This window comes from Phascolarctos cinereus, unplaced genomic scaffold (genome assembly GCF_003287225.1).
Source record: "Phascolarctos cinereus isolate Bilbo 61053 unplaced genomic scaffold, phaCin_HiC Scaffold_726;HRSCAF=1367, whole genome shotgun sequence".
Classification (NCBI taxonomy): Eukaryota; Metazoa; Chordata; class Mammalia; order Diprotodontia; family Phascolarctidae; genus Phascolarctos; species Phascolarctos cinereus.
The window spans coordinates 275,340,120-275,615,553 of NW_027556098.1; the positions used below are offsets into that span (position 1 = coordinate 275,340,120).

Sequence of the window (275,434 nt, forward strand, 5' to 3'; positions counted from 1 at the left end):
AAACAAAATACAAAAAGACACCAACCCTACCACCATTTTGTAACAATATATTTGTCATTCAGAGAAAACTTTTTTCCACAATTTTAACCATAAAGTCCAGGACTTCATAAGGACAAGGATAGAACAATAGAGAAACAGGGTAGAATGGTGAAGAAAAACTCTTTTTACAATTAGAGAGACCTGAACATATATGTAGACAGAGGGTGGGATTCAAGTTACATGAAGCAAAGTGAATCATTACTGTAACAATGTCCTGGAGGAGTGGAAGGGGGTTGGATCAAGGGTGCAGGCAGAGGCAATTGGCCCTATCTCATATTATTCTCTTCTCCTGCATTCTGTATTTTTGTCAAATTGGACTACTCAATGCCCTATAAGCATTTATTGCCTCTTCCACATTTGTGTCTTTGCTCAAGCTGTTCCTATGATTGGAATGCCCTCCTTTTCCCTCTGCATACTATGTTTCTGTCTGTCTTCTAAAACTCAACTCAAATACAACCTTCCTCAAGAAGCCTCTGATTTCTCTGATAATAGTGAGTTGAAGGCAGTGAGCTCTCTAACAAGGAAGGTCAAATACTTGGTGTAGTGGAAGGGCACCATATCTAGAATGAGAAGACCTGGGTTTATACCCTAGCTGGGTGACCTTGAACAAGTCACTTATATTTCTATGAACTTCTATGTTATCTCATCTACAAGATGGAAGAGTGAATATTTTAACACCTACTGTGGTGTCGTCATTTTGAGGAAAGTACTTTGTTAACTTTAAAGCACAAATTATTGTGCAAGTGGAGGCTGGGAGACATATTGGAGATGTGGACTAGATGTCCAACAGTCTGTACCAACTCTAGGATTTAATAAGGATTAACACAATGTGTACTTTGTGCCTTCTTCCTTTCTTCTCTTTAAATTTACAGTGCCCTCCTGTGAGAACTGCACTCCAGACTCTTTCAACCCTTCAAGAACTCTTGAATTCCAACTCTTACAGGAAGCCTTAACTGACTGAATGGAGGTGGTTTCCCCTCCCCATTCTGTACAAAACAAACTTCCCTAGCATGAAACACACATACATAGACAGCTCTGTGCATCAGTTCACTGGACAATCTATACAGTCACTCTCTCTTTGTGTGTATCCCTGCCATTATATGTCTCTCTCAGACTATAAACTCCCAGTGGGCAGGGCCTTGGCTGTTTCATCGACCTCCACATAGCATAGCTCAGAATCCCTCCCAGATATTTAATAAAGACAAAGTACAATGAAGGACAAGAAGGACAATGCCTTCACTCAAGATCCACCCCAATGCCTCATCATGGCATGGAGGTTACCCTGGGCTCACCAAATCTATGCCAATAGAAGGCAAGCTCCAGTAGTTCCTTCCAAGCTGGAAAGACTTCGAGCATGGGTACTGTGGTGGGATATATGTCAATTGCATGACGACAAATCTGGCTAAGAATGGAGAGAGGCTTATCATGTGTTGACCACTGGTTAATGATTTTTTTGGCCACAGCAATTCAAAGACCACTTATTAAATTCACAGTAAAGTATTGATCTGCATAGATGGAGGCACATATAAAATCATAGATCTTTGAAGTAATAAGAACAGTAAATGACCTGCTCAAGGGGGAACTCTAGTCCAAGTGGGGATTGGAGGAGATGAGAAGGTTTCTTGCTTTCTTAAACTTTTCCACCTGGAAAAGGAAATTTTTGTCCTGGGCAGTGAGGGACATCTACCCTACCCACATACCTCATCCTGCCTAGCTTTCCATAGCCTTTGGCAAGAGGGAAGGCGCTGGTTCACTTATAAAGAGGGGAATGCTCTTCCTCCCTGCCCCCCTCCCCAGTCTGCAAAGAATGTTTGTTGGTGGGGAGGGGATTGTCAAGGGGGTTGGCTGTGGTTCAGTGCCTCTCGGCTAATTCAGTGGGAAGGAAATGTCAAACACACCAAAGTGCTGCTTATTGGAGCTGGGTAAACTCAGTGCACCACAGTTTACTTTGCTGTCAGAAACCCCTTAGCTTACTACAGAGCAGAACCCTCAGAAGATGCAAGACTACCCTTCCCTACCCCGGTTTAAGGCCCACCAGAAGATATATTATTCTGCCTTCATCTTCAGCTCTATCCTATTCCCTTCCCTCCTGGCGCCTACCTCCTACCCTCCTCTGTGACTTTAATTCATTTGGCATTCTCCTTCTTTTGCTCCTTCTTCTTAATAGGTTACTCTTCTCCTATTCCCATAACCATAACTAGGGTGAAATGACCAGGGCTTTGTCCCAGGGAGCCAGCACTGAGTGCAAATGCCTCCCCAAAGGCAAGTTCTTCAGCCTAATATTAGCCCCAGTGTGCAAGTCACCATGAAGATCCCATGTGTCTCAGAAAGCAGATTTTTGCATTAATCTTTAGCTCTATTCTATTCTTCTCCCTACCGGTGCCTATCTCCTAATCCCACAAAGATCCTGTTCCCCTTCTGCTGTACTACCTTTCACCCTAAATGCTTCTTCTTCTTTTGGAGTTGCTTGGCATGACTGTACCTAACTGGAGTGGAAGATTCTTTATACACCTGACTTTCCCCTACATTTTCCCCAGAATCCCTAGTTATAGCTCTACCCTATCCCTCTGCATCTCCTGCTTCCTCCTGTTTCCTTCCCTTTCTCTATGTCTGTCCTTTTCCATCCCCACCCCATGAACCCTCCCAGCCCTGGCTGACTTATCATCCAAAGTCTAGATAGTGCTAGGGCTCAGCCTTAGAGCTGATGGAATGGAAGCAGTATGCCTTTTAGGATGGTGCCTAAAAGATGGAATCCAGGAATCACTGACCCTTCTCTTTCTCTTCCCAAACCCCTAAAGAGATCAGGATGAAGCAATCTTGTGGTAACAAATCACTAATTCAGGATTGGGGAGATGCGGTTGTCAGGAGCCTGGAATTAAGAGGTAGGGAACAGTGTGTGTCATGCAAGGAGAATTTGAGTAGGGGATAGAAAAAGATGAATGAGATAAGGGTTATTGGAGGTCCTAGGGAGTTGCTCTGAAAAATTAAGTGGGAGAAAGGGGTATCAGTTGACTTTCTAGATGGCCTTCTATCATATCAAATATTCTTCATCACTGAGAATCTAGCTTTACTCTCCATCTTCACCCTTTGCATCCTTGCCTCCCCCCCCCCACACACACTCCCTGAGAAATGTGCAGCCTGAGCCAAGGTTTCCTCTCTGGCTCCACTTGGAGCTGCAGACCTTGCGGGCCTGAGATGAAACACATGCTGTTCTGGAATGTGGCTCTCAGCCAAGGGAGCTCTCAGAGGCCAAGAAGAATTGTCAGCCATCTGCTGGGGGTTGGGCTGGGGGTGGGGTATAGCATGCCATTTGGGGCTAGGAGGCAGTAATGACAGCTCAGGACACCTTCTTTCTCTCAGTTCTAACTGTGGTGAGAGTCATGGGAGTCCAGTGCCAGTTCTGGTCATACATGAGCACCACAGGGCATGCCCAAAGCTAGGTTTGACCTCCAAACACTATGGGCCTGAGCTGTTGACTAAAAAGTGAATAGGTGTGAATTTGCATGATGTTTTACATAAAATGTTCATGTTAGTTCTTAGCAAAATCCACAGAAATCTCATTCCATGCCCTTCTCTTCTCAGTTTCCATAATCTCTTGCTCTTCTTCTATTTATCTAGTCATGGTCTTCTTTCTTCCTCCTAGTTTTTTCTTTTCTTTTCTTTCCTTTTTTTTTTTTTAGCTAGGCAATAGGAGTAAGTAACTTGCCCAAGGTCACACAGCTTCTTTTCTTTTTTTTAAGACTACCTCTCTTTAGTCTCCTTTCATGTTAACCTACTACCTTAGTTCTTTTTCCACATATGATGGCTTCTGTTGGGTCTGTCTGGAAAAGAAACAACAAACAAACAAAAAACCGGTTGGGCTCTGCCTGGATCAGCACAGTCAGTCCTCCAGAGCTCTGCCACAAAGTCATCAGGCTATAGAAGCATATATTTAGGACTGGAAAGGACCTTAGTAACCACTTAGGCCAAACCTCTCATTTTATGGATAAGGAAACTGAAGACCAAAGAGGTGACTTGCTCAAGATCACAGATGGAGTAAGCGGCAGAACAAGGATTTGAACTCAGATTCTTTGACTCCAAATTCAATAATCTTCTCATTGTACCATGCTTCCTGCCAAGTTCCCAAGTTTTGTTCTCAGCCAGGAGCTGAGGACAGAGTGGGCTCTGGTAAAACCTATATGGTAAACTTGTTCCTAGAAACTGCCTCATCATCCAAGTAAAGACTCCATGACTGCTCTCAGTAGGCCACTAATAAAAAGATACTGGAAATGTGGCAAGCCTAGGGAGAAAGGCTAATGGTGGGGACCAATAGGGTGGGGACCCAGCTTGGTGGCAGCTGGGAGAGGGAAATCAGTTTCATATTAATGAGTTGTTGTAGAGTTTTTGGTGCTGGTCAACAGTAATGTAACACTTTCCTTGAGTTTCTGTTGAGTAGAACTTCCTCCAACAATCTCATCCTCCCCCTATACTGTTATTGAGATAGTAGCTGCTACATATGGGAACCCCTCTAGTCCCTGTAGGAAAGGAAGGGTTGAGCATTGATATTTTTGGTCACCATGTTGAAGCTCAGCAATTAGAAAATGAAGGGGTAAAAAATAAACAGGGTTGGAATTTCAGCACAAAGATATCCAAATTAGATCAGCTTAGATCATAAGCCAGGCAAATTCTCATGATGAGATTCCCATCACATTCCCAAGTGAAAGCTGATATTTTCAGGTTACAGCATCTGGAGATTGGTAATGTCAACTATAATGCCACTTGACAGGGTAGAGAAATGGACTCTAAAGGACAGTTTAGTTCTGAAGAGAATTGTACCCTACATCATCACCCTTAAAAAATCTCAAGGATGTAACTTTTTTCCTTGTTGGGGAATGATCATGAGTCATCCTTGCCTCATTGTCTTGTTCTAAGCACACATACAATTCGATTATCTTGTTTCTTCTTGAGATGATTCTCCCCTCATATGGTGGTCTATTGAAAGTATAAGGAGAATACTGGGATCGGGGAATAGATACTGGTGTCAGATTTTGATTCATCCCCCTCCAGCTAAGGATGACCTTGGGAATTTGGGAGAAAGAATATATCTTTCAGCAATCAGCCCCTACCAATGTATGTACTTCCTTCTATCTGTTTAGGATAGACAAGCCAATTTTACTTTGGAACTTCAGTCATTCTCCCATTTGAACAGTATCTTCTGGCAGAACCACATCTGCTGACCAGATGGAAGGTACCTGAAAAAACTTCCTACCCTAAGCCAATTCAGGTCCTGGCACTTCTCCCAAGGTCTGTTGACAAAGAAAAGTATTTGTGCTCCTGCTGAGTCTTCTTCATGGGATTCAAAGACTCTTTCCTTTTAACAGGTGCTAGGGAGATAGATTCTCCCAAGCGACTCTCCCAGAGTGGGCTAGTGGCAGTGGGTCAAGACCAGGTTAAAATAGGATCTGAGACCTTGCTGAACAGTAAGATGGAGGAAAGAAAAGTCAGTGGTTGTCTCTCCTTACATGGCCTGCCCGAGACAGAGCTTCACACATAATAAACACAATAAATATTGATTAAAGGTCCCCAGTGACAATGAACAATTTATTCAGGAAGCAAGGACTCAAAGAGGTTGTTTGTGTTAGCATTTATTAAGCTCTACTAGACTTGAAGAAAGAACATATGGTCCCTACCCCCTAGAAGGTATTAGTCTGCAGAGATAAGGTATCATCACAGAATCTCAAAGATGGCAAAGATCTCAGAGGCCATCTAATTCAACCTATATCTAATCAAGAATACATCTCTATAACATACTTGGCAAGTGGTCATCAAGCTCTGCGTGAAAACCTATAGTGAGAGGAACCCACCCACTACTTCCCAAGGCACCTCATACCACTTTTGAATAACTTTAAGTGTTGAGAAATTCTTCCTTACATTCAGCCAAAACTTTCCCCCTTGAACTCATTGCTCCTAGCTCAGCTCTCTGGGGTCAGACATAATAAATTCCTTTTCTATGTGACAGTCCTTCAAATACTTGAAAACAATTATCTCATGCCCCCTAAGCTTTCCTTTCTTCTCTAAACATCTCCAATTCATTGCCTGATCTTCTTATGGCAAGATTTCATAGGTTCATGGGTTTAGAGTTGGAAGAGATTTTAGAGGTCCTGTAGTCCAACCTTTCATTTTACAGATAAGGAAATTAAGGATGAAAGAGGCAAAGGAACTTGCCCAGGGTATTAGGAGTCATGACTTGAACTCAAGCTCTCTAACTCCAGATCCAGCACTCTTTCTACTTCACCATGCCGAACAGATATAGTATTCGAAAGGATCCTAGAAGACTCTAGTCTAATTCTTTCATTTTTTAAAAATCATATCTGCTTTTTTTTTTAACATTTGTCATTGACTTTTTCATGCCCTAGAACATGATCAGTTTTTGTGAAGGTACTGAGTGATCCTGAGAAATATGTGTGTTCTTTAATATTCTTACTCAGAAGTCATCATAGCTTAATCAAATCTAACTTATCCTATATTTTCCTTCATGTTTATCTTTCTGTTGGTTTTATTCAGCTCTAAAAGAGGAAAACTAAAGTCTTCTAATGTTATTGTTATTACAAATACCTTCTTGAAACTTGCTTACATTATCTTTTAAGAACTTAACCACTATGCCTTTTAGTGTATATCCATTTAATATTACTTATCATTTTTCATGATATAATTTCCTTATTTCTTTTGACCATCAATTTTTATTATTGCCTTTGCTGAGATCACAATTGCAAGTCCTGCTTTTTTAGAGTTTCCTGAAGCATAATTTTGTTCCATCCACTCATTTTCACTCTTTATATGCCTGTATGTTTTGAATGTGTCTCTTGTAACCAACAAATTGTTAGGTTTTATCTTCTTATTCTCCTACTATTTTTCTTTTTATTGGTTCATAATTAAGGTTATAATTGTTAAGCTTTGCTCTTTTCCATTAACAACTTATGTGAATATGCATGTATATATGTAAATATATAAGTCAAAACTTAGTCTCTGTCCTCTCATTCTTTGATGTTGTTGTTCAGTCATTTCAGTTGTATCTGACTCTTCATAATGCCATTTGGGGTTTTCTTGGCAACGAGACTGCAGTAGTTTGCTATTTCCTTCTCCAGCTCATTTTACAGAATTCTCATTACAAGAATTCTCATTCTTACAGATGAGAAAATTGAGGCTATGAGAAGTTAAATAATGTGAGTGGGTTTTTTTTTAAGATAGAAGAATGTAGCTTCTCAAATGGCCACTGTCCTTTAGAAAATAGATACTTAAAGAGTCTATTGCTCATTTTAATGATGTTGCCATTATTCAGAAGAATTTTTGGACTCCCTTTTGAAATTACTTTCAGAGTCTATGTTATACTCTTTTGAATAGTTTCCTTTAGTGGCAATGATCTTTGTCTTTTGTGAGTAGGTTGTATTTTTGGAAATGCTCATAAGTCTTTTTAGGCTATCTTCATAGATGCATAGTAGAATGAGGAAAGTGATACCCCCTGGTTAGGCCAGCTGTGGAATATTAAATTTAGTTCTAGGTGCCATATTTTAGGGCATACACTGACAAGCTAGAGCACATCCAGATGAGGAAAGTCAGATTGACGAGGAAACTAAAAAACATGCCATAAGACAAATAGTGGAAGGAATTGGTAATATTTCACCTGGAGAAGAAAAGACTAAGGGAGAAAATGATTGATAATCTTTAAGGATTTGAAGGGCTATGATATGGAAGAGGGATTAGATTAGATCTCTTCTGCTTGGGCCCTCACAATAAAATGAGATACAATAGGTGGAAGTTACCAAAAAGCTGATTTCAGTTCAAGATAAAGAAAACTACAATTATAGTTGTCACTAAATAGATGGACTGTCTTAGGAGATAGTGAGCTTTCATTCCTAGAAGCCTTCAAGCAGAGGCTGAATGACTACTACTTGTCAAGAATACTGTAGAAAGGATTTTGTTTGGGAATGGGTGGAATCAGGCCATCTCTGAAGTCTCTTCCAATTCTAAGAATCTCTGATTCATTCAGAGCCCATTCTTGTACTATGGACAAGTTTATTACCAGTCTTTAGCTATGGTATGGTCAAAGCATATTCTTTTATTGGTCTCATATAGCTATATGGGAAAGATTCACCAATTCAACAATGATTTTTAGATAGCAAGGCTCTTTCTCCTAAGTTAAGCAAAGAAAGACTTCTTAAACTTCTAAGGAAGCAGGATAAAAAGGATCAGAGTATAGGAAGGACAAGACATGGAACTTGGATAGATTAGTAAATTTATGGAGCTATTCCATAACTAATTAATACACTCAGTATAGATCAGTATAGATTGAGGCATATCAAGGTCAACAGGACCCTCTTTTATAAAATATAAATGGATTATTGCACAACTAAGCAAACATAGGTGGCTCATAGTTCTGCTTAGGGACAGAGGCCTCTCCCTAGAGGCCCTTGGGCTAGAGACACTAAGCTACCCATTAGTCTAAGGCTAAGATTCTAGAGATACAACAAAATGACAGGCCTAGAATGGAATAGCTCTCCATTCCTGATCCTACATAACTAAGGTGGACAACCAAGTATAGTAATAAGGGTATGGTAAGTGGATGGATGTCAGGCTGTGGGTTAGAGACCTGCATTCTTTTCCCAGTTCTGATATTGTCTAGTGGGCAAGTCCTTTCACCTCCATGGCTGATGAAGAAATATAGAGCTGTCTCTTTTCATGGCAACATTTTTTTTTCCCAATTAATCTCAAGTCAGAGACTGGCAAGGGAAGGGGATATGTGGTTACCGAGGTCCACCAGAGCCCAACATCCCTGACCTGACTGCTCCCTTCAGTCTCCTGCTATTTCTCTTCCTTTTCATTATTCCAATCACAACTGACTTGTAGACTAGTCCCCAAGTCAATTCTTCTCCAAAAGAGCGCCCAGAGCAGACACCATGCTTGGAGATTTTAACCCTTTTATCCCCAGAACTTCTACCCTGAGGCCTCAATATCCTAATTAATGACCATCCCACCTGATCCACTATTGCAGGAAGGCTCCAGTCATGTTTCATTTTAGTCCCTACTACCTGGTTGTTTTCTCACCAACCACCTTGCCATTGCATATATCTTTGCCCTATCATACCTCCCTCTAGTTTTGGTATCTTGATCAAATCGACTTTGTCATTTCTCCTGGAAGGAGCGTGTCAGCCATATTCCCCAATAACCCTAGTCATCATCCATATAACTTTCTTTTCTTTTTTATCCTGCACTTAAACACCCAGAAAAGAACAATTCCATATCTACTATAAATCTCCATTTCATACCGCTTGGTTTTTTTTAATGCATTATAAATTAATTCTGCAAGAGCCTGGCATGGTAGAGCATGCCTGTATTCCCTGCTACTGGAGGAGTCTGAGGCTGGTAAATGGATCTGTTGAGTTCAGGAGTGCTGAGCTATAGTAGGGATAAATAGGATCTGACGTCCAAAGTAAATCTGGTACTAATGTGATGAGCCTTTGGGGAGTGGAAAGCCACAACACTGCCTAAGGAGGAGCAAAATAGTATAGGTTGGAAAAATGGAGCAGGTCAAAGCATCCATGCTAATCCTTGTTGGGATTGGGTTTGTGAGTGGCCACTATACTTCTAGGCTGTGTGAGAAAGGGAGACCCAGTCTCAAAAAAATTACACACGGCACTTTCAAAACTGTTCTATGTGTCTGAGCTTCTTTCTGCACTTCTCTCTGTTTTCTTCTGTGCATCAAAAAATAGTCACAATGATCCCTCTTTTTTAAAGCATTACTATTGCTAATCTTTCTCTCCTCCTGCCCACCCCCTCTCCATACACTATTAACTGAAAGAAACAAAGGGAAAAAAATGCAAAACCCTTGTAAATAATCATGGCCAAATAAAATGAATCCATGGGGTGGCCATATTAAAAAAAAAATTGCGTGTCTCTGCACCTTTTGTCTATCACCTTTCTTTAAGAATGTTGGTAATATATTTCATCATTGGTCCTCTGGAGACATAGATTATCATCACTTTGATCAGAATTCAAGGTTATTTTTCCTTATAATGTTATTGTCTTTGTATATAAATTGTTCTTCCGGTTCTGTTTCCTGCACTCTGTGTCAGTTCATATTACCCAAGATTCTCTGAAATCATCTCTGTTGTTACTTCTTATAGAGCCAGTTCTTGTGTGATTCTGACTGTTCCTTGGTACTTGAACTGCTTCTTTCTGGATGATTACTGCAAATTTTCTTTGATGTGGTTGCTCTGGATTTTGGCTACTGTATTCCTTGGTCTTTTCCTTTTGGGATTCCTTTCAGAAAGTAATTGGTGGATTCTTTCTATTTTTATTTTGCCCTCTATTTAAAATAGATCTGAGCAGTATTTTTGATTTCTTGGAATATAGTATCCAGGCTTTTAAAAAATAATAATATTTGTGAGGAGGTCTAATGATTCCGAAATTATCTCTCCTTGACCTGTTTTTCAGGTCAGTTTTTTTATATCATATATCTTATATTTTCTTCCATCTTTTGAAATTTTTGATTTTATTCTAATATTTCTTGCTGCCTCATGGAACTACTGATTTCTGATGGGTGTAGTCTAGTCTTCAGGAATTACATTTCTTGGGTAAGGTTTACTACTTTCTCATGTAAGCTATTTTTTCTCCTTCCAATTATCTTCTCAAGATCTTTTATTTCATTTTTATTCTCTTGCTTCATTTCTTTTAGATATTCATGTAATTCTTAAGAAAATTCACTTTTTTAGTCTTTGAATCTCTACTTGCAGTTGTTACAAAGTTAGATCTGTAATAATTTTTTAAAAATAATTGATGGCATTTTCTTTGATTTACTAATTTTCTCAGCTTTCATTCCTGAACTGGGGCTTTGTGCCAGTGCCAACCTCCTTCTCCTGCTATATTTTTGGGTGGATTGTTCAGCCTGGCTTGCTTACATCCTGGATCCCCTGAATTCCTGTGCTGACCTCCACTTCAGGTTAGTCTCCCCTTGGGTCTTTGAGGTTTGAAGTGCTGGATCTTCCAGACCTTCTCTGGCATCCCAGAACAGACTGTTAGAGACCTTGGATCTTCAGAGCCTCAGCTGTCCTAGTCTAAGAGTCACAACACTGTGGTCGTCCTCATTGTATTGGTTGCTGCTACTCTCTAGGACTTCCAAGGTCCCCACCTTAGGACTTTGCTAGGGTTTTCTCAAGGGAACTCTCCATTTTTGCTGCACTCAGACACAGATCTAATAATATTGTCTCTGGCTTTAATTGGGGACTGGGAGTCTTTTCCCTATTACCTGTGGGCTTCTGTCTTTTTTTTTGGGGGGGGGTGCAGTTATAGGTAGAAGATGTCACTTACCATAGTTTCTCCTTGTATTTCTTGTTCATTATTGGATCTGGTATGAACTTCAGGATTTGCTGGAGTTGGTATGTAGGAACTGAGAAGCCATCTTGACTGAAAGGCCCCCATCCCTAAACCCCTCCCTAGCAACTACTTCCCATGTGTGTTACCTCCCCTGTCAGAATGTAAGAACCTTGAGTGGAAGGATTCTCTTTGCTTTTGTATTTGTATCCCCAGCAGTTTACACAGTGCTCAGTACACAGTAAATGCTTAGTAAATTATTTTGTGATTCCTTCTTTTCTTTTCTTTTCTTTTCTTTTCTTTTCTTTTCTTTTCTTTTCTTTTCTTTTCTTTTCTTTTCTTTTCTTTTCTTTTCTTTTCTTTTCTTTTCTTTTCTTTTCTTTTCTTTTCTTCCTTCCTTCTTTCCTTCTTTCCTTCCTTCCTTCCTTCCCTCCTTCCTTCCTTCCTTCCTTCTCTGAATGGAAGGCATCCCTAAAGGGCTATCAGGCATTTGTTTACCTCAGTGGACTATGTGGGAATTTGCACAATTTCATTGTGATTTGTTTTGTTTTTTTTTTTTTCTGAAGAGGATATAGGTGATGGGGAGGGAGTGGAGGTGGCAGGGAGGAGACAAGATATTACCTAAAGACCTGGCATTTGAGGGATTTTTCCAGCTCACTTTAAGTTGCCCCAGCATGCCCATATCAAACATTTTTCCCCCACTCATCTCTACATCAGCCTTCTTTCTATTGCTTTCCTCCTATAAAATCCATTTCAGATAATTCTTATACCAGAAAAACTTCCTGAATGCATGATTTGGGACTCTTTCCTTGCTCAACAAGAAGTTGTTACTTGATGAGACTTGACCTATGGTTTATCTATTTCATTCATATTGGTAAACTCATTTGGTAAAATTTTGGGGAGACAATAGCTCAAAGTGAGATCTTGAAATCACCTAGGTATTTCATTTTTCCTCTCTTCCATTCACCTATGATAAATTGTGGCTTACCTGGGCAAATTATAGTATAGTGAAAAGAGCACACTAAGCTTTCATTTCAAAAGACCTGAGTTCATATCCCAGCTTGCCGTTTAGTAGCTATGGCACTTTGAACAACTCATTTAATTTCCCTGGGTCTCAGTTTCCTCATCTGAAAGTGAGGAGGTTGAATGGATGACCTCTAAGGTCCTTTTCAACTTGTATCTCTGATCTTAAAAGTTTTTTTCTGATTAATTTCTAAGGCAGATTTGAGTCATTTTGAATAGTCTCTGTAAAATTCATTGTGGAATTGGCTATCCTCAGTCCTGAGAAGGGACCAGAGAGAGATTGGATCGAAAGAGTTGGATCAGAAGGGCTGTCCTTCATCTTAGCCTTTATGCAGCCTGGCCCTTGAGGTCTGGAGCAGAGGAGAGCCTCTAACTGCCATGGAAGCATTTGGGCTGAAAGCTTCCAGAAAGGCACTTTCAGGATGGAGGTGGGGGGGCTGGGGTTGAACCAGATCTTCATAGGGAAAGACAGGATCAGACCCAATCAATGTATAAGTGAAAACACACAGCCCCATAAAGTGGCCTGGGAAAGATGCCACATTAATAAAAGGAAAAATGCAAAGGAATGTGTGAGAAGGGAGCCCTTAAGAAAATGCTAGTGCCTGTAAAATTCTGCTCCCCCTATAGTCACGGCTCCAACTTGTTTTTCATGTGGATTCAGGAAGACCCTTAAAGGAACTAGAAAATCCCAGAATTAGGAAGCCCTCTACTTGGGAGAAAGCAAAGGATGGTGGGGAGGAGAATGGAGTCTGGCTCAGAGTTAGGACAAAATGATAGAATCTCAAAGTATGAAGAAATCTCAGAACCCTTCTAGTTCCAATCCACATCAAAACAAGAATCTCCTCTTTTCTATCCTTAAGAAGTGGTCATCCAGTATCTGCTTGAAAACTTCCAGTGAGGGAGGTGGCCCCTAAGGCAGTCTATTCCTCTTCTGGACAGCTGTAATTGTTGGGAAGTTTGTAGCTTCTTCTATCAAGCTGAACTCTGAAGTGTCTGTTGCTCCAGAGGCTTTCCAGGACCTAATCAAACAAGGATTGTTCCTCATTCACATGTTAGCCTTCCAAATGTTACAGCCAAAGGGTTAAGGATAATCTAGTCCCAACCCTCTCACTTTATAGGAGAGGAAACTGAGACCCAGAAACTTGACCTAGGTCACCCAGGTGGTTCTTGGAAAAACTGGGATCAAAACTCAGGTATATAGACTCCATGGCCAATATTCTTCTTGCTATTTGAATTCTTACCCTGCTTTTGCCGACTCCATTCTGCAGCTAGCTTCTCTGCTTTATCTGTGTTTCCCTTTGAAAAGCACTCATCCTGAGATCTTCTTTCCAGGAAAGACATCTTGGTGGAGCAAAAGGTGCCAGGTCCTAAGGAAAGGGATCAAGATGAATTTTGCAGTAGTTTGCTACTTTCCCGACTCTGGAGAATTCTTAGTCTCTCTAATTTCTGGAATGAGTCATTTCATCACTTCCTTATATTAGCCCTTGGAGGGGTTGGGGTAGTGTGTATCTTAGCTGTTGACCAAAGCTCTAACACCAGGACCCCATCACAGATGGAAATGAATGAATGAAGCAATTGTTAAGCACTTACTATGTGTAAAGTGCTGTGCTTTGGTTTGAAATGTCAGTATGGAGGACTTAGGTGAGTTGCAAGGCATATATTTTCCCAGTGGCCTTTGTGGAAATTTGTACAGTTTTGTTGTAGAGTATTGGTTTTTTTTTTTTTTTAAGAGGGGAACTAAAGAGACAGGTGACGAGGTTGGAGGTGGCAGAGAGGAGACAAGATACTGCCTAATGACCTGGCATTTGAGGGATTTTCTCAGCCAATTTTGGGAAGGTTGCCCCAGCTTATCCAAATCAAACTTTCCCCTCATGCCTAAAACAACCTCTTCTTCCTATCAATCCCTTCCTTTAAAAGTGATTTCAGATAATTTCTCTTCCAGAAAGACTTTGTTAATATATGATTTAGGACTCCTGAGTTTGCTTGAAAAATATCTGTTTTATGGGGGCAGGTAGGTGGCACAGTGGATAGAGCTCTGACCCTGGAGTCAGGAGGACTTGAGTTCAAATCCAGACTCTGACATTTACTAGCTGTGTGACCCTAGGCAAGTCACTTAGCCCTGACTGCCTCAAAAAAAAAAGTCTGGTTTATTCCATATTGGTGACTTGTTTTGGAAATGATGATGTTGATTGACTCATGAGAAACTTGTTACTAGGCATTGTCGGGAGATATCTAGGAAATTAGAGATGTCTCCACCTTTGAGAAGGTTCCAATTTAACTGGGTAGATAAGAAAGATACTAATATGAGTTTTAAAAAAAACCCTAAGTAATAGGAACAGATAAACATTGTGCAACTGGCTACATTAGTGAAGAGATTATCAGGATAGTGTTAAGAAAGAAGGATGAAGAATAAATAGAGTAATTAGAATCAGCTAGTGTTACAGAAGGTTTCAGGGAAGGGACAAGTGGAACAGAATTTGTAAGCTGACTTGGATTGTCAGTGAATGGCTAAGCACCAAGGAGAGGGAAATCCAGTTCGGTCAGCATGGCATGTGTCATGGCTCAGGACTGGCAGGTGAAGCCTGGGTGAGAGAAGAGTGCAGGGATGTGCTTGGCTGGAGTAGAGTTCAAACTAGGATGGAGTGTGAGAATTGGCCAGGGTGGAGAAGGACAGAGTCCTGACAAGTTGGTTAAAGATTGGAACAGGTGGCCACAAAAGGCTATGAAATCACCTTCTGTAGAGAATTTTTTTGGAATGAGATAGGGCCTCTACCACCCCCACTCCTAACTTTTCTAAGGTGATGGAAGGGTAGAATGGCCTGGTGGCAGGGGGCCAGTGAGGAAGAGGGAGATGTTTCAAATGGCCCCTTTGAGAAGTCTGTCTCTTCAGAGATGATACAAAAGCTTGATTCCTCCCCATAGATCTTTCCCTGAGAGAAAGATGCACAGACGGAATGATTGCCTTCTAGGAGAAGTCAGTGCTGGGAACAGGAAGCAGGGTTTGGGAAGCAGCTGAGATGCCTCCAATTAACACTGCAACCCGAACACATCCCTAGAAAGGGGATCAGCTTGGAAGGCCTGACAGGCTTTGCATTGTTCCTGACAGGACAGCTGGGAGCAGCTGCAAGACCCCCAAGGCTGTCCCAGGCCCTAAGAGCACCAGCTTCCGCCAGTGTAACTCACAATCATCTTGTTCTCAGCAAGGCACCAACGTGTTCATAGCCCTGTGCTGGGAACTGTATATCACTGAGTCCCAAGATATCCATAGAGGCATAGATTGTTAGTACTGAGTGGAACCTCAGAGGATCATCTAGTTCAGCAATCTCATTTCACAGACTTAGAAACAGCCTTAAATGAATTGTTCATAGTCACCTACCTAGTTCATAGCAAAGTTGGGGCTAGGACCTAAGTCTTCTCTCTAAAAGTACAGAATTCTTTCCATTAGACCACTCACATAGCCTAGAAGACCCTGGAGGAACTTTCAATCTTATATAAAGATGATGATGCAAGATAGGTAGTATTGTAGACTGGAATGGGGAAGGGATGGTAAGGGGTGTGTGTGTGTGTGTGTGTGTGTGTGTGTGTGTGTGTAGGGGAAGTAGCAGCACTGAGGGCTATGTTTCTTGCCCTCTGTGGAATAGGGAATGCAAATTAACTCCGGAAAACCCTTTTCCTTACCCCCAGTTCAAGACGGTACCAGCAATGCAGCAGTTCAGATTGGTCAAAGTGGAAGTCCTTCCAAGAAACCCTCCAATTTAACCTGAAACATACAACTTGGTGGTGCAGTGGATAGAGCGTCAAGCCTGGAGTCAGGAAGACTCATCTTTCTGAGTCAAATCTGGCCTCAGACTCTTACTAACTGTGTGACCCTGGGCAAGTCAGTCAACCTCATTTACCCCAGTTTCCTCATCTGTAAAATGAGCTGGAGAAGGAAAAAGCAAAGCACTCCAGTTTATCTGCCAAGAAAACCCCAAGTGGGGTCACAAAGTATCGGACACAACTGAAAGGATCAAACATCAACAAATATCAGACTCTAAGGAGTGGAATTAGAGCATTAAGGGGAAAGGAGCAATGTCCAGATCCAGTGGCATATTGTATGTCTGCATTTTGGCTCTGTTTACATGCAGTTGAGATATACAAGGAAATGCAAATGAGTGTGCATTATTTTCCACAGAACTATATAGAAGTGGAGGGACCTCAGAAGCATTTAGTCTAATCCCTTGCCTGTCTCTCATATATAAAGAGACAAAGTCAGAGGAAATATTTAAAGTCATCAATTGAACTCAGAGCCTAAGACAGGAAAGGTCAGGAATTGGGGCAACCCTGGATTCTTGTATTTCCCCAAATAAGAGAGGGGAATCTTGTAGCTGAGATGGGTTTCCATCAAATCTTTGATACTCTTGAAATCAGCAAAGGCACTGAATTGGAGCAAGACCTAAAACCTAGACAGGGACTCAGCTACACAGTAATCAGCTGTCAAAGTGAGGAATTCCAGCTTCTATTTCCAGACCCAAGAGAGTAGGCCAGTCTGCCAGGGGTTCTTCTTGTAGAAGAAATGAAGACCGATTCCCTCTTAGCCTCTATAGACTCCCTGGAGAGGGTGTGGGACAGTGGGAAGAGAGGTTATAGTAAAACTCTCTCCCCTGAGTCCCCCATTTGGAATGAAGAGCCCATGACTCCATCCATCTCCAGCAGAGGAGGTAGGCACTAACCACTCTGACCTTCAGCATGAGCCAGAAGTGAACAGCTGCCGCTGGGTCTCAACCTAGGGACACTCCTCCCACCCCATCCGTGAAGAGCGAAAGGGGGTGTTCCATTGTGATACTGCGCAGAGCAGCCCCTTTCAATAGGTGAAAGCCCCACTGTGCAGGGTGAGGTCATTGCTGGCATGGACTACAGGCTCATTTCAGACGCCTGCAGGTCTGTTTTAATGTGCAGCAACCACATTCCTGAGCAGGGTGGGTAAGAGGCATTCTGGACAAGACTTCTCTCCCTCAGAAATTGTTCCAGTTCACAGGGTCAGATATTGGAGGGGAGTTGGGATGGGTGGGGAGAGGGTAGGAGGGATTTTTTTAAGGGTTTAAAAAAAGCCAGGGCAAATGACTGAACACAGGATTCATACAGAGCACCGTGCAGGGGACTGAGGAGGTGTGGAAGGAGGGAACTGCAGGGCCAGAGGAGAACTGCATGCAGGGTCTGCCCATTCCCACTTTGGCGGTTGGTCCGTATCATGTCAGGAGGGTCCTCTTTGTATATAGTCCCATTTGGGGTGTTGTGAGAAGGCCTCGGGAGAAGAAAGAAATATGGCCTTTTTCTCCTAGGAACTCAGAGGCTTGTTGGGGGACATTGAGTGAAAGGAAAAAAAGCACTTGTGAAAGATCTAAGGGCACTTGCAGAGAAGCCATACCCACCAACACAATTACACAGCTGTGCAGATGCGCCCCGGGAGGGTTGTCAGCAGCCAGTGGTAGCTTAGTTTACCTTTTTAATTGGCTGTGTGTTAGGGAAGCCTCTTATGTATACAATGAAGATAGTTAATCTTGTCTGTGTATTCCCTCTTGTTCCTTTCTCCAATCTTTAGGTCTATCTGCATCTGGGTTGTCTGTTTTAGGATGAAGGCAGGAAATAGTATGCTGGAGTAAATCTCTGCAGCCAATACCTAGCATCCAGCCATCAGAAATGGTGTCTTAAGAGGCAATGTGCAAGAATGAATGAAGCATTGATTAAGCACTTTTGTTGCTGAAGCTCTGAGGAGGAAAAGGAGGTAAACAGGAATGTATGAGAACGTTGAGGAGATGGGATGTGAGTTGGACTTTGAAGGGTGAGTAGGATTCAGATAGGGAAAGAATGGGAATAAGACTTTAGGTGTGATAAAAATATGAGCAAAGATATGGGAAGGCAATATGAGCTTATGAATTGCTTGATCTAACCCTGAGTTGAATACTTGTCCTCATTCTTTTAATTTAGATTCAGTATCTTCTGGAGTCTCTATGACAAAAGGTACCTTTCACCTTCTTTGTATCCCCAGTGCTTAACACAGTGCCTGGCTCATAGCAGGCACTTAAAAATGTTTATTGACTGACTGAATATGTGCAAAGTACTGTGCCAAACACAAAGCAGAGACTCAAAAGTTCTTAAATGATAAGGAGGAAGATGAAGGTGAACAAAATGATTATGAACTCTAAGTATATTGAAATGCAAATTGAAACAACCCTGAGGTACCAGAGTGGCTAATATGACAAAAAGGGAAAATGTTGGATGTTGGAGGGATTGTGGGAAAACTGAGATAGTAACGCACTATTGGTGGAGTTGTGAACCAATCCAACCTTCCTGGAGAGCAATTAGGGACTATGCCTAAAGAGCTATAAAAGGGTGCATACCCTTTGATCTAGCAATACCACTGCTAGATCTATATCCCAAAAATATATATAGAGAGAGGGAAAGGACCGATTTGTAGCAGCTTTTTTGTGGTGGCCAAGAATTGGAAATCAAAGGATGCCCATAAATTGGGTAATGGCTAAACAAGCTGTGGTATATGATTGTTATGGAATATTACTTGCTATAAGAAATGACAAGCAGGATTACTTCAGAAAAACCTGGAAAGACTTACATGAACTGATGCATAGTGAAGTGAACAGAACTGGGAGAATGTTATATATAGTAGCAGCATTATTGTTTGATGTTTGAACTCTGAGTGACTTAGCTATTCTCAGCAATGCAATGATCCAAGACAATCCCAAAGGACTAATGATGAAACATACTATCGACTTCCAGAGAAAGAACTGATACTCATTGAATAAAGACTGAAGCATGCTATTTTTCACTTTCTTTCATTTTTTTCTTTTGTTGGAGTCTTCTTGTACAAAATAACTAATATGGAAATATTTTACATAATTTCACATGTATAACCTATATCTGATTGCTTACTGTCTCAGAGAGGGGTCAGAGGAGGGAGAGAGGAAGGGATAGAATTTAGAACTCAAAACTTTAAATAAAATTTTTTTTAAATTGGGGAAAAAATAAATACATTGAAAGATAATATCCATCATGCATAGAAGCTTTAAAAATATTTAATTTTAAATGTGGGGTAGCTAGCTGGCACAGTAGATAGAGTGCTGGGCCTGGAATCAGGAAGACCCGAGTTCAAATCTAGCATCAGACACTTACCAGTGGTGTGACCCTGGGCAAGTCACTTCACCCTGTTTCCCTCAGTTTCCTCATCTGTAAAAAATGAGCTGAAAAAGGAAATAGCAAACCACTCTGGTATCTCTACCAAGAAAGTCCCAAATGGGGTCACAAAGGGTTGGACATGACTGAAAATGACTAAACAACAGCAACATTTTAAAATGCATTTATATTCTGTCCCTCCTTGTACTCTCCCAATTGAATCAAAACAAAACAAACAAAAACAAAATCCTCACCAAAAGCATGCATAGTTCAGCAAATAAATCCCCAAGTTAGGTATGCCCCAAAATATATTTCTCTCAGGCATGGAAGCTTTTTGATGAGTATTTATGGAAAGAGCTGTCCACATCAAAGAAATAACATAGTCATCAAAATAGGTCCATTATACTTTCCAAGTGGTCATTGCAGGGGTGGTGTCAATTCTCCTGATCACTGTCCTATCACTGTTGTCACCCCTTGGGGCCCCTATCATCATAAGAACGCAGGCTCCCAGACTTAGAACTGGAAAGGAACTCAGAGGCCATCGTCTCTAACCTGCTCATTTTACAGATGAAGAAGCTGAGGCCCAAAAAGCTTATGAGACTTGGCTCTGCTCACACAGATGCTTAAGTATCCTTCCATTTTAGGCCATAGGCAGGCAGGTTTGGGGGTCCTTTTTTCTCCTAGAAGTGGAAGAAACAATGCTATGGTACTCAGAATGAAAAGTGGATCCAGAGTCTTCTCTTCCAACCACAGCTGTAGCTATCTCACAGGATGAAGAAATGACAAATGTGTTAGTCCAAATTCCTGCACCCCAAGGAGAGAGTGGCATTTTCTTGATCTGTATACTTGACCTCATCTGAGCACTCCTACCTCCCGCCCCTCTTCCACTTCCAAAGAGTTCTTTTCATCTAGGCAGCCCTTGCTGCTGTCCCACAGTATGTGCTCTGACGAAACAGAATAGAATACTCCCAGAAAGAAATTTCCTTGGTGTTATGCTGCAAAACTTTCTCTTCTAAAAACTATAACTTTGATACTGCATCCTGTCTCCCAAAGGCCCTCAAGCAATTTGGCGGCACCACTCACTCTTTACAATTTTATCTCATGTTATTCCTCTCCACACATTCCGAGTTCCAGCTAAACTGGACTCACACTATACTCCTGGGCCTTCATTTCTGCCTTTGTAAAAGTGCTCCCTACTGTTCGGGGGCTGCCATCTTGTCCTTCCCTGACAACACTGCAGTGATCACAGGGCCGTAGATCTGAGCTGGAAGAAACCTTAGACACTATCTAATCCAACCCCTTAATTTTACAGATGAGGGAACTGAAGCTCAAGGAAGCTAAACATCACAAAGGTAGGGTGCATGAGGACTTTCAGGTACTTTTTAGCTGTTTGGAATAAGAGCGTACCCCTGTAGGGCTAGTCTTTGTGAATAAAAATAGGTGGCCCTAAAGTCATAATGACTAGTTTGAGGAGATGGTTTTCTGTTGCAATTCAAAGCTAACTTGTTCCTCTAAAATTTGAATTGGGGGGAATTCCATATCCACTACTCCTCAGATTTTGGAACACAAAGGGTAAGAGCTAGCTCACTTAACGTTTCATGTATACCACTTTCCATCTCCTGTCTCCATGTTTTTTGCAAATGGGATCCTCTCCTTCCTGGAATGCACTCCCTCCTCATCTTCACTTTCCTGAGTCTTCAGCTTTTCTCAAGGATCAGGTAAAGTTCCACTTCCTACAGGGGGTCCAGCCTGCCAGTGCCTTCCCCTCCCCCACCTTGAATGTATTTTGTTTTTACTCACCTGGGTTTATGTTGTCTCCCCACTCCTCATCCAATAAAATGTAAGCTCCTTGAGGGCAGGGACTGTTTCATTTCCGTTTTTGTATCTCCGGCACCTAGTATATAGTAGATGTTTAATAAATGTTTGCTGAATGAATCAATGTTTTCTTCAACCCTCAGGGAGAACGAATAGAGGAGAAGGAAGGGAAATTATTATGAACATATAACCTAACTAGAACAGAAGTAGTAATCAGAACGTAAAGTCTCCTGAGGGTTCTGGTCTCTTTCTCTCTCCTTTCTTGGAGGTCGTAGGAGCAGAAAGGTATCCTATTTCCTCCTTTCTCTATTCTTCCTATTTAGTACCTCGTCTCCTCCTCCTCTTCCTCTTTTTATCCTCCTTCTCCTTTTCTTCTTTTTCTCCTCTTTCACTTTTTCTTCTTCCTTTTCTTTCTTCCACCTAGAAGCACTCCTTGCCTCTCCTGATTCTCTTAGGTGGCTTCCCTAAGAGGCCCTACTAGGCCTAGAACAGGTGTTAATTTATAATCCTTTTCCATCCTCTTCTCATGAATACTTTCTGCTGCTCCTCTTTTATCCTTACATTATCATAAGAGACAGGGATTTCACTCTGCCTGTAAGCACAGATACACACATGGCACACATACCTTATAGGCACACACACACATATATTAGATTGTAATCTGAAGTAAACAATATACATATGCATATACATCTGTGTATATGTGTATATATGTGTGTTTATATACTATATGTATTTTATCACTGGAGTATATATTATTGCATCTGCTGTTACTTGGCTTAACACCATGTTCTGACTTTAAAAGTCCCTTCCAGTTTTAATTCTTATCTCCACCTTTGTTTATCTGTGCCCAAGAGAAAGAAGCCAGAAGACTCTCAGCTCTAGCCAAGTCCTGCTGTCTGGTCCAGGCCTCATTCTCAAGTTCTGGAAGGACTATACCCTGTGTAGCCTACCTCTCTGCTGAGCTGTAACATTTCCCTTATCTTCCCCTAACAGAATCTCCCTGAATCAGCCTCTCAAGTTCCTGTGCTCACAACCACATAAGCAGCTTCCCTGAGGGGCTGGGCTTTTTGGAACTTTTCATCACTGAACTGCCTCTGGGTAGCAAACGTATCCTGGTCTGGATGCTCATGAAACTTCTTAGAACTGGCTTCTCTAAAGTAGATCTAAAGTGGATTCTTATAGTTCTTGCCCTGCTCTCATATATGTCTCATCTCTCTTGTTCACTTTCTGTCCTGGAGTCATTTCTCTGGTCCTGAAATGTGTGTTATTATTGTTTATTTAATGTAATACTAGCATGCTCAAAACCTACATTTACATGTAATTTTTCCTTTTTTGAGCCCAATGAGGGTCCACCTGCTTTGAGAAAGCAGAGAGGGTCTCTTCAGATTGCAGTTATTTATTCATTTAAGAAACAGTTAGTAGCTGCCCACAACCACCTCTGGGCGTAGCAGAGGTAGTCACTGTCCTTATGAAGCTTATAGTCTAATTAACGTAAATGAAGTGAGAAGGAAAGGAGGTTAAAAAAAAGAAGAGTAAAAAGGAAAAGGAGAGAGTATTCACTCAGATGGATGTGCAAATGAAAGTAAGAGACATAGGAAGAGACACAGACAGTCATAGAGAGGGGGCCTTAGGCTAAGATTTATACTACTTCAGTCCATGCTCTCCAGTTTGTCTCAGCTTCTCTTAGGCTGAGATCTGTGTTTTTCTCAAAATGGCAAAGAATCTAGAGAAAGATGTTCATCTGTCCCCATCTTTCTAGCCCGACCTAGCTGGGCCCAGGACACAGTCATGTCAGCAGAACAGAGTGGCTGGCAGGAGAGCTGCATTTTTTTAGGCCCGGGGCTGCGCCTCCTTATCTACAGGGCCTCTATGATTTATTCTCCCCCCAATCTTATCTCTGTGCTGGGCCCCATGATGGATTTCACCTTCGGCATTCCAACACTGATCTGTGCCAAGTGCACTCCCTTCCAAACTTAGCCTATCGGAGGAGGCGGTGCTGACGGCTCACTGGCCTGTTTCCACCCTTCCTAACTGAGTTCTCTCTTAGTTCAGGTGGGGAAGGAGGGATAGGGCTATCACTTTCAAGTGAAATGGCTCTTTCTATCTCTGAGAGTATAAAAGAATGTTCCCTCATTGGGGCATGAGGAGGATACATTGCCTATGGCACAGAATCTCAAGTTTGATTGTTGGCAAAGTAAAGAGGCAAACAGGACATCAGTGGGACTCTACTTATGTCCAACACTGACCTCATTATCTTTCCTCCTAAATCTTCTCCACCACCTTTCCTATTACCATAGAGGACAACACCATCCTCCCAGTCCCTTAGTCTTGTAACCTAAGGACTCCTCCTCACTCTCTCACCCTCCCACATCCAGTCTGTTGCCAAGGCCTGTTGACTTCACCTTTGCACCATCTCTCCAATAAGTCCTGTTTTATCCTCTGACACCATCACCATTCTGATGTAGGCTTTTATCACCATATGCCTGGGCTTTTACAATAGCCTGCTGGTTTATCTTCCCACTCCAATCCATTCTCCATTCAGCCACTAAAGTGATTTTTCCTAAAATGCAGGTTCAATCATGTCGTCCTCCTACTCAGTAAACTCCAGTGGCTCCCTATCACCTCCAGGATCAAATAGAAAATCCTCAGGTTGGCATTTGAAGTCCTTTATAACCTGGACCCCTCCTACATTTACAGTCTTCTTATACTTTACTCCTTACCACAGACTCTTCCACCAGTGACACTGGCCTTGTGGCTGTTCCTAGGCCCAGGACACCCATCATTCAGCTCTGGGCACTTTCTCTGGCTGTCCCTAAGGGCTAGGATGATCATGCCCCCCATCTCCACCTACTGGCTTCCCTGGCTTCCTTTAAGTCCCAACTAAAAGCCCATTTTCTACAGAAAGCCTTCCTAACCCCTAAACCCCTCCTAATTCTAGTCCCTTACCTTTATTAATTGTCTCCTAGTTATCCTGTATATAGCTTGTTTGAATATATTTGTTTGTTGTCTTCCTTGTTAGAGTGTGAGTTCTTTGAGGGCAGGGACTGTCTTTTGCCTCTTTCTGTATTACCTGCACTTAGCACAATGACTGGAATAGAGTAGGTACTTAATAAATGCTTTTTGTTGTTGTTTTTGAGTCATTTCAGTTGTGTTGACTTTTCATGACCCCATTTGGGACAAAGATCCTGGAGTGATTTGCCATTTTCTTCTCCAGCTCATTTTACAGGTGAGGAAACTGAGGCAAACAAGGTCACACAGTAAGTGTCTAAGGCCAGATTTGAACTCACTAAGATGAGTCTTCCTGACTCCAGGCCTGGCACTCTATCTACTGTGCCACCTACCTGCCCCTAATAAATGTTTACTGATCAATTGATTTCCAGAATCTTTCTTATGTCTTCTTCCTTCTCCTCCTTAGTCAGACTGAAGAGTGGTATCTCTTTGGATCATAGATTCTAATTCCCTCATTTTACAAATGAGAAAACTGAGACCTAGGGAGATTAAACTACTTCCTTCAGGTCACTTAATAATAAGTAGCAGAGCCAAGATTTGAGCCCAAGTCCTCTGATTCGAAATTTACTGCTGTTTCTACTACACCACATCTTCATTCCCTTTGGGTGAGCGTCTTGGCTTTAGTGGACCTGGAAGGAGAAAGAGACCCTGGTTGACTACAGAGAAGAGTGACATCCTGAATTCTTGGACCCCATGCCAGCCAGGTTTCTTGTGAATCCATGCTATTTTAGATCAGCTGGGCCCACACGAATGCTCACTGATACTCACTGGATCTTTGCTGATCCTTTAATTCATCTTTTTTTGGTTCCCTCATACATTTCCCATAATATGCTGTTCTAGATCTTTCTCTCCTCAAGAACTCCCATCCTGCAACATTTCTTAAAAAACAACAAAAAGTACTTATCTCCTATTTTACTGAGATTGAAACCATCTGATGTTAAACTCAAATATGCTCAAAAATGCTTTCTTCACTCAACTCTTTTCCTTTCTTGTCTGTCTCAGAGGAAGGATTGACCTTTCTCTTTGTCAAGGCCTACAGCCACCTGTGCCATTGACCTGGCTCCCTCAGTCTCTGTCAGTACCTTACCTTATCAATCATCCACTGTCTTATGTATATCCAATCTCTCCCTTTCCAGTGGCTCCTTCACCTCTGTTTACACATGTGCAGTGATCCGAAAACAAATCTTTCAGCCCTTCTATCTGCCATCGAGGTCCCCCACCCCCAAGCATGTTATCATCCCCTACTCATTTCTTCAACTGCTAAACTTCTTTAAAGAGCATAATCTACTCTCATAGACTCCAGGTCTTACCCTCACTACTCCCTCTCTTCAACTCCTGTTATGTGACTTCAGTCTGGACCATTTGAGATAGCAACTGTCAAAAAGAAATCACTTGGTAAGCCATAAAATGCTATATAAGTGTTAGTTGCTGTTATTGTTATTAGCTATTATTACATCTCCTTTCAGTTCTCAATGGCTTTTTTTTTCAGATTTGACATTAAGTGCTCTTCCCTGAAATCCATCAGCCTGGAAGAAAGAGAATTAGTTTTAGAAGCAGAGGACCTGGGTCCTATTCCTGTCTCTAACTTGCTGTCTGTGTGACCTTGGGTAAATTATTTCACATCTCTGAGCCTCAGTTTCCTCATCTGCAAAATTCAGGCATTGGAACTAGATCATTCTTCCCTTCTAAGTCTAAATATATGATGACCCTAGGATCTTAATTCCCACTACTTGATTGGCTTTTGTTGGTTCCATTGCTAAATCCATTATTTTCCTCCTAAAACTTATTCCTCTTCCAGACTTCCTATTTCTATTGATGGAACTACTATCCTCCTAGTCACCTATGCTTGAAACTCCATTCCTCTCCCTCACAATCTAGTCAGCTGCCAAATCTTGAGACCATCTCTGCAGTGTCTCTCAGATTCATAGTCTCTGATCCGTTACCACTGTCACCATCCTAATTTAAGATCTTATTACTTCTCATTTTTACTATTGCAATAAGCTCCTAAGTCTCTGGGTCATTACTTACTACAATCTAACCTTCATACTGATTTCAAATTAATTTCATAAATGCACTGATCATTTGTTCACTACCCAGAAACCTCCAATCACATTGCTTATTAAATATTGGTGCAGCTAGGTGGGGAAAGGGGTAGAGCCCTGGGCCCAAAGTCAGGAAGACCTAAGTTCAAATCCAGTCACTTACTACCCTGTGACCCTGGGCAAATCCCTTAACCTCTGCTTGCCTGTTTCCTCATTTGTAAAATGGGGATAATAATAGCACCTACCTCTCAGGTTTGTTAGGAGGATCAAATGAGGTAAAGTGCTTAACACAGTGCCTGGCACATAGTAAGCGCTATATAAATGTTAGCTATTATTGCTGTTTTTTGTTATTGTTATTATTATTATTATAAACAGAATCCAGACTTCTAGCTTTTCATCCAAGGTTCTCCACAATCTGGTTTCCATCAATTTTTCAGTCTCATCTCATGTGACTGACTCTATTTTACCTACTTTGTGCTCCAGCCATACTGGACTGCTCACCATTCCACAAACATGTCCCATACTTTCCTTTTTCTGTATCTTTGATCACTCTTTTCCCAGTGCCTATAATGTACTTCTTCTATACTTCCCTCTCCCCATTCTTTACCTGCAGAAATCTTCTCTATCCTTCAAGGCTCAACTGAGACCACCTTCATTCAGCCTTCCCTGACCCTCCCAGTCCAAGTGATCTCTTCTTCCTTGGAATTGTCCTATGTCTTTTATGTACTCACCATGTTCTTGTCTAATTTATGTAATCACCTTATCCCTTACTAGACTCTAAGCTCTTTGAGATCAGGGAACTTTTCTGATTTCTTTATGTATCTCCCTAGCAGCCTTGTCCATTACTGTCCTTAATAAATGTTGCCAGGTGAATGAGTTACAGGTCCAGGAGACTCAGTGTGATTGTGCCTGGGATTAGATTAGCATGGAGGTTGGAAGACCAGGACAATGGGATTACAGATTTAGAGCTAAAAGAGATCTCAAAGGTCACCTGGGCCAACCTCTTGGATTCACAGCTGAGAAGGCAGCTCCTCTTCTCCTCCCTTGCCAGGTAATCAATCAATCAATCAATCAATCATCAAATATTCATTAAATACCTGCTAGGTGCTTTACAATCTAGAAAGTACCAACTCCTATTTTCCAGGACATATGTAATAGTTTTCTTAATGGATGTGTGTGTGTGTGTGTGTGTGTGTGTGTGTGTGTGTGTGTGGTGGGGCGGGGGAGAGGGGGGGGAGAGAGAGAGAAAGAGAGACAGAAACTGAGAGAGAAAGAGTTAGCAGAAAAACCAGTCTAAATTTCCTTTATTCCTCCAGAGCAGCATTCCAAAATATACTAGGCCTGCTCTGCATTCAATTTCTCTTGCAGCTTCCTTGTTCCCTCTTCCCCTCCTCCACTCCACTTCTAGCCCAGTTACCTCATTTAATAGGCAATGGCTTAGCCTGACAGTTTCTACTCCTTAACACACCATGCTCTCCAATCATGAGAAAAAGGCTTTGGGACATTCAATTTAGGGTCAAGGAAGGACAGAGGAACACAGCTTTGGAGCCGGAAGGGACCTCAGAGGCTACCTAATCCAACCTCTTTATTTTACAAATAAGGGAACTGAGATCAATGGAGATTAAGTGACTTGTCCAAGGTCATAGGGTCAAAGGTGGGATTTGAACCCAAGTCTTAGAATGTAGGTTAAATCCCAGAATAGAAATGCTAAGGAAGTCCACAGTGTTTATTTTGAAATAGAAAGGATTATTTTTCTCCTTGGCATGAGTTAGGTTCTTGCTTGGATGTAGGGAGATGGACCAGATGACCCCTTCAAGATGTTTTTGAGTCCAAAGAGTGGATAATTATAAAGTAGAAATAGTCCTCCACCATTGTGTCTTGCTTTCTATGGACATTTTGTCTTAACAATGGAAGGGACTGGAATAATTTTGATGCCTCGAGTTCCCATTCCAACCCATCGATTCCAGTGAAGAGAGAAGGAAAGAGAAAATAAGGGCTCCTTGGGTAATTCCCAGTCCTAGTGCTCTGGCCATCTTCCACCAGGCTTAATTTGCACTGCTAATCTGTTATGTCTCTCTCCATAATTTAGCACATTCAGATAGTTATGGTTACATTCTGTTTATTTTTCTAAACCTCACAAAAACCCCATAATATAGTATGGGATCTAGGGTAGGGGGAAGGGCAAAGATTGTCTAGAAATAGAAGCTCAAGGTTCCAAATGCCCTTCCCCATCTGCAGGACAGCTGTTCTAGTGCCTGTTTGTCCTTAAAGCCACAGCATTCCATTTCAAGGCTTTCTTGCTGCCTTCCCTCCTTGCCTGCCTTCCTTCCTTCCTTCCTTTGAGGGAATTTAGCCTCTAGATTAAGCACAGAAAAATGCCAGTATGCCAGTAGTGGAGAGAGCCATAGTCACTAGCTGACAAAGACCTCTTACTATTCTTACCTCCTTCCTTACTTTCCATGGAAGCAAATTGGCTAGTCTTTGAGAGATTTCCTCTGTGTCTTATGTGGGGAAAAGATCATGGGGAGAGAAGAGGAAATGCAGACAGAGATTCAATTTCCCTTGGCACATGAATATGGGAGGCTGCACATTCACTTACAATAGGACTCAAGACTTAGGGTACGTCCAGCAATGGCATGACAATGATTTCTTTACCTTATCCTGACTAGATAGCCTCAGAATGGGCTTAATTTTCCCTAAAGAGCAAGCAATCAGCCAACCGTTTGCCCATTTGCCAGGGTGAGTCACATTGTCACAATAATTGTCAGAATTATTATTAATATTACATATGATTATATAACATTATTACTAATGGCACATCAATCATGTATTTTTACGTGTTACACTAAAATATAATAATACCTTATTATATAGTCAGTCAATAAGCATTTATTAAGTACCTATGTCCCAGGCACTATGCTAAAGTGCTATACTCAACACCCATCCTGAATACAAGGCAAAGGTTTTTGTATTCTATTTTCCAGAGCCTTTTCAAATCCATCACAATGACCCTGTGAGGCATACAGGGTCTGCTTTATCCCAGAAGGAGTTCAGAGTTCAAGATGACCTCAAAAGCCATTGACTGTAATTCATACCTGAGAAGAATCCTTTCTACAACACGCTTGACAAAATGATTAGCAAGCCTTTGGCTCTGAACACCTCAAATGAAGGGGAACCCATTATACAGCTTAGAAAACTGGGGCACAGAAAGGTTAAGTGACTTGTCTACAGTAATGCAGAGCAAATCAATTCCTGTGGCACCTGGTCTTGTGCTCTATTTTAATTTTGTACTCCTATTGGTAAGCTTAGCACCATCAGGCATACACCTGTCCCTCACTCTATGCATGCCTATGTTCACCAACCTACCCTCCCTGGTTTTTGGAGTAGCTCTCTATGTTTTCTGAATGACTTTCCTTGCATTCCTTGTATGTATGTATTTATAAAAAGGATGCCCTACTAGGTTGGAAACTTCTGTGTCCCCAAGAGCAGCCTTACTCTCCTATTAGAGTATAGTTCACTCTTTGGATGGGGAGAAAATTCAGAGATGAACAGCCTTATACTCATTTTCTCCACATCCCAACACTAGGGTACAGTGCTTAGATTCAGAATATACCAAAGATTTAAGTGATAATTAATGTGTCACAAGGATCCTCCATGTAACAACTGACTTGGATAAAGGCGTAGATGGCATGTTTATCAAATTTATAAATGACATAAAACTGTGGAAGGGCTAATACACTGGATCAGAGTCATGATTCAAATATGATCCTGAGAGGTCAATACCTTGAGTAGAATGAAATAAGATATCAAAACAAGAAAAATTATTTTTGCAGTGATTCTATGAAAGAAAATTACTTGCTTTGCTGAAAAAGATACAATTGAATAAGGCTAAATGTGAAGTCTTATACATGGGTTCAAAACTCAACTTCTAGACTACAAGGTATGGCTAGATAGCAGTTCCTCTGGAAAAGATCTGAGGGTTTCATTGGATTTCAGGCTCCATATATGCCAGCACTCTGAAAGGGCAGTCAAAAAATCTAATGTAATTTTGAATTGCATCTCAAGAAAAGCACATCCAAGATTAGTCAGTCCCCTTGTACTTTGTCTTGGTCAGATTGCTTCTGGAGTATTTGTGTTCGGTTCTGAGTAACACATTTTAGGAAGGATATTGATGAGTTGGGGGGCACTCAGAACGGGGCAGCCAGGATGGTGGTGAAGCCTTAGGACCTGTTATATGAGGCCTTCCTCAAAGTAGTAGAGATGTTTAGCCTAGGGAAGAAAAGACTCCAAGTGGACATTATAGGTGTCTTCAGGAAGGGTGGTCATGCAGAAAAGGAATAGCATTTTCAATTTGACTCCAGAGGGAAGAACCGAGATCAATGGGTGCAGGTTACAAGATGGCAAAGTTAGGCTTTATGTTAGAAAATCAAATACGTATAGCTGTCTGAAAGTGGAATGGGATTGCCTTGGGAGACAGTGGGTATCCCCTCGCTAGAAGTCCTAAAAGACACTTGTGGGGAACATTGTTGAGGGGATTCTTGCTCAGCCATGGGTTTGATTAAATAGCCTCTAAGGTCTCTTCTAACTTTCTGATTCTGAGTCTTAACCCTACTCCAAACATAACCACAGTGTCAAATCCCCCAAATAGCATTTCTTTCTACCAGACAGATGCATGGAGAATGATCCCAAGTGTGTCTCCAAAACTAGTGTGTATATGTATTTGGGGGAGTATTGGAGAAGGGGACAAACCTAAGACATACAGAATCCCAGGGAACTGGCTAAACAGATATCGCTGTTGGTGCTCCCTAGGGGAATTAAAGGGGGTGGAACCCCTAGAGGCACTGGTATCAGTTTAAACTCCAGATATTTCATCATAATTTTGAAATTGCTCTCTCTCTCATTTGCTTACCCTTTCAACTGCCCCCCTCCCCAATCATCTCTTGTGGATGCCAGGTACTGCTTGGTCTAAGTCTACCTATGCCACTGGTCCTTCTTGCACTATTCAAAAGGGCATGCCTAGAGGTAGCTTTCATTTTTCTAAAGAGGAAGCAGCAGAAATTATTTGCTAAGTTTCACCTCTGTGCCAGCCCTATTCTTTCAGTGACATTGTATTGTTGAGGTTTAGATGCTGGGGGGTGCTGGGACCCCAGAATCATGACATATGGATCCTGCCCAAAAGAATTTGACCCAAGCTTTCTTTCAGCCAAAGACAAGGTTTCTTGTCTCAAAGATAAGCCATGCAGGAATTCTTAAGGAATCTGAACATTGGTGATGCTTGTGACGATGAGAGGGCATGAGGAAGTCTCGGCCCCTAAATGGCAGCCAGGATGGATCTTATAAACAGCCAAGTAGTTTGGGGTGACTGGAGGAGGGGCTGGGAGGAGAATCTTGAAGCTGGGGTGACTGGGGGGAAGGGTCCTGGGAAAATCCTGATGGGAGTATCTAGGAGGTTGAATGGGATCTGGATAAGATCAAGAATGGGAAATATAACCCAGGGCTATTAGGCCGGTAATACACAATAGAGGTCTAGGCTTAAGTTAGGGTAACAAAGAACTAGGAGATAGGGCCTGGAGTGATAAGGAACAGCCAGTTGACAGGAATAATAATAATCTCAGGAGACTGCTAGACTTTCTTGACCAGGTAAAAGTTCATGTGAAGTTCAAGGGTTTTCTGGGGCCATAGATAAGTGCGACCCAAATTCTTTTTGGGGTGAGGGGCAAAGGTCTCAGCCTGGGCCCATACCCCATCATCATCACTAGTTTATGACTAATCTCTAGAAGACCTGTCCCCCCGGGAAGTTTTGCTCACTTGTCTGGAGTCATGGGAATTTATTCATCTGGCCCTCCAAAGGCTTTCTGACCTTGCCATAGGAACACAGGAATTGAGACTCAAACAAGTGAGTGACCAACCCACCTCTGTTTCCCTGTTTCAGGATCAGGATGTCTCCAAGAGAACCCATTTGTACCTATCTCCAGCAGCCTAGGACAATGTCTTGTAAATAGTAGGAGCTTAATAAATGCTCTCTAAGTAGAAATGAATTGAATTCTAGCCAACAGTATAGCTGGGGGAAAATTCAATCCACATGTATCTGAGTCACTTATCCTTAAATCATCCCAAAGCTGGATTCCAGGAAGGGTTTGATATGTGAGATGAGTTAAAGAGGCTCACCCTTGAAGTTTATAATGGTGAATGAGTCCAAGAGACAAGAAACACGAACCTTGAATGATAGGAAGTGAATCTCAAGTAGAGAGAGAGAGAGAAGGCAGAAAGATGCCACACTGAGCCTGGCAAGGCCACGCACAGACAAGGGAAGGGGGGCAGGTAGTAGCAGAGGAACCCAGAATTTCTGAGATCATTACGGCCTGGAGCCACTCATTGTAGACATTCCTGGTCCTCACTGGGATCTAGCAGGAGGATCAGGGTGTAGCTGTCAAGAACTGCCTTGCTTTCTGCCCCAACATGACATTCTTGCTGTATATTCCCATCCCATTTTCCTCTACCTAGGGGCTTGAGCCTGCCCACACCCTACTTTGAAATAGGTTCTTGCCCTGGCAGGAAACATTTAGAGACCCCCTGGCTCAGACAGCCTTTGGCATAGTATCAAGAGCTTTCTAGCTGCCAGTGCACCATTCTTCTTACTCAGTCTCCTTGCCTGGGATTATTAAACTCTACTGTTTGCCTTCCTACACTCCTGTCCTACTACTGATCTTTGCCACTCATATTCCTTCTCCAGACTGTCTCCTAGTCTCAGGACTCCAGCTCTGATCTGAGCAATGGCTTCCCAAAACCATGCTTATGACGTATATGGCACTTGATTCATTGTTCTGTTTCTCCCCACCCTGGCTCTGTGCCTTACTCTGAATTCAGGCCTTTCTTGTTGACTATAACCCAGAGCTGATCAGCTGTCCAGAAAACTCAGGGGCAATGAGAGGACACCAGGCATAAACTCCCTAGGAAAGACACAGTACAGCATCTCTCTCATAGTGCATCAGCTTGGAGGGGGGTCCCTAATGGGTGCTTCAGGATTCTGCCATCAACTCTGTTCTGTTCAGCACTTTTGTAGTCTTATAAACACTGAAAGCCCTCATCCCAACCCCTGCTTGAACTGTTAAGTTGGATCCCCAGAGGAAAGCTACATTTCTTCCCCTCAGGGTTCTAGGGGTACCCCTAGATATTGGGGTATCTTTATAGTGCTGCTGGCTTGAACCTCCATTCTGGTGTGCTATTCCCAATGTCAATTAACCAATTAACATCAAATAGTTGTTGCCAAAGGATATTCACTGAAAATACATAATGAGAGCAGAAGTACAATCCCCCTCCCCAAGAATAGGGGGCACAACCTCCCCTCTCCCACACCACCTCAGTTCCTGAGAAGAGTAGACTCTAACTTAATGTGGATACTACAAAACATTCATCTCACTAAGTTCACTTCTAAATATAGCATATCCAAAGAACAAACATGGTGTCTTGGCTTTAACCCACTGTTAGATTGAATAAAGCAGGTCGCTCTTCAGGGCTGCACAGGTGTACCTGTCTCAGCTGCCAAAAAACTCTAGTATAGATTAAAGTTCATGGAACTTGGTGCTCTTCCAGTCTTTTGGGAAAAGCTCATAAAGGTTGTAATCTAGTCCATTATATCTCTAATACTTCTGATGGGGTGTGGCCCAAACCGAGGTCTTTGCCTCTTGCCCTAAAGGGAATCTGGCTCCCCTTTTGTCTACAGGCCCCAGCCCCTCATCTGCCTTTGAAAGCCTTAGCCTACCTTTTAATTTCATTCAGATACCTTTCAGTTCCTTCATTATCTATTTCCATTGTCTATTCAATCTCTTAGACATTCCAGTCTCTGGGAATTCTCACCCAGACCTTTTTCCCAGACCATTTTCCCAGACCCTTCCCTGGTCACCCAAAGTATACAAGATCTACCCTGGCCCTCATTTGAGGCTGAGAATCTCAGGCCTACAAGGCTGAGAACCTCTCATGCCCGCTCATTTTTGTGGGCATCACCCAGCTGAGAATCTCAGGCCCACAAGGCTGAGAACCTCTCATGCCTGCTCATCTTTATGGGCGTCACCCAGCCTATATGTTTTACCGCTAATAAACTTTTCCTCTGGCTGAAGAAGATTTGAGTTGAATTCTTTCAGGCAGGGCACGGTGCCGCGATCTTGGGGTCCCAGCACCCCAAAGCCCCTAGACCTCTTCACTTCTTCACCAAAGAGCAGGAAAAAAAAAATTGATATAATGGAGACAGAAAGATAGCTACACCCTGAACTCATGGATTCCCAGCAACTGGATATGGGAGGGCCTGGGATGGGGGCCCACAGCACTCCCCACTCCTTACTACAATGCATCCAGGGAGAGGGAGGAGGTGATTTGGCCAGATAGTGCCTTTTGTATATACTCCCAATTCTGGCTTAGCAGCCAATTATAAGACAACTAGGTAGTGCACTGGATAGAGTGTCAGGCCTGGAGTCAAGCAAACTCCTCTTCCTGAGTTTAAATTCGGCCTCAAGCACTTGCCAGCTGTGTGACTCTGGGCAAGTCATTTAACTCTGTTTGCCTCAGTTCCTCATTTACAGAAGGAAATGGCAAACCACTCCAGTGTCTTTGCCAAGAAAACCCCAAATGGGATCACAAAGAGTTAGACATGACTGAACGTGAATTTCACAACATATTTTTTATTGTGGTTGAAAGTGGTTCATGGGACCAATAAAGAATTGGGAACCATGGATTAGATGATAGCTGATTTCAGATATTTAAAGGGCTATCATATATAGAGGAAGGCTTAGACTTCTGTCACTCTAGAGAACAGAACAAGTCAATAAAACTCAACTCAATTCAGTTCTATTCAATTCAATCCAATTGAATTCAGCAAATCCTTAATAAAAAAAATCCTGATAAAAGGAAATGTTTCTTGACAATTAGAGTTTGAAAATAGAATAAGTGGCCTTTTCAGGGGGATGGGGGTGGGGGAGTTCTTTAAGCAGAGACTGGATAATCACTCTGTCAGGGATTGTTGTTGAGGAAATTCCTACATTGGGCAGACTAAATGACCTCAGTTTCCTCCTCTCTGAGATGAGGGGCTGAACTAGATGATTTCTAGGGTTGCTTTCAGCTTTAAATATGCTGTGATTTTGATCAGATCCTTCTATAACTTTTAAATTCACAGAATCATAGAATTTTACAGTTGGAAGAGACCTCCATAGTCATCTAGTCCAGACCACATCCAAAAGGCATCCCTACTATATACTTTTTTCTTTCCTTTTGAGGCAATCAGGTTAAGTGACTTGCCCAGGGTCACACAGCTAGTAAGTGTCTGAGGCTGGATTTGAACTCTGGTCCCCCTGACTCCAGGGCCTATGCTCTATTATATTCTTCCAAACAAGAAGTTATCTGGCTCTGCTTGAAGACCTCCAGTCACAAAGAACCCACCACTTCCTTAGGCAGCCCATTCTAATTTTTGGACAAATCTATTTATTAGGAATTTTTTCCTAACAATCAATTCTAGATTTCCTTTTTGAGTCTTCAGGTCCTTATTCCTTAGTTTTCCTTAATTGTCTTTAATTTTTCTTAGTTTTTCCTGACATCAATTCTAGGTTTCCTTTTGGAGCCTTTCTCTTCAGGTCCCTATTCATTTGTTGTTGTCATTTTCAGTCATGTCCAACTCTTCTGGACCCCATTTGGGGTTTTCTTGGCAGACACTGGAGTGGTTTGTCATGCTTCTCTGGCTCATTTTACAGATAAGGAAACTGAGGCAGGGTTAAGACTTCTTTCTTTTTCGAGGCAATCAGGCTTAAGTGACTTGCCCAGGGTCACACAGCTAGTCAGTGTCTGAGACTGGATTTGAACTCAGAGAGATGGGTCTTCCTAATTCCAGGCCTGGTACTCTATCTAGCACCACCTAGCTGCTCTATTCCTTAGTCTTCCTTCATTCTCTAATTTTTCTTGATCTGTCTTGATCCTATTCTTTTAATCCTTTAACCTTCTGTCAAAGAAGCCAAGTAGAATCTAGGCCTGGAGGTTATTTCCTTTCAAATGTTTCTTAATTTTTCCTTCCTAGATTTAGTTTCTTTCCTTAAAAAGGCAAATCTCCTCAATATCACCTATATAATTTTCCTCTTTCAATTTAGCTAAAATTTTTACTTTTTCTCTTATTCATTATTCTATAAGCTTTCCCCATGGAAGCATGAAGTAACTGGTCATAGATCCTTAATATTCACAGGCCCATTTTGTACTTTTCCTTTGTGATTGTTGTTAGTTTTTTGTGATTGTATTAATACTCATAAAAATAACATGCACCTGACCAATATGGCTAATAGTATGGATTTGGCTTCTTGTTTTTGTTGAGTCATGTCTGACTCTTCATGACCCCATTTGGGGTTTTCTTGGCAAAGGTACTGGAGTAGTTTGCCATTTCTTTCTCCAATTCCCTTGACAGATGAGGGAACTGAGGCAAAAAATGTTAAGTGACTTGCCCAGGGTCACACAGCTAGTAAGTATCTAAGGTCAGATTTGAACTCAGGTCTTTCTGACTCCAGGCCCTGTCTTTATCCACTGTGCCACCTTGCTTCCTGTTTGGCTTTTATTGCTATGCTAATAATAACAACAACTTTTGCTTGGCTGTTATTGCTATGCCAATAATAGGCACTTCTTGAGAATAGATAAATTTCTAGAAAGTATTAAGACCAAACTAATCTAAGCAATGACAATTTTAAAAATGAGAAATTATTTTTGCAGAGCAATTTCATTTTAAAATACCTACACATATTACTATGTTTTATTCATGCATAGAAGACTAAACTTGAAGTCAGAAAGTGTGAGTTCAAATCTTCCCCAGACATTTATGTAACTGTGTGACCCCTGGGTAAATCACTTGACCTCTTAGTTTTCTTGTTTGTAAGATGGGAATAATAATATACTTGCCTCTCAGAGTTGTGAGAATACATATAAAACATTTTGTAAATCTCTTTTTTTTTTTTTGCTTAGGCAATTGGGGTTAAGTGACTTGCCCAGGGTCACACAGCTAGTGTCAAGTGTCTGAGGCCAGATTTGAACTCTGGTCCTTCTGATTCCAAGGCTGGAGCTCTATCTACTGTGCCACCTAGCTGCCTCCATTTTATAAATCTTAAAGAGCTATATAAAAGTTAGCTAGTAGCAGTAATAGGTTGTAGTAGTGTTCATAGTGGTTGTTGGTGGTGGTTGCAGTGGTAGTAGTAGTGGTAGTAGTAATACAAGTAGTAATCATAGTAGTTTCAGCAGCAGCATTAGTAGCAGCAGTAGTAGTAGTGGTAGTAAACTAGTAGTAGTAGTAGTGGTAGTAAATTAGAAGTAATAATAGTAGTGGTAGTAGTAATACTAGTGGTAGTAGTAGTTGTGTTAGTTCTAGTAGTAGAAGTAGCAATACTAGTAGTGGTAGTAGTAGTAGTAAAAGTAGTAGTAGTGGTACTATTACTGTCACTAATACGAGTGGTAGTAGTAGTAGTAGTAATCATAGTAGTAGAAGTAATTGTAGTTGTAGTAGTAGTGGTGGTAGTGGTATTAGTAGTATTAGTAGTATTGGTAGTTGTAGTAGTAGTAGTAGCAATCCTATGAACTAGTTACAGAGGTAATTCTCTATATTCCAGAAATGGGGAAACTGAAAGACAGGGAAGTGACCTAGATTAATGACCTGAATTATAGTGACCTACAGTTTAGGTCAGGAGCAATGCTTTATCTACAATATAGAATCAGAATGTGGGAGATTTCTGAGATTATCTAGTTCAAACTCTTGCATTGTTCAGATGAGAAAAATGACCTATAAATCAGTGAAGGGACCAGCCTATGATCAAATGAGGAGTCAGTAGCAGAGATGGGACTCAACTTCAGGTGCCCCCATCGTTTGCCCAGGGTTCTTTCCTCAGTTAGCACCTTTGTGTGCCAATGAGTGAGGAACCGTTGAAGGATTTGGCCTGGGGAGAAGGGCTGATTCATCCTCTTGTCCAGCCCTCAGCTCCAGGCTCTCTTGGAGCAGACCTCTTCTCGAGGACCGCTAGAGCAGGGTCCCTAGCTCGTGGCTGGTCTCTAGTTGTGTCTCAGCCCACTAAGATCTGTGCCAGGCCCGATGGGCCTGCCAGGCAGAACAAGAGAGGGATTCAGCTGGTGTTGAGATTGCAGTGCAAATACTTTGAACCCTTCTGTTTATTTGAAGAGTGGGGCTGGGTGGGGGCACCATGCCTGTAGGAGTAGCCTCTGGTTTCGCCTGGTTCCAGGAAGGAGAAGCCTCCTCAGGAGTGAGTGAGTGAATGAGCGAGTGAGTGTGTGCAAGTGTGCAGTCAGCCCATGTTTATTTATTCTAGGAGCGGTTGCTAAGTTGGGGAGCTTGCCAGCAGGGCTGCCTGAGTGCTGTGTTTGTTTATTTAGCAGAGTGCAGAGAAGGACAAGGGGAGAGACAAGTGTAGGGTCGGAGTGGCTTTAGGGGGAGAGGTTGAGGAGGGGGTGTAGCTGGCTGGGGGGGGTCTAGTCAACCCCCACCCTAATGACACCCGCACCTTGGGGGCGCTCCTGATTCAGGAGCTCCCCCTGCAGGGAGATAAGATCTCTAATACCTTTCCACCAGTCACCTCCACTCCTCTGCCATTCTTTTACAGCATTTAATTTAGAATGTTGGCTCTTAATCTTTTCTGTATCGTAGACCCCAGGGCAGTCTGGTGAAGCTATAGATCCCTTCTCAGAACTGTGGGTTTTTTTTTTTAATGCACAAAATAAAATACAAAGGAAATCAATTATATCTAAATTGTTGTTTTTCATTTGTGTCTGACTCTCTTCATGATCCCATTCGGCATTTTCTTGGCAAAGATAAGAAGTGGTTTGCATTTCCTTCTCCATCTCCTTTTACAGATGAGGAAACTGAGGCAAACAGGGTTAAGTGACCTGCCCAAGGTCACACAGAGTATCTGAGGCCAGATTTGAACTCAGGGAGATGTGGGCACTATAGCTAAATACAGTTATCAAAATATTAAAAAAAAACCCCAACAAATTCCTGGACTTCAGGTCAAGAACTCCTATGGAGACCTAGTCTAATCCTTTCATTCCTCTTTCCTGCTAATTTTTTCATGCCAAGGTTTAGCTGCTGCTACTGCTCCATCAGGGGAGCAGAGTGACCTGGACAATCCTTCTCTCCCCCTACCCCTGCCATAGGACCCTCCTGGCTGCTCAAGTGCTAGAAGTGGGGAGGGGGACGGGAAGAGAAGGGAGAAGGAAGGACAGAAGGTCAGTACCATGTCTCACCCCACCCAAAGTACAAGTTGAATTCCCTCAGTCCTGGTCCCCATTCCTCCTCTCATTCTCATGTTCCTTCCCATATGTGTTCCACTTTAGGACTTACAAAGAGGCAGCACAGTGTGATGGGAAGTATTGAATATAAAGTCAGATGTACTGAGTTCAAATGCTGACTGCTGCTTACTAACTGTGAGCTTTAGGGAAGTCACTGTATCTCTCTAGGCTTCCTTTTTCTCATCTGTAAAATGATAAGGTTTGACCAAATGACTTCTGAGGTCCCTTCTAGCCTTAAATCCTAAGAGATAGGCAGTCACATCATCACATCCTGGAAGTATGATCTCCAACCTTCTAGACCAATGAAGAGGGAGACAAAAAGAGGGCCCAGGGGATCTGAGCTCCTTGGAGTACTCTACTCTCATCCTTGACAGGGCAGGTACTTAGATGGAGTGTGTCACCAGAGGCAGGGGTTTGGTTTCACTTTCCTAGAAGAGATTCCTATTTTCTGCCTGACTGGGCAGTGACATTGCTCCCTGATCCCCTTCCCCTACCCTCTGATCTTCCATATCTCCCTAGCTTTGCCTACAAGTACTCTGGCCCCTTATGCACAGGTTGGCGGTCAGCCTGGGGTGGTGTTCTGTCTCTAGGACCCACCAGATTGTCAGGAGGATCTCTCCAGTTCCCTGGGAAAGAGCAACTCCTTGTTAGAATAGAGAGGAACCTCCTTCTCTTCCATCTTTCAAAGGCAGGAACAGAGTCAGGCCTTAATGACCCATCCAGCTTCTTTGGACCTCCAGGGATAGTATCTTGGCCTTTGGAGTGAAGGTTGAGGATTGAACCCTTGTTTCTTAGGTTAAATCTGTTCCATGATCCAGGATCCCAGGGAACCAGCTCACTTTGGAGATTGATTGGATCTTGTCCTCAACTTCTGGCTTTCCTACTGTCCACTTTTTCTTTTCAAACATGGACTTGGGGTATCAGGGGCATTATGGAAGTGACATTGCTCAAAGTGATTTGTGAAGGGGCCTAACCTGGTATTTATTTAAGATTTATTTTTATTATTCATTGCTGTAGATTCTTTAAAAAAAAGTTTTATTGTTGCTTTTTGTTCTTATACCACTGTTATTTCTCCTTCACCACCATACCCTTCAACTCTGACATGAACTCTTCCTTGTAACAAAGAAAAATATTAAGCAAAGTCACCTAATTTAGTGACCATGTCTGATGGTGTAGAGTCTGTGGACCATATTCTACATCCATAGTTCCCACCTTTCAACTGAGAGGAGGAAGGACATTTTCTTATCTGTTCTCCAGGACCCATCAGAGTTCTATTTCTAACTTGGTATCTAGTCTCTGTCTAGGTTCTGCCTTCTCTAGTATCCCCCTCCCCCTCGGATTTTTCCTGTCACTGGTAAGAGGGCGGTATCTGGGGCTGTTGGGCTCAGGGAAGCTAATTCTTTCTCACTGATCCCTACACCCTTGCCTGCTGCCGCCAGGAATGTCTGTCCCACTAGTCCTATTGAGATCCAGAGGAAGAGCTGGAAAAACCACCCCAGGGCCAAAGAGAAATCAGTGTGGAAAATGCAAAGAGAAAAGAGCGAAACCAGATATGGAGGAGGCAGCCAAGTGAAGAGGCAGTGTTCCTTCCCAGAAACCTCCCTGCAGCCTCCTGCTAACCTCTCTGGGAATGAGAGGCCCTGGGTGGAGCCCTTTCTGGGAATCAGAGAACAGGTCTCTGGTCTCTTGCCCCTGATTTCAGCTGGTCAAGGGCTGTGCCCCATCCTTACCATGCCATCACTGGCATGAAGCCTAGAAATTGCTGTCGGATTTCTCCTTCCCAATTTTTCCTTAGCCTAAAGCCTGAGAGTAGATTGAGAAGCAGGACTCAGTTCTAAGCCCAGTCCCAACTTTGGAGAAACATTTAGCATAGTGTCTGGCACATAGCAGGTGCTTAATAGATGTTTATTGACTGATTGGCTGACTGAGACTTAGGGTTTTGCCTTCTTTTGCCTGGCTCCCACAGGGCCATAGGATTTAGACTAAAGCTTTGTACTACATCAAGCTCTCTATCCTCTCCCCATCTACTATTCCGACTGGCTTAATGAATGAGGTAATGAATGAATAAAGCATTTATTAAGTGCTTACTATGTACAAAGCACTGTGCTGGCTGTTGAGGATACAAGTAGAAAAGCAAGACAATCCCTGCCCTCAAGGAGCTCACATGATAATGGGGGAGACAACACATATGGAGGGTTTCAGCTGAAAGTCCGATAGAAAAGTCCCCTGGTCCTTAGGGTACAGCAGCAAAGCAGATGTTCATATCTCTTATCATCATTTCTAGCAATAGAACAATGTCAATTTCTGATGTCTAGCCATTTGGCAGTGCCAAGGACTTTGGTGGTTAAGAACTTTATTTTCTGGGTCTTTGGGAGGTGTGGTTGTGAGGCCAATGCTTTTGCCAAGTTTAGCTTAGGATCTGGGTGGGAGAGTCTTCCTTCTCAGTTAATGAAGAAATCAATCTGGCTATGAAGATCTGGCAGATGCCCAAATATACACATTTCTATGGTAGTAGAAGTTGCACATCTTACTTTATAGATGGACCAGCGAGGCTAAAGGAGGGCCAAAAGTCTCTGAGAGGGTGGTTTTCAGGATGGCCTAACTCTGTCTTCCATGGCAATGACTGAATCACTGAAGTGCAGGAGCAAATATAGCCCCATTGACAATTCAGCATTTACTACTAATGCTGTGATTCTGGGGGTAGAGAGAACTCAAACTAACAAGGTCACTGTGTCTAAGTGGAAGATTCCCAAATCCTTTTCCATCATGGATCATTTTAGGTTCAAGAAGCTTCCAAGATGGAGAGTCAACAACTGAAGCCAGTTCACATCAGAAAATTTCAGTATTTGAGAATATCAAAAAAGTCTCCCTGTATAAATCTTTTCTGATCATAACATTAGGGTTGGGTCTTAGTTGAAGGTCCAGTGACTTGGCTGCTTAGGTCAGTGGTCTAAAGCAATGTAGAGGAATCTAGGAGCATTAAAAAGAGCTGGGAGTAGGGGGTAGGGAGAGCAGTCTGAGAAAGGACCAAAACAACAGGGTCCAGCCTTTGGCTTAGCTTTGGGATCCTGAGATCTCTGGAGGGTGGAGAGAATTGATGAACTTGCTTTCCTATAATCTGGCCTTCTCTAGATAGCCCATTCCATTATTCTATGCCTGAGAAAGCCCTTTTCCTATTTCTTCCTCCTTCCTCTTCTCTTCTCCTCCCCGCCTCCACCTCCATAAGGTTCAGGGCATATAAACTGCTAAATTGCCTCTCCCCCTTGTCTAGCCCTTACTTCTCTTCCCCTCCTAAACCCCTCCACACCCCCACATCCTCACATATCTGTCCATGCTATCTCCACTCAGTCCATCATCTCTACCTTCTCTCAAATGGGAAATTAGACTTCACGTCTGGAACCAGTTTGGGTTTTGATAGACCATCTTTGGCCTTATCTTTCCCAGATCCAGGTCTCGATAGCACTTTCTGACTGTGTCTAGTCATGACACTATTTGTGTACCACCTTCCCCACCTCTAGCACCTCTCTATGTGTTGTCTCCCTTAGGGTAGGCACTGTCTTGTTTGTTCATATTTGCATCCCTATCACTTACTCAGCACAGTGCCTAGGACGTAATAAATGCCTCTCTCTGTCTCTGTCTCTATCTTTCTCATCAGGTCTAGAATCTGTGTCCTGTAAGTACCCACTGCACCCATTAGTTCCTCCTCCCTTCCCCTAAGTCCCCTACTCCCCACTGAAGCATGAAGTGGATGGGGGTGTGTACTCTTCCCACTGGGATTTCTTACCTAAGCTCCTGGTGTCTGTCATGTGGGTGCTGTCAGAATTTTTGCAAGATCCCACATTCACATGGGGTATGAGTTATCTAATGTTATCTGTGCCCTAGGCATTTTCATCCAAATGGATTCTGAAGTTCCCTTAATCTAGGAATTGAGTTCACAGTATCTATGTCCCCCAGTTCCTAGGCAGAAAATGAGGGTAAGGTGATGATGGGCTGAGATAGTGATAGATCATCTTCCCTTATGATAAGATCCTACCAGTTCTCTAGAGTTGCTGCCCTTTAACCCCATGACCCTGGATTCCCAAGGAAGGTGATTTGTGCCAAGTATATCCTCAATAAAGCCAATAAATGCATTTAGGGTGGGGGTGGAGTGGAAGTTTTATCTAAAACATATGTTTTTGCTAGTATTCTAGTTATCTTGGATATTTCCTGCATGTTTGTTGCCATGGCAACCAGCCCAGCATGCAGCCTTGTTTCTGGGTCCTGCAAGCCAACATAGCTGCCATGTGGTGTCAATTTGGTGCTTGTGATGTCTCCTTGGCTCTCTCCCTGACTCATAGTCTCTCTGTCTCAGACCCAAAGCTCTGTCTCTGACTCAGTGTCTCATTGTCCCTCTGTTTTGATCTCTTCCTCTGTCGCTGCCCAGGTTCTATACCTGCCTCTAACTTTGTGAACCTCTATCGCCCTCCTCTCCCCACCCATTTTCCCTTGAAGAGTATTCATTCTTCCTCTCCAACTGCCGCTTCTAACCCTTGGGCCACCTTGTCCGAAGGAGCACATCTTGGAGTGGGCAGAGGGGCTGAGGAACTGGGGGAGTGAGTTTTACTGCATGGAGAATGTAGGAGGACAACAGTGGATATTAGAAAGGCTCACTTGGGCCCCCTGTAAGCCACTTTAAAGCCTCTCTACTTAGCTGACTGCTTAGTGTCTTAGTGTGGAGAGCCCAATTAGACAAGCCAGACAATTAGACAAGCAAACCAGCATAAAAATAGGTGGACTTCTAATTCTGATTCTGTTTTATGACCAAGAGTGAATTTTTTCCCTGTTTGGGCCTTGGTTTCCCTGTTTATCAAATATAGGGAGGGGTAGGGAAGACAAAAGTGGAGGTTGCTAGAGATTTTCCTATCTGAAGGGCACTGTTGCCCCCATTTAATTTGAGTCTTTCAAACTACCTTAGCTCCAGTTGAAATTGCATCCTTCAGGGCCCCCAGGTTTCCCTTAAGTTCATGGAGTGAGAAAGAACACAGAGCTAAAACTTTCATTTTCCCAAAGAAGTTGTGGCTGGCAGCAGTGCCCTTCCCCAGGGGTACCCAGGCAACAAGGAGGGTGTTGACAATAACAGTGTGTAAGGGAGCAGGGCCAGATGGCTTGAAAAGGCAATGAGCATAGGGGGAATGTAAACAGGCAGTTTCTGGAGAGGTGAGGGTGTCTCTCTTTCCCTTCTTCCCTCAAGCCCAAGGATCCTTCCTCCTTTCAGGATTAGGGATCTTCCCTTTAAGATCAGGTGAAGCAGGCTCTTTCCAAGTCATCCAAATTCTCTATCAAACCCTCTTCAAGTTTTTTTCCTGAATCTCTAGTTTTTGTGGGAGGTCATCCCTAGTCTACCTCTTCCCAACTCATTTTCTTCCTCAGTTATCTTATACCATGTTTGAGTTCTTCCACAGAACCACAAAATTTCCAGCTTGACCATGAAGTATGATAAGCTACTTTGTCATCTTGCCTTATAATCTTTAAGATGAATATAAGCAAAAAGATCATCGTGAAAATTATTTCAGTTTATGTACCAAAATCTATTGCAGAGGAGAAAGAGGTATTAAAATTCTACAAAGAGTTCACATATGTAAAATACTTTGCAAACCTTAAAGTGCTTTACAAATGCTAGCTATTATTAGAAAGCCTGTTATATTATATATATATATGTATATATATATACATATATATGTATATATATATATATACACACATATATATATCTCGTACTGGAGAGCTTCACTGTAAAAGTAGGTATAAAAGAAGGTGGCACAAAATATATAGGGAAAGATGACTCAGAATTAAGATGTGAGAGGCCAAAGGTTTGTAGGCTACACAGACACCTTGTGTTTATACATTATGAGTAATTTTATTAAGAAGAGAATTGAAAGAAGCTAGACGTGATGAGTACCACATAACATAACAAAAAAATGAAATTTACTATATTTTTAAAAAACAAGATGTGGTAGTCATTTTCAAATCAGGTAAGTGTATACAGACAGGCCATCAATTTGTTAGAGTAAATATCAAAATCAACATAAATTAGGAAAAAATAAAAATGAGAAGATACTGTGTAATCAAATTATGTAATTTGTTGTGTTTATTATGTAATCAAAGCAGCTCCAACCTGTCCTATTTAAATAAGCTGTTGATTCCCAAAAAAGTGGCAAATGGATAAAGGAACAGGAATAGAAATGGACTTATCACCATTTCCATTCAACTAACGTAGTCACCATAACAAAGAAGCCTAGAAATAACCTTAACTCAACAAACACTTGAGTTCTTCTTGCCAACCTGGTAGTGAGAGGCAACACTGGTTTCGAATATAAATGCATTTTCAAAATTTTATGGAGAAGCACAAGGGAAGATTATCCCTTGTGTCAATTCATAAAAGAAAAAAATAAGCTGCTAGAAAATATGGCATGAGATCTAATTAAGCCAGATCATCCCAAATTTATAGATGAAACTAGAATTGAAAATTTTCAATAAATAGAAGAAACTGTCAAGATTTTTAAAACTAACTATTGTCTTTAACAAGGACAATGGAACTACCAAATTTGGATCTTAATATGAGAGTCTCATCCTACATGAGGAAATAGAAATGGTACTGTTATTGTTGTTCAGTTGTTTTTCAGTAGTGTCCGACTCTTCACTATCCCATTTGGGATCTTATTGCCAAAGATACTAGAGTGGTTTGCCATTTCCATCTCCAGCTCATTTTCTAGATGACAAAACTGAGACAATCAGGGTTAAGTGACTTGCCCAGGGTCACATAGCTAATAAATGTCCGAGGTCAAATTTGGACTTAGGGAAATGAGTCTTCCTGACTCCAAGCTGAGTACTCTATCCACTATGCCACCTAGCTCCCCAGAAATGGCACTAAAGAAAACAAAGATAGAGCAGGTAAACCAGACCAAGTATAAACAAGGGATGTCTACACTGAAGACCAAAGTCTTAAGAATGTTGAGGAATCAATCTCATGATATCCGAAAGAGAGTAAGAGCTGAATTATTGGAAAAATAATTTGAATTATTATTTTGTATATTAGTATGTGTGAATTACACATATTAGCATATATTATGCTACCATAAATGGGGCACTGATATCAATAAATTCTGATCCACATGCCTACTTTCTCATCTATAAAAAATCTTTATAATATTAATTAACATATATATCAAAGACATACTTGGTGAAAATATGAGAATTAGAGAATATTTCACAAGCGGTATTTTAAAGCAGACCACATCTTCATGGTCATATAATTGACTTACAAGTACGTAAAAACAAGACCTCATTAAGCTTGTTTTATATAATAACTAGCATTTATGTACAGCTTGGTTAGCAAACAGCTTGACATGTTTTAGCTTATTTGCTTGTCACGATAACCCTGTGAAGTAGGTGCTATTATTAGCCTCATTTTACAGACAAGGAAACAGATGGACCTGCCAAGGGATCACACAGCCAGTAAGTGTTGAAATCAGAATTTGAACTCAGATCTTCTGACTCTAATGAGTAGTGCTCTAATGAGCCATTTAGCTGCTTAGTCATTTATTGACCATTTTTTTAAAAAGTGTTTAATTTTTTTAGAGCAAAATTGGGCTCTCTCAACAAATTATCTCTCACATGCATGTTAAAATCATAAAGCATTGCTTAATTGATTCAATCTACTTATTACAATACTTAGGCTCCCTGCAAGCCATATTGAGATATTATAATAATATGTAACTCAAAATATATTATAATAATAGGCATGGTGGATGGAGCACTGAACCTGAAGGCAGGAACACCTGAGTTCAAATATGACTGCATGTATAGCTGTGTGACCCTGGGTACAAGGTCTTTGTTTCAGTTTCCTCATCTATAAAACAAAGATGATAATAATAGCACCTACCTCACAGGATTATTGTTAGGATAAAATGAAATATTTTTTAACATGAATAGCATTTTTAATTAACTTATTTTGATTTATCAACAATCAATTCCATAAGCTTTTGAGTTTTAAATTTTCTTCCCTTCCCTACCCACCTCCCTCCCCAAGATGGCTTGGAATCTGATATAGGCTATACATATACATTCCTGTTAAACATATTTTCACATTAGTGATGTTGTAAGGAAGAATTAGAACCAACAGAAGGAACCATCAAAAAGAGAAAACAAAACAAAACAGAAGAAAAAAATAGCAAATAGTGTGCTTTGATCTGCATTCAAACTCCATAGTTCTTTCTTTGGATAAGGATAGCATTTTTCATCATGAGACCTTTGGAGATGTCTTATGTCCTTGCATTGCTGAGAAGGACTAAGTCTATCAATGTTAGTCATTGCACAACGTGGCTGTTACTGTGCATACTGTTCTCCTGGTTCTGCTCACTTCACTCAGCATCAGTCCATACAAGTCTTTCCAGGTTTTTCTGAAGTCTGCCTGCTCATCATTTCTTATAGCACAATAGTATTGCATTACATACATACACCACAACTTGTTCAGCCATTCTCCAATTGATAGGCATCCTCTCAATTTCCAATTCTTTGTCACCACAAAAAGAACTGCTCTGAATATTTTTGTACATGTGGGTCCTTTTCCCATTTGTGTAATCTCTTTGGGATACAGCCCTAGAAGTGCTATTGCTGGGTCAAAGGTATGCACAGAATGAAATAATTTTCTGAAAAGGGCTTTAGGAATCTTAAAATATTATATAAATGCTAGCCACTATTATTATAATCCTCTGATTATCATAATCAAGTAAGGCCTAAAACAAATACCAGAGGTATTTGCTAGCACCATTGAAGGTGTCCAGTGTGGAATTCAAGTAGAAGAGGAATTCCCAGTTGTTAGCAATGTCCTCTAGATGTTCCTGTTTGTGGCTGACATTATGCTGATTACATCAAGCCATGGAAAATTGCAGTCTTCTTGCTGAGATCGAAAATCACTAAAACAAATAAATGTCTGAAAAAATGTCTACTGTCCAAATGATGGTATGCATTTAGAAGGATGGCTCATAGATCTGGTCTCTCAATACATACATGTTGGATAGATACAATGGATATGGAATTGAAAGGACTTAAATTGAGCAATGTTTCATATTACCCTTCCTTATGCCCCTTCATGCACTCTATATTCCAGCCAGATTGGACTCCTAGATGTGCCCCTAACTCAACATACCATCTCCTGCATTTCCACTCCCCTCCCCTTCACATACACCCCATTCAAATGTAAGCTCCTTGAAGACAAGGTAAATTTCATTTTGTCTTTCTGTACCCAGTACCTAGCAGAGTACTTTACATATGTTTATTGAAATGCATTGATACATATATTGGAATGCACAATGTTTATTAAAATGAATTGAAATGAGTGGTATAAACATACAAGAGCAGAGCAGGATAGTAGAATCAGTTCTGGCCAGGAATCAAGTGACTAGAGACATAGTCCTAACTACTCATTTAATTCACAGAATCACAGAATTTAGAGTTGGTGGAGACCTTAGCAGCTAAACAGTACAGTCACAGTTGTATTCCAAAAGGATCTTAGGCTGTGAATTAGGCTGTGAAAATGAGCACTATAGATAATAGATTTAGATCTGAATGAGACCATAGACATCATCTAGTCCAACCCTACCCCTCCCTACCATTTAAAGATGAGGTATCTATCTGAACCTCAGAGAGGTTAAATGTCTTACCCAAGGTCACATAGATAGTAAGTGACAGAAGCAAGATTTGTACTCAGGTCCTTTGACTTCAAACTGAGATAAAGAGCAATAGCTTTTAGGTCAAGTGAGAGGTTTTTTTTTTAAAATAAACAGTGGAACACTGAACATTTTTGGAGATAGTGGGAAAGGAGCAAGTAGAGAAGAAGAGCCTGAAGAGCAGAGGGGGAAGAGAGAGGGGAGGGAAGGGAAATCGAGGGACAGAGAGAAGAAGAAGAAGAAGAAGAAGAAGAAGAAGAAGAAGAAGAAGAAGAAGAAGAAGAAGAAGAAGAAGAAGGAAAAGGAGGAGGAGGAAGAGGAGGAGGAGAAGAAAAAGAAGAAGAAGGAAAAGGAGAAGGAAGAGGAGGAGGAGGAAGAGGGGGAGAGAGAGAGAGAGAGAGAGAGAGAGAGAGAGAGAGAGAGAGAGAGAGAGAGAATATAACCAAAAGGGGAAGGAATAGAACAATGAACCAGAAGCTAGGAAACACTAGACTAGACCTGGGTAGTCCCTTCCCTTTCTAAACTTCTATGACCTGCCCCAAATCATTCAACTGCAAAGTGGAAGAACTGAGACCAGAATCTAGGACTGCTAGGTACTAGTACAAAGTACTCTCTGTTTCTATAGAATTACATAATGGGGAAAGTGCAATGTGTATTTCATGGAGGATATTAGGCTTGGGCCATGCCCTGAAGGATGTGTAGAATCTGAATAGGTTGAGTAAAATGCACATTCCAAGCAGGAGCTATAGCATTGGAAATATTGCAGAGGTAGACATGAACATGTCATGTTCTCACTAAACTGAGGATATAGGAGAGAGATATCAGCATAAAATACCAAATAAGAATCCATATGAGCAAGAGGAACTGGGCAAACAGATTGGCAGTAGGGAAACATGGCAGGTGCTAAAGCAGACCATGGAGGAGCAGGACTCAGAAAGCTAGAAATATTGATTAGCTAATTGGTAATGAAAGGGAGAGGAACTTGGAGTTGGAATGAAAGGGTGAGAAGTAAGATTCACTCATTCACTCATTCATTCATTCATTCATTCAGCTAACCAACCAACTGATTTATTAAATGTCTATAGTATGCAGAGCTTTGAGCTATGTTCTGGAAGAAACAGAAAGTTTAGGTAAGATATAGTCCCTGATGCCATGGATCTTACTGTAGTGAGGAATAGAGCACAAAGAAATATAAGTATAACACAAAATAGGGAAAGGGACTGGATCTGTGCTTTCATTGACAGAGGGAACTCTTGGGTGAGGAAATGCCCTCTATCAATGCAGGTCAGCATCTCTCTGCAACTTTTGTCTTAGAGAGTTGCTTAGAATACTGAAGACTTAAGGGACTTGTTCAAAATCACACAGCCTATGTACATCAGAGACAGGACTTAAAATTGTCTTAGCTTCAGGGCCAGTTCTCTATGAATTATGCCACACTGATGTATAATACAAAATACTATATGAAATGTTTAGCAGAATGTCAAGACTTATGCAACCCTGGCTTCTCTAGACATGCCTGGTTCTGTCATGGGGGCATTCCTGAGCATGTCTATATGGATAGACTTTTGAGCATGCACAGTTTGTTTGACATAGAACCTGCTGTGTCCCTTACCTAATGGGTAATGGTAGCTTCCTTTGATTGGTTGCCTGTGGCTTTAAAACTGGCAAGACTGAGCCATTTACTCTTTTTCTGGCAGTACCTCTTTTCCACCATCTTTCTATGGTGCTTTTTTGGGGGGCTCCTATCTACTGTGTTCAGCATAGATGCTATGAACTGAACTGATAAAAGGGGAAGGATTTGCCTTTCCCTGCTTACATCTCTTTTACCACAACACCAAGAAATAGGTCTAGTGGTGTTTATTTCTGTTCTGTGTCATAAGTTTCAGGTGCTGAAGTGATCTTCTGGGGACTGGGGAGTTCACCCTGATTGCAGTTGAGATGGTATAGACAGCCAGTCCTGCATGGAAACCCTGAGAATCCAGGGTGCCTGGGACTCGAGCCTGAGATGGATGTTGGACTTGGAACAGAAGACTGTGCTGCATGGGAAAAGAGCTCAGCTATGAAGAGAATCCTCTTCCCCTCCCCAGAGCCTGATGTGGTGCAGGGGGAGTGGTACATTTGTATATTTGTGATCAAATCTTTTGAAGTCACTATTTCTTTGTAAAAAGTCCAGTGTTACATAATGTGACACAAAGCAGAGGCAGCACAATCTGTGAATTACAACTATGTATAAAAAAGAAAACAAGGCTAAACATACTAAATTTTCTTTGGTTATAAAATTTTTTTGAAGGAGACCTAGAGCAAATGAATTTTTGTTTGCCTGTTGATTTACTTTGTTAATAATAGCTCACTTACCACTTCAAAGTTTACTAAGCATGTTACACACATTATCTCATTTGTTTCTCACTAATCAAAGGTACCCTTTGAGGTAGGTAAGCAGTGCTATTATCCCATGTTACAGATGAGGAAACTGAGGCTGAGAGAGCTTAAACGATTTATCCAGCTTCACACAGGTATCTCGCTTCAGAGGCAGGTTTTGAACCCAGGTGTTCCAAACTCCAAATCCAGCTCTCTATCCTCCATGCTATGATGCCTCAATATTATGCACATTATAATAGGTTTGAATTTCATACATTTTTCTTATTTTGCAAATGCATTTATTTGCTTTTGCTGGTATTTATTACATTTTGAATTTTTAAAAATTAGTACATTAGAGATGTGTAGAACAAAACATACCAAGGGAAAGATCACTATGGCCAGGAGGTTTGGGGGAATAATTAGAATCAGCTCTGCTCTTTCCTGTCCCCAGGGTCGGGGGAGAGGAAGGCAGTTAGACTCCTGGAAGACACCTAAAAGATATTCAGTGGCTGATATTCAGGGGGAGGTATGTTTGGTCTTCTTGAAACTAGACCTGCCAGGCATTTGCTGCTCCCACCCTTGCCCCTTACTCCCCAAAAGCTTGACTGACTGGGACTTGGTGAACTAGCAAGGGCACTGGATATAGCACCAGAGGATCTGAGTTCAAATGCCAGTTCTGCCACTTACTAGTTGTATGACTCTGGACAAGTCATTTCATGTCCCCAAGTGTCAGTTTTCTCAACTGTGAAAGGAGGGGGTGGATTAGATGGCCTCTAAGGTCCTTCCTAGTGCTCACATTCTGGGGTTCTATGGGTTACTCCACTTCTCCATTCTAACTAACCCTGTCCTCATTAGTCTCCAACAAGAAAGGCTATTGCTCTAGGCCTAGCCAGACTGGATAAATTCATTCCTGGGAGATGAAGAATTGGAAAGAGAAGTCCAAATTGGGAGGAGCCTCCCTAAGAAAAACCCTGAGGGTTTACACCAAGGATGCAGCCTGCCTCATGGGATCTCCTTCCCACCACCAGGGACTGCTGAGAGGAATGAAACCCAGAATCAACATAGGACAGTTCATGTCTCCTCCTCGAGTTTTATCCTTTCCCCAGCGTGCTTGGAAATGAGACTATAACCCGCCACCAGATCATTACGGACTGACAAGTGCAAGCCCTCAGCACGCTCATTCATGAAGAAATGGCAAAGAAGGCCCACTCCACATACTGCCTCAGTCATTCAGATGTTTGTTGCATATATGCTATGCCCTGTTTGAAGCACTGCAGAGGAAGGACCGGTGGGTTTACAAAAGCATACTCCTGATCTCACCATTAAACAGAGCCATAACTACTATAGCACAAATAGGGTTTTATCTCAGGCTGCCAACACTGAGGCAGCAGTAGAGTGGGGTGAGATATGCTTCCTCCTTATAGTGCCCATCACCCTCTGCTTGCCTTCTAGTCCTCTTCGGGTGTATGACAACAACTTGTGGTCTTGTTGACATGGCACCCTTTTCCCAGGGCCCATCTTCTGTCCCCACACCTTTGAGAGAATGGATTGTACTCTGTGGGAGATGGGAAACCAGTTCCCTTCTTAGGGAACTGCAGCTGTGCTCACACTGTCCTTCTTGCCTGTTGCTGCCATGCAGACCCTCCCCCCTATCCCCTACAAAAAAAAAATGGAATTTGCTCCAGGTACAGTCTTTAAATAGTTAACACTTTGGTTGAGAATATAAGGATAACACATATCCGACAATAAGAAACAGTGCAGGACAGTGTATAACTAAGAAGGTAGTACTGGGTTGAAATCTGAAGCTCACAGAAGAGGGAGAGGGGAGTTCCCAGACTGCTGCCAGCTCTAGTGAAGAAGGTAAGAGGCCTAGCCTTACTCATAAGCCTGGAAGACTTCTGCCTAAGTGGTGACCCTAGGCCTGGGTGCCTTTGAAGGGTAAACTGACTCCAAGGCTAATCCAGAGGCTGGCGTGCCCTCTAGGGTAAGCCCAGGTTGGCCTCTGCAGGGTCCATTAACAGCTCAGGCCCACAGCTGCCCCATTCCCTAAAAGATGGTACAATGCAGTTCTAGACACGGTGAGAATTTGTTTTGTTTGATCATGCATATTTGTTATAAAGGTTTCTTTCCCAGTGGGGGAGGAGAGGAGACAAGAGGCAGAGGAAATAAATGTCTGCTACTTAAGCAAAAAGTAGAATTTAATTTTTAAAAAAGATGGTCTAAAACTAGACCAGCCATAAAGATGAGGGGTTTGCCCCGTAGTTTTTTGGTGCAAGTAGAGTCTGCTGCTTAATTAATCAGTCAGTGGGGCTCCTGGATGTCATTAGAACATGTGGCTATATGACTCTAGGCTAGGGGACTTTGTGCCCTACTAGGGCTTTCTCAATGGGAATGCAGCAGGTATGAGAAGGTTAGGGTGGGGGGTGGATAGCTCTGTCCCTATGAGGTGTAGGATGGGGATGAGGGGAAGAAAAAGGGGTGGGAGGAGCAAGGATAAGGGGGTCATTTCTTCGAGGTTGACCTCGGCTGGGTAATATGATCAGCCTGTCATGGTTCTGGGACCTGATTTGGGGAGAACAAAGAGGCCAGTCCCCTCTCCCTCCTCCAGCCTAGGAATGCAGCTGGGGGCCAGGCCGTGACCAATTGGGAATGAAGGTTGGAAGCGCATCGAATGCAGTTTGTACAGCAAGGCTTTCATGCATTGATGGGAGCCAGGCTCACAAAGCCAGGCTGACATGCCCCCTCTCTTCCAACTTTGATATCCCACCCCCCCTCCCCACACCTCCTCACCCCGCCTTAGGAGAACACTGCAGCTCTGGACTGCCTGGCCCCAGGACTGCCCTGCTGTGGGCAAGGGGGCTTCTTGGCCTCAGTGATGTCCTTCCCCCCCCATCCCTGCCCCTTACCCCCTACCCAACACACCTCCCTTTGCCCTTCTCCCTCCAAATTCCTGGAGTCAGAGAAATAGGCAGAGATGAGAAGAGGGAAACTAAAGCCTGAATGCCCTGTCTTTCTCAGGGATGGATTCAGCTTTTCAGGACATCCCCACGCCACTGCACTGTTACTCCAAAGGAACCTCAAACCCTCTCTCTCCCCAGTGGAATGAATCATTTTTGAACTTGCAGGGTGCGTCTCCTAGGCTAAAAATCTGGACATCCCCTCCATTCCAAGGTCTCTGGCCTCCCTCGTCTCCACCAAGCAGCCATTTCCAGTTGCCAGGTTCTATCAGTTAGAGGAATTTAAGGCCTGGCCTTCACTTTCCACCTAATTAACCATGGTAATTACTTGTTCCTCCCTCTCCTCTTCCTGTTCCTTCAACTTTTAATAAAAAAAAATATTTATTAACAAATGAAGGAATACTACTAATACTAATAATTGCTTACTATGTGCAAAGCAATGTTCTAAGCCTGGGGAACACAAATAGAAAAGACAGTTCCTGATGAGCATTAATGTCTCTGAATCACCCAGTTAAAAAGAAAAAATGTGCTAGGCTTCAGGAATACATAGACAGAAGTGAAACAGTTCCTGCCTTTTGAGCTTACATTCTGTTGGTGAAAACAACAGGTACATTTGCTGCTGTTGTTCATTTATGTCTGACTCTTTGTGACTCAGTGGATCACGGGATGGCAATAGTGTCTATAAGGTTTTCTTGGCAAAGATGCTGGAGTGGTTTGGCATTTCCTTCTCCCATGAATTAAGACAAGTAGAGATTAAATGACTTGCCCAGGGTCACACAACTAGTAAGTGTCTGAGGCTGGATTTGAATTCAGGTCTTCCTGACCAGAACTCTATTCATTGAGCCACCTAGCTGCCAAAAATGGCACATTCTGGCTGAGTCCTTCTGTCAGGGCAGGCCTGGATGAGAGAGCCAAGAATAGCTAGCTGGGACTGCCTATGGACTCCTGCTAACATTTTCATAGCACTTTCTGTGTGCTGGGGCCTAGTGGAGCTGAATCCCTGCTCTGGGTCATATTGGCCCTTTATTTCTAGGCAAGCTACCCAGAGTCACTGCTGATACCATACTTCTCATGGTCTTGCTCTCTAAGAGAGCAAGGTTGGGTCTAGTTCTGGGCCAGCTGGAAGGTCACACCCTGAATCTGGGTTAAGTCAAATTCTGCCACACTTTTGGTAGCCAGCTCCTCCTTTGGGGCTCAGGGACTGAGAAAGTCACATCGTTGGCCACTTCTCTGTGAGGACATTAGGATTCCATGCTAAAATTCCATTCCAAAATCTTGGCCACTTCCCAGCCATCTCCATGAAGGCTGAGGTGCCTCTCCTTCCTCCTCTACCTTCCACCTTCCACTTTCTAGCCCTAGCTGGAACAGTAATCAAATCAACTATACCATTCCTGGAAGAGGCATGTCAGTCAGTTGCTCAGTGACTCCAATCCATTCCCTCTGACTTCCCTATCCAAAATATTGCTTGCCTCCTACCACTCCTCTATACATGGCGGTGTGCTGGAGCCCACCTCAAACCATCCAGAGCCAATGGTTCAATTTTGAGTGTAGCTATTTAAACCTGGGAAATCACTACAAAATGGGGCTTGACTTATTGCTTTGTTGATTGTCTAGACTTTAAAAAGCATCAATAATACAGATTAAACTTAAAAGTATGTCGTGCTTACATTTTTTTTTTCTGGAGAGACAAGTGTTAAACATTTACCAGTAGCCTATATCGGATTGCTTGTGGTCTTGGAGAGGGGAGAGGAGAGGAAGGGAGGGAGAAAAAAGTTTGGAACTCAAAATCTTATAAAAGTGAATGTTGAAAACTATCTTTACATGTAATTGGAAAAAATAAAATATTATTAAGGAGAAAAAATGCATGGGCCTACCCCTATCTATATGTGTTATTTGGCCTTATTAGAATGTAAGCTCCATGAAGGCAGGGAATGTATTTCTTGTTGGTATTTGTATCCCCAGTGCTTAGCACAGTACCTGACACATAGTAAATACTTGATACATTTTTTCCACTCATTCATGCATTCAAGATCTTATTGTCCTATAGAGATGCAAGTTTTCCTTATCCCCATGAGGAGGACCTGTGATGAACTAGGGATGGGAGGAGGATACTGAGAACAGAGTGGGAAAGTGGGGAACCTAGCTGGGACCAAAAATATCCTCCCAAGTCTAGAATCCTTCTTGGTTTTCCAGGATCTTGGCAGCAACAGCTGCTCTCCCTTCACTCCCCTCCCCCAACCACATCCTGCCTTCAAAAAAATTGGAAAGCTGGGGAAGTCTGCCTTTCCCAGGCTCCCAGTTCAATATTCTCCTCTGTAGTACTTTCTTCTTTGTCCACTTGAGATCACAGAATCCTCACATTCTTCTCTCATATCCAAAGCAGCCCTCAGGAAAGGATCTGAACTCAATCACCCTAAGGAATAGTCATCCTTGACTTTTCACTCTCTCCCTTTCTCTCATCACCACACTTCCCCCTACCTGAGTTGAAGACAGTTGTCCATCCTCCTCCAGTAAGAACTCTTGCGTCCATTCCTTCCTCTCTGCTCACAGGGCCATCATACACCATGGTCACCTTTTGCCTTTACTATTGCAACTGATTCCTTAACTTCAAATCTTTCCCCTTTCCAATCCATCCTCAACATCCTCTGCTGCCTCCGCAAAGTTGCCAAACTAATATTCCTAAAGCACAGCTGTGTCTGTCTATGTCACTCCCACTATGACTCCCCCTTTGGTCTATAGGTTAAAATACAGGGGCAGCACCGGCCCTAGAGTTAGGAGGACCTGAGTTCAAATCTGGCCTAAGACCAAACCCTTGACACTTACTAGCTGTGTGACCCTGGGCAAGTCACTTAACCCCAATTGCCTAAAAAAAAAATTAAAATGCAGGTTAAAATACAAATCTGCATGTTTGGTATTTAAGGCTCTAGCCTAGCTTTCCAGTCTTGTCACTCATTATTCCTCTTCATTTTCATTCTGGACAAATTGGTACACTTGCTGCTCCTGCTTCATAACTTTGCATCTCCCACCTCCTTGCCTTTGACTGAGCTTGGGATCCCTTATTCCTGACCTCTGCCTCTCAGAATCCCTCCAAGGCGCAGCTCAAGCACAACCTTTTCCTCTTATATTTTAGTCTTCACATCCCCAGAAGACTGTCAGGAACCAGTGCTCCAATAACTGCCCTCTCAGGCTAATTTAGGCAAATATAGGCTGCTTGCCATGAACTTCTCCTTCAAGTCACCACCTCCTGTTCTTGGAAAAGGGATAGTGGCTAGAAGAGAGAAATCCTCTGTCACCACTCCTCACCTCCCACCCCCCATCCCCCACCAGCCATACCCTCATCTAGAAATCCAAGGGAGAGAATATGTAGGACGAGGAAAGAGGAAAAAAAAGCCTTTCATTGTGCTCATTTTTATAGACCAGAGTAAAAGATGGTTATTGTGATAAGTCAGTCCCTATGAATTCCCATTCTCAACCCTCAGTTCTTTTGAAGGCAGCCCCAGCTACTGGACACCTATCAGGAGTTCCTTGAGTTCCCCAGGGGTAGGTACTCTTTGATAAAGGTCCATACCCTGTAATCTCATCAAGTTGATTGGAGGCCTCATTAAATTGATCAGAGGCTGCCCTAATGACTATTTCCTACTCCACCCCATCCTGGCCCATTACAAGTTGGCTGGACATTTCCACAAGCCATCTAAGCCATGCAGTCATTAAACATTTTGTGGGACCAGGTAAAACCTTGCATTCCCAACAGTAGGCTCCTAGTTTTCAGTCCCCTTTTCCCCAACATTGCCTAGCTACCGGGAAGCAGGCATGCTATGGGAGGACCAGGAATATACATTTTTAATAATATTTTATTTTCCCCCAATTACATGTAAAAATAATTTTTAGGATTTTTTTTTCTAGTTTTGAGTTCCAAATTCTATCGCTCCTTCCCTCCCTGTCCCCCTCCCTGGGACAGTAAGCAATCTGATATAGGTTGTGCATATGCAATCATGCAAAACATTTCCATATTAGTCATTTTGTGGAAGAAAACTAAAAAAAAAATAAAGTGAAAAATAGCATGCTTCTGTCTGTATTCAGACACCATCAAGTTCTTTTTCTGGAGAAATACAGCATTTTTTTTTATCATGAGTCCTTTGGGATTATTTTGGACCATTATATTGCTGAGTATAGTTAAGTGATTCACAGTTGTTCATTGTACAATATTGCTGTGACTGTGTACAATGTTCTGGTTCTGCTCACTTTACACTGCATCCCTTCATATAAGTCTTTCTAAGTTTTTCTGAAATCATCCTGTTTGTCATTTCTTTTTTTTTTAACTTCTCTCTCTTTTTTTTTAAGGCAATTGGGGTTAAGTGACTTGCCCAGGGTCACACAACTAGTGTCAAGTGTTTGGTCTGAGATGGGATTTGAACTCAGGTCCTCCTGACTTCAGGGCCGGTGCTCTATCCACTGTGCCACCTAGCTGCCCCCCTGTTTGTCATTTCTTATAGCACAACAATACATACCACAATCACATACTACAACTTGTTCAGCCATTCCCCAACTGATGGGCATCCCCTTAGTTTTTAATTCTTAGCCACCACAAAAGAGCTGCTATAAATATTTTTGTACAAATAGCTTCTTCTCCTCTTTTTTTTTTTGGATCTCTTTGGGATACAGACATAGCAATGGTATTGCAGGATCAAAAGGTATGTACAGTTTGATAGCCCTTTGGGCACAGTTTCAAATTGCTCTCCAGAATGGTTGATCAGTTTGTAACTTCACCAACAATGCATTAGTGGAGCTAAAGGAATATTGACAGAAAACCGCCCCAATAGTTAAGCACTATTGAATCAAAACTGGGGAACATAGTGAATATGGAGTAACCTACCTGCTCATCTTCTCTTTCCTAGTACTGGAAAGGAAACTTACTATATCTTGGATACTACCACCCTTCCCCACATCCACACAAATACCACTGTGAGCTGGGAATGGGTTAAAACCAATGTTCTTTCAGGAGAGGGAGAGGCCTCTGTCTCCTGAAACATGAAAGCAACTTAGTGGCTCTTGTGGTAATAAGTGAAGAGGTTCAGGTCTGAATCAATTAGAGTTTCCAACTGAAATGCAAACCAGGCCCTCTTCCCAAATGCCCCTTTCCCTCATCCTGTTCCCAGGGTCCCAGAGGAAGAGAGGGAGAACAATTCAGTCTTTGGAGAGTTGCCTAAAGGAGGCAAATAACTGTGATGGTTGGTTATATGGAGGCCTCTGGGCCTGGACTATTTCTCTACCTGACCAAAGTGGGGAATACCAGGAACAGTAGGTTTATACAGAATTTATCTTGGTTTCCTCGTCCCATTGTCAGCCAGTGCTCAGCGGGATGGACTACCTACCTCATATCAATCGAAATCCCAAAGCATCTCCAGGACCTATGGCTCGGGAAAAGATATGTACTTGTCACATGGAAAGAGTGCTGAACCTAGAGTCAAATCCTGTGTTCAAATCCCAGTTATGACTTTTTCTAGTCAATCCTGTAACCCTGGACAAGCCCTTCACCTCTCTGAGTTTGTTTCCTTGTCTGTAAAATGAGGATAATAATACTTGCATTACCTAGCAGGATTGTTACGATAAATACGAGTTTGTTAGAAATAGGAAATTGTCAGAATTGTCAGAAACAAGAGGCCTGCATCTGGGAAAACGCACAATACTTTCAATGATCACAATCTGCTTCTGATACAAAAATCTAGCTTTTCAACATCAATGTTGTTACATTTGTAAACACTTGCAAAGTGTTTAGCACAGTATCTCATACATAGTAAGTGTTATATAAATGTTAGATGGTATATGGCTGCAAATCATGGAATACCAGAAACTCCAAAGAATAAAACTTTCAGATTACTCAAAGCTCTCTTCAGAGATACATGATGGGACCAGCAGGAGTTGATGACAAGTAGGGGAAGGGGGGAAGGGACTGGGAAAGAGATTGTTGTTGACCTTGGGAGCATAAATCAAAAAGAGGCATTTGCCAAGACAAAGGGCTGGAATATTAGCTTAAAATAATTCAGGTAGGTAGGTTACCCTAAGGGGCAAGCTTGGTATGTGCTTCTTTGCACAGATGTGAGCAATTCTAGCAGTCACTGGGGGCAGAATGGGGGGAAGGGGAGGAGATGGGGAGAGGAGATGAAAATCAGAAGAGAAGTGTGAGAGAATACACAGCGGTTCTGAGTTGTCAGCAGCTTGAGGTCACGGACCACTCTTTTTATCTTTGTATATTCTCCAGGGCTTAGTGGCGAACTTGTTGAATGAATGCTGAATGGCAGTGCAACTAGCTTATGATGAGAAGGCAAATGGACACTGATCTTGATGATAGCAGATGGGAACAAAATTATGAGCTGGAGCAAAGCAGCTATTTTATCTTTGACTAACACCTAAAGTGAAAGTACGCTAAAGACTTCCTCATTAACAATCAGGAAACTTGGCTTCTAACCTCAGCTTTACCTCTGTGTTAACTTGGATGGGTCACTGCCTCTCTCTAGGTCTCAGTATCCTCATTTGTATAAAAAAAAGTGTGTGTGGATATTCTTAAGGGCTCTCCCAGTTCTTTCATCCAATGATAAAGCCTAAATAATTAAAGCAGAGAAGCCTATGGGGAAGTGGGAAGAGATTATGATAGAAAAGAAAGAAAAAGACCCTAACCTGAATGAAAATGCAGAAAGAACTTCAAGTCCTGTGGATTTATTGTGGGTAAAGGAAAGATGAAAACCACCTGTGGGAAGAGTGACTTGGAAGAAGGTGAGAAGATTGAGAAATCCAGAGCACAGTGGAGAGGTCCCCTGGGGGCAGAAACCAGTTCAGCCAACAGGTGGTCAACCCCAGTTTCTGTAGGATTCCCTCAGCCAACATGGCAGCTGCATGGTAGCTGAGAAAAGTCCCCTTTTTTGCACAGTATATGTGAGTCAATACATCTGGGCCGGATATGAGAAGGCAGGCATGTTCCCAGAAGAATGGCCAGAGAAGATCATTCTCCACTACACAGTGAAAAGCTGTTCTACTTTTGTGACTGTGAGTGGCCCAGAAATGTGCCAGGGCAGATGCTTAGGCAGCATTACAGTGTTCCTTAGTGAATTCCTAGCTATGTCCGGCATACCTTGTGCATTGATACAGTGCTTAGCACATAATGGGCACTTCATAAGTGCTTGTGGACTTGATACACTATAATAAAAGAAAAGGGAAATATTCATCACTCAGGCCAGGAAATGTTCATCTTTGCTCAGGCCAGCTCAGTGAAAGCTGCCCTCCATTAGTTTATATCCTCTCAGTCTCTGACGTGTTGCAGCAACAAGCTTCACTGACATTCTTGCACCTGCTTGTCACTTCATATCTATCCGGATCTCTCAAGAGATCATCTCTTCTTGGTGGTCTACTTCAGTTGTGATTAATGACATTGAAGATGGGGACTCTGCCATGAAGATATTAACTCTCCTCTCCTTTCTGATGGCCCTTCTGATGGCCTTGTCCAGATCAGAAGCCAATTGGAGATGAGAGCCCTAAGGAGCTGGGCAGGGAGTGCCAGTGGCTGGCTCCTTTTTTTTTTTTTTAACATGAAGTTCAGAAGTCCCAGGCTAATGGCTGAATGTATTCCTCCCTGGCATTGTTTGGTTAATAAGAAAACCTTTTTGACCTAACCAGTTAAAAGTCCCATCCTTTTACCTCATTACAGCCAAGCTCAGAACTAAAGAGGTAAAAGCTGGCAGCCTTGGGCTGCCCCAAGCCTCCTTCCACTTGGCAACTGTACCTCAGGGTCTGTGTCTCATAGTCGTAGCCTCTCAATAGGGCTGTTTATTCAGTCCTGGTTAAACAAAGCCAGCCAGTCTCCCTCCTGGGCCCAGTTTCTCCATTTGCATCTTTCTCTGGGGGATTAGGAACTGTTCTGTTGTTTGGGTGTCACTCTCCCTTTGAACCTCCGTGGCTTCATCTCATTGCAGCCTCCACTCCTTGCCAGGATGTAGATTTACCTCTGATTTGTTGCTACTCACTCCACAGGATAATTTGGGGAGGGTTTACAGAGGGAGTTCTTTTCTTCTTTTCCCTCAGAATTACCACCTCCCCAAAGCAGCTGCCATTCATAGAATTTTACAGATGGAAGGAACCTTGAGATCATCAAATCTAACCTCTTCATTCTACACAAGAAGGAACTGAGGCACAGAGAAGGAAACTCCTTTGCCTAAGGTAAGACAAATAGTGGCAGAGCCGGGACTAGGACTCCAGCCTCTCTACTCTCATGCTTCCAATGCTTTATGACCTCCCCCAAGAGACAAGACAAATAAATATGACCATCTTTCTCTTAGAATTTCTCTGTAACCACACTAAAAGGGAATGACCCGAAAGGCAAGGAGACTTAATTTTGTCTACCTTGGGAGACCTGAACCTGGGAGAGGAAGAGGCAGTGGGGAACTAGAATTGTTCCCCACCCATCTTTCCTTTTACTCAGATGGATCCAGAGCCTCACTTGTTTGGATATTACCTACAAGGATGCAGATTGCAACCTATCTGTGCTTGCCTATTCTGTATAACTCTTGCCCATGTTCTATTAGTTTGATAGAAAGGGGTCTTCCTTGCTTTCTCCTGACGTGAGAATATCAGCAGAATGTCATTCCTTAGGTACAGAAAATTGGAGGGGAGGGTGGCAAAAACCACAGAATAGATTCCTATACCTATGTATTGAGAGGAAAGTAGACTACCTCAAGGATTGGGGGTTAGGTGAGCTAAATATCCTCCATAAGTCTCTTCTTTTGCAGAATTCTAAGGTTTTCCACCTTAAAAACTGGTGAATTCTATTGGGGTTTTGAGAAAATTCATAGAATAATGGATTTAGAGCTTAAGGTCATCTGGTAAAACTGCTTCATGTTACAGATGAGGAAATTGAGGCCCACAGAGATTAAGTGACTTACCCCACATCACAGAGGTCATAAATGGATTTTGTTTGCCTTTTATGGAGAAGGCAAAAGGGGATTCAATGAAGGCTATATAGACTTTTGAGTAAATTGGCAAGGTGGGTCAGGTGGAGATGGTGTAGTGGAAAGAGTGCTGGATTTGAGGTCAGAAGACCTAGGTTGGAAGCAGGCTCTTCTATTTACAGCCTCTATAACCTTGGCAGCTAGGTGCTATAGTGGTTAGAGCTCCAGGCCTGGAGTTAGGAAGATCTCAGTTCAAACTGAGCCTCAGTCACTTAACTCCTATCTGCCTCAGTTTCTCCAACTGTAAAATGGGGATAATATTAGTACACATCTCCCAGGATTGTTGTGAGGAGCCGATGACATATTTGTAAAGCCCTTAGCACAGTGCCTGGCACATAGTAAGTGCTTAATAAATTTGTTTCCTCCCTCTCTTTTCTTGGACAAGTTATTTAACTTCTCTGAATCTTATTCTCATCATCAATAAAATGTAGGAGTTGGACTAGATGAGCCCAAAGTCTCTTTCAACTCTAAATCTATGATCAAATGAGATTGGAAGTAGTCGAGGGTTAGATTACTGAAGTGGAAGGAAAGAGTGGGAGAGGTAAGAACCTTTAAAGAGTTATCTTTAGTGGTGCTTGGCAGTTTCAGTGGCAAGAAAAACATTTAAGAGATTTATAACATATCCCCAAGAGGGTTAAAATATATCCCTGAGGGATTTAAAATATGATACAGATAAGATAATTGAATAAACACAAAACCAAATTAAAATCTCATAACTCATGGATTTGTGGAGCTGGAAGGAACCTTCCAAACCCTTTATTTTCTCCTAATCCTAATTTCCTCCTTAATCTTAGGCTCAGAAAGGTCTCTTCCTGTATGTTGGAGCTAGCAGGTACCCAAGATCAAATTGTTAAATTTTCAGTGTGATCATTTACACCTCAGAAATGGACAAATGCTATAAATTGCATCTTGATTTATTATTTCATTGATTTTATAGATGTAAGAAAGTAATGGAGATGAAATGTTAATAATGCAGATTAAACTTGAAAGTATGTCAAGACACACATGTTTCCTCCTCCCAGAGAGCTGGTTGTTAAACATTTATCAGCACATTCTTGCTCTCCCCTCATTTGAGGTCTTTCTTCAAACAAAGTGGGGATGACCACTTTGAGATGTTGGAGAGGGAATTTTGGTCAGGTATGGATTGGACTTGGTGGCCTCTAAGCACCTCCCATTTCTAAGATTCTGCAATTCTGTCCCTCCTCATCTGTCAACTTAAGTCCATGTTTGTGTTTCATTTGTATTCTGAGTATAAAACCTTCCCAGTGTGAGGAAGGCTTCCTAAAGGGAGTGAGCTGTATTCATCTAGAGGAACAAGAGAACTGCAATCCTGGGACAGTCTGAGCTGGCCTTCCCCTGAAGGACAACTAAGCTTGTAAAAGGATCTTCACTTTTTCAGGTAAGAATGAAGTGGTGATGGGCATCAGTGGTAGTCAGGAACTGTAAGCCCCGGGTCTGATTTGTGGAGGCCGTAGGATTTAGGGAGGATAGCCCAAGAAGCTATAGAATGTTAATGATTCTGCCTAACGGATAAATATAGTTTTTCTGAGTCAGGACTAATGTTCTTTAGCTGTCCCCATCCCTTTCAACTATTAGCCAAAGGTTAAATTCTACCCCAAGTCTGGGGCAGAGTGGATTTGAAAGGGAATGGCAGGAGTGAGCACGATTAGTCAGGACTGATGGATAACAAGTTGCCACTAAATATCAGTTATAACAGACAAAGCAAAAATAGCTGGAAAAAGGGATTTTGAGCTTCTATGGCCGGAGGCAGAAAGAAAGCAGGCTGGGAAGTGGGAGTTAGCACCCCAGGGTCTCGTTCCTGGGCCCAACCACCAGTGTTGGGTCTGAGGTCCGGAGGGAAGCTGATTCCCGGCCCCTGTCTGTTGTCCCACCTGCTACTCTCACCACAAAGCTTCAGTTGCGGGTTTTTCAGGACCTGGCCTCCCCCACAGCCTGTGTTTGCTGAGGTCCTGGCTCAGACTGCCTTCTCTGACATTCCCTCCCATTCTAGCCAAAGGCCGGGTTTTGTCCAAGTGCCAATACCTAATGAGGAGCTCATTTGAATCCATGCAAAGTACCAGAGAGCAAGGAGACATGCTAATTAAAGTGATTGCTGTTCTTTAATTAAGCAGTAATTCCCCCCAAAGAGGGCATTATTATGCAAATGAAGCCCTCTTGGGTGAGGTAAGGGCTTTCGGCAACAGCTGAGGTCCTTTAATAAGGTCCAGAGCATTGGAGGACAGGGATCCAGAATGCCCCATTGAGCTTGGGTGATAGGGCAGGGGAAATAATCACCCCGGCACTGTGCTGTCTTTTGTCTCCTTCAGCTTTGGATCCTGCACTGTGAGAGGCAGGGACCCCGTACCCCCTGCAGGTCTTTTCCCCTTTCTCCCTCCTCTCCCCCATTCTCTTTTCTCAGAGAGGCAGGTTCAGAAATGCGTGGGGTGAGTTTAGAAGACATGTCAATCCAGTGTGGTTCTTGTGACTGGTAAGTCCCAATAATCAGAACTGGGACATACAACATTAGCATAAACATGTTGGGATGGGAGAGTCTCTGGTTGTTAATAAACTTAAGGGATTATGGGAGGAGTTTGAGCCATGATCTAACCCAAGAGAGATGATGGTATCTTTTCCAAAGTGAAAATGAATGTTCCTGGGAACTGGCATGGTCCACGAACATGACAAGTTGAGTTTAAATCTCATCTCCTTTGGAAGACCAGTTTGCCAGGGCAGGTCTTTTCTGGTCCCAATTGCCATAAATGTGGACTGAGCTTATCTGGTTTGGATCAGTGCTGGGAACCTCCCGGAAGGGGTAGAATGTCAAAGGCAAGATCAGAAAAGGTTATTAATCTCAAGAGATTCAGAGGAGGTTGAAGGTTTGTTCCTAAATCAGTGGACGGTGATTTTCTATGGATAGGACCCCTACCGGGTACTATGAGGTGCAGGAATCATAGTATCTTAAATTTGGAAGGGACTTGTCCAATAGTCATCTATAACATCAAAGGATGTCATAGACTCCAAAGTCATACACTCAGATCTAGGAAACAGCCTTGAACGTGGCCAATCTACATGTATGCACAGATCACAAAGCTATAGAATCCTGCAATATTCCCTTTGGTGGGGATGCTGAAGATCAATTTTGGAGACTAAATTCCAGTTCTCTGACTTCCTGAAAAAGTTCTCTCTACTAAACCATGCTCCCTAGGCTTCTCTGGGCATGCGGTGCCTTGTGTAAGCCGCCACTCCCTATTTTTTTTTTTTGCCCCAAACTGAAAACTCTGAGGCAGGTTCTGTAGGAGAACTAATATGGTCCTGAGAGACTTCTGCAGACTGCTGTGTGAGAGTCTAACAAGTGGTCAAAATCTCTAGTGACCGACCAGTAGGTCCTGGAGCAGAGCCCATCAGCCGACCCTGCAAGCTATGCAGGGTCCTTTTGTTGAACTTGATCATGCCCAAGATGTGATTAGAATTGAGGAGTCTTATATCTAGTAGATTCAGATTGCTGGGAGTGAGTGAGTGGGGTAAGGAGAACTGAGTCACCAAACCTTGCCTTTTCCATCACAGCAAGTCTTGTTGTTTTCTCCAGTGTTGGCTCATCTCCTTCTGCCTGGGCAGTTTTCCTAACCTTTCTAGGTCTGGGCGGTTTATTTGCCTCCCAGAACAGGCTTTGTGACGGGAAATGCAAAAATCTTAGAGAAGAAGCTGGAAAACTCAACAAAACCAAGCCTTCCAGTGTGGAAGAAAACCAAGCCTCCCCTTGCTCCCAGAAATCCTGGACTCCTTACAACATTGTGTTCACTAGATGAAAAATAAATGTTTTGTGTTACAAGGAGACATGGAGATCGTATCTCATCATCTCTACTAGTTCAGCACTGACTCTTGCCAGCCTCTCCCTCTACATTTGGCAGTGAGAAGGAGTGCAAAGCCGACTGGAGAAAAACAGGACCAGGTTCTGTTTGCAAAACATTTTCATCAGTCAGGAAAAAAAAAAAAGCTGCCGGGTTGCAAGCATTAAATAAACTCTGACTCATGCGGACATTACCTTGCCTTGCTTTTCTGATTGGCCAAGGAACAGAGGCAGTCACATTGCTTTGGAGGCGACAGACAGTCCTAATATTCTGCAGACTTCTCCAAACTGTGAGGGGAGTTGAGGCAGTTTATTCTGTTGAATAAAGAATACTTCACACATTACCAGCATTTTAGGACACATATGAGTATGGTGACAGAATCTTCCATATCCTGGATGACATTATCCAATCCAGTGGTTCCCAACTGAGCCATACATAGGAATCCCTGTACCTTAGACAAAATCAAATGAAGTTGAGGAGAGGATATGTCTGAGGTATGACTGCTTCTTTGTGTGACTGAGGTGATTGAGATAGCCGAGACATAGGTGGTGGGAAATGGGGAGATTGAGGAACTAGGAGGCCATGGTGTTTGAAGAATGGAGAAAAAAATGTATGAGGCAAGTACTGAATTCATTGGGGTAGGAGGGAGAGAGATCTAAACATCTATAGATGACAGCAATAAGGATTTGGACAGTCTGAAGTGAACTTTGGAGGAGTGGTGACTGCTGAGTTATGGTGGCAGAGAGTCTGAGAGTGGTATTGGGAAACAAGGAATATGCCAACTCCTCCTCTTGGTTCTGTCTGTTATGAGATATGAGAGTAGGAATAGCCAGCACTAGGAGGGCTGCCATGAAATATGGTGTCTTCAAGAGAACTGGATTTCAGTAAGCAATGGAAGATAGGAAGAATGTTCGAAGAAGAGAGCTAGGATGCAGGCAAACTTGATAATAATAGAAGAGAATTCCAGAGGTCAGAGTGGGAAGGTAGATCGAAGAGTATTAGGGGACTGAGGAACACTAGGGCTGGGTTTACTATGGGGATTGGAGCAATGGAGACTGTTCCTGAGACTGACCCCTATGCTAATCCCATACTGATATTAGTTAGGGAGCCTACACAGTGTTTTCTCAGGACAGGCTATGTGTTGGTGGCAGTTTGCCCCAGTAGGACCTAAGGAGGGGTGTGACAACCATAGGACCCTGAGGGGTGACAACGAGACCAGGAGTTGAATGAGGTGATGGGCTAGGAGAGTCAGTGGGCATACTGTGTATACCAGGGCTGGGGAGGGGAAGGAAGCATGTCTCTTCTAGATGTACCTGCAACAAAGCCTACTAGTTCAGGTTCTGTTTCTTCACCTGTGGCCAAAGACTCCTGAGGGGTATAGAGTTATTATTAAAAAATCTATGAATCCATAGGTACTTGGTACATTAAAATCCAATGTTAGTTGGATATAGAAAGAGATCCAAAGCTGAAAGTTTTATAGCTTCACCAAATTTCCAGTCTCTGAAAGCTGCAAAATAGTACTGGCTATTTCATTAAGTGACCCAATATAACACATAAGCAAAGATACCTTCTCAGTCAGTCAATATTCATTTATTAAATGCCTTCTATATGTCAGGCACTGTGCTAAGTGTTGGGGATACAAAGGCAAAAAAAAATACCCTACCCTCAAGGAGCTGATGGTCTAACACGGGAGGCAACACGCACACCACCATGTATAAACAAACTATATATAGGATAAATTGTAGATAATCAACAGAGGCAAGCCACTAGAATTAAATAAGTCTTTCATGTATATATTTATCACATTTAAATGTATTTAGATGCTGTTGTAGATAATAACATATAGATATATCTGAAAGTACTACTGAATTCCTAGCAGCTTTTATCAGTGCAGGGAATGTATCTCTTAGGAAACAATAATTCCACAGGTATTGCCTTTACTGAAGGCACTCTCTAGTGAGAATAGGTGGAGGAGAACAATTTGTTCCGATGGCTGAAGCAGGCACTGTGGAGCTCTTTGAGAGCTTGGTCACTCATCGAAAATACCAAGGTCATCCACTGCATCCCACTGCATCTTGACTTTTCTCCTACCACTGGACTTTAATGACTCTGGAAGAGAGAGTGAGGCTGATAACTTTGTGCAGCTCAGGCCACACTTAAGTAGAATTCTCTGGTAAGTCAAGACATCACCCATCACATTGTGATATCATTGGTCCTCTTCAAACACAAAGGATGAACACCAATTGCCAGTAATGCTTTGGATTGATTTGACTGCAGATGTGGCGAGAAATTTAGAAGCAGTGCTCAGAGGATGAAGGAGATAGAGAAGGAACCAATCAACCAACCAATCAATCTCAATAAGCACTGATTAAGTGCCTGGCATGGTGCTAAATGCTGATGATACAAAGACAAAAGTGAAATGGGTCCTGCCCTTAAGGAACTTTTAGTCTATCAGGAGAGACACTCTGTACTAATACGGCAGAGGAGAACTAGGGTGGCAATTGTGTTCATGAAAAGAAAGGGATGTAGATGAGAGATGTTGTGAAGATGACAAATGACAAGACATGGCAACTGATGGGCTATCTGGGGTAAATGAGAATGAGAAGTCAAGGCTGACAATAAGATTACTTACCAAGGTGGCTGGAAAGATGGTGGGGCTTTTGTCAATAACAAGGAAATTAGGAAGAGGATGGAGGGGGAGGGGAGAAGATAATGAGTTCCATTTTATGCATGTTGAATTTCAGATGCCTGTGGGATACACAGTTCAAAATGTCCAACAAGAAATTGGCAATGTAGGACTGGAGCTCAGGAGAGAAACCAGAGCTAGAGAGATGAATCTGGGAGCCATTTGCATAGAAATAATAACCGAACTCATGAAAGCTGATGAAGTCACCAAGTGAAAGAATGTAGAAAGAAAAGAAGAATAGGGCCAAAGGCAGAGCCTTGGGGGACATCCACAGTGTGACACTGCTCTGATGCCTACACTCTACCACTTGAAATTATAAGCAATAGCCCACAACCTTGGTAATATTTGAGTAGTGCCCATTTTTAGGACTGGGAAAGCAGAGATAAACAAATGCAAGGATGCTTGAGATCTGAGAGCCATAGGATCATGGAATCAGGGATCTTGCTGTCTAATCCACCCAAGAGTAACACCAAAAATGTTTGTGTCACTCCCTGGTCTCACTGTGGAAACCTTCTGTGAATTAACTGCTTATGTCCTGCTCCCAATTTACTGGAAGATGGAAAGTCATTATAAGACATAACTTTCATACCATATCTCTCTCTCATCTTGGCACACCAAAGAGAGTAAAAAATGGAATGAAACCTTAGAGGGTGATTGATGCTGCAAAGTGACTGGGATGTTTCAACCTAGAATACATGTATCTGATGCTTTTTGCTTCACCTATGATTTTACTAATCTAATTAAACTATTTACCTATAAATTTGATTCTGAGGTGATCTCTGAAAAAGGTGTAGGATATCAATAAGAATTGAGGCTGGAGTAATAAAGCCTGTACACCCTATTGCATTTGTGTGGTGTAAGCTATCACATAATCTATGTTCTTAGTCTATAGATTTTAATAGTACTACTATGGGGTGGGGGAGGGTCTTCAATTTTTTGAGATTTAAAAGATGTCTTTATTTTATGAGTTACCATATGAAATGTACTTTCCAAACCTTTAAGTGCTATTTACATAAATGCTAACTATCATATACTCAATGTGTTGGAAACCATAGGTCTACTATATCCCTAATGTCAGGAGTACATTGGTAAATGTATAAGATTGACTCTCCGTAAAAAATTACACATGACACGCTTTTTACTTTAATTTACTTTTTCAGTTACATGTAAAAACATTTTCAATAATCATTCTTAAAAATTTTGAGCTCCAAATTCTCTTCCTCCTTCCCTTCCCTCCCCCCTCCTTGAGAAGGTAAGTAATTTGATATAGATTATACATGTGCAGTCAGGCAAAACATATTTCCCTATTAGTCATGTTACAAAAGAAAACACAGACAGCCCCCAAAAAACTCCCAAGAAAAATAAAGTAAAAAAAAGTATACTTCAATCTGTATTCAGACTCCACCAGTTCTTTCTTTGGAGGTGGACAGTATTTTTCATCCTAAGTCCTTTGGAATTGTTTTGGATCATTGCATTGCTGAGAATAGCAAAGTCGTTCACTGTTAATCACCTTACAATGTTGCTGTTACTGTTTATAACGTTCTCCTGGTTCTGCTCTATTCATTTTGCATCAGTTCTTATGAGACAACTCACATTTAAGTTTAATCTGCTTTATTAACATTTTCTCCATCATTTTCTTAACTCTAGACAATTAATAAAACAATAAATCAAGCCTTGATTGGTAATCTACCTATTTTCAGGTGTAAAAGCTCACACTGAAAATTCAATAATTGGTTCTTGAGAACTGGTTGGAGCTGGCTCCAGGACACCCTTACCTCGAGTCTTCTCCACCTGAGTGCTTAGGCAGAGTTTGACCAATCTTCGAGATTTGTAAGGAATGTCGAGCAGCTAGGTGGTGCAGTGGATAGAGCACTGGCCCTGAACTCAGGAGGACCTGAGTTCAAATCCGATCTCAGACCAAACACTTGACACTTACTAGTTGTGTGACCCTGGGCAAGTCACTTAACCCCAATTGCCTAAAAACAAACAAAAGGAGTGTCCTAGCTCTTCCATCACTGTGCTCACAACAGGGCTTAAAAGGACAACAACGCTGTTTTGTTAGGAATTTCTTTTTTGAATGTGTGAGTTTTAGTTGCCATTCTAAAATGCAATAATATGTCTGATTCCCAAAAACTTAATCTCTCCCCCTTTAGCAATGTCCCAGACAATGAACTCTATGCTGTCTTCCTGTCTTTGTAAATCCAATTGAATTCCTCTGTTTAAGTCTGAGTCTTTTAGTCTTTTATGCTTTCTTTTTCCTCCATTGTTCTCCAACCAGTTCTCCACTCTGGCCATATGCCTTCTACCTAGCAATCAAAATCTAACCCCTTGATCTTGTTCTTCTTTATGTTCCTTTTAAAATAAGTATATAAATTAATATTCTGAACTTAATGAACATCAAATAAAATGGGCATTTCCATACATGTAGAAGAAAAAAAGGATTGTACATGGAATTTCAGATCTCTATTGATTGCTTACTATTTTTTTTGGAGGCAATTAGGGTTAAGTGACTTGCCCAAGGTCACACAGCTAGTAAGTGTCTGAGGGCAGATCTGAACTTAAGTCCTCTTGACTCCAGGGCTGGTGCGCTATCCACTGCACCACCTAGCTGTCCTTGCTATTCTTTTAAAAATAGAATAAGTTCAATATATAACTTCCTAAGCTGTCCTGCTTGTCCATAAGTCTTCATGGTTTCCCCTCCATTCTTTTCGTGGTTTTAAAAACAATAGTTCAATCACCCACTTTTCTTTCTATCCTTTTTGTTTCTTCCCCCCATTTTGGTTACCCCATTCCTAGTCCCTCCCACCAGTAACTCAAATTGAAAAAGAAAAAAAAGGACAAGAAAAACAAAATCCTTGAAACAAATATATACAACCAAGCAAAACGTTTCCACATTAGCCATGCCCCAAAATGTATGCCTTATTTTGCATTCTGAATCCATCACCTTTTTGTCAGGAGAAGACTTTGTCAGAAAAGTTTTTTTTCTTTATAATGTTGTTGTCATTGTATAAATTGTTCTCCTAGTTCTGTGCACTATGCACCGATTCATAAACATCTTCTCAGTTTCCTTTGAACTTGTCCATTTCATAATTCCTTATGGTACAAAAATATTACATTACATTCTTATACTATGATTTGTTCAACCATTTTTCAGTAGGTAGACACTGCCTTGGTTTCCAGTTTTTTGAGTGGTTTTTTTTTTGCTAATTTTGAAAAGAACTATTATATTCATATTGAGTCCTTTTCTTCTTTCTTTTTTCTCCTTGAGGTACATACCTAAGTGGTATTGCAAGGCCAAAAGGTTTGCACAATTTAATGACTTTTAGGGCACCTTCCAAATTGCTCTCAGAATGAATGGCCCAAATAATAGTTCCACCCACAATACATCAGTACAACTGTTTCATGCAGACCCAACAACAATTGTCATTCATTCTTTTTTGAAAAATATGGCTTCCACAAATCATCCCTAACTACTAGAGCCCTCACTGAGTTCTCTCTTTAAACTGCTATAGCTTTTTTACAATACAGTTGAGCACTTATTTATATTATACTGTTTTCTATTTTTTATTTCATATCATTAAAAAAGGATTAAAACTCCACAAGTGCAAGGTTTACATTACCTAGAATCTAGAAGGTGAATTATAAGCTTCATATTATCATCGAAAAAGTAGACTATAAGGTCCTTGAGAATAAAAATGATTTAATTTTTGCTTTTGTCTCTGTATCTGCAGAGTTTACTATAGCACACAGCCTTACACATAGATGCTGTGAAATGTTTATTGCATTACATTTAATATACAGCATTTCTTTTATAGCCCTGTAATACCTAGTATAGCACAGAACAAATAAGAGAATAAAAGAATTTCAGAGTTGGAAGGTAACAAGAATCCCCTCTACAACATGCCTGAAGAGCAGTCTTTTTACCTCTGCTTGGACGCCTCCAGTAAGAAGGAACCACTACCTTGTGAGTCAGCCCATTGTACTTTGGGATAACTCTAATGGAAAAGAAGTTTTTCCTTAGAGCAGACTTAAATTTGCCTTCGGTTCATTGTTCCTAGTTTTTCCCTCGTGACAACTCTTAAAGTATTTTAAGATGGCATCTAAGTGGCACATTAGATAAATGCCAGCCTTAGAATCAGGAAGACCGGACATTTACTAGCTGTGTGACCCTGGGAAAGTCACTTAACCTTTATTTGCCTCAGTTTCCTCATCTGTCAAGTGGGGATAATAATAGTTTCTACCTCCCAGAGTTTTTGTGAGGATCAAAAGAGATAATAATTATAAAGCACATAGCACAGTGCCTGGCACTTTGGGCTATATAATGTTAGTGATGATGATAAAATACTGTCTCCACCATCTGCCTCCCCAGCTCCACCTTCTCCAGGCCCACCACCCTCAACTCCTTCAGCCAATTTTCATGGCAGAATTTGAGGCCTTTCACTACCCTTGCTGCTTTCCTCTTTATCAATGTCCTTCCCTCAAGTCAACACATATTTATTAAGTATTTATTGTGTGCAAGGTGCTGAACTAAGCTAAGCACTGTGGCCAAAAAGGTTACTAAACATAATACTACAGCTGTGCTCTAGGTCAGGGCTGGTGCCTGTCTTAAGACGCAGTCTGATTACTTTCGTTTTTGCAGTTACCATGCCACTGTGTTGTCTAGGATTGAGCATGTAGTTCTGGAAAACCCCAAGATCTTTTTCAAATAAACTGCAGTTTAGCCATGCTGGCGCCATTTCATACTTGCAATGTTGATTTTTGGAATTCAAGTGAACGACCTTATATTCATCCTTATTAAATTTCATCTTATAATCAGCCTAATGTTCCAGCTGGTCAAGACCTCTGTGAATCCTGACCTTGTCATCTAGCATGTTTGCTATCCTTTCCAGCTTTGTGCCATTTGAAAATTTGATTGCATACCTTCTACACCTTTATCAAAGTCATTGATGAATACATTATACATCTAAGGAAGAAGCACACTTTTAGGTTTGAAGTGGTTTTTAGTTTCATCAAGAAAAAGAAGGACAGTGCTTTTTGCTCATGGATCTTTCTGGAATTCAGCACACTGTCCTGTAAAGAAAAAAAGCCACGGAAATGTGGAGTTTTGTTTACAATTATGTAGACTTAAAAATCAAAAGTATAAGATAGAAAAAAAGGAAATTATAACAGAGACCAAGTACACAAGTTGTTGTTCGTCAGCTTTCAGAGAGGACCAGTGACATCACAGGGGTAGTGTCTTAACTTGCAGGTGAACTGGATTTCAGTGAGGCAGTTGTACAAAGTCATCAGCCTCACTCTCTCTTCCACTCTCCTCATTCCAGAGGCTGCCAATCCAGCGTCATTGGAGGCTAATGGCAGGATAAAAGTTAAGATGACTACCGAGGGCCTGGGATGTAGCGGGTGACCTTGGCATCTTTGATGTCTGACCAAGCTCTAAGCATTCCACAGTACTGCTTCAGTCACCTTCATAGCCCTTGGAACAAACTGTTCTCATCTGCCCATCTGCCTGGGGAAGTCTTCACATGTTCAGGGTAGACATTCCCCTCTCCTTACCGACTGGTTTGAGGTCTGTTGGTTACCCTCAACCTGGTTTAGCCCACCTGCCAAGATAGTTTTACAATATAGGATAGGAGATGGAAGGCAACAAATAAATAAAATCCCAGCTCACGTGAAAAAGAAAAACACTGAGGATTTTAGTGGCCTGAGAACCCAATATAGGTCAGAGTGTGATTAATAGCCATAAGAGATAATGAAAATATAGGTTACATTAATCAAAATAGAGTATCTAGGACAAGGAAAGAGATAGTCCTGCCCTATTCTACATTTGTCAGACCCCATCCAGAGCACTGTGCTGAATTCTGGTTCCATATTTTAGGAGGAACATTGAAACACTGAAGTGCATTCAAAAGATGGTGAGTAGGATGGCAAACAAGACTTGAAACTAGGTCATATAAGCATCAGTTAAAAAAAAATTGGCTGTTTAACCTAGAAAAAAAAAGACAATGTGGGTAGTGGGGTGGGGAGTGGCAGCATGGGTGCAGGGTGAGGGCAAGGTAGTCATGATTTTGGTTTTTAAATATTTGAAAGCTTGCCACACGGAAAAGGGATTCTACTCATTCTACTTGAATCAAGAGGACACACTAGGGTCAGTGGGTAGAAGTTATAGGGAGGAATATTTAGGTCCAAAAGAGAGAAAAACTTGCTAACAACTAGAGTTGTCCATATATAGAGTGGGCTGTCACAATGAATAGTGAGCAACATGTTACTGAAGGTCTTTAAAAGGAAGCTGAATGGACTCTTGTCCATTGTCAGGGATGATATTGATGGGATTCATGATTCAACTGGGGGTTGGACTAGATATGACCTGCTTAAAAGACCTAGATTGAAATAGAATGGAAGGAGGAAGAACGAGAAAGACTATGCCAGGGATCTCTACCACCCACTGGGAGTCTTTTGTCTTCGGGTACATTCACATCTTTGTTTGAGCCATCTTGAAAGCTATGAGTCCATTTTGATGGAGGTTTTAGAAAAGTTAAGTCTAAGGTTGTAAAGCTATTAGTGTTGACAGAAACAGAAATTTAATTATGGTTGATAAGGCAGTTAGATGAGGCATGGATAAGATCCCTGGACCTGGAATCAGGAAAACCTGGGTTCAAATCCAGCTTCAGACACTTTCTAGCTGTGTGACCCTAGACAAGTCACTTAACCTCAGTCAGTCAATAAAAAATTATTGAGTGCGCTGTACTAAGTGCTAGGGATGCAAAGAAAGGCAAAAGATAACCCCTGCTCTCAAGGGGCTCACAATCTAAAGGGGAAGACAACACATAAAAAGAAGCTGATGGTGGGGAGGGGAGGTACCTGGTAGGGTTGGGGAAGAGGAGCATTTTGAAAACCAGAGAAGTGCAGCTTGGTGGGAAATGAAAAGATGGCTGACCTAGTATCCTGCTTACAGGGAAGATATGAGAGGACCTTTCCACTGTTCACTCTCCTGCCCACTCCAATCAGAGGAACTGTCCCCACCAGCAGAGAGAACTGATGCGGGGCGGAGAGGAAAATGTCCATCTCAGTTTCCTCATCTCTAAAATGGAGATAATAACCCCTTACCTTCCAGGGTTGTTTTAAGGATAAAATGAGAGGATATTTGTACAAAGTGCTTTGCAAATCTTAGAGTGCTATACAAATGCTAGGTCTTATTACTTGCTGTTATCATTGTAATAGCTACTTCCTCCTGCCAAAAGCCATCAAAGTCCCAGGACAGGTGTCTGTTAAATTTCCCTAACAGATTATGACATGGTTATTATACTAAATTATGAAATGATAATCACAAACTCATCAGTCTTGAAGGGATTTCTCAAGGTTCCTTCCAACTTCTAGCCTCCAATGAAAAGCAATTTCAGAGGTCTAATCGATTTACAAAAATCTACAGAGAATGAAACTACATTGGTCACACTTTCCAATGGTCACTAGATCTGGTCCTGGGCTAAACTGTGAAGGATGTAACATTTTGGTGTCCTCTCCAATATTCCTTACAGAAGTGTCTGAGGTCTTCATTTCCATTAAACCTCCATCCTAAACACACACAAATTGTCCTCATGCTTCCTTCTTCCTATTTGTTCAAGGCCTTTTACTTCATCCACGTATATTCTGGACTGTTCTCAATCCTCTTCCTCTTTCCCATGACCCACCATCAAAGTTTATCTATCCTGCAGGTCCTATACCTTCAGTGCCCTTCTCTCTGACAGGTGATATATAACTTCAACCCAATAACAACACTTATTCCAGCCACATGCCAAGGTATGACAACCATTTCTGGATGCTGGAGAAACGATTTATAACCAGAGAGGGATTGTCAGGGGTGGGGAACCTGCAGCCTCAAGGCTATATGGTGGCCCTCTAGGTTCTCAAGTGTGGCCCTTGGACTGAATCCAAATTTCACAGAACAAAACCTTGGATTCAGTCAAAGGGCCCCACTTGAGGACCTAGAGGGCCACATGTGGCCTCAAGGCTGCAGGTTCCCCATCCCTGGACTAGATAATCTCTGAAGTTCCTTTCAATTCTGAGTTTCTATCATTCCGCGAAGATAAGGGACTTTGTTTAAACTCATCTGAGTGCAAAGAGCTGAATCTAAGGCAAGGGTTCTCAGCCTTTTTGAGTCACTGACCTTTTCAGCATTCTGGTGAAGGATATGACCCCTTCTCATAATAATGCTTTTAAATGCATTAAAAAAAATACATAGGATTATAAAGGAAACCAACTGTACTAAAGATAGTTATAAAAATTTTTTTAAGGGTAAGAATTTCAGGTACTCATCTGGTGAATTTTTTTTTTGATTGCACATAACCCTCATCATTTGGAAGATATTCTTAAACCTTTCTTGCTCTAATTAAAGACCACCTCTGGCCTTGTCCTTAGGAGAATAGAGGACAATTCTTCACCAGCATGTGTGCATGAACCTTAAACGATCTTAATTCAGCTTTTTGTATAAAATAGGAAAACTGAGGGCTGGGGTAATGGAAAAATACTGAGGCCACTAGGAATTTACTCGGGTGAAGCTCCTGCTTGGGGCTACTCAGAGTGCCAAATCCTTTGAACTACACTGGAGGAAGGGGAACTGACTGGAGGTAAAGAAGACTTCTTGGATACTAAATGGAGTACTGAAGGAGGCAGGCTATTTTCTACTGGTGGAAGATTTAAAGAAGAGTAGAGACCTGTTTAGTCCAGGTTAGAAGCAATCCTAAATGGAGTCAGGCAGATGGATGAGATGACCTTAAAAGGTATTATAGATGTGGAACTTGGAGGGACCTGAGGTCACCTAAATCTAGGCCCCTTGTTTTACAGATAAGCCCTGAGTCTCAATGGCATCAAAGCTGGGAAGTGGAAGAGCTGGAATTTAAAAGCAATTCTAACTCAAATCCAGAGCTCTTTCTGCTTCACCACATTGGCAGGGACTTTGGAGACCATCAAGCCCAACTCTCTCATTTTACAGATGAGGAAGTTGATATAGAGAGAGGTAAACTGATTTGTCCAGATTCACTAGTGCATGTCTGACACAGAATTCAAACTCGGGCCTTCCTGACTCCAGCACTCTATCCACTGTACCATCTAGTTTCTCTTTGGAAAGTTGGAGAGAAAATAATTTCATTTTATAAACAAGTTTTAGCATTCCACCATTTTGATCAGTTTGGTTTATTTTAGGATTAGGTTCCGGGCCCTTGTTCCTTCTCTAAATACCTATTTCCCCTTCTCTCCTCCTTAAGTATTTCTGAGGAATGTTAAGCACAGTATCTCCTCAGGCACCTTCCTTTAATCATGGTGGACACCTTTTGTGAAAGAGTTGAAGAGACTGGGCTGTAGCGGAGGCTAATTGGCTCAGTGTTAAGCTTTTAACAAATCTAATTGAAATGAATACAACCCGGGAGTGGCAGAGGGGATGGCCAGGAATGCAGGTAGGAGCCTGAGAAGGAAAGAAGGTAGGAGGGGACTAGAGGGAAAAAGAGGGAGGGGGAGGGAAAGGGAGGAGAGAAAGAGGTTTGTGAATGGGCACTTCTTGTGGTCTTCCCATGAGTCCTCTTTCTGGAGAGGTAGGTGGGAGGTTGTTAATCTGAGATCCTAGAGCTTTGCTTTGTCACTTTTGGAGATTACCAACTTTGGGGGAAGAGGAAAGGCAGAAAGAATTCAATGTTTTACTCATAAGCCAAAGCCCTAGCCTCTCCCTGAATCTCTCTCCCAATGCCTTTCCACTGTAGCTTAAATTACATCATTAGAGATTTATTCCTTTCTTTATGGTGAGGGGTAGAGGGGAGAGGAGAGAGGGGTAGAGTAACCCAGTAAGATATTCAAAGTTTTCTAAAACTGAACTCCAACTTGCCTACCTCATCTTATTTCATTCTATATCCCTTCACACCATCTATAATTTAAATCATATTGTCCCTTCCCCTTGTTCTGCTCTTTCTCTATTTATCCCTCAGGCTTGGAATGGACTCCATCTCACCCATTCTCACCCTTCCATTTCTAGTTGTTCTTTCTGCAAGGTTCAACTCCGATGTTCCCTCCCACAAAAAAGCTTTTCCCAATTCTCCCAAATGAAAGTGATAGTTTACTCTTCTACTCGGAATTCTTCTTACTCTCCCATGTAGCTGAATGGCCCTGGGGAAGTCACTTATCTCCCTGGACTTCAGTGTATTATCTGTAAAATGAGGGAGTCATAACTGATAGTGGCCCCTTGATATTTTTCTATTTCCCTATTCCTTTAGTGTCACTTCCATCTCGAAATCTGTTATTCAATGACCAATGTGCTTGTCCTGTCCCCTTGAGATTGTAATCTTTAGTATGGTTCCTTGTAAAGAGTAGGCATTTAATGTTTCTATTGAATTGAAGGGAATTAAACTATTAGTAGTTATTAACATTTCACAAGATCTGTTCCAACCTCATAACTGGCAAAAAGTTGAACTCATGAGAGTAGGATCCAGAACGAGTTGGTTTTGTTAGTAGAGAGGGTGGAAAAAACATTCCAGGGTAAGGGGTACTGTTTGGGGGAGTGTATATAGTTTTAGTTAGGGGGTGGGTCATAGCAGAGGGAAAGCATGATATTAGTACTTCAAGTCTGATGGGTCCTGGAGGCTCCATGAAAGAGGAGTGGAAAGAAAGAGAAAGTAGGAACAAAGTAGAGACAACCTTGGAAGGCTTCACATTTACTTCCTTAGGCTTGACTGTCACTCTCTTGCTCAAAACAAAACAAATATATGTATAGCCTACATGTATATGTATAGCTTATATCAGATTTTGTGCCGTCTTGAGGTGGGAGGGGGAGAAAAATTTAAAACTCAAAAGCTTATGGGAGTGATTGTTGATAAATCAAAATGAATTAATAAAAACAACAACAGCAACAAAAACTCCAAAACAAACATAAAGCTTCAGTAGCTCTCCATTGCTTCTAGACTAAAACTCAAGACTCCTTCGCTTAGCCCTCCCTCCCCAATCTGGCACTAAACAGCATTTCCAGCTTTATCTCATATTATTGCTATTCCCTTTAACATGCTCGGTATTTTGGCCAGCCAGAACTATAAGCTGCTGCTTCCCAAACTCAGCATTCCATCTCTCACCTTTTTGCCTTCACACAAACTTGGATTGTTGTCCCTCATCTCCTCTATCTCTTAGAATCTTTATCTTTTTTTGGTGGTTGCCAAGGGGTTTCTTTCTCTTTCATGATTCCCACTCCCTTTTCCAAGCATTCTCTACCTCCATTTACATTGTATTATATTAAATTTTGTTTTCTTCTATTTCTTTGCATTGCTTATTTAAGTAAACCTTCTTACCTCTCCTTGCTATTCTTTGGGATTCTGCATTCATTTGGGTATATCTTTCCCTTTCCTTTCTTCTTCAGCTATTTGTAAAGCCTCATCAGATAGCCATTTTGCTTTCTTGCTTTTCTTTCTCTTTGGAATTTTTTTGTTGCTGCCTCCTCCGCAATACTGAGATTGCTGTCCATAGTTCTTCAGGCACTCTTATCTAATCTCTTAAATGTATCCATCACCTCCAGTTCACATTCATAAGGGATGTTATTTAGGTCATACCTATGTGATCTGATGGTTTTCCCTACTTTCTTCAATTTAAGTCTGAATTTTGCAGTAAGAGGCTTATTACCTGAACCACAGTCAGGTAATAACCACTGACTGCGTGGAGCTTCTCCACTTTTGGTTGCAAAGTATATAATCAATCTTATTTCTTTATTGACCATCAGGTGATACCCATGTGTACAGCTGCCTCTTAGGTTGTTGAAAAGAGAGTGTTTGTTATAACCAGCAAGTTATCTTGATAAAACTCTATTATATCTCTGCTCTGCTTCATTTTGTACTTCAAGACCAAACTTGCCTGTTATTCCAATTATCTTTTGATTTCCTTCTTTAGCATTCCAATCCTCTGTGATGAATATGATATCTTTTTTGGTGTAATTTCTAGAAGATGTTGTAGGCCTTTGTAGAAATGATTAGCTTTGGCCTCATCAGCATCCATAGCTGGAGCACAGATTTGTGTTACTATGATGTTGAACAGTTTGACTTGAATTTGAACAGATACGATTTTGTCATTTTAAAGATTATGCCCAACTGCATACAGAATTCACCAAGAAGAGATAAGAAGGTTTTCTTATACGTGCAATGCAAAGAAATAGAAGAAAACAATAGAATGGGAAAGATAAGAGATCTCTTCAAGAAAATTAGAGATATTAAGGGGAACTTTCATGCAAAAATAGGCAGGGATTTAATAGAAGCAGAAGAGATTTAGAAGAGGTGGCAATAATACACAAAAGAACTATAAAAGAAAGGTCTTAATATCACTGATCATCACGATGGTGTGGTTACTGATCTAGAGCCAGACATCCTAGAGAATGAAGTTAAGTGGGTCTTAGGAAGCATTGCTATTAATAAGGTTAGTAGAAATGATATAGCTGAGCTATTTAAAACCCTAAAAAATGCTGCTGCCAAAGAGATACATTTAATATGCCAGAAAATTTGGAAAGCACAACAGTGGTCACCGAATTGGAAAAGATTAGTTTATGTCCCAATCCTAAAGAAAGGCAATGTCAAGGAATGTTCAAATTACCAAACAATTGTATTCATTTCACATGCCAGCAAGTAATATGTGAACTGAGAATTACCAGAAGAGCAAGCTGGTTTTCAAAGAGGCAGAGGAACTAGAGACTAAATTGCCTACATTCGCTGGATTATGAAGAAAGCAAGGAAGTTCCAGGAAAAAATGTCTGTCCCTGACTACACTAAAGCCTTTGACTGTGTGGATAACAACAAAATGTGGCAAGTCCTCAAAGAGATAGGAATTACAAATCATCTTACTTGTCTCCTGAGGAGCCTGTATGTGGGTCAAGGAGAAACAGAACTAAACATGGAACAACTGATTGGTTTAAGATTGGAAAAGGAGTATGGCAACGCTATATATTGTCATCTTATTTATTACTTAACTTATATACAGAGTATAATGTGAAATTCCAGGCTGGATGAATAAAAAACTGGAATTAAGGTTCTCAGGAGAAACATCAACAATCTCAGGTATACAGACAATACACTCTGATGGAAGAAAGTGAAGAGGAATTAAGAAGCCTCTGGATGAAGGTGAAGGAGGAGAGTATTAGCTTAACATCAAAAAAACTAAGATCTTGGCACCTGGTCCCATCACTTCCTTTCAAATAGAGGGAGAAGAAGTGGATGCAGGGTCAGATTTTATATTCTTGGGCTCAAAGATCATTGCAGGAGGTGACTGAAGCCATGATATTAAAAGATGTTTGCTCCTTGTAGGGAAAACTATGGCAAATCTGGAGAGCTTACTAAAAAGCAGAGACATCACCTTGCAGACAAATGTCTGCATAGTCAAAACTGTGGTTTTTGTAGTAGCAATGAATAGCTGTGAGAATTGGACTATAAGGAAAGCTGAATGCCAAAGAATCAACTCTTTCAAATTGTGGTGCTGATGAAGACTTTTGAGAGTCCCTTGGACAGCAAGGCGGTAAAATCAGTTAATACTTAAAGAAATTAATTCATGCTGTTCATTGGAAGATCAAATACTGGTTGAAGCACAAATACTTTGGCTACATAATGAAAAGATGGGACTCCTTGGAAAAGACCCTGACTTTGGGAAAGACTGAAGGCAAAAGGAAATGAGGACAGCAGAGGATGAGATGGATTGATAATGTCATGGAAAAATTGAACAAGAACTTGGACAGACTTCAAGAGATGGTAAAGGATAGAAGGGCCTGGCGTATTATGGTCTATAGGGTCACAAAGAGTAATACACAATTGAATGACAACAACAAAAATATTAAATTTTGTACCAGATGTGCTCTGTGCATCCCCAATATCCAGCAGAGTACCTTGGGTACTCATACTAGGCACATAATTCTTGTTGAAGTGTCAGCTGGCTCTTCGTCAAAGAATGTGAGGACCACAACTTATTGTATACTCAAAGTCGCTGTCATTGCTTTCTGTGATGACATAGATTCAGGCAGAAAGCTACCTGGCATTCTACTGCTGGTAACTTTCTGTTACCATCCCCTAAGGGTTTAAGGTTTTTTCTGCTTATGACTTAGTCCTTAGGGCCCTCCTAATTCTTTTTCCTAGGTCTGTTAGGGATGACCTAGTTCAACCTTTTTATTTTACAGGCAAGGAAACTGAGGCCTTGAAAAATGGAGTAACCCAAAGCTAGAGGAGTAGGAAATGCAGGAGAGTAGCTAGGTGGCACAGTGGAGGGCTGGAGCCAGGAAGACCTCAGTTCAAATCCGGCCTCAGATACTTACTAACTGTGATTTTGGGCAAGTTATTTAACTTCTGCTTGCCTCAGTTTCCTTGACTGTAAAATGGAAATAATAACAGTACTTACCTCATAGGGTTGTTCTGAGGATAATATCTGTAAAGCACTTAGCACATTGGCTGGCATATAGTGAGCACTACATAAGTGCTTATTTATTCCCTTTTCCACCCCAGGAAGTGGAAGAGCCAGGATATACATCCAAATCTTCTGACTCCAAGTCTGTTTTTTTTTTAACTACACTGCTACTTATATAATATTCAGTGTGAGGAAATCTCGGGGCACAAACCATATTTGGGTAGAAAAATTGGAAGTATTCAGGTTTATCACCTAAACTAGTTTTATACAGATTAATCATTAGTCTGACCCTCAATAACCCTCCCTATATTTCTTTCCCAAGTCAACCAGCTCCCTCCTTTAGCCTTGATCCTTGGTTTACAGAGGACTTTCTTTATTGGGTACCAAGTCTATTCCCTTGGTCCAAACTGCTCTTTTCATAGACAGTTGTACCCATGTTAGTAGTACTATTCTCCTCTAGGTTCTGCCCAGAGCCACTTTAAAAAGCCCTGGTAATATGAGTAGTTAATCTATTTAATTCAACAAGCATTTATTAAACACCTGTGAAAGTACAAACTATTTTGATTGGCCTGAGATTGAAAAGCAAAATAGTGGATAGAGCACCGGCCCTGAAGTCAGGAGGACCTGAGTTCAAATCCGACCTCAGACCAAACACTTGACACTAGCTGTGTGACCCTGGACAAGTCACTTAACCTCAGCTGCCTAAAAAAGAAGTGATGGCATCTGAATTAGGCCTTGAAGGAAGTATGGAGCCTGAAGCAGAAGAAATTCAGGCTACGTGAATGACAGAAACAGAATTGCATGCACTTGAGAGGGAAGACCAGGAAATGTACCTTTTTGTTCCCTGAGAGGCAGCTTGCTTAGTGGATGGTGTGCTGAACTTGGAGTCAGAAAGACATATTTTTTCTTTTTTTTTTTAAAGGCAATTGGGGTTAAGTGACTTGCCCAGGGTCACACAGCTAATAAGTATCAAGTGTTTGGTCTGAGGTCGGATTTGAACTCAGGTCCTCCTGACTTCAGGGCCTGTGCTTTATCCACTGTGCCATCTAGCTGCCCCTAGAAAGACATATTTCAATGGTATTTCAGATACTTGCTAGCTGTGTGATCATGGACATAGCACTTAATGTTTCTGAATTTCAATTTCCTCATCTGTAAAATGGGGATAACAATATCTGTAGAACCTATCTCACAAAGTTGTTGCTGCTCAGAGGAGATAATGAATGTGAAGTGCTGTGAAAACTTTAAGGCATGGTTTAATTATAAAGCTTATTTGGAAAGTGCCTGTTTTAAGGCCAAGGAGGTGACCCTTGTACCTCAGCAATCCTACTCTGGCCACTTGCTGCCTTTGTGAGAGGAATAGGAGTGAGAGAGCAGGAAGCTGGGGAATGGGGATCAAGGTTTGTACTTCAGCACTTGGGGGTTCAAAATCCTTGAGCTGAGAGACAGACAAAACTGAAATAGTCCCTATCCTCAAGGATCTTACATCCTTTGAGGGGCAAGGAGGACACAACATGTACATATATAACAAAATACCAATAAGTACAAAGTAATTTTTTGTGAGGGCACTAGCAGCTATGGAGATCAGGAAAGGCTTCATGTAAGAGATGACTTGAGCCAAACTTTGAAGGAAACTAGCAAGTCAGCCTGGATGCCTTGACCTGGAGCTAAGGCTTTGCTTCTAGTGCTGGTGAACTAAAAAGAGAAGAGAAAAATTAAATATTTGACATGAGTGTGTAAAAGTAATGCTGATAACAATAGTTTATATAAATTCCTGATTCTGGATAATTACTATACATATATATATATTTATATTTATATATATATATATAAATATACAATAACTATTATTCTTAGATTGATTCTGTTATAAGTTTTATTTTGTTATAACACCAACCTCTCTTCATTTATATTTGGTTTTCTCTTACTTATTTAGAGCCATTATCTACTCAAAATTAGAAAATTAAGGATATTTAGAAAGTGAAATAATACTGTATTAACTAGAATTAAAGTTAGTTTAAATAAAACTAATTGGTGATGTTGTGAAGAAATTTTTAACAAATGTTAATGAACAGGCTGTGTCATTCAGTGGAAAAAACAACAGCCTTGGAATTAGGAAATTAGTTAGAATTCAGGCTCTACTATTTAATAGACTGAGTAAGCCTCTCTGTACTTCAGTTTCTTGATCTGTAAATGAAGATAATAAATAATGGCTCTATCTACCTCATCAGGTTGTTCTGAGGGTCATATGGCATAATTATATATAAAGTGCTTTGTAACCATTAAGTTGTTATATAAATGCTAGGTATCATTGTTATTATTTTGTAGCTGCATGAGCAATATTGTTTAGCGAATTATTCAAATTTGTTAAAGAATTGGGCTGCATAGACAATACTACCAAACACAGTACTTACCGAGTTTATTGGCTTAATTCAGAGCTATGCCTTAGGTGCTAGGATATGCTCTTTGCCTTCTGAGAACTTAAAATGAAATCCTCCATGTGTTAGCTAAGACAATATACAAAACCTCATTGGTCCAACATATGCTAGAGTTCCTAGTTACTAAAATTTGACCTAACAATGCCTGGAATTTGTATAGCAAGGTTCTTCAGAGGAACTGACGTATCATAGTTCTTTCATCTCTCCTTTGAGAGGATGAGGGAAACTGTACCAGAGAAGCTAGGTGATTAGCCCAAGTTCACACAGCAAGACAAAAAGATAATGACTGAGCTGAGAACGAATAATATTGCAGAGAGCTCCCATTCTCTGTGCCCTACTTTTTCTATGAAACCATCCAGCCTCAAATAACCCATTCTTCAACCGCCACCTTCCCTAAACATTCCCAACTCCTCATCTTTCTCTTTCAGTTCCTTCTCTTTCTTTCACTACTCAGCAAGGGTCTTGTTTGCCCCATGGCACTGTATGAAATGAAAGGAATGGTGGCATAAGAGTCTGTTTAATAGTGGGTTCCATTACAGAGCTGTCTTTTTCTTTCCTGTAAAATGATCTTCATGTTCTGTATTGGTGCAAAAACAAATGTGTAAAGTCGTTTTCTCAACCTGTTGTATGGGTAAATTAATCTAGCATCACAAACTCAGTAACAGAGTTAGGTGATCTGTGTATAATAGGTTTAGGCAGTAGGCTCTGAGCTGAGCCTGTTCAGCATATAAAAGGCCATAGAAATCTCTTTCTCTGTGAAACCTACTCATACACATTTCAGGAAATGTACAAGACAGGGGGAATGCAGTCAATCCATTGAGGGTTTTTTGGGGGTTTTTTTGCCCTGGAGAAAGTAAAAATGATCATGCAAAAAGAAATGGATGATATGCATTTTTTCCTACCTTGATAGCCAAGGTGTCATGCAGCTGCCAGTTGTATAATTCCAAAGGTTAGTGGAGAAGGTCAGGGCATTTAATAAGCTGTCAATATTAAGTTACATCATAAATAATCAGAGCTTCCTGTATATTTAATGGGATCTTTGTGGTAAAAATTTGGAAACCATCCAAATGGAGACAAGCCTACTTCTGTTATTGTTTAGCCTTCTGGGTTCAACTTATTGTAGGGGTTTGGTTGTTGTTTTGAACTTTGGTACCTTTACCATATAATGAAAAGAAAGGTCAGAAACCAAATGATTTCTAGGATGTGTCGTTTCCCTCTTTTTTGTCCCCTTCTAGTTTATAATTTATATAGCCTGGATTCTAATACATAAATAGAATCAAAATAAAATAAAAGATCAAAGCCAGGAACTGGATGTATTGAAATCTGTTTGATCTTCAAAGTATTTAATGTACTTATAGGTAGTAAATGGGCTTAGCCAAGAAGATTTACCATTTCACCCACTAGGAGATTACTATCCCCACATTGCTTATTTTTATTTTGTTTTGTTTTTACTCTGTACTGATTCTTTTCACTAGTGTGAGTGGTTCCTAGCATGGAAATTCCCTCCATCAGTGCAGATGATTAACTCAATTTTTAAAGAATTCATTAATTTGTTTTGATTTATCAATAATCACTTCCATAAGCTTTTGAGTTTTAAATTTTTCTCCCCTTCTTTCCTCCCCCACCTCTCTCCCCAAGATGGTAAGCAATCTGATATAGGCTATCCATATACATCCATATTAAACATATTTTCACATTAGTCATGTTGTAAAGAAGTATTAGAATGAATGAGAGGAACCATGAGAAAGAAGAAACAAAACAAAAAAAAAAGAGAAAGAGCAAATAGTATGCATTCAGACTCCATAGTTCTTTTTCTAGGTGTGCTTAGCATTTTCCATCATGAGTCTTTTGGAGTTGTCTTAGATCCTTGTATTGCTGAGAAGAGCTAAGTCTATCAAAGTCAGTCATCACACAATATGGCTGTTACTGTTTACAATATTCTCCTGGTTCTGCTCATCTCACTCAGTATCAGTTCATTTAATTCCTTCCAGGTTTTCCTGAAGTCTGCCTGCTCATCATTTCTTATAGCACAATAGTATTCCATTACATTCATATACCACAACTTGTTCAGCCATTCCCCAACTGATGAGCATCCCCTCAGTTTCCAATTCTTTGCCACCACAAAAAGAGCTGCTATAAATATTTTTATACAGGAGGGTCCTTTTCCCATTTTTATGATCTTTTTGGAATACAGACCTAGAAGTGGTATTGCTGTGTCAAAGGGTATGCACATTTTTATAGCCCTTTAGGCATAGTTCCAAATTGCTCTTCAAAATGGTTGGATCAGTTCGCAACTCCACCAACAGTGTATTAGTGTTCTAATTTTCCCACATCTTCTCCAACATTTATCATTTTCCTGTTTTGTCATGTTGGCCAATCTTATAGGTGTGATGTGGTACCTTAGAGTTGTTTTGATTTGCATTTCTCTAATCAATAGTGATTTAGAACATTTTCTTATATGACTATAGATAGCTTTAATTTCTTCATCTGAAAACTGCCTACTCATATCCTTTGACCATTTATCAATTCTTCTGTTCTCCACAAATCTGACAGGTAAACTATTCCTTGCTCTTCCAGTTTGCTTATAGTATCAGCCATTATATCTAAATCATGAACCCATTTTGATTTTATTTTGGCATATGGTGGAGAACAGAAGAATTTATAACCAAACAAGAGATAAAGAACACTGTAAAATGCAGAATGGATAATTTTGATTATATTAAATTGAAAAGTTTTTACACAAACAAAGCCAGTGCAACCAAGATTAGGAGGGAAACAGAAAACTAGGAAAGAATTTTTATAACCAGTGTCTCTGATAAAGGCCTCATTTCTAAAATATAGAGAGAACTGAGTCAAACTTAATAAGAATGCAAGTCATTCCCCAATTGATAAATGGTCAAAGGACATGAGTAGGCAGTTTTCAGATGCATTTTCCCAGCAGTTTTTGTCAAATAGTGAGTTCTTATCCCAGAAGCTGGGGTGTCTGGGTTTATCAAATAGTAGATTACTATAGTCATTGACTACTGTGTCTTGAATACCTAATCTATTCCACTGATCCACTACTCTATTTCTTAGTCAGTACCAAGTAGTTTTGATGATTGTCAATTTTTTATTTTATTAGAGTATTACCTGTGAAGGGGAAAATAGGGAACAAACATTTATTAAGCACTGACTACAAGCCAGCCACTGGCACTAAGTGCTTTAAAATGATCTCATTTGATCCTCACAAAAACCTTGTGAGATAGGGTCTATTATTATTCCCATTTTACAGCTGAGGAAACTGAGGCAGCTAGCACATAAGTGACTTGTTCAGGTCTCATATCTAGGAAGTCTCAGAGGCAGAACTTTAACCTAAGTGTTCTTGACCCCAAGGTGAGCAGTTTTGTATCCATTTCCATTCTGACTTTCATCCTAACAATAGATTATTGAAATATTCCTGACCAATAGGGCCATAGAATCACAGAATTAGAAGTCAAATGGAACTTTGTAGGCCATCTAATCCAGCCCATACCTGAACAAGAACCACCTCTATAGCATCCTAAGCAAATGGTCATCTAGCCTTTTTTTGAAGACCTCTAATGTGGGGGAACCCAATACTTTCTTTTTTTAAAAATTAATTAATTATTTATTGTTTTCAGCATTTACTTCCACAAGATTTTGAGTTCCAAATTTTCTCCCCATCTTGTCCCTTCCCTTACCCCAAGATGGCATGCATTCTGAATACCCCTTCCCCTAGTCTGCCTTTCCTTCTATCTCTCCCCCCCTTTCCTTATCCCTTTCCCCTTCAATTTTCCTATAGGGCATGACAGATTTCTATACCCCATTTCCTGTACATCTTATTTACCAGCTGCACGTGAAAACAATTTTTTTAAACATTTGCTTTTAAAACTTTGGGGAACCCAATATTTTCCAAGGCAACCCATTCCATTTTAGGGTCACTCCAGTGAGCTAGGTTTTCCTTACAACTTAGGCTAAAACTGTCTCTCAAATAGAACACATCTATTAGAATTCCCTCATCCATACCATAGTTTTTAAAATATTTGATGATAGCTACCATGTCCCTCCTTAAGTTTTTTTTCTTTTCTAGATGAACTATCCCCAGTTCCTTCAACCAATCCTTGTATAGCATGATCTTGAGATGATTCATCATCTTGGTTGCCCAACAGGACACTATCCATGATATAAATATCCACCCTAATTTAAGGGACAAGGATAATTTCTTCTCCCCACTCTCCTAAATTGAGTCAGGTTTTGACATTTTAACAAAGTATAACATCCTGTGATCCCTCTATGAGTTGTGAACACTTCTGAGTGAGTCAAGAAAGAAACAATATAATTGGCTGAGAAAAAAATCAGCTGCACCCCTGGGGATTTTAAATAGTTAAACCCTGGATGAATTCCAGCAGTTGGAAAGTGGGAGAGATTGCAAGTCAGGATCTTCCAGTGGGGGAGACCCCTTTAGGGGAAGAGGAAGGATCTTTTCTTCCACCCTTCCCAGACGTTATAGATTTGAAGAGGTGCTGCTTGACCAATAGCAGACACAGCATCTAGCAGAGAGTAGAAAGGCTCTCTTCAGGTAGACACAGATACAGAGAGGCAGTTATTCAAGGGAGGAAATAGCTGTGAGAAAAGGACCCCCAGCAATGGAGCTGACCATGCAGAAGGACAGACTCTGGGAAATCATCTGTGCAACCTACCTAGCACAGACCCTGTACTCAATAAGAACCTTCTAGGCTCTGAAGTAAGGAGTTGTGAGTAGCATGTACCACATATGACTCCTCCACCTGTGCCCTACTACCACCGTGCTTTGAAAGCACTGATCCCATAAAGTTTCAGTGAATATTTCTTAAAAACTCAAGGTAAGGTTAATTCCCCAAGCTCAAAATCCCGTTATCCAAATTCCCTTGTTATCATCCAGCATCCTTTTTATCCCCCATATATCGTAAGAAGACATCAATCCATTAACTTAGAGCATATGTGTATACTTCTTGCAAAGTATAGCCTGCGATTATAAATTCTTTTTTCTAGCCATCTGCAGCTAAGTGGCACAGTGGATAGAACACAGGGCTTGTACTAAGGAAGATATGAGTTCAAATACAGTCTCTGACACGTCCCGTAGCTGTGTGACTCTGGGGAAGTCACTTAAACTTTCTGCCAGTTTCATCTGTAAAAGGGAGATAATATAATAGTACCTGTCTCCCAGAGATTTATGAGGATCAAATGAGTTAATATATGTGAAGCACTTTGCAAACCTTAAAGTGCTATATAAATGTGAATTATGGGGCAGCTAAGTGGCAAAATAGATAGAGTACCTGGCGTAGAGTCAGGGAGACAATTTTCCTGATTTCAAATGTGGTCTCAGATACTTACTTAGCTATGGGACCAGGGATGAGTCACTTTACTCTGCCTCATTTCTTCATCTGTAAAATTACCTGGAGAAGGAAATTGAAAACCACTCCAGTAGTTTTGCCAAGAAAACCTCAAATGGGGTCACAAAAAGTTGGATACAACTCAACAACAACAATTCATAATTTTCTTTTAAAAAATTATATATGTATATATATTTTTAATCAACAAAAATGCCTTCTCTCCTTCCTCCCCTCATTGAGAAAGAAGGAAAAATAAACCCCTTATTTAACTATAATCACGCACATACATATGTATTGATTGCATTTGAGAAAATGCCTTTGCTAAGAACTAAAATTGAATCAATTGGTTAATTGTTATTGTTGTTATTGGTGTTATTGCACACCAATAGGGGCTTGACGCTACAGCTTCAGGGATATGGACCCATTGGGATATCTATAGTGCCTGAAGTAGTAGCTGTCCTCTGGGGACTCAGTCTTCAAGTATGTTTGGGGAATAGGCTAAAGGGGTTACTACACTAAAATTTGTTGCCTCTACAATAGTCAGCTATAGTCTGACCGGGGAAAATACAATGGGACTATCACTTTCCTAGTCCTGGGCACTACACTTCTTCAAATGTAGCCCAAGATTATACTAGTTTTTTTGGTTGCGATAACACCATGTTAATTTATACTGAACTTGTTGCAGGCCACTAAAACTCTTTGATCATAGGATCTACCTAGATTTAGAGTTACAAGGGATCTTAGAGTCCCCTTCAGTTTTCAGGAAACTGAGGCCCAAAAAGGTTAAGTGGCTTGCCTGAGGAACAGGTAGCATGTGATAGAGCTGGAATTTAACTATGACTCCAAAGATAACATCTTTCTCATTGTATCAGACTTGGCTTCCTCATCTTTTTTTTCAGTCAAATTATTATCTATCCATGGTTCCCCCTTTTGAGCTCCACTGTAATCCTTTTCCATTTTTGACTCCATCAAGATGGATGCAGACTGCAGTCTGTCCATGTCTTCTCATCCTATGTGACTTTTGTTCAGGTCCGCCATAAATTCTTTACAATAGAGTCACTCAACTTCCTGGGGACATTCCTCTAGATCTTTTGATGTTTCATAATTACTAATAGAGGGCAAGGGTGACCCATTGTTATGTCTCACCTTCAATAGATGCCTGGCCCACCTTCATTTCCAATCACACATCTCTCTGATGACATCTTTTAAGGTGCTTCTCCTTTGTAATGCTTCATTGGCAATATGTTACTGCTTACTCGTGCCTATCATATACCTTTCAAATTGCCTTTCCGGTAACACTCAAATTTTGACAATTTTGAAGTTGCTGAGGAATCCAAGAGAACATCAATGGCCTCTGACACATGTGTTTACTTTGCCAACTCTACAACATTTTACTGAGAAAAATTTGCACATGTTTTGAAAGCATTCTTCACAAAAGCATAAGGGAACAAGCAGCAGGATTTTGCAAATAATATTCTATAATAGAACAGATCTGTACAGCCACATAACTGACTTTAAAGTATAGAGATACAATATTCCTTTACTTTAAAAAATATATAAACTGGTAGAACAAAATACCACTTCAAAAGGTCTCCTCCAATAGGGTATCTTCTATGCATTTCAAAAAAATGATGCAAGATTTCCTCAAAGATAAAATAGAAATAACTTTGGTAGAAGACCCTTTGATTAGTAACATCTAGAGAGACATAGAATAGGGAAACATGCTTACCACCACCATGGAACAGCTGTTTCTCACTGAATTACTGTGAGCTCTTTGAAGGCAGGGACTGCTCTTGCCCTTTTTTGTACCTCCAGTTTAGCCCTGTGCCTGGTACATAGTAGGCACTTAATAAATGCTTATTGACTTAAGTGGACTTGAATGATTCCGTAGAGGTGGCAGGGTTCTTTGAATGCTTTTATTTGTGGATGACATTTTGCAGTTTTGGTCAAGCCCTGGTACACTGCAGATCCGCCTAAACAAGTTCCACAATCACTCAAATATTTGGCCCATATAAAAGGAAAATGCAAGAGGATGAAGAATGCCTATTGTCCAGACTATGATGGATGGGCTATCGTGCGGGTCAAGTAACACATGAAATTCTTTGGAAGCATTTCAGTGGAAATCTAGGGGAAAGTTAGAAATTATTTTCTATTTCTCATTGGACTCCTTTGTGTGTTGCACTTATGCCTTCTTTCGGGGCTTGCTTCTGGGCTCTAAGTCCAGCAAGACACACAAGACCTCTTAAGAAATGGGAAAACTGAAGCATAGGGAGGGTGCGTGTGTGTTATGCGGCATCTGAATCTACTGAAGAGGACGTTAGGAGGACTACTAGAGGAAAGAAGCGCTAGGTGGGTCAGGGCTCGATTTAGCTGATGACTACAGGGTTTGTGTGAAAGCGGGGCGACAGGCTGAAGGTGGGACCTCCAGCAATCCCAGAAGAGGAATGTAGCCTCTTCCATAGAAGGACAGGTGAGGGGTAGGCTGTGCGTGAGGATTATGCGGATGCCAGGACAAACATTGCCCCTCTCGCTGTCACCCCATGGGGCATCTGTATGCAAATATCGCTTAAAGTCTTTTACCTGAGGAGCCCGCGGAGAGCGCAGAGACGAGGGGACTGTTACCTCTCCATTTAGTGGTTCCCCCGTGCTTCACTCAGATTTGGTATGGCCCATCTCCCCCCCCCGTAGTAGATCTTGGCAAACTGCGCGCGCCGCCAAGAGAACCACTCTCCCTCTTCCTCCCCGCCCCACCTCTCCAGAGTGGAGAGTGTATCCCTAAGACCCGCCTCTTTCTCCCTCACCCAGCCCCTTTCGCGGCTGGCCTGGTGCCGGCGGGGTTACGCGCCCGCGCGTCCCCTTCGGAGTTCGGCGCGCGGCCGCGGGGACGCGCCCTTGGCCCCGCCTTCCGCTCCCCGCCTCCCCCCCCCCCCGGTGCCCCGGCTCGCGCCTGAGCACGGGGGTGAGGAGAGTGGGGAGCCCGCCGCCCACCCGCTTGCTCGCCCGCTCTGCCTCGCGCTCGCACGCACCGCCTCCGCGCCCCCGGTGTGGGAGGCGCCGCCGCGCTCTCCCGGCCGCTGCTGCCCGGTGGATGGAGGGGCCCGTTCGGATCGCAGCCTCAGCCGCCGCCACCGCCGAGCTGGGGATGACCTGGGGGTGGCTCCCGGAGCCGGCTGCCGCGCAGGACGTCTGTGGGCTCAGCCAGCCCCGCTGAGAGGTGCGGGAGTGCCGCGGGGCTCGCGGAGTGGGGGCGCGGGGAGGAGGGCGCGAGAGAAGGACCCCCCGCCGGGGGCGCTGGGTGGAGTGGCGGCCCGGGGGGGCGCCGGCGGGATGAGGTGTCAGCCGCCCGGCTCGTTGACAAGGATCAGTCTGGGCAGGTGAAGAGCTAGGGGTGTGCGTGCAGTGTGGGGGCGGCTCCGGGCGCAGCCCCCTCCCGACCCTCCCTCCCTTCTGTCGCTTCCCTCCCTCCCTATCGATTCCCGCCGAGCCCCCGTGAGGGACAGTGATTTATGTGTAGGGAGAAGCCGGAGAAATTTCCTCCACAATGTATCTTTCTCTGTCTCCGCACACTCAGTTACTTCCCAGCCCCAGGGAGTGTATTTTTCCTTCTGTGTAAAGCTTTCTGTGGTTTGCATTATCATTTGCTAAATGCATTACAACTCACTATTTATTTCAGTCTACAGCTTCCAGACCTTTGTGTGCTTGCTTTCTCCTCACATCTAGGAATTTCAGTAATAAATCACCGAAGGGGCATAGATAGACTCCCTCACCCTTCCCTCTTATTGTTCTCCACAACCCCTCCAAATCAGGTGGAAAGCTGGAGGGACTGCTGCTGTTCAGGGTGCTTGGTTTTGCTTCTCAGGACCACTAAGGGTGGCAGGTGCTTTGTAAAGACAGACTCCTTTAATAGTGAACTCAACTAGAACTTGGGAGACGTCATCAACAAACACTCTTTCCTAACTCGAACACCTTGGAAAATAAGGTTTGGATTAAAAGGTGACTTGAGATTTATGCTAACCAGTGAGAGCGCAGGAAGCCAGGCTATTTAACTTTTGATAGAAATAATTCACTTATGTGATAATCCCCAAACTGTCAGGTAATTTGAATGAATTGAGTTAATTCTTACTGAAACTCATTGAGAGTTCTAAACTGACTATCATTTGGGGATTTTGTATTTGCATTTGTGGTTGTCTGTTTTTACTTAGCTGTGGAGACAGTTCTCTGCTTTTGCTTTAAGATAGAAAAGCTTTGGAAGATTTCTGGAAATTTTGAGTTAGCTGCTGTTTTAATATAATTGCTCAACTAGAGAACATTTTTAGTAACCTGGAGAGTCACAAAATACTGTACTGTAGTATCTGTTAGGCACATGTTGAAATAAACTGCCTCATACTTTTAGTTATATGAGAAGGATGGAGAAAACCTGTTTCAGTTTGTAAAGACATATGTCCTGGGTGTGTGTTTGACATTGTGCAAAGCTGAAACATTTTATATCTTAAGAAATGCAGCAAAGATGTGTATTGTTTGAATAGTTTAGTCAACCAGGAAAATCAGTTACTAGAAGTACTATGCTATTGTTTGTGTAGTAACTCACATGGGATGGATGCTTTGATTACTGTGGCTCTCATCAACCTTCTTTTCTATGGAAAGTGATTAAACAGCTCCAGCTTGAATGCTAGAAAGCACTAGACAAAGAGTCGTAAGACTTTAGATCATGTTCATCGAGCATGTGGCAGTTGCCTTCTAAGTCTATCACTGCCCTCACCTCCCTTGCAGGTGCTTTGATTTTGGTGTGGGAGGAATTAACACAGATCTTTTCTTCAAATCGGTAAGGTGGCTAGATCAGGACACCATAGTGGAATAGCCAACTTCTGTCATAGGGCTTTGCTTCTAAAGGGGCCAGGGAAACCTTGTTAAAAAGTTCTTATTCCTCCCCCCCCCCAGTTTGCTAGGTTTTAGTAACTTAATTTGCTCATATTTAATTATCTTATGTTCTAGTTTGTTTTATTTCTTGTTTTATTAAAATAAAAATTGAAGCAAAATCTCTACTTAGATGTTTCTTACATATTGAAAAGTGGCTACATCAGTGCCCTCTGTACTTCTAGGGAAATAATTGCAAGGGTTACATACTGTTTCAGTGATCAGAGGACAGAACTAATAGGAATGGGGCACTGAGGAATGACCAAATTAAAAAATGTGAAAAATAGCTTTTGTTTTATAAAAGTTTTAATAAGACATCACCTTTATTAGTGTTTGTGTTGCATAAAATTACAGATAAGGAAACAGTTAAAGTGGAACTAGATTGACAATAAAAAAAAGATCTTAATATTAATGAGATTGGAGAGGGGTGTTTTTAAGTCCAGCCTCCTAAATGTATAGCTTTGAAGGATATGCCCATATTTTTCTTAGTGCCTTTTAAAAAATGAATTTTGTTGGGTTGAATTGATGAAGAATGCTTTGCTGTTTTCACTTTGGATTGCATTGAGAAAATCGATTTGATGTTTGTCACTGTGCTTTTCTTTAGTTCATTTTCAAGAGAAGTGGGAGGGAGGGGAAATAAAGAAGGGGGAAGAGATTTTACTTTATCCTTTTCAGTTAAAATTAAGGAATCATGATATGGGAAATACAGCATGTCAGTTTGAAAATCTTGGATTAGAAAAAACAAAAACCTGTCTCTTTTCCCTCTTCAAGTTTTCCCTTATTGTCTGTGGGCTTTCCACCATTGTCAGGCTTAAAACATACAGTATCATTGTCATCTGTCTTCTAAATAATAGTCCTGAGGTGATATTATTAATGTGGCCTTTTAAAATCAAACTAATTATACTTGCCTAAAAGAGCCACATGTGTGTGATTCTAGCTGCCTGGTGCCTTTTGAGAGCCCTGGAGACAAGCTAGTGAATAGAGCTGAAAATTCATTCTGTATTTGATTAAATGGAACAGACTCGCTGCTCCTTACCCCAGCAGGGGCTATGAGATCTCTTGATCCCCGAAGCGGCTCCAAGACCCTGGGAATTCCATTAGCGAGCACCTGAGGAATTTCTGCCCTGCAGTGCCTTTTTTGTATGTGTGTATGTGTGCGTGTGTAGAGAGAACATAGCAGAGTGGTGATGGGCGGGGGAGGAGGCTACATTAGAAGACTCCATATGTTAGCAGATCTAAAATCAAGGCATAACTTAACAGCTTATCTTGTAAGAGAAAAGCCAAACCCAAAGGCAGACTTATAGTCAGGACTTTATTAAAAGTGGAGCTATGGTGATATGTCTTTTGTATTGAAATGAACTTCACTTTAAGGTACAGAAAGTGACTCTTCTGCTATCTTGTCTGAAGCTAGCACAAGCACATACACGTTTGTAAACGGTAAGTTTTTTGAATGATTTGTTGATAAGTGTGTAAAGTTGTATTAGAAATTGTTCTTCCCTCTAAATGTTGATGTCTTTGAAATGAATTTTGCAGGTGAAAGCAAATCAGACTATGTCCAGTGAAACTGATTTTGCAGAAGTGGCAACCTTATTTGCTTAGGCATTACTTCAGCTTTTTAAAAAATCCAGTTATTTACATATTTCCATTCTATTCCATATATATTGTGAAGAAGCATTTTCATTCATTACATATTCTGATGTTTTCTTTTGATTTATTAAGAATTCACATTTGTTACTTGACATTTTTCTAGCCTTGCTAGTTTTTTAAAACTCTGCTATGCTGTCTGGTAGGAGACAAAACTAAATAAAAACACAATTGACTACCATAAAATCTTAAAAACTTAAGTGTTCTGAGTAATTATGTATGGATATGAATATTATTTAGAATTTGTTAGTTCACTTTGTTTCTGTTATGCTTCTTTGTGGGGTTCAGTTCTGAGTTATAGCCTAGGCTTCCTAATTACTAATACTAATGATTTTTGTCTTTGGGAAGAGAGCTAATGCTGATAGTGAATTCTGGTAGAGCGTGCCACTGTGTCTTAAAACCGTGTATCTTTGGGCAAGTATTCAGTATGCATGATTGAAGATTTATTGATTATATTTTGTCATTGACAGGATCTCTTCTCCCTCACTTTCCTTTCCTGTCATCTCCTAGCAAATTCTCCCTATAGTAGTCAGGCTTAGCAAAATTAAGAAGTAATTTTGAATGTTTTAAATTTTTATCTGACATTTAGTCTAACATGTACTATCTACTATTCATAGTTAAGTGGAAAGGGCTTACTGGATGGATTGGAGTAAACAGTGAAGTTCAACATTACATTGATTATGTCATGGGTTCACATTTGTTTAGTTGCTTTACAGTAAGCTATATTTTGGTGGCTAGAATATAAAAAAGTTCTTGAAAAAACATTTTATATTTCCAGTAACCATCTGTAACATGAGTAGGAGCTTCATTTCTGAAAATCATTGTGATACTTTTAAAATATGATTCTAGGATTTCATTTTGTTTAATAAGGAGGAGGCATGAAGGAAGTTAGCCAGTAGTCTGACACACCTTACTTGAGAAAAAAGTGCAGTGGTTACACTGAGTTGTCTGTTTAGGTAATGCTACTAATTTAGTTGGTCCCACTTGAAAGTGGTTAGTTTATTTTATTTTGAAATTACCCACATGCAAACAAAGGATTAAGAAGTTGATATAGCATTTTATTTTTTGCTATGCCTGAGAATGTTCCATCCTTTTGTGAACTTAACATGCATTGCTCTGTTACCCAAATTTACTGTCTTTGAAACATTTTCAGATGAGTTTTTAGATGTTGGCAATAATTATCTAAACCTATAATCTCAGAGTATTGTTAGCATTTGTTAAACATTCTGAATAAAGTACTATGTGTTATGAAATATTCAATGACATGTTTTATTAGCATTTTTTGTTAGGTTCCTGGCCAGTGAAAAAAATGTCTTTTTCCAGAAGCAGCATAAAATCAGTTCCTATTGGCTGTCCTTTCTTTTGTGAAAATGATACTCTTACTTTTTTTTTAGTGCTTTACAACTTAAAAAATGTTTTTACATATAGGGTCTTGTTTGATCCTCTCAACAACCTTGTGAAGTAGATGAGTTTTTTTTTTAATCTCCATTGGCAAATAAGGAAACTGATAATCAGAGAGAAATGAGGTGATCTACCAAGGGTCACACAGCAGCAGAAGTCAGGACTCTTTTTCAGATCTTCTGACTTTTAAGTCCAGTGTTTTTTTCCCATTGTACCCTGATACTTTTAAGAAAATAATTATGTTATTTAAAAACAGTTATTAACCAACAAACGTGCTGGCTCTGATACGACCACCTCAGGGCCCACATTCCACAAAATCTTTCCTATCTTCCAATTCTCAGAGGACAGAATTTGGGAACTGGACAATAGGAGATGTAAAGGGTAGTATATCAGAAAGGAAGAGTACCTTCTAAGGTATTTAATATTTTAGCTGCTTAGTAGACCACATTATTATTATTATTATTATTATTTTTATTTGCTGAGGCAGTCAGAGTTAAGTGACTTGACCAGGGTCACACAGCTATTGGTAAGGGTCAAGTGTCTGAGGCTGGATTTGAACTGGGGTCCTCCTGATTTCAAAGCCAGAGGTCTAGCCACTGTGCCACCTAGCTGCCCTTAGACCAGAGTTTATACTCAGAATTTTACATTAGCAACTTTTGTCTCAATGTAAAGAAAATTTGCATTTTGCCTTAAAATATAAATAAGAACAACATGATACATGGTAGAGGTTTACTTGTTATGAAAATATGAACAAACTGAACACGCCAAAAAAAACCCCAAAAATTCTTTTTTAGGTTCAAAACTTCAAACTACATCATAATAAATATTTCTTAGACACTATTCACCTAAAATTTGCTTTCATGCCATATCTATCTGCTTTTTGAGGTTTTTTTGTTTATATTGAAATATTTATATTGAATATACTGAATTTTGTTATTGTACATAGAAAAGCTTATGAAGGAGCTGAGTCAATTTCTTATTTTGGGTGGGATTAGGGAAAAGATAAACCCGAAATGAAACCCTTTCTGTGTTGTCTTCATACCTTTCTACGAAATGCTGTTGACATTTCTTCTAGTTGTGCCATAGATTTAGAACTAGAAGAGGCCTTAGAAATAATTTCATCCCATGTAGTCATTTTTCAGATGTGGGAACTGAGGCACAGAGGGATTCTAATTTGCCCATGGTCATATAGAATAGGGTCTTTCAGACACCAAATCTAATGCTTTCCCATACTCTGGAAGAATCTTACATTTAGTTGAAACACTGGTGTCCTCCCTCCCCCACTCCTCACATTATATTTTTTTTGGTGGGGTTGGGTAGGAGAGGAGAGTGTTTTAACTGCTGTAGGGAAACCTGGTAAAGGCATTCAGAAGCAATACATAGTATTACTACTCCTCCAGTTTATGTGTTGCAATAGATAAAGCATTTATCGAGTGCTTTACTATGTTTATGGCACTGTGCCACTTACAAGGATGCGAGTGAGCGAGAGTACATGCATTCTCACACACACGAAAACAAGACTGTACCTGTCCTCAAGGAGCTTGGATTCTGATGGAGGAAGATAACACATAAAAGAGAGCTGGAAAGGCACAGCAGCATGGCTTGGAGTAGTTTGGAAAGTAGAGGCCAATAATAGAGGCAAAAAGCATACCTATTAGGACTGGGGCCTAGGGATTGAGTTCAGGTTACTGGTGCATAGAAGGTGGCTATAGTATAGAAGTTGCCAGGTCATCAGCAAAGGTGGGAGCTCTTATAGCCCCAGAGATTGAGAAGTTCTCTGAGTCCTTAAATTTCTTTTCCAGATTTCACTGTTGCAATGTGAGATAAAGTGAAGAGAGACATATTCATGGTACTGAGCTATTAAGGTGGTATTAGATATATCTTTAAGTTATATTTGGGATTAAGTATGAAAGATAACTCTCCTACCTATTTACACTAATCATAGCATGGATCCAAGGCTGTCCTAGGGGAAATATAGGCTAACCAAGCTAGAAAGTCTTTAAGTTAAGGGGGTGTTGGAGGACCAGCCTAGTTAAGTTTGGAGAAACTCGTGACCGGAGGACTGGCCACCAGCTGATGAAAATTTTTGGCTATAGCAAGTCAAGAATATGTACAGTAGGATGTATTTATATGTATTCTTTCTGGAAAAACTATAGGTTTCCATTTGCATTGGTGGAGGGAGTACCATGTTGATGAAATACAAACTCTTGAAGTGTGGTAATTACAGGGATATAGATTTTAGTTCAGTATAAGGAACTTTTCTATTGTTGGGCTGAGCCAATTCATTATACAGACTAAAATAATAAGTTCCTGTTTCTAGAATTGTTCAATATCAGGGTTATTGCAAAGTGGTTTCTTATATAAGGTCCCTTGTAATTCTAGTATTCTCTAAATCTATGAAATAGACTTGTGAAGTGGTCTGGAACCTAACCACCTTTTTATAACATTCTTAAGGGGAAAATGTATCCTGACTTTCAGACAAACAAGTTATGAACTTTAGGGAGTGTATTCCTTTTATGAATTGGGGATTACCTTTATTTGTTATCCTTTTTCATCCAAGGAACTCTATTAATCCTCATATTATCCCAACTAGTTAAGTGTTAAGTCTTGTTTCCTGTATTCTCACTAAAGGGAGAGTGGAGGAAACAGAAAGAAAGGGATTTTCTGAAATATATCAATATATGCCCCTCCTATCTAGTATTCTCTGTTTTCAACACACCTGTGAACTTTCCAAAACATTCTTTGACATTTTGGAACCTCCCCCATCCTTTCCCTATCCTACCTAACTTATACCACAACTGTATAAAACATGAGTAACAAAAAAAAGAAAACCCACTAACTTGTTCTTAAGTAAACCCTCACTCCAGTTAACCAGATTTTTTTCTTCTTCTGTGTTCGACTATTAGGAGAAAGAAGCAAGTCATTTATATAAAATTGTTCCTTAAAAATGAGAGATTTATTAAAACTGTTCACTTTCCAGTATATATTGAGGTCAGTATATTCATTTAGCCCAGTATTTTATACTTCCTAATCTACAGCTATAATATTTTTCAGTGATAATTGATGTTTAGAATGATGAATTGGAATCATAGCAAACCCCTGAAACATCAAGAAAAGGTTAAATTATGTTCCGTACTTTATAAAGTAGTGCATTGTGCTCTGTAACCTTGGGCAAGTTACTTAATTTTTCTGGGGCTTAATTTTCTCCTTTGTCAAAAGTGGAAAATAATACCTGTCATCCCTATCTCTTTGTTTTGTTCCAAGGATCAGACTGTATAATATTATATGGAAATGCATTGAAAGCTGTAAAAATCCTGCTATTAAACAGAAAGTGGTTTAAATGTTCCCTTCAATTTAAGTTTTAAATATGTGTGTATCTATCATATGCATAGGTATGTACTGTGCTTTCTCCTCACTTGACCTTTTTGCTTACTGTCACCCCCCCATCTTTTAGGGTGGTGAAACTTAGATTGTTGTGTTGTGTCATGGATGTCAAAGAGTCTTGACTCCCTCGAAATGGAAATAGTGTGATGGGAAATTCTATCTTTTAAAGTGAATAATCAGGAACTTAACCAATGATGTCTGTTGAACTCATATGCCGTGTCTAACAATTCACCAAGCTTCGAATGGTAGTGAATATGAGAATAAGGAAAGAGGAGAGATGAAAAGATTAGATAACTCTAGGAAAATCTGATGTCACATTATCAGCAGACTTTACTAGTATTTTTACATTTTTACATTTACTAGTATTTACATTTACTTCAAATTTAAAAAAAAATATATACTAGATATGTTACCAGTTGCTATGTATAGAATTGATGTTTGAAATATATTTGGAGAGGTAACAACTGGAAATACACCAGATGCCCACTACTTGATGGACGGCTGAACAAAATGTATGAATGTCATGGAATTGTTTGTGCTTGAGGAATGATGAATATGATAAATTCAGAGAAATATGAGAAAATTTGAATGAACTGATGCAGACTGAAAGGAAGCAGAACCTGGAGAATACACACAATAACTACGATAATATAAATGGGGAAAAAAACCCTAAAGGCCTGCTTGTTGTTTCTGTTCAGGAGATCCCATTTCCTTCTTCTCTTTTCAGGCCATCTATGGATAGAAAGTACCTCCTCGCCTCTTGTCTTGTAGAATCTCTAGCTTCCTTCAAAGTTCAGCTCAAGTGCCACTTTCTGAAAGAGACCTATATTGATTCTCCGTGGCTATCAACCCCCCTCTCCCAACAAATTACTTTATGTATGCACTTTATACTTACTTTTCTGTATACATATTTGTTTGTTTTTTCCCCTCACCACAGAAAGTAACCCCCTTGAGGCCAGGGATGATTTGTTTTTGACTTTGTGTCCCCAGAGCCTAGCACTTAGTAAATGCCTTTTGAATGAATTTATATTAAATGCAATTAAAAACATACTTTCCCTTCTTTTGCTAGAGAGGTGATAGACTATGAGTATGGAATGTTGTATACCCAGTCACCTGTGACCAGTATGTTGGTTGGTTTGCTTAGTTCTTTGTGGGTGGGGGAAGGAAAAAGTGAAGGGATGGTGACTGTACGTTAAAAATAAAAAGCACTAGTCAAACTTTAAATATATATGTGTTATGGTAAAATATTTGGTATTTGGAATTTAGTGGTCATTGATTTAAAATCAGACTACGTGGGATCAAATTCTAGCTCTGACCCTGCTGTATCATTTAATTTCTTTAAGTCTCAGTTTTGTCAATGGTATAATGATGTTAATAATAATTTTACTAGAGGCAAAAGTTACATAGTGCTTAAAAAGCTGGCTTTAAAGTTAGGAAGACTGGTTGAAATCCTACCCTGACACATACTTGCTGTGTGACCCTGGCAGTTTGCTTAATCATCAGTGTTCAGGCACTTTTGGAAGGCTTAAATTTAGAAAAGGTACTAATCTGCATTGGAAAAGAGAGTTCTTCCTCTGGAGTTCTTTATAGTAATAAAAATCACAGGTCTGGTAAAAAAAGATGCAGAATTATTGCAAGGAAAGTACTTTATAAACTGCAAAACATTATAAATGTGAGCTAATGTCATTTGTGGTATCTTAGGTTGTTTAAATATTTAAACAATGTCCTGGTCTCTCTCTTGCCAAGAAAAAAACTAAGCATTGTTCTCTGTGTATGGTAACAGAATGCAAGCAATTAGTATTTGCTTGTGTACTATAATTTGATGTCTGTTTGTAGATAATTGCATACACTACCTACTTGGAGGTGAAATTGGCAAGGGAAATGATTAATGGATAAAGTGCTACTTTTATCAGACTGTGAAATTGTTGTGACATCAGAGCTTGGCAGTTTATTTTACCTTAATAAAAAGAAAAATAGCATCACAAGCTGTGGGTGAGGCATTAATTCTTTCCTCTCATTTGTTTTGGCTTATTTTCATGGTCTTGGCCTCTGGGCATGTGTTGTACAATAAACTAACATCACAGTTGATAAGCCGTAAGACTGGGGTGTGTGTGGGGGCCAGAATTCAACTGGTATTCATTTATACTACAAACTGCTAACTAGTCAACTTTTTTAGAGTTTAAACTGTTATCTATATTCTGTACCCTTCAGATTTCCAGATCTGGTTTGAAAATACAAGGAGAACATACATGTTTAGTATGGAATTTAACATAAACCATTATAACGTAATAGCTTGAAGTTCCATAGAACTCTTCCCTAAAGAAAAGCTGTGTATAGAAAAAGCAAGGTGGTTGACTCATAATTTGGTTAGCTCCTACTAGTAGACTCATAGAAAGGGATTCACTGTACCAATATCATCATAGTAATCTGTGAGAAATGTTTATCTCTGTAAAACACTGAACTTTGGGGGGAAAGGTACTATAGAAAGTGTGAATATGGGCTCCTATCTGTTATTCTGACCATAGCTATGCAGTCAATTATATCAATCCAAGATGTTTTCTACTTGCATTTTTTCTTATTTTATGTGTGTAGTGTTCTCTATTTTAATGGAATTGGAATTTTAGATCTTTTAAGTTGAATGATAAACCTGTCGACCCCAAAATGAAGAAATAGATAATTTTTGTGTTCTAGCAGGATGAAGTCCCTAGAAATTACTAAATATAAGGAAATGAATAAATTTAAGTATCTGAATCAAATTTAAATATATTTAAATTACTGAATTTTTATACTAAGATATCTCAGTTGAATTATGATGGAACCTAACTATAATATTGTCCTCAGGGTCCAGGTTTGTGGGTTGCTCATTATTAGTGAGACCATGTTTATTACGATGACATTTTGGTCTTCATTTAATTGCTTAGGTGCAGTATTTCTGCTCTCTAGAAAATTGTATTATAGCAAGTTACTCTGCAGTTGGTTCTGAATTGGTTTCAATAGATTCTAAAGAAAATTCAACATTTTATTTCCACTTGAAAAAAATTTGTAAACGTTTCCAATATTTAGCATATTAGAACAATTTATGTAGTTTTGAGATTTTAATATATTTTATCCTATTAAAATATTAAAAACTACTTCCATTTCCATTTAAATCAAAAGACCACCAGCTCTGCTTTTTGTTGCCAGCCATCATTAAAGAGACCTACCTCAAAGACTTCCATAAAGCCTTGTCTGGCTCTTCCATTATAAGTGACCTTTTCTTCCTACACCTAAATGACCCTGGGCAAATCACTTAACCTCTGGGCCTTAATTTCCTCATCTGTAAAATGAGAGAATTTGGACTAGGTGACTTTTAAGATCTTCCAGCTCTAAATCTATTATCCTTTTAAAATCTTAAATCATTAGTCACAGTTGAACAGATAATTATTAAAATAGAATTTATGATCTAATATAAAGGGGAATAAAGATACAGATATGATCCAAGGTAGTAATAAATCAGTTATACAATAATTTAAGATCCACCTTTTTGTTTTCTTGAGGGGCAATTGGGGTTAAGTGGATTGTCCTGGGTCACATAGCTAGTAAGTATCTGAGGCTGGATTTGAACTCGGGTCCATCTGACTTGAGGGCCAGTGTTCTATCCACTGCATCACCTAGCTGCTCCAAAATTTTCTTCATAACAAATGAGAAGCAACTTGGAGTGGAGAGTTCCAGACTTAAAGTCAGAAAAATCTGTTTTCACATCTTGTCTCTGACAGTACCTGTGTGCCATGAGCACTCTTTACTATTGATAAAATGATTATAACAATTCTTATAATACCTACCGTACAGGGTAGATGTGAAGCTCAAATGAATGGAAAGATCATTGAATTCAGAGTCCTAAGACATGACTTCAAATTCTGTATTTGTTATTGCCTGTGTGACATTAAACAGGTCACACAACCTCTCTGGGTCTCACTTCTCTCCTCTGTAAAATGATAGAGTTGGACCAGGTGATCTCTGCATCCCCTTTAGTTTTAAAATCTATGATCGTATGTTAAAAATTTTATAAACCATAAAGTATACTACAATGTATGTCAATTATCATTTCTTGATTCAAATCTGTGATTTCATTGGTGTAGAGAACTGCCAGTAGGACCTTCCTTCACTTATGCAGATAGGCAGCTCTTGAGTAGCTTTAGTCCTAGAGCCTTCTCTGGGGCACAGACATTAAGTAGTCATGTGCCTGATGGGTATTGGGGGCAGGACCTGAATCCAGGTGCTTTTTTCCTCTGAGGCTTCCCCTGTATCCACTGCTCCATGTTGCCTCTCAGTTGTTTTTGTTGTCATGATAGTGATAATGTAGCAAAACGTTAGCATCATATTGCATTTATTTATTTAGAGTTCCAAATTTTGTCCCCATCCTTTGCCTTCCTCCACCCCAAGATGGCGTGCAATCGTAAATAGGCTTTACATATACATTCATATTAAACCTATTTTCACATTAGTCATGTTGTAAAGAAGAAGAATTAGAAACAATGAGAGAAACCATGAGAAAGAAGAAGCAAAAGAGAGAGAGAGCAAATAATGTGCTTTGATCCACCTTCCAACTCCATGTTCCTTCTCTGGATGTGGATAGCATTTTCCATCATGAGACTTTTGGAGATGTCTTAGCTCCTTGCATTGCTGAGAAGAGCTAAGTCTATCAAAGTTAGTCATCACACAATGTGGCTGTTACTGTGTACAGTATTCTCCTGGTTCTGCTCCCTTCACTTAGCATCAGTCTATACAAGTCTTTCCAGGTTTTTCTGAAGTCTGCCTGCTCGTCATTTCTTATAGCACAATAATATTCCATTATATTCATATACCACAACTTGTTCAGCCATTCCCCAATTGATGGGCATCCCTCAATTTCCAATTCTTTGCCGCCACAGAAAGACCTGCTATAAATATTTTTGTACATGTGGGTCCTTTTCCCATTTTTATGATCTCTTTGGGATATAGCCGTAGAAGTGCTGTTGCTGGGTCAATAGTCCTTTGAGCATAGTTCCAAAATGGTTGGATCAGTTCACAACTCTACCAACAATGCATCAATGTTCCAGTTTTCCCACATCTCCAACATTTATCATTTTCCAGTTTTGTCATGTTGGCCAATCTGATAGGTGTGATGTGGTACCTCAGAGTTGTTTTGATTTGTATTTTTCTAATTAATAGTGATTTAGAGCATTTTTTTTTCATGTGACTATAGATAGCTTTAATTTTTTTCACTTGAAAACTGCCTGTTCTTATCTTTTGACCATTTATCAGTTGGGGAATGACTTGTATTCTTATAAATTTGACTCAGTTCTCTCTATATTTTAGAAATGAGATCTTTATCAGAGACACTGGTTGTAAAAATTCTTTCCCAGTTTTCTGCTTCCCTTCTAATTTTGGTTGCATTGGCTTTGTGTAAAAACTTTTCAATTTAATGTAATCAAAATTATCCATTTTGTATTATCACCATTATAAAGATGAAAAAATAAACTGAGGCCCAAGGATGTTAAAGTGACTTGATAAAGCAAGTAAGAGTTAGAAACAGGTTGTGGTAAGGGTAAAGGAGTACTTCAGAAAATATACTATTAGAAATTTGGAGAAAGGAGAGAGCATTTGGCTGAATGATTCCAGAATGACTTTTTAGAAGTGGAGAGATGGATATCAACAGATAAAAGAACTATAGAGGGAATTGTAGTGAAGCTTGGTGAGAGGTGGGGGATTTGGGAGAAGGATGTGAGTCAATAAGTAGTGTGGTTTACTTGTACTGTGGAGTGTAGGAAGGAGAGTCAAGTGAAATAAGACTAGAAAGATAGACTGGAATAATATTTAGTTTTTTTGAGATGATTATTATTTTAGCTAGATTTCTGTTAAGAGAGTTTAAATATCTGTGTCATGTTTTATCTATAGACTTTTTTTGATTGATATTCTTTGAGGTGATATTTTTCAGTACATACTGTGGTGCTGAAATTTCTAAGGGCATAGAAAGACAGTTTAAGCTATCATAAGTGTTGTTGATATTGGTGTGTTATTAGTATTGCCTGCGGCATTGTAAGTTTGTGTTTGAGGTTATTTTTTAAAGTCTTTGTCATGGTGGTTAGGTCTTAAAATAATTTGACAGTTGTTACATGTGACAGCACCCACAGTAGGGCTTTTAATTACATAGTACAACATATGCCGTGATATGATATTAGTGTTTTGCAGCATGGGATACATTTTCAGCTCAAGGAATTAGCTACGTGATTCTTATTAATGCTAACAGGAATTTTGCAGCTAAGATCTCTGTATGTCTTGCTAAATGTGAATCTTGGTAAATCCAGGGTGTGGTTCTCTTCTCCTGTCCCTTCTTCCTTCCTTGAGCACCACAGTAAAACATTTTTTAAAAAATACCTTGTTTTGGTTGTTCTTTAGTGATTTCTATCCTTAAATAAGTAGGTTAACTGGGAAATGAGGAGAACCTTATTAGCACTATAGAACACTAATGGCTGAACATCCGCTTTGCTTAGCTAGATAGGGATTATATCCAGAATACTGAGCTGGTCATGATTATAGATGTTAGTTGACTGTAGAGTCACATAAATAAGAGTCCCATATCACACCCAGGAAGCTTTTAAAATCAAAGACTAGGAAACGGATTTTTATACTAAAGCATTTAGGATTTTTCATTCTTCATTGTTGAAATGTGAATTCTCTGGAAGAAAAACTTTCATAGTTGACATTTAGCAGGCAAACAGAGTCTATATTTGATTGTAAAGGTCTTCTCTAATTCATTGAGAAATGATAGGGTTTTTTGTGAGTGGACAGAGTATACTGTGGTACCCTAGACGATTTAATAATAAATCATATGGTTTAGGCAAGCTGGATGGTAACAAAGAAATGACAAGTCTTGCTTCTTAAGAGCAAACTTCTTGTCTGCTTCCAAGCCCTGCAGGCCTACAAGAATGGTTTCCAGGGAATTTGAAGGGGAAAATCATTGGGCTTTGCATGCATAGACATATGGGGAATTAGAGCAAACTTCCTGTTTTGGGCTAGTTAGGTTCTCTACTGAGAAGCCACTGTTTTAACAATTGAAACTCTTTGTTGTGGACTTTTTGTTCTATGTGTAACATTTTTTCTTCTCATTTCCCTTCCAATGGGGATAGTTTTGTCATTCCTTTAGTATTTTTGAGCATATATATTTTCAAAGTTATTTGCTTTTCTTTTGGTCCCTCACAATAAATGTCTAAGATTAGTATTGTGGTAGTATATCCATGAGGACCAAAAACATGGAGGCAATAATTAGTGAGAAAACTCTGAGGGTTCTCATCCACTTCAAAGTTAGATGTTAATACTTAAGTCTTTTTTTGTTTTGGCATTGTAGGGATAAGAGGCATACAGCTTAAGCATTTTTCTTTTCTGATATCAGAAGCAATGTGGTATAATGGGCAAAAGATCAGACACAGAACCAGGAAATATGGGTTTAATCTTGCCTCTGACACATATTGGCTGTGTTATCCTGGACAAGTCACTTAACTTCTTGGTGGTGTAGGCAGCTCTCTGAGACTCTTAAGTTGGAAAGAAGGTGCTGACCTGAATTGGTAGTAATTTCCTCACCTGGGAGTTCTGGATATCATTGAATCACAAGTCTAGTCCCAACATAATATATAGAATAGTTTTGAAATCTCTGTAGCATAAAATTGTGGATTTTAGTGTAGATTAAAATGATTGGAACTATAAAATGTAAGTATTTGCCCTGATTTTTTCTTTTAAGGTAAGTAAAAATGACACCATTTAAAAATGTGTCCTAAACCATGGATTCTATTATCATGATATTGAGGTTTTTTGTTTTGTTTTTGCCCAAGGTACAGTGAACATACCGCTCAGCCTCTTCTATTTGAAGGCGTTACTTCAAATTTATTTCTTTTGACTCCTAAGTGACTGTTTCACTTTTGCTTGTAGCTGTAGGAAGCCTTAATGTTTTTCAGTACATTTTTCAGAACAGGCACATCATTACAGCATTGAAAATACTTGGCTGCTTAGGAACAATAACATTTTAGCCCTACGCAGAACGGGATTTGAAAACTTTTTTTTCAATTTATGTGCAATCTGAGAAAAACAATATTTTTGTGTGATGTTAGTGGCAAACTAAATGTAAAATCTAGGATGCTGTTATCTTTCTTTTCTTCTGTTAGTAATATAGAGTACCTTCTGTAGCAGAAGAGACTACTTCAGGATCTGGTTAATAGTGATATTTTAAAAAATCTATTCTAATTGCTTGGATGGAATAGAATGTTTGACCAAATCTTGCTGCTTAATGCCCCCCTTTCTGCAGTAGATAAATATTTGGGGTTAATTTTATGCTGGTAACATACAATCTTGAGTTAAAATGGCATGATTTTAGCAGCCGAAGTTGGTGATAGTATGGATTTTTGGTTATTGATCTTAAATTAGCAAAGTAAAAGATTGTAAGTATCTGCAAGGAATTGGTAACTTTTCAGAGTTCTAATTTGATAAAGCAGATTTAAAATGAAGACAATAAAACATTATTAAAAATGAAGGGTGCTGCCATTCTTTAGGATGGTGGAGAACAGGGTGAAGCTGAAGCTGTAATGGGAACAGAGACCAACTCCCAGCAAGAGGTGTGAGGCTGTTTATTTTCACTTTGGAAGTGTGTATACGGCAGAAGGAAAACTCTGGCCTTGCTTAACCTAAGCAAGTCATTACTTATCTGGGATCTGGCAAGCAATTTGATTAAGGTTGACAGAGCTCATATAATACCAGGATCTGTCGTCCCCCTCCGTCCCCCCCCCGTGATTGATGAGCTTTGTCTGTAAGCTTAAAAGAAAAAAAGAAAAAAACTGAACAAGAATGAACACTACCTGTGTAGCTCTCTGGTGAACAAGGATAAACCAAGATTTAAATAGTTGTACTATCATATATATAATAGTATGTTAATGTTTTGTATTATAATTTTTAACAGATAACTGGCTCTGGAGTATTTAAAGTAATATTTGTAGCTCTAAAGATTGTTTAATTTGACTTTAAAAATAAATTATTTAATTACATTTTTGAAGATCCTATTTCATGTCTTTGAACATCTTGTTCGTGGTGTTCTATTGAAGTCATAGATTCAGAGTGTGTTATTTTGCCTATACTGAATTTCCCCTTCACCACAATTCTTGAATAAAGATTCATTTGGAAGTGGTTTGTTTTTAATTTGGGGATGTTTCTTAAACTTTATCTCTTCACCAAAGAGATAAGAAAATTATTTTGACAAGTACAACAGAATATTATGCTATTAATACTGACCAATGGTAATGTTGGCCACTTGCAAATTTAAGACACTTCGTTGCTTGTTTCATTCCTGCTGTTAACAAATATGATATTGAATGTGATCATATTTTTCGCTGTACCGGGGTGAGTCCAATTAAAATAACTTGTTTAGTGACTTATTTTAATATTTATCCTACTGGACATGGTTGTAGAATTGTTAAAGACTTCATTTTATGATACGGATTTTTAATTACTGAATTGATAAAGCTGGGATCAACAAGTTTTATATCAGTTCAAGCCTTAAACTTAGGAGATTCTTAGACTTAATCATGTATTAAGTAAATGCATTGACTGGCAAAATATGATATTTGAGTTCAGCTCTATTAGACATAAAAAAGAAAAAAAGAATATTCTAACAGCTGCAAGTGTGCATGAGAATGGACAGAATTACTTTGGCACTGGTAAGGTTTCTAGTTCCTACTGATGGTGACATACAATCCAGACACTATCTTGGTTGTTCTTACCTTAAATTTTCATCTTGGTCTTTTGGAGTATTTTTCTTTATATGAAGATAGCTCTTTTGTGATGGAAAAACATAATTATGGGCGTATTTTGCATCTAAACTTATAAGAGTGCATCCATTCTAAAAAAGTAAAGGGTAGCTATTTTGGAAACTTCTGCCAACTTTTTTTTTAATTAATGATACATTTTTTTTTCAAGTCCAAATATTTCCTTTCTTGGAATATGTATATGTAAACTTTAATAATGATCTTGATTCTTTTGTGTACCCTTTAAAAATTTCAGGCATTTTGTGTTTACACATCATGTTGGAAAGGAGAATCTTTTATTGGGATCATCATTTGTGACTCAGCAGATGGAGATATTATTAGGAGAATTTTTGGCATCCCCACTTCTAGTTACATTCCCACTTGCGTTTAGATGGTCATCACGGGTGTCACTTGTCCCAAAGGAGCTACTGAAAAGCAGAAATGTTATGTCCTGGTGGAAGGGAACCTACAATACAGGAGATGGAAGTAGTGAGGCAACAGGTTCACCAGTGGTCTCTTGCAATTCCCAGTTTCTTTCACCCTGTCCTATTGGTTCTGCCCCCTATGGCTTCTTTACTCAGGAGTTATGCTAGTAACTAGTTGAAAACAGATGATTGTTTCAAGTTGGTAGTAATAGTGGCTTGCTCCTACCTCCCTTTGAATTGAAACCTGCCAACTATGGATGAACATGCTAGTTCTACATACCTGTTCCTCCTGAGGAAATGTTGTTCCTTCTGCCTCAGTTATGTGAATAGAATATAGATCAATCATGGCAGTAATCAATGGGAGAAGAACAACTAAGTGGAAGAGGTAAGGGAGGAAGAACAGCAAATTGCTGTCTTTATGTGCTTCCATCCCCCCCCTCCCCCATTGAGAACTGAGAGACATATAGAGACTGTGAGAGGATACTACTTCCATGTGTAACACAGTAACCCTATTACCCATATTCTTAATGGAAACGGATGGTGGGAGGGTTTCAAAACGTCCTACCCAAGGCCCCTACTTCATAGGTAGAATCAGGCTTTGAAACTGTGCCATTACTTTCCAGGTTTGTGTGGAGTTGCTATGGCATTGAACAAAGGAAAAATAATCTGTCCCATCTATCTAAATTCATGAAATTTATGATGTTCTCTTTTCTGCCCAATAGAGTAGGGTATTTGACTTAAAGATCTTTATTTTGAATTTGTGTAATTTTTTGACTGTGATTATTTTAATGATCTTGATGTCCATAAAAGGTCCTTAGTTTCTAAAGGGTCATTTGAAGTTTCTTTGTTTTAGAGAATCTGGGAATGTGTAGCTTGTTTTATTTTGTTTTGTTTTGGTTGTTCATTTATTTATTTATTTATTTTTACTAGACTTGTGATTTCATCAGTGTAGGGAGCTCCCAGGGAAGAATTTCTGCCAATGCATATCTGTACCTTTTCTATATCTTAGAGACACAGTTCCCTGCTGGCACTAAGAGGTTAACTGACCTGCCCAGGATCAGTCAGTTTGTGTCAGAAATGGCTCTTCAATCTAGATCTCTGTGAATCTCAGGCCATTTAACCTCACTATCCACTATGCTGTGCTATAGACAAAATTTTTTTTTCTCAAATTTGCAAAGGTGCTTTTAGGGACATGTGTGTTGTTTGGTCTTTTGAATTCATTCTTAGCAATGCTTGGTCTATTATATAGTATGCTTTATTATTAAAATCTAACTTTACTTGCTTCTCTTGACAACCTTAGTCAGAATGTTTAGGAGGCAGTTAGGTGGGACAGTACATAGAGCACTGGACTTGGAGTCAGGAAAACCTGAGTTCGTATTCTGCCTCAGACACTGACCAGCTAGGTCATTGAACCTCTCTCAGTCTGCAAAAATGGTATGAGAATAGCTATCTACTTAACAGGTTATTGGAAGGCTTAAATAAAATGTAAGGTACATAGTAAACGTTGGCATATTATATCAATGCTAGCTATTATTATTTACAAAATAAAAGTAGATAGCTTGGAATGAAGCTAGAAAGGATGTTAATCCTCTCACTAAAATGAGAATTGTCTTTTGACTGACTTTGAAATCAAAGTTGATAGATAAAATAAAAGTCCCTTCTTTCTTTGGGACTATAAATCTTATAAAACAAGTGCTTTCTGGTGAACCATATTTTTTCCACTAAAATATCTGTTTTTCTTAGGTGACTATGAAATACATATATAGTATTTAAAAATTATATTCTTGATAATAAGTCAGCCTGACAAAAACAATTTATTATAAATAAAACCAGCAAATAACTTGCATGGTTGTGTATATGTAGATCATTGAAAATATCCATGAGTGGATAAAGACTTGAGTCTTGATGTAGACATTTTAATGTAGACATTTAATGTAGACATTGCTTGGTACAAATGTTTAGTGAGTAGGTGAACTTCATAAATAAATTAAGGGTACAAAGTTAATTGATCTGTTCCTCTGAGTCTTTATTGTCTCCCTTCTTTCTTGTCCTTAAATCTACCGTTTGCTGTGAGTTTTTGAACTATATAAGGAAATTAATGTTGTAATTTGAATTAATGCAATAAATAACTTAGACTAATTTTTAGTTAACTGGACAGTTTAATTGCTATTACTAGTTATTTTAAACAGAATCAAATAGCCCAATGCCTGTTACATGGGTGCTTAATAAAATACTGGCTGATTAAATGAATGCATGCCAGAATGTAAACAGAATCTTCTTTAAGGGACCAGAAAGATAAGTATTTCTTTGGACAGAAACTTGGTATAATATATGGAGAAGAGTGCGTGGATGAAATAATAAATGTAAATTGCTTCACAAACCTTAAAAACCTGATACAAGTTAGAATTCTTATTGCTTTTAAAGTATGAGACTGCCATCAGAATAGACTAGTCTCTGAACTAAGGATTTGTCTGTCGAATGAAAAAAAAGGCTAGCTTTTCTTTATAATTTAGGTTTGTTCATCTCTTTTCTGGATTTTCATATTTTACAAGCTCCTAAGTACTTTATGACTTAAGACAGCATTAGATTGGGTTGTTAAAAACTTTGGTTGCAGATGTGAGTTTAATGGTTTGTATTTTCCTCTAGGGAATCAGAGGGGGAAAGATCACTACAAGTTTGAACAGAATGAGTTAAGATTGATAAACTGGTTTTTAAAGGACCTTTACCCTACATTTTTGCAGTATTAGATTGTTGTTGTGAAATGATAGAAATACATGATGATTTTTCAAATTTTGAATTAAAGTCACTGTTTTTTAATAACTTTTTAATGTGTAAAATAATTAATGCAAGTGAATATTTGGTCATATTCTAGCAATTAGAATTAGTTACTATTAGTTACTGTTCTATTACTACTGTTACTGGTATTATCATCTTAGTTTCAAGATGATAATTTGTACTTTGTATTTAAATAATGGAGAATGGCCAGCAAAAGTGTAACGACTATGTACCTAATGTGTTGGCAATGAGAAATGTCCAAGGCATTGGAAAAAGGGACTCTTCTTAACTGCTTATAGAAGAGACAGAAAGATACAATGGGAAGACCGCTATATTTGGTGTCAGATGACTTTGATTCAAACCCTAACTTTGTTTTTTACTGCTATGTGTAACATTGGGCAAGTCACCTAACCTTTCTGATCCTCACTTGGTTTTCCTCATTTGTAAAGTGAGGGACTAGGTAATCTGTAATCTGTGGCCCAGTTGTTCATGGGGACAGATATTTTAATAGGAGCATTTTCTCTTTGTTTAATGATTTTTTTTTACCTTGTGTTCTTCATAATTTTAGTGTATTTCTTATAGGAATTGTTCTCTCATTGAATTAGAAGTGAAAGTGAGAGTCTGTAAGAAGCATTAAGCTTTATGCAGGTAAGTATTATGTAAATTAAACCAACACACCCCAGCCAAGTAAGAATTGTTGCTAAGTTGGGCCAAAGTCCTCAAGATTATATTTTGTTTATTTTACTAGTTAGTTTAAAATGCTATTGGTGATTTTTTTTAGTGTAAAAATTATTCTCTTGGAGAAATAAGATGTTTTTGGAAATTATATTAACTTTTAAATCATTCATTCCATTTTAGTTCATTGAAATAGTAGCTTATCAAAAAATACCCTACTGTTGTCAGACTTCAAATGTAATTTCCATAGATATTTAATTTATTTCTGAAGTATAATTGGGAGAATTTGGCTCAGTATTTATTTTAGTCAAATATCTTTTACAAATCTGGAGGAATAATAGCTACAGCAAAGGAAAATTTGGTGATTTTGTTGAAAGGTAAATCATTGTAGCACTTAATGCCCAGGTCATTTACATTTATTATGTTATCAGCATTCTGTAAAAGAGGCATTATACAGTGGGAAAGACACTGAATTTGAAATTCAGAAGACCTGAGTTTTGGTCAGTGCCATAATACTCAGCTATTAGCTTTATGCCTGGGGCTTAGGTCAGGCACTTGTCTGTCTCTTATTTTCCCTGTTTGTAAAAGTACTTTATCAGATATTATAAAATCTCTAGAAATGTGTGCTATTTTCATCATTATTACTGCCTTGAATTGTGTAATGTTTAATGAATATTTTAATGACAAGAATTAGTAACAGGGAAAGCTCCTCACTTTCCATGACACTTAGCTTTTTGACATCCTATGTAGGGAATCTTTAAACTAGAGGACCATTAAAAAGTTTCCCCTCATTTGTCACACTAGAATGTCTTTGTGAAATAGAAAGAGAGAGTGAAGAGTTATGTGAACTGATGTGAGAAATGAGCAGAACCAGAAAAACATTGCATGAAATAACAGAAATATTATATGATGAACAACTGTGAATGACTTAGCTCTTCTCAGTGATACAATGATTCATGACAGTCCCAAAGAACGTATAATGAAAAATGCTGTCTGCCTCTAGAATATAGACTAAAGCATATGATTTTTCATTTTCTTTCTTTTTTTACCTGGTTTTGTTTGAGGTTCTTCAACAAAATGACTAATATGGAAATGTTTTTATGTTTTCATGTGTATAACCTATATCAAATTGCTTACCATTTCAGGAAAGGGAGAGGGGAAGAAGGGAGGAATAGAAATTGAACTCAAAAATTTTTAAAAATTAATATTTAAAATTGTTTTTATTTGCAATTGGGAAAAATAAAAATATTTTTAAAAAGAGTGCAAGGTTTTTATTTAGAAAAGCAGAGGTAGGGCTGTTGTCAGTAGCGTGAGGAAAAATTAAATTCATTATTGGTCTTTGTCTTTGATAAATGTAGTTTGGAATTGATGTCTTTTGATTTCCTTTTTATCTTTTCTCATTCATGGTAGAACATGCTGGCCATCATGACATAGTAAGATCTATTGGCTTTGAGGCCAACATATAAAAATAAAAACTTAAGAAATCTCAGCCAGCCATAATATCAACATAACATAACATAACATAACATAACATAACATAACATAACATAACATAACATAACATAACATAACATAACATAACATAACATAACATAGCCAATAACAGTAACATCATCAGTGAAAAGCACCTGACTTTCTTGGTAACACAGTGACCAAGTAAGTCAAATAACAGCTAATTGGCAACTTTGGTTTATACCATGTATCTGTACTTTCATGTGCCCTTCACAGTTTTAGAGAGACTATATCCCAGTAATATAAAATATGACCATCTAGCATCTGGGTCCTGGACAAAAATACAATAATCATCCATTCTGCAGAATAGGAGCAGACAGGTAGGAAAAGAACTTGGAGATAGGAGTATGATGAAAATCTAGAGAGAGGAAAGTATGAAGAAGAGTTTGATAGGCTATGGCAGAGGCTGCGGAAAGGTCAGGAATGATGAAGATTGAGAAAAACTCTTGAGATTTGCCCACTGAAAAATCATTAGTACTCTGGAGAGAGCAGTTTGGTTGAATGATGAGGTCAGAACCAGACTACAGAGATTTAAGAGGAGAGTGAGAGGAAAAAAAGTAGAGGCATCTATTTTAGATGACCTCAAGGAGTTTAGTCACATGAAGGAAGAGAGATATGGGATGATAGCTGTAGGGATAAATGAATCAAGGGAGGATCTTTTGAGGATGGTGGAGACATGGGCATGTTTATAGGCAGCAGGGGAGTGGCCAGTGGATAGAGTTTGAAGATAAGTGAGAGAGTAAGGATGATGGTGGGGAAGGAAGGGAACAGGAAAGGAATAAATATTTACTTATATAACATCTTCTTTGTGCCAGGCACTGTGCTAAGCACTTTAAAAATATTATCTCATTTGATCCTCAGAACAGTTCTTTGAAGGAGGTGCTATTATTCCCATTTTACAGTTGAGGAAACTGAGGCAAACAGAAAAATTGACTTGTCCAGACTTACAGCTAGTAGGTGTTTGAGGTCACATTTGAATTGAGGTCTTCTTCATTCACTTGAGGTCCATGTGCTGGGTGACCTAGCTCCCTTAATATTCACTGATAAAAGAGGTAATCTCTTAGAAAAGACCAGATGGAATGGTGCTTCTTTTGCATGTAGGGGGGTTTGCTGTAGCAAGAAGAGCCACCTCATCATGTTGAGGCACAGGTGAAAGGAATAGTGGCAGAAGGCATTTTAAGTGATGTGAGATAAGGTGGAGGGAAGAAGGGGGAACTGTCAATGGAATGGCTTTGATTTTTTTTCAACTGAGAAGGTGAAGAGAGAGTGAGCCATGAAAGTTTGAAAAGGGATGAAAATGTTTGAAAGAGTGGCTGTGGTGAGTGAGACAGTGAATTAATTGGGGAGGTATAAAAGAATTGCTTTGTAAGTCTAGGAGAGATCTGAGCTATGAAGGGATAAGAGGTCACCATGTAAACAAAAAACAAGGTTTGATTTTAGAAGGCAGAGGGTAAGGTGGAATACCAATGCACTGTGATCAGATAAGAGAATTTCAGAGTTAGTAAACATGGAAGTGGTGCATTTGTTATCCCCTTTTGTTCTTCTGTTATTATTCCCATTTAACAGATGAGGAAAATGAGGCACAGAGAGTCTGAGGTAGAATTTGAATTCAGGTCTTCCTGACTTTGAGTCCTAATCTCTTTCCATTGCAACCTAGCTGTCTAGAAAATAAATTGTAGAATATCTACGTAAGTAAACTTTCTCAGTTAAAAACTTATATTTAAAACAAACACAGAACTTTAAATATGAAGCCCAAACCTTCAGGTTTTCTTTGCTGATGTGCTTCCCCATCCATTGATTCGTCATTGCTTATTATCTATGATCCAGTTTATCTGGAGCAATTATATTCATTTCTACTTTCTTTTGTCGTAATGACTTCTTTGGTTTAGTGTAGCCTGGAGAAGAGTGTTTTTTTTAAAGCAATCAAAATTCCTGGTACTCGTTCTTTCTTAAGAAAGCAAATTATGAGTTTCATACTTTTGCTGACATATATTGTTTGATTTATATGCCCACAGACACATTTTTGGCAGATATATCCTCACTTTAAGAAAATCTGATGTACAAAATCCAGGATTTAGGAAACATCTGTATCAGAATTAGAGAATAATGTTAGGGTTGGAAGGGCCTTAGAGATCATCCAGTCTAATTTATTCAGCAAACATTTATTAGGTATCTGCTTCAAAGTTCTGGAGCTAATCATTTGCAAAACAAAGAGATTTGACAGTTTGCAATTCTGGATAAAGTTTTTGAAAATTTTAAGCTCCTCAAGTATTGTTTTACATGGAGCTTTTCAAGATTTCATTTCCATAAATTGAAGTACATGGGATGACTATATATAGTATTTTATTTTACACATTTAAATAATTCTGAAAAGAGGACCATGGACTTCACCAGATTGCCAAGAGGGTTCATAACACAAAACAGGTTAAGAACCCTTGAGGTAGGAATGGTATGAGATATACCTTATGCTTAAAAAAGTGGAATATAAGCTTTAAAATTAAATCAGCATGAAGGCACAAATAAGTATTCTCAATTGTAGATCTTGGAAAATAACTGTTAGTGGTTAAAATTCCTTTCTCTCAATAAACAGCATAAATGGAATTTTTAGAAGTAGTGAATGCTTGCCTGACTGACAGACTGTTTTAGGTTCATAAAGTAAGTGTAGTGCACACATAGAAATACAGTACTTTTATTTCTCTACCCTGAACTGGAATTTCAGTCAATATCCACATTATAGGAGAGTGGTGATATGGATATTCTGGCTGCTTGCACTAAATTAAACTTTTTTTTTTAAAGACTAGATCTCCCCATCTCCCCCAGGCTGGTAGGTGCAGTGGCCATTTACAGGCCCTGATCCCACCACTGATGGTCAAGGGGGCTTGGACTCACTTTGTTTCTAAACTGGGCTTCTTTAGGAAACCTGGTGGCTCCCTACATTGGTGTAGGACTTGGTGTAGACAACTGATTAATCTAACCTACTACAGCTCAGGACTCAAACACTTCTCCAGCAGCGCCTCTCTGACAGCAGAGATTAAAGGCTTGTTCCATCATGCCTGGTAGCTAAATTTATTTTGCACTTATATTTTTCTTTTTTTTTAAATTATTTTTAACATACTTTTCTTTTTAAATTTTGAGTTCCAAATTCTCTCCCTCCCTCCCACTTACCCCTCACTTAACCACTGAGAAAGCAAGCAAAATGGTACCAATTATAGATGTGAAATCAAGCAAAATGTATTTCCTGTTACCCATATTACAAAAATAAAATAATTTCAAAAAAGAAAGTGAGAAAGTTATACTTCAGTTTGTTGAATTCAGCGTTCATCAGTTCTTTTACTAGAGATGGATAGCATTTTTTCATTGTGAGGAATTGTCTTGGATCATTGTAACTGGTCAGAACAGCCAAGTCTTTCAAAACAGTTGATCATCATTAAAACGTTGCTGTTAATACATACGATGATCTCCTTTAATTTAAGTTAATGCACTCCAGTGATCACTTTGCATTAGTTCATGTAGATCTTGCCATTTATTTTTCTGAAACTACCCCTCTTGTCATTTCTTTCTCTTTTTCTTTCTTTCTTTCTCTTTTTTTCTTTCTTTCTTTTTCTTTCTTTCTCTCTCTCTCTCTCTCTCTCTCTCTCTCTCTCTCTCTCTCTCTCTCTCTCTCTCTCTCTCTCTCTTTCTGCAATTGGGGTTAAGTGACTTGCCCAAAGTCACATAGCTAGTAAGTGTTATGTGTCTGAGGTCCAATTTGAACTCAGTTCCTCCTAACTCCAGGGTCGGTGCTCTATCTACTTCACCACCTAGTTGCCCCACCACTTTTCATTTCTTATAGTATAATAGTACTCTGTTGTAATCATATGCCACAGCTTATTCAGCCATTCCCCGATTGATGAGTGTCTCCTCAATTTCCCATTCCTTGCCACGACAAAAAGAGCTACTATAGATATTTTGTACATATAGGTCCTTTTACTTTTTCTTTGACCTTTTTGGGTACAGATATAGTAGTGGTATTGCCAGGTCAAAGGGTTTTATAGCCCTTTGGGCTTAGTTCCAGATTGTGCTCCAGAATGGTTGGACCAGCTCAAAACTCCATCATCAGTACATTAGTGTATTTATTTTCCCTTGTCCCTTCTAGCATTTGTCATTTCTGATAAGTGTGGGCTTTTACCTCAGAGTTGTTTTAATTTGCATTTCTGTAATTAATAGTGGGGGCAACTATGGGGCACAATCAATAGAGTGCTGAGTATGGAGTAAGGAAGACTCATCTTCCTGAGTTCAAATCCAGTCTCAGACACTAGCTGTATGACCCTAGGCAAATAACTTAACCCTGTTTGTTTCAGTTTCCTCATCTGTAAAATGAGCTGAAGAAGGAAATGACAAACCACTCTAATATCTTTGTGGAGAAAACCCCAAATGGGGGTATGAGAAGTTGGACACAATTGAAAAACAGCTGAGCAACAACAATCAGTAGTGACTTAGAGCATTTTTTCATATGACTTGATATCTTTGATTTCTTCTTCTGAAAACTATTTGTTCACATCCTTTGGCCATTTATCTATTGGGGAATGGCTCTTATTTTTATAAATTAGACTTAGTTTTTTACATATTTGAGACATGAGGACTTTATCAGAGGAACTTGCTGTAAAATTTTTTTATATTACTTCATTGTCTGTGGCACCTTTTAATAAAATGTAGTTTCCCTGACTATCTCTTTTAATTAGGTCTGTTTTGGCTTTTACTTTTTCTGAGATCATGATTGCAACCCTTGCCTTTTTTACTTCAACTGAAGCATTCTGTTCCAGCCCTTTATTTTTACTCTGTTTCTTTCTGTTTCAAGCGTGTCTCTTGTAAACAACAAATTGTTGGATTCTGGTTGCTAATCCATTCTGCTACCCATTTCTGTTTTATGGGTGAGCTCATCCCATTCACAGTTATGATTACTTTGTATTTCCCTCTGTCCTATTTTCTTCTGTTTATCCTTCTCTCTTTCCTTTTATCTTGTTCCTCCTCAAAAGTTTTTTTTGCTTCTGACCACTGCCTTCCTTAATCTACCCTCGCTTTTATTATCTACCCTCCCATGTCTCTTATCCCCTTCCTCTCCTATTTCCCTGTTGGGCAAGGTAGATTTCTATACCCATCTGAGTATCTATAATATTTTTCCCTCTTTGAACCAGTCCCAGTGAGAGTGAGATTCAAGCATTGTCTGCCACACGCTGCTCTTCCCCCTCTCCAATTTTCCCCTGCACTATGAAAGCTCTTCTTGTATGCCTATTTTATGTGAGAAATTTTTCTTCTTAACATAATTGACTCACACTTATGCTCTCTGTCTATGTAGACTCTTTCTAATTGATAAAGTTTGTAAGAGTTAATGTGTGTCATCTTCCCCTATAGGAATGTAAACAGTTTAACTTAGTTGAGTCCCTTTTGGTTGCTCTTTCATGTTTACCTTTTAATGCTTCTCTAGAGTTTTGTGTTTGAATGTCAGATTTTCTATTCAGCTCTGGTCTTTGCATCAGAAATACTTGAAAGTCATCTGTTTCATTAAATGTCCACTTTTTTCCTGAAGGATTATACACAGTTTTGTTGCATAGGTTATTCTTAGTTGTAATTCTAGCCCCTTTGCTTTCTGGGAATATTTATTTCCAAGCCTCCACTCCTTTAACATGGAAACTGCTAATCTGATTGTGGCTCCACAATATTGGAATGATTTCTTTCTGGTTACTTGCAATATTCCTTGATGTGAAAGCTCTGGAATTTTGAAAAACTCTAAGAGTTTTCATTTTGGGATCTCTTTTAGGAAGTGATAGGTGGATTTTTTCAGTTTCTGTATTACTCTCTGGATCTAAGATATTGGACAACTTTCCTTGATAATTTACTGAAATATAATGTCTAGGCTCTCTTTTTGATTATGACTTTCACGTAGTCTAATAATTCTTAAATTGTCTCTCTCAGTCTATTTTTTGGGTCAGTTATTTTTCCGATGAGATGTTTCACATTTTCGTCTATTTTTTTCATTCTTTTGAATGAAATTATTTTTCATTCTTTTGTTTTATTGTTTCTTGATATCTCCTGGAGTTATTAGCTTCCACTTGCCCAATTCTAATTTTTTTTCTCCGAATTTTGGTAGCTCCTTTTCCATTTGGCCTATTTTGGTTTTATTTTCTTCAGTGAACTTTTGTGTTCTTTTACCATCAAGCCAAGTGTTTTTTAAGGTTCTATTATCTTCGGTATTTTTTGTGCCTCTTTTACTAAGCTGTTAATTTTCTTTTCCTAATTTTCTTGCATTGCTCTCATTTCTTTTCCCAATTTTTCTTCCTATCTCTTTCTTTAACTCTTCCAGAAATTCTTGTTGGGTTTGTATCTAATTAGCATTTTTCTTTGAGGCTTTGCTTGTAATTGTTTTCACATTCTTGTCTTTTGAGTTTATGTCTTTGTTTTCCTTGCTACTGTAGTAGCTTTTTGTGGTCAGGTTCTTTTATTGTTGTGTTGTTGTTGTTTGCTTATTTTTCCAGTCTATTTTTAAACTTTGAACTTTATGTTAAGGTTGGACTTTGCTCACCTAGAGATGGGAGAGGCACTGTCCCAAGGTTTGGACTTTTTTGTGCTATTTTCAGAGTTAGTTCTGGGAGTCTGCAAGTTTTTGGTGCTTCCAAGGTGGTATGATCTGGAGAGAGGTCTTTACCTAGGAAGTGCCTCTGTTCCTCTTCAGCCACAAGCACTAGTGCTCTCTTCTGCCTTGGAGCTGTGACCAGGGCCCCAGCTCCCTTGTGACTGACCACAAGGGCTCCTCTCTGCCTTAGTACTGTGACTTAGGACTGCTTATGGGCAATAGAGTTGCCAAAAAGTGCCAGCTGCACTCAGTGCCAGCAAAAGGTCCCCCATAATCTCTTTCTGACCAGTTGGCCATAGCCTTTATCTCTCGGCTGAGAGCTCCTAAAGCTGCTGCTACCTGCAAGGCCTGCTGCTGGTGCAGCTGCTCTGCTCTGGGCCAACCCCTACCCTGGTGTCATAGACCTCTTCTAAGTTATCTTAGGCTGGAAGAGTGTCTCACTCTGACCCTTTGTTGTCTCTGCTGCTCCTAAATTTAATTTGAGGGGTCATTTTAAAGCTTTTGAGAGATGAATGTTGGAGAAGTTCAGTTGGGTTGCTGCCTGTGCTCTACCATCTAGTCTCTGCCCCTTGACCACTCCACTCTTATATTTTTCTGCCTTCTCCCTCTCCCCTGTATTCTCTTAGAAATGGGAATGGAGAGGAAGCAAAAAGGAGGCAGAATGAAATTGAGTAGTTGATACTTCTTGCAAAGATCTGGGGGAGATATCATAGAAGGTGCCACAAGACTGGTTCTCCCTTTCAAGGTCATGAGGGTACAGGCAGTGAAGGATGTAATGATGTCAGAAGGTGAGAACTCAGAGGGAACTGGCCTTCAAAGGTGCCCCTTTTCTAGGGAATAAAGTGACTAAGGAGGATAAGGAATAGCCTGACATTCGAGACCCCTCATAACATAACCCAATCTTCCTCATTTTCCTTTAACTTCATTACATGTAAGCCAGCCAGTGGCTGTTCACCATTCCCATGACCTTCCTGGAGCTTTCCTGACCTTGAACCTTTACTCATTTTGTTCTTTCTGCTAGAAATGTCCTTCCTTGTGTCTTTGCCTTTAAAAATCTTTTGGAGCTCAAATTTTACTTTCCCAAAGGTATGTGATTTCTCTTCTGCAAGACTATAGCACTTTGTACTTCTCTTGTGGTAGTTATATTCTACCTATAGTTGTAGTACTATATTTATTTGTATTGTAATGTTTTTGTCTGTGGGCTCCTAGAGAGCAGTGTGTTAACTCATTTTTTAAAAAATCTCACACAGTGCCTTGAACATATGTAAGTGCACAATCAATATCTATTCAATTGGATTCTGTAGGTGATTTCATTTCTCTGAGATTGAGCTGACAATTAATAAATATTACATGAACCCTAAATACTTTTCAGGGTAAACTGAAATCATTTAGTATTCCTGACCTATTCTTTTCATCTGCTAAAAAAGCTTTGTTTAGATTTTCTTCTGTATGCTTAGCTAGTTAGAGAGGACTTATCTGTTACTTGATATGCTTCTCTCTAGAATATGATGGAATAAAAATGCACGCTAACATTTATTAGTACTGTTATAAGCCCTAAATTATATAGTATGTTATATATGCATAAAAATTTAAAAGTCATGGCCTGATATTTCATCTAGGAGCCTTCCTTTACATGTATAGTAAGCTGAAGTGCAGTAACCATGCCATTTAAAGTTAAAAGTTTCTTCCTGTGTGGCACCTAGGTGGCACAGTGGATAGAGCCCCGACCCTGAAGTCAGGAGGACCTGAGTTCAAATGCAGCCTCAGACCAAACACTCGACACTTACTAGCTGTGTGAACCTGGGCAAGTCACTTAACCCCAAATGCCTAAAAAAAAAGTTTATTCCTGTGCAAATAAAGGAAGAAAATTGTCTTATGGATTTTTTAAAAAGAGAGATAAAAGTTCTACTCTGCTGTTTTAATTGTAGTGTGGAAGTGCCCTTGGGTTGTCAAAGGCAGTACCAGCAGATCTCAGGTTGTGGTAAGTTCTCCTATGGTAGATAGGATTGAAATGTGGCCATGGGAGCAGACCCATCTCCTTTCTGGTAGTGAGTCTGGTTAATCAAGGAGAGGCATATCATCTGTAGGCTGACCAATCCTTTTTTTTTTTTTTGCTGTGGTCACCTGTGAAATAAAGAAGAATAAAAAACAGCCCTTAGTCATATGCAGCCTCTTCTGTGTCTGCAGTTACTCTGGATAAGTGGCAGGAAAGGAGCTGAGAGCATGAAGAAAGGCCATCAACAAACTTTAATTTTACTGTTGATACTCTAAATGTGAGATCCTTGTCCAATGACTGATGATTATACATTTCTGGGTGAGATGAATGGTATAAATCTTGACATTTCTTGCTATAATTGGACCTAGAAAAAAGAAGGAAGTTGCCTCTTAAATGGAAGAATGTTTTGTAGGTACTCCTTGAAAAGACAAAGAAAGGTGTTGATGCAGAAGGTTTTATTGTACTCCCCAGAGCAACAAAAAATATTATTTCATGGCACATATCCTTTTCATATATTGAAGTACTAATGATAAGTATTTGCCAAAAGACTATCATGAAAGTAAGTGCAGCTTTTGCAACAACATGGTTGCTGAGGACTAAGTGGTAGAGAAAGTTAGTGAAAAATTTGATAAGACCTTCCAAATTAAATCAATACACACTCTGGTTGCGACTTCTATGAAAAGGTGGGAAAAGGTGAGAACTTAGGGAGAAATATAAGGGAGAGTCTTGTTTGAGAGAAAGAAAGGAGAGGCTAAATCCCTTTAGATTATGTAGAAACCTCAGGCCCTCAGGCCACTATCTCATGAATAGTTTGTTCAGTAAAAGGAAATGGTCATTGATGGACATGGCAAGCACCAAATGACATCCCAAGAATGAAATTGACTATACTTGACCAGGCAGGAAAAAGACTTCGTACATAAGTGGGAATCATCCCTGAAGCAGCTTTCTCATTGGAGCTCAGATCAGAATTTATAGTAAATAAGAAAAAAGAAGTAATGAGAAAAAATTTGTTGTCATTCAGCAGTATCTGACTTTTCATGACCTCATGGACCATAGCACACCAGGTCCTTCTGTCCTTCACTGTCTCCCAAAGCTTGTACAAGCTCATGTTTGTTGCTTCCATGACACTATCCATTTTATCCTTTGCTGTCCCCTTCTCCTTTTGCCTTCAGTCTTTCCCAGCATCAGGGCCTTTTGCAATGATGTCCTCTCATTATGTGCTTCAACATTTGACCTTCCAATGAATAGTTTGAATTAAGTGTTGAGTGATTTGATCTCCTTGCTGTCGAAGGGACTCTCAGAAGTCTTCATTAGCACCACAGTTTGAAAGGATTGATTCTGTGATAGCGCTCAGCTTTTTTCATAGTCCAGCTCTTACAACTGTACATTGCTACTGGGAAAACCATAGCTTTGATTATGTAGACTTTTGTCAGCAAAGTGATATCTCTGCTTTTTAGTGTGCTGTCCAGATTTGCTATAGCTTTCCCTCCAAGAAGCAAGCATCTTTTAATTTCATGGCTGCAGTTGCCACCTACAGTGATCTTTGAGCCCAAGAATATAAAATCTGACACTGCTTCCAGTTCTTCTCCTTCTATTTGACAGAAAGTGAAGGGACCAAGTGCTAAGATCTTAGTTTTTTTTGATGTTAAGCTTCAGGCTAGCTTTTATACTCTTCTTTTTCACCTCATCCAGAAGCTTCTTAATTCCTCTTCACTTTCTGCCATCAGAGTGTATTGTCCGCATATCTGAGGTTGTTGCTATTTCTCCTGGTAACCTTAATTCCAGCTTTTGTTTCATCTAGCCTGGAATTTCGAATAATGTGCTCTACGCATAAATTAAATAAATGAGGTGATAATATACAGCCTTATTGTACTCCTTTTTCAACCTTAAACCAATCAGTTGTTCCGTGTTCAGTTCTAGCTGTTGCTTCTTGACCCACATACAGGTTTCTCAGGAGACAAGTAAGATGATTTGTTACTGCCATCTCTTTGAGGATTTGCCACACTTTGTTGTTATTCACACAAAGGCTTTAGTGTAGTCAGTGAAGCAGAGATAGACATTTTTCTGGAACTTCCTTGCTTTCTCCGTAATCCAGTGAATGTAGGCAATTTGGGCTCTAGTTCCTCTGTTTCTTTGAAAATCAGTCTGCTCTTCTGGTAATTCTCAGTTCATATATTACTGAAGCCTAGGTTATAGAATCGTAAACATAATCTTTTGTTTTTTGATGAGGCGGTTGACTTGCCCAGAGTCATACAGCTAGTAAGTGTTATGTGTCTGAGGTCACATTTGAACTCAGGTCCCTCTGACTACAGGGCCGGTGCTCTATTCACTGCGCCACCTACCTGCCACCTTAAGCATAATCTTGTTGGCTCATGAAATGAATGCAATTATTCAGTAATTTGAACATTCTTTGGCATTGCCCTTCTTTAAGATTGGGATGTAATTGATCTTTTTCCAATCTGGTGGCCACTATTGAGTTTTCCAAATTTGCTGGCATATTAATTGCACCTTTTTAGCAGCAGCATCTTTTAGGATTTTAAATAGCTCAGTTGTAATTCCATCATTTCTACTAGCCTTATTATTTTTTAATTAATTAATTTTTAGTTTTCAACATTCACATCCACAAGATTTTGAGTTCCAAATTTTCTCCCCCTCTCGTCCTCCTCCCCACCCCAAGATGGCATGCATTCTGAATACCCCCTTCCCCTAATTGCCCTCCCTTCTATTTCTCCACCCCTTCTCTTATTTCCTTCCTCTTCAATTTTCCTGTAGGGCAGCATAGATTTCTATACCCCATTTCCTATATATCTTATTTCCCAGTTGCATGTGAAAACAATTTTTTTAAAACATTTCTTTTTAAAACTCTGAATTCCAAATTTTCTCCCCCCCTCCCCACCAACCTTCACTGAGAAGGCAAGCAACTCGATACAGATTATACATGTGTAGTCATGCAAAACACTTCCATAGTAGTCATGTTGTAAAAAACTCACTATATTTCCCTTAATCCTATCTTGCCCTCCATTTATTCTATTCTGTCTTTTGACCCTGTCCCTCCTCAGAAGTGTTTGCTTCTGATTACCCCCTCCTCCAGTCTGCCCTCCCCTCTATCATCCTCCTGCCCTCTTCTCCCCCCCAATCTTCCTGTAGGGTAAAATAGATTTCCATACTCAATTGAATGTGTGTGTTATTTCCTCCTTAAGCCAAATCCAATGAGAATAAGATTCACTCATTCCCTCTCACCTTGCCCCATTTCCCCTCCACTGTAAAAGCCTTTTCTTGTCTGTTTTATGTGAGATAATTTACCCCATTCTACCTCTCCCTTTCTCCTTCTCCCATTCTCCTTCTCCCATTATAATCCTCTTTCACCCTTTAATTTTGTTCTCCAGATATTACCCCTTCATCTTCAACTCACCCTGTGTCCTCTATTTATCCATCTATCTGTATATATACATACATACATACATATAATTGTTTACCTCCAACTACCCTAATACTGACAAAGGTCTCATGAGTTACAAATATCATCTTTCCATGCAGGAATGTAAACAGTTCAGCCTTATTAAGTTCCTTATGATTTCTCTTTCCTGTGTTTACCTCTTCATGTTTCTCTTGAGTCTTGTGTTTGAAAGTCAGATTTTCTATTCAGCTCTGGTCTTTTTATCAGGAATGCTTGAAAGTCCTCTATTTCACTGAAGGACAATTTTTTCCCCTGAAGGATTATACTCAGTTTTGCTGGGTAGGTGATTCTTGGTTGTAATCCTATCTCCTTTGCCCTCTGGAATATTATATTCCATGCCCTGTGGTCCTTTAATGTAGAAGCTGCTAAGTCTTGTGTTATCCTGATTGTGTTTCCACAGGACTTGAATTGTTTCCTTCTGGCAGCTTGTAATATTTTCTCCTTGATTTGGGAACTCTGGAATTTGGCTACAATATTCCTAGGAATTTTCCTTTGGGGATCTCTTTCAGGAGGGTGATCAGTAGATTCTTTCAATTTCTATTTTGCCTTCTGGTTCTAGAATATCAGTGCAGTTTTCTTTGATAATTTCTTAAAAGATGATATCCAGGCTCTTTCCTGGATCTATTTTTCAGGTCAGTTATTTTTCCAATGAGATATTTCACTTTGTTTTCTGTTTTTTCATTCTTTTCGTTTTGTTTTACAATGTCTTAATTTCTCATAAAGTAACTAGCTTTTAATTGCTCCATTCTAATTTTTAGGGAAGTATTTTCTTTAGTAAGCTTTTGGACTTCCTTTTCCATGTGGCCAGATTTGCTTTTTAAGGCATTCTTTTCCTCATTGGCTTTTTGGACCTCTTTTGTCATTTGGGTTAATCTATTTTTTAAGGTGTTATTTTCTTAAATTTTTTTTGGGGTCTCCTTTAGCAAGCTGTTGACTTGTTTTTCATGATTTTCTTGCATCACTCTCATTTCTCTTCCCAGTTTTTCCTCTACTTCTCTTACTTGCTTCTCAAAATCCTTTTTGAGCTCTTCCATGGCCTGAGACCAATTCATATTTTTCTTGGAGGCTTTGGATGTAGAAGCTTTGACTTTGTTGTCTTCTTCTAGTTGTATGTTTTGATCTTCTTTGTCACCAAAGAAAGATTCTATGGTCTGACTTTTTTTTTGTTAGGTTTGCTCATGATCCCAGCCAGTTACTTGAGTTATAAACTCTTTGTTAAGATAGTGGTCTGCTTCCAGTGTGGAGCATGTACTGTCCCAAGCTTCGGGGGGTTTTGTGCAGTTGTTTTCAGAGATACTTCTAGGGACCTGTAAATTTTCATTTCTTCCAAGGTGGTATGATAAGGGGCGAGGTATTTACTCCTTTCCTGGCCTGTGACTACAAGTACTCCTTTCTGTCCTGTAACTGTGAGGAGGGGGTTTCTCTCCACAGCCACTACAAGCTCCACCAAGCTATCACTCCTTCTCACCCCAGGACCACCACCCAGAACTATGATCCAGATCCAAATGTGGGCAAAGCAAGACAATCTTGTACCAGCAAAGAGATCCCTTCAATCCCCCTCTGATCAGCCGCTCAATTCCCCCTCAGTCTGTGGGCCAGAAACTCAGGAAGAAGCCGCTGCCTCGGGGACGCTCGCCAGGACTGGGGCTGGGACCAAGCTACTCTCTCCCCATAGTCACAAACTTTTCCTTCTAAGTTATCTTTGGCATTCATGGGTTGAGAAGTCTGGAAACCACCACAGCTGCCTGTGATTCAGTCCTCTGACGGCTGCTTCACATTCACTGAGGCCTGTTTTGCCTACGTGCCCACATTGAACTGCGTTCCTCTCCCTACCTGGCACAATATACCTTTCTGATCAACCATCTAGGTTGTCTTGAGCTGGAAATTTGTTTCACTCTGTCTTTTTGTGGGTTCTGCTGCTTTAGAATTTGTTTAGAGCCATTTTTTACAGGTATTTAGAGGGTTTTGTGGGAGAGCTCAAGCTAGTCACTGCTTTTACTTTCATCTTGGCTCTGCCCATCTACTAGCCTTGTTATTAACAGTGCTTCCTAAGGTTCACTTGACTTCATTCTCCAGGGTGCCTGGCTCTAGGTCAGTAAGCACACCATCTTGGTTATCATTGATGTTAGGATCTTCCTCATTTCTTCTGTATATTCTTATCACTTCGTAATGTTTTCTGCTTCCATTAAGTACCTACCATTTTTGCATGAAAATTTTCCTTGATATTTCTAATTTTCTTGAAGAGATCTCTTGTCTTTTCCATTCTATTATTTTCTTCTTTTTTTTTTTCTGCATTGCTCATTTCTTATCTCTCCTTGCTTTTCTTTGGAATTCTACATTCTGTTTGGTGTAGCTTTCACTTTCTCCTTCCCCTGTTGCTTTCCTTTCCTCCTTTCTTCAGCTATTTGTAAAGCCTCATGTGACAGCTATTTTGACTTTCTTGCTCTTCTTTTTCTTTCTTTTTTGTTGCTGCCTCCTATACAATATTGGGAATCTCTGTCCATAGTTCTCAGGAACTCTATCTACCAGATATAATCCCTTAAATCTCTTCATTACTTTCACTTCATATTTATAAGAAATGTTAAAATTATGGCATACAATTAAGAAGCTGTAACCTTGAATTATTTAAACAAGCTGTTGAAGATAAAAGATGGGAAATGAACGACAGAGATGACATTGAGAACTATTATACTAATTTCACCTACAAGTTAAACTAATGTAAATTATTGGCTATGACAAAGAGACCAAAAGAGCCCAAGAAATTCCTTAGTCAGAAAACACTTGATTTACTTGCCTTTTGGAGAGAAATGACTGCCAAAGACTACACTGAGTTAGAATATAAATTTGTCTATAAAATCTTGTGAAGAATTATAATGTATAGTTATGAACATTTTGTAAAACAGAACCAGTAGAAGGTAAAGTCAGTCTAAATAAAACTTGGCAAGATAGTCAAGTAAAGTCATCCCAAGGGCATTCAAGGATGGAAATCAAAAGAAAATCACAAACAGAAGAAAAAGGAAAAGATTTACAGAAATTACGAAAAATAAACTTTTCTCCAACAAAGATAGTGGAACCACCACACATAGACGGAGCCTGGCAGATAGTAAGCACTTAATAAAAACTCGTTGGTTGACTTGGACTATTGAACATCACAGTCCCTGAAGCATTTACAAAGGAAACAAGAATGGAATTAAAGAGAACAAATAAGGGAATAGCTACTGAATTGTATCAGCTATATAAAGGAGATATATTTTGGAGGCAATCAAATTGTCAGGGCATTGAGAAATTGATTACAAGGTATCTGAAGGAAGAGGTGGATATTAACTGTGCGGAAAAAATTGTCAGTTCTTACTGCTACCACAAACAGTGACCAAGAAAACATCAGCTACAGACCTTAATGTCTACTTAAGCATTTATACAAAATGTTTGCATAAAGGTCAGCTATATAGAAATTGAGGGCATCGTTGATGAGGGTATTGAGTATGAATAGGACGCAATTAGGCTTTTTATACATGATATTTAACAATGGGCCACATCTTTACCATCTCACAGTTGACTTAAAGATGTAAAAGTAAGGAGTCCATTGTATTTATTGTTTGTTAATGATGAGAAAGCATTTGACTCAGTAGAACGATACTCCACCTTATAGGCTCTTTTACAAAAATCTCTCTCCCATTCATATAACAGGATCATCCAAAATTTCTTGGAATATGTTACAACAGAAATAATCCTGTTCCATGATGCTCTGATAAGAAACATCAGATCAGTCATAAAACAGAGGTATATTCTTGCCAAAAGTATCCATAACTGTGATGGAGGAGATCTAGCACAGAGTCCAGGTTGAGGAAGGAATCCCTTTGATGGTGAATCTTTCAGATGCATCTGTTTGCTGATGAAATTATGTTGATTGCTTAAAACTCCAAGACATTGCAGAATCTCCTAGAAGAGATCTGCAGTCATTCAAAAGAGTTCGGATTATTCATCCATACAGAAAAAAATAAAAAGATCAAGAATGTTTATTATCTTGAGTTCAACTTTGAATCCCCTGTAGAACTTATCCAGTAGTATGTATATCTGGTGCAGACAGCACAGAGAAATGGTGAGCTAGGTCCAGAGTTGAAAAGGAGGAAAGGCTGGATTGCTTTCAAGAAACTGCAAAATACTTTTACTGATTCCCAGCTTTACATAACAGCAAAGGCCCATCTTTCAATACAAACATATTACTCATATTGCTCTATAGTAATGAGACCTGCATATCACTGCCTCTGAAGAACTAAAAATGAACATCATAACAGTGGAAAGGCATATGGTGGGTATAAACAGACCACAATATATAACCAACTCCAAAGAACAGGAATAAATGGTGTCATCAAAGAATTGTTTGATAGGAAAAGCAGATGGGCTGATTGGTGACATTGGGAGAGAGATGGATGACAGGTAGATGGTCCTAGTGCTTTGTTGGTACCTGTACAGTGTCTGGCAAAGTGAAGAAAGCCTCTAACACATTGGTTGAACCTTTGGAGAATTTTTGGGAGAACATAGATAAGAGTTGCACATGATTGAGCAGAAATGACTGGGTTATAATTTGCATTATTGGAAAAAAAACTCCAACCTGATGAGTTCATGGATCAATTTGATTGTTTGATTAAAAAAAAAAAAGGGTAGGGAGAGGAACTTACTGAAAAAAAGGTTTATAGGTACTTAGGACTAGTGAAATAATAATAATAATAATAATAATAATAATAATAATAAAACCTTGAAAGTTTGAGAAGTGTTTTATGTATGTTACTTTATTTGATCCCCAAAAGAGTAGCTGTAAAGTAGCTATATTATTATTCCCATTTTACATATAAAGAAACAAGCTGGGAGAGGTTAAGGGACTTGTTCAAGGTCAAAAACCTATTAAGTCTCTAAGATAATATTTGAACTCAGGTCTTCCTGACTCCAAGTCTAGCATTCTTCTGTCCCACCTAGCTACCTCTTGGTGTCAGATGCGTTTAGATTAAGACAATATTTGCAATTAAGTTGGTTGCCTTACTCTTTCATAATTTTTCTTCACTGTTGGTAGTTTATTATGAGGATGGTCTTTGCCTTACAGTAAAACTTACAGAATAGGAAGCAAATTTTCTGGGCCTGTGAATGTGGTTTTATGCTGCATTTGAGTGATACTTTGACTGGCAAAGGACATAGAAAACTAAAAACCTGGGTTGCATTAAGTTTAAACAAATAATTAGTATGATTTTCTTTAAAGCATAGAGTGGGCTTTCTTCATTGCAATACACTGAAGGTAGGATGTGCATGTATTGTTTTCCCCATTTTACATATGAGGGGACTGAAGCTCTGAGAGGGGAATTGAACTTTTTCATGGTCACGCAGATTGAGGGTTGTAGAGTCTTTTTTTTTACAGCTAGATGACTTCTAAAGCTCCTTCTAACTCTGAAAGTCTGTGAGTCTTTGCTCCTAATTTGAGTTCTGTGTCAGAAGAGGGAGTGCCTCACTGATGAAATTATTGATGAAGTAGTGAAAGAAGGATAATATACAGTTAATACGTGGATTGCTATCTCTGATCACACGGTGGGGTTTCAGAGACAGCTGGTGGTGCAGTGGATAGAGGGCTAGGCCTAGAATAAAGACCAGAGTTCAAATATGGCTTTAGAAGCATATTAGCGTTGTGACCCTGGACAAGTACTTAATCTCTGTTTACCTGTTTCCTTAACTGTAAAATGGGAATAATAATAGCGCTTACCTCTCAGGGTTGTTGTGAGGATCAAATGAGATATTTGTAGAAAGTGTTTAGCACAGTGCCTGGCACATAGAAGCACTTTGTAATTGCTTATTCCCTTTCCTTCCCTTTTATACATCTTATGTTATAGTAGTGCTTAACCCACAGTTGTCAGATTGATATTCACTAGTTTGACATATTTTGAGGTAAGAGAGCAATAGGAGACAATATGCATAAATAAAACACTTTTTTGTCATTTTTTTCCATGGTGCTGTTATTATTTTAATTAGTATTTTGTTTTACTTGAAGCCTGAGGCTGTTCAAACAAAGGATATAATTTTTAAAAAATTCTAAGAAAGTACTATCTAATGTGGCGGGATACCTATACCTTTCCATCATAAATTTTGCTTTAAGTTGATGAGGAAATAGGAAAGAGGTAAAGGTAAACAATTTTGCCTCATAAGTTTCTCAGAAATTTTTAATGTTTGACTAGTTATCAGATTAGGAAATTCTATCTTATCTATAATTCACACTTCTTTTTGAAAACAAAAACTTGAAGTGGATAGAGCTCTGGCCTTGGAGTCAGGAGGACCTGAGTTCAAACTCAGCCTCAGAAACTTGACACTTAACTAGCTGTGTGACCCTGGGCAAGTCACTTAACTCCAATTGCCTCACCAAAAAGCAAAAAAAAAAGAAAAGAAAAGAAAAACTTGAGATAGTCATGAATTCATCTTATGAAAGCTTGTCTTGCTCAGTACTCATATCTGTTTCTAAAAATGTTTCCAAAGCTTTATTGCTGTCATACCTGTTCTTTCACCAAGGTGATTGGAGCCTTCCCAGATTATTCTGATAGAGACGTTATCTATTCCCTCAGCCCTTATCTAGGTGTCTTCCTTGTACTGTTGTACCATAGAAATTTTGTCTAAATGCTGCTCTGTCCTGTTTTGATGAATTTATAGAGTGGAAATGTTGTTGATTTTGGCACTTATGGAAATCCTCTCTGCGCCCCCCCCCCCCCATTAGTTTATCTTCATGGAACAGCCTGTCAATATGACATAAAACTATAGCATCAGAAGCATAGACAAGCTTTTCTTTCTCCCCCCTCCCCCCATCTATCTGTCTCTCTCTCCTTTTTTAATATTTTAATGTTTTTAATATTTAACATAGACTTCTAAGGCTGGGAAGGACTTTGAGATTTCTTCTAGCGATGACCTAAACTGCTCCATAATAATAATTAACTTATATTACTAGAAGTTTTCCAAGAAAAAGATGAAGATAATTCATTGTGCTTTAAGTTGTCTGAAATGTAAAGCAGTTCAGTTCGTGTCACGTTGAAGATTTCCTAGTGCAAACACAACAACAAAATCATGCCATTTATGTGTAATTCAAGTCAGATGATCACAGATTTCAAACTAGAAGGGATTTCTTTGGCAATCTCATCTAACCTCCTCATTTTAGCTATAAGGAAGCTGAGACCCCACTACGGTAGGATTTTAAGTGACTTGTTCCAAAGTCGTACAGGTTGTAAGCATTGGAGGTGGTATTTGAACACAAGTCCTCTGATTATCAAGCCATTGCTCTTTGCGCTTGACCATGAAGCCATCCAGAAAGATATTATGTAGGTTTAAGGTAATAAACTGAGACTTTTGTTTTTGTCCATATGCATGTTAGATTTCTACCTCCCATACCATTTGATCTTAAAAAATAGATTCAGCTAAGGAGAAATACAACAAATATCTTATAAATCTAAAATTAGCATCTAAGTTTTATGACTTCTTATAGTTAGAATTAATCTATATATTTTCTGAATTCAATATAATATGCAATTAAAAAATAAATGAAACAGAAATTGCACATCCAAATGAGTGTGTTTCTTTTGTCCCCCTTGCTCTTTGCTCCTTTACCTCACCTCAGAGTTTAGTACCTTACAGTATAGCTTTTATGGCCTGTTTTGCCATTCAGTGTTATGGTGATACTAATTGTTCTTTGTAGGTGATGCTTATTGTAATAATAATAATCATAATGGCATCTTTGTTGGATCTAGGACTCACAACCATATAAGAAGTTTGATATGACCTCATCTGTGAAGATCTTCAAATTGGATTTCTACATGAATGCCATATTTTCATTTCCTTAAAGGACATTTATTTTTCTTATTAATTTGATATTCTTTTTTCTGGTTATTTTGTGCTTCCTATGGCATAGAGTAGCAGATTTCGTTAGCAGTGTTTTACTGTTTAATTCTGATAAAAGTCTTTGGGGCTAGGATTTCTTTGGTGCTGATTGCTACTTACCTTCAGGTGTCTTTGGGTTTACCACTCTGTGGTAGTTGTGCACTGTTACTACTGCATGATAATACATGACTGGTTTGCATGTCAGGTATGTTTTCAGAGTCCTGTGAAGTACAGCAGCCACTTTGTGGTAGTGTGTCACAATTGATTATGCAATGTCTGACCCAGTTCCCATCGCTAGTGGAACAAAGCAAAGTTGCACAAGGAATATAGTTTTATTGAATCGTTCTTATGTAGTTTTTATGTTCCTTGTTGGAACCTTGAAGCTTATGTTAGAATATTGTATATGTTTCCAAGCATCAGGGAAACAATTCCAAGAGGCAAGTAAATATGATAAAAAGGCTTCGTGACAATTTTACAACATTCATGTTGGTCAAAGTTCACTTGTAGCGAAGATTTTTTTAAAATATAGGTTTGACTTTCATATAAATCATATAGCAGAGTTTTAGTTCACTGTAAAAAGAGGGATTCGTATGGAATGTGCTTAATGTGTAATGTTTCAGAAATCCTACTACCTTTTCTAGAGTACTAAATTTTCCTTATTTGGCCTATTGTTTCTCTACTTTTCTGTCATTGTCTAACAGACTGTGCTGCATAGAAATGTGTCTCTTTAGGTGTTTCTCTCTTTCCATTTCTTAATTGGTTAATTGAAACCCCAAATCCAGCCACAATAGGGTAGGTACCTGCCAAGAAAAACTATGCTTTTGGAATACTCAGTAGTGCTAAAATATTACTCATTAAGATATGATAATGGAAACAGTGGGCTCATTCCTGTTGCCCATCCTCTAACTTAGTGCAAGTTAGATATGTAGTCTGTATCTATTCTTCCCATTAGTTCTGAATTTGTTTTAGCTATTTTTAAGAATTTGTTGTAAGAATTTAAAGATAATGTTTTCAGTGTTTGAGTTTCCTTATGAAGCCAATCGCTCAAGACAAGCTTGCAAATCTACCTTTGTAAAGTGCTGGATTTGCAATAAGTGTTCAAGTTGCATACTACTTAAAAAGTAATCCCCTTGATGCTTGCTACATTTTGTCTTTTAAAAATAATCTCCTTAAATCCTTTTTCATAATTTTTCTATCCATAACTCTTCCTCTTAATACACTTAAGCAAAGCTTTGTATGTAACACACTGTGGGTGCCAGAATTGTCTTATCTTCTCAAAGTTCTTGGTTTCCTGTACTCTAGAGACAGGAAGAAATAGTCAGTTTAGTGCTTATTTGGTAGAGAGTGCAATAGGAACACTTGAGGTTTTTTTTTTAATATGCTAACACTGTGAATAAACCCTAACTCAGATCTCATACCCCTGTCTCTGTGTGTAATTAGGAACACACTGATTCTGATTGCAGCCGGCAGCCAGTCACTGTTGCCTTTTTCTGCTTGTGACCCCTGATCCCAATGACCTTTCCTAGGGTTAGTCTTAGGCCCTTTTCATTAGGATGGGGTTGAAGTGGCTCATGTGGAGTTGATTATTTCCTTGCTTGTCTGGCCTTCTTGGTGCCATAATTCCAAGTCACTTCCATTTTCTTTTCCTGCTTTGGACTCTCCAGAGTGAAAGGAAATGCTTTTGCTGGCCACAGGATCAGTTTGTATACTTGGTTGACTCAATCAAGACCAGAAGTTGGGGGAAGGGCATTGAAGCCTGTAGGTGCGACATTTTCTTTAAAGGTTGATGTGAATGATTGAGAGATCATTAAGTGTTTTTAAAAAATAGGTACTTGAGAAATGATTTCAAAAGCTACCCTTTAAATTGAGAGGGGTCTGAATTCTGGGAAGGTGGGGTATTGAGTTATTGACAGTAGGCTGTGGGGGGCATATTTTATATCCAACAGCTCAGCTTTTATAAGACAGATAGGTGTTTCCCCACTAACTGAGCTGTGTGGTATGCCAAGGAATACATCAGTTGTCAATTGCATGACTACTTTAAAGGATTTCTTAGCTTAAGAATAACTCTTGGAGGTTAGCATTTTACTATTAGGCAGTATATCTGTTGCTACTGGACTTCTAATCACCTTCTCCCTTCCCTAACTGTCCCCAATAAAATCAGGGAAGGATGTGTACCAGCTGTTACTCTCATTTTGCCAGACCCCATGTGGGCAGCATGAAGACAATCACTGATCAAAGGCTCTGGTGATCATGGAGGAGTCAACAGCTAAAGGAATGTGTCTGATTACTTTCTCTTACAACCCTAGACTCCAGGACCTTTTAAAAGGTGTCTGGGTGTGAAATTTAATGATATTGCTCAGCTTACTTAAATAAAGCCTGAGTGTTTCGATTCATCCCTGGGCCATTATTTGTTGTCACGAAGGTCTTAAACTATTTTTCATGTGAGCAACTGTACCTTGAATATGCAAACAAAAAATAAATTGCTATGTACTTAAAATTTTTTTCTGATTAGTGGGTTCTTTGTTTAGATAGGTTTCTTCCTTCATTTTTAATTGATAAATTTTGTTTTGTCACATTGTACAAAATCCCAGTATACTCATCATTTAAACTCCCAAAATGTATAATCTCCTTAAATGGTTAAGCACAGCAGAATGATTCCAACTGATAATAACATACAACCTTATGTAAGATGCAAGTTAGTATCAATGTTGTCAATCTGTTTAGTTGTCATTTAAAGTGCTTTTTATTTATATATTTGTAGCAGTTGTATAAATTGTTCTCTTGGTTCTGTTTTGTTCATTCTAAATCACAGAACTGTCCTTATTTCTTTGAATTTTTCACATTTGTTATAGCTAGGTTATGTCTTAAAAATTGCCTTGCTGCCATGTCTGCTGTAAAACAGAAGACCTGTTCGTACCAAACAAGGGAACCATGAAAAAACTTTATTACGTGTGAAGAAAGCTAGTTTCATTTATTTTTTTATGTAGTTAAACATCTATTTACTAGATTTGGAGATGATATAATTAAATTATCTGCCTTCTGGGAGTTTACTGTATAGTTATTAGGCCTATATAACACATAGAATGACTGCAAAGTAATTACAAAACAATATATGAATAAATGGAAAATTAATATAGAATAATGAGTAATACTACTCCATTAATCAAAGAGAAAAGACTTCTTTGAGATGAGTTTTGGTCCAGAATTCAACTAAAAATGTAATTGGCAGCCTTTGTTTGCTCTTCCATAATTCCTTTCATTAAAAAACAAACCAAGTTTGGTCATAGTTTTTCCTTGTATCTCCTTAAATTAAATTAATACTTATTGGCTCAATCATTTAATAATCATGTTCTGTTTCATTCTAAATAGAATGTAGTTGTTTGCAATTTTTAATTATTTTGTTCCAAAAGGAATAGTATATATGGCATGGATCTTCTTTTGTTGAAAGTTGTATTTCATGTCATTATTCTGTTATATTGATTGAACATTTCTATTTTGAAGTTTTAAAGGGGAGTTTGTAGTGAAGAAGCAATGAATGTTGTTATTAGTATGGTAAAAGGTGAGGTTACTGAAAGTTCATTGCATTCCTATCCATCATGGTCAAGCAGTTGCTCCTAAAGTTCTCCTAGCTTTTTGTTGTAGAAGCTGGTGGATTTTGTTGACTATCTGAACCACTAATTTGTGAATTGGACAAGAGCCTTCACAGTGGAAATGGGAGTTTGAATGATATATCATTTATAGTTTTCTTCTATATACTTTTATCTCTGTCTAAACATTCCTACCCTACCCTTTTCCTGCCCTCCTATAGCTAAAAGTGATTTTTTTCTTCTGAATTTTTGTAGCAGGCTGTACTACTCATATAGCATTTCTCTATTTCCTTGTGCTTTAGTCACTTATGTATAAATTATACACTTTATTTCCTTTACTTGATTGTAAGCACTTTTGAGGGGAGCGTTCATAATGGAATTCTGCATAGCACTTGCAGTGCTTCATATACCAGAGTGCCAAACAAGTGTCCCACGACACTCCCAAGTGCTGAACCAGATTAAAATGTAATTGAAACATTTAACAAAATAAATAAAAAATGCAAAAGTATATGTATGTATGTATGTATGTATGTATGTATATATTAATATGTGGGTTTTCTAAGTCAACATGTAAGCTTTGGGGATGCCCCTCTTCTCCCCCCTCCCTCATTTGAGTTTGACACCACAGCATTACACTGCAGTGCAATGAATGGATACTTTTTGGAGAAAGTAGAACTTCACTTGGGAATTTTCTGTAGGTAAGTAATGATTTTTTTTTGTTAGCTAAGTAAATTGTGTTTAGAAGGAAAAAAATGCTTTAAAGGAAAAACAATGCTAGAAAATGTCAGGTCAAGATGTTTTGCTAGGCTGTAACAGGTTATATGTAAAAGGTATATTTTATCATTTGTCATTCTTAGCTGGAATTCTGTAGTACAGGAAGCATTGTTTTATAATTTTTTCCCCAGTTTCCATTCAGTACCACATGAATAGGATCAGAGGAGGTAGATGAGGAGTAACCCAGGTTTGGGGCTTGGCAGGGTAATGGGAAAAGGGTACAAAGCTTTTGAGTGTAGAGGATAGTTGAATGGATTCATTAAGAGGTCAAGATAAGGGAGGGAGGGGGCATCGAGGTGGCAAAGTAGACAGAGCACTGGCCCTGGAGTCAGGAGGACTGAGTTCAAATTGGGTCTCTGACCCATGATACTAGCAACGTGACCCTGGGCAAGTCACTTAACCACAAGTGCCTTGGGGGTGGGGGAGCAAAAAATTGAGGGGTGGAGGAATTGGAGGTAATGGTGAAAATCTTAGTGGTTGTAAGGCATGTGGAAAAATAGAATGATAAAAGAAGTAGCCAATAATAGTAAACATTAAGTACCTGCAACAGTGCTAAATGCTGGGAATACAGATAATAATAAGAAAGACAGTCCTTGCCTTCAAGGAGTTTATAATCTGATGGGGAAAGACTGTACATAAAAGGAAGCTGGGAGTAGGGTGGGGTGGAATGTTACTAGAGGGTACCAGATAGGGACATAATATTAAAGGAGTTGAACCAAGCAGAAAAGCTGATGGGAAATAGAAAGATGGCTGGAAAATTCTGAGCCCTCTAAAAAGGAAGGTTTGGGGAGGACCTTTTTTTTTTTTGCCTTATCCTCCAGCCCTCCAATCAAAAGGGAGAAGCAACTGAGGGTACTGAGGAGGTATTGAGTATCAAAGCCAAAGCAATCTCTAAGAAGATGGAATTTCTGGTGATGAGCTTATCCTGAGGAAAGCATGATGTTCATAGAGTCAAAGCCAAGCAGAGCAGCTGGTGGGAAATGGAGAGATGGCTGAAAAAATTCTGAGCCCTCTATAAAGGGAGGCTTTGGGAGTTTTTTGCTCTGCTCTCCAGCCCCTCCAATTAGAAGGGAGAGAATACTTGTGGGTAATGGCTAAGTCAAGGTTATGATCACCTTTTAGCTGAGGTGGAATAGAGCGGTCATGAGAACTGAATAGGTTGAGGAACTTGGAAGTTAGGGTTTTTGAGGCAGGTTATTTACTTGTTGAGGGAGCATCAGTATGTTTGTTGAAGTCCTTCTAGTATAAGAGCAGGAGCTGGCAGACTGTGTGTGAGTCAGGCACTGAACTCATTGAAGGAATAGAGAATGTTCTGGGGGTTCAGTAGATAATGGTCATCAGGCTCTGAAGTAGGTGATAAATTTAAATAACAAGAACCTTAGAAAAAAGAGGGGTTGCCAAGTGATAATGGTGAAGGAAAATATGGAAATGGCAACAGGGAGCAAGGAATATTCTAAAAGTGTTTGAGAATCATAAAATTTGGCAAAAAAAATGCTAAGACTTTGTGCTTTTAGAGATTTTCACAGAATTGTTCAATACTGATTAATTCCAATGTTGGATCACAAAGAATATAAAATTGGGGTTTGGATCAAGGTACCAGAGCCATAACTAGAAATTTTGTCATAGAGAAAAACAGTTGAGGAGAATGTGGTATAGTGCAGAAAACAGACTATTTTTGAGTATAATTAGGTTAAGAGAGAAAATGTCCCACTTCCCAGAGGGAAAAAACAGAGCTTCTTTGAAATTGGGGAGAGGAAATAGGAGGATCTTGGAAGGGTAGTAACATAGAATTGGGTCCTAGGGGTGTTGGCCTAGGCCAAATAAGAGATTGAAGTCATTCAGTTCTTTCAGGCCAGTAGAAGACTGCAAGGTATAGAGATGGCAGTCAGCTGGTTTTGGTGCCTAAATATTACCTAATTTAATAACGAATTCCTAGGTGTAGTGTCTGGACCTGTGATTTTATTGGTATAACAAACTTCTGGATGAAGAAACTTCCTCTGCCAGCTCAAGTCAGAGCCTTCTTGGCAACTTATAGTTTTAGAGAGTTACCTATGGCATTGAGACATTACGTAATTTGGTTATAGAATTTTTTTTTAGTTATTGAAGACATTTCCCCACTTCTTACTCATTGACAGAATCTATTTAGAAATAAATTATATTCCTTTATTCAAATTCCATTTTTTTTAGTAGGGAAATGATTCTTCTGTGTTAAGTATATCTTCTGTTGTTCCTTGAAAGGAAATTAATTCAGTTAAAAAATTTGCACTTTTGAAAAGTTATGTTGCACCAGGGGTGGTTTGTGTTCATAAATTAATCCTGCTCATGTCCTAAGCCTAAAAAAAATGAAAGGAAGGGTTAATATAAAGGCAGTGATTCAGAAAGAGAACAGTGATCATCCTTTGTGAAAGCAAAGGCATTGCTTCAAAACCAAAGGAATTAAATCTAGATATTCAGGAAAAGCTTTTCCCAAAGGGGTTTTTATGACAACATAGTGGAAAGAGGTTACAAAAGCACTAGGTTCACAAGCGGAACAGTAAGTTAAGTAAACTTTAGGGTAGTATTTCCCTTCTAATTCTAAGTCTCAGGTTTTCTTTTCTTCTTTCCACGGAAGACTCTCTAAGTCTAGAGATCTTTATAAAACTACATGAATAAAATAAAAATTGGACCTTTTATTTCATTGGTATGCAAAACTCCTTTTGTGGAAACTTCCTGTACTGATGCAGATGAGTAGGTTTTTATTCTTTTAGAAAGTTGGTAGGGGCAGCTAGGTGGCGCAGTGGATAGAGTACCGACCCTGAATTTAGGAGGACCTGAGTTCAAATGCGGCCTCAGACACATGACACTTACTAGTTGTGTGACCCTGGGCAAGTCACTTAACCCCATTGCCTAGCCAAAAAAGAAAGTTGCTGGAGGAGTTGTGGAAAGATACTTTTACTCACACAGCTAATGTGTGTCAGAGAGAGCCTTGAACCCAGCCTTTCCTAACTACATGGCCCACTCATTAACCATAACTCTGCGTTGTTTCTATTAAAAAATGGCTGATTGCTTAAAGGTGGCTTGAAGAGGACTGTAACTTAAACAGCCATCTGAAGTAATGGCTTTGTCTTAAAAATTTTAACCTAGTAGGGGAAATATTCTATACTTGGGGGTGGTATTACATCTAGCTATCACATTTTCTTGTTTCTTACAGGTGCATAAAGGATAGTATTTCCTCTTAGGTGCCTGTGAGTGTAGTGACAACTCTAAAAACCTTCTCTAGCTTTTTTATAACACTCAGAACTACACAGAAAAGTATTGCAACTATATAATGGCTACTAGTTTGGAGTGAGAAGCTAGAAGCATGGCCCAAAGGACATTTCTTCCAATTCTGTTCTCTTGCATGAAGTGGATAATCAAATACATTTTTCTTGGTTTCAATGAACTAGATCACTATAGATTATCATAATTTGTCCTATGTTTCAGATATCACACAGGCTGCAAGTCATACATTATCTGAGGCTAAGGATTTTGTTGGTCATTCTCACCCTGGCTCTCCATTCTCCCTAGTTAGTTGTTTCTATTGCTGGTCTGGGCTGCTAGGTGTTAACAGTGGTAGAGTGCCAAGCCTAGAGTCAGGAAGACCTGAATTCAAATCTGGCCTCAGACACTTACTAGCTGTGTGACCCTGGACAAGTCACTTAACCCTGTTTGCCTCAATTTTCTCATATGTAAAATGAGCTGGAGAAATGTCTTTGCCATGAAAACCCCAAATTGGGGTCATGAAGAGTTGGTGATGACTGAAATGATTGAACAACAACAATAACAATAGCAGATAGAGCTGGGAGTTGGAACCAGGAAGACTTAAGTTCAAAGCCAGCCTTTGTATAGATGTGTGACCCTGGACAAGTCACTTAACTTCTCTGTCTCAGTTTTCTCATTTGTAAAGTGGGGATAATAATAGCACCTTCCTCTCAGCATTGTGAGGACAAAATGAGTTAACATAGGTAAAATGCTTTGCAAACCTTCAAGTGTTACATGAAAACTCTCAATGATAATGATAGAGACTGAGGAAAAATAAAGGTATTTGGGGTTGTGTATGTTATACCAGTAACAAAAGCAGTGGATAAAAGAAAATACTAAAAATAATGGTATTTCATTAGAATTCTATTTTAGTGTGGTGATGTATTGATTGAAATAAAAGAAATTTACAAACATATGTAGTCTTCTAAGTTGTTTTGGAACAGTTGCCTTCAAAATTTTCCATGAAGTACCAGCAGCTTTTTGAATATTAATGTATATGTATATTTATTTTAGAAAAACTATGTTCAGTCATGAAATCTGTGAATATGCATGGTATAAATTGAAACCTTGTTGTGTAACTTATCAGCAGTGACTTTTTACCCCATTTCATTAAAGGCTCTGGGTAAAGAGCAGAGGTCTTGTGTCAAGGGTGGTTACTCTGTAATTGGAGGTTCTGAGTTTCACAAGGCTTAAGGGACTGCAACTGGAAATGCCTTCTCCTGCCACCCTGATTTATCTTTTTTTAATAACATCATCGCTTAACCTCATTGCCTAGCTAAAAAGAAAGAAAGAAAGAAAGAAAGAAAGAAGGAAAGAAAGAAAGAAAATTGCTTATTCATATCCTTTGTATATTTCTTAACTACGGAATAGTTCTTGTTCTTATAAATCTGGGTCAATTTCTGTCAGTCAGTACATATTTGTTAAGCACCTACTACGTTCCAGACACTGTGCTAAGCACTGGGGATACAAAAAGAGGCAAAAGATAGCCCAGTGTCCTTAAGGAGCTTACAATCTAATTCCGTTTATATATTTTAAAAATGAGATTTTTATGAGAGGAATTCGCTACAAATATTTTTTCCCAGTTACATGCTTCCCTCTAATTTTAGCTACATTTGGTTTCGTTTCTGCCAAATCTTTTTACTTTTATGTGTAATCAAAGATGACTATTTTATATTTTGGATTTATAAATTTACTTCTCAAGTTCTCATCACTATATATATATACACACCTTAACACATAAAATTCCCAAATATTTATTATTTCCTATATTTGACTTCTACAGCTAGGTTTTCATTCTGGAATTGGGAATTCAGACTTCACCCATTCATTCACTTGCGGGGCCTTCATTGGATAGCTGAACATTCATTCAACACCTTTTTATTAAGTGCTTAAAAGCCTGGAGGAGATACAAAGGTAATTAAGGCATAGTCCTTATTTTTATGTAGGTCTGAATTTAGCGAGAATAATGTGACACCAACCCAAATGTTCAGTAACTAAAATAATTATAATGTAGGAAATAACTACATGGTGTCCCCAAAGTTTTAGTGCAGTTTTAAGCAACTAAAACTTACTTTTACACCTCTGAAGCTTAAAGCTGCACTAAGACTTTTGGGACACTATGAGATACAGTTCTTTTGACACCTAAGGAAGGAAGGATCATTTCTGGTTGGGAAATCAGTTCATGGAGTATTTCTATCTACTTAAAACTTCCTTATAGCAAGGACCACATCTTATCTAAACTTAATCTAACATCACACTATGGAGCACATATTCGGCACTTAAATGTTTATTGTATAATGAGGAAAGAATATCCACAGTTCCTAGATTTGATTCCTGGCCACCTGTGACCTTGTTTGGGTAAAAGGTACTCTTTCTAGACCTTAGTTTCCTCATCTGTTAAAGGAGGAGGTTGGACTAGGTCAGAAGTGCCAAATAGGTGGCCCACAACACTTCTAGCTGCAGCCTGAATTAGATTAAAATGTAGTTACTAGCTGATTTTACTGCAGTGATGTATTGATAAAAAAAGAAATTTATATAAATGTATCATTTTCTAAGTCAGTATGCAGCACATGGGATCCTTATGGACAATTTAATGGCCCCTGTTTCTATTTCTGTTTGAAAAGTCCTTTCTCAAAGGTCCTTTCTGGGTATAAATCTGTGTGTGCTATTTTTATAACTCCCAAACTACTTTCATATTGACCCCTTTTTCCCTCTATTTACAAATCCATTCTTTCTGAAATTTTCCAAAAGATTTTAACATAATATTTAGCTTTGAGAAGGTAACATCATCTTTAGCTAGAAAGGGCTTCTGATTGTGTGTTTTGGCATATATACATATACATATATATGTATGTATGTATGTATGTATTTATGTATATGCTTCACACTTTCATTTATTTCCTATATTCCTGACAAGACGATCTGTTTTTTCTACCTTATCACTGAGTCATTTTGGGAAGAGTAGTATTGTTTTGGCACTCATAGGACCACGAACCTTGGTCTGTCACTACCTTCTGAGAAATGCGCTGAGTGTTTAGATTGTGGTGTCTGATAAAGCATCATGCTTGGATGGGTTTTGCTGTAATCTTAAAGGGCTTGAGATTCCTTCCTATGGTTATAGACGATCTCAAAGGTCCTTTCTGGGTATAAATCTGTGTGTGATATTTTTATGATTTCCAAACTTCTGTCATTGGAAGCAGTAGCTCTCCTCTGCTCCCTATTTCTTATACCTGGACTAATCTGACTTTTACTTTGTGATGAACTTTCTTTGCTATGGGATCTTTGTGTATCTTGACATCCAGCTCAGTTAATTCAACAGACATAAGGACAAAAGTAAAACAGTCCCTGCCCTCAAAGAGCTTATTCTACTGTGTTAAAACCTTTATATTTCTCTAATTATACTCTTTGCCATCCAAAGATCTGGATTTCCCTTTGGGTCTTGTTTCCAGGGTTCAAAGGTCAAGAGATCAACTCATAAAATAGCTAAAGCTGTTACCACAGATAATTTCAAGCATTGGTCCCAGCAGAGGGGAAAGTATACATGTAAAATTTGGGGTGGGAGTATTTTTTGCTACATAATATTATGGTCAGATGTCAAACTCTAAACTGGAAGTGAATTGGCTAAAGCTCCAATATAGTTTAATAATAATATGATAATAGCTTGCATTTAATATAATACCTGCTATATGCCTGGCACTATACTAAGCCCTTTACAGATATCTCATTTTGTCTTCACAACAGCCTTGTGAAGTCTGCTATTATTTCCCCCATTTTATAGTTGACAAAACTGAGGCAAACAAGTTAAATGACTTGCCCAAGGTCTGAGAAGGTAGTAAGTGTCTGAGAAGACAAGAACTTAGTTCTTGACTCAAGGTTTGATAAAATGCTTAGAATTGATGAAATTAAAATACTACATTTTATTTTGCTTTGTGACTGAAATGGTTTGCATGCTACTTTTATTAGGATGGGATTAACAAGCTTTTAAAAATGGTGTGCCACAATCTGAAATAATTTCCTTGAGTTTTGTTTCCATGACATAGCTTTTCTGTGTGGAGGGTTATAGTAAGAGGACGTGTGCACTGACAATATCACGAGGAAAAGTCAGTCAGTAAATAAGCATTTATTGAACACCAACTATGTGCCAGGCATTGCATTAAATGATGGAGACATAAATACAAGTAAAAAGAAAGACACTTCCTGCCCTCAAGGAGCTTACATTCTAATTGAGGAATAGGAAACATAAAAGGAGAGCTAAAAAGGAAGGGCGGTGTTACTGAAGGAAGACAATAGAACTGGAGAGGTACCTGTGAGGAAGGCAAGGTATCAAAGTTCAGGGCATGAAGGATGGCTAGTCAGGGCCCTTAACCAAAATGGAGGTTCCGGGAAGAATTTACCAGTAGGGGAAGGGACCTGCTGAGGAGGTGGTTGGAGGAGGCAGCTGAGGCCTGTTGGAGAATAGGCCTCCTTATTAGTGAAAAATACCCTATGGGAAACGGAGCTTGTCCACTCTTCTTGTGCTTGGGGATAGCTGATTAATCACAGCATTTTCAACCAAAGTATTATAAGAACAACACTTGATCAATGTTCTTTAGTACTATTTCCCCCCTAAAATCTGGATTACACTTGTTGGTTATATTGTAGAGGGGATTCTTGTTCAGGTATGAGTTGGTCTTAGGTCTCTCAATTCTCAGATTCTGTGAGTCTTGAGTCGGATGAAATCTAAACGATTAAGTAACAAGGCTCATGTCAGAAGAATGTAAGCTCCTTGAGAGCAGGACCTCTCATTTTTGTCTTTCTACTGCTCTCCTTATTTTTCTCCCCCTCTCCTGGTGCCTAGTACAATTTCTGTCATCTAATAGGACTTTAGTAAATGCTTTTTTAAAAATTGAATGTTCAAGTTGTTCTAAAAGGTAGGTGGCATTGATTTTACTCCCAATGAGTTATTTGTTAGATAAGATTTCCTTTTTGCCTTCCCCTTCTCTTTCCCTACCTCCAACATATTATTTTGTTTGACTTATAATAGTTTGTGCTTTCTGCATACCCTTCGAATTCTTATTAACTCCACTACTTTTTTTGATAATTATAGTGATTTAAAAAAATATGTATTTGACTACAAGAGTAATGACCCACCATAGAATGATCTATCAATTTTTTTTTCTGGTAGTGTGAATGGATTTACACTGATCTATCCCTGCACTGCTCTAATTCACCTTTTTGAGGAATAATAAGTTTTGTGCTTAGAATCATAGATTTAGAGCTGAAAGAGACCTTAGGCTATATAGTTCAGTTTCCTCATTGTACAAATGAGGAAACTGAGACCCAGGGAGATTAAGTAACTGTCTGGGGTTACAAACATCAGAGGCAGAATTTGAACCTGAGCTCCCTATTTTAAATTCAACATGATTTTTTATTATATTATACTGCTTCCCTAAGGGGTGTCATCTGTGGCTGTGGAATACAGCAAAGTCGATTGACTTATATACCAGTGACCATGACTTTGGTTTCATTGGCTCTTGTCAGGCTGATCTAGCCATCTGTGGACAAGTCTTAGGAAGTCAGCAAGTATTTAGTAAGCACTTACTTCAGATTCTCCAATGAGTTATAAGTAGAAGAATCTCAGAGTATGAGAGAGAGAGAGAATGGGTTGTGATCTCTACCGTTGTGGGGAGTAACAATATGAATGCAGTCACAAATCCATCGAAATATCAAACTTGCTATATGTTGATGTTAGTTTTTTTCTAGTCTCCAAAATTAAATAGGAATATCTATATAAAGTCATTTATATTGACATCTGAAGCAGAGAACCCATAAACAATAGGTTAAAAATGGGTGAGTAAAGGTATTCTTATGGGATGTTATCTAGATAGTAATAATGCCCTGGTAATAATGAACTCTGCCTTGGTTTTAAAGGACAACTGCAACGGGACTCAGTAGCTCGTATGCTAGGGGTAAAGTTGATACTGAATATATGTTTCATTGCTTTTTATAAATAAATAGTGAGCAAATATTTGGCAAAAGAAAGAAAAGGATCCCTAACCCCCAACCCTTTGAGGGAAGTATCTCCTGTTAACAAGTTATTTGAATGTTTACTTTTGTCCTGAATCCTTACTAGTGCTGTGACTGTACTTGCCCTTGAACTGAGTGAGAATTCAAATAAACTGAAGAAATTTTTGCACAGCTGGCCCCTTCTGCCAACTGAGTGTTACCAAAAATATCCTTTCTTTCTCACTGAAAAGGTCAGTTGGAGAATTTCTAAAAAAGCTTGTGAGAGACCTATTATTCTGAGCTAAATAGGAGCCTACAATACAGCTTTTCTAGCCTTATGTGGATCTTTTTTATGTAAAATGAAATTGTATTGTTTTGTTGAGGGTTCAAGGATCATGGTAATATTTGTGACTTTTAAAAAGTAATGCTTAAGTGAATCCTTTCTTCCATCTTCTTCGTACTATTAAATTTCCCAAGTAATAATACCATTTGGGGATTATGTGAAGTATAACAAAGAATGAACAACAACCATTAAGTATGTTATGTAAAGTATACAACTTGTTGTATCAAGTATAAGTATTTTTCTTAGAGTATAGGGCAGATATTCATACCCATTTATAAATCTTGGAGCAGCTCTAAAATGCCATTGAAGAAACTGTATAATTTAAAGTATTCCTCAGTGAACATATTCCTCTTTCAACTCAGCTACCTTGAATGCATAGTTAGTCACAAGGGAAATGAATGAGATGGAGAATAGGTGGATAAATTTAAGAATTCATTACTGCTGCTGAAAACGCTTAGAAATACACCTTACTAAGGATGGGCCAGAGATATTATGTTACAAAAGAACAACACAGTATTCATTATATTTGTCATCATTAATGTATCAAGGCCTTAATATCATGATCTTGTATTTTGAATCTACTCAATTCAGTTGCAGGTCCAGTTTTCCATCATCTAACTTTGCAACTATGACTAATTTGGGTGATTGTGAAGGTTGAATCGCTTCATTAAGACCACTGATATATCAAGATAAATTGCTTGGACACAAAATGGAATCTTAATAATGTGAAGAGTTAGTGGAGTTTCTAAAATGCCTAATTTAGTCTCCATAAATTGGTTTAAGTTGTAGGAGAATCTGCTTCATTAAGACCCCTGAGTGTGATTCTCTGTAGAGCTATCAAGAAGATTAAGACATAGACTCTCACTTTTGTCTGCTTATACAAAAAACGTTTAAAGGTTTTTCTTTTTCTCCTTCATTTGTTTCAGTGTGCCAAGAGCTGTGTTTTACTCTGGAAGTCTATTCTATCAGCCCCTGTATTCTGGCGCTATGAATCCAGATCTTGGATCATTACAGACACTGTTATATGTTTCTTTTATGATCCTGTGTTCTTCTGTAAGTTCAGGTAAGCCTGTAGTAATGGTACTAGAGTATATAGCTAAGGACTGCTTTGACCAATTGCCTGGATTGTTTGTGTATGAACATCCTGTACCAGAGTGGCACTGAACTTTTTCAAATATAAGGACTTCCTTTTAATTTCTAAAAATTTTGAGAGCTGTCTTGTAATGGTAATTGTGCTATTAATAAACATTGAGAAAATAATGATAAAAAGTTACCATGAATTCAGTAATGTTTTTAAATGGATTGTTTTAGAAATCACAAAGCATCTGTATACATTTGAGAATTACTAACATACACATATATGTATATGTTACAATTCTCGTTTTCATGTAGATGCCAGGAGTCCTTGAATAGGTCTGTGGTCTCCTAGGGGTATAGGGTTCCCAGGTTGGGAGCACAAGTGCCACCTTCTGTACAAGATCCTTTTGTTTGTGAATTTCAGGAATTTCTTTTATTGCTTAAATTTCTAGTTTAAATTTTCTTTTACTCAACAAAAATTTATTTTGTCTCCCTACTTCTTCCTGTACCCCAATTAGGAATAAAATAAAAATGCGTTTAACAAATATGCATAGTCAAGCCTAACAAATTCTCCCATTGGCCATGTCCAAAAAACATGTCTGTATGTCTCATTCAGTACACTGAGTTCATAACTTCTCTGTCAGAAGGTGGGTGGTGTTTCATCATTAGACTTCTGGAACTCCACCTGGTTGATCCTTGCATTGATCTTAAGTCTTTCAAAATTGTTTATCTTTACAGTATTGTTGTTGTTATTGTATTAATTGTTCTCCTGGCTCTGCTCACCTCTGTATCAGATCATACAAGTCTTACCAGGTTTCTTTGAAACCATTCCTTTTCTCATTTCCTGTGATTCACTAGTATTCCAACATAGCCATATGCCATAATTTCCCCAGCTATTTCCCAATTAATGGACACCCCCTTAGTTTTCAGTTAGAGCTACCACAAAAAGAACTGCTATAAATACAATGTATATATGAGGCCTTTTTCTTTTGGGTTTTTTTTTTGGGTGTAGGCCTAGTAATAGTGCACAGAGTCAGAGTCTGCACAGTTTAGTGACTTTTTTTTAGCATAGTTCCAAATTGCTTTCTAGAATGACTGGATTAATTTACAGTTCCATCAAGAGTACATTAAATAGTAGTGACTGGTTGAATAAAATTCAGTTGATTATTACTGCAGAAAGAATTCTGTGTAAAAACAAGAGTGAGGATTTTTGATGAGGAAAACCCCATGACATCTCACACAACTTATGTACCTCTCATACTTTTATCATGTTCTGTTTTGTATGATGGTTGTTTGGTTATGTCTTATGTCCCTTATTAGATAGTGGGTTCCTTTAGGGATAGTCTCCCTCCCTTACATTTATTGGTATCTAGCACAATACTTTGTACATTGTAGATAATAATGAATATTTGTTGAATTCTCACATTGTACTTGTTAAATATCAGAGATTATCATAGCCAGTTTAAAACAGTTGAGCCTGCCCTGAGAAAACTACCTTCTGGATTCTAGTAGTTCCTCTGCTGGAAAACTAAGGTCTTACTTCACCACCTTGTTTCAGTGTAGAGATTACCGTGGGCTTTTGAGGGTTATCTCAGCAGGAATGCAAGTTTTAGTAGGTTCTGCCAGCTGTGAAGGACTTTGAGCATAGACCCAACAATGTCATTTGTCCGTTGACTGAGAACCAGCATAGCTAAATTTGGAGAGGCTCATCTTCAGTTGGGTACAGCAACTCGTGGTAAATGTTTTGGTCACAGCTATTTGAAAATAGCCCTATTAAGAAGGGAATACCCATACTCTTGATGAAAGCCATGAATTCCTTAATGTATTTATGAAATCACAACAACAGACTCAGGTTAGTGCCAAAATCTTCATTTTTTATTACATCATAGGATCAAAGAATTTTAAGCTGGAAAGGGGATGGATCATCTAGTCTTCTGTAAAAGTAGATTCAATAGCTAATGTTATCTTTTCTTTCTTGTAAGAATTTTGTTTTATTCAGCTTCGCAAAAAAAATTTCTGTTCTCCTTAATCCAAACTCTTCTCTTTTAACTTTGCCACATTAACAAGCAAACTTCTCTCTCCTATGTTTCTGAAGGAACCTACTTAGTAAATTAAATAATTTGAGAGACAGAAAAGTAATTCCTCCATTTTAGCTACATTTCATTAAAAATTAACTTCACGTTTTATTATAGCTGTTTTTCTTTTTTTATTTTCTTAATTGAAAGATTAAAAAACTAAAACTAATAAAAAGTATTTCGAGGCTAACATTCATAACTTTTTTTTCTCACAAAGTCAAATTCTGTTAGTAAAAAGTAGAGTAAATTGTTCTTTTTATGAACATAATTGCCATGCTTTTTTTTTTTACTCCCTCTCCTTCTTCCTTTGCCATACTTTCAAAAGAACTAGCATTTCTTATGGACTGCTAAGTCATAGCCATATGACCTGCAGGTGTTAATGTTTCTCAGAAAATCAAACATTGGTTTGGTTTTTTTTCCTATAAATAGAACTGAGCCTGTTATGTGATTTTTATTCTTGAACCTCTTAAGTAGGCTAGAGTCTTAACTCTCAGACTGGTAGTCTATCTTTCTTTGCTTCTAAAAATGGGTTATAAGGATATTGATATCAAGAACAACAAAATTAAATAAGTAACAGAAAATTCTGCCTATTGATGTGAATGAAACAAAGTAGAAGCCCTTTGAAGGTAGGAACTCCTGTATTTTTCTTTATATAGGCAAATTACTTAACTTTTCTGCTTCAATTTTCTCCTCTGTGAAAGGGGGATAATAATAATAGCATCTACCTCACAGAGTTGCTGTGAGGAGAAGCTATTAGTAAAGCACTTTGGAAACTTTAAAGTGCTACATAAATGGTAGATTTCTAGATATCTCCAGTACCTAACAGAATCCCTTGCATATTAGGTACTTAATAAATGTTTAAAATGTTTAGTGAATGGAATTGAGTGTAATGCCCTTAATGCCCTTTTCACTTTTTTGGGGGGGGGTTTCCTTATAGACTTGGTACCTCGTTTTATTTCTGAGCCACACTCTATTGTCCAGAAACTTGGTGAATCTGTAACCCTACAATGCTCTGCTCAACCTGTGACCGTACACATATCATGGTTACTTAATGGAAAAAAATTCGACAGAAATGTGGAGCAAATTGAGGTTCAGCAGGGGACGTTAACCATTCTTTCTCTCAGCCCTTCTGTTTGTGGTCAGTATCAATGCATCGCCAACAACAGCATTGGTGCAATTGTGAGTAAGCCTGCGACAGTATCCATTGGAGGTAAGTTTGATATTTCAACTTTTGATGTATAGTATATCCCCCAAATGGCGGGAGGCTTATTAAATTGGTGCCACCCATTATAGCTTGAAGTCCTGCCAAAGGTAAAACAGTAGGCCAAGCCCAATGATGTGGGTTTGTTTTTTGTTTGTTTTTTTGGAAGGCCATCTGAATGTGAACACATTTCCAATGTAAACTTTGGAATTAATATTTTAAAACTTTAAAATTCAGTTTTAGGAGTTCATTATTTGCTTTGACACTGAGTTCCTTTATTTCATAATACCCCTTATCTTTTTTAAACATCTGATTGCTTTGTCCATATAGACCTCCTATGTCTTGGTTACTGAGTTGATTTGAATTCAATAATAAAAATTGGGCTAGAGAAACAAGAAAAGATGATTGAATTGTCCATGAGGAAAGGAATATCATCTCCTGACTGTGGAGATAGTAGAAAATCTGGAGCAAGTGTTTTTCTTAGTTTGAACTATCTACCTTTCAAACAGTGGTGGCTGCTAGTACTCCAATAAACACACAGAGGGTTGAATACCCTAGACCAGTGGTGTCAAACTCAAGTAGAAATGGGACCAGTAAGTTTTATGTAGGGCCACATATTGACTTAGTTGTAAAATGCAAAATGTTACTTATGTTTTATTGTATTTTTTTATTTTGTTAAATGTTTCCAGTTACATTTTAATTTAGTTTCAGCCATGCATTGACATCTCTGCCCTAGAATAACTATAAACTGCTGGAAACTTTTAGATTAAGAGAAAATAACAAAGAATACCTTGCACACAGGTTGGGGAACAAGTTCAGCCATTTTAAGATTTGCTTTCTTAATGGGGAGCTGAGAGGCATTGTGACTGATTGTGACATCTGATATTCAGATGATTCAAGCAATGCACTAAGAATTAGTCCTGCACTTGATATTGCAGTGAGAAATGATGTGGATTGGATAAAGATATATATGATGAGTGAGTTTTAGTTAAAGATTGTACTGAAGAGGTGATGCAGAACATTACAGGCATAGGGGGATAGCCTGTCTAAGGGCAGGAGATCAGAATGTTGTATTTAAGGAACAGCAGATAGACTGGAGTCTACTACCAACTGGATTATAGAGTATGTGGCAGGGACTCAAGCGTAAGAAGACTCAAGGTAGCAAGGGGTCAGGTTGTAAAGGGCTTTAAATACTATATAGAGGAGCAAGGAGGCAGCCATTTGTTATTTCTTATTTGCCCCTCTCCCCATTTTTTGCCCCTAACTTTTTGGGAAGAAAATCTTGCTATTCTCTAGGATTAGCAGAAAACTAAGACTAGATGACAAATGTTATTTTTAGTACTTACATCTTCCAGAAAAATAGAAGCAAAACTTTCTTCATCTTTCTAAATTGGTTTTTACTTTCAAGGTCTTAGTGATTTTGGTGTATCAACAAAACATGTTGTTATAGCAGAGGAACAAAGTGCTGGGTTCATTGGCTGCAAGATACCAGAAAGTAGTCCTTCAGCACAGGTGCGCTATAAGGTCCGGGGGAAATGGCTGGAACATTCCACAGGTAAGATCTATTGTTGCAAGGAATCAGTGAACGGAACTGAACGTATCTGTGGTATCTCTGTAGCTGAACATGTTTTGTTTTGTTTTTCTTTTTAATGCATGATGGTTCATTGTGGGTCCATTGTTACTGATGGGCTTGTTTTTTTTTCCTTAGCCACTATTGCAGTTTATGAGGTCATTTTCTTGATTTCTGTTCACTGCTTATATGCTTCCAAGTCTCTATCTAAACCTATAACTGTTGTTCAGCTGGTTTGTAATTCTATCATAGGACAAAATAAGAAACCTAATCATATTCCTTCTCCTTCCTTCTAGATAACTACCTAATCCTTCCATCAGGAAATCTTCAGATTTTGAATGTATCTTCAGAGGACAAAGGGTCATATAAATGTGCAGTTTACAATCCTGTCACACGTGAATTAAAAGTTGAACCCACAGGCCACAAGCTCATTGTGAGCCGTAAGTATTTGGTTACCTTTGGTAGTACTTAGGGAGAAAATCCTTTCATAATTACTCTCACAAAAAGTTGGTAAGTGAGTATTAATGTGGATACTTGGATAGTGTGCTTTCCTACACATGCTTATTTAACGTTGAGCCGATCTTTAAAAATAAATGCCACATACTTCAAAGAGCTAAGGATGCTGTTAAGGCACCATCAAAGGAATTGGTTTTTTCCCTCAAAATTTGTATTGGAGTAACCAAGGTGTGGTATTTATAGTGACGTCCATTCTTCCTCATAAAGCACAGTATATGAATGGTAGAAAGGGAAATATTGTAAAAATTCATGATGTTTGTCTGTCTTTCTCCTCCGTTTCATAAATTCATTAATGTCATGGGCCCTACACCTTAATGGGTCTTAACCAGAAAGTCTGTCTACTAACCTATGGCTAGATACCGAGGACTAAGAGATGGATTAAGGAAATAATATCCAAACTACAAATTGAGTGTTACATCTGGACTTCCTGAAAATTCTGTAGCTCCATCCAGCAAGAGTGGCCATGATAATAACAGAAACGATTCATTTTATTCATCTATTTCCTATAGACGTTATCTACAACAAAGCCTTGTAGACAGGAAAGCAAAGGAGAATAAATAAGATGTTGGGAATGCTCAGCAAAGAGGAAAATATATTAGAAGAGACAACTTTTCATATTATTTTTCCGTTTTGCTTACCTCTTTTAGGTCCTTCATCAAAATATGTTCGAATCATCCACCCCACCTTTTCCCAGTCATTGGCAGCTGTTTCTCACAATCCTGTAACTCTGGAATGTGTGGTGAGTGGGGTACCTGCTTCTCAAGTGCAGTGGATAAAGGACGGCCATGGTTCTCTGTTGGGAGGTAACTGGAGACAGTTATATTCCCACCTGGTCACAGATAGCATAGACCCAGATGATGCTGGAAACTATTCCTGTGTGGTGGGAAACAAGTCTGGAGAGCTCACACGTGTGACCTACACAGTTAATGTGCTTGGTAAGACATTATATGTTTTTAAGTCACACTTAAATTAGATTATTTTTCTGGTTCTGCTCTTGTCCAACACTAATTTCTTTAGATATGAGGTTAACCTGTCCATTGAAAAATATAGCAGGAACACAGACAACCTATATCAAATTGCTTGCCTTTTCAGTGGGGAGTGAGGTGGTGGGGAGGGGAAGGAGAGAGAGAATTTGGAACTCAAAAATTTTAAAAAACAATTGTTAGAATTATTTTATATGTATTTCAGGAAAAAATAAAAAGCCAAATTTAAAAAAAAAAAGAAAAATATAGCAGGAGAATGTAAGAAGAGTTACCTGAGAGTAAGCATGGTATAGTAGACAGGCTGGATGGAGGAGTGGGAAGTTGGCAGAATTTAGGGTCAGGGCCCTTGGTTTGCATAACATTTCTTCAGTAAGACCTCAGACAAGTCCATTCACCAGCTGTAAAATAAGGGAATTGAACTCTATAAGTGTGTCAGACTCAAATGGAAAGGGATCCTGTGAGCTAGTATTGACTTAGAAAACCACAAATTAACATTATCTGTGTTTTATTGTATTTTTATTTTTATTTTATTTAAACATTGACCAGTTACATTTTAATCGGTTTGTATATATTCAAGAATTTTGTAGGTTGCTTGCGGTTGTCCAACCCTAAATCCTGTGATCCTGTGAAATTAGTAGTAGCGATGAAGGCAAAAGGCTAGCAAGAAAATGGAAAATTGTAAAATATCACCTCTTTACATAGTACCTGATTTAATTTCATCTTTCGTAATGCATTTGTTTGTGTCTCTAATTTATACAGTAGCCTTGATCCTAGCCACATTTTTACACATACCCTTTCTTTCTCTCTGGCCATCTTGAGCTTTTGCCATTGAGGTCACTGTATAAAATGGCTATTTAAAGAAAATATATTTCCCTTCCACCTGTACTTCTTTGAAAACCCAGAAAAAATAAAATAGAAAGGAAAGTCAAAATAAATTCAATTTTTTAGTTTCTCTGGAGGTATTTACTGTTAGGACATGCCTTGTAGAAAAACATTAAATTGTCTATTCCAGTAAGAAATCATTTATAACAGCTTTATGAAAAGTGGGATTGATTTTTTTTTTCTTGGTGTCCCACAAGTAAAGATGAAATGCATATTTTTTTAAGGTAACAAGGCCAAAAAATTACTTCTTAGACCCTAAAAGAAAAAAAAATCCAACCCCCTCCCCCCACATCCAGAGAAAGAACCATGGAGTCTGAATGCAGATTGAAGCATACTATTTTCTTTGTCTTTTTTTGTTTTTTGTTTTTCTTTCTCATGGTTTTTTTTCCCTTTTATTCTGATTCTCCTTTCACAACATGACTAATGTGGAAATATGCTTAATATGATTGTACATGATAGCCTATATCAGATTGCATATTATTTGAGGAAGGAGGAGGAGGAAAATTTAGAACTCAAAATCTTATGAAAGTGAATGTTGTAAACTAAAAATAAATAAATTTAATTTAATTTGAAAAAATCCAGCTTCTTTTGAGCACATATATTTCTTTTGCTTTAGCCCTTATTTTTAGTATTAGAACCAGTGAAACTGCCATTCTGGTGGGAGAATGACAGAGTGAGCCAGCAGCCTGAAACATAAATGCTTACAGGACTACAGGGTTGGAAGCTGTTTTTATGTTTTGTTTTGGTTTTTTTTTTTTTTTTTGGTTTGGGAGATCTATTAAAAGAAGACTATAGCTTATTAGTAGCATATGACTTTGACCTCAACTTAATGAAGGGCTCCGTTAGAGACAAGTTATTATGCATCTAAAATTTTTTTGATGGCCACAGCAAATGAGAAAATGTGAATAAACAATACAGCATAGTCTTAGCAAGTTAGTGGTATATGGAACATTTCATATGACTCACATGTGATAATTTAAGAAGTGCATTTTGAGGGCTGGTATCTAATTTGTGTGTGTTATTTTCAGAACAAGCCTCCATTTCCAAAGGATTGAGGGACCAGACAGTCTCCTTGGGTGCCACAGTACATTTCACATGTACTGTTCATGGAAATCCAACTCCCAGTCTTACCTGGTTTCATAATGCAGAGCCTATATACTCTTCCTTGCGGTACCTGATAGTAGAAAACACGTTGAGAATCAGTGGCGTTGCCATGGAAGACTCAGGATTATACCAGTGTGTGGTGGATAATGGGATTGGATTTATGCAGTCTACTGGGAGACTGGAAATTGAAACAGGTAGGCTCCTAAGTCCTGCCATGATGAAGAAATTTTGCTTTGCAAGATTCGTTGTGTTGTGAAGAAAGCACCTCATCCAAGCAAATCTGATTTCTTATAGGTTGGTTTATTATGCCAAATAGCACAAATTGTTTTGGGGAAAAACTAGGCTACTATTGTGGCTTATGTGACCACAAACTTGAATGTCTTCTCTATACCTCAAATTATATGCCTTCATGTATTCATGTTAGTATGCAGAGAGCCGATCTCTCTTTGTACATATATTACAGATTTGCAGTACTAACTTAGCATTTGATTTAATGCTTTTTAAAGATTTTGTTAAAATTGTCTCAGTTAAATTTTTCATAATCTCTCTCCCTTCATTGCAGAATTGAGAGAGGGGGTATATGCATCTGGAACATTACATATCTTGTCAGACTTGGTTGTTTTGTTGGTTAGCTTTGCTGAACTGCTTTTTCCCCCCTCTTTTTAAAATCTTTGTCATAAGAGATGGCTTGCTGGGTAGGGTAGGAAAGAGGAATTTAGTCAGAAATAAAGGTAAACGGGTAAACAAATGTTATCAATAAAAATTTTAAAGGTTATTGATAAATAGCTCACAGGGTTGTTGCAAGATACCTTTATGTAAAAATTAAATGAAAAATCTTTCATTTTTTTTACTTTAAAGATATCTTATGTAGCAGTGCTACCTCTACTTATGCTGAGAGCACTCAAATTCTGCTTGTTCATTAAATCTGACTTAATCTGTTTTTATCAGTTTATATTCCTTTTGTCCTTTCAATAGTAAGCCTGTCTTTCTTAATGTGTGAAGAAATAAGTGTGAATACATTTCACTTCATCTCTATTTGCTTTTAAAAAATCATTTGGCATTTATAAAATGCCAGCTTGTTTTGTGAGTAGATTATTTTTTTGACTTCTAGAGATATCTTCATCATCTAGTACTTGATGAAGCTTGAAATATAGGTTAAAGCAGATAATGATAAAATTTTAATAAGAAGATTTTTCCCTTCTAGCCACAAATGTGTGTCTTCTACATTCCTCAAATTATATGCTGCCATGTATCATGATCGTATATAATCGGACAGTCTCTTTGTAATTATGTTACACGTTTTCAAACCTCAGTTTAGATTTTAGCTTAGTGCCTCAAAGAATTAGGTTTTTGATTACCTACCTCCTCTAATAAAGGTCCTAAATATGAGACTTCTCCTTAGTAGGATAAACAAATATAATAAGAAATTCCTTTTAATCTTCTGGGAAAACTGAAAAAGAGTATGGCAGAAACTAGGCATAGACCAAAATCTTATACCATATACCAAAATAAAGTCAAAATGGGACATGATTTAGATGTAAAGGCCAATACTGTAAGCAAACTGGGAGAGCAAAGAATAGTTTACTTGCCAGATTTATGGAGAACAGAAGAATTTATGACCAAACAAGAGATAAAGAACATTATGAAATGCAAAATGGATAATTTTGATTATATTAAATTGAAAAGTTTTTGCACAAGCAAAGCCAGTGCAACCAAGATTAGGAGGGAAGCAGAAAACTGGAAGAGAATTTTTACAACTGGTGTCTCTGATAAGGGCTTAATTTCTAAAATATATAGAGAACTGAGTCAAATTTATAAGAATGCAAGTCATTCCCCAATTGATAAATGGTCAAAGGATATGAATAGGCAGTTTTTACATGAAGAAATTAAAGCTATCAATAGTCGTATGAAAAAATGCTCCAAATAACTATTAATTAGATAAATGTAAATCAAAACAACTGTGAGGTATCACATCATACCTATCAGATTGGCCAACATGACAAAACAGGAAAATGATAAATGTTGGAGAAGACGTGGGGCAGTTGGAACATCGATGCATTGTTGATGGAGTTGTGAACTGATCCAAGCATTTTGGAGAGCAATTTGGAACTATGCCCAAAGGACTATAAAAATGTGCATATCTTTTGACCCAGCAATAGCACTTCTAGGGCTGTAACCCAAAGAGATCATAAAAAATGGGAAAAGGACCCACATGTACAAAAATATTTATAGCAGCTCTTTTTGTGGTGGCAAAGAATTGGAAATTGAGGGGATGCCCATCAATTGGGGAATGGCTGAACAAGTTGTGATATATGAATGTAATGGAATACTATTGTGCTGTAAGAAATGATGAGCAGGCAGACTTCAGAAAAATCTGGAAAGACTTGTATGGACCGATGCTGAGTGAAGAAAGCAGAACCAGTAGAACATTGTACAGAATAACAGCCACATTGTGTGATGACTAACTTTATAGACTTAGCTCTTCTCACCATTGCAAAGATCTAAGACATCTGCAAAAGTCTCATGATGCTGTCCACATCCAGACAAAGAACTATGGAGTTGGAATGCAGATTGAAGCATACTATTTGCCCTTTTTTTCTTCTGTTTTGTTTTGTTTCTTCTTTCTTGTAGTTCCTCCTATTGTTTCTAATTCTTCTTTACACTATGATTAATGTGAAAATATGTTTAATAGGAATGTATATGTAGAGCTTATATCAGATTGCACACCCTCTTAGGGAGGGGAGTAAAGAGGGAGGGAGAGAAAATTGAAAACTCAAAAGCTTATGGAAGTGAATGTTGAAAACTAAAAATAAATTAATTTTTAAAAAACTTCCCTTTAAAGATATATAGCTATTATTGTAAAACTTCTTTTCTATATCTGTTTTACTAAAAGAAGCTAATAAAACAACAGGAGAAGATCCTTCTTTTCCTGCTTCTTCAGAGATGACTTCTGATCAAGCTGTGGTGTTAAGAAAAAGTGTCCATTTGGGAAACCCGTCAGAGACTGCCACACTTAAAGAAGTTATGATTCTTTTCTATTTTGTGATAAACTCATTCTAGGTATTTTAAATACATTTCCATAGCTGAAATCACAGAGGACCTTTCATTGTGCAGGTTATCCTGGGGGCTATAGAAAAAAAGAGGAAAGGCAGAAGAACCACATAGAGCATTGGATTGACCACAGAATTTAAACTTGAAAGGGACAAGGTAGAAGGAGAAAGATGTAGTGGGGAAATAACATCAATGTTAATCAGTGTTTTATTGTGAATTCACTTTGAAAAAGTCCTTAGTGTCACTTCAGAAGTTGAGGTAGAATTGGAGGCCTAGGAGCAAAAGAGAAATACCATAAAATGATTCAGGAGACAGAGTTACTTTGGAATTAAGATAAAGAACATCTTCATATGTTTTATAGATTTTCATTACTGTGTAATACAAAGTGGTCACATTTTTTGTCATAATACATTTTATTTTGGCTAGTTCAACTCTGTCTGTGATTTGATTGATGAATTTTAGATTAAAAATGTGATCACTTTCCTGAAGGAATCACATTTGATTCTATATTTCTCACAGAATATATCACATTTAATGTGTGAGATTTTGGTGTCAGATGTATATATTCCCATATTCCATATTTACAGTAGTCAAATATGTTTCTAGTATGCCTGCCTGCTGGAAAGCTATCAGTACATTATCCATATTTCCTTCTTTCTGAAGGTCAGGAAATCTGCATAGGAAATGTCTAGGAGCTTAACTATGAAAAGGGCTATCTTTAATGGGCATTTTACTTATGTGGGGGATATAGCTATTAGCATTACTTTTCTCTAGGATTTGATAGTATTTTAAAATTCTGTATTTGGATTGCATTTTAATAGGCAGTGGATTCAAGCCGATTATAGTAACACCACCAACAAGCACAAAGGTGATAGGCGGTGACTTTGTTACTTTATCCTGCAATGCCACTGGGCTTCCAGTTCCTGTTATTCGTTGGTATGACAGCCATGGTTTGATAACCAGCCATCCATCCCAAGTACTTCGCTCTAAGCCACGAAAATCACACCTGTCAAAATCTGGAGATGTCACTTTAGAGCCTGTTTACTTCATCATGTCTCGAGCTGGATCAAGCTCTTTATATATTCAGGCTGTCACTCTGGCACATGCTGGGAAATATACCTGTGAAGCCACAAATGAATATGGTTCTACATTGTCAGAGGCGTTCCTTACAGTTGGTGAGTTGCCATGACATTTGTTTTTTATTTGATGCTTTTTTTTTTTTTGGAAAGGAGGAGGATGTTATAAGATAACATACTTTAACTAGTCAAGCAATCTTTAAACAATAATATGCATGCTTATGAATATTTTGTGGCATCAGGATGCCATCTTTTCAGACTAAGGTGGTATCTAGATTGGTATTGCTTAGTTCTTGGACCAATAGAAAATAGTTTGGCTTCAATCTCTATTTTTGACATATTGGCATACAGAAATCTGATTCACATTGAGCCCAAGACTATGGTAAAATAATATGTTTTATGAAGCTTGAAGGACAGTTGAAATAGTTAGAAAGGTATATAAGTCAATCTTAGGAATATACTTCTCACCAGCCAATTCTTGTTAAAGTCTAGAGGGTTAACAGGTTATTTCGTAACCATCAGCTGAGATCTTATCAGATAATACCTAAGGTGTTCTTTCTGGCACAAATTAGGGCTTGCTAAATACTTGTTAATGTTATTGATTATACAAAATTATTACATCAAGGGATTATTATCCCTCTTTTCTTTATCATTCTTTGGTGTGAGTCACTTTAGAACCTTCTATTATTATTAAAGTATTGATAAACAGATAAATAGAAGATTAAAGGACTTAATTCAGATTCAAAGTTACTCAGTTTGGGGTTTTGAACACCAGGTGTCTAATAGCTAGATCTCATCACCATATTTGTCAGATTGCACGGATATTAAGCAGTTTGGCACAAGAGAGATGGTAAAATTTACTGAGATACCTAGTGTTGGTTATAAACTTAACTTTGGGACCTCTAAGCAAAACTTTCAGTATTAACTCATTTGGTTCTAGGTTGCAGAATAATGAGATTGTTGAGAAGGTTTAGCTTAAATGCTCATAGAACATGTATAGTGTTCCTCTCTTTAAGAGGAATTCTCTGGTGCACATGGAAGAGGCAACAACAACATGATAAAAATAAATCACTTGATATACCAGCTACACTTTGGTTGTCCTGCACACCTAGAAAGATATGCCATCTCCACTCCAACTACTGACTTCTCTGGCTACCTTTAAGTCCCAACTAAAATCTCACCTTCTACAGGAAGCCTTCCTCAGCCCCTCTTAATTCTAGAACCTTACATCTATTAATTATTTTCTCTTTAACCTGTATATAGCTTGTTTTGCGTATGTTTGTTTGCATGTTATCTCCCCCATTAGGGATGTTACAGACATATAAAGAGATCATTTAGCTACATGAAAAGGAAGTGAAGTTAGTAGAACTGACATTCACAAGCTTCTTGAAGGCAAGGCCTAGTTTTTGCCCTTTTTGTATCCACTATACTTAACACAGTGCCCAGCACATAGTAGGCATTAAATAAATATTGATTGATTGATACATAAGATTTGTTGTTTCTCTTTGACTCCCTCCCTTTAATTCTTCTGGTAATAACTAGTAGCAGGTAGTGTAATCTCAGTTGTTAGGATCAAGAGTATCTGAAGCTTTAGTGACAGCAGCTAACTAAAACAACAAGTTCAGTTGAGTAGAAGTTGCTAACGATAGTTAGGAGACAGCCAAGAGGAAGTGCTGCTAGGGATGTTACAGACATATAAAGAGATCATTTAGCGACATAAAAAGGAAGTGAAGTTAGTAGAACTGACATTCACAAGGTAAGAAATAATTTAATAATTAATTCCAAGCAAATTATTCTCAAAGTATAATCGAAGTGCTGACTAGATCAGTATCTAAGTGGTAAACCCAAAGGGTGTAGGAGACCATTAGCAGTTCTTGATACTTTGCTAAAGTATGCAGGGAGGTGAAAAGTAGGTGACAGACCAAAGAGAAAAGGTTGGTGATGATGATTTTATATGGCAGCTGATTTGCAAAAAGCTTGGAAAGAAACGCTCCAGCATGGTAAAACTTGACCAGGGACAGCACAGGTGCTTGGAATCCCTTGAAAGTTATGTCAAATGTCAACAACAGAGCAGCTTCTGTCTGGAGCTACATTTTAGGAGAAAAGAGCAGAAGTAGCAACATGGTTTCTTTTCTACATTGAAATCAGGTTTGTGGCAAGACTGCAAGATTTTAGTAGATAATCTGGAAAGAAAAGGATTGATAGCATAAGGTCAGTTCTATTTGAGATAGAAAAAGTATGCCTCAAGATTTCTCCACCGAAGAAGATGAGAAATTAATTTTTAAAACTGAGTTAGGAAGCAATCTAAGTTCATGGACACAAGTTAGGAATATTGTTTTTGGAACAACTATGTTTATGTAGTGAGTCAGAAGGTAGACTAGTGGTTATGAGTGTGAGTTAGTGTAGGAAACTAGACTTTAGCCAGGAGAGATAATTAGCTGTGGCTTAGGGTGGTGAGGAGGGAGAGAACCTTTTACCATTACTATTTTCGGTGATCCTTTGGGTAGTCCACCACTGGGAAGTGGTTTTCAGTGTCAGGGTAAAACATCACATCTCAGTGGCATGGGAAAATTTTGAATGCTACAGTGCCCAACTTCATGAGTGTTAAATTTCAACTCTTATTTGCTATAAATTTATCTTTGTTATTCAAGACTTAGTAAGACTTTCTTCTAAACCTTATTAAAAGATAATTCAGTTTAGCTTTTCATCTTTTAATATGAACTGAGTAGCCGTAATATAATAGGTGTTATATATACCATCACCTTGCATCTAAATCTTTTATAGTACTTTTTCAAGTGTTTACACATATGTTCTCATTTTATCTTAAAAACAATTCTCAAGTGGGTAGGACAGGCATTCATGTTTTACAGAGGTGGAAAATATGGTCAAGTGATTATTAGCATGAATATTAAACTATTTATCGAAGTGGCAGCATGAAATAGTAATAGTTGGAGAACTAAAATAAAATTTGATATTGTCACATGATAATGACCCAAGTTACATATTTGACCTATACTTCAGTTTTCTTAGTATAAAAGAGCATAAGTGCTATTTACCCTTTATCTTCCTCGTGAGGGAATCAGGAAGATAAACAATGCTGTAAAGAACTGGAGTGTCTCAAAAGGAAAATATTGAAGTTTTACTGTTAACTGGCTCAACATACAACATATACAAAACAAATACTCTGTTGATTTCTTGAATGGAAGGTCCTCGTCCAGCTTTCTTTCTAAACCTTAAGAATTAGCTATGTTTGAGAGAAATAAATAGAAGTTTAAAACTAAAAGGCCATTAAGTAGACTTAATAAAAGGACTTTGGGAACCACTATTTGAAGTGACAGTCCTTTAAGAAGGGAAGAATCAAGAAAACATGAGAGATGATTGACACTGACAATGCTGTTTTCAAAGACAAAGAATTTTTAGAAGGTTCTTTGAGAAAACATTCCTTAAAGTTATGATTTGTTTCATATTTGAAATTTAAGTACAATCTGAGCAGCATAATCATGTGTAGCCTCTTCTTTTATGTACCCATGTAAATTCAGGAAAGTTTATTTTACATATTTCTGCTGCTGCATTTCAGTTTTTTAGGAGCTTTCTTTCTAGATTACTCCCTAAGGAAGAAGGACAAAAATATCTCAACTTTAAACTACAGAAATGCTCATTCCTAATTTTTTAGAAGTAACATATTCAGGGTATTTTTCTCATTTGTTTGCTTATTTTAATAAATACAAAGAGAGACTCTAAACTGATGTCATCAAATACCCTTTATCCATATTAATCGCAAACCTGTGACAGCCTACAGAAAAATATTGGTTTCATCTACTTCTATGCCTATACTTCTATTCTTCCCAGGCTTTCCTTGTTCTCAGAAGAAACTCAGAAACCAGATGAGCAAATTCCAAAATTTTGGAAGATTATTTGGCATTCAGATGTTGCCTGTTTTAATGCTGTCTTCTCAGATTGCAGTAATATTTGCAGAGTAGCTAATAAAAAATGCATTTCTGATTGGGTAGCACACATTGAAGTTACAAATTTTGATTAAAATCTCTCTTACCATAGCCTCCTTTCTTGCTTTCTATGATTTTTCTGCAGTTCCTTTTGAAACAAGCACCAAAGCTGAAACAGTTACACCTATTGAAGCCGCACAGAGTGATGGACATAAAAAGGGTGATTCTGTAACAGGGCCTTTGAACATTTTTCCAGTGAAGTTACATTCCAACACAACAGAGGCATCAATAGAAAGAAATACCAGTAGTTTCTCTGCTCCTGATGCCCCCATCATACTGAGCCCCCCACAGACCCACAAACCAGATGCTTACAACCTGATCTGGAGATCAGGGAAAGATGGTGGACTACCCATCAATGCCTATTTTGTGAAATATCGAAAGGTAATGGTTTGTTTATCATTTCTCAGATGTTTTTTTCTTTATCGTACCACCTTTCAGAATAACTTATAGAACACAGATATGTTCTCCTTGACACTAGTTTAAGAAAAAGAAGTAAGAGCTAGATTGGAAACACCCCCAAGTGATGAGATGGTAGGAAAATTGAGGACAGGGAAATGCCAATTAACATTAGAACTGAAAACTAGTTTCTGGGAGTCATCCCTCAACAAGCATTCATCAGGTGCTTACTTCGTACCAGGTATAGTGCTAAGTACTTTGAATGAACTGTACCCTCAAAGAACTTACTTGATAAACATACCCTGGACATAAGTATAATACATATGGAACATATACAAAGCAAGAGCAAGATCGTTTTGGGTGGGGAGAGGCACTAGCACCTAGCCTAATCAGTAAAAGCTTGTAGAATGTAGCATTTGAGCCTTGAAGGAAATCTTGAAGGAAGCCAGGGATTCTAAGAGGTTGAGTTGAGGAAAGAGAATGTTCCAGGAATGGGGAGCAAAGACATGGAGACAGGATATCAGTGATGTATAAGGAATCACAAGGAGGTCAGTATGGCTGGACCATATATTGTTTGGAAGGGAGAGTAATGTACAAGATGTACAGGAAGAATGGAAAGGTAAGAAAGGACTGGCCAGTTTCCGAAGAGCTTTTAAATTCCAAATAGAGGGGTTTGTATTTGGTCCTGGAGGTAATAGGAAGACTTACCTGGAGCTTACTGAGTAGGCATGTGAAATGGTTAGACCTGTCCTTTAGGAAAATCCCTTTGGAGGTTGTGTGAAGGATGGATTGGAGTAGAGATAGACTTAAGGGAGATTGTGAGCCTGGATAACTAAAATGATGGTGGTAATAGAAAAGTTTGGAAGAAGGGTAGATTGGAGAAGGGAGAAGGAGATAAGAATTCTGTTTTGGATAGGTTGAGTTTGAGGTATTTGCAGGAGGTCCATTTCAAAATTCCCAGTAGGTCATTGGGAACTAGAGCTTAGGAGAGATTCTAAGGTTTGATCTATAAATCTGAAGTCATCAGCTAATAATGGATGATAATTGAATCCATGAGAACTGATGGTTACCAAGTAAGAGATTGTAGAAAGAAAAATAGGAACCTAGAATCTTAGAGAACACTCAGTTAGTGGGAGTGACATGGATGATGTTCTAGCAAAGGAGACTGGAGAATTGGGCCCTTCTCAGTTGGATTTTGGTAATGTTTTTATCTGAGAGTCATGCATTAGAATGAAATGAAAAATTTTCTTCTGTTTTGAGGGACAAGCAAGTTCCCAGACAAATAAGTGATATTGAAAAAAAAGAAAACCATTTTTACTGAGTTGAATGTTTGAGCCATATCTCTTGATTAGTCACTGGAGTAATCTATATTTAAGTAGTACTTTTTGAAGCACTTTGTAAATTTTAAAGTGCTATAAAAATGTGGGGTATTGTTATTCATAATATGGCTAATAAGAATAATAGTAATAAGCTAGTATGCGTAGCTGGTTATACTCACATCTGAAAGCCTTATTCTCTGTTTCTAATTTGAGTAAGTTTAATAATTCTGGAAAAAATAGTTAATTCAGTTGGTAGAAGCTTCCATCACACAAATCTCCTTGTGGTTAATTATAATTCAATAGAGGACCAAACTTACTGTATCTCCTTTCTCGTTTATCCTTTCTACATAGTATGAAGTAGGTTTTTGTCTCCCCTCTCTGCAGATGCTTTACCAAATGCCACATCCCTTCTGGAACTTGTTGAGATCCAGTTCTGATCTCAAGTGCTTAGTACTGACTGAAATGAGAGGGAAGATGATCCTTCTGTTCTGGACTCCCCCATCTCTCCCTCTCTCTCCACCATCCTCACTCCTCTTACCTGGACACTGTTTTCACCTTTGATTTTCCTCATATACAGCTCGATGATGGAGTTGGTTTAGTGGGAAACTGGCATACAGTTAGAGTTCCTGGAAGTGAGAATGAACTCCACCTAACAGAATTGGAACCCTCCAGTCTTTATGAAGTCTTGATGGTAGCAAGAAGTGCAGCAGGTGAAGGACAGCCTGCCATGCTTACCTTCCGAACTAGCAAAGGTAATAGGGCTGGTCTCTGCTATTAGAAGAATGGAGTAACTAGATGTTATTTTATTAGCAATTAGCTGTCTGTGTGGCATGATACTTACATAGGAGGCCTCTATCGTGGGATAGTTTTCCCCCATATGAAAATTTTTATTTGTTGTAGTATAGCAGCATGATAGAGAGGTGGCTTTTGAGGAAGGATAAGTTGTGTGTGTATACATGTATGTATCAGAACATATCAGAACTTTGTAATGAATTTCATTACAAAGCAAGTGATCCCTAATAATTAATTTTGGATTTTGACCTACATACTACTTAGTACCAATAAAATTTTTAGTTGTTAAAATAACTAATTTCATTTTTTCAAATATTGAAATTTCGGCGTCTTGCTCAAGAGGACATTTATCAGAGGCTATTCGGTAACAAATTTTGATTTGTAGAATTAAAAGGCTTATTCTGTGAAAACAAAACTGAATTAGTAGTGAGACTTAGTCATGAGCCTTCATTGAATGGGTCACTATGTGACTTAGTTATTGCATGTTATTTTTTCCAACTATAAAATAAGGTTATTTTGTGGATTATTGATCATAAAATCAGAGATTGAGAGTTGAAAGGAACCTTAGACCCCATCTAATTCAACTCCTCATTTTGCAGGTAAGGAAACTGAGTCCCAGAGGAGTTAAATAACTTGCCCAAGGTTATATGAGTAGTAAGTGGTAGGAGGCATGTTAACTTTTTTTTGGTTATTACTAGAGAACCTCAAAACTACCCAAATATTTATACTGTGTATGTCAAAATAAAATTCCATGAGCTAAAAATTAAAATTAATTAAAACTATACATTTAGTAAAAGATAAAAATTTGTATACACATAATTCACTTGGAATTTTCCATAATTTCTTTCTTTGAGCTCATGATATTTTTCATAAACTTGATAGAGAGAACATCATCATCAAAAAACACACAGGCCTCCTCGCCACCAGTGGGCATCCCTAAACATCCTGTTGTTTCAGAGGGGACCAACAGCAACTTTGGAGTGGTGCTCACAGATCCCTCCAGGCATAGTGGAGGTAAAAAATTATATTTTTTAATATTTCTATTCATTTTATATCATAATAAGGTGAGCTGTCTTATTAACTCTTATTAAGTTATCCTCTTATTAAGGACATATTAAGTCCTGTTTTTTCCTTTGGGTTATTACATTGTTGTACGCAATTGTTAGCAATTCTTTGTCTTGTGTAGTGTTCAAATGAATTCACGTATTAAAAATCTCAAAGGTCATCCAATTTTCAAAACTTATAGGAACAGATTTTATGGTTATTATTTGGAAAAGGGAAAAACATTTGGAAATTGGTGATTTGAATCCAGTTCATATGGTAAATGGTCATCTTAATTCCTCTATTCTTTTCCTTTCAGAGATGTGTTCTTAATTGTTGTCTTTGGAGTATTTTCTCTAGTATGATAGAATTTAGCATTTGCTTTAAGACATCCCATGTTTGAGACTATCCCTGTTAAAAAATCAGTGAATGCCCCATCTAGTCTTGTGTTTTTTAGCAGTCTTCGACACCAAGATTCAATAAGGTTTCTTAGTTCTTGCAATTTAGTTTTTATGCTCACCAGCCCCACATTGAAATGTTATTTGTGTTTGTTGTGTTGCCTCTTATGTCATGAATCCTGTGAGAGGCATCAGATTTCTTTACTTAACCTATGCAAGTTTGCAAACGTTTCATCTGTGTTCTTTCTAGTCTTCTGTGGACTGATTGTACCTACAGTATGTAAACCTTCACAATTTTGACTCTGCCCTCTAGAATTTAACTGCTTCTCTTGTAACAAGTTTCTCTCTGTTAATTTGCTGTTACTTTTGGCACAATAACCTTCTGAAAGGCTTTAGCTGTCTGAAAAGCTTTCCTATATATCCATACCTAAGAAGAATTCTCTATATTCAAAGCTATCATCTGAATATATTCTGTCCTGTCTTGTTTATTCAAATGTAGTCTTTAGGCCTCTTTGGGCATGGTATTGTTAAAATCTATTTTTGCTTTGTATTTTCTTTAACAGTTGCTTATCTGTTTTGTGGTTGTTCCTAGATAGGATTTAGTCATATATATATTAATATAATGAAAGTCACATGTTTACTCTAAAGTATCAAACTTACTAACAGAGTTTTATTCATTTTCTGTTCCCATTGCTTTCTAATTTGAAGTGAGTCCAGTAAGTATTGATGAAATTTGCCTGCTTGCTTTTGTTCTTTTTTCATACTTTAAGCAATTTATGGAGTAAGTGGATACTCTATAAGTATCCACATGTTAAGATGGAATAATTCTCAAGAAAATGTTAAAATATATCATTTTGTGGTTTTTACCAGTACGTGTGTTTTCTTAGAATATCACCTTTGTATATCTGTAGGATGCTCTGTTAAGTCAGCAGATTTGTCTGCACAGAACTATGGTACTGGGTGGTCTAATAGAGAAATTTATTCATTGTATACTTGTTTTTAGATAAATTAAGGGAAATAATATATTTAATGACTTATGTTCTAAATTACCACCATTTGACATTAGGAGCCAACTAGAAATTGCTGAATTTTAGCATTTTTTGTCCATAAACCCAAAATAACATGGTCGTAATGATTATACCCTATCAGTTTTCCATTTATCAGAGAATACTTAGTCTAGTTTATAAACAATTCATGACCTCTGATTCTTCTGTCATTTCCTGCCTTTTAAGCTTTTAATTTCTTATTAGTAGCTTGAATAGAGGGCAGGAAAGGAAGCAAGGTGAAACTTGTCAATTTTACCATTGGTTGACAAACTGTAATAAAAGATTTGATGGGAATAGAGGTTCAAAGTATTGAATAAAATGAGTTTTCTGGCTTATTTACACTATTCAGACCACCTTGGTTCCTATTACTATGATTGTTCAAAAGTTGTTTGGCAATATATTTTCTTTTCTAGTTCCAGAAGCACCAGATCGACCTACTATCTCTACTGCCTCAGAGACTTCTGTGTATGTCACTTGGATTCCTCGGGCAAATGGAGGTTCTCCCATCACTGCCTTCAAGGTTGAGTATAAAAGGATGAAGAGTAGTGATTGGCTAGTGGCAGCTGAAGATATCCCTCCTTCCAAACTTTCTGTGGAAGTGCGTAGCTTAGAACCAGGTACTTTTACCTAGACATCTCTGTTCACATTAGTCTTTTATATAATTTTGGATTTGGGATGCATATTTTTAACAGAAAAAAATGGAATTTCCTTTGACTGAAATTGCCTGATTCTGATGATGGTACACACTCTGTTAATTCCAGTTAATGTTTGGTCCCATGGAAACTTATAAGCTATGTTTAGCACCTTTGTCCTTTTTTAAAGCTCACTTTAGAACATTACCTGCCTGTCCTAAGGCTGTCTAAAAGAAACCAGGCAAACCTAGAGTAAATAAGGCAGTAGCCTAAGGAAACTTTTTTTTAATATTTAATGATAAATTATACTTTATCTTATGTTATCTGCTCATGACTTGCTAAGCTGTGTGTTCTTCCAAAAGGCTCCACGTACAAATTTAGAGTAATTGCCATCAACCATTATGGTGAGAGTTTTCGGAGCTCTGCATCTCGCCCTTATCAAGTAGCTGGATTTCCCAACCGCTTTTCCAACCGTCCTGTTGCTGGACCTCACATCACATATACAGAAGCTGTCAGTGATACTCAGATTATGTTGAAATGGACGGTGAGTAGCAGCATCTTCTCTTTAGCAAATTTTCCATTCTGCTTGCAGTTCTAGTCAGATAGCCTTATGATACCTCTATTGTGGATAAAGAGGCCTTTGAATTTTTTGTTGAGGGGAAACTGAGGCATAGTGCTTATAAGTAGCTTTTTAAAATCATATGGTAGAACTATGGCAGTACTGAAAATGAAATGACTTTCTCTTTGGCTCCCTTCCAAGTGCTCTGTTCACTACAATTTCATGGTTTAATAATTTGGAACCAGATGTACTTTTATGTTGTTGCTATTGAGATTAGCAGAGTGAATTGTTTTATTTTGCTTGTTATTTCAATCCTGCAGTAGGCTAAACAGACTTCTTTTTTTTCCATTTTAATCTAAAGTACAATTTTGGTGTTAGGAAGATAAATCCAGAAAGACATCACAGTGAGTGAAAATGAAATTCCATAAGTATGGAACTTTTTTCATCTTTGATGAGTCTTTCCCTCTGTTTTTCAGTACATTCCTTCAAGCAACAATAACACACCTATCCAAGGATTCTATATCTATTACCGACCCACAGATAGTGATAATGACAGTGATTACAAGAGGGATGTTGTAGAAGGTAAGTCCTTTTAAAGAGTTTTAAGGGGATTGTGGAGATGGGAGATGTAGAACTAAGAAATATGAAAGCAGTGTTTTTTCCTTGTGATTACAGTTAAACTCGGTCTGTTAAAGTGTTCCTAAGAGAGAAAGAAGTATAAGGGTGCTCTTTTCTGGTTTTGAGGTGGATTGACTTTCTGTTCACAACTTATCAGTTTATTTTTGAATGTTAGAGGCTATTATTTCTCATTAGGATATGCTGGCACTTTAAAAGAGGAATTTAAATTCTACCAGTGAAATTTAGGTGCAAAAGCATAAATTTATTACTATTAAATCCCTAATTGTGTTCTATTAACCCATGAAACACAGTAGTGCATAGGAGTCAACGTAGGAATGTTGCCTTGCTTACATAAGACACAGCAACCAATAGGACATCAGCCAGCTTCTCTTTCTAAACATCGTCTTTCCATTGTGTCCCGTCATAAACCTGTTGTTGATCCTTCATTTTTCTGCTCTCTACTTAGAATCAACCTGAGGTCAATGAGAAATGTTTCTTAAATGAGAAAAATAAATGTTTTGATCTTTTTTTTTTCAACAGCATGGAATCTAGCCATCTTCAATGAGATGGTAACTGAGTCATTGTCATGTAATTTCTTCCAGCAAATTGAAACTATCAAATTTAACTGGGATAAATGTTAATTAAGTCTTACATTTAGACACTAAAAAAGGATAGAAGAGACACATTGATAAATTCATGTAAAAAAGACCTGGCATGAGTGGTCTTGGTTAATCCTAAATCCATTTTCAGCCAAGAGTATGATGCCCCTGCTCAAAAGAAAACAAGACACTGATGCTGAATTTAGCTATATTAAAAGCTATTAAATTTCCATATTGAGAGAGATGTGATAGTATCACTGAGCCTTTACTTCATTGGTCTTATTGTAATTGGAATGTGCGTTCAGTCTTAGATGCCAAATTTATGAGAGATATTAAATTAGTATTAGAATGTTAGAAATGGACTAGAACTTAGCAATCATATAGGGACTCCTTTTCTCTCTCTCTCTCTCTCTCTCTCTCTCTCTCTCTCTCTCTCTCTCTCTCTCTCACTCTTGCTCGCTCACTCTCAACAGATGAGGAAAATTGGGCCTAGAAAAGGACAGTGATTTGGGGTCAAAGTCATACACATCACTAGTAAGTGGCAGGGCACTTGGAGAGGGGCCTTGATGGCAGAGATTTTGGATGTCATTTGAGGAACAGGTCAAGAAACTAGGAAAAAGCAGCTTGGAAAAGATGACTAGAAAATATAATAGGTCTCTTTGGATGTTTGAAAGGTTTTGTGGAAAAACAAGTATGTGTTTCAGAGGGTAAAACAAGTAATTTAGAACGAGATAGTTTTCAGCTCAAAATAATAGCATTTAGAAATGATTAGCAATGGGGAATGAATTATCTTTCCCCCCCCCAACTACATGTGAAAACAGTTTTTAACATTCATTTTTTTAAAATTTGAGTTTTAAATTCTCTCTCTTCCTCCCCCCTCATGGAGAAGGCAAGGAATTTTATATAGGTTATATCTGTGCAGTCATACAAAACGTATTTCCATGTTAGGTTGTGAAAGAAAATACAGACCAAAAAAAAAAAAAGTAAAATATAGTATGCTTTGATCTACGTTCAGACTCCATCTTTCACTGGAGGTGGATAGCATTTTTCATCATAAGTCCTTTGGAATTGTCTTGCGTCTTTGTATTGCTGAAAATAATTAAATCATTCACAGTTGATCATTGTATAATATTGCTGTTACTGTGTATCATAATCTCCTGGTTCTGCTCACTTTGCATCAGTTCATGTAAGTCTTTCTGGGTTTTTCTGAAGATATCCTGATCATTGTTTCTTGTATCACAACTTGCTCAGCCAGGGAATGGATTGTCTTGCACAGGAGTAAACTTTCTGTCACTGGTAGTGTTCTTTTTATGGATGTACATCTGTCTGTCAGGCAAATTTTAGGAGATATTCTAGCATTGGGAAGATTGGCTGATGTGACCTCTGAAGTCTCTCCTGATGGATTCTGTGACATGTTAACTGTCCTAATAGATGGATCATGTCAGAAAATTTTCCTGAAGAAAAAAATTTTTTTCAGATGACTTCTTAACATCAAACCATTCCACTTCTGTTTACAAAAAAAAAAAACCTCCCCACATAATCTAGTTCTCAAGAGCTGTCAGCTACTTACTCTGCTCCCATTAAGTGGGATGTATCAACTTTCTGGATATTTTAACAATCATTTCGATTTTTATCAAGCAAATTAATTCTCCTTCATTCAGATAAACCAGTTAATCCTTTTTCTGAGCTCTGAATATAGTGAATTAGTTCACCCTCTTGAGTCTGAAATAACCGTAGAAGAAGTTGTTTTCCTAAAGTCTGTTTTAAATAAAAGGAAACCAAGAGTTTCTAATGCTGAAAAAATACTTATGCTATTGACTGCTCCTGTATGCTTAGTTCAACTGGGACTTTGAATTTTTGCAGTCTTCCACATCGTGAATGTTGTCTGTAAGTGTGTTATTTTTGCCTTATGGTACACAGAAATTGTTTACAAATGAAAGCCGCTGAACAGTTAGATGTTTTGAGTAGGCTCGAGTGTGCTGTGAAATTTTTGCTTATTTCTGATTTTCAAGTTTATGCATTTGGAATTCTTTTTGTGGCACTTGGAAAACATTAGAGTCTGCTTAGTGTTCTTGGGACTGGGAACTAAAGTGCCCTTCCCCCTTAGGTAAAGCTTTCTTTGAAATTAAGCTTTAAGTCACTGATGTTCTTTTAATCTAAAATTGTTCAGACATTTGGAGAAAATTTAAAATTCAGTTGATTTTTAAAGCCTGCTATAGGAGAACAACAATTAAATTCATTAAATTGTCCCCTCTTCCTGGCTAAGCTCTACATTTAAAACTGAAATTGCTTTCTAGAGTACTAGGGTGTTTTAAAAATTTTTTGATGGGGTGGGGCAGATGTTTATTTTTATCTTGCCTGATTCATTTAAGTACTAAATAAATCAAAGCATAAATCATTCTGAACCATGTGCTTAGTTCTTTCCTTTCTCTTGTAAATCCTTAACTTTTATAAGTTTTTCCTAACAAAGAATCTTTTTTTCACAAATGCTGTGCTAGTTGGAATCAAACCAGTTAATGCATTTATTTGTTTTGCAGTTCTCTAATATTAAAGAAGAGAATCTGTCTCATGCTTATGTGCTGTGGAATTTCAGTTACCAGAGGATTCATAATGACAATTGAATATTAAATTAACATTAAATATAGTGAATGGCTTAAAATTCTTTCTCTAGATAATTCTATGTAGGAAACACAGTTGTATACTAATTCTATTTCCACTAGTGGTGTGAAATAGAAACCTCAAACCTGGTGTGATAATTATTCAGAAGAATGTTTATGGGGAGGTGGGAGTAGGGCCAGGGTCAGAGGCTCTAGAGGGCAGAGAAGAGATGAGGAAGGCTTTGGAAAAATGTTGGCTTTTAGGAATAGGCCAGTTTCCAGCTTCAACCAATATTTAAGTAAATATTCTTTTGAGCCCTCTTACCATTTACAAATGGGGCATAGAATTATTTTTGAATGAACCTTTCAGTCTCTTAATTCTAAAACAAGCAGATCATAATCCTTTTAAAATGTGAATCTCTATGTGTGGAGAGTTTTGTTTGGTGATCTGGTAAGAGAAGTTGTTTCCAGTTTGAAATTTTTTTTTCTCTTGAATTAAAAAGCATCCTGGTCCCTATAAGCTGAGTAGGTTGAGAGAGAGAGAGAGAGAGAGAGAGAGAGAGAGAGAGAGAGAGTGTGTATTTGAGAATGCACACATGAGTGTACTCACCCAATTAATCCTTAAATCAGTAGGTGGTATAGTTGAGTTTCTGAGAAACAGTAGCAACAGTTGGATGAGACATTTTCTGAGAGGGATTAAAAGTACTCAAACAGTTAATTAAACCCACCAAGAAGGGTCTCTATTTATTAAAATTTGTCACAAGTCCATGAAAGTAAAGATGGAGGGTGAGTTATACTGAAGTGCTCAGTTTAGGAGAGTTTCTAAATGAAGAGTTGGCAGTGAGCCAGTGATAACAAAATCATTCTATTAGCCATGCTTATTTGGTTTGGAGTCTCAGACTCAAGAGACTGAAGAGAAACTGGGAGAAAAGAGCCTATCCTTTCCCTTAGTGGCATAATTTATTTGAGCATTATGATTCAAGAGATTGTATTTATTAAGTATCTGTTTGTAGCTCATCTTATGTGTCTGCATCTAATTGAAGATTTGAGGATTTAGTAAGACATCTTTGCTCTCTGTGTAAATTGTCTTAAGGTAAACGACTGATCTCACTTATTTGTATGCTTCCCGGTAGAGAGATAGAGTAGGACCTTTTTTTATATGATTTAAAACTGAAATAAGAGTTCAGAAAAATTAAATATTTACCTGGCCCTGAGACTATCCTATAAGCATTTTTAAAAGTAATGCTAATATTTTCTTAATAGTACTGTGGCAAAACTGCAAAGCTTGGCTTTTCTGTAACCTGAATTCCAAATTTAGGGTCTCTACACCTCTATTTGCTTTCAAAAAGTTAGAAATATTGTTAATTTATTTCTCTGAGATAGCAAGAAAATTATAAAAATCATTTATTAAATGCCTGTCTTTTATGCCCAAGTAGATCTTATACACATTGTGTTAAACTAGCACAGTTCCCAAGAAATATTGAATAAAAAATAATAATACTGTCTTATCACCTAGAGAGTCACAGCAGCTCTCAAAAACCATATGTACAGTCATAGAGGAAGGCATATGATCTTTTCAGTGGAGAGAGTACTCATACTGACAAAAGCATAGATCTTAGAAGTGTTGAGATAAGAAAATATATATTTCCTTTATATCATACGATGTTAGGAAAAACTTCCTAACAATTAGAGCTGTCCAGAAATGGAATGGGCTACCTCAGGAGGTGGTCAGTTACCCACCATTGGAGGATGTTAAACAGAGATTGGTAATGTTGTAGATAGGGTTCGTAATGTGAGTAAGAGTTGTTGAAGCTGATTTTTAAAAAATATCATTTCCTTCGAGGTTCAAAACAGTGGCATATGATTGGTCACCTGCAGCCGGAAACATCTTATGACATTAAGATGCAATGCTATAATGAAGGGGGAGAAAGTGAATTCAGCAATGTGATGATCTGTGAAACCAAAGGTGGGTAAGGTGGAGGGGGTTTTGTGCTTTTCTCTGAGGCAGTTAAACTTCCCAGTGTTAGAATCACTAACCCATGACCTTCTAGTAGCGAGGTGTGGCAAGAAAAACATTGGTTTTGGAGTCAGAAGACTGGAATTGGAGTCCTGCCTTTGATGTTTACTTTGTGGTCCTGTACATGTCACTTCATTTTGCCTCAGTTTCCTCATCCATAAAATGAGGATACTAATATGTGACCTGCCTTATGTGATTGTTATAAGGAAAGTGCTGTTGTAAACTTTAAAACGCTCTAAATTCAAGTTGTTGGAAGTACCCATTAGTGTCACCTTGGCCTTTTCAGCTCTGCCTTTGCATAGAAATTCAGTGCCAAATAGCACCTTCTTCTAAAACAAAGGCTAATAATAATGCACAAATACCTTGAACCCATGGTAAAAAAAAATGCATACATAGCTTTTGAGATCTCTGTTTAGTTGCTTGGTATATATCAAGTTTTTGTTGAATGTAGAGCACTATATTAGTCACTAAGGGAGATTAAAGAGAAATTCTTTCTCAGGAAACTTGTAGTTTCCATTAGAGAAACAAAAGATGATAATGGCATAAGAATAGTGATGGTATAATATGTCAGCAAGTATAGAATACACAGTAACACCTCATTTATCTAGCAACATCAGGCAATGAAGAGATTGATTTAACTATATTTTGATAGTTGACGTTACCCCTTTAAACACTCAAACTTTTCTAAATTTAGCTTTGAATGAAAATATTTTTTCCTCAAAAGTTTTCTTTCATGATTTATGAAGATATTTCTTAGAATATCACGCACTTCCTTGCCCTCCTAAACATGGGAAACGACTTAACCGTTTCTGCTTGTTTGATGCCTTCATTATGGATACCCAGTATCACACTTCACTATAATACAGTTATGCCCCACCAGAGGCTGTCGCAGTTTCGTGTGGAGAGCGCCAAACTTGGAATCAGAGATCTGGAGTCCAGTCCAGCCTCTGACACCTCATTAGCTTTGTGACCACAGACAAGTCACTGGCCTATTACTGTGGGTATTCCTTTCAGGTATGTGTTGGACTAGATGGCCTCTTGTATTTCTTAAATTCTGTGAAATTCTCAGTTTCCTCATCTGCAAAATGAGGATAAAAGTATTTGTAGCATCTAACTCACAGTATAGTTGTGAGGATCAAATTAGATGTGAAGGGCTTTGCAAGCCTTAAACCACTATCTGAATGCTTATTACTGTTGTCATTGTTGCCTTAAAAGATTGTCTGCAGTAATGAGAGGTTAACTGACTTGCCCATGATTACATAGCCTTTATATGTCAGAAACAAGACTTGAATTTAGGTTTATTTAGCCCAGTTAAGATGCCATTATTTTTTTTTTTGAAGTGTTCCATACCTTCCTGTTTCTCAACTGTGTTGCAAATAGTTGAGGTAGCAAGATAAGTGAGGTATCAGTGCAGATCACATTGGATATGTAAGTGCCTGATTTTATGTACTTGGATGTTATCTTGAATTTCATAAGGACCATTTGTGTCATTTCCTATTCCCACCCTATCAGTGGTGTATGAAAAATACTTGATATTTCTTCTGCTTTTTAAAACAAAATTTTAAAACACTATTTAGTTTGAACCCTACATATCCCAGAACTTCAGAGAGTGAATACATTTTTTCCTTGTTTGGATTTTCTAGTTTGAAGCATTAAAAAATTGCATTCTGATAATTAATCATTCTGATCAGTTTTCTCATCTAAAAGCTATCTTTTAATATTAATGAAATCATGGAAATACAAACTATATATTCTGGATCATTTTCAGATTAGTCTAAGTCAAACAGCAGTAAATTCTTTTTTCCTTAACAGCAGTTTAAAAACTTGATATATTTTACCCATTTGGGAGATTTTTGTTTATTCAACGATTAAGCTGATATCCTGTACTTACAAAAGTTGGCCAAAATAGGCTTATAATAGACCGTGTATTTTTCTGCTCTTTTGATTTTCTTTTAAGTTTTATAAGCTGAAGCTGTTCAGGATTAAGTTGCCTTGAGATGTGAAATATTTTAACTTTAAACCCTGTCTGTGACTCATTGGTGGTCAGATCATCTCAACAACAAGAATAAACATGCTTACATCCCTATACAAATCTTTTTCAATGAATAAACCATTTTATAGAGACAGTATTCACTCTGAGGCCATGCTTTCCATTGTTTTTCAATTAGTGAAACGGCTTCCTGGAGCCTCAGAGTATCCTATCAAGGACTTGAGCACCCCTCCAAACTCTTTTGGAGGTGGAGGGAATGTTGGCCCAGCACTGGGTCCTGCCCGGAGCAGTGATATGCTGTATCTGATCGTAGGCTGTGTGCTCGGAGTTATGGTGCTTATCCTCATGGTTTTCATTGCCATGTGCTTGTGGAAGAATCGACAGCAAAATACCATACAGAGTAAGTAATTCAAAAGCTACTCATCTTTCTTTCCAAAAAAGGATGGGCAGGAAAAGTATTGTTGCAATAAATATTGACTTCTAACGCTTTTACTGTAGTATGTAAGTGTCATGGTAGAAAACATAAATGTTTAAAGCTGTTCGGTGGGTAACACTAATGATATTACTGTTCTTACTTGCAAGCCAAAATAAGTAGGGCATTAAATTGAATTGCCCAGAAGAAATAAATGCTCTGATCGACAATACAAAACAAAGCCAAAAGTAACCTGGCCCCTAAACAAATAACTGATTTAGTACTGGGAAATGCTGGCACTTTTAGACCATCTTCTTTCTAGTATTACAAATTTCATTGGTCGACACTGTGGTAGAAAGGAAGATGCTGGAGAACTTCTAAGTTACCATTGTCTGAATTGTCCATCATTTAAAATCAGCCCCATCACACTGAATGATACCCATAGTTGTTCATGAAGGTAAGGTTTTAGGGGATAACTAACCTAGTTTTGAGTGGTTCTCCATGGAAAATGTCATGGACAAATTGATTATGTACAAAATAGCTATATAGATACCATTGTGAAACATAGATTCTGATCCTTTTTTTCTACTTTCTCCTTTTCCTTTTCAAGCTTTTAACTAAATGCGATGGCCAGATCATATAAGAAATATCTTAATTTAGATTCCTTTGTTCTCCTCCAAGTAAAGGGAAATATTTAAAAAGGGAAGGGAGGCTCAGCAGGAGTATGGCCAGCAATGGCAGAAGTTGACACCAACCAATTTCCATTTGCAGTGAACCTTCCTTTTAATTCATTGCACAGAAAAACATGACATTTGGTAGGGAACATTTAATTAATAGGATTTTTCCCCCTGTCATAAATTGTTGTGGATGCTGCAGTGTCCTTTAGACATTTGAGTGTACTCTATGCTGCCTGAAATGTTGATAGGCTTTCTGGCTATGGGGAATGTGTGGGTGTTCAAAGAGTACTGGCATATCTGGTGTGAGGGCTTGGAGAGCCCTTTTCAGGGCTGCTTATCTACCTTTGATGTCCACCTGGCACTCAAATCTCACTTGTGGCTCCAAGAAGCTGTGGAATGTGAAGTAGCCACACCCTGGTAAACCATCTTGGCAGATGGGCGAAACCAGGTTAAGGGTAACTGATGGGCCACAAACTCATCAGTGAATTAGGGGGGTGTCTACCACAAGTGTGTAAAGATTTTCTCCACTGGAATGGGTGGATGAGAGCAATTTATTCCAACAGCCACAAAGGTGGCTGGAGCAGGCACTGTGAAGCACTTAGAGCTTGATCGGGCATTGAAGACACTAAGGTCATTCACTGCATCCAAGGCCATTGCCAGTCATCTGACATTTGTCTAGCCACTGGACTTTAGTGACTCTGGAAGAGAAAGTGATGCTGATGACTTTAACTCTGCCTCACTTTAATCCAGTTCAAGAGCAGGTCAAGACGTCACCCTGTGATGTCATTGATCCTCTTTGAAAATAAAGGATGAACAACAATAGTGTGAAGTAAACATTTCCTTTTAATATATACATGTATGTGTGCGTATGTATATATGCATACATACACATACATCCATATATCCATATATATATTTGTTAAATATTTCCCAATTATATGTAAAAAAATTTTAACAATAATTTTTAAAAATTTTGAGTTTTAAATTCTCTCCTTCCCTCTTGCCTCTCCCCTACTCCTTCAAAAGGCAGGTGGCAATATGATATCAATTATATATGTAAAGTCATAACATAGTCCTTTTAAGACATAGTAAGAAGGTTTTATAATAGTATTAATGCCATTGAAGAGTTTCTCAGAAACCAACTACTAGGTTATGGGATATTCAGATGTCATTCTTTCCAGGAAATATCTGCTTATCCATTTCTTGCTTCTGGTACATGTGCCACTAGAAATTAAAATTATGTATCATTTTCTTTTTTAACTTATGTCTTTAACAAAGAGAAAAGGACAATTCTCTTATCCTATATGTTTTTGTTTTTTCTCTAAACTAGTTACAGTATTCAAGGAGGTATGTAAATAGACTATTAAGAAATGGATAGATAACTTCTCCCTGATATGTAATTTATAACTATAAAAGTGCTTTTTTCCCTTTTTTGAAAAAAATTAATTTTCCAATTAATTTTTCCAGTTAACAAGTATTTTCTCCCCCTCCCATTCCTTCCCCCCTCCCTATTGAACAATAAAAAAAAAAGAAACAAAAAGAAAAGAAAACCATCATGACAAATATGCATGGTCAAGTGAAATTAATTTTCACATTGGATATGCTCAGAAATGTATGTCTCATTCTGCATTTTAAGTCCATCAGCTTTCTGGCAGGAGGTAGGTGTCACGTTTCATCTGTAGTCCTCTGGAACCATTGATCAGAGTTCTCAAGGCTTTCAAAATTTTTCTTCATGCTGTTTTCACGTATTTTTCCTAGTTCTTCTTGTCTTCATTCTGCATCAGTTCATAGAAACTCTGAAACTGCCCACTTTGTAATTTCTTATGATTCAATAATATTCCATTATAGTCATGTACCACAGTTTGTTCAGCTATTACCCAACAGGTAGAATACCTCTTTAATTTTCATTTTTTGCTTCTATGAAGAGAGCTGCTACAATTTTTTTTTGTGACTGGGTCCTCTTTATTTGTACTCTTTGAGTGGGGAGGGTCTATTCTTAGTGGTGGTATTGCATACTCAAAAGGTATGTACATTTTTGTGATTTTTGTGCATTGTTCCAAATTGCTTTCTAGAATGGCTAGACAAATTCACAGTTCTACCAACAAGGCATTAATGTGCCTGTTTTCCCACAGCCCTTCTACTGTTTTCCTCTTTTGTCATCATTGCCTAACTGATGGGGGAGCTAGAACCTTGGAGTTCTCTTAATTTGCATTTCTTTAATTATTAGTGATTAGGAAGATTTTTTTCATATTTTTATATGAATAGTTTGGATTTCTTCCTTTGAAAACTGCCTGTTGAAACATTTGACTTTATTTATTGGGGGATTCTAAAAGAGCTTTAGAATGCTTATTTTGCAATCTATTCCTTAAAAATAAAAAGCCTTTCTCTTGCATTCTAATTCATTACCAGTATTTCTTTGAGTCGTTCCATATTCCACAGTTTATGGCTTTTTCTTTTGAGCCTTTTATGTAATTCTTCTTTCCATCAAGAAACTCAGAGTTGATTCAAGAGGATTCAGAACTCCTTCTACAGGATATAATGGAAGTAATAAACAGTGATGATTTGTTCAGAGTTTTGTCTCCCAAATAGTAGAACTTTGAAGCAATAGCTTAAAGACTACTATTTATTTTTAAGATTTCCTTTGCATTCTTTTATCATGGGGAAATTAGATGCTAAGCAAATAATAGGTTAGTATTTGTATTGTAGGTATATCAACAAATATTTATTGTGTCTGCCATGTGCTAAGCATTGTGTATAAAAGTACAAAGAATGTTACAGTCTTTTCTCACATGGAGTTAACATTCTAGGGGAGAAGAAGCAAGTATATGTGGAAATTTATACAGCATAAGTATAAAGTGAATAAATACAAATTCTGATTGGTTGCTCAGTTTCATCTGTAAAACTTACTGATAGCCCTTTCAGCATCTTACTTTTTTTCTCCCTCACATTCTCTTGATAGAATATGACCCACCAGGATACCTCTATCAGGGCTCAGATATTAATGGACCAGTGATGGAATATACTACTCTGCCTGGCACAAGTCGAATCAGTGGCAGTGTCCATGGAAGTTTTATCAGCAATGGAACCCTTAGCAATGGCTGCCCACATCTGTACCATAAAGTTCCCAACGGAGTCAATGGAATCATGAATGGGAATGTAAATGGAGGACATTACCCTGGACACAACTCCCTTACCAGAACTCATGTGGAATATGAGCATCCTCACCACTTAGTGAATGTAAGAAACTTTCCACTTATATGAAAAAAACTTTCTATGGACAGCTGTGTGCCAAGGTATAGAAAAAGGGTCAGATCTTGCTTTTGGCCATGAAAGTGCACTGGTATGTTCCCTTGAGTGGAATGTGCCATTGGTAGTAGGGTAATCGTAGATCCAGGGTAGTCATCGTTTTCTCCTTTGTAATTCTAGTTTTAGTTTTAAATTGTTAGGTACAAGTTATCGTGAGTTAACTTATTTGTATTTAGTAATTAACATTTAATCTAGAACAACTCTACAGAATAGATTTTGGAGTTTATTCTTGATACTCAGCAAAAATCTTATAGGACATGGACCAGGCCAGTAAACATGTTTCACCTACTTTTTCTCAATTCCTATTTAACATATTATCATATCACACTCCTGAGTGACATCCATCTGTAAGGAAAGAAACAGTTGTAAAGCTGCTTTCTTTTAGTGATGTTTGATCTACTTTGGTATTAAAAATTTGAGTAAGATAACTTGTTACATGTTATATGAATTCCGGCTAAGGGTTCCTTCTTTCTTCATTAAAAAATTAGATTTACTACATTATCTGTCATGAATCCATATTTTCCATTTTGTCAGAAAATTTATGACAGTTGCTTGAACTAAGTAAGCATTCATATGTTTCCCATGTTACTGTTTTAAGTGGAAGTAATATTGATGATTTTGTTATAAAGTATACTAAGCAAAATTTTGAGGAGATAGCAGGTTTTTTTTCTAAACTTTAAATCTAACAAAAAATAAAATTCTATTTTAATGAAGCTTTGTTTTAAGCTTTAAAATTATATATTTGTTTAAATATCTTTTTTTAAAACCACAGGTATGTAACCTAGCCTTTGTGTGCATTTGAAAAAAATTTAATTTGCTACATGTATCTCATTTCTGAAAGGGAATAGTGATTTCACTATTCCATGTGGAAACAGGTGGCTTATTTCCAGAATTACTAAGTTTTTTGTCACTTTTTATTCCTAGTCAGAATGGCTGAAAATTGCCCAAGAAAACTGAAGAAGATAGCATGAAAGTTTGAGTATCACATGCTGTTTCCATAAGGAAAATGGGGCTGTTTGCTTTAGTAATTAAACCCAAGTAGTTTGGGGTTTTGGAATAATACGTTGCTATTTATGTGGTAGTTGCTGCACTAGATGTATTTCCTTAGAGGTCTATATCTTTGATTCACACTCTTTAGTTTTCTTGGAGATTTTTTCCCCTTTATTTTGTAAATTCTTACATTTTCAGATAGGAAAGAACATTTACATATACACATACATATTACATACGTGTATTTATAAGTGAACAGTGACTTATCAATGTAGTAACATTTTAAAAGTTTAGGAGCTGTGATAATGTAAATGGTTAATTTCATTTTATGAAGCTCTTATAAATTTGCATAGGCAGTCTGAAAAGAATATAAGATTATTCTCTCCCACACTTTTAAAAAGTAATTCCTGCTTCTGGTTGATTTAGAGGCCCTGTGCCTCTGAGAGAAATTCTGGGGCCTTTTATTGTACTTGGACTTTGCCATTTCTGAGGCAAGTAGAAATGAGAAGTATTGTGTTTGAACTTTTCCCAGCCTTCAAGGCTTGATTTGAGTACTGTCAATTAGCCTCTTCCATTTTTCTCCATGTCAGTTTGACTTTTTCATCACAGAGCAGAATTCTAGCTTTAAGTGTAGTCCTCCTCTTAGAAGCAATTCCCAGTCTTGCTGTCATGAGTGTCAAGTAAGCATTTCACAATGAGGTATGTGTTAATCTGGTTGTTTTGCTTAATTGCCAGGAGGTTTCTGCCAAAAGCAACACCAAAATATTATACTCTCCTTCAAGTCATTGCTGGCTAGGAATCTAATCCATCTGGAAAAATATAACGTATTTCAAAGCTCACTATAGTCAAGGGAACCAACCTAATCATAATAATTATAGGAAAATGAAGATAGGTTTTATCTTGTGACATCAGATGAACAGGCTTTACACCCTGTCATGTGATCCAGGCTGGGATCACATAAAATTCTTTCATGTATGGTTGAAAAGTAGAATTAGGGTACTATTTATATAAAGTGCATATTAAATGTATTTTGGCCACATTAGATTCAAAGCAGGGAAGAGATATGATTATATTCTACCTTGTACTTACTAACTTTTTTTACGAGTTCACACTACTTGGGAAAACACTTCATTTAATTCTGTGGAGTGCTGTTTTAGTATCATGTTAGAAGTATGCCACTTTGTAAAATTTCAGCCATGAAGGCAGTGAAGGTGATTCTTGTGTGATTACTGAGTGTCACTGTTAAAATATATGGTATACATCTATTTGCCGTAAATCTGTTTTGTAGATACGGGTTATTTGAGCTAATGACTTATCATCTTCTTTTTTCTGTTCTTCCTCTTGCCTTCAACTGTCTTCCTTACCAAGAGCGGTGGAATATATACAGCAGTACCCCAGACTGACCCTTTGGAGTGTGTTAATTGCCGAAATTGTAGAAACAACAATAGGTAAATGAGTGTGAATGTGTACACATAAACATGAACATAGAATCTAGAGTTTATTTTCCTTTGATGGTAGAGACTTTTGAGGAACTACAATGATCAAGTCCTGACCCACTGTGTTTTTCCTTCCTTAAAACCCTAACTTCATATGCCTTGGTTTCTCCAGGAATAGTATGAGAATATTAATTACCCTATTATCAATAAGCTATTAAAATCTTTAGGTTAAAAATGGTATTGGAATGAAAATTATTATCTTTTTTCATCTGATACTGTCTGTTTTTCTATCTTGCATATGTGTTTTGTGAAGATAAGTGGATGTTTGGGTACTAGAAAGTACTGGACTTTATTCCTCATAGTATATTGATGAAAGTTTTGTTACAGAATCACCTAAAGTAATGTTAAAAACTTTCAAATGAAAAACTTTAAGATAAGGAACATCTTTTTACTTTCTTTTCAGTTGAATTGTTATACAACTCCCGTAGTGATGAAAATGTTAACCTTGGTCAGGTTTCATTATAGCCATCTCCAAGAGGCTCACCAAGTTTTTGTCCTACTAGAATTTTGCTGTGTCTTATGATATATGAAATAAGTTTGCTATAAAGTACTTGGCAGTCTTGTTCTACAAAAAATTTCTTGTAATGCGCCATTCCTAGTAGCTAGCATTTACAAAAGCACTTTTATAAACACTCTCCTATGTGATATTTTTGATGGCTCTGGTAAGTGCTACAGATATTATTATCCCTGTTTTACAGATGAGAAACCATACTCAGAGGTTAAGTGACTCATGCACAGCCATTAACTGTCAAAGAGAAGGTTCCAGCCTAGGTTTCTCCTGATTAAAAGTCCAGTGCTTCTTTACCTGTGCGACACTGTCTATCTTCCGTGTATTTCCAGGATGCTTTGCAGATATAAAAGTTGTCTCTGTTAAGTTATAAAAATACTAAATTATGTCCTTATCTTAAAAAACGATTTTAATATGGTTATTAGCACATTTTGGGGTTGAAGGGGGAAGGCATTACATGCCAAAGAGGCTTTATGGCTTATGATTTTATGACACCCTGTGGCCGTTAGTGTTGTCGGTCAGTCATTTCTGTTGTATCTGACTCTTTGTGACCCCATTTGGAGTTTTCTTGGCAAAGATACTGGAGTGGTTTGCCAATTCCTTCTCTAGCTCATTTTACAGATGTGGAAACTGAGGCAAAAAGGGTTAAGTGACTTGCCCAGGGTCACACAACTAGTAAGTGTCTGAGGTCAAATTTGAACTCAGGTCTTCCTGACTCTAGGCCCAGCTCTCTATTCACTGTGCCTGCCCCTAGCCATTAGTGCACATACTCATTTTTTATGTTGGCAAGATTCATCTGTCTGTATTGTTTTGCATTCTTTGACATGACATGCTTGTTCCTTATTTAGGTCTGTAATACCTCTGGCATTTAAATCTGTAGTGATGTTGTGTAGAATAGTCATGTTTCCTGACTCCAGGTCTGTGCTCTATCACATTGTGCCTCCTGGCTGCATGGTACCAAGCAAATGGTAGTTTTTTCATGTTATTTAGTGACTATGTAAAAAGAAGATTCAAAATAATGAATTTGTTTTCAAACCAACTTAAAGCTACCATGTTGCCCTTTGTTCATTTTAATTTGGGATGTCATTACTTTATTATTTGATGCATCTGAACACAGATGGGGCATCATCCTACTATTTGTAAACAGGTGGTCCTTTTTTCATCTTCTTCCTTTTTGGCCTTTCCGCAGATTTTGACACTGTTGACCATTCTCTTTTGGATGCTTTCTTTTCCCTTGACTTCAGAGACACTGATTTTTTTTTTGTTTTCTTCTTGCCTGCTCCTTGGTTTGAGCTCATCCCTTAACTGACACTGCTGTTTCCAAATGATCTCTTTATTGCCATATCCAATGGCCTTACTTATCCTCATATTTATTGACCTTACTTTGATGATGTTGACCACCCCATCTATCTGCACCTGAGTTTATATAACAGCACCCTTTCTTGGTTCTCCTCTCTGGCATTTGGTTATTTCTTTTCAGTCTTCTAACACCATAACCTCATTAGCTCCTTTGGTTTTAATTATCATTTCCCAGATCTCTATAGCCAGCCCTCAATTCTTTACTGAGTTCTAGTTCCTTACCATTAGCTGCCTCTTGGACATTTCAAACTAGCTCTCCTATAGGAAACTCAAATTCAGCATGTCCAAACCCAGCAGAATTCTACCCCTCTTTTTGTGTTGAGGATACCACCTTCTTCCCAGTTAGGCTTACAACTGGGAATCATCCTGGACTGGATAGAGCACCGGCCCTGGATTCACGAAGACCTGAGTTCAAATGCAGCCTCAGACACATAACACTTAGTAGCTGTGTGACCCTGGGCAAGTCACTTAACCCCATTGCCTAACCAAAAGCAAACAAACAATTAAGTTCAATTCAAATGCTGCATCCTACATGAAACCTTTCCTGATCACTCTACCTGATAGTGAGTGCCTACTCTCCCAGATTACCTTGTCTTTATTTTCTATATACTTAGATGTGTACACATTGTCTTCTGTAGGGTATAAGCTCCTTGATGGCTGGGACTGTTTTATTTGTGTCTTTGCCTAGCATACACACAGTAGGCAATAAAGGCTTGTCCTTAGACTGATAAAAAGCAGTTTTTTCTTTCCACCTTCCTTTTCATTTTATAATCTTTTTGATTAATTTGCAAGACTTCAATCAAAAACATTATTACCTTTTACATTTGTTAGGTGTATTGCATCTCTGGCCAAGAATCTGTCATTTCTGTATTTTAAATTGTGGTCCAGAAATGCAAATACTTTTTTTTTTAATATGCACCATTTTCTTAACTAGCTGTTGTCCTCCCAAATCTCTTTCTCTTCTGAATCCCTTGACTTCAACAGGCAGCAAGAATGAAAATATTGCCTTTGCCTCTAAGGTATTCTAACTTGAATGTTGGATATTTAGAGTTAGGTAAAAAAGGAGAGTACTGTTATATGGCAAGCTATAAGGGAGCTATGTTTAAACACAGAGATTTGGTCAGCATTATGGATGTGGCTTATTTTTAAGGGATAGTTCTGTTTAGTTAATATTAATACTTAAAAATAAATCCCTAAGAGGAATGTGCAATGACATATTCGGTCAGAGTATAATATATATATATATATATATATATATATATATACCAGTATAAATGTAACTTTGCAAATAGTTATCTCTCAGACAGGAGTCATGGATTGAACAAATAACCTTTTTTGAGTTCTTTTGTTATTTTGGCAGCGTAAGGGTTAATCAGCGCTTTTGTTTAAAAAAAAAAGTCTGATGCCTCCTCCAGTAATTTCTTTCTTTTCTTACACCCTTCCCCCCTTCCTCTTTACCTCTTCCTTACCCTGGAATCTAATAAAGTAGTCCAGGTTACACAAGCTAAGCAACATGGCTGGTTGGATCCATGGGATTGATGCTGTTCTGGTTACATTTAACGTCATCCTTGATAATCTGGAAAAGAGAGTAAACAGGACACTAATGAAATTCACAGATGATAACTGAATTGGGAGCTCCCATCAGGAAGGAGGAAGAAATTACATCAGGCTTCCTATAGAGATTAGAGAAGTACAGGAAATGACCAAGCAAAAATCAGCTTGGAAAAATGTATAGAATTCATCTGAGAAAAAGCAGGCAGCATGGCTGATAGTAAAAATGAAGCATAAGCAGACTTGCAAGAAAATAGTGTCTTGGAAAACATGGACAACAAATGATATTCAGATTTCTCTGTAATGACAACCCAAAAAAGTCATTGTCTTATTGGACTGGATATGCTTAAAGGAAACATATGTCAGTGTCAATAAACATTTATTTAGTGCCTGCTATGGGCTAGCATGCTAAGCACTGAGGATACAAAGAAAGGCAAAAGTTACATAGAGGATAAATAGGAAATAATTAACAAAGCAGAGTCGCTAGAATTAAGAGCAAGGGGGAGGCAGATGAGGAGGGAGAACATTCCATGCATAAGAAGTAGCCAGTTAAATGCTTGAAATTGAATATAGAATATCTTTTCAAAGAACGGCAAGGAGGCCAGTATCACTGGATCAAAGAGTATGTGAAGGAGAATAAGGTATAAGAAGATAGGAAAGGTGAGGGGAGGGAGTTTTAAATGCCAAACAAAGGATTTTATATTTTATCCTAAAGGTGATAGGGTGCCACTGAATTTTATTGTGTAGGAGGGTAGCAAGATTGGACCTATCTATACTTTAGAAAATCACCTTGAGAGCCAGGTTCAGTATCTGGCTCCCAGCCTTCTATTCCCAAAATCCAACCTTGGGGATCTCAGCTTAACATGTTGATGTCCCCTCAAATACCCTTGCTTCCTGGCTCAAGTGCCATTTCTCTCTTTATCAGGTTCATGTTCTTCGCTGCCCCCATCACTGTATATTTTGTGTCTTACGTGTGGATATTCTTATGTATGAATATATTGTATTTTCCTGTTAAAATGTTAGCCTCCTGAAGTTAGGGATTGTCTCACTTTTTGGGGGGGGGTTGGCCACTGTGCCACCTAGCTGCATCTGGATTATCTCACTTTTGCACTTATATCCTCAGCACCTAGCACAACATCTGGTATATAACAGGTACTTATATAAATGCTTGTTGGTGGAAATGCTTGTTGATTTTAACCAGCTCATATAACAGTTTTCATATAACATCTATAGGGAAAAAAGAACAAAGCTACCCAATCAATCAACAGTTATTTACCAAATGCCTGCGATGTATAAGGCTCTGTGCTTGGCATTGGGAATACAAATACAAAAAATAAAACAATTGCTACTCTCAGGTAGTTTACATTTGAATGAGGGAGACAAGATGTACATATAAAAATATATATGTAGACAGAGAGAGAAAGCATGAGAGACAGAGAGCACAACAATAAAGTTAATCAGTACATTAATAAATAGATAAATATACGTATGTATGTATATATGTGTGTGTGTGTGTGTGTGTGTGTGTGTGTGTGTGTATATATATATGAGAAATATTTAAATACAAGGTAGTTTGTGAGGACATCAGGAAAGGCTACATGTGGAAGATTGTGTCTGTGGTACATCTTAAAGGAAAAGCGGGATTCTGTAAGGTACAGGTAAGAAGGGAGTATATTCCAGGAATGGGAGACAGTGAGTACAAAGTCACAGAGACAGAGGGTAGAAGATTGTGAGTGACAGAGAGGAGACCAGTTTGGCTGAGTCACAGTGTGTGGGAAGGGAAGTAATATCCACTAAGTCTAGACAGATAGATTATAGCCCAGGTTGTGTAGGGCTTTAAAAGCTACACAGAGGAGTATCCTAGAGGTAATAGGAAGCCACTGGAATTCATTGAGTAGGAGAGTTGTGTACTTTTGGTTCATTTCTCTCCCTGCTCCACTCCTGACTCTCTTTGGACTTTCCCATCCTTATTACAACTGCCTTCTCACCCTAGATGTACCTATGTCCTTGCAGCCCTCTCCTCCAGTTGGCGAGTTCCCATATGGAACCTTTATTTGAGAAAATGCCCAGGCCAGACTTTTATACCTTGCCCCCATGTGAGTACCTTTCCCCAGCCTTCGTGTTTCATCTCCCTTTTATGTATTATCTTCCTCCATTAAAATGTAAGATTCTTGAGGGAAAGAACTATCCTTTTGCTTGTAATTTGTGTTCTTGGCACTTACCAACCTCTTAACAAATGCTGTATCTACCAATCTAAGGAAAATTACTTTCGGGGCAGCTATGGGGCGCAGTGGGTAGAGCACTGCCCTTGGATTCAGGAGGACCTGAGTTCAAATGTGGCCTCAGACACATAACACTTACTAGCTGTGTGACCCTGGGCAAGTCATTTAACCCCATTGCCTAACAGAAAGAAAGGAGAGAGAGAGAGAGAGAGAGAGAGAGAGAGAGAGAGAGAGAGAGAGAGAATAAATTACTTTGGCTGTGGTGTGTAGGATGGACTTGAATAGAAGAAACTTGAGACAGGGAGGCTATTTTGGAGGCTGTTATAATAATCTTGATGAGGGGTGATGGGACCCTGAACTAAGGTGGTAGTTGTGTGAGTAGGGGAAAGGGGTCATATGAAAGAAATCATATGGAAGTGGGAACAGCAAGATTCAGCAACTGATGACATAGGTAGAGTGCAGAAATGTGAAGAATCCAGGATAATGCTGAGATTGTGAACCTAAGACGCAGGAATAGGGAAGTCTAGAAGAAAGGTGTTTTGGGGGAAAGATAATTAGTTCAGTTTTAAATGTGTGGGTTTAAGATATCTCCAAGATAGACGGTTTTAAATAAGGAATTGAGAATATACTCGGTAATTAAGTAATAAATGCGCAGTGTTTTATTAAGTGTCAAGAACTTAGATGGATATGTGGTCTGTACCCTGAAAGGAATTTGTCATTTAATGGGAGAGGTGTCATAGATAAATTTTAAATTGTTTGTATACTTAATAATGTTGTCTGTATACAGGTGTTGAATAAATCTTTATTTTCATTATATCTTCAGCCATGGATTACTTGATTCAGAAGAGATTTAAGAGATATAACTGTAGTCTTTTGAGGATATTTGATACTGTGCTTGAGCAAGTACCAAAATGCCTTGTGTAGATTCTCTAATTTCCTAGTTCATAATCCTGACAGTGAACAACACAAAACTTTCTGTTCAGAGAGGATGGGGTATGGGGAGCATTTTCCCATTTAGCATGAAGCCCTAGTAGACCTTGAGTCATTTTCCTGCCTTGCAGGTAGTAAAACAGACCTCTTCTGTTTACTGAGTAGTATTTTGAGCCCAGTGACTAATCACCTGAATTCTCTTGTCCAAAAAAACTCAGATTTTTGTGTCTGTGGCAAGATGCACAGGGTTCAGTTTATCCAATTTTGTAAAATTTAGGATTAAGTTGAGTCATTTCTTTGAACCAGCACCATTTTGAAGAAAATCCCCAACTATAAAGCCAGTAATATAGCAATTGCTTAGGCTAGAGGGCCTTTACAAACTGTATTTTGTAAACTGTATGTAAAATGTATGCAGTGGGAATAACTTTTTGAACCTGGATGTGATATACTATGCAGATTGTGTGTACAGTTCATTCTTATACTACTTATTCATTTGGTTCTTTCAGGTTGTCATAGGTGTAATATTTTGGTGATTATGTGGTTGTTCTCAGAAAATAAGGACTCTTTTAGGCTTTTAATAGATTGAAGCCCATATTAACAAAGGAATTATTTTCTCACGGTGGTTGTACTTAATTTAAAAAAAAATGAACCGTATATATTAAAAACATAAATTTTTTTTCCTTCAGTAAATTAAATTCTTCTGTGTCTAAATCTAGTGTGTGACCTACAAATATCATTATTTTATCTTGATACATTAACACAACTGAAATTGAATTTAAAAGGGATTTGGTTTGTTTCATATTATTTAAATAAATTAATGTTTATTTGAGTGCCTATATATTTGCAGCTCAGGGAATTGAATGATTTGAAATCCATTTTTATTTAACATGTTGAACATTGAGTTGAAATCATTTGAAATATCTGAGTCAAGTTATCCAGAGAAAATACTTGAAGACTTTCTGTTATTCAGAGGAGCAAATTCCTAAGGGGAGGAAACAGTAACACCATAAGATGGCTTTTAAGAGAATGTATCAAAAAAAAAAGAGAGAGAATATATCATAATTTGAGTTGGACTTTACCACGCTGTTGCTACATATGTAGATAATTTCATTTAAAATTTCTGTATGTTATGTTTTTCTTTTTTTATTACATATTAACAACTATTTTATTAAATTCTTTTCATGCATTGTAGTTTGCCAAGAGCTTTCAAGTCTTATATACCCCTTTTTAGTTCTAGACAGTTAAACTTTACCTTTATTACCTGACAAGAATATTTTACAACCAAGCCTTAGGCTATTCTCAGGACTTCATTTCTAAATCTCCAATTTGGTCCTTTGTTCTTAATACAATAATCTATCAAGAAGATTAAAAGCATCCCATTGTCAGGTGAGTCCTTCTTATTCTGCCGAAATGTCAAAAATTTGAGCTTTCATTAATTGTAAACCTTTTAAAAGACATCATTTAATCTAAATATTTACTTTTTCAGATGGCTAAACTGATTTCCCAGACATCTTTGAAATTGTGGCAAGTATACTTTTTACTTAATTAAAACTTTCCTGTCTGTGACCTGTGCTGACTTCTACCTATGAAAGTCAGCTAGGAGGGACTTGTGGCTGGGAAAAGGGATATAAGGTTTGTTCTTGTTCCTGTAGGGTATGTGTGCTCATCTCTAGTTCCATACCCTTTTCCTGTGGGAAACGTATTAAAGGTTTCGCTGCTTCAAAAAAAAAAAAACAGCTTTCCCTTATGATAGATATTGTTGTTGCAGTTTAGGTTCCTGTCATTCTAGTACCTTCCTATGTCTTCATGTTTCCTCCATTAAAGGGAAACAACAAATAGAGTGTTGCAGAAACACTGTGATTCATTGTGTATCTTTGCACTTCACAGACCACTAGTTGTTCAGAAGGTTTTTCATATATGAAGCCTAAAGCTGTTTTTTTTGGTTTTGTTTTGTTTTGTTTTTTGCAGCTTCCACCGGCTTCTCTTAGTTCTGCCCTCTGCAGCCAAGTGGAACAAGTCTAGTTTTTCCTATCTAGGACAGAGGTACTGTATTTTGCCTCTTTTTGCATCCTGGTACATAGGTACCTGGTAGGTTCTTAATAAATGTTGACTGACTGATTGATTGAAATACCTATTATGTCTCTCCACCTCTCCTCATTGTCTCTTCTCCAAGCTAATATCTCCATTTCTTCATAAGGCTTGATCTCAAATTGTTCAGTATCCTGAGTGCCTTTCCCTAGGACATTGTCAACCTTATAAATGTGCTTCCTAAAATCTGGTACCCCGAACTGAACACTAAAGCTACCATCTGTTTTTTCAGAAAGACTGCTTCCTAGCCACAGCTCTCTCTTTTTCATACTTGCAAAGTTGATAATTTAACCCATGTCAGACTTTTCATTTGTCTGTATAAATTAAATCTTATTAGATTTGACCCACCATTTTGGCCTACTGATGATTTTGTAGTCCTGACTTTGTAATCAGCATGTTGAGTATAAATCCTATATACCTGTCCTCCATCTGTGCCAGTGATTCACAAACTTTTTTTGTGTATGAAACAGTAAAGATATAAAACACACCGCACAATACTCCTGAATATAGCCAGAACCAGATTAAAACATAATCAGGGAATATTTAATAAAACAATTAAAAATACAGTAAAACATAGATAATGTTAACACGTCATTTTCTAGCTCAATATGTGGCTCATATTGACCCTTATGTATGACTTAGTGACTCAGTTTCTACTTAAGTTTAACACCACTGCCATACCATACTGTTCTTTAGTCAGAAGATTCATACTTCTAATTGCAAGTGTAAGTTCTCTGCAGTTGATGTACACTTAACTGAAACTAGTTTGCCAGGCTACGCTCATTGAGTACCAAGTTATAGATAAAATATTAAGTAGCATAGAGTGAAGTATATAACCTCATAAGCATGTATCCCTGAGGCACTCAACTGCAGACCCTTTCCAATTCGACATCCAGCCATTAATGATTACTCTTTGAATCCAGATAGTCAATGAATTCAGAAACCACCGAACTCTGTTGTCATCTAGCCCACATTTCGCCACCTTTCCCACATCATTCCCTGGTTTATCAATCTAATAATCATATAAAAAAATAAAGTTAGTCCTGTGCCATCTGTTTGTCTCCACTGATGATTTTCACCTTGGGTGTGCCAGGACAGAATTCAAGTAGTGTTGTGCCATAGGCCTAATTTTATAGTTTCTAAGTCTAGTTTCATAGACTTAGAAAGGGAGAGATCATCTAGTCCAGTAAAGACCCAAGGCATGAATCCTATCAAGTTTATCATCCTTTAGCCCATTCCATTTTGGGATATCTGCAATTATCTTTATTCCTTGATTTGAATTCCTTGTTGGAAATGTAAGATAAATTCCATCCTCCACATGTACAATGTTACAAGACCCTACTCTGTGTAGCTGGGAGCCTTTCTTTCAGGAACCTTTAGCAAAGGTTCACTCATGCTTTCAGTTTGAGCTGATATAAATGGTAGTTTGTCTGTTTTTTTCCTATTAGCTCATTTCCTTTGACTATTTTACTGGTGGTGCCTGTGGTTTAGTGATATCTAGTGTAGTTAACTTTTACCAGAGAGAGTCAAGCTTATATGTTCTTTTTCTTTTCATTGCTTTTAGAATATATAAGTGAGGAAAGAGTCAAGAAAGAATAAGTAGCTTGTCCAGGATTGCAAGCTGGTTAGTATCAGAGCCAGAGCTGGATCCCAGATCCCCTGACCACATATTGTTCAGTGCTTTATTTGACACCTCAAAACAGAAATCTCAACTTAATGATCTGGAATTCTTATGGTCAGTTTATATGTCAGTAATGTAGGCAGAGAATCATATTGGGTCACCCATAGAAATAGGTGTTGTGAAATTGTTCCAAATCTTTTCCTCCTTATCAAATTTTATATATAAAATCATATGCATAGTATGTAATAAGGCAAAAAAAAAAAACCCAAAAAACTGTCCCTGGTCTTAAGGAGCTCAGAGTCTAATGAGGGAGACACCATACAAATAACTACCTATAAAAATTATATATGCAGGATAAATTGGAGATAATCAACAGAGGGAAGGCATTAACATTAAGGGGAATGAGGAAAAGCTTCTTAAAGAAGGGATTTTAGCTAGGACTTATAGCCAGGGAGGCTCAGAGAGAGAGAATCCCTGGCATGAGGGACAACCAGGGCAAAGAGCTCACAGTCCGAATAGAAGCCTTTGTATTTATGAAATTGCGACAAAGAGAGAAGTAGACCTCTCCACCTAAATGGGAGTGGCAGGAGAGAAATCATGAATAATTAAGATGACAAGAGCAGCATTCTTTTCTCTTGAGAACTTCTAGACTGTGAAGATACGATGATCTTCTTATCTGTAAGGGTCCCAGCTGCACAAGCAGTTTCCCAGCCTAGTACAGATTGACTGATGCCCGTCTTGATTACCAGGGATACCTAAGGAGTCCAGTTTGGGGTGCCGACAACAAATTATGTCAGCTCAGGGGAGTGCTTTGTCTTTGACACATTCATGTCCTCCTGCATTCTCCAGGTCCAATGTTTCTGGAAAATATGACAGCTCAAAAAGTCAAGTTCAGGGAACCCCTTAACATTCCTTAGTGGGAACAAACAGCAAGGAAGTCAATTTCACTGGATTGCAGAGTATGTGGACATAGGATAGAAGGAAGATAAAGTATAAAGAGAATTGAAAGGTACGATATGAAGGGCTTTGAATGCCAAGCAGAGGATTTTATATTTGACCCAAGAGATAATAGGGAGCCGCTGGAGTTTATTGAATGTCAGAGGGGAATATGTGGTCAGACCTGCACTTAAGGTCAGTTTGGTAGCTGAGTAGAGAATGGACTAAAGTGGAGAGAGACTTGTGGCAAACAGAAGTGATATGACTTGCCTAGAGTAACACAGTACCTGAGTCTGGGTTTGATCTCAGGTCTTCCTGACTCCAGGCCCAGAGTTCTGTGCACTTCTGAGCTGTAGTATATAATAGCACTGTGATAAGTGGTTTGGAAGGGGTAGGAAGGTAGGAGAAGTTTAGGAAGACCTGTTAGGAGGCATTTGCTGTTGCTGTAGCACAAGGAGATGATAATGAAGGTTAATCTTGGGTGGTGGCCGTGAGATAAGGGAAGAGTGGATGTATTCAAATAATGTATGGAGGTAGAAGCAACTAGATTCTTTACTGATAGAAGTGAAGGAGAGAGAAGGGATAGAACACGAGAGACTGTATGGCGAAGTCAGGAAGAGAAGTAGATAGTTGGGGAAGAACAATAAATACAGACAACTCATCTGGTTTGGGGAAAACAATTTATTTGTGTTTGCCAGCTTCTCATCTCAAGATGAAGATAGATTGTAAGTGGATATTGGGGTTAGCTTCAAGTCTTCAGGTCACATTTAAATCTCGTATGGATTTTTACTGTGTATTATTCAAATTAAAATTACAGTTATCCTACTTTGGACTGAAATTGTGTTCCATATACAAGTGCCTGACAAAATTTTTGTATTTCAGACAACTTGCCTGAGTTCCTGGATTCCATTAAGTGTGTGGTGAGTGTGTTTTTTTACTTGAATTAAATTTGGAATGTTTAATTAAGAATGTGGCTTACTGACAGATATATCCTTTGTTTTTCAGGTCTAGGAATCTCTCCATATTTCCCATTTGCTGCACTCATAACTTGAACTAATAGAAAATGCCTAATCTCATTTGCCCAGACTCACTTCCTCTTATTTTTCATGTGCCATAGTAACAGGTCGGAGGGGAAGAAATCTGAGGATTCCTCATTTTTCTTCCCTCCTGGCCTTGGTTCCAACACACCACTATTGTATTTTGTATGGTTTTCATTTCACATGCCCAAGTGAAAACCAAATGTATTAAAACAATTCTCCACATTGCCCTAGACTCTGCCTCTGCCTCCATTTATAAGAGCATCAAACACAATCCCTTAGGGGAAGGCAACAGAAAAAAGAGGAGGCCAGAGCTGAAGTGACAACTTGTAGTCTTCTAGTAAAACTCAGTAATTAATTCTGCCAAAAATGAGCTGAAAACAGTTTCAATTGACAAGTCTCTTCCAAGGGGTTTCACGCCTTACTGTTTGATCCCTGAGCAGTGTATTTTTGTTGCATCTTCCCCCAGATCCTTTCTTTTTTGTTGTCAGAGACTTCTGACCTGCTCCTTGGAGCCTCATTATACTCTGACCAATGGCTGAGGCCTCTTCCTTGTATATGGTATTGACAGAAGTGCCAAGACCAAAGTGGAGGGAGAACTGGTACATGGTTTTTTTTTTGTTCACAGATGTATATGCACTCAATGCAGCCTCTGAAGATGAGATGCAACAAAGTATGCATAGATTCTCTGCTGCTTATGATAATTTTGGCTTAACAGTGAACACCAAGAAAATACAGGTGCTCCACCAGCTATATATGGAACCATCAATTATAGCAAATGGAGACGTTTTGAATATTGTGGATAAGTTCACTCCCTTGACAATATACTTTCCAGGGATGACCACTTTGATAATGAGGTTGACGCATGTATTGCCAGAACTAGCTCAGTGTTTGGAGGGTCTCCAAAGGAAGTGTGGGAGAGAATAAGTTTTCAACTGACTACTGAATTGAAGGTCTACAGAGCTGTTGTGCTGACATCATTGTTGTATGCCTGTGAAACCGGGACAGTATACCAGTGCCATGCTAGGAATCTTAAGAAGATTCTGAGTATCACCTGTCAGGATAAGGTACCGGACACTGACGACCTTTCTTGAACTAAACTGCCAAGCATTCAAACTCTACTGAAGAGAATGCAACTCTGATGGGCTGGCCACGTTGTTCTAATGTCAAATATGTCCTTACCCAAAAGATTATTTTATAGAGAACTCATACAAGGCAAGCGCTCACATGATGGTCAGAAGAAGTGAAACAAGGACACTCTCAAGATCTCTCTGAAGAGCTTTGGAATTGATTGGGTGACGTGGGAGACACTGGCACAGGACTACCCAATGTGGAGCGCCCTCATCAAAGAAAGTGCTGTGCTCTATGAACAAAGAAAAAGTGAAGTGGCTCCAAAGAAACATGAGGAGCACAAATTTAGAGAATCCACCTCAAATGTCCACATGGCCTGTTTGTGTTCACATGGTACAGATTTAGAGAATCTACCTCAGATGTTCACATGACCTGTGATAGAGCATTCCAAGCTCATATTGGTCTGATCAGCCACAGTTGGACGCACTGTAACTTGACTCTAGCATGGTGATGTTATTTTGATTCTCTTTAAGAATGAAGGACAACAGCCAATTGAAAGAAGTGAGTTTTATCAGCACATCTGCAACCTATATCTTCCATCTCTCATACTTGTTTTATACTTGTTGAACTCAGGCAAAGAGTGTATTTGTGACGAGCTATTAAAAGGTTCCAAATGTTTAAGCGTTGGAGTATTAATTGACTCATTTGATCAGTGACTTCACACTTCTTTTGCAGTTGACTTCAGCTAGAATTTTTGACTGCTTAGTGTCTCAAATCATGGATGTTTTTACATTTGTAACTAATAGTCTAGTACTGTAATTATAAAGTGCCAACCTGTCTTAATTTCATAGTGTCATAGATTTAAAACTCAAAGAGACTTCAGAGATTATCTAGTTAACACCTCCTCATTTTACAGATGAGGAAACTGCAGCCTAGAGAGGTAAAGTGATGTGCCAAATTTCACACAGGTCATAAGTGGCAAAGCCACCCACAAACACAGAGCCACTGGCTCTGAAGTTATTGATCTTACTGAATTCACCCTTTCCAGTTTCATTGTGCCCTTTCTCTTTTGTATACTTTACACTTAGAAAATATCTTTACTGTAGGTCGTGTTGTACATAACTCTAATTCTTTTCTCTGAATTAAATATTTTTAGGTGTTTCACTAAAACCAATGGCACTTTCAGCAACAGTCCCCTTCCTGTGATCCCAATGGTAGCACCTTATCAGCCAGATAGCCTAGAGATGAAGCCCCTGAGTCACATGATGGTACCCATGTGCCTAGCCTCCGCAGTCCCAGAATGTGATGAATTACCTGAGGAGGGCATCAAGGACAAAGTGGCCCCAGCATCCACCCTACATCCTTGCTGTCAGGAAAACACAAAGCAGATCAACTCAGACTGTACAGAAGGTAAGCAGAATTCAGCAGAGCCGGGGAAGCAAACTTTGGATTTCTAGATGGAACCTTCTACGTCCATTCTTGGACATATAGCCATATACTAGACACTAACGTTTAATTGGAAGGATGCATACTTTCAAGGATGGTATTCTTTCTCCTTTATAAATACCTCCCAAAGGATTAGTGCTATCAAATGCTCTTGTCAAAGAAAGATAATGGTAAAATTTGATTGCTGAAAGCTCCATTATTATGCATGCCCTTCTAGTTAGGATGTGATCTCATAAGGTCACAAGTAATAAACTTAAGTGAACTTCAGTTGCCACCTGAACCAAAGACTTCATGGGAGAAGGGTGATGGTGGCAATGGTATGAATTGCTCCTCCTGTAACCTTTCTTAAAGGTAGTTAACTTGAGACTTTTTGAGATTATGCCCTCAGAAAGTTGGTATTTTTTTTAATCCCAACCCAATTCAGTCACTCAGTAAACATTTGTTTAAGTCTACTATGTGCCAAGCACTGGATTATAGAGCAAAAGCAAAACAAAGCAAACAAAAAAATTAGTCCTTGCCTTTAAGGAACTTACATTTTAATGAGGGAAACATAATTATAAATAAATAGTATATACAGAATATCAGGAGAGTAGATGGAAGGGAACCTTGGAAGGGAAGGCCTTCTGCAGGAGATCATATTTGAAGGAATCTAGAGATTCAGGGAGCTGGAATTCAAGAGGGAGAGCATTACAGGCCCTGGAGAAAGCCAATGTGTGAGCACAGAGATACAAGATGGTGTGTCATGTGCAAGGTCAGCAGTGATGCTGGTATGGCAGGAATGCAGGGTGTGTGCAAGGGAGTAATGTGTAAGAAAACCGAGAAAGTAGTAAGGCTTCAGGTAGTGAAGAGCTTTAAATACCAAACAAATGAATTTATATTTGATGCTAGAGGTAGTAGGGAGCCCCTGGAGTGCTGAGTGGGGTGATGAAGTCAGATTTGTACTTCAGGAAATCGCTGGCAGCTGTGTGGAGGATGAAGTAGAGTAGGAAGAGAGTTGAGAGTGTGAGACTTATTTTAAGGCTATTCCAAGAGGTCATGAGGGGCTCGACTTAGGAGGTGGCTGTGTCAATAGCAAGAAAGGGACATAACATGAGAGATGTTAGGAAATCAAGAAATAGCAGGATTTGTCAATGGATCATATCTGTGGGATGATTGAGAGAAAGCAGTCAAGGATGACACTGAGGTTGGAAACCTGGGTGGCTGGGAGGATGGTGGTAACCTAAACAGTAATTAGAGAGTTCAAGATGAGGTAAGCTGGGAAAGTGTGGGGAAATCGTGAGTTCGGTTTTGGATGTGTTGAATTTGTGATGCCTGTGGAACATTGAAGTTCAGATTGTCCAATAGGTAGTAGTGATGAGGGACTGAAGCTTAGAGGAGAGACTAGGGCTGAATGTATAGATCTGGTAATCATAAGAGTAGAGATGGTAGTTAAACCCATGGGAACTGATGTAATTATCAAGTGAGAGAGAGCGGAGAAGGATAGACCCTTAGATCGTCATCTAATGGATATGTAAAGGTAAAGATTTAGCAAAGGAGACTGAGAAGGAGCTTTTGGACAAGTAGGAGTTATACGCTGAGAGAAAGGTGGATCATGAAAACCAAGAGGGGAAAGAGTATCCAGAAGGAGAAGCTGATCAACCATTGCAAATGCGCAGTGTGGCTAGAGAGACCATTAGATTTGGCATTTAAGAGATCATTGGTAACTTTGAAGAGAGCAGTTTCAGTTTAATGATGAGGTCAGAAGCTAGATTGGAGTTTAGAAGAAAGAAAAAGAAGTGGACACGTTTAGTGTAGACAGCTTTTTTGAGTTTATTGGAGAAGAGGAGGAGAATTACAGAGATGGTACGATCTAGTAGGGGTTTTTAAGTTTGGGGGAGACCTGGGTGTGTTTGTAGGCAGAAGAGAAGGAACTAATAGATACAGAGAAAACTGAAGATTAGAGAGAAAGAGTAGGTTTGATACTAGGGTTGACCAGCTATAGAAGATGGGAGGGATTAGGATTAAATATTTTAAATGGCCATGCTTGAAGTTAATAATCTACGTCACATATCCCTTCATTTGTTACTCTTAAATTGAGTTATTGAGGGTGCCTTGAAGAATTTACCCTTGTCATTTCATACTTCTATAGCTCCTTTGCCTTTCAGGAGACAGCTGTCTACATTCTGAAACAGAAAATCATGTTTTGGGTTGGAGCTCCCTTATTTTGCCATCTCTTTCAAGGGACTGTAGTGAAAAGACAGCCTGGTCTTCAGCTGATATTACAGTAGACAACACTTCAAGGGACCTTCGGCAATCCCAGGAAACCTGAACGTGTGCAAGTGACTTTGTTCCCACTTCAAGCCAGTAACTGCACAATGTGGGCATGGGAAGGGACTATAAGAAAGACATTAATTCAAAACAGGCAAAGTTATTATTTATTTTCTTGGAGTAGTAATGCCATTTGAATGTATCTTAAAATGTTTGCCCTTTTATATTATTTAAGCCTTGAGAAATACCCTTTCCCCATTCCCTTCTTCTTCACAGTGCAAAACAGTATTGTTCTGTATAGTTTTAAAAGAATCTAAAAGCCAATGGAATCATCCCATATTTTCCAGTAACTTTGATTATGGGAGGAGTTCATCTGCAGAGAATCTTGACTGTTGGCAGTTATAGCCTAAGGGCAGTTGCACAGGCATTTTGAAGTTTGTTGCCAGTTACAGTGTTGTCAAATGGAGAGCTGTCTGGTTGGTGTGTTATTTTTGTAGCAAGATCTGGGACGTTCTAAAGTCAGTCACTTTGTTTTATAAGGAGGCCCCTTGTCCTGGCAGATCTGGCTTACATGATCTGTGAGAGTGCTGATCACCCAGATGCTGGAATAATGAGTTAACTTGCCCTCTTTCTGTAGTTGAACACAACTCTGGATGCACTTTCTAGGTAGGCAAGGTTTTTCCCCCACAAATGGTTGCCATTTTTAAAGGGTAGGAAGAAAACCAAACTTTACAAAGTGGATTTGAGAAAAGACCATACATTTAAAGAAGAGGAGGGAGGAATTTAACCTCTCCCTAAGGAAGATGCTTTAGCTTGTTACGTGGGTTGTAGCCAAGGTGTACCACATTATCTAAAAGTTTTCCAGCTCCTGGCATGGCCAGTTGTCTAGAAAATATGGGTGTTTAAGAAAAACAGGCATCAGGAACCAACCTTACTGGTGGGGTTGAGGTAGGAGAAAAAGAGGGTGCAGGTGGTTTGTTGCTTCCTGCACATTCTTTAAAGATATCATCATCATAATAAACAAGCATCTAGAGCTTTAGCCAGTAAGGCCTGTAAATCTCAGTTGCTGTTGCCTCTGGGTAAAGAGGACATGTACAGCTGCCTTTGAGATATTTCTCCCCTTCCCTTGTTTAAAAAGAAGAAAATCAGTGATAAGCATGTTTAATAGCAAGCTTGAGTCAAACTCTTGTGTAATGTTGTTCCTAGTTTAAGTTGCATATCCTTTAGGGAGTGGGGGTAAGGGGTGGGTTGGGAAGCAGAAGGTATTCTCTGTTCAGCAGAGACCCTGAATAAATATCTGCTAAGTTGAATTAAGTTGTGCAAAGTTTTATGTCGTAAGGGAAGGGGAAAACTAGTTCCCCTGAAATGACAACATATATAAACACAGTAATGTGTTAAATGTCTGTCTATACAAATGTATAGATATTTCTATAAATGTCTATATATTTTATAAGTAGAAGCTCCAGTGAAAATATTTTGTTTGACCTTGTTCACTATGCAAGAGTTTATTCCAGTAGAAAATAGTTATTGCAGTTTCATAGTAGGGCACTGGGGATATTGCTGGACAAACAGGTTCTACATTCCAGATGTCCATGTTTGTAGTATACTGGATTTATTCTTCATAGTCCTCAGATTATTTAGCTTTGGTGGGGGATGGGCACTCCCCTGACTTCTTGTGCCTAGCAGGGGGTAACCTGGAGTATGAAAACAAGCCCTTTGTTTTCAAATTAAGCTGGTATAATCTTGTCAGAATAGGTTATTAGAGAATTGATAGAGGGTTGTGGAGTGAATGCTTGTTGGCAGCCACTGGGGTCAGTTTGATTCAGAAAACTAGAAGTGGGTTAGCTTGAGCCCTGGGTCATAAACTGCTTTAAAACAGTTAAGTTTGGAGATGGGATTTGCCCACAAGAAGGAGAGTGCTTAACCCTACCTTGTTAGCACAATCTCATCATGGACTGCTTTATTTATGTTATTAGTAACACTGTTTTAAGTGTTGTCCTTTTTATTGTGTTTTATTTATAAAAAATATATATATTTATATATATATATATATATATATATATATATATATATATATACATATATATATATAATTGCCTTTATGTTTAGGAGTTGTGAGTTCTAACCAGCCCGTGGACCATCGTGAGCCTCTAAATCCTGCACAGCTCCCAACATTATTGGGAGCAATCTATTATATTCACTTCTACCTTAGTACCATTTCACCAAGAAATAAAATGATACAGTACAGAGGTCATTTTCTTTGGCACTATTGGCCAAATTTTGTAAAAGGTCTTCTTGGATTGTTTGCTGCCATCTGTGTTTTCTTTGTCCCCATTTGAGGCCTTGATTACACCAACAAAAGCACTGCTTCGTATCCTCTGTTGTATGCCCCATTGCTTGGTTATTTGCTGCTCGTTCCTTGCACATTACTGACAATTAGATTCCCCCTTGCCTCCTTTTTTAATATGTACTGTTAGACCTTAAAAATATTGTGCCATCTATTCCCAGAGTCCTTTTTCCTATTCATTGTGATTTTGTATTTGAATATTTAACTCCATGTTCCCCTCCATTATTCCTTCCACTCAAACTTGTATCATTTCCTGGTGAATATAATGCACATTGTCTGAGTATGACTTATATACTGAATCTGGTAGTAGGTACTGTGCAGGAGGTGGGTTAAATAGTAAATAATGACTTTCATCATGGTCTTTTTGGAAAGCCTTCCAACATGAGTTACATTCTTCATAATATTAAGACTGTAAGGACCTATGCATGGAATCCTGGTTGATCCCTCGTCACAACTCCACTCAAGCTACAGTACTGCCTAGAAGAGAAATTTTATATTTGAGTTTCACCTTTGTTGCTGTCTTTGAAAGCAATGACTTTGAGGTGCATGTTTTGTATCATATAGAAAAATATGTTATATTTTCCTAAAAAAAAAAAACAAGAAGTTGTAATATTGTTTTTGAAATTGTACATATTTTAAAAGATGTCGTTTTGGCAGGTGGATTATGGTGGGAGGGTTTTTGTTGTTGGTATGATTTACATTAAAGAGATTGCTGCTTTGATACACTCCCTGAGCCACAGAGTCAAGCCAGCTACAGCTGGTGCTACCTCTGTGTTGTGTTTGAGATGTACTGAATGGCCTCTCCTGTCCCCAAACCATCTTCTTTATTGGTCTCCAATTGTTTCTTGGAATTCCCACCATTAGAATTACTTCTTTGGGTTAAAGCAGTCTCCATCCAGAAAGCCCGTGAAATAATAGAAATTTAACCCCTAAGCAAAGTCAACCTATTAGCTTAGTTAGTTTATCATAGCTGGTTGAAAAGCTGAGAGCAAGCTACAAGACAGTTAAGTGGGAAATGTCTTGAGCCAAATACCTGTGTGTCCAGGGGGGTTTATGAGAACAACATAGCCACTGTCTAAAGGAAGTGGTGATGATAGAGAGGTCTGAGTCATGTCAAATGCAAGTGTCACCTTTTCCATAATTTTTCCTGAGTCCAGCCTCTGTACAGACTCTTAAAAAACAAACCATTGTGGTAGAAAAGAAGGCCAAAAGGGTCACCTCTCTTAACCCAGAAAACACAGGATTTTGTTTGTTTGTTTTGGGGTGGGGGGAGGGTGTGTGTGGAGTACTTTCCACTACTAGATTTTTTTTCCCCAGTGTTTTGTGTTAACTTGTATAGTCAATCCTAGGATCACAGAATTGAGGCTGGAAGGAAATTTGGGGATCATTTAGTGCAGCCCTCTCATTTTAAAGATGAAGTAACAGGGTCACATTTTGCCCCCAAATCGAGTGGTAGAGTCAGGGTTTGAACTCAGTTCTTTCTACTACACCTTGCTGCCTCTTTGGCCCCCTGCCCCTCATTGTTGGTCGCAAAGCTGATAGCTTTAAGGGGTGGGAGTGGGGGAAGGGGAAGGAGTTGTGGGGGTTGGAAACATTTTCTCTAATATGGCCTAAATCTATCACAAGCCTTAACAACATCTCAAGTTTCCTGCCAGTTTTCCATGAACTGCCTTTCAATCTCTAGACACCTTGTTTTTGGCAAGATGTTCTGTTGGCTGTTCTGCTGTCTCTTCTCATCCAGGTCTCCTGCTGAGCTGTTCCAAGGCCTGTCTCCTCAGGCCAGTTAAACAAGCCTGTGTTTGTGTCTCACCCAGATTTCAGAGACGAGCTCTTGGAGCCACTTCGTCATGCTGGCAGAGGTGTAACTTTGGATCAGCCAGCATGCCTGTCAGCTGATTCCCCCCAGCCTGGTGGCCAGGGCTGTATCAGCAACGCCTCTATACCTGGCTTCTGGCACAGGATAGGGATGGAATACTGGTGTGCTTCCCAGCCCTTTTGACCAAAATGGACTGGGATGGCTCCTGAAGTAGGGGAAAAGGATGGCAATCTTGCATACTTGGTTGGAGATGACTCCCTGTACCCATTGCCATTTCAAACTTCAAATTCCCAGTAGGAGCCAAGGGCTTATAACAAGGACTTGAATTTCTTCAGAGTTAGGAGGGTTTTCCCCAGGCCTCTTCTAAAGTATAGCTTCTGTTGTAGCAGAATCAAGGGAGTAGAGGTTTAAGTCTTCCAACCAGAATAAGTGGACTGGACACTAAGTTTAGTTTCCTGGAGATCTTTGGTCATTCAGTCAGTCAGTGAACATTTATCAAGCACTTACTATGTGACAGGCACTGTGCTAAGTGCTGTGATTATTAAAAAAAAAAAAGACAGTGCTGGCTGTCTCTCAGGAGTTCTCAGTCTGATAGGGGAGAAGACGTGCAAACCACTATGTACACACAAGATACATACAAGAGAAATTGAAGTTAATTAACAGAGGCACTAGAATGATGGGGATCAAGAAAGTTTTCTTGTAGAAGGCAGGATTTTAACTGGGACTTAAAAGTAAATCTGAGAAGCCAGGAGGTAGATATGAGGGAGAGAATTCCAGTTAGGAGGACAGCCAGGGAAAATGCCCGGAATTAGGACATGGAGTGAATTCTTCGAGGAGCAGCAGAGATACCAGTGTCATTGGAGAGCTGTGGCAGGAGGGAGAAGCAGGATAAGGGAGAGAGGTGTGAGGAGACTGGAAAAGTAGGTCATGAGTGTCTTTGAACATGAGAGGATTTTTGTATTTGGTCCTAGAGGTGAAAGCAGTTGGAATTTGAGTAGGAGAGTGGCAGGGCATGTTAGGTACATCAGCTGAGTAGAGAATGAACTGGAGTGAGGAAAGACAGGACAGAGAGACTGTCAAAAGACAGAAGGGGGCATGTATGAGAGATGTTGTGAAGGCAAAATCGACAGGTCTTGCCAACAAATTGGGTATGAGGGCGAGAGTGAGGAGTCCAGGATGGGAAGATGGTAGTACTCTCAACACTAATAGAGAAGTTAAGAATAGAGAAGGGCTTAGGAACCTGGGGGGAAGATAATGAATTCAGTTTTGGATGGGCTGAGTTTTAGTAATCTGTATAGGACAATCAGTTCACAACATAGATAATTGGAGATGCAAGACTGGAGGTCAAAGAGATTGGTGCTGGTTAAATAGACTTGAGAATCACCAGCATAGAGATGATAATCGAATTCATGGGAGCTGATGAGATCAACAAATGCAATAATATTGTGGAAGAAGAGGAGAGAGCCCAGGATAAAGCCTTGGGGAATGCCCCGGCTAGTGAGAGTGACCTAGATGAAATTCCTTCAGCACTGACACTGAGAAGAAGCAGAAAAGTATAAGGAGAACCAGTAGTGTCATGAAAACAGAGAAAGAAGGAGAGTATTGAGAGTGTGATTGACAGTGTCAGAGAAGGATGAGGATCCAGAAGAGGCCATTTGATCTGCCAATTGGGTCATTAGTAACTTTGGAGAGAGCAGTTTCAGTTGATTGATGAGGTTGGAAGTCAGACTGTAGAGAGTTAAGAAAAGGGGGAGGGGAAAGGAAGTGGAGGCATCTATTGTAGGTGGCCTTCTCAAGGAATTTGACCAAAGAAGGGAGGAGAGATATTGGATAATAAACAGCAAGGATGGATGGATGAAGTGAGGGTTTTTTGAGGATGGAAGGGACACAGGGGTCCTGAGTTTGGGACCCCCGTGTCTCCCCCATCCTCAATTTTGTAAGTAGTAGTAAAGCAGCCAATAGACAAGGAGAGATAAGTGAGAGAATGGGGGTCATAGAAGGGGCAATTAGCTGGAAAAAAGTATGCAGTGAATATGCACTTTTCCTCAAAACAACCCTGTGAGATAGTGCAAGGATTATAATGAATAGCTTCCAATTAATGACAGCATTATGTGCAATTTATTAAAGAATTGTTAAATCCACGAAATTCTGGTTCCTTCTTGGTAAGTACTTTCTCCTCCTTAACTTGCATACAGATATAGGAAGACAATCTCTTCCTAGTTCCTGGGTATTTGCCTTCATCTGGTGAATATTTGTTAGCCTATGTCCCTTCCCATAGGGCTTTCCAACTCTGCTCTCCAAGCAGCTGCTTGGATGGGATGGCTCTTTTGGACTGGGGACAAAATTGAGCTTGTAGTTCAATTATAAAGATGGAAGGTGGTACATTTGAAGTTTGTCTTGCCAGTAAAAGTGGGGAAAACTTAGTCCGGTTTTTTTCCCCTGCTATTACTCCTTTGAATTTATGAGATCAACTGGAGTGAAAAATGGGGTCATTCATCCTTGATCCCCTGAATCTTCCTGCCTGCCCCATTCTCTAATTATATTTACACAGTCTTTCTTTCCCAGGACTTCATGGTGTTGCAGTCACAGTAATGGTCACATTCACAGGAGTATCATTAGGTTCCAGGGGTGAGCCTGGGGTTATGGTTGAGATTGGGGCTTCACCTATAGAAAGAATACATGAAGGACTTGAAAAAGCCAGAAACCTTAGAGGGCAAGCTGCTTCTCAGGTCCTCAGGAAAGACACATTGCTCATTATAGCCAAGATTAGAGTGTATGCAAAGGTATGAAGCTCATAGAGATGAGTTCTCACCAGCTTGCATCTCTGCATCCATCATGGCCCTGCTGTCTTGGTGATTCCCGCTGGCACTGGAAGAAGGAGAACACCACTAATAGCTACTATTAAGGCATTCCATTTGGAAGAGTCCATTTATTCCCACCCACCGCCTGACTGGAAAACCCACACTCACGTGAAGAACAGCAGCCGGCCCAGTCCTGTGAAAGGAAAAGCAGTCATCAACAGAGCCATCCAACTCCTGCACCTTCTGCCCTAATTTGGCAATGCTAGAATAAAGTGGGAAGGGGCAGGGTTATCTAGGGAGGAAGGGGCATTGAAGGCCCAGGTCTAGAGCCACAACTTTAATATCCTTTTTCCAGCCTGTTGCTAGGTTGAAACTCAGGACAGAGAGGAACTGGCCTAGATTTGTGAGACTAAAGCCCGAGAAGGTTACCCCATTCATTTCTTAAGGGAAGGGACCTCTAGTAGAGACTACAGTTGAGCAGAGGATTAAGGTTAAAGGAGTGCCTACATCCCTTGCCTAACATTAGCTTGAGTTAGCAAGAGCAGGCACCATCTACCAAACTCCCACTCACGAGGGAAGGTCTCTGGGTGCCGAACAGCATACTGGAACACCAGCAGGGAGGCCACTGTAGCCACTACCATTCCAGTGCCTGCTGCACCCAGCACAGCAGGGTAGGCATTGAAGGGAGATCCACTGAAGAGGAGAGAGCAGGATTCGTTGGATGAGCATGAGGCCAATATTTGGGTTAGGTAGTAGGAGCTCCCTTCCAGTTAATTAGCAGACAAGGTCAAACTCTAGAGTCACCTGAAGGGTACCCCATTCCCAATTCCTCCTTGTCTAACTTTGGAGTTTGGAGAAAACTCTTAATAATTCACATTTATTCAGTAGTTCACTTCTCACAATTCTATGCAGTAAATTGTTCAAATAAATGTATTGTCCCCATCTTACAGATGAGGAAACAAGTACTCAGGGAGGTAATTTCCTCAAAGTCACTCAGCTCTTAAGTTGCAGAGGCAAAACTCAAACCCAGGTCTTTTGATTTCAAGTCCAGTATTATTCTCAGCATTGCCCAGTGCTACCCTCCCTCTTTGAAGGTGGCTAAAGAGATCAAGTTCTTCTTTGATGGAGTAAAAGCTAGGTCTGTTTTGTTGACTGTAGAGCTCTTTTGGTCCCTACCATCTCTCTTCTACTTTCTCATATGGAAATCTATAGCCTGATTTGGAGTTTCCTTGGGATTTCCAGGTTGAAGTACAAGTCTGCTAAATTAGAGACTCTAGAATTCCCATGGTCCTTGTCATATCAGAAATGAATGTATTTTATGTGTGCCGTGGGAGTGAGGAAGGAAAGCAAGAGCTGAGAACCTCAATCCACTTGATGAGAGGAAGATATAAGAATGTGAGACTTTGAGTAGCACACCTCGAGGGGCTTAGGCTTTGGAGTAGTACATTTGTACCTTTTAAGAACATTAAACCTGTACAGCTAAGGATTGGCAGACAGTAGATTTGCTCTGCCTTTTTTATACGGAATCATGGAAATGGTTAGACAGGGGAGACTGAGTTTAAAAACGGCAACCAACCTTGGTAGAGGGGGCCTAGACGACTCTGGAGGAAAGACCAACTGTTGAGTTCCCTTTTCATCTTTTCCCTTGTGCCTCTTGAGGGGGCAGCAAGCATGGGAGGGGATTTGTCTCTTCTCCCTCCCCACCCCAGTTAGCAATGACATCTTGCTGCAGAAGTAGTTTCCAAGGAAACATGGTATGGCTGCAGAGTTGAGAAGAGTCAAGAGCCTGGAGATCCTGCCCTGAAGATGTCAGGCCCTGTGACTGAGGATCCTGTTGGTCTTACCTAGTATATGAACGCCATCTCTTCCCCAAGAGGTGTAGTGGTACCCTAGGCCAAAATTTCAGCTGTGCCCAAAGCTGGTGACAGTAGAGACCCAACCATCTGCTGGTCCTAGAGTACAGGTTATTGTTCTTTCTGTAAGTGTTTATAGCAGTACCCCAGACCAGAATTTCAGCTGCCTTTAGCTGGAGATGGTGAAGACCACCAGGGCCTAACCAACTTCTGTTGCACTATCTATCACTATCTAACCTAACTTCCAGCTCCCTCGGGTCTAATTGAACTTGGTCGTTGCCTTTCCCTTCCTGGCATTCAGGGACACTGGAGCCTTTAGTGCCTCCTAGTATGAAAAGGAGAAAAAAAGTGAGTGAGAGGCAATGACTAAGACAGGTAGAAAAAAATTGAGGCTGGCACTGGGAAATAATAATAGCTTATACATATAACAAATACCACGTGCCAAGCACTGTGCAAAGTACTTTTACAATGATTATTTCACTGGATGCTCACAACCACCATGGGAAGTAGGTGCTATTATCACCCTCATTTTACAAATAAGGAAACTGAGGCAGAAAGAGATGAAGTGATTTTTCCCAGTGTCTGAGACTGGATTTGAACTCAGATATTCCTGACTTGAACCTCAGTGGTCCATCCACTCTTCATCTAGCTGCCCCTATTTCAGCAAACAGGGCAGTAGTAACGAGTTTCCTATGAAGAACTTGGACAAGGTTTTGGAGGTGCCTTGGTGGGAAGAGGAGAAGGCCCAGCACCTGGTGTCTTCACCTCAGAAGGGTGCCCAGCTGTGCGGTGATTCAGTGCCAAGACGCGGAAGGAGTAGAGGACCCCGGGATCCAGGCCACCCAAGCGCCACCCTCGGCTCTCTGGCTCGATGTCTCCAGCTGCTTTCTCCCAGACTCCAGCCCCTGAGCCTGGGGGGCTTGCCCTCCGCTGGACCATAAAGCCTGTGAGGTTCCCAGGACCCTTCGTGGCCCACTGCAGTCTCACCTCACTTCGCTGTCTCCCATAAGTCAGACTGCTATAGTGACATTCGGTGGGGCAGGGTACCCTAAGAAAAGCAGCAGAGAGAAGAGAAAGGTTAGGAAGGAGCCTCATGGACATACACATGAGCCATGTTCACCTTCTTACGCTACATGAACACCAACACACACACACACACACACACACACACACACACACACACACACACTCTCTCTCTCTCTCTCTGACTCTGAAGGAAGCATAGTGAGGGCAGCTGGGGTCACTGTGCCATGAATTGGGAAACATGGGTTTTCATCCCAGCTCGGTCTGTTACTAGCTGTGTTAATTTTAGCATTCTCCCTTTGTGGGCAAGCTTACTCATCTGTAAAATAAGTGGATCAGATGAGATAATCTCTAAGGTAGCTTCTTGCTGTCATTCTATCATACCAACACGCAGGCCTGCATGATAGACAGTGCAGCAGAAGCATCTTCACATATCCCTTAGGGAGGCACATACTGTTTTCTAAAAGTCTTTGGATGGGGGTTGGGGGGGATTAATTCCATTCCATTCCCTTTGATTCAAGAAACATTTACTAAGCACCTATGTCCCTATCACTGTGCTGGGTGCTAGAATACAAAAACAAAGTATCAGCCTCTGCTTTCCAGGTGCTTACAAGACAGAAGTCTCTCTCTTCTGACTGGATTTAGCCCTCCCAGCACTCTCTGCCCCCATCACTCACTCTGAACCTCCAGGAGGACACTGTGGCTGGCATTGCCCAGAACGTTCCAAGCAAAGCAGTGGTAAATGCCACTGTGGCGGGCAGGGTCAGCATCATGGAGGACGAGGCTCAGCCAGGGGCCACTCTGCTGTAGTGTGTAGTGGGAGGTGTTTGACTCCACAGGACGCTGCTGGGGACCCAGCCAATGGAGCTGAGGAGGTGGACTGCCCCCCTGCAGCAGACAAGCCAGCCAGGCTTCCCTTCCCTCCAGCACAGAAACACGAGGTTGATCAACTACCAGCTGAGGGGCTTCTGCAAGGTTACAGAAGTAAGGGTTACCTTTTAAAGGAAGGAGGAGGAGGAAATGGAGGAGAAGAAGAAGAGGAAGATGATGATGATGACTCACATTTGCATAGTATTTTCAAAAATCTAGAGTCAGGAGATCTGGGTTCAGATCCCACCTCAGACAATTAACAACTTGTATAACCATGAGCTAATCACTTAACTTCTCAGTACCTCACTTTTGTCATCTGTAAAATGGAGATAATATTTCCATTCAGTCATTCTTTCACTTCTTCCAACATTTGTTAACTGTCCATGGTGTACAATGACCATGTGCAGGACCCTTCAAGGCTCCCCTGAGTTGATATAAGAATAATTAAAATATGGTCCTGACCCCCCAGGAGCTTATCTTGGAATCTCAGAATTGGTAGGCACTTCAAAGGCCATCTATTCTAACTCACAGTTGAACAAGACTCCTTGCTACGAAATCCCCCCCAAATGATTGTCCAACCACAACCTGAACGCTTCCAATGAAGGGGAACCCATTTCCTTCTGGGAAAGCCCATTTCATTTTTTAATAGCACTAGTGAATAGGAAATTTTTCCTGATACCAAAGCCTAAATCTGTCTCTTGAAAATTCTACCCGTTGCTCCCAGTTCTTCCCTTTGGGGTCAAACACAGCAAATCTAAATCCTCTTTCACCTTCTAGTACTTGAAGAAAGCAATCATGCTGTCATACTCTCATATCATTATGCCTATTCCTTCAACCTGTCCTCATGTGACATGTTCTAGTAGGAGTTATGAGGTGTGTGCACAGATAATTGTTATTCAGTATATATACTATGTTCAGGGTACACTGCTGCTGTATTACCCACATCCCACTCCCATCTTCAGTCAGGCAATGGGGATGCGAAGATGAATGACATAAACTCTGCCATCAAGGAACTTATGATCTAATGCAAATTAGAATTGTTGTACAAGAGGAGTAACAACAACTCAAATATTCGTAATCCTTTACAATTTATAAAGTGTTTTCTCGCCAGTGACCCTGCAATATAAGCAGTGCAAGTATTATTATTATTATTATTAATTATCTCTATTTTGCAGATGAGGACACTGAGGCTCCGAATGAAGTGACTTGTTAGCAGTCACATAACTCGTAACAGAACAGGATAAAGGGGGCTGTGAGGTTGGATGAGGGATATATCCCACATCCAGCCTGAGTAATCAGTGAAAGCTTTATAAAGGCAGCCACATCTAAGCTCTTACAGCTTGGGGAAGGTGCCAACAACAGGAAAGAGGGCAGGCCATTTGAACCTAGAGAAGAGCATGAGTAAAGAGGTAGAAGTGCAGGCGTTTGCAAACTGGCCAGGGTAGGCTGGACAAAGTACCTGAAGAGGAAGAGGAGGAGGAAGAAGAGAAAAAGAAGGAACAGAAGGAGATAAATCTGGAAATGTAGGGTGATAACAGATTGCAGAGGGTCTTAAATGTCAGGTTTTATTCAGTAGGTACAGGAGACTCACCAAAAGAATTTGAGTAGGGAGTGTGTAGATCAGTCAATCAATCAGTCAACAAACACTTACTAAGCAGCTGCTAAGTGGCAGGCTAAGGGTTAAGTACTGGGGATACAAAAGGTAAGATAGTGCTTGCCCACAAGGAGTTTACAATCTAAAGGAGGAGCTAGGCATGCAAACAAATAATATACAAAGAAAGCTATATACAAGTTAAATAGGAGATAATTAACAAAGGGAAAGTAATTAAGAGGGGTTAGGGAGGCTTCCTGTAGAAAGGTGGGATTTTAGCTGGTATTTAAAGGAAGTCAGGGAGGTCAATAGTTGGAGCAGGTCTGTGATCAGAACTGTGTAGTAGGAAGATTAATCTGGCATTGAGAAGAGAGAGAGGGGTGATCCCTCCCGGAAACTGAGGAACTGGGCAGGAGTGTCAAGATGACCATGAAGAGGAGGAAGTGGCACCGTGGGCACTCACAGCAAAACTATGTTTGGCACTCATCTCTGGCTTGTGGCACCTACCTGTCCTATACAAGGGTTCTTTCTACTTAGCTATCAAAGTCAAAAGAACAAATTACACACACACACACACACACACACACACACACACACACACACAGATACTGACTAGCTTAAGGTGTGCCACTTCTCGGGGGCATTTGAGAGCAAGCCCTATCCCTTAGACATTTTGTCCCTAGCATCTAGCACAGTGCCTTTCATGCAATTGTGTGCCTAATAGTTGATCAATTATTCTCCCCTTTGGGGCAGCTAGGTGGCACAGTGGAAAGTGCACCAGCCCTGGAGTTAGGAGGACCTGAGTTCAAATCCGGCCTTAGACCAAACACTTGACACTTACTAGGTGTGTGACCCTGGGCAAGTCACTTAACCCCGATTGCCTTAAAAAAAAATATTCTCCCTTTGTTGCACTCCTAGACCCTATTTTACCCCAACAGTGCCCACATAATGCTGGGTACAAAGCAAGAGCTCAGCAAATACTGACTAATTAATAATAATCTTTAAAGTCCCCAAAGTCTTCAGGACCCGATGAATCTCCAATGGTGGAATTCCAGGGAACAAACCCAGCCAGTAATCCCAAATCTGAGATTCTAAAGTCAGTTGCACCTCCCACCCAATGCTGGTCCTCTGCAACATCCCTGTCAGTTGGTCTCTCAGCCTCTGTTGGAATACTTCCAATCATAGGGAGCTCCTTCCTTTGAGATATAACTCATTCCACTTTTGGACAGTTCAAAATACAGAGAGATTTCTCCCTGTATTGAACTGAATTCTGACTCTTTGTTGCCTCCACTCATTCTTCCTAGCTTTTCCCTCCAGAGAAGAACAGAATAAGTCTAATACCTCTTTTTACAAGACAGTCTTTCAAATATTTGAAGACAATCATCATGTTTAGACTTCCCTTTTTTCAGGCTAAACATCCTTAGATCCTTCAATCTTTGAGTTGTATGGTTTCTAGCATTCTTATCATCCTGGCCAATGCCCTGTAGATGTACTCCAGCTTGTCCATTCCTCTCTTAGAATGTGGTGCCGGAAATGGGACAAAATATGTCCTGACAAGCACTGAGAATGGTAGGCCAATCACTCCAAGTAGGGACGCTTCGACCCTCCCACTAAGTGAGAGATCAATCAGTCTACCTGTTCACACGATCATAGCTTTAGGGCTCAAGAAGACATTAGAGATCATCTTGTCCAACTCCCTCGTGGTACAGATAAGGAAACTGAAGCCTACAGAGGTGAAGCAAGTTGGCCAAGGTCACACAGGTAGAAAGAGGCACAGCTAGTATCTGACCCAGGTTCTCTGTCTCCCAATCCACTGATCTTTCCACTGGGCCACACTGCCTACCTATTACCTAGCCCTGGCTCTGAACTAAAACTTGGTCTCCGGGGTACAAAACTTCTTGCATGGGTTTTCTATTGCAATTAATCTATTTGAACTATTTTCTTGCATTTCTAGCTTTAACACTTTGACAAGGCAGGGGAAAAAGAGGAAAAGAGGTGATGGACAGAGATAGATGAGGATGCTATAAAAAGTGATGGAACCAGATGGAAAAGAGAAAGGGAGAGACAGAGGCAGAATGGGAAAAGAAAATCCACACCCAGCTTCCCTTTTCACTGCTTCTAAAAGAGCAATATTTGAAACCTCAAAGCAAATGTGAGTACACACAGATTATACAAGTGCAAATGATAGTAATGTCAGGGTGATGCAGCCAGGGTTTTTGGAGTCCCTCACTGCCATTACCCTACTAATGTGACAAATGCCCCCTCCCCTCCAGCACCAGCATCCACCCTCCAAAGCAGTTGCATACCTAGCTGGAGTCTACACTCTGGATCAGGATTCCGGAGCGGATGGGTTCCCCTACAGGTGAACTCCTTGCCAGCCAGACCTTCATGGGCCTTCAGGAGTTGGATGGCAGGCGAAGATCGACTGCTCCCCAGTAGCTGCTCCTCCTTGTTGTACCAGGTGAGTGAGCCTGAAGGCTGCCCCCCAGGCCACTCACAGCTCAGCATAACAAATTGATCTTCTGCAGTAACCTTGGTGGAACAGGTTGGGGTACTGTTGGGCTCCCCTGGAACAAGAAAGATGGCTCAGAGTATATGAATGGGGAGGATGCCAAGGGAGCAGGCCTGAGGCTGCCCTCCCCTCCTACTCTTCCAGTGTAACATTTCCCCATTATTTAATGGAATATCCCAGAATTCAGGACTTCCTTACTCTTTGGACCTGAGGTCTGACCCATTATCTATTTCAACAGTCCCCTTAACTTGCAGTACTAAGATCCATCATATTTCTCTTTCCCAAGCCCAGGCTCCCCTGTCTTCTGCCCTCATTCCCCCCATCTCCAATTCAGAGCTCCAAGCCCTTTGACTCCTATGTTTTCCCCACTCCCTCTCCCCTTATACTGTATCCCCTCTACCCCTAACCACCACCCCATTCCTTTAGACTCACAAAGGGTAATCCTACACAAGACAGGTCGAGCCAGAGCAGGATGCTGGGTGATGCAGGTGAAGATGCTTCCATTGGGCAGATGGGTTGACATATGGGTCCAGGTGAGGTTGGTAGGGGCAGAGGGACTGGTACCATCAGGGCCTTCCCACTGAAGCTGGGCTGCTGGGAGTCCCCCAGGCCAGGAGCAGTTTAGGACCACAGCCCCAGTGTCAGGGAACACAGCACAGGTGGGCTGCCCCTGAGGAGGATCTAGGCAAGGTAGGTGGGGCATAGAGAAAGGAGGGAGAGGGGAGAGCAAAGGTAACACACTACCTAGCTTTATCCAAAGTCTGAAATGAAGTTAGGGGGAGGGGAAGGGTATATATCTGTCACCCCCCCCCCCACCGAGATTCCCACCGAGAGATAGAGGATACAGCTGTCTTGTCAGGAAAAGAGGAAGGAGGAGTTAGAAGACAGAAATCAGAGCCCCCAAGGAGCCTGAGAAGGTCCAGATGACTCCTACTGTATCCTAAACCATGACCTAACCTGTCCCTAACTCTTGCCTCTTCTCAGAAAGTGTCTGGGAACCAAGACACCTGTTTTGTGTTGTTTTTCTTAAGCTGTCTCTGTCCCTCTCTGTGCCTCACTGCCCTGCACCTAACCCTTTCAGCACCAAGGAGAAGATTATTCTCTAGGTGGGTGACCAACCTTACCTCTCCACATCTTCCTCATCATCCCTAACTTTAAACCACCCCCTTTTGTCCACCCCATCTTCCCTGTACCTTCCTGGGGGTCAGTTTGGCTCTACAAATCCCACTTCCCCTTGCCTGGGCTCTGTCTCTAAGTTTAGGAACATATTCTCCACTCCATTCACAGTCCCACTCGTAGCCCTAATTTGGCCCTGTTCTCAGGGTGCTGAGGACCTATCCAACTCAGGACAATGCAGGTATGTGGGTCTAGAAGCCTAAGAGGTGGAACTAGGAAACCTCGTCAGCAGAGGAGGTGGGAAATAAAGTGAGATCCTGGAAAGACAAGAGTGGGGCTTGAGAACATCTGCCATGTCCAGGAGGACTGAAGAAAAGAGTAGTTGGGTCTGTTCTGAGTTCACTCACAGAAGATGGTGAGCTGGATGGTGGCCTGGGTGTGGGTATCCAAGTGGCTGTTGTGGGCCAGACAAGTATAGCGGCCAGCATGGGCCTGGCGGGCACGAGCAATGACGTAGGTGGGCCCCGAGTGGACCTGAGTGTGGTCATGTAGCCACACGTAACGGCTGGGGGGATTGGAAGGGGCCAGGCAGCTCAGGGTCACTTCCTCTCGTTCACTTGCCCAGTATCTGTCCTCACTAATGGCCAAAGGCTCCACTCTGATCACAGGCTCATCTGGGCCATCTGTGGGGCAAGGGAGAGCAGATCAGGCCCCTTCCTCAAGAAATAGCACAGGAGAGTCAGGCTAGAGGGAGAGGGGCTGGAAAGAAGTGGGAAGGAATGAAAGTGTACGGGGGTGTGTGTGTGTGTGTGATGAAAAATGACCCTGTCCATCTTCGCTGCCCTGTGGAGATTCCTTCAGAGAGATTATAACCATGGACACATAACCTTGTACTGCCATCTTTCTTCTATACCCTCTTTTAAGTTTAGGTGTACCCATGAAGGAGGCAGCTAGGTGATTCAGTGGATAGAGTGCTGGTCCCGGAGTCAAGAAGACCTGAGTTCAAATCTAGCCTCAGATACTGACTAGCTGTGTAACGCTGGGCAAGTCATTTAACCTCTGTTTGCCTTAATCTATTGGAGAAGGAAATGGAAAATCATTCCAGTATCTTTGCCAAGAAAACCCCATGGATAGTAATGGCATGCTATATATAGTCCATGGGACCACAAAGGGTTGGACACAACTGATCGATAACAAATATCCATGAGACCTGAGTATAATGAATCCCTTTTTACTACCAGTGTGAGAGCTGACCAAGGTATAAATTGCGCATGAGGAGTTGATAACAGATACACAGCATAGCCACAGAGTTCAACTTTGTCCTGTTTAAGAATTACCTCTTGAATATTCTTACAGACCTTATATGATTGAATCTCAGGGACAGAAGACATTTCAGAGCCATTATCTCCAACAAGGGGCCACATAGCCCTTGCTTTAAAAGCCCAATAAGGGGTAGGGGGTGGGGAATCTACTACCTCCTGAATCACCCTTTGTGTACTTTTGGAAGCTCTGATTGTTAAAGAGATTTTTCCTTACAACAAACCTAAATTTTCATCTATGAAACTTCTAGAAATGTTCCTTGTTCTGCCCTCTGAGGCCAACCCCAGAAGGAATCGAATCCTTCTATCCTATTAACAACCCTTCAAAAACTTGAATACAGCTACTCTCCCATCTCTCCTTCCCTTCACCTGATACCCCAAGGTATTCCTTTCTCCAGGCTAAACATCCTCCATTTCTTTAATGGACAGGACATATTATTCTCATGGATATGATATCAGTTTGAGGGTCATTCATCATCCTGGTTGCCCACCTCTAGATTTTCTTCACTCCCTAAAATGTGGTGCTAAGCTAAACACAGCACTCTAGTTGTGATCTGAACACAATCTGAGTACAATGGTGGATTGCTCCATCTGGTCCCTGAATCCTGCTTCTTCTTGGCCTTCCCTGTCTGGTTCTGTGATTTGTAGGATCACCCCAAGCTAGATTTCTGGAAGCCCTCTTGGCCTCTGAGAAAGCAGGTTCCTTTTCTCCTTATTTCTTATAGCCTCCACATCTTAATCTACATAAACAAGCACCCCAGGCTTCATTCTCCTAAATTTCTGAGCCTTGGGGCTGTACAGTTCACTAGTTTCCACAGAAAAAGGCCCCACTCTCTGACGTTAAACTTGGATCTCATAACTTCTAACTTCTCAGTGGGTCACTGTTCTCTTTTCCTCTCTAACTTCTAGGTCCTCTGTCCCCATATACGAAATCCTCTGCTTGGCATTTAAAGCCCTTCCTAACCTTGCCTCCTCCTACCTTTCCAGTCTTCTTACACTTCACTCCCCTCCATGTTCACTTTGATCAAGTGACACTGGCTTCCTCCCTGGCTGTTCCATCCACAAAACACTCCACCTCTGGCTCCAGGCACTTTCTCTGGCTCTGCCCCATGCCTGGAATGCTATCCCCTCCTCAATTCCATCTATTGATTTCCTTTAAGTCCCACCTAAAATCCCATATTTTACCAGAAGCCTTTCCCAACCCCTCCTAATTCTAGTGCCTTCCCTTTGTTAATAATTTTCTGTGTATCCTGTATATGGCGTGTTTGTATATATTTGTTTGCTTCTTGTCTCCCATATTAGATTGTGAGCTCCTTGAGCTGGAATGCCTTTTGCCTCTTTTTCTATGCCCAGCACTAAGCACAGTGCCTAATACATAGTAGGTACCTAATAAATGTTTATTGATTGATTGATCCATAGTGTTTATCTGGGCTCTTGAAACCTCAGGTTAATCACCCTCAAGCCCACTCAACATCCAGTTTTAACAAATGTCTCTAAGCAGGCAAAAAATGAGGAAGAGACCTCATCAAACCATTAGCCCACAGGCATTTATTAATGACGGGATTGGGATTTGGACCCCAGAAAGGAAAAACCCTGTACTTTCCCACATGGCCAAATCTCTTGTGTTCGCCCGGAGGCTATAATCTCATCAACTGGGCTTTTGTTATTGCCTTCACCCAACCTCTCAATTCTCTGTTTCCCTTAACCAAGCCTAGCCCTCCATTGTCTTAGCTCTCCATGGCCCCTCCATCCCCCACTTCCCACCCTTAATCCTAGCTAACCTCTATTCTCCCTTGGCCATGTGGTCCAGGTCCCTGGCATTCTATTACCTCACAGTCCCGAGGACTACTTGGCCACTCCTAGATCCCTCCCACAGTCTTTCTGTACATGAGGTCCATCTTGTCTCTATTAAGTTACTCAGATTCTTATAATCTAGCCAATAGCTCACTAATGTTCAGACTTCTTAAGAGTCTGCCCAACATAACAGATGTTCTAATAAACCTTGTTTTTGGCTGAAAGAAGGCTTGGGTCAAATTCTTTCGGGAAGGACCTGCATGTTGTGATTTTGGGGTCCAGCACCCCTAAACATCAACATTAAGGTCTCACCATGTGCCAAATACTATTCTGTGTACTGGGGATAAAAAGACAGAAATAATTAAATGAACTTATATTCAATCACACCTTATGAGGATAATGATTCAGGGCAACAGTCTCAAAGTATCCTGGGGCAAATCTGAGCTGGTTTCCTCACCTGCAGACCCTTCCACTCTGCACTATTATTAGATGGATCTTCCTAGTTTACTGATCTGATGGCCCTGCCAACCTTCCTTTGCAACTTTACCTCACACTAATCTTTGCTTAATCTGTGTTTCTGTCCAATGGTAGCCATCTTCTGTATGCTCCCTGTGTTTTCCTCCTTTTCTGCATTTGTTTATGTTGTTGTTCTGTCTGAAATGCCTGATGAGGCTTAGCTCAAAACTCTACCTTGTTTATGAAGCCTTCTCTTACCCCCACTCCAATTCTCAGCTCTCACAACCCAAAGACGGTCACCTCTCTCTTATACATTTACCACGTTCTATTTTGTATTATAGGCATTCATAAATATACTTTATCCTCTTAATAAATGTTGTCACCTCCTTGAGGGCAAAGATATGGCCTGGTTATCATCATATCTCCCTTGATGTCTAGCACAGTGCCTTGCATGTTGTAGGTAATTAATAAATGTATTTGTTGATTGGTTGAATGAATGAATGAATGACCTCCTTGGGGGTTTCCCCTTTGAGTGTCACTTGGGCTTCCTACCTGGTAGAACCACCACTGGGAGGAAGGTTCTCAGGCTTAGTGTTTGGGTTGGAGTAGTGTTTGGGGGAAGAACAAGGTTCTGTCCTGTGGGTGCCCCTCAGGAGCTGGCAACTTACAGATGACATCTAGGTAGACTCTCTCGCTGTTGAGCCTGTTGACTTCATTCTGGGCACTGCAGATGTACCAGCCAGTGTGTGTTCTATTCACAGGTTCCAAATGGAGCAACTGCTCAGTCCTCTCAGTCAGGGCCCCTTGGAATCCCTGAGGCCCTTGGTGTTGCCAGGCAAAGGACACGGGACCTGTGCCCTCCCGGATCACACAGGCCACTACCACGGATTCTCCCTCCACTGGGGATGGGCTGCTCAGCCGCACCTGGGGCTTAGACACAGGCACTGGTAGAAATAAAGAGGTTCTTTCGTTACAGATGCAGGAGTCCTTCCACTTAGCCCCCTCTTCTTGTCCTATATCATCTTCCCTCTTCTTTCCTAGAATTACAGCCCCCTCCCCTCCATAATCTGGCCCTCAGAGTTCCAGGTTTCACTTTCTTCTAGTTCTGGTGGGGAGGAGATAGAAGGATGGTGCCCAATAAATGAATCACATGCAAATACATACAAATGATATACAAGCCCATGCAAGACAATATTGCAGATTAGCAGCAATCTTAGAACAGTCTCCCTTTCTTCTTTATTGAACTCATGCCTCCACTCACCCAAAACAGATAAAATGATGTAGGAATACGCAGTATGGAGTTCACCACCAGCTGAATACAAGGCCTGGCACAGGAATCGCCCCTGGGCTGCTATGCGAAGTCCCTCCAACACCAGACTACTGTTCCTTAGGCTCACAGTCCCCAGAGCTAGAGCTCCTGGCTCCACCTTGACTTCAGCTCCATTGGTGACAGCTATAGGCTGGGGGGCCAGGGAACCTGGTGGGGTAAAGCTCCAGAAGACCACCAGGGGAATGGGAGCTGGGGCACAGGCCAGCTCCAGGGAATCTCCTTGAACTCCTTTGATAGGCACTTCCTTGGATGGGGCACTTAAAGTTGGGAGAGGCTGTCCTGGGGAGAAAAAGGACAAATCAGAGCTTCACTGGATTGGCAGCATATCCTGGCTGGAATATTAAGATCATAGTAGCAAATACTTTTCAACTGGAAAGGAGCCCTCGGAAATTACCTAGTTCAACACACCTTGAAGTATCTCCTCTATAACATCCTTGGCAAGTCCTCCTCCCTACTCCTAAGAGGCAGCATGGTTTAAAACCAAGGGCATTTTGTCAGAAGTCAGAAGACCTGAATTCATCTTCCCATTTTTTTTTTTAGGCAATTGGGGTTAAGTAACTTGCCCAAGGTCACACAGCTAGTAAGTGTCAAGTGTTTGGGCTGAGGCCGGATTTGAACTGAGGTCCTCCTGACTTCAGGGCTGGTGCTCTATCCACTGTACCACCTAGCTGCCCCTCCTCTCATTTTGCTTCCAGTTTGCTGTATAACTAACTCAGTTAAGCCACTGGGTCTCAATTTCCTCATCTGCAAGATGAAGAGATTGTTGGCCAAGATCAAGGGATCTTAAGTTGGGGTCCATTGATAGATTTCAGGGGATATGAGATCTTAGATGGGAAAAAATACATCTTTGTTGTCACTAACCTTTGGTTTCTTTTGTAATCCTGTGTGTTTTATTCTATGCATTTAAAAACATTATTCTGAGAAGGGGTCCATGGCACAAAAAAGATTAAGAACCCTTGGCTTAGATGATTGCCAAGGTCCCTTCCAGCTTTCTGACTCTATACTTCTGCATCCTGTTATGCAGACCTTGTAAGACCAGAACCAAAGGGAAAAGACTAAAGTGGCAGGGAGAAATATTTAAATTAGACATCAAGAACTTTCTGACAGTGTTAGTTTTAAGACAGTTACTGGGACTGGTGCTCAAGAAAGGCTCCTGCTCTGAAGAAATTTGCACATAGGTATAGGGTGCTGGAGAAGCTTCCCTCATTTTCCACTGGAGGCACAGGCATAACTTAAAGGACTCCAGAGGGTCATTTAAAGTTGTATTAGAATGAGTCTACCTAGAACACAGTGCCTGGAGAAAACAGAATCTGAGAATTGGAAGGGACCTGAGAGGACATCTCAGCCAGCCTCTACTTGAAGAAGTCCCCTCCACAACATGCCTGATAAGAGGTTATCCAGAGACCCTGAGATCTTCTTCTGTGACCAGATATAGTGATTAATGGGAAGTCACTCATCCCCAATACTCCTCCCAGCCCCTTGCCCTACATCCCCAACAAGAGATGGCTTGGCATCATCTCCATCCAAGCTCTAGGGAAAACATGGCAAAAAATGCCCTCAATTAATCTAACAATCAACAAAATATCTATTGAGTTTTGGGTCTATACTATTCCCTAACTTCCTCAGAAAGGCCCCAAATTTTGACTTTGAACTCTTGATGCTCTCATAACTTCTAACTTCTGGCTTAGAGAAGGGAGTGGAAGCCATCTTCCCTTTTCTTAAAAAATTTTTTATTCATTTATTTTTTTCATCCTCCCTTTAAAGCCTTCCTCTTAAAAGTCCCTACTCCTCCCCTTTCCCTAAGCTAACAGTATCAGAACTGCCTGCCTACAAAGTGATTTGAGATTCTCTGAGAAGGTTCCAAGACAGGATGCTCAGTGACATCATTACCATGGTCTTTCCCTCAAGGTAGGGAACAAAAAATGGGAACAGGGAGTAAAGAAAGAAGAGAACGAGATATGAAAGGGAAGAAGAAAGGAATAAATGTTGTTGTTGAGTTGTTTCAGTTGTGTCCAACTCATGACCCCATCTGGGTTTTCTTGGCAGAGATACTGGAGTGGTTTTCCATTTCCTAGTCCAGCTCATTTTCACAGATGAGGAAACCAAGGCAAACAGGGTTATGTGATTTGTGTAAGTGTCTGAAGCCACATTTGAACTCAAGTCTTCCTGACTCCAGGCCCGGTTCTCTATCCACTGCTCCACTCAGCTGCCCAAGAATAATACCACAAGGCAAATCCTGACATCTCATTTCTCAAGAAGAGTGAAGATGAATCCATTGTTTATGGAAAGAACATTGGATTGAGAATTAGGAGACGTGGGTTCTCTGACTGACACTTAAATGCCTGTATGACCCTGCGGAAATAATTTCACCTCCTTAAGCCTTAGTTTCCTCACCTATAAAATGGGAATAATAATTCTTGTCCCACCTGTTTCATGGACTCAGGTGAGATAATGGAAAGTATAAAGTATGGCTACCAAATGCTGAGGTGCTGCCATCAAATCTGTTTGATTCATATGTAATCTGAAAGGTAAGTCCTATCCAATGGCAGTAATTATTCTGCATCAAAGAAAGGTAAATAGTGGCTGGTGGGCAAGAGATAGAATAAGGCTTGATGGGGCAAACCTATGTCTTGTAGGGAAGGGAGGTTGGTCATCACTCACCTGAGCTCCGCAGAGGGAGCTGCAGCAGGAAGCATAGAGATACATGTAGGTAGTTGGCCAGCCCACCAGCCATGGCTCCATCACCCCCAAGGACTCCAGACACAAAACCTTAGGCTCTACTCCCCACCAGGGCTCTCTTGCTCCTTGTCCTGGGAACCAGCCCCAGCACTAGACCCCAGGAGACTTGGTGGCTGAGCTCAGGTTGCCTTCTCCAGCCTCACAGGATACCCACCTCACTTCTCCTGCTCTCCTATTACTGTCTGGGCTGGGCTCATTGTAAATTATTTATGCCAGATGATTCAGAGCATTCATAATTCAGAAAAGGGCCAGGGGCAGTGGTTAGAGAGGGGAAGGGTCAAGGTCTGAGGGGAAATCTAAAGGGAGAGGTCCAGGCCTCCCAGAGGCCCTGCCTTTTGGTATTAAGTGGCTATTATAGAATCATGAAATCTTAACATGGAAAGGAAAACATGAAGGTCATCTAATGCAATCTCCCTTTGCCCAATATAGGAATCCCCTCTTCATCATGCCCAGCAACAGTATCATGTAACTCTGATGTGCAGTGAAGTACTACTATGTCCCTATTACATCTTAGTCACCTTTTATAATGAATTACTAGTTCCTAGAGTCCTCTCCACTCCCTCCCTCCACTGGCACTTTCCAAAGCTGAATGTGGTCCTGAGAATGGGAAATGGAAGGGACTGAGTCCTCCCAGAAGGTCTAGAGATATATCTTTCTTCCCGGCCCCTTTTCTGAGCTATCTGATACCAAAGCATAGCTGGCCTTGGGAGCATCCCGTTTGGATGACAAAAGCAGACAGGATCAGAGTTTTCCATCCTCTATAGGGGACATAAAATTCCTGTGGTAGAGCAAGCAGAGATGGTAGGCTCTCCAGGACCATGGAGGATTGGGTGTCTGATCATGTGCCACTTATCCATGAGGGCTAGGTAGGGAATGGGAAAGGGGCAGATATTTTCCCCTTATAGACAAAGAGGAGTAGATGGGGAAGGGTGGGTTCAGATGAAAACTACTGGGTCTCATTATTTGTCTTGAGTTCTCTGGGACAACAGAGATGTTCACAGTAGCATGCCCTGCCATGCTCTCATGAGCCCTATTGATCTTTACAGGAGATCTCCATGGCCAATGACCTTTTAGATCCCCACATTAGAGTCTGAAGAGCCCCATTTCCTTCCTGGCTTTGCATCCCTTCAAGGTACTGGCAAAGAAGTTGGACAAATAACTAACAAGAGTGTGTGCTGAGAAGTGAGTTCTGATTAGCAAATAAGTAAGATGTTAGGAAAGCCTGTAAGGAGAGGGTTTGTTGTTTGTGCACTACTGAGTTGACTTCTGTTTTCATCTGAATTATTTTGATTTTTGAGTTGATGTGAATGTTGTGCTTATTCCTACCACTTTGTCTTTCCATTCATTTGGGGTAGGAGAGAAGGGAAATTAGTGATTTCACTAAAAAATAAAAACAAAAACCTGACATTTTAAGGTTTGCAAAGCACTCTACAGTGTCTCATTTGGACCCTGTGAAATAAGACACATATATTATTTCCCTCATTTTACATATGATGAAACTGAGTCTCAGGGATTTTAAGTGTCCACAGACACATAGCTAATAAGCATTGGAGATAGGATTCAAATCAAGATCTTCTTAATGCCAAATCTAGCCACTGTGAAATGTTGGTGGAACACTCCCCAGCCCCAGTCAAGAGGCTCCCTGATTGGCTGAGAGGGAGCCAGGTACCAGTGAGAGGCATCCAGCATGGCAAAAGCCAAGATGAGCCTGGATAGGGGTCCTGAGCTCAGGAAGGTTCTAGGGACAAAGAGCCATTCTTTTGCTAGGGCTACAAGTTGTTGCAAAGTTCCATCTGGGAAACTGTGATGTTGTTCAGTTATTTCAGTCGTGTCTGACTCTTCATGACCCCATTTGGGGTTTTCTTGGCAAAGATACTAGAATGGTTTTCTATTTCCTTCTCCAGCTCATTTTACAGATAAGGAAACTGAGGAAAACAGGATTAAGTGACTTGCCTGGGGTCACACAGCTAGTAAGTGTCTGAGGCTGGATTTGAACTCATGAAGATGAGTCTTCTTGACTACAGGCCTGGTGCTCTGTTCACTGTGCTACCTAGCTGTCCTAGTTGGGAAATTGTAGCTAGACAGAATAACCTACAACTAAAGTATTACTGAGAGTAGCTTGGGTGTAGTTTTCCTTTTTACTTATAATAGTAACAACAACTTACATTTATATAGGGTTTTGAGGTGAGGGTTCTTAACCTCTTTTGTGTCCTGGATTCCTTTGGCAGTCTTATGAGTCCTATGAGCTCCTTTCAGAAGAATGTTTTTAAACAACCGAAAGAAATGCTAAATTTCAGTTAGAAGTTAACGAAAATAAAGATGTCACTTTTCCCCATCCATATTCATGGCCCTTCAAAAATTTATTCACAGACCAATTGGCTGGAGTCAGTCAACAAACATTTATTAAGCACCTATAATGTGCCAGGCACCGTACTAGATAAGCAAGGGGCTACAAGTATAAAGAGGGTTCCCTGTCCTCAAGTAGCTTACAATCTACTAGGGGAAGACAACACACAAAAAGAAGCTGAGAAGGTGGGGAGTATACCAGGTCTATTCAGTCTTGCAGCATAATGAGATTTCCCAGTGATGTTGCCTAAAGAAAGAAGGCATGTTGGAGAATCTCAGAAAAGTCCAAAAATCAGGGTAGCTAGTGGGAAATAGGGAGAAGAACCACGCTGTGCCCCCTCTTTATTTTTTATTTTAAACTTAAATACAAAATGAGAAAAGAAAATAAGACATTGCCATGTACACAGCAGATCATAAGAGAGGACTCATTATAAAACAATAAATTTCCATTTCAAGAAAACCTACATAATAAATACTACGTATTGTTTTCAAAGCTGCCCACTCTGCTCCCTCTTTAAATAGAGGCCCTGGAGCCCATGACCTTGCCCTGCAGTCATCGGGTGCATAGGTGTCAGATTAAGAACTGACTCTGAGGTTTATAAAGTACTTTTCTCCCAACCACCCTTGTGAGGTAGGTAATGTGAGTAATTATCCCCATTTTATAAAAGAAGAAACTGAGACAGCAGTAAAGTGATTTGCCCATGGTGACACAGATAGTGTCAAAAACAGGATTTGAACCTGGATCTCCTGATTGGGAGTCCTGGGCTTTTCCCACCACACTAAACCACTTTTCATTTATTTGTCTTTTATTGTACTTGTAATTCTTTTACCTTGGCATATGATTTTTGAATTAATACGTATCCTATCTCCTTTTGAATAAAGACCTATAATCCTTACTCAAGTTCGGGAGTGTGTGATGACAAGGGTTGAGAAAGGTAAGAGAGAACACATGCTAGGTTCAGTATCCGGTGATTGTGGTAGCTGCAGAAGGAAAAAAGTAATCAGGTATTTGGTGACACAAATTTCTGAAACCAAGAAACCAATGGGGCTCAGGGATCAGGGGCCACTAGGAAACTACCTTTGTGGATTTTAAGTTCTTATGGAGGGGAGGGCTGGGGAGGAGCACCATCATCAAAGAAGGCTTTAAAAATAGTGAAAGACGGGGCAGCTAGGTGGCTCAGTGGATAGAACACCGGCCCTGGTTTCAAATGAGGCCTCAGACACATAACACTTACTAGCTGTATGACCCTGGGCAAGTCACTTAACCCCATTGCCTAGCCAAATATAATAAATAAATAAATAAATAGAAATAGTGAAAGATAAAGGAGTCCTATCAAATTCTTTTTATGATACCTAAACTGGGAAGAATCAAAACAGAGAAAGAAAATTATAGACCAATTTCACTAATGAATATAGATGTAAAAATTTTAAATAAAATGTTAGCAAAAAGGTTACAGCAACTTATCATGAGAATAATACACTATGACCAGGTAGGATTTATACCAGGAATGCAGGGCTGGTTCAATATTAGGAAAACTATCAGCATCATTGATCATAACAACAACAAAACTAACAGAAACCATATGATTATCTCAATAGATTCAGAAAAAGCTTTTGACAAAATTCAACACCCATTCCAACACTAGAGAGCAAAGGAATAAATGGAGCCTTCCTTAAAATGATAAGTAGGATCTACCTAAAATCATCAGCAAGCATTATATGTAATGGGGATAAGCTAGAAGCATTTCTAATAAGATCAGTGATGAAACAAGGATGTCCGTTATCTGTTATTCAATATGGTACTAGAAATGTTAGCTTTAGCAATAAAAGAAGAAAAAAATTGAAGGAATTAGAATAGGCAAAGAAGAAACTAAGGTATCACTCTTTGCAGATGATATGATGATAGAGAATCCTGAAGAATCAAGTAAAAAAAAACTACTTGAAATAATAAACAACTTTAGCAAAGTTACATGATACAAAATAAACCCACATAAATCATGAGCATTTCTATATATTACTAACAAAGCCCAACAGCGAGAGAAAGAAAGAGAAATTCCATTTAAAGTTACTGTAGACATTATAAAATATTTGGGAGTCTACTTGCCAAAACAAACCCAGGAACTATATGAACACAATTACAAAACACTCTCCCCACAAATAAAGTCAGATCTAAATAATTGGAAAAACAGTTGCTCACGGGTAGGCTGAGCTAATATAATAAAAGTGACAATTCTACCTAAATTAGTTTATGTATTCAGTGCCATGCCAATCAAACTAACAAAAATTATTTTATAGAGCTTGAAAAAATAATAACAAAATTCATCTGGAAGAAGAAAAGGTCCAGAATATTAAGGGAATTAATGAAAAGAAATGGTCTAGCTATACCAGATCTTAAATTGTATTATAAAGCAGCAATCATCAAAACTACTTGGTACTGGCTAAGAAATAGAATGGTGAATCAGTGGAATAGGTTAGGTATGCAAGACACAGCAGTCAATGACTATTACCATAAGTAGTCATTATTATTACTATTACTATAAGTAGTCAATTACTATATTACTATAAGTATACTATATTAGTATATTACTATATTAGCATATATATACTATATTACTATAAGCAGGCAATAATCTACTGTTTGATAAACCCGAAGACCCCAGCTTCTGGGATAAGAACTCACTATTTGACAAAAACTGCTGGGAAAACTGGAAAAGAGTATGGCAGAAATTGTGCATAGACCAGCATCTTACACCGTATATAAAAATAAAGTCAAAATGGATACATGATTTAGATATAAAAGCTGATACTATAAGCAAACTGGGAGAGCAAGGAAGAGTTCACCTGTTAAATTTATGGAGAATGGAAGAATTTGTGACCAAACAAGAGACAGAGAACATTGTGAAATGCAAAGTGGATAATTTTGATTACATTAAACTGAAATGTTTTTGCATAAACAAAGCCAATGCAACTAAGATTAGGAGGGAAGCAGAAAATTGGGAAAAATTTTAAAACCAGTGTGTCTGATAAAGGCCTCATATATAAAATATATAGAGAACTGAATCAAATTTATAAGAATACAAGTTATTCCCCAGTTGATAAATGGTCAAAGGGTATGAATAGGCAGTTTTCGGATGAAGAAATTGAAGCTATCTATATTCATATGAAAAAATGCTCTGAATCACTATTGAGTAGAGAAATGCAAATCAAAACGACTCTGAGGTACCACATCACACCTATCAGATTGGCTAACATGACAAAATAGGAAAATAATATATTTGGAAAAGATGTGGGGAAATTGGAACACTAATGCATTGTTGGTGGTGTTGTGAACTGATCCAGCCATTCTGGAGAGCAGTTTGGAACTAAGCCTTATAAAATGTGCATACCCTTTGACCCAGCAACAGCATTTCTGGGGCTGTATCCCAAAGAGATCATAAAAATGGGAAAAAGACCCACAAGTACAAAAATACTTATAGCAGCTCTTTTTGTGGTGGCAAAGAATTGGAAATTGAGGGGATGCCCATCAATTGGGGAATGGCTGAAGAAGTTGTGGTATGTGAATGTAATGGAATACTATTGTGCTATAAGAAATGATGAACAGGCTGACTTCAGAAAAACCTGGAAGGACTTATATAAACTGATGCTGAGTGAGATGAGCAGAACCAAGAGAACACTATACACTATAACAGCCACGTTGTGAGATGACTAATATTGATAGGCTTTACCCTTCTGAGCAATACAAGGATCTAAGACATCTCCAAAATGCTGTCCACATAAAGAACTATGGAGTCTGAATGCAGATAGAAGCATACTGTTTACTCCCCTTTTCTTTGGTTGTTTTGTTTCTTCTTTCTCATGGTTCTTCCCATTCATTCTAATACTTCTTTACAACATGACTAATTTGAAAATATGTTTAATATGAATGTATATGGATAGCCGATATCAGATTGCATGCCATCTTGGGAAGGGGGGAGGGGAGGAAGGAGGAGAAAATTTAAAACTCAAAAGCTTATAGAAGTGAATGTTGAAAACTAAAAAATAATTAGTAATAAAAAAGTAGTGAAAGATGATAGCCCTAGGGTCAAATGTAAAGCTGCCCTGGATCAATTTGGGGGAGGAGATGAAATCTCTAGGAAATTGGCTGGGAAACTGAGGCCCAAGACCCAGTGTCTAGATTTTTCTGATATGCCCGTCATTGGCAGAATCTCCTTTGCTAGGCTTCTGCTCCTAGTAGAAGGACTTAATCACCTAATTTCATGTTCCTTGGTCTGTAAAATAGGGACCAAAATGTCTATGGTACCTACCTCATAAGTTGGTTGTGAGGCTTAAATGAAATATATATGTAAAGTTCATTGTAAATCTTAAAAACATCATGTATAATTGTTATTTGTTTGTTGTTTTTGTTGTTATAACAAAGCTCCAGGATGAGCTGAGCGTGAATCTCTAATCCTTAACTCATCCCCCTTGCTTGCATGTTTCCTCTGCTGACTCAGGCCCACTCTCATGCACTTTCTAAACTGTCTGGCTCAGCGTCCATTTGTCTCCGCCCTAACCCTCGGGTACTTTCTTTTCCAGGATAGACATGACTAGAGCTTGAAATTATGCTACTCAGATTACTCAACAACTGCCAGGATTGTCATCATTGTCCTCAGAATTCAAATTGCTCCCTAGGGGCCCTCATTCATCCCCAAAGCCAGTCAACCTCTCCAGCTGGCTACTCAGGCTGGGGGTGCCAGCTTCTGCCTCCTTCCCTAGGACCCACTCCTCCCATATGCCAACAACTCAAGACTTATCTCTCACTCATTCTTGACCCAGCAGAGTTGAGGTTCCAAAGGATCTGCTCTCTGGCAGATCTGGTACTCCCTCATATTCTTTTTGCAAGGCAATCAGGGTTAGGTGACTTGCCCAGGGTATTACGTGTCAAGTGTCTAAAGCTGGATTTGAACTCAGGTCCTCCTGACTCCAGGCGCTGGTGCTCTATCCTCTGCACCATCCCTCATATTATTCTACTGCCACTCCACAAATATTCAGTTACTTCTCCACAGTCCATATTCTCTAGGCATCAGGAACTCCTTCACTTGCCCAGTAATTGCTCCACCATCAGTCACAAACACCCAAGGCCTGGCTCTTGCCTACTGGTGCCAAATGATCACCAACAGAATATTTCATCCTCCTGGAGCAGAGCCCATCCAAGTTGCACTCTCTGCAGTAGGGTTTGAGTGCTTGGCAGTTCAGCTTAAGAAAGGGCCTCAGTGCCCTAGTTACAACTCTTGCAAGAGCAGCATGACCAGAATGGCCTTTGTCCTTGACTCCCAACTGGAATTGTCATCATCTTGCCCTAACTATCTCCTAGGGCTCAGGCTCCCTGTCAAGGTGAGCTAGGAAAGACTGAGTCTGAGCTGAAGGCATTCAGAGCTGGTCAGAGCCTTTAAGAAATATTGACCTGTGAGGTGTTGGGGGTTAAAAGCAAAGGCTGTTCTAGCCATGCTGCTTTTAGAAGGGTTGTAACTAGGACATTGAGGTCCTTTCTTGAGCTGACCTGCCAAGCATTCAAACCCTTATGCAGAAAGCAAAATTCCAATGGGCTGGTCATGTTCAAATGTCAAACATACGTTTGCCTAAAAGACTATCTTACAGAGAACTCACACAAGGCAAGCATCACGTGGAGGTCAGAAGAAGCAACACAAAGGCACTCTTAAGATCTCTTTGAAGAACATTTTAAAAAAGTGAGACATGGGAGACACTGGCACAGCACCACCCAGCTTGGCATGTCCGAATCAAAGAAGGCTCTGTGCTCTGAGTAGAGCAGAGTGGCAATAGCTCAAAAGGAATGTGAAATGAGCACATTTGGAGCCATCTCCATTCCAAATGTTAATATGGACTATTTGTGCCCGACTTGCGGTAGAGCCTTCTGAGCTCATACTGTTCTGATCAGCCACAGTGAACACACTGTACCTTGACATAGTGATGCCATTTTGGTCTTCTTCAAGTGTGAAGGACAACAACCACGAGTTAGGCCATGAGAATGGAGGCTTTGGCTCAGAACACTAAAATTAAGAGGATACACACTTCACTTGAATTAGCTGAGCTTTGCTCCTAAATAGTCTTAATTTTGCTCCTAAATAGAATAGGAAGCTATGATATACTGTTTCCTCCTCACCTAGGTGAGCTGGTCCATAGATTAGCCTCACCCTACTCCTTTTCAGGCAGTGAGGTGGTACAGAAGATAGAATGCTAGGCCTGGAAACAGGAGGATTCATCTCCATGAGTTCAAATCTGGCCTCAGACACTGACTAGCTTGTGTGACCCTGGGCATGTCACTTAACCCTGTTTGCTTCAGTTTCCTCATCTGTAAAAGGAGCTGGAAAAGGAAATGGCAAACTATTACAGTATCTTAGCCAAAAAAACCCCAATACCTCAGTGAGGTCATGAACAGTTGGACATGACTTAAAAACAATTCAACAATAAAAACTCCTTTTCCTCTGTAGAAGCCTCTCTAGCAACAGTCTCCCTCATTTTTGCAGTTTCTAACTGTCCTCTAGGGGATACTCCAGGAGGGCCTTATGTCCCAAGAACTGAAGCATCTTTTGACCAATCAATCAATTTAATCTTAAAAATTTGATTTGAGGGGCAGCTAGGTGGCAGAGTAGACACAGCACTGGTCTTGAAGTCAGGATGACCTGAGTTCAAATCCAGCCTCAGACCAAACACTTGACACTTACTAGCTGTGTGATCCTGGGCAAGTCACTTAACCCCAATTGCTTAAAAAAAAAAATTTGATTTGAGAACATCTTTCACGTTGCTCACCCCAGGTGTATTTTGTGAGACTTGCCCTGGTCATCAGAAATTACCTAGTTAGTTCTCTGCCTCTGTGCCCTTCCTTGTTTCAATGTTAATATCTGGAGCCTCGAACAAGACGCCATTTTCCAATCTTGAGCAGGGCCAAACACAGCGGGACTATTACCATGGTTTGTTAATACATGATCATTCATACAGCCTTTGAATATTTTAACTCTTTTTGCAGCTGCTTCACACTGTTGATTCATGCTGAGCTTATGATTCACTAAGATTCTCAAATCTTTTTTCATTGACACAAATTTCAAATTACCCACATTTTAAGATGAAATCTAAATTCATTTTGACTGAAAAAATCATCTGCATAAATTTGGAATTGAGGAGACCTAACCTGACAATAATTCATGTGAAAAATATCAGAGGGTTTTAGTGGACTACAATCTCAATATGGAACTGGTTGTATTGTGAAGCAATGGAAAAAGCTAATTCAGTGCTAAACTGCATTAACAAAATATGGTGTCCAAAATGTTCTGCCCTGGCCAGAACACATCTACAGTGTCAAATCCAACTCTGGCTTCTGCATTTAAAAGAAATATTGACAAACTGGATCTTACCTAGAAGAAGGCAACTGGGATGATGAAGGGTTTGGAAACCATGTCATAGGAAGAATAGTCAGAGGAACTAGGAATATAGCTCTTTACAGTTATAAAGTGCCTTCCTCCCAACCACCTCAGATGATAAATAATGCAACTTACCTTGGGGGAAAAAAAAAAGACGTGAGAAATAAAACTGTCCTTAAATATTTGAAGAGCTGGCTTATGAAAGAGAGATTAGATTTTCTCTGTCTAGTACAGAGCTCAGGTACCTAGGTTTGAGTTGCTAGCTTTGTCATTATCAAGTTGTGGCAACTCTAGACAAGTCACTTTTTACCTTTCCAGGCATTGGTTTTTACTTCTGTAAAATGAGAAAGTTGGATTAGGTGACCTCTGAGACCCCTTCCAGGTCCTGTCATCTATAAATTACAGAATGGCTCAGTGGAAAGTTTGGATTTCGGAGCCTTAGGTTCAAATTCCCATTCTGATACTTAAGACCCCTGGACAAGTTCCAGGAGCTTCTCAGGTCCTTAGTTTCCTGTAGGTAGAAGGTCCTGGGGATTCAAATTCAAATGCAAAAGTGACAGTCCCTGCCCACAAGGAACATGGATCCTAAGAGGGGGCTGTATCACTATGGTGGGTTGTGGGAAGGGAAGGAAGTTTGGGCCAAACCATTCAGGGAAAGTGGAGCCAGAGGAACTAGAGGGCTGTAGAGCTAGGGGCTGTCCTAGAATCCAGGTGCTTGTGTTTAAGTAACGTTGACTAGTCTGGAGGTCAAGGGCAAAGGCCATTCTGATCATGCTACTCTTGGAAGACTTGCAACTAGGTCATGAGAATGGAGCTTTGCCTCAGAACACTAAAATTTAGAGGGCATTTGCAGCACTTGAATTAGCAAGTATAGCTAGATAGATAATAGATAGAGAGCTGAGCTTTGCTCTTAATTAGCAAAACTACTTAAAGTAGGAAGCTATGAAGTGCTGTTTCCTTCTCACGTACGTGAGTTAGTCCATAGATTAGCCTCATCCTGCTCCTTTTCCTCTGTGGCAGCTTCCTCAGCTGCCACACTTTTGCAGTTTCTTTTTGTCCTTCGTGGAATATCCCTCCATGGGATTGCCACTGCCTTTCCAGTAGGTTTTGTTGATTCAATTATTGTTCCAAAAACCAGAGCAAGAAATGTCAAGGGAGAAGAGGGATGCTTATCAGAAAGCAGATGGCAAGATATATGTGTTGCTTAGGTAGGTCCCTGTTCATTCAGTTGGTAAACATTTATTAGGCACCTACTATGTGCCAGGCATTGTGCTAAACATGGGAAGACCAAAAAAGAGGCAAAAGACAGTCCCTGCCCTCTAGGGGCTTACATTTGAATAAATATGTATGAAGTAAGCTAAATGCAAGATAAATAAGAAATAATTAAAATAGGGAAGGCACTGGAATTAAGAGAGATGAGGGGTTTCCTGCAAAAGGTGGGATTTTATGTGGATTTAAGGGAAGCATCCAGGGAGATTGGTGGTTGGAGAGGAGGATGGAAAAAGTTCCAGGCATGGTGGACAGCCAGATAAAATGCCGGGCAGATAGATAAGAGTGTCTTTGTTTTGGTCTAACAGCCAGGAGGAGGGTGTCACTGGATCAGAGAGTAGGATAGGAAGAAAGGGGTAAGAAGACTGGAAAGGCAGGAGGGGGTTAAGCTATGAAGGCCTTTGAATATGTGAGATATCACTATGAGCGGACTATTATTGGGAAGAGCAGTGAGCAGAAGCTGTAGGGGAGGCAGGTTCCAGCTCAGTGTAGGGAGGTCCCTTTTTTTTTTTAGGCAATTGGGGTTAAGTGACTTGCCCAGGGTCACACAGCTAGTTAAGTGTCAAGTGTTTGGTCTGAGGCCAGATCTGAACTCCGATCCTCTTAATCTCAGGGCCGGTGCTCTATCCACTGGGCCACCTAGCTGCCCCAAGGAGGTGCTTTCTAACAACAAAGGCTGCCCAGTAACAACATCATTTACCTTGTGAAGCTGGGGCCTCTCCCTGGTGTCCTACAGCAGCCACCTGTCAGGGATAATGTAGAGTGGATCCCTGAATTCAAAGCAAAGTTGGACTTGCTGCACCTAGACGCCAGTCCAGCTCTGGGGTTCTTTAATTAATCTCTCATTAGTTTCAACCACACCCACCTTCCAGCTTTGTTAAGCTGCTTTTGAATCCTGACTGTCCTTTGCAACATTTGCTTTCCAGGTGCCTTTAGAGAAGCTGAGATGGATGCAGAAGTGTAAAATGGAAAGAGGAAATAGCTTCTCTGGAAGACAAATAGTTTTTCCATGCACTGGTTGTCTGTGACGCCCCCCCCAGGGACCCCTGGCAGAAGGAAGAGTGGTGAGGGGGAGGGGAGGACTGCAGTAGAAGTGGGCTCTGAAAACCGATCCAGCCTTTATGGGATAGGGGGAGAGGAGGTAGGGGCTGAGACCTAGTTTGTGGGAAGGGAAGGGGGAAGAAGGATTAGAGGGAGCAGAGTGGAGAGGCCACAGGCAGGGAAGAGATCCAGGGCACAGGTGACCCCAGAACTCACAGCTTAGTCTCTTTATAAACTGCTCCCTGAGGACCAGAGAGGAAATGAGCAAGTTCCTGACAGGATCAGGTGGAGTAGAAGAGAGGGAATAGAAGGGAGGAAGGGGTTCGAGGTACTACAACTATAAAGGGAAAGCCTGCCTGAGTATCTAGCTGGCTTTCTTCTCATTGGAGTCCAGGAGACCTGGGTTCTACTCCAAGTACCAGAAATGCTTTCTATATAACCTTGAACAAGTTGTTTAAACTCTGCATTTCAGTTTTCTCATCTAGAAAATGGGGACAATACTTGCCCCACTTCCTTTGTGCTAATGTAAGATGTTGAGATGATGTAAAATGGAACATGAAAAGCTCTGTAAAGTATCATTATTCTAATTTCCTATCTTCAGGATCACAGATTTATAGGATCACAAACTTAGAGCTAGAAGGGATTTCATTTCATTTTATTTTTTTTGTTTGTTTTTTGGTGAGGCAATCGAGGGTGACTTGCCCAGGGCCACACAGCTAGAATGTGTCAAGTGTTTGGTCTGAGGCTGGATTTGAATTCAGGTCCTCCTGACTTCAGGGCCAGTGCTGTATCCACTGTGCCACCTAGCTGCCCCTAGAAGGGATTTTAGAAGTCATTGAGTCCAACTTTTTCAATCCACAAGCGAAGATCCTGAGGCAACTGGCCAAGCAGTGGACAGATGGCGGTGGTTGTCCATTCTCAAAGAGGACCAAAATGACATCGCTATGCTGGGGTCAAGGTACAGTGTGTCTGACTGTGGCTGATCAGACCAATGAGATCTCAGAAGGCTCCACCACGAGTCAGGCACAGATGGTCCATGTGAACATTTGGAGTGGAGATGGTGCTAACTTTGCACATCTAACATTTCTTGGGCTACTGCTCTTCTGCTTTGCTCATAGAGCACGGTGCCTTCTTTGATGCGGGCATGCCATACCGGATGGTCCTGTGCTGGTGTCTCCCACGTCTCATAATTGATTCCAAAGTTCTTCAGAGAGACCTTGAGAATGTCCTTGTATTGCTTCTTCTGACCTCTGTGTGAGTGCTGGTCTTGTGTGCGTTCTCTGCAAAATAGGCTTTTAGGCACACATATATTTGACATTTGAACAATGTGGCCAGCCCATCAGAGTTGCATTCTTTGCAGTAGAGTTTGAATGTTTGGCAGTTTAGCTTAAGAAAGGACCTCAGTGTCCACTACCTTATTTTGCCAGGTGATCTTCAGAATCTTCCTAAGAGAATTCATATGGAAGAGATTCAGTTTCCTGGCACAGCACTGCTATACTGTTACAGGTTTCATAGGTATACAATAATGTGGTCAATACAACAGCTCTGAAGACCTTCAGTTTGGTAGGCAAGTTTAATACCTCTTCTCTCCTACACTTTCCTTCAGATCCTCCCAAACACTGAGCTAGCTCTGAAAATGCATGCATCAACTGTATTATCTATGCATACATTCCTGCAAAGTAAACTGCCAAGGTAGGCCATCTTATTCATAGTATTCAAAATTATTCCATTTGCAGTAACTGATGGTTCCACATATGGATGATGTGATGGCTGGTGGAGAACTTGTGTTTTCTTGGTGTTAATTGTTAGCAAAAAGCAGAGAATCTATCCGTAGTTTGTTGCATCTTAGCTTCAGAGGCTGCATGGAATGCACAATCATCTGTGAACAAAAAGTAAAAAAGTCTAGCACCAACTCTCCCTCCACTTTAGTCTTGGCTTATAGCCTTTTCAAGTTAAATAAATACTATCAGTACAGTAGCTGACTTTGAACACTTTTGTGCTGTTGAAGGTATCTGACAACATTATTGAAACCATCATACTAAAAAGCATGGAAGCAAACCCACAGCTCTGCTTCACTCCATTGGTGACTGGAAAAGTGTAAGAGCATTGTCCATTATCTAGAGCCTGTGCAGGCATGCCATCATGAAACTGATATATAATACTCATAAACTTCTTCGGGCAACCAAATTTGCCATGATTGTCCACAAGCCCTCATTCCTGACAGTATCAAAGGCCTTGGTCAGATATACAAACATTGTGTACAGACCTCTGTTCTGCTCCTGCCATTTTTCCTGGAGTTGTCAGGCAGCAAACATCATATCAACCATTCCTTGACTCTTTCTGAAGCCACAATGGCTCTCAGGTAGATGACCATCTTCCAGGTGAAGGATCAGCCTACTAAAGAGGACTCTGGCAAGAATCTTGCCAGCACAGGGCAGCTAGGTGGAGCAGTGGATAGAGCACTAGCCCTGAAGTCAGGAGGACCTGAGTTCAAATCCGGCCTCAGACCAAACACTTGACACTAACTGTGTGATCCTGGGCAAGTCACTTAACCCCAATTGCCTTTAAAAGAAAAAAAAAAGAATCTTGCCAGCAAAAACTAAGAGAGAACTCTTCCCAACCCCACCCTATGATTGTCATAGCACAATCTATTTCCTTTTCCTTTATGGAGATGGACAATGGAGGCATCCTTGAACTCCTGGGGATTAATCTTCTCTTGCCATTTAACCCCAAGATTTCAGTCAGCTTTTGTATGAGCAGTGAACCCCCTGTCTTGTAAATCTCTGCTGGAATAGAATCAGCACCAAGTGCTTTGCCACATGAGAGGAGCCTAATGGCATTCAAAACCTCTTCTTCAGTTGGAACTTCAGCTAGGGAGGGATTGACTTCAACCTGAGGTAAATGGTCAATGGTTTTAGCATTAGTTGATAGTCTGTTGAGAACACTATGGAAGTGTTCAGCCCATCTCTCCAGGATCATGTCCTTACCACTGATCAGTGTGGCTCCATCAGCACTGAGTAACTGAGATGAACCATAGGTCTTTGGTCCATAAATCACCTTCAGGGTATCATCATAATGCTTTGGATTATTACTATCTGTGTAAACTTGAATTTCATCTGTCATCTTAATGAGCAATAAAACTATTTAGAATTCAGATGGATGGAAGTCAAGGAGACTTGAGTTCAAATTTGATCTCAGATGCTTACTATCTGTGTGACCCTGGGCAAGTTACTTAATCTCTGTTTGCCTCAAGTTACTCAACCTCCTTGACTGTAAAATAGGGAAGAGAATAGCACCTAACACCCTAGCACAAAGCAGAGAATCTATCCGTAGTTTGTTGCATCTTAGCTTCAGAGGCTGCATGGAATGCACAATCATCTGTAAACAAAAAGTAAAAAAGTCTAGCACCAACTCTCCCTCCACTTTAGTCTTGGCTTATAGCCTTTTCAAGTTAAATAAATACTATCAGTACAGTAGCTGACTTTGAACACTTTTGTGCTGTGCGAGGATCAAATGAGACAATATTTGTAGAATGCTTAGCACAGTACCTGGCACATTTGTTGCTGTATCATGAACCAGAAAAGGAGACTGAAAAGGAGGGGTTAGGCAGGTAGGAGGAGAACCAGGAGGAGGGAGTGGTCAGCCAAGTAAATGAAATAGAGAGGTCAAGAAGGATGAGATCTGAGAAAACAGCACTCAATTTGACAGCTAGGAGATGATTTGTAACTTAGCAATGAGAAGTTGGAGGAGACTTGGGCATGTTTGAAGGCAATAGGGAAAGAACTAGTTGATAGAGAGAAGTGGAAGTTTTTGAAGAGTGTGACTGAGGTTGCAATCATCTGAAGAGAGAAGGGAATGCAAATATGAACACATGTGTAGAAAGGGATGACTTTGGCAAGGGCCAAAGATTGGTGCAAAGGCAGAGATAGTAAGGGATGATGTCAAGGAGATGAGGAGAAGGGAAGAAGAGGGAGTTCACTTTGAATAGCTTTAATTTTCTCAGTAAAGTGAGCCTAGGTCCTCAGCTTGAAATTGAGGAAATGGGCAGCATGAGATGCTTGAGGAGACTAGAGATGGTTTGGAAAAGCTTTTGTGAGGAACAAGACCAGAAATCAAACAAAGAAGAATGAAATGATTGCCCTACTGCAGTGAGAGCCCAGTTGAAGCTGGATTAAATGAATTTGTTAGCCATTGAGGAAATCAGGAAAGGCTTCATGCAGAATGTGGTACTAGAGTTGCATCTTGAAGGAAAAGAGGGATTCTTTGAGTCAGAAGTGAGTTTAAAGTACATACCAGGCATGAGAGACAGTCTATGCAAAGGCATAAAGATGAGAACTAGAGTATTACATATAAAGAACAGAGAGAAGACCAGGATTGATCTGAACTGAAGAATGCAGGAAGGTTCTTAATATCCAACAATTCTAGAAAGACATGCTTCACAAAAGAAGGAGGACTTCCTTGGTAGTCTCTGCTTCAGTGCTTGACTCTCTTGTAATCCCAAGTTTGATTCAATCTCACATCCATCTTAGTGGCATAGATAACAAAAGACTAAAAATGGCAGTTTTTGGAAGAGCTATAAGAGCTATAAGCTATTAGAGGATAAATATATGAATGCACTCTTCATAGAGTTATGGATTGAGCTAACCATTTTGGAAAGCAATATGGAAGTAAGCTAAAAATTAAAAAAAAAACATTATATACCCTTTGAATCTATGAGAAAACAAAAGGATCCATAGTATAGAAAAGTTTAAAGCAGTATTTTTTATTATAGCAAATAATTTCTATAAAAGTGGGTTTGTATCACTTGGATTGTGGCATACAAATGAAATGGAATATTATTACACAATTATTTGTTACTTAGACTTTTCTTTTTTTTCTCCAATGGGGTAAAGGTAAAAGAGGAGTTGGAATAGTCTCTCTCCACCCCTAAAAAAAAGAAGAGAAGGAAGAACAGAAGGAATCACAGATGAGCAGGGTAGATTTAGAAATTATTTTGAATTTATTACATATTTTAAAAGAAAAGCAAACTCTACATAAAAGATATTCACAGTTTTATATCTGAGCCTCTCTTATTCTACAGTGTAGATGGAAATGCTAAATTTATTTGTTATGTAAGTTCAAAATAAAACAAGATAAATATTATCATGTTATAAAAAATTATAAACATGATAGACTAATAAAAACCTGGAAGGACTTACATGAACTGATTGAAATGAGCAAGTCAAGTCAACAAGCATTTATTAAGCTCCCACTGCATGCCAAGCACCATGCTAAATACTGGGAATGCAAAGAAAGGCGGAAGACAGTCTCTCAAGGGAGATGACATGCAAACAGCTATGCACAAACAAGATATATGCAAGATGAACTGGAGATAATCAACAGAAGGAAGATACTAGCAATAAGGAGGACTAAGAAAGGCTTTCTGTAGACATCGGGATTTTAGCTGGGATTTGAAAGAAGCTAGAGAAGCCAGGGAGTGGAAGTGAGAAGGAAGAGCTTTTCAGGCATGGGGGACAGTCAGTGAAAATGATCTGAGTCTGGAGATGGAGTGTCTCCTTTGAGGAACAGCAAGGAAGCCAATGTCATTGGATAGCAGAGGATGGAGTGGGGTGGAGTTGCGGGGAGGGAGGAGTAAGGCATAAGTAGACCTAAAGTAAGTAGAGGACCAGGCTGTGAAGGGCTTTAATGCCAAACAGAGGGAGACACTGGGATTTATTGAATAGGGGAGTGACATGGTCTGATCTGTTTGATCTGTGCTTTAGGAAGATTCATTTGGTGGCTGAGTGGAGGATGGACTGGAGTGGGGAGAGATTTGTAGCAGGAAGGCCGACCAGCAGGCTAGCTGCAAGAGAGAGGTAATAAATGGACTCAATAGCCTAAAAACAATGCATCAAAATCCACCAAGGATGTAAATAATTCATTTTTTCCTTTTCAGTGAGTTCCACTTTCATAGGGGCCTAAAATACTTCAGACTTATAGCTAGACTCTAAGATTTGAACCCCTCCTTGAGAAGGAAACAAATTTGGGGTTGTAAGTGAGGTAGCCCCTTCTACACTGTAGTCTGATGAATTTCTGCACTACAGATAGATGCATGCATGCTGTCATGGGGCTACTAGAAAGGTAGCACCTAACATTTTGGTGAGTTCCTTTCATTTTCACCCAGAAGGCTGATTCAGACATCCAGCCTCATGATACTGCCCTGAGGACATGAACTGTCCTAGAAATAAAATGAACTTTGGGTCACAAGATAAACAACCCCTTTCCCAATGAACCCATATTGAGTAACTCCTGAGAACAGTAGTCTATATATGAGGATTTTGATTCCTAGTGATTCATGCAGTTTCAGAAGTCACATACACAATCCTCTCCAAGGGATTGCTTTGCCCAGAAACTCTCCTTTCCCTGTCTAAAGGTCAGATTCCAAGAACTCTTGAACCTAGAGTTCTCTTCCCTTCTCTTTTTCTCTCTCCTTCCCTTTGTTTTTTCTTTCACATTTTTTCTCTTCACAATTTTCTCTTTTTCTTTTTTTTGCATTTCTATACCCAATAACTCACCCTCACTGTCAGATAGAAACCCTCCCTTTTGACAAATAAGTATAGCCAAAAAACCAAATCAATACCTTGATCAAATTTGAAATTTTATGTGTCATGCTGTACCTTCAACCCACTACTTCTCTGCTAAGAGGTGGGTCACAGGTTTAATCATCTTTCTTCTGTAGTTGTGACTGGTCATTTCATTGGTCAGAGTTCTGCAGCTTTTTCATGTTGTTTTCTTTTACGTTATTTTGGTCACTATATAAATTGTTCTCTTGGTTCAACTTTATCCTCCCAGTTCCTCAGGCTTGAAACTATATGTCGGCCTTGACTCTTAACTCTCTCTCACCTCCCACCCACATATCCAATCTGTTGTCAAGTCATAGATTGTATCTTTATAACATCTCTTCTGCTCTATCTCAATTATACACAGAAATGGTCATACCCTGAATTTTGCCATCATCCACAAGCGATCTACTCCATCTATATGAACTCTGAAATTCCTTTTTCTGATTATAAACCTTTATCATTTTATCTTGCCCTATATAGGACTTACAACACCTAACTGTGTTCTTCACCCTCACTTCAATATCCAGTCTTTCAGAGGCCATACTTTTGTCCTTTCTCTGTCTTGACTTCTTGGTAAACCAGTTCAACTCCACATTTAGCCTGAACTCTTGAAATTCCTTGTCTCCTTGTCCTATTAGGAATCATGCTTGCCAAACCTTAGCCTCAGGTTATTTCTACCATCTGCTCCTTTTGTTCCTATTCATATGCTATTGAATTGAGTTGGAGAAAATAACAAAACCATGTTGATTGGGTCCACTGCAATTGATGTTACCTAATCTCAACTGGGCCTTCACTGCAGCAAGGCAATTATTATACTACTTCCTAATGGATCTGAAATCCCAGTCTCTACATTGGCTGTTCAAAATGTTCTCTTCTCAAGCCTCCCACTCTCTCTGCTGAGGACTTTAACTCATATTTCACTGGAAAAACTGAGGCCATTTGTCCAATGCTCCCTCCCTTCCTCTCCTTCCCTGTTGCCTCAAACACACCCATGGCTCCTCATTCTTGAAAACAAAACAAAAAACAAACCAAAAACCCACTTGATCTAACCATCTGTGCTAGCTGCCATCCTATATCCCTCCTCCCCTTCTTGGCTAAATTCTTTGAGAAAGTTATCGATACCAGGGCTTCTTAAACTTTTTCCACTGGCAACCCCTTTTTGCATTTTGGCAGTATTTGGTGGCATTGTGTGGCCTGAGGGCACATGCTTTGTGTTCAGAACCAAGGCTTCAGTGAAATTATGTGATGCAACATGGGCAAGCCCTGCCAGAAATGCTTCAGATTCATTATGTGTTTGGTTTTGAATTAATTTTTGGTCGTTGTGTGTTCAGAAACCTTTTACTGTTGCCAAATTTTTCATGACCCCATATGGGGTCACAACCCACAGTTGAAGAATCCTGGTCTATACCCAGTGCCTCTATTTCCTTTCCTCTCACTCCTCAGACCTTTGCAAGCTATCTTCTGACTGCATCACTCAAATAAAACTGCCCTCCACAAAGTTGTCAATGACCTCAAAGTTGCTAGATATAGTGACTTTTTCTTAGTCCTCAATCCTCTTGACTTTTCTGCATCATTTGACACTGTTTACCCCCTTTTCTTCCTGGATATTCTCACCTTTCTAGATTTTTTCATGACACCGCTCTTTCCTCATTCTCCTCCTATTCTGACTGCTCCTCAGTTTCCTTTGCTGGATCTTCATCAATGTTGCATCTATTAACCATGGGGGTCCCCCCAAGGCTCTGTCTTGGGCTTTTTTTCTTCCTTTATTTTTCTTCTCTACTCTCTCACTTGGTGATATATCATCAGTGATCATAGGTTCAATTATTATCTCTGTACAGGTGAGGGGCAGCTAGGTGGCACAGTGGATAGAGTGCTGGGCCTGGAGTCAGGAAGACTCATCTTTCTTAGTTTAAATCTGGCCTCAGACACTCCCTAGCTTTATGACCCTGGCCAAATCACTTCACTCCATTTGCCTCAGTTTCCTTACTGTAAAACGAGCTGGAGAAGGGAATGGCAAACCACTCCAGTATCTTTGCCAAGAAAACCCCAAATGGGGTCTTGAAAAGTTGGCCATGACTGAAACAGAAAAACACAGATGATGCCCAGATCTACGTATCCAGCCGGTCTGCTCTTAATTAGTGCTAACAACTGATGCCCATGTCACCTGTTTCCTATTAGAAAGCACATTACGTTCCATGTTTATTAAGTGATCTACTAAATGCAAGGCTCTGTGCTAAATGCTTAAGCTAGAAAGAAGAAAAATAACAGTCTTCTTCTTTAAGGTCATAGCATCATAGATTTAGAGTTGAAAGGGACATTAGAGTCCATCAGGCCCAACCCCCTGATTTTAGTGATGAGGAAACTGAGGCATAGAGACTCAGTGATTTGCCCAAGGTCCCATAGCAAGTAAATGTCAGAGGTGGGAAGACCTGGTGAGTCCGGGTCTTCTAACTCTCCATCCAGTGCCGTACCCACTATACCATACTAACTGGATAGTGATAAATATGCTAAAACAAGCAAAATGCCATAAATGTAAAGGAGAGAGCTAGACAAATCAGTGTGGAATCTGGCGAGAGAAAAATCACTTTCAGTTGGGGAGATGCAAAAAGATTTCATGGAGGAGAGACTCTGAGGTGTTAAAGGAAGAGAAATATTTCAACAGGTGGAGATGTGGAGAGAGATTACATTCCAGGCTTGGGGGTGGGCCACAGGAAGGAATGGAGGTTGGAAAATGGAGGTGTCATTATCAGAAATAGGGACATCAAAAAGGGAGGTAAGTTTGGGGGAAAGGACTGGGCCGGTAGGGAATCCACATACTATTTGTATGACATTAGGCACATCATAGTACCTATTTTGGCCTCATTTTCTTCAACTGCAAAAATAAGGGAGGGTTTAGGAGGGGGATGTTGTGTTTACTAGATTAAGTAGAGTTCTCTAAGTCACTCTCTGTATGACTCCCTTCCTCTTCCTTTCTGCCTGAGGGCTAGGCAAACTGCAGCCACCCCTGCCTGGCCAGCATCCCCAAGTTCTTTGGCCTGGGGAGCAGGGAGGAGTGGGGAGTTTCCAAAGTGTCTCGGTAGAGTTCCAAGAGAGAGACTTGGAAAATGGAAATTGTCAGCCATCTCCTTGGCAACCAGCAACTAAATAAGGATGGGGGTGGGAGTTGAAGGGAGAGTTCTGTAGGACAGCCAAGGTAAACAGGCACCAGGTCCCCTTCCCCAGAAATCCCTGCCCTGGGGCTCCACAGCTCATTTTAAAATGATTCAATTACTCATTACCTCAAATTATTACCCACCTGGTTTGGGGGAGGGGGGAGAGAGAAGGGGGAGTGAAAAAGCCTTTCTTTCTTCATTCTTTTATTCTGATTTTTTGTTCTGTTTTCCAGGCAGCTAAAGGTTTGCTAATGCACAAACTGATGGTGCTGAGCACTTAGTAGGTTCTCAGTAAATGCTTAGTGATTGGATTGGTGATTGCTTGGAATGAAGGTCTTCAGGCCTCTAATCCTTGAGAGTGAGAAGTGGGGGTTCTTGCTTTTTCTCTCTTCTCCAAGGACAGTCTGGCTCTGCCACCAGAGACTAAGGTAGATCATAGATTTAGAGTTGAAAGCACCTCAGAAGTTGAGTCCAACTTATTTATTTTACAGATGAGGAAACTGAGTCTTAGAGAGATTAAGTGACTTGCCTAGGGTTACACAGCTAGTGAGAATCTGACATGGGGTATGCTCTCTCCCCACTATTACTATGCAGCATGTTTACTGAGCCCTAATTGTGTGCTTTGTTGGGTGTAGACTGTCAGGGGAGGCAGAGATGTGTACATCACCGTCCCTTCCCTCAAAGTTATGGGGTGTTTCCTTCAACAAGTGGAAAGTTCTTGTTGCATTATTTATTTATGTTGTGATTAAAAACTTACAGATGAGGATGGTGGAAGATTATGAGCAATAGCACCCCATAAAACTGTGACGAGCCCTGGAGGAAAAAAACAGAAAGCTTGGCAAGAGGTCCAACTGAATCCATTCGTCCTGAGGGCATTTAAGGATGGAGCTGGAAAGGCAGCAAAACTAATGGAAAATGGAAAAAAAAAGATCTGTCAAGATTTCTATGACAAATTCTTTTCCCCATCAATGACTGTGGAGACACTACATATGGAATCTAATATCACAGTCCCCAGTGTGTTGCCTGAGGAAGTAGAAATCCCACAGAAAGGAAAAAAAAGGTGGGAAGAACAGCTGCATCTGACCAGCTATACATACAGTGGAAGTCTGTGCTGCAGACAAAACAGCTCTGAAGCCTTTGAGGGCCTGAGTCTCAAGATATGTGAAAGAGAAGAGGATACAGATGCACATACCTCTTTCCCATCTCTACTCAGTATTTGTGGGAATAATTTACTTAGTACTTTGATGAAGGCAGGCTGTTACAAATGATATTTTATAGAGATAACATTTTTACAGTCACAAAATTGACTGAAACATGAGAATACAAGATCCCACTGTGATTATTATTTCTTTTGCAAAAATATCATTAAAAATACATTTACTTTGGTGAGGTAGAATGATACCTTAACAGCTTCTCTCTACCAAGGATTTTATGGAAGATAACACTATAAAAATAATTTTGTTCAACCCTTTATTAATATTAAATAAGGCATTAAAATTAGGCATAAAATGTCAGTTGACTAAAGTTATTTGCCTCTGACGTGGAGGACTTCCAGTAGAGTCCAAACAGAGAGATTCTTTATTGTCAGTTAGTCAATAAACATTTATTTTGGGCCAGGCACTATGCTCAGCACTGAGGATATAAAGAAAAAAAAACAAAAGATAGCCCCTGCTCTCAAGGAGCAAAATCTGATGAGAGAAGACAACACATAAAAAGAAGCTAAAAGGGAGGAATATCGAGTCTGGTGACATGATGAAGACCTGCATCCTTGTGGGAGATGATGAGGTGGCTGCACTGAGCCCCCTCCTTGAACGGAGGATCTGGGAGGAGCTCTCTGCCATCTACCCTCTGTCCTCTCCAGTCATAGGGAGAGAGGCTTCCCAGGGCTTCCAAAAGGGGTCATCTAGATATCAACATTTTTTTCTGATGATGCTATATGGCTAAGAGCCTTCAAATATCAGCCTTCAAAGAGTTAAAGTTGCAGGTAACCCAAAAATCAGTGGAGAGGCCCAGGATGAGCATGAATACAGATTACAAATGAAGACTTATGCAGGTGTATTAGTGAATAGATTAGATACACAAAACACAGTAGTAAATGACCATAGCAATCTAGTGTTTGATAAACTCCAAGATCCAAGCTTTTAGGACAAGGACCCATTATTTGACAAAAACTGTTGGGGAAACTGGAAAGCAGTTTGGCAGAAATAGGTATAGAACAACATCTCACATTATGTACAAGATAAAGTCAAAATGGGTACATGATTAAGACATAAAAGGTGATACCATAGGCAAATTAGGGGAGCTTGGAATAATTTACCTGTCAGATCTATGGAGAAGGGAAGAATTTATGACCAAAAAAGATATAGAGAGCATTGCAAGATATAAAATGGATAATTTTTATTGCATTAAATTAAAAAGATTTTGCACAAACAAAACCAATGCAGCCAGGATTAGAAGTAGAAAACTGGGAATTTTTTTACAACAAATTTTTCTGATAAAGGCCTTAATTCTCAAATACCTAGGGAACTGAATCAAATTTATAAGAATACAAGTCATTCCCCAATTGACAAATGGTCAAGGGATATGAATAGGTAGTTTTCAGATGAAGAAATCAAAAGTACCTATAGTTCTATGAAAAATGCTCTAAATCACTATCGATTAGAGAAATACAAATTAAAACAATTCTGAGGTACCACTTCACATTTATCAGACTGGTTAATATGACAGAAAAGGAGAATGACAGATGTTAGAAGGGATGTGGGAAAATTGGGACACTAATGCACTATTGGTGGAGTTGTGAATTTTCCCATTCTGGAGAGCAATTTAGACCTATGCTCAAAAGGCTATAAATCTGTGCACACCCTTTGATCTAGCAATACCACTACTAGGTCTGCATCCCAAAGAGATAAAAAAGACAAAAGAAAAGAAAAGGACCTATGTATACAAAACTATTTAGAGCAGCTTTTTTTGTGGTGGCAAAGAATTGGAAACTAAGGGAATGTCCATCAATTGGGGAATGGCTGAAGAAGTTGTAGTATATGGTTGTGATGGAATGATGAAGGGGATGGTTTCAGAAAAACCTGGGAAGACTTGTATGAACTGATGCAAACTGAAGTAAACAGAACCAGGAAAACACCGTACATAGTAACAGCAATATTGTAAGATGATCAACAATTGTTGGCTTAGCTATTCTCAGCAATACAATGATCTATGACAGTTCCAAAGAACTTATGCTAAAAAAAAATAGTATCACCCTCCAGAGAAAGAACTGATGGAGTCTGAATGCAGATTGAAGCATACTTTCAATTTTTCTTTTTTTTTTTTGTCCGTGTTTTCCTTTATAACATGACCAGTATGGAAATGTATTTTGCATGATTGCGCATATGTAACCTATATCAAATTGCTTGCCATCTTAGTGAGGGGAGAAGAAAAGAAGGGAGGCAGAGAATTTGGAACTCAAAATTTTAAAAAGCAAATGTTAAAAATTTTTACACGTAATTGTAAAAAAATACTGAGAAAGACATATATGAAAAGTGGTATATGACTCAGAGATGTATATGATCGGAAAAGGAAGTGGGACAGTCATGTATTGTAGGAATGGGATAACTGATGGACAGCTTTGGCACTCTAAAATGTCAAGAAATATAAGGACAATCCATAGCACTTTGTGTGGATGACTGTAGAACATTTTAAGGAGGATAGGGACAAAAATTAGACAAGACAGAAGATGTATATAGATTTCAAAGGGAGACAGTACCTACAGTGATAAGATCACAATTATGGAAGTATTGATTTAGTTGACAAGTATTAGTTGTGCTACATATCATGTGCTAGGTATTGTACTGGGCCCCAGTGATACAAAATGCAATGAAAGAAACAATCCTTACTAAGGGGAGAGTACATTCTAATGGGAAGACAACAATATACATAAATATGGAATAAATAGAAAGAGAATAAATGTAAACTCTTATGTTGAGCATACAAAACCCTTCAAGATCTTAGCCCCAACTTATCTTTATCCCTATTACATATTTCTTCCCTGCACACACACATTCCAATCCAGCCAAGCTGGCTCCTCATACATTGCCTTCCATCCCCCATCTCTTTGCCTTTGTAAAGGTTGTCCTTCTTGAAGTACATATATGCCCCCTCATTTCTAGTCCCCCTCATTTCCACCTCTTAGAATCCCTAGTTTCATTCATGTGCGACCTTTCCTGATTCTCCAGCTGCTAAGTGATGCTCTCCCCAAAGTCACATTGTATTTATTTTACATGGGTACTGTATATAATAATACATGTATATAAACTTGGCTTGTGTTGATGAGACAAATCTGTAAAATATGGCCCATATTCCTTGTAATTCTGCACTTAGCAAGGTAGTGATGAAATGGCCCCTGCTTTTGCTTTCTGGTTAGAGAAAAGGAATTCTTTCCTCCCCACCACTTAAGAGTATATTACTTTTTTTCTAATTACATGTAAAGATAGTTTTCAACATTCACTTTTATAAGATTTTTAGTTCAAAATTTGTCTCCCTCTCCAGACAGCAAGCAATCTGATATAGGTTATATATGTACAATCATATTAATCATATTTCCACATTAGTCATGTTGTGAAAGAAGAATCAGAACAAAAAAGGAAAACCACGAAAAAGAAAAAAACAAAACAAACAAAAGGAAAAGAAACCCCAGTGAAAATACCATGTTTCAATCTGCATTCAGACTCCATAGTTCTTTCTCTAGATGTGGATAGCATTTTCCGTCATGAGTCTTTTGAAACTGTCTTGGATCATTGTATTGCTGAGAAGAGCTAAATCTATCATAATTGATCACCATACAATGTTGCTGTTACTGTGTACAATGTTCTCCTGGTTCTGTTCACTTCACTCAGAATCAGTTCACGTAAGTCTTTCCAGGTTTTTCTGAAATTTGCCTGAGAGCATAAACTCTTAACAATGGGCTGAGGGTTGAGCTCCTAGTCCTGGCTAAGAAAGATCCCTCTCCCCTGGGTGGCTCTATGCATCCTCAAGCTGCAAACACATGTGTTTATGAGAAATAGTATTACACCTTGTGAATGTATTCTTTAACAGAATACATTAAACACACACACACACACACACACACACACACACACACACAAATAAGTGGAAGAAAGATGAGGTAGGATTTGCCCATTCCTCTGACTGGCTTCCCCTCTACTGTCTGGAGACCTGGAACAAGTTTCTACAATAAAAACACAGTCACAGCAACCATTTAGAAGTCATCTCTCTTGGTCTAAAGAAGGGAATTATATATTGTGATGGAGACTGTGTGTTGCTGCCCTGGGACAACTCCCAGACCTCACCAATCCCTTCTTCTGTCTTTGGTCTCCTCAAGAGTTCCCACAGTCCACTACCATAGTTCCTCCCTTTATAATAAAGGTATTTTGCAGAATTTTGGGGTTGAAAGGGATTTCAAAGGCTGTCTAGTACAGTCTATACCTTCTACAAAATACCCAATAGATAGTTATCCAGACTTTGCTTGAAGGCCTTTAATGTAAGGGAGTCTAAGACTACTTCAGGTAATTCATTCTAATTTTGGACTGTTCTAATTTTCAAGAAACTTTTCCTTTCACCAAGCCTAAATTTACCAGAATATTCCTTCCCCCATGACTGTAACAGACTTCTTTCTTTCTTAATCCCTTCCTGAAGATCTTTTTCCCTCTCCTTGAAGGCTGAGTTCAAGGGCTACTTACACACAGCTTTCCCCCATTGTTTCACCCGCTAGGACCAAGTAGAAAAAGCATAACCCTTCTTCTTCATAGCTCTTTAAATACTTGATGATAGCTTTTATGTCCCTCCTAAGTCTTCTCCCAGGCTAAACATCTGCAGCTTCTTTAACTTGTCTCTGGTCTCTAGTCTCCTCACATCTTGGTCTCTCTTTTCCTGGGTGCTCTCTGACTTGTTAACATACTCCTTAAAATGTGCCCAGACCTGAACTCGGTATCCAAATATAGTCTGACCAGATCAGAATATGGTGGGTACTCTCATTTCCCCATTCTAGGTGTTCTTAAAATAGCTAACTTTGCTTTTGTGTCCATGAAATATATTCCCACATAGACTATAAGCTCCTTGTGGGCAGGGATTTTATCTTGTTCATTTTTTTATTCCCCACAGTGCTACAAACATAAGTATCCATTGGATTAATCGGAATTGAACTGAATGGAACTGCAGGTAATGCTCAGTCTGTAAATAACAAAATTACAATCCTTACAGGATACCTCTTTCAACCCAAGGAACACATGGCTTCCAGGACCTGTATCCAGCTCTCAGAGATGACGGCTCCTTCAAGTCATCCATAAATGAAATCACCTTTCTCACTTATCTAGTGCTAACTCTTTACAGATAGGGCAAGGAGATGTTCCTAGTCCTTGCCCTCAAGCAGCTTACTATCTAGTAGAAGGATAAGATGTACATAATTAGTCTCTGAAGGGCAAAGTACCCTTGAATGGGACCTCATGGGGCCTCCAGACATTCCAATTAATTGTCAACTAGCCCCCACCAAAAGCTCTTGTGTGCTCAGCTGCCCTGGCCCACAGCTGTTTCCAATGTTCAGCACAAACTTTATTGAAATGAGAAACACAGTTTATCATTCTTCCTACACCATGCTCCTTCTGATTAGCTTCATATGATGTGGGCTGTCAGCAAGGCCTAGTGAGAGCCTCGTCAAAGAAAGGATTGTTTTTAGGCCAGGAGGTGAGGGGTGAGGGGTGAGGGGTGGGGCAGTCCCTACCGGGGTCAGGAAGTTGAGAAAATGTCTGAGGGCATCCTTGGCTGTTCCAGAGCACACAGAGAGAGGTGGCTGTTGGCAATAATAGAAGGAACAGGGAGAGCAAATAGGTTGCTGAGTAAAGTTTTTAAAAGGCAGAGACTGGGATAGGGGCAATTTGTCTTTTATAACACTTAGCCTAAAATTATAGGATTTTGGAGATGAAAGGAGCCTCTGAGAGAGCATCTTGTCCTTCATCCTTATTTTCCGAATAAAAAACTGGAGCTCAGAAAGAGTCAATGACTTGCTTAGGGTAACACAGCTACCAAGTGTTGGAGCCAGGATTCAAACAGTCCTCTTTGAAGTTCTGGGCTTTTTTCACTCTGTTGCCTCATGCTTCTGTGTTCAGGAAGCCTACTGCCCCAATTCAGGGCAGGGGGGCCCGAAACATCTTAAATTCATTAATCCAGATTATTGAGAATTTATCATGGATTTGGAGAAGGGGTGGTTTTCAGATAGAGTTGGGTGTGTGGGGGCTAAATGTTCTTCATGCTCTTTGGGTCTAACTATGTGTATGTTGGAGTGAGCCAGTAGGAGATAAGCTTTGGAGACGGGAAGGGGGAACGTTAGCTTATACTGGCACCAGTAGCCATCTTCACGATGGCAATGCCCCTATTTCACAGTCTCCTCCTGGGGCGAGTTCTCCCTGGACTTCCATTTTAGGAAGTACCCATGAAGCCATACTTACTCCAAATATAGTTCAGCCCGTGACGCTCTGGACACCTTTTGGACCTTTTCCACACCCTTTCTTGCTCCCTTTTATGTACTGTCCTCCTTCATTAGAATATAAGCTCCTTGAAGACAGAGTAAGGGTTTCATAAATTCTATCATCTGTCTATGTACCTATTTATCTGTCTAACATCTATCTAATCTATCAACCATCAATTTAATCTATCGTCTATTTTCTCTCTCTCTCTCTCTCTCTCTCTCTCTCTCTCTCTCTCTCTCTCTCTCTCTCTCTCTCTCTCTCTCCATTCATCTTCTGGCATCACTCATCTCTCCCTGAACAGCTCTGTGAAAGGTTTAGGGAAAGAGATACTAAGCTGAGTACAGTAGAGGGTGCAGTTGCCTTTTGATGATGTTTTTGATTATATAATTATAGTCATTGTATATATTGTAAAGATGAAAAGAAATAGGGCAAAATAGAAATTCTTACATACCTGTTCATAAAATCAGATGAGGAAACTGAGGCAAACAGGGTAAAGTGACTTGCCCAGGGTCACACAGCTAGTAAGTGTCTGAGGGCTGGCACTCTCTCCATTGTGCCACTTCGATGCCTCAGGGGCTATTATTAGGAGACTGAAGCCAATGGAGGTAAAGTGACTTGCCCAGGGTCAGACAGCTAGTAAGCATCTGAAGCTGAATTGAAGTCAGATCTTCCTGTCTCCAGGCCTAGGTCTCTGTTCAGTGCACTACACCACCTCATTTTAGGAAGGACACTGATAAACTAGAGAGCATGCAGCTAGGGAAGGGCCCAATATTGTGCCATATGAAGATCTTTGAAGAAAGTGGAGATATTTAAGTTAGAGCAGAGAGGACTTGGCAAAAGGTTCCTTTAAATTTTTTTGTAGAACCCTCTTACAGAGTAGATGCTAGACCTGTGTTTAGTTTGGCCTCCCAGGATGTTGGCTTGATGAAAGGAAGTGGATTTCTTCTTCCTGCCTCCCCTCTCCCTCAAGGTTCTCAAGCACAGTCTAGAGGCCCATTTATTGGGGATGTTGTAGTATGGATCCTTGTCTAGGTATAGCTTCGGCCAGATGGCCATAAAGTCCCTTCTGATTCATTGTAATACAGTGGAAAGAGCACTGGCTCTGGGTTCCAGTCCTGACTCCAATGCTTACTGCTCGTGTGACCTTGGGCAAATTACTTAGTCTTCTTTGGTTTTTCTCATCTGTAAAAGGAAAAAAAAATTGGACTAGATGGCCTCTGTGATCCTTTCCAGATCTAGATCTATGTTCCTATGACTGGATGAGTCTGAGATTTTGTAATTATCTTCCTAAGTTCAAATCTGGCTCAGATATTTGCTAGCTTGGGTGACCCTAGGCAAGTCACTTGACCTGTTGACTTCAGTTTCTTCTTCTGAAAAATAAGCTGGAGAAGGAAATGGCAAAGCACTCCAGTATCTCTGCCAAGAAAACCCCAAATGGGGTCATGAAGAATCAGACATGACTGAACAACCACCACCAGAGAAGCTTCCCTTGGCCTTGGTGTGCCTAATTTTGTCAGTTTTTCATTGCTCCTACTAGTCGACGTGGGAGATAGCTGGGTTCCCATCTCCTCCACACCCTGAGGCAGGCGAGGCTCATGAGTATTACAGGCAGGGGACGTGTTCTCTCTCAGGCTCATCTGGTTGGTTTACCGTCTCTGACATCATACGTATGGAGAGGCTAGCACTTACCTAGGGGAGTGAAGACTTGACTATACAAACTGGGGCATGAAGTTTCCAAAAATGGGCAGGAAAAGGAAGCATGTCCGGTGTGAAAGCAGTCAGCTACTAGTAAACCAAATGGGTCCAGGGAAGACTGAATGATCAAAGGGATAATGAGCTTCTCTGAATTTAGCTGGTCTTCAAGCATAGTCCATGCTGAGACTATGCTCACAACCCTTCCATTGTGATAGAACTACTAGAACCTGTGCTCTCTTGGTATAATCTTCAGGACCCTAGAATGGCCTTCTTTATTAAATCTGGTTTCTATTTTCTGGCCCTATCCTTTATAAAGAATGGTTATGGGCCAGGAAGGAGGAGGGTTGGATTGTCAAGAGAACAAGGCTGGAATTAAATGTTTATCACACAATCTATTGTGTGGATAATTCACATCCAAATAACTAATGGCAACTTGTTAATAATAATAACAATAGGTTTACATTTATATAATGCTCTTACATTGCCACAACCCTATGAGGGTTTTGCTAGAGCAAGTTTTATGATTCCCACTTTATACATAAGTAAACTGAGGCTTTGAGAGGTGCAGACTTGCCCATGGCCAATTTACTGGCTGGAACTTGAATTTAGATCTTTTCATTGATTGATTGATTTACTGATTGATTTTGCTTTCCATTCTACCTTGTTTCGTCTCACTGTTAATGGGACAGAAGAGCTTTTTGACCTTAGTTCTGAGATCTATTTTGGTTTCATTTTCACATCGTTAACCAACATTTACCAAACACCTACTAGTGTGCAGGATGTATCAAGGTATACCAAGGGCCCCTGTGGAGAAATAAACCACACTCCTGCCCTCAGGGAGCTTAAAAACAGAAATACAGCTAAGTCCCTCCAAGGTAGAAATCATCAAAGTCCATTGGTGCTCATACTGAGATAGCACCCTAAAGCACAACACCCTCTGAAATGGACCCAACCACCCAACCATGAAATGGCGTACTTGAATGGCGTCATTCAACCCCCACTTCCACCCCCACCTCTGGTTTAATGACCTCAGACAGACATAATATAGGCTTATCTCAGGGTAAGTGACACAGACATGAAAATTGCACCTTCCCCCCAGATCTCAGGAGTGTGCAGGGCCCCCCATTCCATTCTGATGGATAAAATGAACTCATTTACCCAGTTGTTTTAAGTGAGCTAAGGCAAAACAGAGCCAGAGAACAGGAACATAAATCTCTCTTTCCCAGAGTGTTGAGCCACTGCCAGACACCTTGGATAAGACTCTTTGCCTGCACAGCTCACTTTTTTTCTTTCTTTGAAAGACAGGAGGGGAAAAATACCAAATAACTAAGGTGGGGGTGGGGTGGGGTGGGGTGGGCTGTGTTGGCAGAGTCTGCAAATGACAAACTTGTCAACACTTTGACCTAAAAAATATACTTCCAATAAGAAAGGCAACTAGTAAATTAGAAGTTTTCAAAGAGCTAGCTGGGTGTGTGCGTGTATGTATGTGTGTGTTGGGGGCGGGTAGGAAGGGGAGGCAGCCAGGACAATGGTGCTGTTGGGGGTTTCTGCCCTCATACAGAGTGACCATTCCTGGCTACAGAGCCTATTGTGGGGACTGAGAACCGTATTCCCTCTCCCCCTACTACTCATTCCCCACCCCCACCTCCCAGTTCCAAGAGGGCTACATTTGAACTCTGAAGTGAGACAGTCTATCACATCTCACCCTCTGGGGTGTGGCTGAGAACCTGAAACTCTTCTGAACCAGAGACATTCACACATGATGTTGGAAAACATTTAGAAAACCTCCCGGCCAGAGAGAAAACTTACCTCATTAGGAGGAGCTGAAAACATTCACCAAAGAGCTGGTAGTGAGAGAGAGAGAGAGAGAGAGAGAGAGAGAGAGAGAGAGAGAGAGAGAGAGAGAGAGAGAGAGTGTGTATGTGTGTGTGTGTGTGTGTGTGTGTGTTTTACAGCTGCTTTTAGGCCTGCCTAGTGCTATTACAACCAGACACTGAATTAGTCTTTCTTTCTTGTAGATTCCTTTAAAGATCCTTAACCTAAATCTTTTTCTCTCACCAAGGAAAAAACTTCTTAAAACTGAGTAGAATATCAGTGACACACCATTAAAAATAATTTATCAGGCAGTCATTGATTCATGTTGTTTTGCATGCTGTCTTCTCCCATTAGATTGCAAGCTCCCTGGGGTCAGGGACTTTCTTTTTTTATCCCTAGCACTTAGCCCTGTGCCTGGCATGTAGTAGGTGCTTATATAAATGTTTATTGATTGATTCCTGGTACTGTGATGAGTGTTGAACAAAGCACGTACAGATCTAATTGTGTTTTCAAGGAGTCTATAATTAATGGCAAACATAGACAAATACATAGGATGCCTCTAGACATCTGAACTCTTCTCAAACTCCTCAGCTTGGCATTTAATTCATTATCTGGCCATACACTGTGTATCCAATCTGATCTCCTGCTACCTTTCTAGGTAGCGCCTTCTGCTCTGGGCAGGCTGGTCATCTTAATGCTCTGAAGATACAGCAAACTCTGTTCTTGATATTATCTCAGCCTGGAAGGAATGTTATATTCCCTCTTCTTCACCTATCTAGATTCTACCCATCTTCTAGAAGCTTCATCTTGAGAGCCAGGGTGAATTGATATAGAGGGAAACAAACAGAGCCATTAGGACAATTAGCTGTTTGCCACAATAATGTGAAGGAAAACAACTTGGAAATATTTCCGAACTTCTTCATGAATGCAAAGGCCAACCTTGACTTCAGAAGGACCACAATGGAATGTGTCCTGCATCTTTGCAGAGAGGTGATGGACGTTCAGAATGAGACATCCATTTTCAGATGTCACCAATGCACTGAATTCTTTTTAGTCATTGGACTATGCTTATTTGTTATAAAAGAGGGTTTCTATGGTGGAGGGGAGGTAAGATATAAGTTAGTAGGAAGTAACAGATGTTTCTCAAAAACATTTAAAAAAATACTGAGGGGAAAAGAAAAAGTTCAGAAGGTTATACAAACAAGGTAGCTTTGTTACCACCTTGTATACATTTTATATGCACTTAAAAAAACCAAACTAATACTCTTTTTGTTTCTTCCTTGCATTTTGGAATGTTTGATTTTGTTGACAATTGTTAAGCTCATAATAAAAAATAAAAAGACCCATCTCTTCCCTGTAACTTATCCCCAACCACTCCAATCTACACTGATCTTACTTTTCTGGATTTTTGTCGCATGTATAATGCTACCACGCAACAACCCACAGGGTCAGAGACCAAGACACTGACAATGGGTCATTCATTGCGTTAAGTGATTTCATCTTATATGACTTACTTCCAAATGGGATTTCAGAATGTGAAAGATGGAAGGCAGTACAGTGTAACGGGATGATTTGGCATCAGGAGAAACCTTGGGTTCAAGGCCTAGCTCCATCACTTCCTTGTTGGGTGACCTAATGAGGGAGCTTAGCCTTGCTTATCTCATTAGTAAAATGGGAATAATAGTACCTACCTCCCAGAGTTGTTATGAGGATAAAACCGAGATATTTGTAAAGCTCTTTTCTAACCTTAAGGCACTATAGACAAAGAAACTATTATTTATTCCTTATTATCATATGTTTATGACGTATATACACACTAACATTTCACTTCTAGGTTTGCAGTAGCTGTGGCTGCAGTTATAGGTAGAAGTGACGAGGTAGAAGTTATAGGACGTGCAGGTGACAAGTTGGATCTCTAAGGTTTGCATCCCTTGATGATGACAGCAGCATTGGAGAGGCTAGTAAGAAGGGGTGTTGATCTGGGGGTACTGCTATTCCCAGGGCTCCTGGGTTTAACTTCCCATTGGTGGCAGTTGGTCAGCAGTTATATTGATAATCATAAGGATGGAGGGGCCCTTCTCAGTTAGGCTTGCTCTCTTGCCTCATTGCCTGTGGGGGGATAGACTAAAGCAAGGACAGTAGTTGGTGGAGGGGTACATAATTCCTGAGTTCTCTGATGGTGGGTCCTAGGCTAACTCTACTGGGTTTTCAGGGGAGGTAATGGTCAAGGTCAGGGTCAGGGAACATGCCACCTCTGTGACTTCAGGGTGCCTTGCTACTTCAGTTAGGCCACCTTGCCTACCCTGGGGGTGTTACATATGGAAAGCAATTTGCAAATTTAAAGCAATACATAAATGTCAGTTATTGTTCTTATTAATTCTTCCTCATTGGAATTGTTTTTCTTTATCTTTAGAATCATATTTCTAGGAGAGCTTCCCCCATCCATTCTTGGCCTACTTCCTTTGTAGAATTTTAGGACATGGGACCCTACCAGTCCTTTTTCCTAACCCATTGAAACTCACTCTCTCACAACTCGATGTGCGATGTTAGACTATGCCTAGATTTTCTCCATCACAAATTCCAAGCTGGGGAATTACTTGTCTCCCCCTCTCCTCACCACACTCCTAATCATTTCTAGTCTACTTTAGTAAAATGGTTATGTATTGTTGGTCACCATACAGAATAGCAACTTGTCTTATTACTTTCTCCACCTTTTTAGAAATTAGAATTAAAAAAATAAATAGCGTAGCACCTTCCCTTTTCCTGCTCTGGAGCACGCACCCAACCTTGTTGCTAGCACCCTTTTCTCACCAGACATCCCTGGTGGACAAAATCCAGAATCTCCTCTCTCCTCTTACTCTTTGGTCTACAGTCTACCTTTCTCCAGTGGTGATGGGCTGTTCCTATGCTTCTTCCACCTTTGAAAGAATGTAGTTATCATCCAACCCTAAAACTTACTACTGCTCTATTTTTGGCTGAGAGGGAGCATGTCAACAGATGTCTGAATAAATCATAGTTCAAAAATCCAAATCCTATTCTCAGAAATCATCTTTTCTAGCTGTTCACCTCCCTAATCTACATCTCTCTTTTTTGGAGCCTTTTGCCTTCAATTGTAAGCAGAAATTAAAATGCCCCTTAAGGTCTTCAGTTTCTTGCCCAGGATCTCATACACTTCATATTTCTTTTGATTCTATCATTTGTACCCATGTGAATCAACAGAAGTGGGTAGTGGCCATCAGGTTTGGCATATTTGAGGAGGTCCTGCAGTATGTGATAGGAATACAGCAAGGATCTCTATTGTTAACATCATGTTGACAAAGAGCTCTCAGCTGGGGTGTCACCAGCTCTCATTACTCCTGGCTTCTTCCTCTGACCCTTTAATAATTCCTCCATACTCTGTCTTTTCAGATCTTATCTGCAGCATTGCATTCAGATCTGGGGGCCACAGATTTAGAAGGACATTGACAAGCCGAATGGCACTAAGAGAAAGGTAATTAGGTTGGTCAAGGGTCTTTAGTCTGTGTCTTATGAGGATCGTTTAAAGGAACAGGGGATGTTTATCCTGAAGAAGAGATGACTGAGGTGGGGGGCCGGGGGTGAGAAGGGCTGTGACGTGGAGGAGAAATTAACCTTGTTTCATTTGGCTCCATAGGTTAAAACCAAGGGCAATGGGTTGACGTTACAAAAGAAATAATTTAGATGATGTCAGGTAAAACTTTCTGGCAATTAAAGCTGTCCAAAGTGTTATGAGTTGCCTTGAGAGGTGGTGGGTTCCCCCTCCTTGGAGGTCTTTTGGCAAAAGCTGAATGACTACTTGGGTATGTTATATAGCAAAGACTCCTTATGGGCATAGACCATAGATCCGTATGGGATAGACCGGAGGACTACAATGGTCTTTTCCTACTCTCAAAATTCTGTGATTTTTGTGTGTGTGTGTGTGTGTGTGTGTGTGATACTTATCTGCATGTCAACATTCTTTGGAGTAGAAGAAGGCATTTCCTTTTGAGAGGGCCCAGTTCCACTATCTGTGGGAAGAGCCTCAATTGTTCAGTAGACTGTCTTCTTCCCTTCTACATCTATCATATTTAAAAAAAAATTTTCATTAAAAATTATTATTTATTTTCTTTCCCTCCCACCTCTTCCATTCCATTCTAGGGACAAGGGGAGGGAGAAGGAAAACAAAACCATTGTGACAAATATGCATAGTCAAACAAAAAAAATTCTTATATGGGTCACATCCAAAATAAGGTATGTCTCATTCTGCCTATTGAGTCCATCATGTCTCTATCAGGAAGTGTATAGTATTCTTCAGCATTGCTTCTCTGGAATCATGGTTGTTAATTAGGTTGATCAGAGTTCTTAAGTATTTCAAATGTATTCCTATTTATAATGTTATTAGTGTATAAACTGTTCTCCTGATTTTTCTTGCTTCACTCTGCATCAGTTCATTCTAGTCTTCCCAGGCTTCTCTGAAATGTCCTCTTCGTCATTTTTTACCACACAATAGTATTCCATCACTTCATATGTAGGACTTTGTTCAGCAATTCCGCAGCTTATGGCCATCTCTTTATTTTTATTTTTTTAATGGATGCTGCTATGTTTATTCACTCTTTCTTTTTTACGTAAATAGTATTTTTTCAATTACATGTAAAGATAGTTTTCAATATTGATTTTTTATAAGATTTTGACTTCCAAATTTTTCTCCCTTCCTCCATCCCCACCCCCCTTCTCAAGACAGCAAGCAATTTGAAACAGGTGTACATGTACATGTAACATGTACAAGCATGTTAAACATATTTCCACATTAGTCATGTTGTGAAAGAAGAAACAAAAAAGGGGAAAAAAAGACCATGAAAAAAATCCAAAGAAAGTGAAAATAGTATGCTTTAATCTGCATTCAGACTCCATCAGTTCTTTCTCTGGATGTGGATAGCATTTTCTGTCATGAGTTTTTTGGAATTGTCTTGGATTATTGTATTGCTGAGAAGAGCTAAATCTATCATAGTTGATTATCTCACAATGTTGTACAACATTCTCCTGGTTCTGCTCACTTCACTCAGCATCAGTCTATACAATTCTTTCCAGGTTTTTCTGAAATCCGTCTGCTCATCATTTTTTATAGCACAATAGTATTCCCTTACATTCATGTACCACAACTTGTTCAGTTATTCCCCAACTGATTCCCTCAATTTCCAATTCTTTGCTACCATGAAAAAGAGCTGCTATAAATATATTTGTACACATAAGTCCCCCCTGCCTTTTTTAATGATCTTTTTGGGATACAGACCTAGTAGTGGTATTGCTAGATCAATTAAAAAACAACAACAACCCAGCACAAAATTGCTGGTATGCACAGTTTGATTGCCCTTTGGGGCAATTGCTCTCCAGAATAGTTGGATCAGTTCACAACTCCACCAACGATGCATTAGTGTCCCAATTACCCCATATCTTCTCCAACATTTATCATTTTCCTTTTCTGTCATATTATGGCCATACCTTTAGTTTCTAGTTCTTTGCATTAAAAAAAAAGCTGCTATAAACATTCCTCAATGTGCACCCCTTAATTTACAGTTACTTGCTACTATAAGAAGCACTGATAGATGTATTTTTGTACATTTAGGTCCTTTTCCCCTTTCTTTAGAGTACAGACCTAATAGTGGTATTGTCAGATCAAAGGTTATGCACAGTGTAATGGGTATAGTTTGGGGTGTATTTCTAAATTACTTTCCAGAATGATGACACCTCTTCCTACTCCACTCTGACTACTGACCTCCCTGGCTTCCTTTTAAGTGTCAACTAAAATCCCTGCTTCCACAGGAACCCTTCCCTAACCCCAGGTAACTCCAGTGCCTTTTCTCTGTTGTTATCTCCTATTTATTCTATGTATAGCTTGCTTTGTATATATTTGTTTGCATGTTATCTCCCTCATTAGATTGTAAGCTCCTTGAGGGTAGGGACTGTCTTTTGCCTCTTTTTGCATCTCCTGTGCTTAACACGATTCCTGGCACCTAGTAGGTACTTAATAAATGTTTATTGATTGGTTGAGATCAGTTCAGGGGTCCATCAACAATGCATTAATGTGCCTGATTTCCTGCAGCTCTTCCAATATGTCATTTTCACTTTTTGCCGATCTGATAGGTATGAGGTAGAATCTCAGTTATCTAATTTGCATTTTTCTAATGATTAGTGATTTGGAATTTCTTTTTTTCATATAGCAATTGACAATTTAGGCAGCTAGGTAGCTCAGTGGATAGAGCACTAGGCCTAGAGTCCAGAAGACCTGAGTTCAAATCCTGCCTCAGACACTTACTAGCTGTGTGATCATGGGCAAGTAGCTTAATCTTTGTTTACCTTAATCCACTAGAGCAGGAAATGAAAAACCACTCCAATATCTTTGCCAAGAAAACCCCTTGGACAGTACTGGTGTGCGTGGTCCCTGGAGTCATGAAGAGTTGCACATGACTGAATTAATGAACAATAACAACAAAACATTGACAGCCTGGATTTCCCTGCCACATTTTTCTAACCTCCAACCTCCAATTCAAATGAAGGCTCCCCTCTGCCTCTTTAAATCTTTTTTCTTCTTTGTTTTTGCTTGGAAGCATTTATACTGTATTACTTTGAATTACCTGTATTTGTGTCTTATCCCCTTATTAAAGGCTACAAGTTCCCTGAGGGCAGGAAAACATTAATTTTATCCACATTTGTATCTTCCATACCAACAAGCACAATCCCCTCCAGATAGCAGGCACATGTTTGTTGCATAAATACCTACTTCCTAAGAGTTGGTCCTATTATTACAGCAGGTGAAAGTCAAACTATGGGGTTTTGTATTTCTGAGCAGGCTCATCAATTTGATTCCATTTTACAAATCATTAGACATTACTATTCCTCGAAAGGTGTATGGCTAGATGGATTGAAGATGTGATTTCTTTGTTGACCTTTTGGAAAAATCATTAATGCTCCTACCATGTGTTCCCAAAGTGCAATGTGTGGACTCTACAGAATTTGGGATTTAGAACCCTCGGAACCTGGCACAGGGGTGAGAGCCCAGAGCTGAGTGAAGGAATCTGAATTCTCATTATAGTTTTGGCATTAACTAGCTGATTTTTCTTTTTTGCTTGCTATGTGATGGAAAAGAGATCTGATTTAAAAGGTCTCTTCAAAAGATGAAACAGCTCTTTAAGCTTTGGCAAAAGTTTCTGTCTCTGTCTATCTCTCTCCTCTCAGAAAAGAACTGTTAATTTTCCCCAATAGTTTTCTAACCTTTTCCATCATTGACCACATGGAGACCAAGGCCAGAAGTTTTCATGATCACCCAGCTGAAGAGGATTGACACTTTCTTAAAAACCAAGAGCAATTACTCAGTCCAAGAGCCTTCCCGCCACACCACTAGACTATGGCCAATGTATTTGCCTTTCCTATTAGAAGACTTAGCTCCAGCTCCTAAAACCAGGGTACATTCAGCTCCTTGCTAGGTGCTCACTTACCACCCCCATTAGAAATCCCTGTTGCTGCCCAACACAATAATGAATTCCAATATGTTAACAGCATCAGGCTGGCCAAGAGAAACACCTACTGGTTTTTAATGGACTGATTTCTAATGTTTAATGCCAAACAACACACAGCTGATTCACCCAGCTCACAGATGTACTGAAGTCATCTGGCTGTTTCTCCTCTCTCTAATTCTTCTCCAGGTTTTCAATGACTGAGGGGGATGACCTTGACTATGGAATCAGTGGAGATGTGAAAATTGCTTCCAGTTCTGGGCAGTGATCCGAGCTGAATGAGACAGCCCAGAGAGGTACTGACTAACCAGACTGGACAACCAATGTTAAGACAGCTGGGTTGCACACAGAGAGGAGCATGGTTTTGCTGCTTCCCAGGTGGCCAGACAAAAGGATATAAGGAGAAGGGCAAAGGGGAAGCAAGAGGAATGTCCACTGTTTGCAGACCCTGTGAGAACTGTCACTAAACAGAAGTTACTAGAGGGGCTTAGGAGAGTAACTAGAGAGAGCCGGTAGCAGATTTTTTTCAGAGATCTAAACTGGGGGTGGGGGAGGAAAGCAAACCAAACAAAATGGGTCAAATTGTGTTCAGGACATCCCAAGACTGATGTGAGTCTAGCAAAAAGAAAAATCCCACTCAACTCTCCTCTGAACAGAGAATGATACTCAATGTGTGGGAAACCACTTGGAGGATAATTTCAGGTTAAGAACTGTTAAACAATTACATTTTAACAATTTAATGATTCTCTAATTGTTAGTAATCTGAATTTTTTTCATATAGCTATTGATAGATTGGATTTCTGCTCTAGAGAATTATCTATTCATATGCTTTTGACCACTTATCAGTTAGGGAATGGCTTTTATTCTTACAAACATGAACACTTCCTTCATATATCTCGGAAATGAAACCTTTAGCACAGGAATTTTCAGCAACGATTGAGGTGTTTTTGGATAATGGCCAATGTAGGAATTTGCTTATGTATATTTGTTACAAGGAGTAAAGGTAATAAATGCTTAATTGAAAAATAATTAAAAAACAATTAAAGCTGCCATACAGTATAATAGGTTATGCTCTGAGGCAGTGAACTCCTAAAACATTACATCAGAGACTAGATGATTGGGGATGTAAAGGGGATTCTTGCATTGGGGAGGTCAGAATGGATAATCTCTAAATTGTCTTTTAATCTTAGATCCCATGATACATTGACTCCTAGTTTGTGCTAGGGGTTCAGAAATTATAAATGGGATAAAGCAGTAGAAATGCCTAGGAAGAAAGCAAATGCAAACAGAGAGCTGTCCCTGCACCTCGATTCCTGCCTTCCCAGTTACATTGTGTGCTTTACGACTGCTGTCATCTCTTAAAACAGGATTGATATCGATCACCTGTAAATGTAACAGGTTTTGAGCTCCCCAAAGGGCCTCATGCTGTAACAAAAATAGTCATCCCGCCTCCAGCCGAGGTTATGAGTATTGTCATTTAAGTCTTATAACCAACCTGTGGTGGCAAGGAGTAAGTCACACAAATATTATTATCCGCATTTTACTAATGAGGAAACGGAGGCTCACAGAGGTTAGGTGATAACCAGTAGTGGATACTGACAACAGAGGCAAGACCTGAGGCTAGGTCTAGGGCTCTTTGCACTATTTGATACTGTATCTGCTTGATAACTACTAGGTAGGGCTAAGAACCAAGTAATTAACTTTTCATAAATAAATTGTGGGAAAGCTAAACACCTACCACTCCCAACATGTCCATAAAAATGAGAGTGGAAGATAAACTCACAAGAATTACAAATATTTCAAAATAGAAATGTTTATATAGGCATAAAACAAAAATCAGTTCATTTGGACACAAAATGTCAAGATAAGACCTGGCTCGCTTAGGCATAATAACTATGAGGTAAGGGGAAGGCCTGACCATTTATGCACGTGCATTAGGAGTGGGTAAGTGGAAGGGACAGGAGCCAGCATGGGAAGGGAGGCTTATTGCTGGGGTGGGAAGCTGGCAGAGCTCTCATGGGACCATCGTTTCACCCTGTCTTTTGGAACTTGGTGGGGTTTTGATTTTAAAGAGCAAATATGTGCAAGAAATAAGTGATCCCAATGGAGGGTACAGGAAAACACCTGGGATTCCCAAATAAAAATCTAAGCCCTAAAATCCAAGTCCTTGAGCAATGGTCCTCGAACACAATAGGTAAAACTTCTCTTCCCTCCCCTCCTCGCTTTCACAGCCGTGGGACTTTTGCCAAGTCATTTACCCTTGGATGAGCATCACCTATAAAATACCTGACGGACCTACTTCACACAGAGTTGTGAGGATCAAATGAGACCCTGTTTGGGACAGTGCTTTGTAAACTATACACCGTGAGGTATCATCACATCTTCACTAAAACTTGAAGGCCACTGAAAAACAGCTGCTGCTTCTTTAGCTCTTCAGGAGACCTATGCTCTCACCAATGTGGGGGACTTCCTTCCTCTGTACTTATTGCGACCCATCCCTCTCACTCTGTGTGGTTCTTGTTCACGTTCTCCCACAGAGGATCTGCCCAACATGCTGGAGGCCTTTTAACATTTGATAGGTATCAGGAGAGAACCTGGGTTGTCTTTGCTGTTATCCCTCACTCGAATGACCTGACTGGCCCATCTTCTTTTTCAAATAATTTGAGCAAAAGAGAAAAAAGTTTTGATGTTTGCTATGGCATCTGGAAGCATAGGAAGTTGCTAAAAATGAAACAATAGATTGTCATAATTCATAGCCCAGTGCCTTACACACACAGTTTGTGCTTGATGATAATTCTACAGAAATGCAGAGGCAAAATAAAATGGTGGAAAGAGCCCTGGAATCAGCCACAAAAGAGGTGGGTATAATCCCACCTCAGATACTTGCTTAGCTGTGTGTCCATAGGCAAGACACTTATTTATCCTCCAAGGCCTAAGTTCAGACATCTTTAAAAGAGGGAGAAGAGTACTTACACCTGAATTCTACTCACAGGTATGCTGAAAGGAAGGTACTTCGAACACCTTTAAGTGTTCTATAAATATGAATTTTTTTTTAATTAAAATTAATGACTTAAAGTACCCCCAAAGCTGAGAGGGGTGCACAAGAGGGTG

At 39.6% G+C, this 275,434-nt stretch overlaps 2 protein-coding genes and 1 long non-coding RNA gene across 5 annotated transcripts; 2 read left to right on the top strand and 1 right to left on the bottom strand.

Moving 5' to 3' along the window:
• The first annotated feature begins 17,542 nt into the window (after positions 1–17,542).
• Positions 17,543–51,748, top strand: LOC110218166 (uncharacterized). Its single transcript, XR_002327221.2, has 3 exons — positions 17,543–17,629; positions 17,990–18,172; positions 51,340–51,748. It is a non-coding gene; the product is annotated as an uncharacterized LOC110218166 (long non-coding RNA).
• A 43,692-nt stretch (positions 51,749–95,440) lies between these two features.
• On the top strand, positions 95,441–211,474 carry CDON (cell adhesion associated, oncogene regulated). Of its 3 annotated transcripts, XM_021000607.2 has the most exons (21): positions 95,441–95,713; positions 148,418–148,548; positions 153,889–154,025; positions 157,052–157,324; positions 158,724–158,870; positions 159,182–159,325; positions 160,049–160,336; positions 162,295–162,564; positions 166,243–166,596; positions 170,587–170,882; positions 172,794–172,968; positions 173,891–174,022; positions 175,907–176,110; positions 176,488–176,669; positions 177,161–177,266; positions 182,342–182,464; positions 184,684–184,905; positions 188,554–188,831; positions 191,259–191,338; positions 205,866–206,119; positions 208,300–211,474. In XM_021000607.2, the coding sequence occupies exons 3-21, from the start codon at positions 153,950–153,952 to the stop codon at positions 208,461–208,463; spliced, it is 3,768 nt and encodes a 1,255-aa protein (XP_020856266.1). In that variant the 5' UTR covers positions 95,441–95,713; positions 148,418–148,548; positions 153,889–153,949; the 3' UTR covers positions 208,464–211,474. The 3 variants fall into 3 exon arrangements, with proteins under 3 accessions (XP_020856266.1, XP_020856265.1, XP_078003241.1); XM_021000606.2 differs by lacking the exon at positions 148,418–148,548; XM_078147115.1 differs by lacking the exons at positions 148,418–148,548; positions 205,866–206,119; positions 208,300–211,474 and adding an exon at positions 199,443–199,480.
• A 3,660-nt stretch (positions 211,475–215,134) lies between these two features.
• Positions 215,135–231,964, bottom strand: VSIG10L2 (V-set and immunoglobulin domain containing 10 like 2). The gene is given in 14 exon segments (XM_078146180.1): positions 215,135–215,229; positions 215,378–215,433; positions 215,535–215,559; positions 215,938–216,059; positions 216,360–216,363; positions 217,972–218,235; positions 218,238–218,267; positions 218,920–219,210; positions 223,010–223,270; positions 223,648–223,896; positions 224,739–225,014; positions 228,569–228,844; positions 229,162–229,509; positions 231,892–231,964. Coding segments are annotated over 14 exon segments (2,370 nt in total).
• Between the last annotated feature and the right edge of the window lie 43,470 nt (positions 231,965–275,434).

Coding starts and splice junctions, on each gene's coding strand:
- CDON (XM_021000607.2), top strand. CDS start 153,950: ATGAATCCAGATCTTGGATCATTACAGACACTGTTATATGTTTCTTTT. Junction 184,906..188,553: donor ACAGCAAAATACCATACAGA/GTAAGTAATTCA, acceptor TTCTCTTGATAG/AATATGACCCACCAGGATAC. Junction 191,339..205,865: donor AATTGTAGAAACAACAATAG/GTAAATGAGTGT, acceptor AAATATTTTTAG/GTGTTTCACTAAAACCAATG.